The following is a 236,154-nucleotide window of genomic DNA, read 5'->3' on the forward strand; positions in this document are numbered from 1 at the left end:
CGGGATGGCGCCTTCATTGTATATGCAAGTTTTCCTGTACACAGAAGTAAACCTAGAACAGCAAAAACTTCATGTACGCTTTTGGCTCACTCTTATCCTGGTAGCATTCCCGTCAGGAAGTCTGGAATTTCATTTCTGTAAGTATTTCCATTACCAGTGGTATTGAAAGCACAGTTCTATATGCCTGTTAGTATTTAAAATCGGTTTGGGATGCTTAATGCAATCTTTTGTTACCATAAGGAACACAAACCCAGCACATATACAAACGCACAGGGCATGACAGGCACACATTTCCAGTGCAAGGAAGGGCATGGATTAATCCCGTATGTAAAACACTGTGGTAAATACTACAGTACCCAGCCTGCTATTGTATCTATGAGCCCAGCATTGAGACCCTTCTAATTCACACACCCCTGCACCCTTCATTACTACCCGCCAAAACATAAGCCCCAATGAGTGCTCTTCCTTTAACACTGCCATATAGAAGAACCCTCTGCTAGAGAGCTAAATCTCATGAATGGATTTGGATCCAATCCAAATGATCTGGAATTTGTCTCTACCTATCTATCTGGGCATCTCTGGTAGACATGCTTACATCTAACAGGTCCAACTAAGAAGCCTGGTTTAAATCAGAGGTAATAGGCAAATGGGTATGCATCTAACTTAGAACAGCTGGCACAATTCATTGCGAAGAAGTAACAGCATAAAAATAAATTTACTTCCCACGCTAACAGCAAATGGGAGATTCAAATTAGCATAAATGTGCACACATTTCAAAGCCCTGCACCCAAGGCTTCCAATAAAAATGCTGAGGAAACACACCTGCTCTCCAGAGCCATCTTCTCATAAAGGCAATGATGACAATCAAGGACAGTAGTTACAAATTTTCATGTTTTATTATTTTTCCCATGTCAATTCAGTCCAACCAACAGATGAATTCCAAACATTTAAAAGTCAATTAAAGAAAACCTTAAAATCTATATACATGTGAACAAAATGATTGTTTTTAGAAACTACATTCTTTCTTAAGACTCACTACCTAGTGCTTTTCCTTAATGTTTCACCCACCACAGACACTACCAGTTGCACAGACCCCACACTCTCACAGGCCACTTACAGTCAGGTCTGAATACAAAACACAAAAGCCAAGAGCTTGTAGCATTTCCTTATATATGACCCAACCAACACAGGAGACAACTTGCTGGGAGATTTCAAAGGGCATTTTACCAACGTCAGGATACTCTGTACACAAGTCCCTGCCCAGCCTGACTCATGCTGTGTCCACACTGACATTCCGCGCATTCGCCCCATCCCTGCCAGAGCTCCAGTGCTGGCAGCTGCTCTAGACTGGCAGCTGACATTTTAAATGCTATGCAAGACCTCTGGCAGCTCTCTTCACTGCTGCCAAAGGTAAAGCTACAGTAATTCATGCAAGAAAGAGCTTAGCAACCCCCACAGCAGGCTAGCCCTTAAAGCCCAAGAAAGCTGCAGATGCTCAAGGGACAGCCTATTGCAAAACAAGGACAAGGTTGAGCTTAGAGAACCACAGAGCCAGCAGCAGGTTTTAGACCAAGCCTCCCAACGGCTATGCACACACCACCTAAAAGCTACTTCAGAAACATCTCACTGCAGGATGCTCTGAGCCCCCGCCACAGTGTATGCAGACCGCCCAAGCGGAAAGCTACAGGGCCCGCAGACACATGGCCCTCCTGTGACTGACAGGAGGAAGCCCTGCCATGAGGAATGACCACACGTGAAGAGCAACTCCCTTCCCCACAGCAATCTCAAAACAGTTACAAAATAACCCAGGCCATGCCAAAATACTCCTCAAAATACAAGATTCCTCCCATCACCAGTAGAAGAAAATTTTTAGTGAGGGCACAGAGCAAAGCAGAAAGACGCCACGTTAAGCACTGTCAGTAAGCAGCATTCACAAAGAAATGGGAAGAGAGGTGACAGACCCCTCCTGCTTTCCACCCCTTCTCCAGTAGAGAAGGCTGGCCATGCAGAGAGGGCAAACACAGACCACGCCACAAGGCAGTCCAAGGCACAGATCTTGCTGCAGGTACGACCCTTGCACTCAAAGCCATGAAACGACACATTCAAAACATGCCAACTGCTGCAATTCCTTCCCTCCCCTCAGTAAGAGATGGGGTGAAGCCCAGGCAGCTGCCAGCTACTGCTTTATGCTGGTAATCTTGACACCTTACAGAGAAAAGCTGAAGAAAACATGTTTCATGTAGGGGAAGACCAGCTAGGAGCTTCAATCCAGGATGAAGGAATGTTCCCTATGTGCTAGGACTTGCTGAGGATGGGAAACCACTTCCTGCTTGCCCAAAGAGCAGTATAATTAGCACTTGCTTGTAATATTAAACGTCACTAGATTTGAGCTGAAGGGTCATTGGGAACCCCTAATGCAAACTCGAACTATTTAAATCCCCTGGACTCAAGGGCAGCTATAAATACTTTGGGTATCCATTCCGAGAGCAGCCCATGCGAACCTAAGCTACTCTGTTATTTCTGCACATTACGTAGTCATATTTAGTGCTGCCTTTGCATGCTCTCAAACAGCAATTCTTCATGTGCAGTAAGTGCTAATGCAATGTTTTTAAATACACTGGCTATGCTACTGAGAGCTTTTTCTGAAACCCTGAAATAACTGAACTACTCTGGTGACTGACATTACCACCATGGTATGCATTCAGGGCAACTCTCCTTTCTTCCTGCTCTCCCACAGGTAAGCCTTTGCTGTGAGAGACGCCTTCCCCTCTGCCACCTCCCAGCCTTGGAGGAAGGGGTTAGATAACATACCAGCCCGTATTCCAGAAAGGATGTATGCAGTACACTCCTAGTCTGTATATTTAAAAAGACAGCAGATTTCCAAGCATGATAGCAGCTCACATCCGTTTACAAACTCTCAGGGCACAAAGTGGAAGTTGGCCTGCTAGTGTATGTGTTCTACCCTTACGACACCAGGAAGGTTTCGACAAGTGCATCAGGAGGTCAAACTTTTTTTGCTTAGACTACTAATGCCAGAAACTGCTCTGTAGTTTTAAGCACTGAGTGTTGAAAAAGGTAAACCAAACTGATAAAAGAATTAGGGTTACTAAAGAAATCCATGGTCCTCCAAAACTCTCTGTAGGATTTCTATTTCTCTTTACAACTGTAATTTCAGTATCATACTCCTTTGGGAATTCATACGTAAGATTAATGCTACCATGGAAAACTAACTTCCTAAGCTAGTATCTGAACACCTGGTGTCTCAAAACCAAAGCAAAAAGATAATCTTTAGCAACAATGTCAATGAACCTTGGCTGCTGATTTATAATTAATTAAAATAATCCTCTACTGGTTTTGATTAAACAGGTCTGGGTATGAATTACCATGTCAGAGGGCAGAAAAGCACTTGGATGCTCGTCAAGATTATAGTATAAAACACTACTTAAGAACAGCAGAACACAATGTTTAGCACTTAAACCCAAGTTTTTTCTTAATCTCTTGAAGTTTAACTTCAGAGGGCTGCTTACCTACCTACCTACTAGACCTACAAGACCAACTACAATGGTCTTTCTAAAGTGAAAGAATACTTTTCCAATGGGAAATCTCACATTTAAAGCTTTAATTTCCCACAGCATTCTCAACTCTCAGAAATTGATTTCCTAAAATTCTGCATACGCTACTTTAGAAATTGAAGACTACAAAAAATTTTTTTTTAAAAGATAGAGATAATAGAAAATTTAATGATTCCTTACCTTTAACTTAATACCTTGATTCCAGCACTTAACACATTCAAGAAACACATTCAACACATTCAAGTCCCAAATGCTAAAATATAAAAGCTTCCTTCTAACAACAGGTAAAGGAGAATTAAAAAATAATCAGTGTTCCCTTTTCAAAGATTTCAATTTACTCTTTAGTCTTAAATGTACCTGCTTAGTATTTGGGAGCTAAGATCAAGGAAATAGAAATCTAGCAAAAAACCACTTTAAAGATGCAGAACTCTTCCCTTTTTTACTTTACATGAATACTACTTGTTCTCCTTAATACACCTGCCCTGTTCTCCCCTCCTCCTACCTCCATTCCATCCCTATAAGGGACAAATTTACTGGGGAGTTTTGGGGTTTTTTTGGGGTTGTTTGTTGGTTTACCCCCTCCCCTTATTGAAAGGACTGGATGGTGCATTCAGTAGGCTACAGATTTTCAGAGAAATGCTTCAAAACTTCCTGTGCAGTTCTGGAAATGTTACTTAAGACTCAAAAACCAAAGTAACCAGAGTGCAATGAACTGCTGGATAGTGGTATCCTGAACTTTCACACATCTTTTCTTCTATCAGTAGATGTGAACTTACCAAAGATCAAAAAGCGGAGAGGCCTTCAGCTGTTTTTTTTTTTGAAGTGCTGACAATGCAGAAGAGCTCTAAAAACACTGCATCAGCATTGGCTACATTTCTACTGCTGGCAAATACAGAATCACTATGTCATTTTGATAATTCATCAGCAACTTGCCACAGGTTGCAAACTTCAGGTTTGGGGCTTTTGGGGAGTTTTGGTTTGGTTGAAGTGTGTGTTTGTTGGTTTGTTTCTTTTAACAGAATGATGCAGAAGAAAACAAGCACCTCAGTGGTGGTTCTATAAACAGGGCCACCAACCTCTCAAACAGGAAATGAATCTCCTACCAACAGCCTATTTGAAAAATCAAAACTGAAGAGTATCAGAAAAGACACCCCAAATCAGTGGTTTTAGTCTGCACAATCCTCTTTACAGAGGCTTTCTATTTCAAACAGGTAGGACAAAATTACTTTGGAAAGACAGTACCGGTTCATATTCTGACATTTACCTGTTTCTTAAGATTTTGCACCCCTACAGTTCTTAGCATATAACTGTGCATCTGAAAGAGCTAGACGGCAGCACTCCTTCCATTTAGTTTTTAAAACTTTTGTCATTATTTGTTAAATCTTGCATACGAGTGTCAGAACAGGAGTGAGGGAATTCTTACACTGAAGGAGAAATTCTTAAAGCATGAACATTAAAGAGGCTGGAGAGGGGGCAGGTATCCCGTTCCCACAGACTAAAAAAGTTCAGTATTTTGCATAATGAAGGCCTCCTATTTACTCTAGCATAGTGATGTTGCATAACTGTATTTCCGTCAATATGATGTATACCTTAGTGTGGTAAGTATTGACTAGAACTAGCAAAGTGTCATTGGCTGGAAATTGATACACTCCAGCACTTGTGACCCTCATTAATGCACCTCTGAGCAACAGTTTATCAACAGCGTAAGAAATTTACCTGTAACTGCAAATCCAGCATAATTTTTAGTCTGAGATACCAATTTCTCTTCTTCACAATAGTAACAAGTTAAACCTGTGGTATGTTAAATCAGTCTTTACATAAGCTAGATTTCCTTTCATGAACCTTGAATTCTGAATATTCCTCTTGAAGAAGTCTCATGTAAAGAGATTAAATATTGTAGCATCAACAAATTACAACAGCTCCTGGATATTTAATTATTAACTAGAGATTATTACTCCATTAAAGATGTTTCATGCACACATGCTACACTAGATGTTTGCACAGTTTTAAAGGTTGGCAGGAGAATCTAACAGAGTATTTCTTTATAAAACAAACTCCTGATTCTTATCTACTAGGCACATATTTGTGGTAGCTACCTCTTTATCCCAATAGAACAATATATTTTAATTAAAGTAATTGAGTCCCATACTTTTGCCCCTTGTTAAGCACAAATGGCAGCAAAAAAAACCCAACATAAGAACATAACACTTTAGAAAGTCGAAAGAACTTTCAAAAGTGACATCTCTCAAGCTTTCTCATTACCGAATTCTGTATTTCTTACAGAACAGAGGAAGAATCTCCAAAGTTCCAGAGGTTTTGAGGTATGTGTCCACAAAAAATGGGGGGGTGGGGTGGTGGAAAGTAACACCATTCTATCATCAGTCATGTACCACTATTGGAGGCCCCCAGACAGTGCTTTGATGATTGTACAACCTTCTGTTGCAAGCTTAAGGCTCTGTTCTGGATCTTCAATTCAAGTACTTGCTCACTAATCTCATAGGTCTTTGGACACTGCGAAACAACAGATCAGGCAGCTGTGCTTCTTCAAATATCTACACATGTTGACACCATTTTTCATTTCTTCTGTAATCATACCTTCTCTTGCTTACAAAAGTTCCCCTCGAAAAAACTCCAGCTAAATCCCAAACCTTTTAATCAAAACCACAGCTGATAAGCACTAATAAAAACCTTTTCCAACAGATACAAGTTCATTAATTCCATACTGTCTTACCTATTAAATAACTGTTTTGCTTACTTTTTCCTCTTGTAGAGAGGGTAGCTCTGCACAACTCTATGCTTAACATAAAGTACCATTAAAAGCAAGGCACTCTTCAGGATCCTGCCTTGATGCTCAATTTCATCATATTAGAACTCAAACATCTAAGGTGAGAGTCTTTCAGGTGCAACATATTTTAAAACTGGAGGACAAGAGCTCCTGTCTCAAAGAACCTCCCAACCTTTACTAGATAAATACCTCAATGTAATTGTCTATTATGTAAATGAAAAGCAGGTCAAAAATACACTTAAAAAATGCTTTGAGTTAAGTTTTCAATGAGGATATTTCTGTGCTTAGCTCAAGGAGCACAACTGAAAAACAAGAAACTTAGCACCTACCATAGGAAACTTGAAAGATGAAAATAAAACTACTGTTGTTATTCCAAGAAATGACTGCTCTGAGGCGTTTTTTTGAAGTGTTACTATAGTATACTAATGTAAAAACTAGTAACAATTCCTGATACCAAAACATGCTACTTCTCTCACCTTTGAGAAAGCAGGGTAACTGAGAGGAACCTGAGCAGTTATATATTTTGAACATGAAAAGGGAGGTCATTTATTTTTACTAAATATTCACCAAAGATTTCCCAACACCTTCAGTACAATGGGTTTCAAAAATTAACCCCAAGCACAAAGTTTCTTGGACAGAAAACCAAAAAGCATCCTCAATTCTGCATTTTTCCACAAGAGGACACTAAAATAATGAGAAAAATAGTTGTACAAAAATGTACCACTCCACCACGTAGAATTTTTTCACTTATGAATTATTCTACAATGAAGTAGACATTAATATATAACTACTTTTCTACTAATGCGCATTTTAGTCATTCTAGTGATTCGTATTTGGCTTTTAGTGTGCCTCAGGTTGCACGAAAAACATGTATTTAACCTTGTTGTAGACAAAAATCAACAGCCAAGTGATGCCACAGAAGTAACCTTTCATTTAAAAATTGACTATTAACCCTAAATTCACAGAGAAGCAAGCACACGCTTCACAGTACGACTTCCAAGTACAACTGGCCACCAAGAAGAGGGCCTGCACATTAGTAGCAGCAGGCTGTGCTTACTCTTCCACTTCTTGTGCAGGTCTCCTAACCCCACATCCAAGCAGGTCACATCTAGATGTGAGGGAAAACCAAAGACAACTGAGTGAAACAAAGTGAAAGCACAGCCCATGTGCGCCGCAGCTCTGGGAGGGCCCCTCACAGCGGCAGAGCAGAGCGAAGGCAAGCGGGCGCTGCGAGGCGCGGGCGGGCTGGCTCCTAGGCCTCCCATTACCTCAGGACACGGGCCCAGCACCCGAGCCCCGCTCCTGCGAGCCCCCGCGCTGACGGGAGTCCCCGGAAAGCTCTCTCCCACATGTGCAGGCCACGCTCTCCGGACACGCCACCTCCTCCTCGCTTACCTAGCACAACTCAGTTCTAATCACTTATATTCTCCCTCCCGCCCAGCCTCCCCACAAGCGGCATTTCCCGCCGCTGCTCTCTGGGGCAGGGTAACGTGAGGGGAGGCGGGGAACGACAGCCAAGCACCATTTGGGGCTCTGCCCTGGCCGCCTGCGGAGATTACACACCACATCTCCTATACCGCTCCTCATACTTAGTATACAATCGCACCCCCCAGCCAAGCAACCCCGACACATCCGTCCCATAGCAAGACAAGCGGGGTGATGGTGATCGGACGCCTCTCGCGAGAACGGCGCCGGCGGCCATTTTCCCCATTGATTGGCGGCGGCCGCGAAGGGGCGGGGGTTGTGCCGCTGCCCTCGCCAGCTGGGGCGGCGGCGGTGGTGAAGGAGGAGGATGAGCCGCCGGCGTCCCCCCGCCTCCCGCTGCTGACGACGACGCTCAGTTCAGCCTGCTGCGGGCTCAGCGCCGCGCCACCGGCCATGGTGCCCAGCGAAGAGAACCAGCTCGTCCCCAAAGAGGTGAGGTGGGGCGGGGTTGGGGTAAGGGAGCTTTGGGCTGAGCGCTGCAAGGGAAGGTGGCGGCGGCGGCGGCCCCTGCGGCGTGCGGGAGGCCGGAGGTGCTGGAGCCGGCCGAGGAGCGGGTGGAGGAGGCCCGGCCCGGCCTGGCCTCAGTGCCTCCCCGTGAGGCCCGGCGGGATGGGGGGAGGGCTCGGCTTTGTGAGGGGGCCGGGCAGCCCTTGGCCCACGGGGGCCGGGCCGGGGCGGATGGTGGCGCGCAGGAGGAGAAGGGGAGGTTTTTCCGTGTGGGCTGGGGTGGGGTGGAGGAGGCCAAGGCCGAGCCTGGGCTACGCAGGGCCCCGGCGGCGGCCGGAGAGCTGCACCTGTCTGTGTGGCGGTATGCGGGGAGGCCGGCCTGCGTGGCGCTGGGGCCGGGCCGGCGGCGCCTGCGCTGGGTCGCGAATTGGGCCGCTCCCCGTGTCAGTGGTGGTGTGCGGAGCTCTCTGGGAGGGCGGTCTGCCTTCGGGCCGGCAGGGACCAGCGGTCCCGGGTGAGAGCCCAGAACGGCGGGGGCAGAGGGGAGAGCAGGCGAGGCGGCGAGGCCCGTCTGTGGGTGCCCGAGCGCGTCCTCGGTTGAGGGAAGGGGGCCGACGTGCGCAATGGCAGCCGCGGGGGGCCGTCGCCGAGTTTGTGGGGCGGCTCCGTGCTTGGCCGGCGCCGGTGCGAAGTGCTGCAGAAAACGGGCGGTAGTGCTGCGGTGAGTACTGGGGAAAATGTGGGCTGGCTCAGCAGGGGAATGAATTTCCTTGTTGTGGGCCCCACGTCCCTTCCCTGCTGCAGGAAGAAGGGAGAAGGCTTGTTTTTGGCCATAGGCTAAAGATAAGAACCTGCATGAAGGAGGAAGGCTGAGGCTCTGTCCTGCAGCGATAGGCAAATGACACGTGTCAAGTAAGAGCTGTACTGTTCAGAGGAAGGAGTCTTTGAGTGATGGCGTGAAATATTTGGAAACAGTTATTTGTAGAGTAGTAGTAGCAGAAACTTTATTTCGTGAGCAGGTACACTTACATGTTCAGCCAACTTTTCAGACAGTTTTACTGTTCTGATAAATTAACCCCTTCATGTTGTTTTTTTGTCAAATGTCAGTGGTTTGTTACATCTGCCTGTTCCATCCTGTATTCTTACAGAAAGCTTTGTGAGGCAAGGACTTCAATTTTGTAGAGTTTAGCAAACTGAGGACCTGATCCTTAAATGGTATTGTTGAGCAGACTGGTGAAACCAGCATTTTAGAAACAAATTTTTGTGTATACTGTTGTACAGGTAAGTACAGGATGTATGTAGGACAAAAGTAACTTTACCTGTTTGCTTTCTTAAAATCCTAAGGTTTAAAGGACTATGACAAGTCTTTTTACAAGGAAGGGAAGTCTCCAGGAACTTCAAAAAAGGGATGGAGTGTTTAAAAAAAAAATAAAAAAATCTCCAAGGACATAAGACTAAGGATAGAAGATAGTACCTAGTATACTGAAATATTTCATTTTAAAAACAAACAAACATGAAGGAGATTGGCAGGAGAAACCTTGTGGCATTAGTTGTAGTTAACTGGAACCGACAAGGTGATTAATAAAAGCAGCAAGCTGAGGCTGTTTCTTTAGTTATATGTATTAATAGTATCCCTGTTGGCTTTAAAGTTGTATTCAGAATATAGGTATGATTCAGATGTGTATTTTTAACTGACTCACTGGGCTAGGATTTTGAATGCACTTTTATCTGTAGGGAGGGGAAGTATGGCTAAAGGAAGATGAATACATGTTATTATAGATATGGATATCTTAAACACAGTGTGAAATCTATAAACTTTGACATAGCTAATGCTGGTGTGAGTTGTTTTTCCTCAGTAAGTTTTCTTAAGTTTTTTACCGTACCCCTATGCATTCTGTAAGTAAACAAAACTAAACAGACTAGAAGAAAAATCGAATTGAGGAGGAAAAAGATTAATCATTGATGTTAAGCCCATGTGGTTATGTGTATTTCTGTTGCAGTAGAAGTTTAGCTTCAACGTTCCTAATGTTTTTCAGTATATCCTAATTTCAATTTCAGTGATAGGAACTTTAACAAATGTTATGCTACAGCATTCACATTAAGTCCTTCTGAGATTCATTAATAGTCTCATTGCAGAGAATGCTGTCAGTTATGGGTAAACAGAATTCTCCAGGTCTCTGAATTCTCAACAGCCTTTTCCTAAATATTCCTATTATGCCGTTACCAGCAGTTAGAGGCAAAGCAGATCATTTTGAGTTTCAGTTCTGCCCTTTAGGGGTGGATAAAGGATTATAGTTCATGGGTTTTGTCCCTTCCCAACAGGCTGAGTGCTATTGCTTGGATAGCTCCGTGTTGTGCTGTTTCAAAGATTAAACTGGGGTGTGAACCAGTGTCTGTTAAAAATGAGTACACAGCTGAGTTTTTCATTTTTTATTCCAGTGTAAAAGAGCAAGAAGTGTAATACTGTTGCTTCAGGCTGATCTGGGGAATGACTACTCATCTAAAAGAGCGGATGGGAAAAGGATTTTGGTTCTTGTCTACAAGTTTACGTGATGCATGGTAGATATGGTAGTAGCAGACATCTATAACATCATCAGCCCCTGTTTTAAGAATAGAAACATAAGTATTAGGTTGTTTACAAGTGTTCAGTTTGTGTTTGTATATGTATCTGTATGCTGACAGGAGCTCAGATTGCTGTTTTTAAAGTATATTGTGTGGATTTTTTCATTAGCTTTTGTAAAGAGTAATAACATGTTTTCATGGATACAGAATGGTGGTAGTTACACTGCTGCACTTAGAGTACCTTTTATTAGTCTCATGAAAATTTTTCTTTCAAACATTGCATAGGTTCAGCTGCATCTCTGCAGTACAGGTAATCAGGGCCTCATTATTTTCTCGTGTTCATAACTTTGGCATAAAGTTCTTTTTCATTTAGAACAGATGTATTAAAGCAGTTTCTAATGCTCAGTGTTGGGTTTTCTTTTTATATTAAGATTTTTGCCCAAGTTATAGAGGCATTGAATAAATTTGTTCTTGCATCCCTACCACTGCCCAATGCTTTCCCAACTGTTCCTATAATTGTCTGACCAGTAATTCCTTATGGTGGGGGCAGTGAGAATCCCTGTTCACTACATCTGGAGTTCATTGTGAACTGGTCCGTGTTGCTTTTCCTTCCAGTCCTCAATTCCTGGAATCTCTTAATCTGAAAGATAAGTTATTCATTCAGTAGTCTTTTGCATCCAAAAAAAACCCAGAAGGCATTGAGTAACGTACAGGACGTTGCTGCATGCTGATAGTAAATGCTAAGAATGTTCTTTAAAAATTGTTTTGTTGTTAGGTGTCAGTTTCCCCCTGTTAGTCTAGCAAAACCCAGTAACACTGGGAAGGGGAATAGTGTAAGTAAGATAATAATGGAAATAAGAAGAAAATGGTGCTATTAGAAGGGAAAGCACTATGGCTGTCAGTATTTCTTAGAGAAGTAGACTTCAAACTTACTTTATGCAAATCTACCCCAAATAGAAGGCAGCAGAATATTCTAATGAACACAGCTGATGAGAAAGTTAGATGCATATGTTTGATAACTGGTAATGTAAGTGAACTTTACTAAGACTTTCCTTGAAAATCAGGATGCGTCAGAACTTAGTGAATATTGCCCAGAATCGGTCAGAGTATAAAAAGTATGTTCTGCCAGAAGGTTTTTGAAGTGTCTGTGCCACGAACTAAATAAATGCTGTGCAGATTCTTTCTCAACGTGTTCCAGCATGAACTATCCAAAAGTACACCTGTCAGAATAAATATATATACGCGTTGTACTTGCTACCATTAAATCAAAGAAGGTGATGCGAGTTCTCAGCTAACTAATGTGAGTCTTTTTATCCCTACACTAATGAATCCATTTTGATCGTCTGCATTGAACAAATAAAATACATTTCTTGATGGGTATCACACTAGCTTCTTCATTAGGAGAGTAGGAATCTGATTAAGATATTTTGCAATTCTGTTTAGTAAAGGGATGCTGTTATCTTCAATGCTGATGATGTCCTTGTTCTTTCATTCCTATGTATTAAAAGATTATACAAGTGGTTACAGCTTGTGTGATTTATCAGTTTTTCCTGCTTGCCTTCTCTTGTGCTCTGTTGTAGAGTATAAAGGAATGATTGTGACAAGTAGAGAAACTGACTCCTTCAGTGACCAAGAAGATAGTCTGGAAATCAAATTTAGGAAACAAACAGAAAACCCACTCAGATTTCCACCAAGTCATTTGGTCCTTGCAAACAGGCTCTTTCTGAATGATATTCAGTGATTTAATTTGGTGAATAAAGCATGAGAGTAGAACGCAAGATCTTTCCCTGCTTTGTTCAGCCACTGGGCTTCTCAGTCGCAGTTTAGATCCCCTTGTATATACATCTGGCTATTTAATCTGTTGTATGAGAAGGATAATCAGAATAATTCATAGCACCTCAAAATCATATGGTGAAAAGTTTTTTGTCTAAGAGGTAACAGCTACCTCTGAGGTGGTACTTGGTGCCAGAACCTTAGTCTTTAAATGCTGCTAGCTAAAGTTATTGTTCAGTAGAATAATTAAACAACTAAATAACATCACTTCTCTCCCCCAGACCCCTCCTTACACTCACACTCTGCTTTGGTAATACATTTAGAACATCACCACAAACAAGAAATGCAGTTTTCTCTAGTGTTTTGTGGGTCACTGGTGATTAATGTTTCCAAATCATACTGTTTTTCAAACTAGTAATGAACTTTTTCCTAAGCTGTGAAGTAGTTATCTGGAGGCAGAGAATACTTCAAAGATCTGTTAGTGGTATATTCTATACTCTTTCTTGAACTCAAAATTTCATTAAACAACAGTTTCTAGTGCTTTGTTTGCTGCCATTTTTAAATAAAGCCTACTAATTCTATTTTCTGTTATTGTTAAAACCTGTGGATTTTGATCACTGTGGCCTTGCATCATAGGTTTAATAAATGAATTGTCCTACCACACAAATACTGATTAAAATCATTACTATCCAACTTACTTCTACTGATTGAGTTTATTGATATTAATACAAGATTAGAACTTGCAGAGACTTACTGAAATAGATCAGTACCTTGACGTTGTGTTACCTTTGACTTACATGTTTTAGTCTTGTCAGAATTAAACTTGGTGGTGTGATGTGTGTGGAGTGTATTATTTTAAGCCTTTTTTTCCCAGTTCATTACAATTGATGTGGTAATACACTAAAATATGCACAGATGTTCATATATCCAATCACAGCTCTCCACTCTTTTGTATTTGAAAATATATTGGGTTTTATGGAAGAAGCTAAATGAGAAGGTTAAGTGTCTAGAAAATTGAGTGATTGAGTTGCATATGCACATTTGGCCTTTTTATTCAGTTTGAAAAAGGTTTTAATTGCTTCCGGGAACGCTTAAAGCTGATATTCTGTGCGCTGTCCCTTTGCGAGTTGAGATGGTATGCCTTCAGGTGAGCTGCCTATTTAACATTTTGCTATTTTTCTTGAACAAAATACTCTAAAAACAATGCCACTAGTAACTAAAGAACTGATAATTGAAAATACTAGGAAGTCTTTAAAATTTTTTGTAAACTTCTGATAAAAGGATAACCGACTTGATCATGGTTTCAGCCACTGTGAAGTGTATAGTATTTTCTTTGGTTTCTGCAATGTTTGATGTATAATCAGCTTGTGCTGAGCAAATGGCCTTGCACAGCATTGGCAGATGAAATAACTTCTAAAAAGGATATGTTGGCCGTGTTCTAAAAAATGAAGATAAACTGGTAAAAATCACTTGAGTCAATTTAAACTTTGAGATTATGACCACAGGGATACTTTTAAGTGCCTCTGAAAAATGACAGCTGATTATTTTTAGATTGACAGTTCTTTGAATAGCTTAGAGCTGGTTATCATGCTGCATGTATCTTCTCAATCACATGTGATGAAAGCCTTTTAATGAGGAAGCATAGGATGGTTGAATGCCCTATAGTTTTGAAGCCATGTGAGAAATATACTTGATACACTGTGAAAGTTTTCACTGTAAGTAAGGTCTGAAAACGGATGTAAATAGCATTTTTTTGAAGAAGCCTGGCAGAGTACTGTAGGAGCTAAAGGAATGAGGCAGGTGTGTTTATTGATTTGTGTAGGTATTGTATTGAGATCAGTAACAATGAAGGAAGATTGAAGGAAAAAAAATTGTAACAACTGTAACTAGTACCTGTATTTAATAAATAGATTATTTTCATCAATTAATATATGGGAAAATCATCTAGATCCTTTCTCGTATATAACTTTTAGTATCTATACCTTCTGTGGAGACATTGCTTCAGAGTTCCATGTTCTTCCTGGAGCCCTTTGCGGAAGTCGTAGCAGATAGAGTTTGTGTCCAGGCTTCATGGGTGCTTATGTTCCTAACTGTTATCCTTATTCTGTGCAATATTGCTAAAGAACTACACAAAGAATCGCTGCTGACCCACCTTGCTATTCAGCTTCTCTTTATCATTCCTCAGCAGCAGGTGGACAGTTTAAAATTAGAGAATTATTAAAGAGTTAAAAATTACCTCTATTCATGTTTTTTAATCTCTCAATTGTACAAGAATCTTTTTTTTTTTTTCTTTTGCATACCTGTCAGCTGGTGATTTCATAGTGAAGTAAACCTTCGTTTCAAAATTGTCCAAAAAGAGAAAACTCTTATAATTTTTTCTCAGATTCTAATCAGTTTTTATGCTAACACTGCATTTGTAACTCGGTCTGGCGGAGAGTCCTTTAGAATATTAGCAGCATAGGTAAATTTTTTTATAAAGTTCATGGTAGTTCCATACTTAAAGGAATGGAGTGCAAATGTGAAAGCACATCCACTGCTTCTGTCACTCTCCATAAGAAACAAATTATGTGATTATAGGTTTATGTTTAAAAGTGTGAAAAGTGTCTTGTGATGTTTTTGCACACCCCCCTTTTTTAAAAAAAAAAGAAAGAAAAAACGAACGTGACAATTAAGAAGGTGGAGAGAAGATGCAAGCTGTATAAAGATGAGGCTGTTTCCGATCTGAATATAAACTTTGTAATGTAGTGAATGTCTAGAGTCTGGCAGATAGTTTGCAAATACAGCGAACTTCATTTAATCCTCACAATTTTTATAGTCTGGTCACAAAACCCCTTGGAACTTAAACAATTCTGGGTTATAGGATGATAGAAAATACCATCAGTTGAAATTATAACCTTTAAGAATGAGTGAAATATGCAAAATGTCCAGTGGTTAAAACTATTTAGATTTTAAAATTCAATCTGTTGCTGCTATATTCTTTGTTACCCCTTAAGTTAATAATAGGAAACTGTTAGACCACTTGTGTCATCTGTAGGCATGATCAGGAAATATTTGTACTCTTTTGTTATTGACAGTTGCTACATTGATTATTTTTTTTTTCCTTTAAATTTTTTCCTTTTCTTCCCCTCCCTCCCCCCCCCCCAAGGGAAGTAATTAACCTTGAATCACCTTAATTTACCATATTTAAAAGACCATTAGGAGATAGGTGTAAAAAGACTGGTTCTTCAAGTCGTTCTTAATAGAAACATTTCAAATACAGAACTTGGATGGAAAACAGCCTCTGTAAAACCGAAGAGTAAATGTTTTGATCCCTAGTTCAGCTGTTTCCAGACACGTGCTCCCCTGACGTATCATTTTTGGTAGTCTTTTGAACACCCTGAATACAGGCACTTATTTCTGGCCCTGTATGAACTTTTTTTCTGGTTGTCATTCTTTTATAAATGCTTTTTACAAATGACCCAGTAATCCACAGTAGTAGGAACAAACTCTGAAAGGTAAATGCTAGCCTCATAACATACTCTTTATTTCCAAGGTGAGTGTTATTTTTGGACATATTTAGAAAGTTGGCAGTATTAGCCTTTTATAAAAATGATTTGTCCGTATGCGTTCTACAGGAGTGACAGTTAACAGCTGGCGTGCAACTCTGTTTCAGTGAGGTGTCAAACACCTCTGTGAACTTTTTAGAATTAAAATTTTGTTAGCATTTCTGAGGTGAGGTGGTCTTTGAAAACAGGAAATGAGCCCATTATCTACATGGGGCAGAGAAAAGAGTAAAACATGTACCCCTGTTTCCAAAAGGGACAAGATTGCAGAGGTCCAGAATTGTATTTTGTACCTCTACTCCTTTTTGCATCAGGTCATCCACCGTAGGAAAGCATTCTTAGGGTTCACTTAGCCAGGCCATTAGTCTCATTATGGCCCTTGCCTTCTTCTGTGGTCTGGAGCAGTTATCCTGTATCTACAGCAGGCTGCAAAATGGGTGAGCATGGCGTGAGTGTGAAAGCAATAGCATTGCCACAGTAATGACGCTTTTATCACTTTTTACAGTTGGACCACGTGATCCTTAAGGTCCCTTCCAGCCTGGTGTTGTATGTTGTGTGATTCTAGGCCATTCAGGATAGAAGGGGGAGTGTTAATCCTCTTGTCCTGTGAGCAGCAATGGCATATACAGAGACTAATACTAAGGATGGAGGGTGTCATTTCAGTCATTCAGGATACCAAAGAAAGTTGCAGTATGTCCAAGGTGGTGTTAGTATTTAGTCACTGAAGTACTAGTCCATGTAATACATGCTTTTAAAATACTCCTCCTCTGATGGGACTGTTATATCACTCGATCCTTTTCCCGGAGAATTAAGAATTCTGTTGAGAAGCTGGAAGACTGGCTCAGGTTAAAGCTAACCCCCTTAAAAACCAACCAGAAATTATTAATTTTAAGAAGGATTAGGTATCTGAGCCCACTCAGCATGTAGTTGCATGACCGTTTGTACCAGCACAACAAAGGGGACAGTGCTGGGGTGGAAATAATCAGGTGGGAGCAAGATGACTACTTCTGGCAGCAGTTGCAGCTATTCAAGCTTTAACTGCTTTTATAAGTGAAGCATTGCCATGTTCAGAGTTTTTAGGCCTCTATGTATGTGTGAAGTGTTATTAGTGACCTGTAAATTCATCAGTCTTACATGCTGAGTTTCCAAAATACATAGGTATGCTTATGCTATTGTATAAGGGTATCATAATTATTTTTTAATTGCAGTGGTCTTAATGGAAGTATCTCATTCAGGCATCAATTTTGTTCTTTTAAAGCATATCAAATTCTAAAAGGGGATAGACTGAAAGGGCTGAGAAAGTTGAAGCAAACTTCTGTTCAGTTGAAATGTAATTAATATTTGAATGTTTCTATGCAATGATTCCTCAGAAGTAAAAGATAAAAGTGCAGCCTACTTTTTTGTGATTGAAGCTACCGAATTCTACTTTATACTTGTAGTTGCTGGAAATGCGCACTGAATCAGTTACACAGACTTGGAATGTACATCCCAAAGTTTGACCAGCAGTAATGTGATAGGCAGTAGTCACTTGTGTGCATCTTGTATGGTAGTGTTAAGTTGCTGAAGGCACGTGAAGCTTGAGAATTGCTGTTTTAGGCTTAGTCATCCAAGTAATTTTGTGAATGTAAGCATGATGTCTGCCATTGCCACTTGCTACTGATCTCGTTGTCTTTTGTCTGTATTTCAGTGTTTTGTAAGAATTATTTATAGGGTGTGGACATGTAGGAACTTTTCTACTGGTGATCAGTTTAAGTCTCAATAGGCCATTAACTTGGCAGTCAAACTACACACATCTGTTATTCAAACTCTTGACCTGAAACTTGTGATTTTACTTGTGCTTCATGCTGTCGATATTTTTGCCTGTTGGAAATAGTGTGATTTGGAAACATTGGGGAGAATCGACGTGAAGTTTGAGCTTGGCTTTAGGCTTCACTTTCAATTTCTGAAAATAATTTTATAAAAGAACTGAAACGGAAGTTAAAATCTTGGGAGAATCTGGTGTCATGTGAATGTAATATGCTTGTAGTGGTTTGTCCTTGTAAGGTTAGTAAAATGCTGCTATAGGATTTCCGTGAATTCAGTGATTTAGAACTAACAAGCCACATCTAAATGCAGTTTTAAAACCACTACAGTTCTACATTTGAATATTGTTTTGACAGATCTATTAACACTGTTATTTTTTTTGTTCCTTTATTTTCAACAAATACAGAACCTATATGGTCAAAGCTAATGTCTCAGTCTTGCAGATGGCACTGACAACAATGCTTCCTTTTTTAGCATATACAGAATTACAGCTTGAATTCCTTCAGTGCTATGATAGGCTTTGTGCTATGATAAGCTTTAAGCTGTGGAACGTACACATACAGATTTTTCATGTAAAAAGATGAAAATTACTTTTTAGAAAGTTAAATGTGGTAAATGCTTGCATAGAATGGCCCTCTCAAATGTCTGCCCATGTCAGACCAGTGTGTTGATTGCATGTTTGTATTATAAAGTGTCTTTTGCAAGTCTGGTTTAACACACAGTCAGAAATCTACATGCAGGTTTAGGTCTGTCATCTCCTTTCTAGAAATGATAGAGTGTAAAAGATTGAGAGACTTGGCATGGAAGTGTCAATGTTTCAATATTTTTAAAAGGTTAACATTTGAAATTGCTTGAGGAGACTTCTGTGGTAAAATAACCATAGGATGATTTTTCTAAATTGTAGCTTTATGTAGCAGCCTGCATTTGCTTTCTTAGATGCTTATGCAGTTGAGGGTCTGCAACTTATTTTACTAAGCTGCTAGTGGCATGTGACCTATGTCATGGTGTGGTAAAGTAGCAACATCTAGCTTCGAGGACTTCTCACAGGTACAGAATAGATGTGCTTGCTACCTGAGTAGTTGCTCTTATCTCTTCTGAGGAAAAGGCAGTAGGATATTTTTGTATGTACCTGTGGATACCATGTGTATGTCAGTTTGAAACCCTTGAATTAAATAGTTAATATGCTCAACTATTTTGTGACATGTAATAAATAATTAGATTGGTGAATTCTAGAGTAATTTTTATCAGAGTGAAATTTTGCATATAGTAGGATCTTTGTTCTCTTAATTGCACTTTAAAGCATAAATTTCCATGGTGAAAGGAGCGTTTTTTGTAACTTGTAGAGTTGAACTAGTGTTGTTATAAAGTATATTCATAGAGTGGTAGAGTGACTGCTTTAATTGAAAAGTAGGGAATGCTGCATTTAAGATTGACACACCCGTGTGGTTTTGTGGTTTGTCTTGTCACAGCAGCTAAAGGCTCTTAGTTACTTCTAAAATTCCTGAATCAAATAAACAGTATCATGTGCAAGTTTGATTTGTTTGTGTTACGTGGTATATTGAAAACCAACTTTTGCCATTTGGTATTTGTTTAGAGGGAAATAACTCTTGAAAATCTTCCAGCAATGTTTTGCTGAGAAATCAAGAGCTGGGAACCCAGCATAAGAGAATTCTTATAAAAGAAGCAACCTGTCAATATTCCTGTCCAGTTAAGGTAATGCCTGGAGCCTGTCCTTCCTTCCACCCTCCTGCATGCACCTTTATTTTAATTCAAGTAAAATAGCACACTTGAAAATTACACATACCCCTGTGTATACTGGGCTTAACTTGCCTGTCTCAGGAGAGAAGGAATTTCGGCTTAAGTAAGGGCTCTTTGGAGGCACTGATTACAAGGAAAATGGGAAGACTTAAATCTTTGGCACAGGACAATATACTTGATGACTATCATAATATTATGAATCAGCAGTTTCAAAATCATGCTTCCGGGGCTCTCTTAAACTTTAAGTCACTAGCAAAATGTATGTAACTTTCAATTGAGAGCAGGTAAAACTAGTAAGCAACAAAACATTGACATTGTGGTGGTGTTTGTTTTCTGGTTTGTCTTGGTTTTTTTTTTAATTCTTAAAACCTCTGTTAAATCTGAAATTACAGACTGGTGTGTAAAGAAAACAATTGCTAGGTACAGTTACTAATCTGGGATCATTAAAACTTCAAAACTGGAACTTTGGTTCTCTGTATGCAAAGAAAGAAATCTCGCCTTATGTGTCATCCTGCTAAGAAGTTGAATGCAGTGGTCTAATTTGGGCTATTTTTGTAGGTCATTTGGTGGGGCAAATAGGACATGTCTGTAAAGATTATGTCAGTGTCTATATTTTGATAATTTTGTCTGAGGACACAGTTGAAGAAATTTGGGAAACAACAGTGATGTTATTAGCATCTTCATCCTTGCTTTCTGTTTTTCCTTTCTGGAAAAGTGCAATGCTTCAGATTGAGAAACTAGTTAATTTAATGTTTATCCATAGTTAGAAAAAGAGTTTTGTACAGGTAATGTTTACTGTTGTATTTTTGAAGTACAACTTGCTTTAAGGCAAGCTTGCTTTAGCAATATTAGGAATAGGAAAAGTCAGTAACTTTGTCTCTTGCTTACCTTCAGCTGCATACTTCAAAATGGGTTGATATTAAGAAAAACTTTCTTACAGGAAATAGGCAGGAAGAAACAGTTGCATTCAAAACTGGATAGCTTCATAATATTTAAGTGCAATAATAAACTATATTACGGGATTTTATGCTAATCTTGTGCTTGAACCATTTGAGGTAAAACATTTACCTCTGTCTGGAGGGCTCTTTTAATACAGTGAAGGAATTTGTTAGTGTGAATTTTTATCTTGAATTGTTGTTTACATTTTCTTATCTACTCTCTTTATGAAGTAGTCTGTCATGTATTGCAACTTAACTTTGAATGTAACACTGCTCCTATGGTAATTTAAATGTTAAAATAATGTGCTCTTGTTAGAACGTTTGAAGGCTATTCCTTTTAAAGTTATTCTGGGAATGGTGGTTTCAAACTTGGTAGTAATATTTTACTTATAAAACTGACTGCAAAAAAAGTTCAATTTACTATTTTAAAGGATTGACTTGTTAATTTTGTTTTTGTATACTATAGGATATGTTTTGGAGTTGCAGACAAAGTATATTTGCTGAAATGAAGAAGAAATTTTCGCAGGTAGACAGATGAAATAAACTTTATAAAATAACCAAGATACATAGTAACAGCATGATGGTGTAGCTTTTGTTTATTTCTTAGCATGAGCATGGCTTTGAATATGAAGCTTGTGTATGTATTAAATGCAGTCTTAACAGTAAAAGCTTCAAATTGATTATGTGTTTATATGCTTTTATGCTGGTGTGTGGGTTTTTAATTAAACAAAATAATTGTGTATCTGACATAATATTAATCATTACATAATCTGTTATATTAAGTTTTGTGTTGACTTTGTGGACTCAGTTTGATAACAGCCTGTCAAAACATTTTAGAGGTCTATCACTGACCAGTATTGCCTTTTAGGCTGTTCTTATAGTAAAGTAGCCCTAAAGAAGATGTTTGCATTGTTGTCTGATAGTTCAGGTAGTATATGTGAATGCTTGCCATGAATAGAGTTCGACTGAGGTTATTTTTGCTTCATCTGTTTACTATGAACAACTTGAAGCAGTGGCAGCACGAATGATGGCTTAATACCCTTTGCTATACTAGCCTTGTGTTAAACCAGTTCAATCTGTCAGAATTACATCTGTGAACAAGGAAGAGAGGATTTGTCTGACACAGAACATCCAGCAACCCAACCAGCAAATCTTCTGTAATCTTCTATAATTTGTTTGCTTAATGTTACTTCCTTCCATCAGATATTGTGTGTCTAATTATTTCTGTAGCAACTCCAGTGTAAGTCATGACTGATTCACTGTCAAAGGTAATGGAGAAAGTGTGAGTAGGAGGAGTTAAACTTACTTCTGCAGAGAGAAGGTGGAGGGGGAGTTAAGGTGCTGGTTATGTAAAGGCGGTAGGACAGCAAGGAATTGAGTCTGATTGAGAACTTCTATTCCTGACATGCTTATATACAGTAGCAGGTCAAGTTGTAGGATCAGTACAAAATTACTGTGAGAATAATGAAATCTGAGTTAACTTACATATTTTCCTAGATGAAGCTATATGAATACTAGCAAATGCCTCTTGATCTCTGCACTGTGGGAGGGTGGGCTTCCGCCAAAGCAAACCTCTGCTGTTGCTGGGGAATCTGGGTTGTAAGTGCAGGTTGATCGTATGATGGGGTTTAGATGCTGCTCATCTTCTCCAGAAAAATCAAGAAAATGGACCACTGAATGAGCTTCATCTTCTCTGTTGTAACCACACAATGAAAGAAAAAAGTTGTGTGCTTGTTGTTTAGCCAAAAAAACCCCAGTAAAATTGAAGAATGAAGCCGAGCTGGGAAATTTAAACTAAAGAACCCAGGAAAAGTAATCACTGGTAAAATCTAAGTTTAGTCTACTCAAGTGAAGCTCTTTGTCTCTCTGTGGGTGCTGTGGATGAAAGTGAGGAAATAATATGTCAAATTGACTTCTGAATTGTGTTTTTTTCTTAATGTGTGGTTAATGTTTCAGGAATAGTTTTGTCTGTCTTCTTGGGAAGTCATTCATAAACCTAAAATTCTCCAGTGAAGATTAAATGTATGAAGATGAAGTGTTGCAGATTTCCTGGAAATGGTGCCTTGAATCTTTCTGAGCATGCAGCTACTGAAGATTTCCATACAGGACATTACATTTTATAAACTAGGAGAAATTGGACTTTGAAGTCTTAAGAAGAATCACAGTCTAAAGCAAACTAACATAATATAGCTTGGGAGGGGGGTTATTTTTCCTTCTCTGACAACTTTTTTTCTGATGATGATAGGATTAGAAGCTGCAGTTGCCTAGCTTTGTATTTTATAGTTGTATGAAGACTGTCAGCTGATCTTGAAATCTTGTAAAATGAAGGGATGCAGCACTGGCTAGAATGTTTCTTCTATACCTTTTTAAAAGGTTTGGTAATGTAAAAGCTCTCATAAAGGACTATACCACTTCTGTGGTGGTCATCTGTGTTGTGAGTTTGGTTGCATAGAAATAAATGGATGCTGAAGTTGTTTAGATCTTCTTTGTAGATCTTTATTCTCCAGAAGATGCTTATGACATGGCTTACAATTTTAGTGTGAACACAGTTCTTACTATTCTTAATGTTTTTATCCACTGAAAATCGTGATAGTATTGCATGTATCTTTTTGCCTTTTTAGGTGATGTGCCCTTTAGCTGTGGACTGAGATTTGGGTGCTCTGACACGTATTACTAATGTGTTGTGTGTTACAAGTTGAAAAGGCTGAGTCCTTAGGGACTAATTTTTCCTTTTACTGACCTGATGCTTTCATGTGTGACCTGTATTTAAATATTAGTTATTCCTTATTGTTCTACAGCTTTGGATAATTGAGAGAATTAATTGTTTGTGCTAACATTTTTGGCTTCCTGGGTTTCCAGTGTTGGAAGATGTTGAGCAAATGTCATTTTGTTAGGTTACCTGGGTCCATAAAATTTTAGTACTAATCCATTGCCACCTTCATTCAAGATTGTTACTTTTTTTATTATTTCAGGTATATTGAAGTTGCTATTTAAAATCTCTTTATTTTGTCTAGTAGCCATTTGGCAACTTAATTTTCTTTGTTCAGGCAGAAGAATTTCTCCTGTGACTCATGCAGCAGTGGATTTAGTAGAAGAAAGTTGGTGGCTTGGTTACTATTTGTTTAATGGTTAACTTCCAAGATTATTTGGAAGCTTGCAGATCTGGTTTGCTTTCCTAAAAATCACAAAAGGTGTACTTCTACCTCATCTGGATTTATGATCATGTCAAAGCAAAATATGAGCTTAAAGTGATGATTTGAAAGTCTCTTCCTCTTGTGAAGCAGTTTTCTGTCTGCTTACTGGCTGAAATTCTGTGCAGAACTTGAGCAGTTTATCTCTCTCAACACAGTGATCCACCCATACAAATTCCTTCTTTAAAAACAGAGCTTGTTTTTACATGTGTTTTCCAAAACTGGAAGGTTCTAATTTTCTTATGCTCGCTTTGAAAAATGAAACTCCAGTTTTAGGATCTTTAGGTTGTAGAAGTATACTACATTTTATAGGTGAAGTCTTGTTTGATTTTTCAACTAAACTCCAAAATGTTGTTAACTTTACTCATAAATTGTTGCCTGCTGTCATTTCAGGTGGAAAGTGCAGCTGAGGAACCCAGGGTACTGTGTATAATACAAGATACCACAAATTCCAAGACAGTGAATGAGCGTGTTACCTTGAACCTGCCAGCTTCCACACCACTCAAAAGGCTGTTTGAAGATGTGGCTTTAAAAGTGGGCTACGTGAATGGAACTTTTGATTTAATGTGGGGGAATGGAGATGGTGTAAATGATACGGTATGGCAAAAATGCTTTCTATTTTCTCTTGAAAGCGGACATTTAAATCTTCACATAATAGAAAAGTGCTACCTGTATTGCTTAGTGCTCATTTAATTCCTGTAAAAATCTGTTCCCATTCAAGTCTCATAGAAGTCTGTAGTAAGTGCATCAGAGCAGACGGACACCAGAATTTTGATTTGGGTGAATTTTATTGTGTAATATCTACATTTTAGTCTCAAAGTGTGCTCTTAATTGATGTAAGTGTTTAATCATTAAACAAAAGAAACTAATATGGTCATTCAGATGTAATGCTAGTTTTCATTATCTGTATGTGTTTTTAATAATACCCATGATAATTCATCTCCTTTGTTTCCCATGGTCTTGTTTGAGGAATGTTTCATTGTGTAGTGACTTTCAATGTTTTATACCCATTTTAATTTATTATATACGAAAAAATTATGATATCACACCTGTGCTTTATTGTAAATCAGTGTAGGTTTTAGTTAATATGATTTCTATAGATACACCTAGAAAACTGTGTAAGATTCCTTAAGAAATAGATGTTTATTTCGGGTCATGTTTATGCTTGCTGAAAGTATATTTTTGTTGTTGTTTAAAAAAAAAAAGTGTATGCAAGCTATATAGGACATTAGATAGTATTGAAGTTCTACAAGAAACTTGTAGACCAGTGTCTTAACTCCTGAGTAGATAAACCAACTTCTGAGGATTACACTGTACCATAATACTTAATTTATACCATTTTTTAAACTGTTCCCAAGTTCTTTCAGTATTAATGATGCGTATGTTTATAATGGATAGTTAGTTACTTTGGTTTCATCTTGGTGTGTCAGAAGCTATTTCAAGCAATGTACTTGGGCAGAATCTGTGTGTTTTAAATCTCTTAAAAAAGAAGTTTGGTTTGTTTACTCTTTTTTTTTTTTTTTTTCTTTTTTTTTTTTAGCAGACTCCACTGGATCAGAACAGTGAAAAAACTATTCTTGATGCTGGTTTTGAGCCAGGGAAGAAGAACTTTCTGCATTTGACAGACAAAGATGGTGAGCAGCCTCATATAATGCCGGTAAGTAAAATTGTTACATAAGCTGTACTGTTGGGAGGGGGGCAGGGAGAGATGTGTGTTCTGTGAATTGCTCTTGTGAGCTCAGAAAACTAAATAAAATTGGGCCATATATTTCCTACAATAACGTTCTTCAGGAACCTTCTCGACAGGCTTTTAGACTTCTATTTTATACTTCTAGATTTCTCTCGGGTAGGCCCAGTTCCATTAGTAGTGATTTGCTGACACTTTTTATTCATGCTTGTCAAATATTTACGTAATGCTTGCTGTGAGTAATGTTCTAGGGTTATATAATTAATTAATCTTTGACATGTTTAGAGATAAGTCTTAACAATACAGGTTTAATCATATACCTAATCCTTTTCCTCTGGGTGTTTCAAAGCAATATTAGGTCACTGTGACAGGATTCTCAGAAACAGCAGTCCTCTACCAACAGTTACCCTCTTGCAAATTCACTTTTAAGGGGAAAAAAAAATTATACAAGAAGAGTTGTCAGTGTTGCTACAAGCAACTGTCTGACATTAAAAAAAAATCTGAAATTTCCTATTTCTTAAATACATGATGGAGCGAAAGATAAACACAGCTGCAGTTTACTTAAGGATTGGATAGACTAGTGATATATTAGGATTTGTTATTTACCTCTCATGTCAGCATAATGCAGCCTACTTAGCCTTTGTTGTGGATTTAATTATCTAAAAGGGGAAAAAAACCCCTCATTTAAATAATTGTGCACAAAATCAGAATTTGAGCGTGATTCTGAAAGAATATTGTAACTTTTATATCTGAAAAAAAATGTCATTCTGTATTTCAGTGCAGAAAACTTGAGATATAGGAGATACTAGATTTCAAACTTGCTTGTTTTATGCATTATAGTACTGTGTTTGATTATACAGTATTCTAAAGCGCATTTGCTTCCACTGATGCAAAGAATAATTTCTCAAGGTTTGAGAATTTGAAGGGCAGAATGAAAGCTGCACAAGCAACTGTATATTTGCAAGTTTGTAAAATTTGTGTGATATGCTTAGCAAAATTGATTTCTTAGCCATGAGAGAAAGTGAAATTTGTAGTTGCTTCAGTAAAAATTTGTTGTCTAATCTTTGCATAAAATCAATGTATTTATGTTTTCAGGAGGAGTCAGGTACAACAGATGACAGTGCACAAGACAGATTTATAGGCCCTCTTCCAAGAGAGGGCTCTGTTGGCTGTACCAGTGACTATGTCAGTCAAAGCTATTCTTATTCTTCAGTCCTGAGCAAATCGGAGACAGGTATAGTGTTCTCTTGTAAAGGCAATGCTGATTTGTGATTATTTTAGCATATTTTCAAATAGCAGCACCAAGATTTTTGAAATAAATTGCAAATTATTAAAAAAAAATCCACATCAGTACTATGTTTTCAATCATGGTTTTTACGATATTCTCGTATCACTTTGGGAATGGAAGAGCTCTATCCCATCCTTTTCTTACTTGCGACCATGCAGTTCAAACTCTTTGTCAGGGGCCCTCCTTTTCCATATTCATCTGCTGCTGTAGCCTAGTTGAGTAGTCAGGGTTGTATTACCAGAAGTATTCACCTCAAGCTGTGTGTTCACTCACAGCTTAATGAGTACTTGATACTCTGTTGTAGACGGGCCGTTGCCAAATCTCTGCACTTTGCGTGTTAGCTGAAGTCTTCATACTGTAGCCCCCAGTTGCAGTTTCTCTGCCTGAATCAAGAGCTTCATCCTCCACTGCCTGGCTCTCCACCAGCAAGCGGAGACTCCCTCTGGAAGGGAAGCGCAGCTCTGCCTCGCGGGCAAGTGCCAGGGCAGGTCCCAGGAGGCTGGCTGGGTGCCTTTGTTGTGCAGTGGAGGGCAGGAGGAGACAGCAACTTACAGCTCAGGAATGAGGCTGCTCAAATGAAACTCCTGATACTACTTTTGTTGAATAGACACAAAGACAACGTTCATATCGCACCAGTTCATGCATGTTGAAGAATTTTTTGGGAGATAAGACAGTTTAGCTGCCACTTACCTTTTTTCATATAATACTGTGAAAAGATGATCTGTATAGAGTAGGGTAATAAATAAAATACACTCAGTCTCTTGACGGAAAATGTCTGTTTTTACGTGGAGTGGTTAGGTGCCTTTCCATTACTAGTATAGAACTTATCTTGTTGTAGTCTTTTTAATACTTACTAAGAGCTTCACAGTATAAATAGACATATTTCTTGCACTATGCTGCTTACTTATCAACTGTTGTTAATATTGCATATTTTGGAGAAAAAATTGTAGTAAGATGAATGTAAGTAAATTCCCTTTTCAGCTACTAAAAATGACACTGATCTTTACTAGCTGCTTTAATTTGTTGTTATGGGAGAAGGTTTTGGAAGATACATGTGTGAGGGCCCTTTAGAGATATTTTTTTTTTTATTTACAGTTCTAAAATGATAGTACAATGCAGATACAAATTATAATTACATTGTAACTAGGATATTTCTAGTTGCCACCAGGCAATAAGTAAGCTAGTACACAGTTGTTTCTTAACAAATACTAGTTTCTTCTGTAAAATATTTAAATCTACTATTAAGGTACATACAGTTACCTACATCTCCGTTGGTGCAGTATTCAACATTAAGTGTTGGTTATTATTGTGAAACATAATTCATCATCACTAAAATAACTTCCTGTCATTCAAGGAAATTATTGTGTAAACTGTTACTCTGTATTGCTCTCAGAAATGAGCAATTGTAATTTTCCCTCAATTTTTGTAGCGTAAATAACAATAAATAACAGATGGATGCAGTTCTTAAATAAAAATTCTCACAGAATTGTTTTCTTGTCAAATGTTTTAACTCTTATTAAAGTTACTTCCTATCTTTCTATGTTATTTCCATCTCATTCTTCTTGTGTTTCTAGGTTATGTGGGGCTAGTAAATCAAGCAATGACTTGCTACTTGAACAGCCTTCTGCAAACACTTTTCATGACTCCTGAGTTTAGAAATGCATTATATAAGTGAGTATGTAGAATAAAAAACTGTTCTTAAATTTATGCTGGTATATGTTGGTAGGAGATACTTTTGAATTCCTCCTGTCAAAATTTCTTTTTTGGATATTGAAAAGCATCCTTGAAGGCAAACTGGGTAGATTTCTAAATTATATCTGCTATAAGTTTCAGATTTTTAGTAAAATACTAAGATAACATTGCTGATTGTGGCATAGACAAGCTTTTTAACGAATTTATCCCATCTTGAAAACATTGAAGTAAAGTTTGATTCAATGTGCAGTTCATGTCTGTATTTGTGCAGTGAATAGCTTAAAAATTATTTTCATTTGTTTGTGTTACATTAGTACACTTAAAGACTAGCATTGTCATTTACTGTACAAATGGAAAGCAATTTCATTTGACTTTTCCCAAGAAACAGAGCTGCAGTTAACCTTTGTAATCTGGCCGAACTCTTGAAATGTAATAAATGCTGATTTAAATGCCTTTTTGAGTAATGTTTTCAAAGCATTTTTAATTATCAAATATCTTGTGTTGTGAATAGATGGGAATTTGAAGAATCTGAAGAGGATCCTGTGACGAGTATCCCCTACCAGCTTCAAAGACTGTTTGTTTTACTGCAGACCAGCAAAAAAAGAGCAATTGAAACAACAGATGTTACACGGAGTTTTGGATGGGATAGTAGTGAGGGTAATATGCAGCTATTAAGCTTGTGTAATTTGCTTCAGCAGCTGCCTTTTAGGGGCTTGAACTACATACTGTTGATGGGGAAAAATAGCAGAATAATTAACAATAATTATCAGAATCCACTTTTTTCCAATGAAAACAAAATAGCCTAAATAGATACTTTGTTGTGGTGTGTGCTGGATTTTTAAAGAAATTACGTCTGTGAGTTTTAGGCTGTTAAAGTAAAAAGCATTATATTTTTGTAATTAAGCTAACATTACAGTTGATTCCCCCCCCCCCAAAGAAGTAGCTCTTTGAGGAACTTGCATCTGTTTTGAATCATGAATGTCAAATCCACGTTTCACTTAAATTGAAAATAATATGGATAATTCCATAAAATCAACCACTTTTTGTCTTTTTGACACTTGTATAGTGTAATTTTGCCTCATAACCAGCTGATCTTTCCATGGAGTAATCACATGATGATAAGGAGTTGAAAATTGAGTTTTAGAGAATCAACACAAAGTGGGAAATGAGCCAGAACCAGTCTATTTCATAATAGTGCATATTAGCATTTCTGTATTTTTGACATATTCTTGCTTATGTACGCAGTTCTTGTTCATGCATAAACTTGTGAGCATGCTGGCCGCTCATTTTTCTAACTTAACAGGCAGCTGCTTGTGGAATTGAACACTGGCCCAACAGTGAATAATGTAGTAAATAACAGGAACAGACTTAAACAAATTGGTAGCTTTTAGGAAGTATTCTCAGATTATAGTTAGTATTGGGGCTATTAACATCTTTTGTTTTAATTAAGATTAATTTCATATTCTGACAGCTTGGCAGCAACATGATGTACAGGAGCTTTGTAGAGTCATGTTTGATGCTTTGGAGCAGAAATGGAAGCAAACAGAACAGGTAGGTGTATGAAAACTTTCTTCTGTTCATTCAGTGGTGTGGTATTGATTTTGAGTTTTGTTGGGTGTCCTGGGTTCAACTGTAACAATTATTTTTCTCCTTAGTAGCTAGTGCAATGCCATGTTTTTTAAGGATGATTTTGAAAAATGTTAACTGAATTTTAAATACCAGGTTATTGAGAATCTGCAGTAGTTGCCAGTTTTTTGTTTGACACAGTATTTAAGCTACTATAATGTACAACTTTCAAGAGTGTGTTGTTTATGTTTTCCTTCCCAACTAAAAGTGGAATATTCTGAACTCTGGATACTTAGTCTTTATTTGAAGCACAGAAAATGATTGTGTAACTCCTGTAATAACTGCCATGCTGTCAGTATTTATTAGGCTATGTTGTGGGTTCTTGAAGCTCAAGCCCACTCTCTTAATGTAGGAGAAAGGAATATATTTCACATGTGCTATGTTCTGATAATGGACAACTTACAGGCCAGTTTTCAATTCTGTAGATTGACAAATACTTCCTTCATCTTTCTGCACCTATTTCTGGAGACACAGGGAAGGACTGCAGAATCAGTCTGTTAAGTGTCTTCAAGATCAGACTTGGTTTTAAAACACAAACTTCAGTAGTCACTTTTAAGACATGACTGTCAAGTACACTGTGAAGCTTTATATAATGTGGTTTGAGAAGCTCAGTGTGTTTTGTACTGTGGGGGGGCAGGGTAAAATGAGATCAGGAGGTAGATGCTGGGGAATGGTATTCTAAATATGTAGCTATGCAATTAAGACTTAGTTTAAAAAAAGCTATTGTCTTGTAAAACTAAAGAAAGGAAGGATGTTCTGTTTCATTTGTTTAAAGTTCTGTGGGATATCTCTTTGTTTCAGGCTGATCTTATAAATCAACTGTATCAAGGCAAACTGAAGGACTATGTAAGATGTCTAGAATGTGGCTATGAAGGCTGGAGAATCGACACTTACCTGGATATTCCTTTGGTCATCCGGCCCTATGGCTCCAACCAGGCATTTGCTAGCGTGGTGTGTACTATTATGCTGACTAATAGTGCATCCATACACACATAGAATACATAATGCGACAGTGGTATAATTTGTTACATGGTAAGTATCATCCTAGATACTCCATCTTGGGGTGTTCGTCTTTGTGCAGTGAACCAGCTAGCAAGTTCTAGAAGATTTATTTTTTTGGCTTTTTGGTTTATTATTTTGGTTTGGTTTGGTTTTTTTTTTCTTTTGCCCTTCAATGAGTCCTACTGGTGCATGTATAAGGGGAGGGGAAATGCAACTTTATTGCCTTAAGGCTGCAGTAATCAATTATTTTCTTACTGATAAAATCTTCAGCATTTACTTGAGATATTTTTATGATATCATGAAGTTTTATTTGGGTGGTTCTCTTTATTGGCACATCTGCTAAATTTTCATAGCACTGTTGAAAATCTTAGTTAAAAGAACAGAATGTCGATTTAAAATATTTAGTTGCCATGTTGTTGCTGTGCTTTTTAAAGTTCACTTCTCAGAATACCATATGCTTTTGATAAGCGATTTAATGGTAACATACTATCATACACTAGTGTTCTCTGTCACTTGTGCTCCAGCATTACTGATGTTGGCAAGCATATATATTGATTAGTAGATATGTGGAAGTTATTTTCTTTTATCTTTTCCACCCCCTGAAAAGAAGTGATTACAAATTCTGAAATTCCACTGTTGTGGCTTAAAATACTTGTACTATGGATGAAGTTGTGAGAGAGAATACGAACAAAACAAACAACTTTCTCAGTAAAGGTTGTTTCACACAACAAGTGTTTAATTGGCTTACGAGGTTTATTATATATAAGTATTTTTCCTTTTGTGTTCAGTATTCTGGCAATATTTTTTAAGTGCTTGTAGTCAGTAATTCTTAACGGTAGTTCTGTTAAGAATTGTTAGAATTAGGTTAAACTGCAGTGTAGGTTCAAAGTACTTTGCTATTTGAAGTTTTAAAGTACAATCTTGAAGAGTAGTAAAGATGAGACGACATGGATCTCACAGAAGGGATTCAAGTTAAAGTCCTTTGTCTTTTAAAGATTGTATTAAAATTTTTAAAACTATCCAGCCAATCGAAGCTGTATTGATACAGACTGATACTTGATGTGTATGGCTTCTCATTTTACCTTTTAATTTCTAGAAATACTTCCTAAATCAGATTTTGTTTTTTTGGTAGTTTTTATTCAATAATGAGATTTTTACAATCTCTGAAAGTAAAGAAAATTGTTCAGTGTGCGTAGGTGTATTCCGCATTTAACAATGCATTGTATGTGTGTCTCAAACTGAGAATTTTTTTTTTCTTAAGTGGAGATGAGTGTAGTGGAATGCTAAAAAAAAAAAAAAACCCAAACAAAAAAACCCAACGAACTTTGTATATTTGTAAAAACACAGAAAGCTTGGACAATTGAGAACTTAAACATCAGATTACTTTTAGTAGTATTTGGTATTTCTCCTGTAAATCAGCATTTACTGGGTTTACCACATTGAGGAAGAGTTTTAAGATTTTGGTACAGTTACGTGGTTGCCATTTGTATTGATGCTTCAATTTTTGAGCTTTTTTGATTCATATTCTGATTATATTCAGTTGATTCTCCTCCCTGCATTTGTACTATCTATAGCAGATGTAATTTTTAGTTTTGTAGTCTTCAACAGTGGGGAGATATGGAGGATACTTGCTTTTGGAGAAGGGAAAAATCGCCTGTTTCTAAATGGAATTCTCTGAAGGTAGTATCCTCCATTGATCCATAGATTATGGTGATTTAGTAGGTGTAGGCAAAAGGGTATGAGAGATCAAAAACTTCACACATGCGCTAATAGGGCTTATAGAAGGGAATGTAAAACTTTTTAGACCTTGCTAGTCAGCTCCTGAGGGAACTTGCAGCAGGCGATACAACCCAAGATAGGGGATCTAAGGAGGATACTACCTTCAAAGAACTCTAGTTAGAGGTAAGTGATTTTCCATTACTTTCTAATAAGAGAGAATGGATGTATGAGCTTTAAGTAAGGTTAATCTGTAGATTGCCATATAAAGTATTATCCCACTGTTCGACATTGTGTACTATCCAAAAAATGTAGATACCTGATCTGTTGCATTTATCTATAAATGTATGTGTATTACTTCAAAATACATGGGGACATTGAAGAACCGGGAAGGATTATTTTATGCTTTCCTTATTTCCTAATATGAATTAATTCTGAAATTCTTCAGTATGTTCTTAAGGTTTGTATTTTGAAATTTTTTTTCTCCGTACCCCAAGTTCCTGTAGTAAGACTGCATAGCTACAAACTCATTAGGCAGCTCTGGGCCACTGGGATCTTGTTACTATGTACCTCAAGTTAGTTTCTCAAAAAGTACTTAAACTATCTGCATTGTTCAGGGGCATGGTTTGAAAAAAACCCACCTGAATTAGTCTCTTCTTGAGGTCGATAGTATATACATAAAAATATGTAGCTTATTTCAGGGAGGTAAACAGGAGCAGAAATTCACATACTGATCTCTGTAGGTACTAGTATCTTTTGTAAAGACGCTTGAATTTAACAGCATTAGACATAAGCTAAAATTTATTTCTTTTTTTGACTGCAAAACATAAAAGAATTTTCAAGGTGAAGAACAGCTGAGAGGAGTGGGCTGCAGTGGGGAACTTGCTGGCACGCTGAAACCACGTTACTAGAAATCAGTGGAAATGGCTTTCTAATAGCAGAAGACTAGTAGTAATGCAAGTACTCGGGACGTAGCAAGTACAGTTCTGTTTTGTTAAGTGTTGTTAGTTTCCACCATCTTTTGTATGTTAGCTGTTCTTTTTAGTGCATAACTATGCATACAAGTAGACCTTTTTTGGGCAGAAATTAATTTGGACTTCTGTGTGAACTTACTTCGTGGTGTCATTGCTGAACTAAAACTGTTGAAGGCAGAGTATGGATGATGTGATACTTACTTTTTCTAAGCTAGACTGGTAACAACAAGGTCTTGTATTTTTAGTTGAGTATGTTGTTTGAACATGGGAAAACTAGGAGACTTCTGAAGATCCGAGGTGGCAGTTAGTTTCTCATTTTTTCAAGAACAGTTTTGCCTAATTGTTATTTATTGTCTAGGTTTTCATGAAAGTTCCCCTGTTCCTGTTCACAGGTTTTGCAAATTTGCACATTTACAAATGCTTGCAGTAAGATACCTGTGAAACTACTGACTACATCATAATGCAGTTTTGTGGAGAAGGGTGTCTCTGAAGAGCCTAAGTTTAGCCAGACAATTATTAGTTTGAACTCTTTGTTTCATTAACATTTCATTAGCATTTATTTCACTTAGCATTTCAGAATGCTAAATGTCATAAATCTCCTAATCAGGATATTAAAAACTGAATATACTCAGAACTCGGGTGGGCAAGGCCCTGAGCAATTTGCTATAAGTTGGACCTGCTTTAAGTAGGGAGTTAGGATCAGATGATCTCAAGAAGTCTCTTTCAGCCTATCTTGTTCTTTTGATTCTATGAACTGAAAAAAAAAATCTAAATAGCCTTTGTCATTTATGGTGTATATTAAAGTGTGTGTGTGTGTTTGTTGGGAATGTTGAAAATGCTTAGTAGCTTTAAGGCTTCGTGATAGTTACCTCTTTGAAGATAACTTCAAAGGTAACAGTTACTATAAAATAGAGTTGTCATGTGATAGGTTGCGCAGTGTAGAAGCTTTGTCACTGGTTTTGCTGAGTAAACTGTCAGAGTAGGAAATGATGAACTGGATTAGATTAGGAATTGTATTAAGAAACATCCTAATCAGCAGAACTAACTTCAGTGTAAAGATGATGTGGGAGAAAACTGGAGGAGACACAAATGGGTAAACCTTAGGAACAGTAATATTCCCTATAAAAGGATTGAAAAATACATGGCTATTCATAGAGCTCAAAAATAATGGAGTTCTCAAGAGTTTTAATCAGGTTTTTCAAAGCACAGCTTGCTATGTGTGGTAAGCAGTGAACCACAGCAGTATTGTAATAATACTTCGTTCAGGTTTGGGGGCGCTGAAGGATCATGACTTTTTTCCCATATGTAAAAATGTATAGTATGTTTCCTTGTTAAATTGCACATCACACGAGTCTGTTATGTAGTCATTTACATCGCATTATTTGTATATTCTTATTCATTCGTATTCATGTTGATGCAGGAATCACAACTTTTCTTACACTCAAAATATATTTTTGTTGTCTTAGCTGACATTTGATTCATAAGAGAATTCTGTGGTCATTATGGGATGTTTTCTGTGTTGGTTATTAACTTTTTTGCTTTTATTTAAGTAGTTCTGAATATTAATTCCTTAACTAGTTTACAGAATAGTCAAAATGCATTAATGTTTCTTCCCCTTTTTTAGCAGGGTTATAACTTGCTTAATCTTCTTTCTTACATTTTAGCATGAGATTCCTCACATTTCAGTGCATAATCTTACTAAGCATCAGCTATTTGTTGCCCTTGAGTCAAAAGCAACTTGGCATCTGTAGCGTTTAGGAAGTGAATACACAGGCAGCAGTTCAGTTCAGACTCTAAAATGTTTTCACATGTTTAGAGAGTGTATCTCTGCTTGAGAGCTGTCATTTCAGGGCTGTTCAAAGGCTTTTCTGGCTGGATCAAAAGATACAAAAGTGAGATGACTGCCTTCAATGTACAGTTGTTGTATTGAATTTGTCACATTTTTAGTTTGTGAGTAGTTGCTACCTAGAATACTGTCCCTTTTAGCAAAGTCCTTTCTCCTGGAACAGTAGCAGAGCTTTTGTAAAGCTTTCATTTTATCATTGTTCTTGCTGCTTCCCTGAGTTTTCAGAAAGAAAGGAGGGAGAAGGGAAGAATTGGAGGCTTTTTGAAGAACGTGGCATATCCTCGATTTCCTCCCAAACTGTGACTTACCAAACAACATGATTTAGATAGTAATCTTAAGTCTGTGCCAACCATGTTACAGTTGGTGAGTTTACTCTGCCCGGTTAAAGCTCCTTCTCACTTAGCCAGACTTCAGGGAACAGTCTTTTGTAGCTGTCCTTTGTAAGAGCTACAGTCCTTTGTAAGAGAGAATGATTTTAAAAACATCGTTTCTGTTGTTTTTCCTTAAACTGAATGTTTAAATGTGCAAATTGTATCTGTTTTCACCTCCATAAGTGAACAGAAAACTTCTGGTTTCCACCTGTGGTTCAGAAATCCAGAGCTTATTGGCTTGCAAGCTGACTGGATTAAAGGTTATAACATTTAAAATCTCTGTGTAAAATTCTTCACTGAACCCATCTCAATATTCTTAGTGAATTTTGTTTGAGCAAATTTGTTCTCAAGTATATACAACTTATGTTCAATATCATTGTTGCAAATTGTGTTGGGGGAGGACTCATGATCCACCATGAGTTTGGTGCTATTTTGAATATTGTTTCCTGTAGAAAAGAGAAAAGTAGAAATCATTGAGCCCCTGGATTGTGCTCCATCCTTGGAGCATTGTTCAAGGCCAGGTTGGACAGGGCCTTGGGTGACATGGTCTAGTGGGAGGTGTCCCTACCCATGGCACGGGGGTGGAACTAGAGATCTTAAGGTCCTTTCAAACCTAAACCATTCTGTGATTATTGACAGAACTTTTAGGCAGCTGTCAGAGGATAAAATTACAGTTCTTGGTCAGTTCCCTCATGAGGTTTACATTAGGAACCTAGTTTTGTCTTTATAGGAGATATATCTAGATGGTGTTTGTTGGGAAAAACTCCTCTTGAAATGCAGAACCACCATCTCCAAATTGTAGTAGAAGAGGGCCAAAGCAGGGTTAAAAAATCATCTTGTTTTCAGAGCAGTTGACTGAACAGACATGACTGCCTGTGATGTGCAAGATAACAGGATTAAATGTCATTTTATGTTATATGTTTATTAAAACAGACAATTTGGATTCACCAAATACTGAATGAAATATTGTTAGCAGTAACTGTGGTTTGACTGTTTAACTTTGGGCTGGGTTGAAGGGTTGGTTTCCCTTCATATTTTCCTGACTCTGTGTCTGTATCAAAGTTCATGTCAATCAAATTTTGATTGTAGATTTAATTGAAGTAATTTTATGTGTTTGCAATCTCATAGTAAAATTATAATTGTGATTTATACCTTCATAGTAAAACATTATTTAAAAATCAGGTAACATCTTTTTATTATTAGGAAGAAGCACTGCATGCTTTCATTCAGCCTGAGATTCTTGATGGCCCCAATCAGTATTTTTGTGAACGATGTAAGAAGAAATGCGATGCGAGGAAGGTAAAGACTGTCCAAATCATCTGTGAAAATTACATTTCGTAAATGACCAGTCCTGACAAAGGCAGCATAATCTTGTCTTTGCTTCATCTAGGGTCTGCGGTTCTTGCATTTTCCGTATCTGCTGACTTTACAGCTCAAGAGATTTGACTTTGATTATACCACTATGCACAGAATTAAACTCAATGATCGAATGACTTTTCCTGAGGAGCTAGACATGAGTGTCTTCATTGATGTTGAAGATGAGGTAAAGTGTTTGGTTTCAGAGAATAGTCTTCAACTTTCTTGAAGTTTCTCATTAAGGAAATAAAAATGTCTAATAAACCCATTTTAACAACATTATTCTTACACACAAAATGTTCTTTAGCCATGACAGTGTTTTAGTTTGAAGTTTTTAAATCTGTCCATGTGAAATTTTGTTACATTGAAAAGGAGGCATTTTGTTTAATAACGATATGGTTTCCATGCTTCCATAAAGAAGTTATTTGTAATCAGAAACAGAGGAAGAAGGATCAGGTAAGAGATGGATATACTGACTTGTACTAAATGAACTGCATTCATGGTGGTGTTGGCATCACGCTTTTAGACTAATAGAACACTAATCACTCTTACTATAATACCTTGACTCTGTGTCCAGTGAGTTGACATACAAAAAAATCTTTGACTGTGGATGAAAATATTTCCAGTCAAGTCAGTTTTGATTAATAGGGCCATGCCCAATTCAAATTGGGTTTGTTATCTGGTATTAGACTTCCAGGTATTTAATTGAATTAACAAGCAAATGGAGTAGGCTAGCTGTCCTGGGTTCAGCTAGTAACAGATATGATCTTGTCGAGTCTGAAGCCAGGTGATAACCATTCAGTTGCACACAAGACCAGAAAATACTGATCTGAAATACTGAAAATAAGAGGTGGACTGAACACAGTTGCTAACATAAACAAGTCTGTTCTCGGTGCTGAGTTGCAGAGGTCTCTAGGTTTTTCAGGAGTTTTGTTCTTTTGCAGGTTGGATTTTTTTCATTTCATAAATGTATTATTATTTCTTGTTCTGTGTAACTTTAAATGTTGTTTAATGTTAGTATGTATGTCTTATTTTTAAGAAGTCTCCCCAGACTGAGAGTTGCACTGATAGCGGAGCTGAAAATGAAGGCAGTTGTCACAGTGATCAGATGAGCAATGATTTTTCTAATGATGATGGAGTTGATGAAGGAATCTGCCTTGAAAGCAACAGTGCAGCAGAAAGAATTTCTAAGGCTGGTAGTGAAAAGGTATGTTTAAAAAAATGTTGTACGGGCTTTAATTAAGATGGAGTTAATTTCCTTCATAGCAGCCCGTATGGTGCTGTTTTGGATTTGTGACTAAACCAGTGTGGTTAGCACACCTGTGCATTAACTTCCTGAACAGCTTTGCACTGCATGAAGGCTTTCTGTGTTTCTCATTCTGCCTCTGTAATGAGTAGGGCTAAGGGTGGTCAAGAGGCTGGAAAGGGGGATACAGCTAGGATGGCTGACCTGAGTTGACCTGAACGTCAGGTCAGATGTTCAATGTTCATTCAATCATATTGAGTTAATTAGAAAGGAATTGAGCAGCAAGTCACTCTAGGATAGCAGTCATCCTTCTGTGGGACATAAATATCAACAGGGATCCTAGAGAAACCTGATTGAGTTTTCTTGCTAATACAGAATTCATCAAAAATCTTGAGTTTTATGGTAATGTCAGTGTGTACTTCCTGTGTTGTTATTCAGTGAACTCATCTGAAGTTTGGCCAAAAGCTTTTATTCAGATTTGTTAGGAAGCTGTTTGGCTGTAACTGTTACTTTTATAAATATTTAAAGGCTGAGTAGCATTTTAATCTGCACATCTGTCCCTGTTTACATTTACCTTAAACCATTTGAGAGGGTTTTTTGATAAATGTTCTGAATACTGTCAATCTTAGCTGGAAAAAAGAAAAATTAATAGACAGTCGCTTGACTGGAAGAGGGTCAGTGGATTGTAATGTGTCTGATGCAGATGTCATGTCCTGGTATTGACAGTAGCTTTGGCCAATTGATTCATACTTGTTGTTCTCAAGGTAAACCAACTGTCAAGCCATGTTTTTACTTTCTTGGTTTGGATATCTTAATAATGGATGCAGTGTATGCTAAGAATTCGCAGACCACTTCCTCTCTGTAATCTGGAAATACTTAATTCTTGTAACATTTGTATGAGTCATTACTGTTCAGTTTTAGTTTTTAACGTATAGACAACACTGAAGGTATGTCCTTTGTACCCTTTATTTCCTTCCTTTTTATATACGGAAATAAGGGTTTATGACAGCAAACTGAGTCATGTGAATGAAATTAATGGAGAATGCTGATAAGCACTGAGTGGCATGTTGCTGCTTTGCAACTTATGTTAAGGGGCAAAATGCAATCTTCAGAGAATGCAAAGGAGCGTGATAGCAAATAAGCCTCATCTGTTACGCAGATCTGTTTTGTGACATACAGTTGTTTATATATTTGGGTTTCAAAATATTTGGGGTTTTATTGTTTAAAAGCTTTTATAAATGATCACTTGGTTACTTTTCTTGGTATGTATCACACCTTTTTCTTCTCTCCCCAGAGTTCTTTACTGTATGAGCTGTTCTCTGTTATGGTTCATTCTGGAAGTGCTGCTGGTGGCCATTATTATGCCTGTATAAAATCTTTTAGTGATGACCAGTGGTACAGCTTTAATGATCAACATGTTAGCAAGGTAAAAACACTATTTTTAGTTATCTCTGTACTCATAGATGAACCAGTATGTTTCTATTTCCCATGTTACTTTTCACTTACGTATAATGAAGTTGGGTTTATGTGCAGGTATTTCAAGCATGTATTTTGTTTCATATTCTCATCCTAATGTCCTGGCACATACATATGTTTCACTCATTAGCTTAAATGATTTCTGGTAGGTTTATTTATGTATGGGGTTTTGTGCATTGGGGTGGGGAATGTTTCTTGATGTTGGCGGCAGGGTGATGGTTCATAGAGAAGCCTTCATTTGTGTACAGACGAGGCTGAATTTAGAATTTTGCCTTCTACATGCGTGAAGAAAACTTCTTGCTTAGAGAAGTGTATTTGTAGATCTCTTGTAACCCAGATTGTGCTGTTAAACCTGTCCTGCTGGTGCATTTCAGGTGTTAATGTGTACTCATAACAAACATTATTGCAGTCAAGAAGATGGATGCTGTTTAAGTTCCTTCAAAAAAAAAAATACAACTTACATGCACTGTAAAATGAAGAGGCAGATCACTTTGAAAGTGGGTTGGGTTGGGTTTTTTTGCAGTCAGCCAATAAGCACGAATATAAAAAAACCCAGAATGATCAATATTGTGTGTTAATTATGTAATGCCATTTCTCTTTGAGAATGTGTCTTGATTAATGGAAGTTTCTCAAATAATCACTAAATTGGTCTCCTTTTAGATAACTCAGGAAGATATTAAGAAAACATATGGCGGATCTTCTGGAAGCAGAGGCTATTATTCCAGTGCTTTTGCTAGGTTAGTAGTACTGTGATACTACTTTTAATTCTGGTGGTGTTTTAGTGTAATCAAATGAATGGCCAAGATGCATGTGCTTAATGTGTTAGCTTGAAATTAATAGTAGAAGCTTCAGATAGTTGTAGTAACTATCCTGACTGCTGTGTCAGTCGTTAAAAGAATGTGATACTTATTTTCAAAAATCTCTTTTGGTTAGTGTATTGCTGAGATACATGTAACACAGCTCCTTACTGGGAAAAAAAAAACCCAACCCCAAACCGGGACTACTTTTGGAGTCAGTGTTGTCCTCCTATCTGATAAATTCATATAGCTGTTCTTTTCTCCACCAGCTCCACAAATGCATACATGCTGATATATAGGCTGAAGGATCCAACGAGAAATGCAAGTAAGTATGTTTTGCAGTTCTTAATGTTCAGGTTCTGTTGTGGAATAAGGAGGTGTTTTACATGTGATGAGTACTAATTTTTGTGAAGGTTGTGGTATTGGTACTTTTAGGGCAAGCTAAAGTAACTTTGGTATAGGAAGCCTTCTTTTATAGCTTTTCATTACTCTTTTTATAGTAAACCTTTATGGATCATTAGGAGGTGGTCATGATTATTTTCTTAATATTTTGGATATCATGGAAATGAAAACCAAGTATACTGGGTGACACTGAATAAACTAATATAATGCTATATAGTGTCGTCATTTATAGTGGAATAAAAAAGATATTAAAAATGAGTATGTAAGAACTTCATAATGACAGTTTTATCTTATAAACAGCCCTTAGTGTCTGTTTTTCAGTTAGGAGGAGGTGTGACAATATACTTTAAGTTTCATAGTCAGAAACAAATCTTGGGTTTCACAGTCTTTTATTCCCCTCATCTTTGATCAAGTTCACCAAGGCTTAAAGGATGCTTGGCCCCGTGTAATAGCTGACGGGTTGATTAATCTTTGAAATATGATACTGTGGAAAATAAAGATTCTATTTGGATTCAGAACAGGAATGTCTTGTTAGAGGTTTCATTCAAGTGTTACCTAGTTTCATATGTCTTAAACTGTTCATATTACTAACTGTAAAATTCCAGGATTTCTCTTGTAGATTTTTGATGTAGTAGCAAATGAAAGTTGGATAGAATAGAACTTTTTTTAACCAATATCAAAACAGAAGGAAACATGTTTGCTATTTTCCCCTTTCTTGTTAATATCTTGTTAGAAGCACAGCTGTAGAAGAAACCGGAAGAGCAGTGGCTAGCCACACTCATCAGCAGTGTGACTGGAAGAATCAAGTATTTTGTTAATATTCTAATTGGTTGAATTGAGCCAAAGATTAATTTGCTTGCAATGTTAAAACTACGTGTGTTTTTTCTTAAAGAAAAAATTCAGTGGTATGCCCTTATAAAGGGAAATTTGTCTGTTTGTAGCCTGTTTGGAGTGAGGCTGATAAATAATGTAGGCTGGACAATAGTAGGCAAGTTTTTGGGGTATATGAAGTTCAGTTGACAGATCAGAAATGCCCTGAAGTCATTGAAGAATTTTTTCCGAATAGCTTGAGCAGATGAAAGGCTGCATAAACTTTCAAAGGCAGGTAAACACCTCTAATACTTCTGCATTCCTCCTCTTCTTAATTTTCATAGAAGAGTTTGGGTGCACTGAAGAGTAAATTCAAGCTCTCAAGAATCTTAAAATCGTCCTTTGTAGGGAGACTGTTCTGACGGCTAGATTTATTTCTTCTTAATTGGTAAACTGAAATTACCTGTTCCTTCATAGAGAGAATCTCTGAAGTGAGACCTTTGACACCCCACATTGTGTGGCTCTTTTTGGGGCGCACACCTTCTTTTTGAAGAGCATGCAAGCATAGAAAAGCCTTGGATACTTGGAGAGTTTGTAATGCACCAGTTTGCAATATTTCCATTGAGGAGGGAATAAAAGATATTTGAAAATAAACATTTTGCTTATCATACTCTGCTGCTGTAAATATTTTAGGAGGGATGTGAATAGTTATCTGCTTCTTATAACTGCTGCTTTGGGGGTAAAATCTTGAATTCCACCATGAGAAACTGAGGATGACTATTAGCAAGAATAACCAAAGAAATTGGCAGTGCAAGGATGAGTAAAACAAGCTTTAGTGTATTTTTTTTTCTTGGAATACAAACTGAAAGAAACCTAAACTTAAACTAAATTTTATTTTAAAAAATCCTAAAATTAATAAAAGTAGATTGCAACTACTTTTATATCAGTATGTTGTAAAAACATACCTATGATACCTTGGAGCAAATTTGTCATTTCGACATCCTAATAAACCCAAATCACATTTATTTTTTAGCAGCAATCATACACAGAGTACTTCGAGACATACTATTATTTTCTACTTTACTACTTTTTCCTACTTTTACTTTTTGAATACTTTCTCCATAAAGTTGAACAATGGTATTGTCTTTAAGGAAATAGAAGGGGGAAACTGAAGCGTCTGACAAAATCAATTTTGCTGGCTTCTCTTTGTTTCTGAGACTTCATAATAGTGGGGACAGTGCAGTTAAAAAATAAGTATTGTTTGGTTTTGAAGTATCTGAGGTAGATGCTTTATATAGTATTGAAGTTGATTCAATCAACATGAGAAGGATACTGTTAAAGCCTTTTATCAACAAATTGATAAAGTGGTAAGTCTTGAGAGCAACAAAAAATAATACTGTTTCAATCTTTGAATCATGGAAACAATATTATTCATTCTGAACAAGAAATGATTGTAAATTGTATGAAGTTTAATAAAAAGCAGCCATAAAAAAAAGTCTATGGGTCAAGAGCTGTCTTTGGAAATAACAGATTTTCCTGTAAGTGTTAACGATTGGTAATTACTCACCAGGCAAATAAACAAGCTGGATCTCCTATTTCAGATTCCTTGAACATGCCAAGCCCATTTTTAAATCTGAAAGATTATTTGCCCAATTCCTTGCAATAGGAGTGCCACCAGGACAAGTGTATTGGAGAAAGTTAACTTTTTTTTTTTTTTTTTACCTTGAAGTATTGCATGTTCTGGTTTTGTTTCTCTTTATTAAATGTCAGGAAGGACTCTAACCTGAATTAAGTGCAATATTTATTTTATCACGATATAGGCAGTATCTTGGGACTTCTATTAGCAGCTGATTCACTTTCTAGAACATAATTTACCTTTAAGGTAAAAACAGGCTCAAGTGCAGTCATCAGTATTAGTGCATTTCTTTACAATAGCAATGCTTCCCTTAGTTGTACTGGAATATTAATCATGTGCTAATAGCATTTTCTTGTGTTGCTGATGTATGATTAGAGAGGATAAAGGCTGACTTTGGTTTCATTTAAACCACAAAAAAGAACAGGACGTGGTAGAGTGGGAAATTTGGGTGGAGAAGAGAAAGGAAAGAAAGCAAGAAAGATAACTATTACATATACCCGTAATTCCAAAGATGTTGCCCACTGTGGAAAAAATTGTTTTTTAATACTATAGCTTTGTTTTTACTGGCAGAGTTTCTTGAAGCACATGAATATCCAGAGCATATTAAACAGTTGGTACAGAAAGAGAGAGAGCTGGAAGAACAAGAAAAGAGGCAACGTGAAATTGAGCGCAACACTTGCAAGGTTAGAATTTCTGCTAACGATACATTTCTAGTAAGAAATGTTTCTGTAGTAAATAGTAATTTTTTTAATACAATGCAGGAACTTTTTTGTGATAAGTGTATGTGTATTTATAATTCTTTAAAATGAATTGTAAACCTATTGGCAGCCTGTACACAGTGGAGGCATCTATTAGAGGTATTTACGAGAGATTTTTTTTGTTGAGTTAATGTCCTTCATGTGAATTTGACTTGGTATTAAAAGTAGACCAACACTATAGTTAGTGTGACGTCACTGGATTTCAGCAAAATATATTCCGGATAGTATGTAATGCTGTATGTTAGGTGTTTTGTACTGTTAAATCGTTTTGTGTTGTGATATTTTTCTTTGTGAAATGATGTTTCTGAAATGAATTCAAAATGATTATTTGGCAGAAAGAGTGGAAAGTTTTTCCAACCATAGATTCAATAGTAACAAAAGTAATATGACTTTTCTGATTTAGAAGCATGACAGCTGGTCTACCTGTGAATCAAGTGATTATTTTATTGGAAGGTTCTCTATGGTTGTAAAATATGTAACTCTGTATGTGAAAAAGGAATTTCACATTCATTGTTCCTATGTGTATTTTGTTTTGGAAGATTTGCACACTGCCTACAGTTTAAAGATGTTCTGGTTGTAGATGTTGTACTCTAGCTTGCAAAAAGGTGCAAGTACACATATATACATACGCACACTAGTGCTGTTTGCTGTGCCTTTTGGCATTTCCTGTCTGCAGGTGTGTTACCAGCTGAAAGGAAACTGTCCTATAGCTGAAGTAGAGATAAAGATGTATTTGGTATTTGATTGTATGAATATAGGGTTGTAAATTTAAATGTACTCTAATATGAAAGGTATTTGCAAAAATACGTTCATGATAATTATTCTTCCCTTTGCATTTCCTAGATTAAATTGTTCTGCATGCATCCTACAAAACAAATAATGATGGAGAACAAATTAGAGGTTCATAAGGACAGGACACTGAAGGAAGCTGTGGAAATAGCTTATAAGGTATGCTATGCATAACAGAATAGTGTAATTGTTAGATGTAATTTTTTCTGCTTTCACGTGCTTATACACATACTTGTCACACTTCACTCTCCTCTGCACTTTGATGCAGGCTTTTTTATTTTGAAAATGTGTATATATATTGCACACGTGTGTATATAATATCTGATATTATGTGTATGTGTGTTTTGTAAAACCAAATTGGAATTTATGAATTCAAAGGATTCCTGGATGTACACATCTTGAGATATTTCTAGCTTACAAGGGAAAAACTAAACTCTTAAATAAACCATTATTAAATGCTTGGGGTTTTTTGTGTGTCTGCTTGATTTAGCTAATGGATTTAGAAGAAGCGGTTCCTTTGGATTGCTGTCGTCTTGTCAAATATGATGAGTTTCATGACTACTTGGAACGATCTTATGAAGGAGAAGAGGATACACCAATGGGTTTATTACTTGGAGGTGTCAAATCAACATACATGTTTGACTTACTGTTGGAAACAAGACGGCCTGACCAGATTTTCCAGTGCTATAAACCTGGTGGTAAGACATTTAATTACAGATAGACAAGGATGGACTAAAATCATATATTGCATGATGGCATGAAACTAAAACTTGTAGACCATAGAACTTCATTATGGTGGGTGAAAGAAGATAAGCTTTGTTCTACTAAATTTTATGAAGTCAGTACTCAGACCTACATGCTATGCTGTGCTAATTGAAGTGTTTCTAATTGAAGCAGTTCTAAGGTATACTAAAATTTGGCAAACTGGAACATTTTGCCTGTTTGGTGTTAAAATTGATCTGAAAATTAAATTCTGAGATTGGACTGCCTGTCAAATTCATTACTGTTTGTATGTATTTAATGCAACCCCTTAATCAGTACATTAGACAAGCATATGTATGTTTTGTTCGCCTGTTAAATTCTCTCGTATGTGTGTGGTTTTATTTTCTTTTTCCTCTTCCCTACAGAGGTCATGGTAAAGGTTCACGTAGTTGACCTAAAGACTGAATCTGTTGCTCCTCCCATAAGTGTACGAGCCTATTTGAATCAAACAGTTTCAGAATTTAAACAGCTAATTTCTAAGGTAATTTACAGTCATTAAGGACTTGCGTTACAGAGCTTTCCTTCACTCTGACTGTGGAAATGTGTCATAATTTAAATATCTAAGATGAAAGCCTGCACCTTTTGCAGTTCATGTGTGTCATGTCAAGTAGGTTTAGATTAGGTTTGTTAGGTGAGCTTGTCTATCTGCTTACTGGTGCTAAAAGCAGCAATCTGCTTCTTGCTTCCACCCAGACTTGCACCCTGGTTTTTGCACAGTCTTAACCACTGTCTGGCCATATTGCTTACTAGCTTACCAAATAATAAGTTGTTTAGGGGAAGCTGAAGAGTCGGGTTCATGTTCTTTTGGATTATTAACTTGAACCCCCTCAGTGAGTATCCAGTCAGTGGCAGAACTAGTGAACTGTTACCATATAACTGAACCAACATTGAACTTGCTTCTTTGGCTTCAGTAACTGAAATTTAGCATCCAAAGCTGTCCATATTTTCCCTACAAACCCTCCTTTTCATCCCAGCAGCCTCTTGTTATTAAGATGCAGATTGATCTATAGATGTTCTTAAGCCATGGGATGTTACTGCTTCCATTGAATTTGAAGACAGCCATTTCACTTGGTCAGGTCTGTGTAAAATAGTTCAGTGGTTGGTGTAACTTTATAATATACATTATGAAACATGATTTCAGTAATTCAAATTCAGTCTAATTAAGTGAGCAATGAGCAAAACCTGATGCTCAAGAATTTTTTTTTTTTTCAGTTGATTCTTACCCTGAATAAGACTGATTGCTGGTCATTAACAATTTGCCAGATTTCTGCAAAGCCAAGCCATTTTGGTCTACTGACCTTTTGGAAAAACTAGTATTTGCCACATATCAAATAATGGAGGAAAGGAGCTGGGACTGAACAGGTTTGGGAGGTTTTCCCCCATATTGTCTTCTGCAATTTAGAAGTCAACAAGCAAACCTTCTCTGTTCCGTGTGAATAATCTTAAAACATGAAGTACTTGCTCCAGTACTTGAAGTTACGTGTGATGTGCATGTTACCTTACTGTCAATGTCTTACTTTAGGCTACACACCTGCCCGCTGAAACAATGCGGGTAGTATTAGAGCGCTGCTACAATGACTTGCGTCTGCTGAACGTTTCCAGCAAAACACTGAAAGCAGAAGGCTTTTTTAGAAGCAACAAGGTACATGCTGTGGTTTTTAAATTGTTCACGTATTTCTAAACTTCATTGTTGTGTTGTAAAAGGTCTGGATAGCTGTATAGTATTTGCAATGGATAACTGTCACATATTTCACTCTGTACTGTCTGGGGGTTTTTTAACTAGCAAATATTATGGTGCTGGTGAATACTATAGGCTATATGTGAAACCAAGTGTACCTAACAAGGAAAGCAGATTTAGCATCAGGCATCTGGTTCAAATGATGGTGAGATTAACAACCTTATGATGACTTCTAAAAGTCAACCGTTTTTAGGGCACAAAGGTTGGCATATTACTATGAAACCTGCCTAATTTATTTTCTAAACCTTCTGATCAGCTGTGCCTGTTCTTGATAATAAGCTTCTTAAGAAACAAATGTCAGAACTAAGAGAAGTTCTGGTGGGTTTTTGTCTTAAATTCAGTAATTTTTACTATGCAGATTCCCCCAGCCAAATTTATATTGTTTTTCAAAAAAGATTTCTAGTAAGGATTTCCAATAATAGCTGTGTAGTGCATCATAAAAAGAGTAACTTATTACTCACTTAACTTCATCTGTAGTGCTGCCCTTTTAGCTGCAGTAGTAATAGCACACCTTTTGGCACATTTTGCACATCCTCAGTGTCTGAAATTTCATCAAGGATAGTGTGTTCTTGAGCTTAAGAAAGATTAGCAAAGGCTTTGGTGGCTTATAGCTGAGTAAAACAATGGCATTGGCTTGTTACTCGGTTACAGTGAGCCCTCTTGCATTCACGTTGTCACTGCAACACAGTGGCCGTTGACAAAAGGAAAAAAGAAAATGGTTCCCTTGTGTTCTAATTTGTGCTATTGCTTACCCATGAATACACTTAAAGATTTCTTGGTGCTATTACTAGAAAATAAAGAAAAAATGCCAGCTGCAGTTGTGGGGCTTATTACTGCCTTAACTAGAGTTAGTGTACAGATGAAGGGTGCCCATGAAGTGATATATAGCTACACTTACTGCAACTGGTCAGTCTGCTTATGGTCCACTCCAATCTTAAGATGATTATGAAAAGCGAAACCATCATTTGACTGCAGACTCATCTGTCTGTTTCTAAATGTGGGGGTTTTTTTTGTTTTGGGGGAGGTTTTTTTGGGTTTTTTTGTTTGTTTGTGTTTTGTGGGGTTTTTGGGTTGTTTTTGGTTTTTTTTTAAATAAAAGGTGATGTTTCCTAGTGACATAATTTCTAATGTGTGCTCGATCCTATCTGTTTGCTATTGTTGCTTTTTACTTTTATTTAAAATAACACTACATAATAAAACACTGTTATCTTATGTCCAGGTATTTATTGAAAGCTCAGAGTCTTTAGATCATCATGTGGCATATACGGATTCTCATTTATGGAAACTTCTGGATCGGCATGCAAATACAATCAGACTGTATGTTTCGTTACCAGAGCAATCACCTGGATCTCAATTTAGAAGAGCAGTTTATCAGAAACCTAGTGGAGATTCAGGCAACTTGGATGAAGCCTGCGAAAGAGTAAAAGGACCTGTAGGTAATATGAAATCTGTAGAGGCAATTCTGGAAGAAAGCACCGAGAAGCTTAAAAGCTTGTCTCTGCAGCAGCAGCAGCAGCAGGAGGGAGATAATGGAGACAGCAGCAAAAGCACAGAAGCCAGTGATTTTGAAAATATTGAATCACCTTTAAATGAAATAGACTCTTCAGCATCAGCAGAAAACAGAGAACTTGAAAACCAAATTCAGATTTCTGATCCAGAAAATATCCAGTCTGAGGAACGGTCAGATTCAGATGTAAATAATGACAGGAGTACAAGTTCAGTGGACAGTGATATCCTCAGCTCCAGTCATAGCAGTGATACTTTATGCAATGTGGACAATGCCCCGCTTCCCTTGGCTAATGGACTTGATTCTCATAGTATCACAAGTAGTAGGAGATCGAAAGCAAATCAGGGGAAGAAAGAAACCTGGGACACAGCAGAAGAAGATTCTGGAACAGACAGTGAATACGATGAAAGTGGCAAGAGCAGAGGAGAAGCACAATATATGTACTTTAAGTCAGAACCCTACAGTGCAGATGAAGGTTCGGGAGAAGGGCAAAAATGTATGTATTCCTTTAAGTGCCTTAAAATAATCCAGGTTTTATTACTGTTTAATTAATATGTCATGTTAAAAAGTCCAGTGACAGTTGCATAAGTGATTAACCTGAGGGGAAAGCTTTTATATATTTTTAGTATGACAACATGATCAGATTTATAATTCAAATAATTTATTCAGTGAAATATTCCAAATAGGAATTTTTTCATTCTAGTGACTCATTAGAATATAATCACGATGTAGTTGGTGGTGTAGTCTAAAATTCATATATTAAGAAACAGAGTTTCTAAAGATAAACTATTCACTTTACTTTCCAGAATTTCACATTACTACAGTGGTTTTTCCTTAATTACAAAATTATTCCATGAAAAAATCCCTTAATCTAGACTCAAGCTTGCCTCATGATATCCTGTGGCCTTCCAGAACACAGTTAACCCAACTTTTTAATCCTGAAAGCCAGGAGGCAAGAAAAGGTTTGGGTGGGATGTGCGTGGCCAGCCCCACCTCAGAAGCACTTCTGCCTCTCCCATGAGGCAGAGGAGACCTGTAGAGCGATTTTCTGCAAACGCTCCCTTTGATTCTCTCCACTTGTTGTCTTACTGAATGGAAAAGACACTACTTTGCTCCCCTGTTTCACTGATTACAAAATAGTGCGGTTTGGAACTGCTGTGTTTTCCAGGAGTATCTCCCATAAGCACTTAAAATACAGCAAAGCTTTTAAAAGTTCTGGTAACAGCCTCAGATAAAATGGAAGTGTGGCCATTAACTATAACACTGATTTTTCAGTATTGTTTTGCTGCAAGTGATAACTGTGTGTGAAAACAAGATACTGGAGAGCTTTTTTTGGTGATGTGTTTCATGCCATTTTTATCTTTATTTTTGCTTAGGGCTGATGGTACATGTTGATAAAAGAATTACACTGTCTGCTTTCAAGCAACATTTGGAGCCTTTCGTTGGAGTTCCATCTTCGCACTTCAAAGTCTTTAGAGTCTATGCCAGCAATCAAGAGTTTGAGAGTGTTCGGCTGAATGAGACACTTTCATCATTTTCTGATGATAATAAGGTGGTTCAGAAGTTATTTTGAATCTATAAAAATGCATTGCTACTGTGTAGGCAAACTTAAGAACCTAATTTACAACTTTTTGTTAACCTGCCAGGTGAAATCATTACATTTGTCTTGGTAATGTGTTACAAGGTATACTTCTGAGTTTTATATCAGTTCTGACAGGTACTTCTTTTGCCTTACAGATAACTATTAGATTGGGAAGAGCTCTTAAGAAGGGTGAATACAGAGTCAAAGTCTATCAGCTTTTGGTAAATGAGTCAGAGGTAAGGTCTTGAATATAAAATTGGAGTGCAATCTACAGTATATCTCTTAAGTCTCTCTCTGCAGTGTAGATGGAGTACAGATGAAAATAATTGTTTCTTTGTTCTTCTTAAACATATGGAAGTCATGTAGAATTTTTCCAAATAAGAGCTGGTTTTGCTCATGGTTGCAGTTTTCAGTAATACTATACTGATATAATTTGTCGCATTCATGCACTGCAGACAGTGCTTATCAGAATGATCAGCTGGATAATAGCTCTCTGCATAAGACAAGCCTGAGACAAAAATGTCTCTCTTGCAGTAACACAGCTTACTTGCCTGTTACATCTTTTGGGACGTGAAAAATATGAAAGTTATTTCAGTATATAGACTACAGTCTTCCAAAGTTTGCATGCACCTTAAGTTCTGATTTTATTTTTTGGACCGAACTGCAAGATACATGTTAATAATCATAGAATCACAGAATGGTTTGGGTTGGAAGGGACCATACAGATCATCCAGTTCCAACCGCCTGCCACAGGCAGGGATACTTTCCACTAGACCAGATTACTCAAAATCCACCCATCCTGGCCTTGAACACTGCCAGGGATGGATAAGTGTAAGAGACTGAAGCTGAACTGATAAAGCGGGGAATGAGATAAATTTAAAAGTAACTTTTGTGGAGTCATGGAGTTCCAATGAAAGCCAAGCAAGTGGCATTTTTATTATCCTATGGTTCTTCAATTTAAAAGCTCCTTTCAGATTGATTAGAATGTTGATATAATGGTAGCAATTAATAATACAGACACGAGGCACTATTTCTGCAGTGGCATGCATTCACAATGTTTGAATGACCTGTCAAAGGCTGCTGCTACACACATCAGTTAAACCTAATTTTAATCAATTCATTGCCTACCTCATTTGTGAAAAGCAGTCTAATGGTCACTTTGCTAGATGGATAGACTGGTCAAAAATACGAATAGAAAGCAAATCTACTTTTTTCTGTTCAAAAACTTGTTTTTAATCACTTTTCCTTTATGTTCACAGCCATGCAAGTTTCTTCTAGATGCTGTTTTTGCTAAGGGAATGACTGTCCGTCAGTCAAAAGAGGAGCTGCTTCCTCAGCTTCGAGAACAATGTGGCCTAGACTTGACAATTGACAGGTGAAAAAACCGCAATCCATTGAAGTTACCTGATTAAATATTACTTGGAAATGTGGGGTGGTTTATGGTTTGGGTTTAGTTTTGCGTTTCCCCCTCCACCTCTTGTGGAGAAAGGAAGATATGAAAGGGGCAGAAATAAGTTGCTATGGTCTTTGACAAATTGGAAGACAAGTGTTGGTCCTTCCCTCCTGAGAAAAGCAGTAGAAACCAAGATCTGGACCAGGTTTTTCACCTTGGTCTTTTCCTCACTGTGACTGGGCCAAAGGATTTCTGACTGCTGTGGTTGGGTTACGTTCTCTAGTCCCCTGTGTGTGCCTGTGGGGCACATCACAAAATGTTGTGTGGACGCACCATTACACTTCAAGTTTTGTATTTGCTTAATCTTACTTTAGTTGTTTATTCTTTTATTTATCTCTGTATCTAAATCAAAGCTCATGCTTTTGTGTTGTGACTGGATTGATGTAGTAAAACTAAGTACATAAATTGGACACCAGTCCTCTTCTAATTCTTCACCTTGCCCCTTTTTAACCCACCAAAAAAAGTAAAAAGGAGCAGCAAAATTGTTAGAAGTATTTGGGAATATTCTGTTTTATTATCCTAAATAGAATAGAATATTCTTCCTCTAAATGCCTACGCATTTCTTGCACTGAACAAGCACAACACAGGCTTGTTTTCCTTGTGTTTATGAAAGATTTAGCACTAAGAGCCAGTAGCGGTACCCTGCTGTCATGCCTATTTCAGAATCTTAAAACTCATTCCTGAAAAACCTAACCCAACCTTACATAAATGAGTTGTATTTCACTTGTGTCAGAAAATATTCAGTGGTGTTCATGAGCAGATTAAAAACTCAGCATTTTCTTCATAATGTATTTATAGGTTTCGCCTGCGAAAGAAAACCTGGAAGAACCCAGGCACGGTGTTTCTGGATTATCATATCTATGAAGAAGATATCAATATTTCAAGCAATTGGGAGGTCTTCTTAGAAATACTTGATGGTAATGATACAGTTTTGAGAGAAAGAAGATAACGTTAGATTTTTTTTCTTTAGAGAATACTGGAAAATGTACTTCACTCTTTTATTTATTTATTTTTTTTTTTTTTAGACTTACTGCCATTTTAATAGCATTTTATTAGGGAAAGAAATAGAAGCAAAAAGAATAATACAAGCCTTGCATGAAGCTGGGTGGGCGATTGTGGAAGTGCAAATTTCATGAGGCTGTGATCTGCTGAAGCACTAGTAGCAGTACTGGTTTGTAGGTTTATTGGAAGCCTTTGGACATACAGTAGGTAGTGTAGGCAGTGTTTTGCACGTGCAAGTTTTCACTGTACACAAAACCTGCAGGAATGCCTATATTTTATGCTTTTATTTGTATTTAATTTTTGGCCTAGTATTGGTAATTTGTAGTTAGCTAAAATATGTATGCATGTATATATACACAGTGCCTATATAATTTGGTTTTAAAGTCAGCACAGCTGTCCAGTCATTTGGTAGTTTTCAGGCAGGAGTGAAAAACCACTCATGTTCCATCATTGAATGCCAAGTTTTTGAATAGTCCTTGTTCATGAAAACAACTTTGGTATCAGAAGTTACAGAACAGATTGTTTGTTAAATTCTGCCTAAATACCATTAAAAATACAGCATTTTTTAGGCTATCCTTTGTATATACACTTAAAAAATTTGATTCTGAATGCAAAAGCATAATTTAAAGGGAAAAAAGTAGGTCACACTGGTTTTCCTCTAGATGAAGAATTAATAGATGAAGAATGTGAATTCCATTCACCCAGGAACTTTCTTCACAAGCATACCTAGCTGAAGAAGTCTCATTTAACGGTTAATCTGGTTTTTTGGCAGCTGTGTTCAATCCTGGTATTCTTAATTTTTAACAAAATTGTGCCACTGCAAGTACCAAGATGGCAGGAGGCCTGCAGATTCCAATGGACATACATATCAGCTCAGACTTCAGCTAAAACTTCACAGTCCTAAATATTTTGTATCAGTTTTAGATTAATTGCTGTACTGTTTCTGTAGTGAGCAGGTCTTGGAGGTGCTACTTTTTAGACCCATACAGCCCTCTTAGTTCACAGACACACGAGGGCTTCCAAGTATGCTGGAATATTTCATGTAACTGTCTAGCTCTGCCCCAAATCTGCTGCTTAAATCCAGTTGTAGAAGATGCATCTAGATCCTACTCTATTCTGTGAAAATGAAGTTGTATGTACACACAGCTGGTTATTGGAACAGATAACAGAGGTTATTGGAAGAGTGTAAACGCCACTTCTTTTAAGTCAGGGTTTGTAAGGCCTTCCACCAACACCATTGATTTCATCTTTTCTTCGGCCAAACACTGAAGACATTAGGCAGGTAAATAATGCAACCTACAATAATTTACAGTTAAGATTCTTAACATAGCTTTACATCACACTGTTGCAGACATATTTAAATCAGTTATTCTCTGTCTCTGAAGAGAATTTATATAACTGCTTCAGACTTAGAATGCCCAGAAGCATTAGGTGGCTGGATCTTAATTTTGGCCAATAGAGTTGAAATGTAGTCACAGGCAAGACTGTAGAGGTTATTCAGGGAGAAGCCTTACCAGTGCTGGTGGTTTCATGCAGGACAAGCATCTGATGGTAGACATACATGTTAAAGCTACAAGTTCTGCATGCTAAGTTACAAGATTATAGAATGATTTAAACTAAAAATGAAATCAGCCCTTTGGTATCACGCCTGCCTATCTCATTGTAACATTAACAGTATTACCCTGTCACCCAGAGAAAGCTCTCTTACCTGGAACTGATACAAAAAGGCTGGAGGCAGTATGTACTAAAACTTTTCAAGGTGGTAGATGTAAAGCAGGGTTTAACAACTAGTGTGTGAAACCTAGGAGTCAAACATGGAAAGCTTATTTTGGTAAAGGAATTGAAGTGCGTGAATAAATATCAGATTGCTAAGGAAGTTCTCATGATCTGGAGGTCAGCCTCCGGTTAAGTGTATAAATATTGTACATATAACCGAGCTGGGTTTGACTGGAAAAAACACACCCTAAAGAAGAATAAATGGCATGGTTTCTAAGAGATGCTGCCTATGAAAAATTCCTTGAAAGGAGTTGATAGCAAAAAGTTAAACTAAATGCTAGCCCCTTCAACTAAGTCTGTGGCATCCCCCGTCCTGTGTCATCCTCCCCCCTTTTTGTTTTGTTTTGTTTTGGTGGACTACTACCAGCAGACTTACAGGGTTGGTTAGTATGTGTGTGTAGTGAGGTATTCCATATTTGAGTATGCTTTTGCTATGGAAAACCCCTAGTTTTAAATAATAGATTTTGTGATGTTAATATAAAATTATCTTTCTTTCCTAGGAGTAGAAAAGATGAAATCCATGTCACAACTTGCTGTTTTATCGAGACGATGGAGACCATCAGAAATGAAACTGGATTCTTTCCAGGAAGTAGTACTAGAAAGCAGCAGTGTTGAAGAATTAAAAGAGAAGGTAAATATGTCTAACGTGATGCAAGTTCCTTGTGGTATCTAAAAGCTGTATTGATATCCTCTGGTGGGAAGCACAGAGATGTCATAGCTACAAAAATCATGTTGCATGGTGATTATTTTTTTTCCCAGGAGCTGAGAACCTGTCCCCTCCTACCACCAAAGCTGTATTTATTATCAGCTTTACTTCTTAGTTTCATATAATGGTCTGGTTTCAAAGCATTCAGGTGAATATATGCAAAAGAAAAAAAAGTGGTATCTTAATATTTAGGCAGCGTGATATTTACCTGTCTCCCTTATCCTTGAAAAACACATGTGGAAGAAAAGCTAAACGGTTGTCACTTTGTTTTTCAAGCCAGTATTTTGGTATCACAAAATACCAAATCTTTCAGTCTCTTCATATTTGAATTTGAAAGCTCTTGCTCAGGGACAGTATAACTGTGCGAAGTACATGTTGGCTGGAAAGAAATATGCCCTTGGTATGTTTTTTGTTTTTCTCAAGGTCAGAAGCTTCTAACAGGTAAGCAGATATGTGCCATCCTTGCAGAAACCTGCAGTAGTAGAAGTGTGTCTCGTGTTGAAACTGTTTTGTTAATCCAGTATATCACAGGGTTCCACTCTTGGAGAAATGGTTACTAGAGAAATGTTAGTTGTATGTGGCAATACTGAGATGTAAAAGGCCACCTTGGATGCTGCAGCCAGTAAAGATCCTACTAGCAGTGAAGTCTGCCAAAGCCTTACCTTAATAAACTAGTCAGCTTCTGTAAGTTAGGGCTTAGCTGGTAGGCTGGAAAGAGGAACTTCGTTCAGGTTCCATAGAATGCAACAGCCTTGTGGTTGTGTACATACACAGATTAAGCTATGGTCTGGTTTCATGTGTTCTTCAGGTAGAAATGAAGTCGTGACTACAGGTTCTTCCATACAGTCTTCAGGATTTCCTCTTCTCTTTGTTTGTATCTGAAAGAGTTGGCTACTCTTGTTTTCCTGTCATAAGACTTGCTGTGCAGGGAGCAATTTTAGCAGCATTCTCTCTGAGAGGTCTTAATCTTTTTATTGCCACCAGTAATAAGAGAAACTTGAATTTGACACATCTGTAGTGTGTCAAGATCTGTAGATCTGTTCAGCCAGCTCTTTCAGGCAAATTTTATTAGCAGAGTGTAGGGCTGATACATTTCAGTGTGTCTGGCTTTTGTCAGTGTTGTTTATTTCTCCTAGGTTCCAAAGGAAATGAGTTAGAAAATGACACTGGCTGTTAGTCTTTTCTCACCATCAGTTTAATTTGAACACATCTGTTTTAACAGTGGATTTGAAAGAGGCAAGAATCTTTGAGAGCAAATCTCTTCAAGTTTGGGGAAAATAAGCAGGCAGAGATAAACATAAATCAAAGTTAGTGCCTGCATTGCCATGGAGACCAGACTGCAGCCCCTACTTGAGTCAAGGCTGAGGGAGTGATGAGCCTGTGTGCACCATGAGATGGCTCAGCTGAGGGAGGGCTCCACCGAGGCCAGGGCCAGGGGATGGATGATGTACTCGGTGCACTGGGGAGGTGCACGGGAGGGGCAGCAGCTGCAGGGGGAGGAACAGCCAGGGGTGCTTGTTGGGGAGTTGTGGGGTTGGTGTGGTAGGAAGTGCTGGTGTATGGAGATGGGTTTTAGTTGTGTGAGTTTTATGGCTTTGCCTGCTCCTAGGCTGAGTGGATAACAGCTTTTGTTTCATATAGAGAAGCTCCTGAGGGCAAACTGTGATGGACCCGAAGCTTTAACACAGGGCAGCTGGTCTCTTTGTATCTTGGAACTTGGCTGTTACTAATTAATTGTTTCTGTTAACCTTTTTCTGTCACCCCTTCGCTGTTAAGAGAAGTGTGGTGCAAGTGCCACTTGTGACACATTAGTAACTTCAGAAATGTGAAAAGTTTGTACTTTGTGGCTATAATTTTGTACTAATACTTTGGCTCATTAGAGGGTTTTTAAGTATTTTAATTTAATTGATTTGGCAGGTCTATTGACTTTATGTAGACACTGAATAACGTTGTAGAATAGTATTAAATACGCCATTTTTCTTCACTTTACAGCTGAGTGAAATAAGTGGAATACCCTTAGAAAACATAGAATTTGCAAAGGTACGTAAGATTATGCCTGATTTTACCTTTTAATGGCCTGGATGTGTGATTATGAGTTTTATTCACTGAATAATTGCTGCTTCTCAGGGTAGAGGAACATTTCCATGTGACATCTCCATACTAGAGATTCACCAGGACTTGGACTGGAATCCTAAAGTATCTACATTGAATGTCTGGCCTCTGTACATTTGTGATGATGGTGCAGTAATATTTTATAGGTATGTGTTTTATTACAGTGTATGTATAACAGTGCAAAACACGTGTATAAGATTTGCAGGGTGATGTAATCAGCAGAAGCATAAAAGTACTTTTCTATTGTCTGAAAGGAAAGAGGGTTTGAAACATTGAGCTGAAATGTTTGTGCTCCTCAGCTTCCTAAAAACCTGAATATTAATTATGTTTACTGTTTAAGAAAACAAACACTGCATCCTTTTACTCAGTCCCTGCTCCAAAACCACTGAAAATAATGCTGAATGCAAAACCAGTAGCTGTGCTTGACTGTGTATCTGCATTTAATCTCTTCAGACAGACCCATACCCTTGTGGAGTCTGTGAGGGTCTTGGCTATAGGTTTTAGAGAGCAAGGATTTTATTTTCTGAGTTGATTTCTTCTGAGAAATTAGTATGGCGGCTTTGGGAAAAAGGATGCTACGACAGGAATGTTGTTACCATGAGAAATGTTCATCAGCTGACGGCAGTAACCCAAAGATGGTGTTTGAGAACTAAGAGCTTGAGTATTGTCCCTTCTGCCAAACTTGGTGAGGGGGAACCTTATGAACATGTTGCTGCTATGGTACTTTTCATAATTACAGTGAGCTTGGAGGAAACAGCCGGCTGATAGTGTGCTGGCCTTGAAGAAAATGATTTGGGAGAGCAGCTGGTAGTTTTTCATAGGGGCTGGCTGACATGCTGCTTCCAGCTGTTGCTGCTGTGACCAAATAAAGAGCAGAGTCATAGTTGTCTATAAAGAACAAGAGATACCGGGTACATTGAAGAGTGTAAGCTTGTATCTTGCTGCTTCCCATGGGACTGCTGTCAGGATACAGAATGTCTCTGTTAGAAAAGCAGGTTTAGAAGATCATTAGTTTCTGGAGAAGAAAATAATCCATGAGGAGTATTTTAGTGCATAGTTGTGTTTTTTACAAAGTTGCTCCAAGTGAAACAATTACAGAAATTTAATTATGGTTCTGGTATTAATCTGATTTTTTACATATTTATATTTTAGGGATAAAACTGAAGAATTAATGGAATTAACAGATGAGCAGAGAAATGAGCTGATGAAAAAAGAAAGCAGCAGACTCCAGAAAACTGGACACCGTGTAACCTACTCTCCTCGTAAGGAAAAAGCACTAAAAATTTATCTGGACGGAGCACCAAATAAAGATTTGACTCAAGACTGATACTCGCTATAGCATTTTCCCTGGGGAATTTTTTTGTTTAAAATCAAAAGGTTCACTACTACTGTGTAGTGCCGTTACGGCAGGACATTCATTAGGTGTAAAGCGCTGACACCAGCACTGATTGGGCTGTGCTGCCAGTCAGAAGCACAGTGCCCCGTTGGGTCGCTGCTTGACTTGGAATCATGTTGTGCACTATAGTCAAATGTACTGTAAAGCTAAAAGGGATGTGCAAATAAAAGATTAGAACTCAAAAGTGGGCGGGGAGGGAAGCGAGTGGAAGTTCTTGAGGACAGTGTGCACATAGTAGCTAGTGAAACTAGCCTCAAACAGGATACTCATAGCTTAATAAAAGCTGTGCAAAGGCCATGAAAGAATCCTTTTTTCTGTTTGTTTCACTGATACACACATTACCTCATCAGAGAGTCTGCAGTAAATGTTAACATGTTGGTTCTAGGGAAGCAGCAGCGCAGGGTCGAAGGTGAAATGGAAGTGCTGCATGTGTGAGGCTTCAGAATGTTCTTCCGCAAAAGAGGCAGGCAGAGGGGTGTGGGCAGAAAGCTGGCAGCAGACCTTGGGTCAGAAGTGCTGTTGTAAGGTAAACTGGGGTTTAATAGGTTACGGAGGCCGATGAGCAGCTCTGCTATATTGCGTTCAGTGTGTAAATACCATTTGCCCTATCCATTTACCAGACCTGCAGTTCAGCTATTTACCATGGTGTTTCTTTTCACATAGCAACATTCATTGTGTACATTTGGAAGTATAATTGCCTATTTAAATTTGTATTCATTTTATGTTTGATGATGCTGGGTACTTCAGGGTTGTATTTCCCCTTGTTAATGAAGTTTTTGTTTTGTTCAGCTCCTTTTTGTACATTTTGGTTTTGAGACTATTACAAGTTTGCATCTTCTCCACCCACTGAAAGTCATTTTCTTTTCCCCAGTTGATTCTGTAGCGCTATGTAGTCAAATATTGGGGCAACCTCTAACACCTCAACATACAAACTTGGTAGTTCAGGTTGTGGTGCAAAGACTGATGCAGTCAACATGATTTCATTGCAAAGCCTAGGAACAGCAATTTTTTGCTTTGGTCCATAAAGATCAATAGAGAACAATTCTCTGTAGTTTTTAGAAAACCACCTAATTTATAACAATCAACAGATTTTTGGTAAACTTTTTCATGCCAGATGCTGTTTACAACAATGAACATGCCAATAAAACATTTGTTCATTCTGTTGTGTTATTTTAATCATTAAATGCTGTGAGCTTTATTTGGAAAATTATGGAATTATTTCATGGAAATGCAAACTTTCCCAAGGCAGTGTCAGAATTGCAAGGCTGCGTGTACCTGTGTGTGTATGTGCACACACCCCTATGTGTGTACTCGGCGAGTGGTTTGTAGCCTGTCTGCTGCTCTGCTTTACTTTGATTCACACCAGATGTTGCTGCAACTGTAAGTTTCCGTTTCCAAAATTGAATTTCTCACTTGAATTCACTTCCTTAGAAGTGAAACTTCTAGACTCCAAATTGATTGGAAGCTAAGTTCTGCTCCAGAGGAACAAGGGTTTTCACTAACTGAAGGTTCAGTTCTTCCATCCATGCTGACCCAGAGCAACCCAAAGCTCCTGAGGAATCTGGCAGCTTGAGAACCAGGCACTGCAGACGAATTTCCTCGTTCTTCCTCTTCTGTTAGACCTGTGCCACCTCTTGTCCAACATGGATGGGGTGGAAGCAGGAGCAAAGGAAGCATGGAGTACCATCCAGTGGGTAGAGCACTGTGTTAAAATACTGTTTACATGTGTATGCAGACTGCTGAAAGACCCTTGGACGTCTTAGAAGAGGAAAAATTGAACTATCAAATGGGTCATGAAATTTCTCCAAACATTTGGAGAGCCAAAAATCTAGATGTGGAATGAAGTGGGGGTAAGAGAAGAATTCCAAAAGCTTGCTTAATCTGTAGCCCAATTTGGGAAACTTCCATTGAGAACTTCTTCAAAGAAGTTAATTTTGAATGTCAGTCTTGGCAGAAATCTGGATAGAGGACTGGGGGGGAGGGGCATCCTTGTAACGATTTCTTGTCTTGCGGTGCCTTTCCAGTGTACTGGAATATGGTCGGGGGGTTCTGGGAGACAGTTTTCAGCATCTGCTTTACATTCTGATTATTTCAAACTTTTTTGAGTTTGACCATGGGCATTTTAAAGAAACAAAAAGCTTTGTGTCTCTTAATGTACTTAGTTCAGCTGAAATCTCACTGAACTTCGGATGAGTACTAACACTTTGTCTTCAAAGGATTGAGGTGTCAAGAATCTCGAAAGGAGAATGCTGCTGTCCTTACCTAGGGGCAGTATTTACGGATAGTTACTGTCTTCATTAGGTATTTTTAACAGGAGAATTGCAATGACAGTTAATTCCTTCTCTTTGTATAGAGGGGCTGTCTCTATGCACAGTAATCTTATTAGGGATAGATAGGAAAGGTAAATTCAGTGAACTTGAGAGCGTGTGTATGTGCATGTGCTGGTGTGAGAATTGGTGGTAGAAATGTAGAAATGAATCCTTAAACTAGAAGTCAGACTGTTCTGATGAAATATCCTTCCTGTTCATAATGATTATGGTTATTGAGTGTGGTACCCAAGGAATTGATGAAAAGCTTTCATAGATCTGAAGTGGTGAAAGACTTGCAGGCTAGTAGCACAGCCTTGTAGCTGCTTTACTATTCCAAATTGGACATAAGCGGTAGGGATTAATGAGGGAAGATCCACGAAGAGTTACTTGGCTGGAGCCTCGTGTCATCTTTTACCATGTGCAATAACAGATGGTGATATCTATACCCAAAAAACCATTAATAACTGTACAGTTAGTGTAGCAACTGTTCGTTGAGAAGGCTGGGAGTTGGGGAGTTTGGTGGATTAGATTTTTCTCTTAGCTTGATATTGATTTCCTAAATCAATGACCTCTTGGGATGGTAATGATAATCACATGTAACAGATTTATGCCTATGAAGCGTATTCAAAGCACAAACCATTTTTCAGAGAATTTTCTCTGGATGTAATAGAATTAAGTAGGAGAAGCACAAGTCTCTAAATGCAAGAGGCTATTTAAAATGTCTTACTGCTAAACTGAAGTAATGAATTTATATCCACAGTCGCTCACTCTCAAAGAGGGTAGGTGACGATGGAGTCAGCAGATCCTTTAATCAACATTACGCAATCCTTCAATCAACGTACATAAAGGTGTTTATGTAATGCAGAAAGTGCTGTGTGTGGCACTGTATTTAGCTCTAGTTTAGGCATAGACTCGTAACTGCAGCTGTGCTGTCCTCCTGTGTATTGACACTCCACATATTCAGTGTACAACAGAGAATCTGTTGGTTCTGTAATTTTAATTTTAAATAGTATATTTTGCCCTTGAGAGAGAGGGGCCTGAACAGTCACATTAAAAGTTCCTACATAGAAACCAATACATGATATGAATAAAAGTATGTACACAATTATTTATATGGAAAATGCTGTAGGTTTGGGTTTGTGGTTTTTTTGTTAGTATGCCCCTTAGGTAGTGGGGAGGCCAATAACCATTGTGTATGAAAGTATAAAACCCAAGGGAAGCTCTAGCTGTAGAACACCAGTTCTGAAGTTACACTGAAGGCTGCTGCAGGACAGACAGCATCCACTGCACGCAGCTGAACAGCAGCTCTGGGTATATTCATCTAAAAGGGTAAGCGTCCCTTATCTCTTCTATCCTTATGATGTGTGTATGGTGGGGGGGACATGACACGGAGAACCTGCATTCTGCAGCTTCACTGATTGTATTTTCTAAAGAAAAGAATTAAACCCACAAAAAGTTGCTTAAAATCAATCTCCAAAGTAGATGGTTCTTACCCTGGGGAAAAAAACCCCAACAAATCAACATTTTAAACATACATACTTAAAGGTCACTTCTACAGTTACTAATGTCTTAATCTTATTTATGCTTACGTGTGTTTTTTCATGAGTACAAGTACTGATAAGCTTAAGGGGAAAGTACTAACCCAGGAGAAATGCTGATACAGTTCTCATTTGGCTTTGACAGCAGGTTTGGTCCAAGGATTGAGTGAATTCAACAAGCATTTGAACATGCAGGTTTGGTGCACAGAAAAGGATGCTCACTGAAGACCTTGTTTATTGCACTTCTATCCAACCGTATCTGTTTAGGGTTTATATAAGCAAGACACTAGACAAAACTCTCTAGAAATTACTCAACTAACTAAACTGTCTGGTGTTTGGACTTTCAAATTTCATCTCCCAGAAACAGGTCACGAGCTGAGTCAGGCTCAGGCTTCAAACCTGCTTCGTCCTCCAGACTTTCTAATTCTTTACGCACTTCCTGAATGATGCTGCTTTCTTCATAATCGGAAAGACTCTCTCTGGGTATCAAGCTGAGGAACGGCATCTCATCCATGATTAAGGGCTCTTCTTTTTCATTATCCCTGGTTTCATTGGCAGAGTGTTCACACACAGATGTAGCGCTGTGGCTGTTGGAAAGAGACAATCTGGTCATATAGGACATCTTTTCATGTTCTTTTGCTAGTTTCTCAATAAAATTCTTCGTTCCCTCCCCACATGAAAGCATGTTAAGTGCGCAATACTGTCAGGTCTACCATAGCTGACTTGATACACATCTGATTTTTACATGCTTGACAGCTGGAGAGTTAAGGATGGGATTTCCACACACAGAGCTAGAACAAAGATCTTAATAGCCAAAGATGTTTGATGCTGGGACACAAGATGGCAGCGGCCCTCAGCACAACCTGGCTCTTCTACCTACAAGCGCTCCCGGTGACTAGGCCTTTCTGCTCGCGTCACTACACCAAGTTAAGAAACATGATACTCCAGCTTAAAAGGAATGCAGAAAAAATACTGCTTGCTATCAAGCTGTGGAGTTGAGCATTACATATTTGATTCTGAACAGGACAGTGTAATAGCTATATTTGCTGCTGCCTTTGTTTTGAAAAGTGGCTTCAGTTGCCTGCAAACAAACATCTCGCGTTGTTGTAGGAACTTTAAAAGGGAAGTTTGAAGAATGATTTACATTTGTTGATAGGAGGCGGGGGAGCAGAACTTGATCATGGTATCTGCTGTGCCTCTGTGCTGTGGGCAGGTCCCTGTGATAGGGCAAGGGGACCACTGCTGGGGCCAGGCCCCCTTTACAGCTGCTTAGAGCAGCACCCCCTTTCATTGGAAACAAAGGGTGAATGAACTAAAGATGTTCTTGGAGCTTATTTTGTGTGCATTTTGAATTCTTGTATGTTTTGCTTCCTATGAGCTTTAGGACATCCAGTTGTGGGCAGACTAATCCTGTGTTCTCCAGGATATAATCTCTTGGTTTCAGTGTTTAGCACTCATTAGTAATATTTAGCCAAGGGCCATTTCAAACAGAGATGGGCTGTTTCTTTAAAAAATAAAAATAATCTGAGTCTTTAAATTCACTATGTAAATTCCCAGAAGCAGCTTTATCTTTCTGACCATGTGAGTCTTGGGCACGTTTGCACAGTATTGCTGTGTGATAGTCCTAAACAGGTAAGTAATTCTTGTGACTGTAGCTGGATAGTTATAATCACACCCTGATCAATTTCTGTGTTTCTCTATCCCCATCTGTTTTCCTTCTTACCGGACATGACATTGCTGACATACCTTGCCTGAGGTTAATGGTACTCGCACATGAATTAAAATTTTAGTGCTGAAAGGATGGGGGCAACTCTGCTTGCTTCCTTAGATCACATTTGTGAAACAACATTATCCAGTTACTTTTCATGCATGAAAAAACCCATAGAAACAGAGTTGGACATAGAATAAGAGAGAACTATTAATCTGCATCTTTATCACAGCTATGCTGTCTTATTGAAAGTTAATATAATGAAAATGGTAGTGTAAGAGCAAACTTGGAGAGCTTATTTCATCGATAAGATGTAGGTTTTCTACAAATGCTTTTAGTGCAAAACTGAAATTATCTCACTTTCTCCCAATGAAATCGTTGATAAGGCAGATAACTGCCCTTTTAAAGAACGAGTAAGGCATGAGATATTAAAAGTTTGGACTTCTAGCAGAAAATACAGTCACCCTGCTTCCTATTCTGTGAAACTCTCTGATACTGAAGAAGTCTGCACAGTGTGAAGTGTCTGAACAGCAGATCTTCAGTCAGCAGTAGGGAAACTTGCTTCTCAGGTTAGTTTGAAACTGAAGGACAGTGCAAGTTAAGATTTTATTTTCTTGTGATAGAAGTGACCTTCTGTAAAGCTGATCAGTAGTACAGGAAATGCCTGTTTATACTTAATACTGTGTATTAATATGTCTTTAATATAACTTATGTTTGAAGGCAAGCAAAATGTCTTAACCGAAGCCCAATCTAACACAGAAAGTTGGTGGACAAGAGCTGTATGTAGAGAATTAAATTGGAGTGATGCTTGTGAACAACTGTTAGTACCTTCTGACTGATTAAAAAGCAGCACCAGCCTGATTAATTTGTAAGTTTAGTTCACACTGGATTAATGTGTTGCCAAACTCAATTAGACACATTTGTGTGGGGGAAAAAGCAGTAAATTTGAGAAAGTTTCAGTGCTACTGATGAGAAAAGCTGTCAGAACAGTAAGGAAGAATATGCAAGTTCTATATTCATTTACCACAGAAAGAGACCCTTCAAAACTTTCAAGCAGCTTGCTTGACTGGTTTTGCTCTTTACCTCTGAGGTTGGCAGCTCAAGCCACTTGCACATGGGCACTGCTCAAGTACTCCATCAGGTTCCAGTTCCCAGGTGATCAGGTTGAGAAGTCTGTTTGAAGGATCATGGCAGGGCTCACCTTCTTCAGGTAATGGAGTGCACACAGGAAACAGCAGATCTGCATAAAACCATAGAATAGTCAGGGTTGGAAAGGACCTTAAGATCATCTAGTTCCAACCCCCCCTCCATGGGTAGGGATGCCTCACACTAGACCATGTTGCCCAAGGCTCTGTCCAACCTGGCTTTGAACACTGCCAGGGATGGAGCATTTATCACTTCTGCATGCCACAGTAAACTAATTTTGAGATAAAGGCTTAATTGTCTGCTATACTGAGATGACCTGATCTTTAAGTCTATACACATGATACAAAAACCCAGACTTGATCACTTTTTAAAGTCCCCTTACATATGAGGGAGCCATAACTTAATGTTCTTCCCACTAGGTGGTAGTAAGAGAGTGGAAGTTTATGCTTAATGAGCAAGATCAACAACTGCTTCTTCAGGAAGAGACTACTGTCAATATAGTAGTACTGCACAACCCCATCCCTTGGAGATCTGTAAGGCTATGCTAAAACCAAGAAAATTAACATTAGTTAGTTGTTTGCAATGCATAGCATTAATGGTTTAAAACCTGAATAGAGAAATACCTGTATTTTGGAAGTCTTATTTTTCTTATTTCTTTGCAGTGGTACAAATACAGAGCAATTGTTAAGAGAATAAATGAGGTTATAAGAACTACTATTCAGCCATTTAATTTGTTGTAGTAATTCTGCAATAGGCAAAGCTGTCTGATGGCATTGGGGACTTGGTACTTTTGTTTCTGTACAGGGGTCAATTTCAACCTGTGTAACAAAATATTTAGAAGGCTATGCCTTTTGCGTTTCCTGATGCTAGCAACTTACAGTGTCAGTCTTGAATTCGGCTTTTGCAGATGTTCCTATCAAACCTTCCTTCCTCCTCTTATCTTCATTCACTTCATTTTTTGTGGTATGGCAGAATATAAAACATAAATTCTGAACTCTTCACATATTTTAAACAGCCTTGGTGAGAATACATGTATGTGTCTGTGAGTGTATGACTTATCAGTTCCTAATTCCAAAACAGATTGTCTTAAGCAGCGAATGCTCCAAAGTTCACTACAGTTTTGTACAAAAAATATACATGTAAAGACACTCCAGTATTTGAGGACTACGTTTTGCAATACTCTAATGATAGAGAAAGGCCTAACCTGAAAAGCCCTAAGGCACTGCTACCTCAGACAAGCATAGAGAATAAAAATCCGTTGCTCTTTAAAGTTTTAACACTTGTGTTCCACCAACCCTAGTCACTATGCCTATCTATTGTATTGTTCCTTCCTGAGTTACAGGTTTGGACTAAATTTCATCTCAAACCAAACACTAACTTACACTCAGTGTGAATGTCTTATGCAGTTCAAATAATCATCATGAAGACATGATGAAGAAGCTTGTTTGGATCCCATAGGAAATCAGGGCTGCAGCAGCAGTACTACCCTCACAGTAGACAGGCTAGTGGTACTAACACCAATGGATGCATACTACTAATATACTCATCTCTGCAGCATAAGCAGATACAAAGCACTGTGTGGCGAAAGTAATAGGCATTTATTAAAAGTGCCCTTTCTGTCTCATTTCAGAATCAGAGTACAATGAAATCTCTGATAGAGCTTGGCAGAACCTATAAATGCTTTAGGCAGGAATCTAATAAAGGGAAAATAAAACTATTCTCACCAAACCTACTTATCATTGAAGGTCCACTATGTAATGCTCAAAACCTGTAAGTGCTTTAGGCAGAAACATGTTGAAGGGCTGGGGGGAAACCTCTTCTAACAGAGCAAGGAAAAAAACATCTAGAGAAGTATCTACCTACATGGAAAGATGGTTGGAATGGTATCCTATCACTGCAAAATTAAGGTGAACTATGATAAAAACCATGAGGAACTAGTGGGTATAAAACAGTAGAAGAAGCTGGGCCCTGACCAAATGGGATTTTTGGGACTGATTTCAGGCCTGATAACTTCTCCTCCTGTCCTACCTTCTGTAAATCAAGTTTCACATTCCCTGGACTGACAACATAATCTGGAACATAATTCATCTGTGTATCTTGGCTGGCTGGTCAGTACTGCATAGCATGGTGCCTTGGAAGGCTGTCATAAAAGTCAGAGTATGAAATGTATCTGCAGTCTGATTCTGATGGTCTGCTTGCTGAGAGGGGGAAGAAGCCACGTTCAGTAATCTCATTAATTTCTTTTGTACATTTTTAGTTCTCTTATTTTTGCTCTACTGGGTCAAAACCTGACACTGAGCTCTGCTACGTCTAAACGTGTGAGACTATCTTTAGAAAGAGTAGATTTTTGGGCTTCTCATGCTGGTCTCATCTCTAGTGTGCAATAGGGTATTCTTTGACTACCGTGAACCTTTGTCAGACTTTTCTCACTCCTAATTCTATTAAAGTTTTATAATGAAGTTACCAAGGTGTGCTTCACAGGCCGAGGCAGAATGACCTGCTGATTCTGTCGTGATTTAACCACTTCACCTGGGTAAAAGAACTAAATATAAATAGTCCCACTCTTGTATGATAAAATGAATAGGATAAAAGGCCAAACCTCTGTACCTTTTTGAAAAGCACAGCATGTTCCAGGGTTGCAGTCATGTTGGTTGTCACAAATGGTGCCATTCTCTCCTTTTGAAATGAATTTCCTGCACTCGCCCCAGACACAAAGCTGGTCTCCACAGCATTCAACATCCCGTGAGCAGTGCTTGCAAATGGAAAAAGCACAGGACAAAACCGTCACTCTAGCAGTAATGGAATAGATCAACAGAGAGCTGAACATACAACTAGATCTGGTCCTGAAGACAACTGCATATGTGATTTAAATGTATGTGTGTCATGTTCCCACTTTTTAAACCAAACTGCTTTAGATTCTCAGCTTCAAGCATACACACAACTAGTTGCCAGACAGGAAACTCCGCAGCAGAGTAACAGCACTCCTCCTATGCTATTGTACTTTCAATTTTACAAAACCTGAATTCTTATTTTAATATTTACATGAAAATTGATCAGCAGCCAGGCATCCTAAAGTGTAATATGGATTTTAAGGCAGCCTTTTGCAATCAAGGGAAGCAGAAGTTAACAAACGAAACATTATCAATGAAAACAGTACTGATTTTTTTGTTTTGTTTTCATTGTTAAATGCAGTCAGGAATTTACAATTTGTTCAGAAGGATGATTTCAAAGAGCAAAGCAAAAAAACCTTACTAAAATCCATCTTTAGTTGTAATAAGAACCAGGCCTCGTTTGGAACCAAGAGTCTTTGGAAAAAAATCTCTGAAAAAAATTATCTTTGAGAATCAGAAGCGCAAATCTCTAGCTAGAGACAGCTGTGTATGACAACTGCCCCACTGCTTCAACTATAACACCTAATAACCCCACCTAATAGAAACAGGGTGCCACTTTCTCTTTTTTAGGGGGTTTGATGAACATCTTGGGTTCCCAGTAGGTCAACATTTTAACAGCTCTTTTCTGTCTGTGTGAAGCCCTGTGCGGGCAGCCATACAAAACCAGAATTTCTTGCCCAGTGGATCCCAGAGGAAGTGCTGAACACAGGGCAAGGAGTGGGACTGCACCAGCACTGGTAAGACCTGCTAATTAAAAAGAAAAACGTTTTGCAGTTGTGGGGGTACTAGGTCAGGGAATTGGTCCCGGCACCTTCAGTCTGAGCTCGTTTTACATCAGGAGTGTAGCTAGGACCCAATTTTTACTTTCTTTATCCTACAAATGTTCTTCTGAGGACTGCAAAGAAACCCAGGTGTCAGGTCACACCAATCTTGATTTTTAATTATTCCACGTTAATATGAAAAATCATCCATTTAACATTTTCTAAAATACAAAGAATAAGCTTTCTTAATGACACTTCAGCATATACTCAGGACTTGTGTTTAAGCAAGCAGTCAGCCCACTGAAGTCAATAGAGCTCCCTGAAGTCACCACGTATTTAAATCAGTTCAGAAACAGCCTGGTGCTTTTAGATTATAATAATCCTATTGATCACACGACTTTACAGCAAGGCTTGCTTGCTTGTAGACTTAACTGCAAATGCTCTGAGGAATGAATTTGTTTCACAAGAAGCCATCAGCAGAACTTAGATGAAAAGGGACACTCAGATAAAAGGGCCTTTTTCAACAGACTGCTCTTAAACTGGATCTTCACCACAGAAAAAGCCTGAACTTCTCAGGCACCTGTGACCCACAGAAGATAACCTAACCATAGCTACTACCAAGAACATTTAGCTCAAAATACAGAAATTTACTGCTTCCTGATGTTCACAGATTCAAATAGCGTAAATGATCCATGTGAGAGGATCACTTATGGTAACAACTGCACTACAGCACTGTACAAGTGAAGAGCACTTGCTGCTGCAACTCCCTTTCTGAATCAAGAGGAAACGACCAACCGTCAGCTGAGCCTCAGGAGCTGGCACATCATTTCGTCTTCGCCTGTTCCACTGGCAACCTACAGTGTGTTAGTTTACACTGTACTTAAGCCACCTAACAAGTCAAGCCTAAGTCAGGAGGAGCACAGTGCTGGTTTTGAAGCATGTGAAAACAGAAACCTGAAAACTTAACTGTATTAACAGGCAGGAAAAAAAACCAAACCAAAACCAAAACAACCCAGCCCAAACCACTCTACACATCCATTTTTAACCTCATGCAAAAAGCTTTGCATCTTCTTTTCTACCAATTTTGACTTGCTGACATTAACAATAACTCCTATATTGAGTTTCTAAAGACCACCGAAGATCACATCTCATTCCGGACTTACTGTATGCTGGGTTTTACAGAGCTGACATTTGTACTCGAAGGTGGAGAACTGGCAGTATTTCCCCGTTTCGCAGTCTTCATCAATGATGCACTCCTGAGGAAAAGGATGAAAGTAATTTGCCACCGTGTGACAGAAATCCATACCTCTTGAAATATCAGGTGGTGTGGATTGATTATATTTCTTACTTAGGAACCAAGAAAAGAAGCTTGCTTTGGTTCTTCATACAGCCACAGTTCTGTAACAGAACAATGCCATCTCCCTGGCGTACCTAAATACTGTGGCCTCAGATTGCTAGATGGATTGATTTCTGGTATAAATATTAGTACCAGAAACCTCAAGAAAATAAATTATCTTGCTCTGCAGGCTCGAGGGGGGCTGAAGACATTTGTATTAAATCTACCCAAATTGTATTAGAGTACAGTTGTGATTCATTACTTGCTGGCTGTTTTTTTCAGATGGGGGCAAGACCAAAGGAAAGAGGCTATGCTACAGCAGTTGCAGCAGCCAAGAGTATCTTTATGCTCTGTGGAAGACCATTCTGCAATAGCTTTCTTGATCCCAGGCCAGCTAACTTTATGCTGTCCTCCCTTTTCTTCCCCAGCAACATTAGTGCCGACCCCAGAAACGCTGCAGCATGGTTAGCTTCCCTAAGCCAGCAAGGACAACCCTAAGGGAGAAATGTGTTTCCTCTTAATTGCTGCCCTTCGCAAGTGGCAGACAAGTTTTTCTTGGGCAATCTTTGCAGTACAATTTTTTTGTGAGCAATAACGTCTATGCTGAAAAATGCAGTGCTACTTTCCACAGGACTAGTAACATTAAACGTTCCTGGGACCTGATGGTAACAGCAGCACTACCTTAGAGCCAGTACCTCTGGGAAGCGGTAGAGGTCATACACTGTTTGATTTCCTTTCCTTGGCTAATGGTATGTCCCTCTTGTACCTATCACCATAGCCCATCGCCTGCGAGATCACAGCTGCAAATATCTAAATACCAACACATGTAAATTTTAAATCCCTTTTAAATTTAATTTGAATATTGCAAAATATGCAGGAGGAGATCCTCGGCTGACATCATTCCTCTGGCATCTCCCTGCTGCCAATGGCGTTAGTGTACACTGAGTAGCACTCCAGCCTGCTGAAGAACATGATTTCCACATCACACACTTTTGAAATGCACGTAACAAACTCAGTGTTTCCTCCCCCCTTGTTCGCTGTACATGAGTGTTCAGGAGACAGGTTTGAACACTAAGATTGACAAGTACTAAAGAGCCACATGCATCCTAGGGAAAAAAAAGCCCCACAGTTCCCTTAATGCATCAGCCTTTGTCCCCCAGCTATGACACTAGAGCAGACCTCAGCCTTGCAAGGTCTTTGAGCACATGTTTAGCTTTTCAAACCTGGAATCCTTTCATGGCCCTAACAAAAATGTTCATGTGAGAGCGACACCTGAGATCCTGTCTGAATCACAAACTTGGACTACAGTTTCTTCACCCAGGGGTCCCACAAGCACCATGGTAGAGATGGCTCATCTTTTATTCATGCTGCACAGGGTGAACAGACTGGTCAGGAATTCTTCCCGGAACACAACTCTGCAGGTATGGCAGTGAGGATAATACAGAAAGTAAGTGTGTATGTTTGCACATCCTTGATGTGTCTGGTTCACAGCCAGGGGTGGTGGTGGTTTCTCTTCCCATCTAATGGTTACCTCTTAAAACACGTGATGAACCCTGTTCTCTAAAAAGCATTTTCTCCAGGCTCCAAACAATCTAGTCAACAGAAGAATAAATCATAGCACAGTTCTGAGTCACTTGTACTGTCATGGGTTTGTACCACCATAAGGTTGATGCTACCTTTTTGCTACTGGTCAATTAAAAAAGAAGGAATTATACAGAAATCCCTGAATCTCCCTGAAGAGACCACTTGACTGCTCCTTGGCAGATATTAACCTCATTTGCTGGAGCAGATCAACTGCCATTTGTGCAACCTTTATAAAAAGTTTCTACTAAACTTTTAATTTCCTATTTCTACTTTTTTAGATCATTTCTCCCCAAAGTGCTGACTTCTTCCACACCATCACAGCTGGGGTTTATGCTTCAGCTGTGCTGAAGACCAGGTCAGCAAGAAGTTTAAGTGAAGCTCTTAAATTACTGTAATCACTGAAAGAGGAAAAGATTACATTGTGTGACAGCTATACTGTCTTCAGATCTTCTCCAGATTAAACCTTATGGAAGCTTCTTGCTCTGCGTGAGACAAGGCTGCTCTGCATGAAGAGCCATGTCTAAGTTACCCATTTTGGCTACCTGAGATGTTTTCAAACAGTTTAATTAACCAGAACATAGAACAGAAGCCAAACACAGTCAGAGGCCTGATTATTTTCAAGTCAATGACACGATATTCAGGTTATATGTTTATAATGAAGAAGCAGTCGTTTCAGCTACTTTAAGACATTAGTATCGCTGGGTCTAGGCTGCCATAAATTGTCAGAATGTTTTTGCAGCTTCATTATTCCAGCACAGTGTGTATTCTGCTTGTTTGCTTTTGTGTTGCTACTTAATAAGGTGGGTCAATATCCCAATGCTATACAGTATGTTTGAGGCTTTTTAGTTCCAAGTTAGCAGTGAGCCACTTCTCTTCAGCAGCCATGCTCCTTCTGGCCAATTTTCTGTCTGCAGCTTTGTCAGCTTCTTTTATGGATCCCTCTGTATAAACCACACTCAGAATAAACTATACTGTTTCATTCCTGTTTCATCTACTTTCAGGCAAACAGCCAGGTCTCACTGTAGTCAGTTTTTCCAACTGTCCCTCTCCACAAAGGAGAAATCTTGCCCTAATCGTTTTTCAGCTCATGGAATAACTCCCCCTCTAGCTCTAAAACCACCTAACACCAAAGTTGTAATTCTCCAGCCACTGCCTTCTCCCGCACTAATGAGACGCCTGCCAAAAACCTTCTTTTTCCCCTCTAACTGAATTGTGTCCCATTAGTTCAGACTTCCAGTTTTATGAGGCTTTTCAGTTGAGTGAAAAATCCTTTCCCAGTTTTCTTTCCTGGCATGGAAAAAGCTTGCATTCATATGCTCCCTGTGAAATTTTGTGCCACACTCCAAGCCAACTTCCTTCACCCAGGAACTATAATCCGTAGTCAATGCAGAACTGGGTAATGTTTACACATGCAGATGTGTGACTGATCATCTTTTTTTTTCTTTTTAATTTTTTTTTTTTTTTATTTATTCAATCAGGCTACCTTGAGACAGAGCAGTTGCCAGACCAGGAGCAAACCTAAACATCTTCATGAGCTGCAATAGATTCTGAACACTCCATTTTTTTCTGGAGTTCTGCAAACTAAGTTTTTTCTCAGAATATTTTGTCTTTGCAGGAGCAACTGTGTAAACTGAGGACAGGAGAAGCTGGTTTCTGACGTGCAGCAGGGGGGATGCTGGCTTCTGACATGCAGCTGGGGGGGATGCTGGCTTCTGACATGCAGCAGAGCATATAGGTTGAGCAGATAGCTTAAAGACAGAATTAGCTACACTTACAATGGTATACATCTCTCTGAAATCCATTATGATGTTATACCAGTTAACGTAGCAGCACAGACATATGCTGCTTGACAAGCACTAAAGAATAATGCAAAGTGAAAGCAGGATTCCCTGGCTACTAATGAGTACACTAGGACCCATAAACAACAGAAGCCAGGATGGAGAAGAGCATACTATGTACCTGTAAGTACATACTCAACATCCTGTGGGCTCTTACTATACAGTATAGTACTCTGTAGTGAATATCCTGCAACAGCTAAAAGCAATTTGGGGGTTGGATCTGTTCCAAAACCAACAGAGGAAAAAAGAACCCAACAAAACCCTGAAACTTTGTGGAAAAGGTTCCACGATGACTATTATAAGACCGCTAAACCAATTGCTGCTGAAAGAAACACCAGTTTTCATGTCTTTGGCAGATTATGCCAAGCTGTTCCTTGCTTTCCTAAAGAATGGTTAATCTTTACTCTTGAGAATAAAAAGTGACTGAAGTTAGTGATAGTGAAGTATGCTAGGACTACTGGGATGACTATGCTTCAAAAGCTTCTCTGAACAAGAAGTCCCTTTACATGTTTCTTAAAAGCTTCTGTGATAAAGAAATTTCCTTTTCAAAAGCCTGTAACTCAAGTAAAACTCCATGTTAACCTCCATATGTAGCAGCTACAGATCCTTCCCGAACGGTTCCAGAGCTCACCCAACTGTATCTGTGAGGCAATGATAATTTTAGCCATAGCTGGAGTGCTCTAGCAAAATCACTTTTTCACTTCTAAACTGACATTTCTTAGCAATCATCAAAGCAAACTTCTAAGAGTTAAAATTTACTTCTGGGTATATATATCCCCTTCTAGGTTTTGTTTTAATTTCTACAAGTCATGTTGGACTGGTCTCCGTTTTAATGTAGCAGATGGCAAAAACTGCTGAGTAGTAAGGAAAAAAGGCATAAAACCTCATTTATATCATGCATGTACTACATGTATTTAAAAAATGGCAGAATTACACAGAATGGAATATTGTTTTTTGTGGCAACTACTACCACAGTTTGAATTGCAGTAGTGTTCCATTTCCTAATCTCTTAGTTGTCTAGACAGGGCACATAATGCACTTGTCTTTGATGAGATATGAATTAAGTTGCCTTGAAATATCTCAAAACCTCTGTAATACTTTCCAGCAGAGCAAATCTCTTACTGCTGTCCTGCCAAGTACATAGCACTCCTAAAAATAAGGGCTACTGTTAAAAAAGGCATACTAAAAAGAGCAGGCGTGTGAGTTGCAAACTATGATATTAGTCACATCCCAGTGCTATGTGGGAAAGCCAGCTATTTGTGTGGCTGTTCAACAGGAATGTGACTTCTGAGCTCAAAACTAATAAGAAAATTCAAGTGACTCCCTCAGAACTCATCTCACCTGTTTCCTTTTCCCTGTCAAGAAACAGAAAAAATCTTAATTGCAAAAACTTCATTTCTGGCTCTCCACATGATGTAGTACAAATGAATGCAAAATATGTCTATGTGAAGGCACATGAGCTTGGCTTTAAGTACCAAAAGCAACATAGCTATGTTAGACTTAACAGGCTGTCAAAAAGTCTAGGGAATTAATTGAGGCAGGTTGTAGTCACCAAGTAAACTGCCACCACCAAAGTTAGTGTAAGAAGTCCACCCCTTTCTACACCATCTGCTTCTTCTCACCACAAATGCAGTGATCCTGTCACTGATCAGACTTTTATGCAGTTAATGCTCCAGGTCAAAAAAGAAATAAATAAAATGTCATATTATCCACAGCTTCAAGGAACTGAGACATCAATGAAAGAAGAAACTACCCACAAAAGCAAAAAATAAAAGATTCCTGACAAATGCCTCAGGATAATGAGAAAAATGATGCCTAGGTGCTCTATCAGATCATGTTCTGTTCATGCATGGTCAATATCTCTGTGTGTTGTGTAATAATTTCATGGCAGGTCACTCTGCAGAAGCAGTCACTTTATTTTCTTCTCTCACTCCCTCTTTTCTCAGCAAGAATCTAATAATTTGATCCTGGCAGGACTATGGTCTCTGCAAATGCTCCCGAGTAGGAAACAGCGCAAAGTGCTTATTTCAATCAGTTTTGCAATGGTATCAGAGGAGAAAAACTGTTCAAAGTTGGAAGAAAAAAACCCACAGAAAAACTGTTCAAAGTTGGCAGAAAAAAACCCACAAATTATAATCTGACAGGTAATTAACTTAGTCTGTTAACTAAGACCTATTCAACTAAGAAATGAGCAGAGGTCTGCGTATATGTATATATACATACATATGTAGATGTATACAGCCATATACATATATATATATATAAGGCTACACATTGCAGTGCCTGTCTGTAATAGCAGAAGTCTTGTCTCATTCCACACATTTGCCCTAGAGCAGGCAAGACAGGTTATAACATGAAATTCTTCTTCTTTTCTCCTGTTTGTCAGGTATACCATAGGCAGAGCAGGATGGTAGAAATTCTGACACCAAAATCTCCTCTTAGGCCTTCTGGAAACTTGGTGCCATGCTACACACTCAGTCCATTGGTTTTTAAATACACAGAGGCTCTATAATCTTCTATATCCATAACTAGACAGAGAAGGAATATGCTGAAATTGGACAATCTGAGACCAAAAACCAATATCCATTCATTCCATGTTTAATTGCTCCATGTTAAGAAAAGCTTTTTTACATAGTATGAGGTTATCAAATGAGGTCAAATTACTGACACATGTTCATAAACCAAGTTTTCCTAATGATTTTGCAATTAATTGTCTTAATAGAGAAGCGCATCTACCTGTGGCTGTATTAACTGGAGAACAACAATTCTTCGACCTTTGATAACCAGAAGATGTGTCTAAAACCTTGTGGTCTAAAAGATCTTGGGTTTTATTCCAAATATCTAGAGATACTGTAACAGTTATGGAAACACTGTAAAACTGTGCTATGAAGCCGTGAAGTGCCATTATTTCTAAGCAGTCAGTAATCCTATCAAGATACAGCTTTGATGTAATGGTGTGCCTGGGGGTTGAAGTTGTGTGCAGGCGTCCTTTCTCTCTACAGTTGGCAGCTACAAAGTTTCCATGATTCACTACCAAACTATGTAAATTCTGAAAATTTATAAAAGCAAACAACATAGAGTAGCCGTACACAGCAAGGATGTGAAACAGCTGTGCAGAAAGAAAAACAGCGGAAAACAAGATTTCTGTAATTAATAGCTACTTGCTAATCTTAATTACTAAATTCAGAGTAGTGCACCGATACCAACCTGTGCCCAATCCCTCACAGAATTTATTTCGAAACCCGAATCTTACATGCTTTATTCTTATATGTCATGCTTTTTTGGTAGTTTACAGTTTCAGCAGACTGACTTACTGTGTCTAAGGTGTCAGCCAAAGATAATAATACTAGAACAGAAATAGATGGGTAAGAATTCATCCTCAATGGATTTTGCCTATAGCAGAGTTTAGTGTGAAAGACTGCTGTTACTGTAGAGGAAAGAGAATAATGTATTTTCCGTGAGCTGTAGATGGAACAAGAAGGGGTTTAAATTACAGCAATAGAGACGTTAGAGTGAGCATAGGAAAGTATTGGAATTGGAATAAATCGCCACCAGGGCTTGAGGATTTTAAGTATACATGAGATGGATGTCTGCCTAAGGATGGAGTAGGCATCTGGGTGGTAGATGTTGACTTTCTGAGGCTTCTTCCAGACCTCCTCTTTGGGACATTTGTTGGGATTACAATAGAGCCTTTTAATTATTTTTTTTTCATTTAATTTAATTTTCTGTCTGAAATCATGTGTCTAGAGGATACCAACAACAGGTGATGACAATTGATGAATATTCATTTCATTTCATAAACAAGCTCCAGTGAAGAAGAAATGAAAAAGGGTCTTCAGCATACTCTTTATGTCCTTCCAAACAGGACATAAGAATGTGAATGTATTACAGCTTTTTACCATGTATGAAGTCCAAGACAAATCATGGACACAGAAAGACCACCCTGTGTCTGACACCATGATGTCAGCCACTCTACATGCCTTAGGATGCTTCATCCTACCCTTGGGATGAGTGGGCTTTCTAAGGGAACAAACACGTTTGAGGAACTCCTCATGTGATATAAATTCACAGAACAGGCTCTGAGTCATTTCCAGACAGAGTAACAAGTAAACAAATCTGAAATTCCCACCCCACCCTGCGTATCTTTTTACCAGTTACGCTGTATTATGATCTATCACTGACTGGAATGGAGAAGTGCACTTGTTATTAAGGTAAGAATTGGGAGAGGTAGAAAAGTTGGAGGGGGGGTTCTCTCTATAAGCTGCAGTGGTGAACAACCACGATTTGAAAACTAATGCATTCCCTGGTGTGGTTTTCCTTTGTGGTAACTATCAAAGTGACTCAGCCCTTCAAAAGGCCAGGCAGACACTCACTCTGCAAAGGATGCCAGAATGCTGGTTTTGAATCAAGATGGGAGAAAGGACAAACTGAGACTTACTCAGCTGACACAGAAATGCATTTTTGAAGGGAATACATTTGAAGCCACCATTCTACAGTGCTTTTTTCCTCACATTTGCCCAATCTTTGATGAAACAGATCTGAACAGAAAGAGACTTCAATTCACCACTTTCCTTCAATTTCCATGGTTTACCTTAGGAACTTGTAGTAAAAACCACCATCAAGCTGGACTAGTAGCATCTCACACATCTTCCTGACCATAAATAACTGCACAGAAGGCCAAGTAATCACAGATCACATGCATTCTGTCTCCTCCAACACACTGGTGTAAAACCAGTGTCATTCTGATTTTGATGCACCTACCCCTCCTGCAGTCCAGGAAAAGGTTACAGAAGACTTAGGCTCATCGTATATGGATCTGTTACTGGGCCAACCTCCCAGCCATGGCGAACTGACGTAAACCAGCTGCAGACTTAATCCATTCATCTGTATCCTTTGTATCCCAATCATTCTAAGACTGTTACAGGTGTAAATAAAACCCAGAAAGACAAAACATTTCTGCTTTATATCCAGTACTGTAGCCTGTATTTCCTAAAGCCTTTGCTTACTGCTGTTACCCTACCAGCTAAAGCTTATTACTTTATTAGATAACATGGTTTCAGCTAAAATCTCAAATAAGCAGCTGCTGGAGCCAAGGGATTAAACCATGTAATCAAAACCAGCGGAAAAAATTTTTCTTTGCCTTAAAGCTTTTCCTCTTGTGTGATTAATTTTGCTACATCTTTGACCAGAGGAAAGAAAAACATTGCTGATCCATTTTCAGTGCTATCTAAAGACAGCCCATACTATCATCTCTTAACACATCAGCAGATCACAGAATTGTCACCAGCCCACATTAAAGATTCACTCTCCTGACTGTATCTGCTAACTTAAGATAAAAAAACCTATTTAATTTCTCTTAGGGTTAATAGGTAGATCTAACAGAGGCAGAAAGTAAAAACATTCACGGTGATTTGTTTTTTTATCTTTCTACAACTTGAACATGATCTGCAGAAGACAGTTGGACAGCCTTGGTTCCTGAAACTCAGCATGGTATGTGTGAGATGGCTAAACTAAAAAGCCAGGGAAAAGGTAACAACTGCTCTTTGATTTACACTGCTCCCTTACCGCAGCTTGTTTGCAGAAGAGTTGTTCCAACCAGTATGCAAACAAGGAAGAAGCAGATAACTGAACATGATGCATACCTCCCTACAGATGAAAAGTTTCAGGCAAGTCAGAATTTATTTCCACAACTAACAAGAATGCTGAAAGGTTTAGAAGTGGTGCATGGCTGTTGGGTGGACAGTGATGAAGCAGTAGGTGGGCACAGACTCTCTAAGAGAAAGTCTGTTTTGTAGCCTTCTGGAGAACTTACTGGTTTACTGTTGTGTTTTTACTAACCATCACCTAAACTCTGAATCAATTCTAGGCACTGTTACTGTGTTACAGTAATAGCTTCTTTTTGGTGAGGAGAACTCTATTCTGAGAAAAATCTTTCTTCAGTACTTACTTCAGACTGTTACTCAGGGGTAACAGTCCAGATAGATGAAACTGGTGAGGCAGTTCTTCAGCCAGCCTGATTTTGTATAAAATTATGCTTTTTCTTTGGAGTCTAACTGGAATAGAAATACCATATGATAGCACATGAGGACCTGGCAAATTTTAAAACAATTTTAAACGTAGGCATAGACCTGAATTACTAATGAAGAATGTTACTTGCATGATATCTATTAGTACTACACAGTTTTGTTTGCTTAACTTGACAGAAAAAAACTTACACTAAGCTAGACCAATAGGAAATATGAAAGAAATCCTAGTCACTTCTTTAATCATTTCTTTTTTGTTACTAGCAAAGCAAATTTACTAAACTTATCTGAATTACTCCAGACTCCCACTAATACAAACAAGAGCAGGATTTGATACCTTTAATTAGGAGTAGCCCCTTTACTGTCGCACCAGTTATTTGCCTGTAAATCCAAGCCACTATTTAAGAAAAAAAATAAAAGAGATAATGACGTGTGTTCTCTGACCTTTGGTGGTTGTGTTTTCAACCCAAACACCTGCCTGGTTTGCCTCATCTCTCAGCAAAAGGCACTTTGCTTCTCTACACTCTGATAAGGTCTAGCAGCTGTTTACACCTGCTTGCTTGTTCAGGGTCACCAAGCATGATATCTGAGTCCATGGAAACAGCAGTTTCACTTTTCTCCACATCATGGCTATTGCAGCACTATAATATTACAAAACATCTTCTGTTTGTACACACTATCCATTCCTGATTCTCTGTGTGGATCTGTAACTTTCTACACAGCATTCTCTCTGAGATAACAAGCCAACTCAAAGTGGGCTAAGTTCAGTAAATAAGAATGTGGACACCGAGCTGTATGACACATCTCAGCTGGCAATTACAGATGTTTCCCACCTTCTTCCTTGGAGAAATTTCTTCATGCAGAATCAGAGGTGACACACGTCCTTCAAACTCCTTGTGACAGGTCTTTCCATTCGTTGAGGCTAACATTCAGATTTCATCTACAGCCCAGTTCACATCAGATGACCAGTAAAAATGTGGGGTTTAGGGATACACTGTGACTGAAAATAATTCCATCCTATCGTCCATGAGCTAAATTAAACCTCTTAATAGCTTTTGCCTCACTAAGAAGAATTTGCTGCTTGTGGAGTTACATATGCTCAGAGGTATGCACGCACTCCATCATACCTTTCATACAAGCAGGATAGGTCCCTTGCTCTACAACAAGATTCATAACCAGATTAATAAGAGCAATTCAAAATACTAATCGTACAATTTTTCTCTTCTTTGGCTACATCCTTTTCCCCTCTGCACCCTTCGCATCATTTTCTTCTCTAATAAACACAAGATACTTGTCCTCATGAGCTGTTTGCACCTTCCTCTCAGCTTCATATTCTACATTGCCAAGGCTGAAGCTGAAAAGAAAAGGGAAAAAAAGGGGGTTCAGTAAAATATCCAGAATGTCTGAACCTTGCCTGGCTGAAGAGCCCTGGCTCTCTAAAACAAGCTGGGAGATGGATTTCCTTGTTTCAAAACAAGACATGGGTATTCAGGCCTCTCAGGACCACTATCAGAATGTTTTTTCACTAACTGAGCTCAAAAAGCTGCACACCTGGATTCAGTTTGCATGGCTGCTCCATATCTTTTCCAGTAGAGTGTCGACTCTGAGCAGATTACTAGCATCAGACAGGTTAGCAAACTTAAAACACCAGAAGAGCAACACACACATCATACTGTCTTGGAGAAGTTGTGCAAGAGACTGAAAGAACTGTGGGTAGATCTGCTGGTGAAAAACAGTAGGTTTTCATGCATGGTAAGATTTAAAAAAAAGTCTATTAACTTTCCTGCAGGATTTTAGGTGGATTCGGGCCTAGCCTACAAAAGGTGTTTTGGTTCAAAATCAAGCTATGACTTGCAAACACTTGAGACGTACTACTTAAAAACTGTCCATTGTATGTGATAAAAGAGAGTGTGATAGCATGCAGGTATTCTGCTTACAAACGGCCAGTGAAACTGGTTTACTTTTTTAACAGGCTGCCATTGTAAGCTACTCATGCTTTTTTATTTATTTTTTTCAGAAAGCTTTAGCCTATATTATAACTGTAATAATCTATTTGAGTTACTCTGTAGTATATAAACTTGAAAACCAGTGACACACCTTATTCAGATCTCTTAATTCTCTCCTGGAGCATTAACTAGGAAGTGGTTTGCCTTATCTACTCTTACACTGAGAATTACCCAAAGGGTGTGGTGTTTTGAGAAGAACTGTACTAGTCAAGACATGGTTCATGTAACAAGTTACGTCAACATAGCAGTCTGGACAGTTAACAGAAGAGCAAACTAAGAGTGCTAAAGAATTAAATTATTAAGTATACAAAATCTACCAGATTTAGATATTACGGGATTTTTTGCTAGACAGACACCAGGATTTCAACCTAGGAATGCACTTACTGTGTCTATTGATAATGTAAGGTTGTTGAGTGCAAGACACCAGGAACTAAACGTCCTGTGAAAAATGAAGCAAAAAAAAAAGGACCCAAATATAGGGCTGGGATGCCCAAATAAGTGTCCTCCCTGATACACTAGCATGCGAAAGGGAGAAGAAAACAACACCAAGATGCAGCATGTTCAAATTTCTACCACCAGCTGCTCTCCTGCAGTGATGATGATGAAAAAATTGCATTTTCCATTCCATTAAGGCTTTCTTCTCAATTTTCAAAGCTCCTTTTCTCTTCAGCACTGGTAGAAACTCCTCTCCCTGGAGCAGTATGAATCCCAAAAGAATGTTCCAGGATATGTGGCTGCAAACATACTTAGTGAAATCATATAAAAATTGCTCAAATAGGAATCAAGCGGTTACTTTAGCAGTTCTTGCTATCTCTGCAGAGAAGTGGAAGCTTGGTTAGGAAATGCTACAGCTTACCCATTTAAAACAAATTTTGCTCTAGAAAAGGGTGAAATGGAGCCCCAGAGATTAATGTTTAGTTCTTCTACTATTTTGTTTCTTCTTGCTATTTTACTATGAGACTGAAGATAAAGGCTGAAAAATGCTTTAAATAAGGCCATTATAATGGGGGTACTATCCATTCTATCTCTACAGATAAACCCGTGATCTGACTGACGGTCACTTCCAGAACCCGCCAAGGCAGCTTGTAAAAGCAGTTCCACAGTGATTCAGTCCTCCCTGCCCAGAGCTGCAGGGGTCAAAACAGCAGCCTCTAACCATGGAAATAAAGGCCTGGTATCATGGAGTCTATCTCCTAAGGACCTGAGAGCATTTGAAACTCCTAACCAGCTGCTGTATTTGCAGAAGGTGGTGTCAAATACATGTGTGCACACAGGCACACACCCACCTTTGCAGAGGAAGCATGAGCACCTTACACAGAATCCACTGAAGGCATCTCTCCGTGCTCTCCCACAAAGAAACTTTGACCTGCACTGGGTAACTAACGAGAAGGCACGGTCATGCCCTCGAGAGCCTCTACCATCAAGGACAAGTGAAAGAAATGAATGTGTTTCATAGCGCCAAAGACAAATAAGAAACGTATGATACTGGTCTACTCTCCCTAGATATTAGCATCTTTAAAAATGTCTTTCAAAAAAGAGAATTGAAAGCAACAAGATGTACTTGTCTGAAAAAACCCCAAACTTTCTAAAAAGCAGATGTTGCTATTCTTATCAAATTAATACAGACAAGAAAAAAAAAATAATCTTAAGTACAATAGCTTTGAATTAGGAGAGAGGGCTTATATAAAATACTACTCTGAATGCAACTGAGTAGAAATGCAACTAATCTTTGTGCAGCAAATCTTACCAGTACCAATTTTGTTTCCTTTTATTTTTCATGCTTGCTTTTCATTGTTAGGCTCATGTGTCACAATTGAAATAGGACTAGTCAACAAGCTAGAAAAGATTTTGATTTTCATATGGTAATAGAGTGCTGTTACTTTATCTGTCTTCTATACTTGAGCATACTACTGGAAATAACTCTGTTAATTTGCAAGCTAACCAGTGTTCCTAGAGAAGTAGAGTATCTGAGCATTAAACTCAGGAGCAAGTGGGTGTAAAACTCTGCACAGACATAACATACACATCCAGCTACCTTTTCCCTGTATTCGGCTTCTTTCAAGGCACAAGACTGTTGGATCAAAGCCTGACATCTATGCTGGTGACTGCCAGTCCTCACTGACATCTGAGAAAGTGAATGTTACTCAGAGGATGTAAATGGCACCTCCAAGTCATGCAGTGCCTCTGAAGAACTGGATTGCATTAACAGAAATGGCAAGCAGCCCAATTCCTCTTCTGGAGACTTAAAATACTGATAGTCTTCTAGCCATCAAAATACTGTCAACCATGCCATTCAGTAACAAAGAACACAGTCTAAAGAGAATACATTTGTGATGCAAAGCCAAGAAGAAATACTGTCTGAGAGGGAAAAGTGTGTGTGTGTAAGATTATGCTTTATGTTTCTGTAATAGAGTATCTGAATTATATGTATGTGTATATATTTAAATGCACTATAGATACGTGTATTTCTACCTGTTTGCAGGGGCGGCACAGGCACTGTGATTTAAAAAGCAGACACAACGTGTTTTCCCTGAAGCTGCTTCTCCGGTGCCGAATTTCTTTTCAGCCAGTGTGTGGATTTACTATTGCAATACAGACCCATCACAAGACATATCTTTGCCCACTTTTGAGGCTTTTGCGTCAAGTCTCAAAACCCAAAAAATGTCACTGGAAAAACTTCCAATTATTTCAGTGGCTTACAATTTGTTTCAGAGAATAAATGTGAACTGAGGGCTGTAGGGTTCCAGTTATTACTAATTACTGCAGCAATAAATTATATAGAGTTTACATTTCAGAGCAGGTGGTTTGCTAAGGTGTTTGATGAATTCTTGTATTTACCACCCAGTTTTGAACCTAAAGTGCAGGAGCTGTGGTCCTTTAACTTTTATAAGCTAAGCTTATAAGCTGAACCTATGAAACAGGTTTAGTTTTCAGTCTTCAGTTTCCCTACAAGAATAAAAGTTGAGCTTGTGTGATAGCACGTGCCTATTTCTTTTAATTGGCAGATCAAAAATAAAACCAAAAGTATGCTTCTCAAGAGGCACCAATCTGAAGGCTACAGGAATAGCATGAGAACAGAGGTCCTGTTCCCAACAGCTGGCTCCCTAAGAGCCTCTGCTACCGAATTCTTCATCCCCAAGACAAAATGTCAGTATACCTTTTCGAATTACTGTCAATACTTATAGCTACAATTATACAAACCTCTTGTTACGTTATACTACATAGAAGGATGAATCGCTGATAGGTATTAAGGATGTGTATTACAGAACAGCATATACTGCCTGTACTTAGAGGCTCACTGAGATAATCTCCAAACAGGTTTCAGAAGGTTTGCATTTGTAACTTCCTGGAGAATACAAAACCTATACATGTATCATTTTGTTACTAATGTTTAAAATAAGCTGCAAAGAAGCAGAATTACTCTTTTACTATCCACTGGCCTGGGGCCTGGAAAGTGACTGAGACATCCCACAATGCCACACGACACTTCAAGTATGAAAATGTATGTATAAAAAATGACCAAAAGGGCCAGTGTAAAGTTGTCTGCAACTCATTTTCCCCCAATACTTTTGTCTTAAGTTTACAGATCTAAGCAATAGTGCTTTTTAATTTGGGCAATTTTTTTCTTCCACTCAGTAGATCTCTCCTTGGCAGCATGTTTTTCTTGCTATAACCCAGATTTTCCAATTCTCAATTTCATGCCATTACTCTTACAATAGTTCTTACAATACTCTTACAATAGAACCTTGTAGTGCCCTAAGGAATTCATATTCCCCCTTAATGTTTAAAGTTTTCAAGTATTTTCAGATTTACTTCTGTTAGGCATCTCTTGGTCAAATTAATACATGCGTTTGCCCACTTGCTTTAAATAACAACCAAATACGTCTCTTGGTTGATTTTCCCATTCAACTTTTTCTCTAACTTGGCAACCTCTAAATTAGGTGTTTGTACCATGGGCATGCTGAAAGTTCAAAAAGAGCACAAGAGGAGAAATAAACATTAACAAATATAGTTTTGGTTTTTGATATATGAAGCTTATAAGGAACTTTGCATGATCATTGGAGAAATTTAGAACTATTTTTTACAGCTATGAAGAATGATTATGCACCAAAAGCAAGCCAAATACACTATGAAACAACACCACTGTTGTGTCCCAGTGCTAAGAAGGTTGAAAAGTTTGCCTTTGTACACTGCGTCTGAAGATGATGACCATATTTGCTTGAAAAAAACATCCAAATTGCCTTCATTTCACATACCTCATTATTAAAAAGCATTGTGGGATATCTTAACACTTTGTATAAAACTAAGCTATAGCTTAGAACAGTTGCAATTTACTTTGTACCTTGACTTACCACAAATCTATAAACTTTGCAAAATAGTTAAAAAAAAGTACAGCAAACACTAGCAACTTATTTTGCTACTTGCCACTTTCAAACTTTAACAGCAGTATAAAAATATGAGCTGTAAGAGGAAAAACTTACTTAGAGGATACCAGCAGAAAAGATGCAGAAATTTCAGGTTTTATGCCCATTAAACATAGGAACTACCACCATAATTTTTTCTTTTATAAATGTTTTATGAAATAGTTAAAGAGCTACTTCTGCGAAAGAACTGGATAAAGTTACTCTAAAAAAAGCCAGGGCATGTTAAACTAAAATTAAACCACAAACTATTGGTCAGCTGAAGCCAGTTATGAGAGGGAACACGGGCAATTCCTGTCTTAGCAAGAGCATTAAAAAAGTCCATTTTGGTAAGACTATAACCGAAGAAAAACTAACAGTTGTTCCAAGTAGTGGTACATGCTGAATTTCTCATGGGACTACTGATGTTTAGCAAATATACCTGTGTTTGCAAGACTCAGCTAAAGAATATTCTTGATCTTTTAAATTCTTTGAGAATCCTTAAAGAACCGTATTTCCAGAGGGGAGGGGGATTTATTGTCCCACCTGTCCCCAAAGTGACGTTTCACAACCAGTTGTCCTTCACTAGGTTAGGCTGAAAAGCAACTAGAGACATATATTGTTCCATAGACCTCTCACGACAGACAATTTGGAGCTTATTTTCCAGTGTTAAAAGTCTAGAAAGCAATTTTTTTTACGAAACCCAAGAGCACAGAGAAGACATACATGAAGCTCTGTTTTCCTAAAGGTTTATTCACGCTGGAAAGGGCTCTGTGACTATATTTCCTATTTGAGTACAAGATTTACGTTTGACAGACAAACTGAATATTCAGATCAAGCACCTCAGTTAACTACAACATTGAAACTCCGCTTCTAATTCATAATATAATATGCCTAAGCTAAATTAATTAAAAAACAAAAAGCATTTTTGACTGCTTACCCATAATGGTTTTGTGTGTTTTAAAGCATTCAGAAACTTTGCTAGGTGAACTGCATCACCCTCTTCTGAGTGATGAACCTAAAGCATTTGTTTAATTTTCAAAAGGAAAAAAATGTGCTCACTTACATGATTTCTTTTGTTTTCTCCATCTTTTATAGATGTAATAACTGTCTCAGAAAAAACTGTTGATCCAGTTTTGTTATCTGTAACCTGATATGGCAAAAGAAGAACAAAATATCATTTTTTATTACTCCTTTGTTACTCTCAGTCCTACGTGCTGCAATACTTAACTCACCCGCTCCCTAATAAGAGACAAGAAAACCCCAAAGTAATGATCACCAGGAAAGTATCTGCTCCAAATTATTTTATTTCTTCCCAAAAATGAAAAATTGTTTTTATTTTTTGAAGGTATTTAAGAACCAGTAGCTTGCCGTGTATGTTTTGCTATGTATGTTTTCTCATACCTTTTCAATTTCTTGATGAGTCTGAACAGTTTTATTGCCAATTCTGGTTTCCGTGTTGGACTCATTATGGTAGTTGGGAGGTAGGTTTTCAAAGTTTACTTCTGACAGTTTTTTTGCGCCTTCCTCTTCAGCTTCCATCTGCCAAATTTAAATAAACCAACTGAAAATTAGGAACAATTACACAAAAGAGAACCAGCAGCGCTTCTTGTGCAGTCCTCAGTAACACTCTGTTTAATTATGTGATGCTGTTAGTACAGATCCTCCTGTATGGGAACGCTTACTCAGCTGTTTCAGACAGTGACCGCAGCAGCTCGTTTAATGGACTAGAAAAACAGTGGTAAGCTAAGCCCCTGAGCTCTGGACTGTTTAAGCCAAAGTCAGTCCCTGTGAGGATAAAGTGTGCAAAGACTAGTGACAAGTTGGTATCTGCAATTGACTGGTTGATGCAAGTCAAGAGCCCAGCTTTCCGCTATTCCCAGAAAACCACTAAACACTTCAGACACACTTTCCCATCTGACAAAGAAAAGAAAATATTCTGGCAGGGCAGAGACATAGCCAAAGCCCCCTGAAGTCAACAGAAACAGGCCTATAGATCAGGGTGCATACATTCAGAATTTCATTCTCCATTTCAGTTCCCACACTCTGTGCCAGATGAAGGCTCAACAAGAAAAGGAGTGCTCTCTGAATCAGAACACAGAGCAAGGTCAGCAAAAAGGCATGAGCCTTGTAAACAACACAAACTGTGAATAAGTTGCATCCCATTGTTATTTGCAACTGCTGTAACCGAGCTAGGACGTCACAAGTTCAGCCAGGCTGAACAACAGCATTTTTCCCAAGACAAAATTTCTCTTTCTGCTGTGTCTGTTTATTTTAAATGACAGCTGCCAACCTTTTTATGTGTAAAGTATTTATCTGCTAAGATGCAGTCCAGACAACCCACATTTTGTGCTGTATACAGACCATTCCTCAATCCAGAACTGACAATAGGAAGAATAAAACAGGCAGAAATTTTGACTAGATCTTTATTTTAACTAAGCATATTTTTCGCATTGTAAAGAATACTTTTTAAAAGAATGAAAGAATGGTTTGTCTCAATGTGTTTGCAGTCTAAATGAAGGGAATGACAGAGGCAGATTTCAGCAACTGTCCAGAAGACAAATAGAAATTCAGAAATTATCTAATTATAGTAAACAAAGGTCTGTTTCCCCAGTGGATTGTCAGTAAAAGATGTTTTTTGACCATGTATTTTTGAATGAGAGGAAAAGAGAACTTGGAAGGAAGATTCTTAACACAAAGGGGGAAAAAGTGCAGTAGTAAGGGGAATGCAGGAACAAGCTCTTTGGATGGGGATACGAGACAATAGCTTGCGGTCTAGACTGGGTTCCTGGCTTTGAAACAGGTCCTGTACAATTCTGGGCAAGCAATTTGAGATCAAGATACAGAAGGGCCTTGAGCAACCTGGTCTAGTGGAAGGTGTCCCTGCTGGTAGATGATCTTAAGGTCCTTTCCAACCCAAACCATCCTATGATTCTATGATTCTATGTAAGCTGCTTCTCCACGTCTTTTCAGGACTTACACTTTCAGGTCCTGGTTTGGGATAACCTCTTGTGTCTCGGTTCTGTACAAAGACAATAAAGTAACTCTTCACTTCAGTCCTCCCCTTGCCACGTACTGCTGTTTTCTCACTTTCTGAACCAGGAGGGCTCTTTGCCTGCACCTTCGCCCCACCATCTGCCCGGTGGCTTTCCAGCGCAACTCCCCGCAGCACCCGAGAGGCGCAAGGGTGTGCGGGCGATGTGAGGAGCCGGGCGCGAAACCCGGCCAGGGAGCAGAATAGCGCCAGGAGCTGAGGGGAGACCTCCCGCCGCAGCAGGGCCCGCGCCGGCGCCCCACACCTCCCGCCTCCCCGCCTGAGGAGGGCGGCAGCGCCGGGCGGGGTAACCGCGGCGGCCGCCGGGCTGACAGGATTTTCGCGCTCGCCTGCCTCAGGCAGCGGCTTCTCACAGCGGGGCGCGGACAGGGCCGGCCGCCGGCTTCCTTTGTGGCACGCATGGAGCCGGCCGCGCTGAGGGGGCGCGGGGAGGCGTCTCCTCACAGGGATCGTCGAAGGCGGGTGAGTGAGAGGATCGCGCCGCTGCGCTGCCCGCAGGTGCGGCCCGGCCCGGAGGGCTGAGGGAGGGAGGGAGGAAGGAAGGGTCCCCCCACCCAGCCGCCGCCTCACCTCTTGCACCGCGTTGCGCAGCTTGTGCTGCGTGTCCTCCATGAGCGCCTCCACCTCCCGCAGCATCTCGCCCAAGCTGGCCGCCCGCCGCCGGCCGCTGCCCCCCGCCGCGGCGCAGCACAGAGCCCCCAGCACAGCCGCCAGCAGCAGCCATCGCGGCCCCGCTCCCCGCAGCATCCCTGCGGCGCCGCTCCCGCCGCTGCCCCTCAGCAGTGCGGGCTGGCTCTCGGAGGTGGGGCGGGGCTGGGCGGGAGCGGGCGGCCCCGCAGCGGCGACCTGGCTCCGCAGGCTCCCGCCGGCCCCGCAGCGCCGGCCCACACCGGCCTGGCCCGGCCCCCGCCGGCTCCACAGCCCGGCCCGGCCCCCGCGGCAGCCCGCAGTCATGCGTGAGAGGCACGGCAGGGAGCGGGACCCCGGGCGGGAAGGGCTGAGGGAGGGAGGCTGAGGGAGGTAGGCTGAGGGAGGTGGGGGAGAGATGCTGAGGGAAAGGAGTAGTAGAAGCTTCCCTTTCAGACCCGAGCCCGCCCTTCCAAGGATTTTTTTGAACAGGTTTAACGCGAATAGGATGATGCTTCATCCTGCAGACGAGGAGGCTCAGGGGAGACCTTACAGCAGCCTTCCGGTGCCTAAAGGGGCCGACGAGAAATCTGCAGAGGGGCTTTTGACAAGGGCCTGTAGTGACAGGACAAGGGGAATGGCTTTAAACTGACAGAGGGGAGATTTAGATTAGGTATTAGGCAGAAGTTCTTCCCTGTGAGGTGCTGAGGTGCTGGCACAGGTTGCCCAGAGAAGCTGTGGCTGCCCCATCCCCAGCAGTGTTCAAGGCCAGGTTGGATGGGGCTTGGGGCAACCTGCTCTAGTGGAAGGTGTCCCTGCTCGTGGCAGGGGATTGGAACTGGATGAGCTTTAAGGTCCCTTCCAACCCAAACCAGCCTGGGATTCTATGATTATGTATTTTGTTTTCCAGTCTTCACCAAAGGTTTTCAAAAGATGTTTCCAGCATCAAGGATCAGCTAGGTCTCTGAGAGGTGATACATCCTGCATCTGCTGGCCAGCACCTCACTCTTCCTGATTGTTTGCTTTCAAATAGTTTTCTAAAAAAACTTCAGACAGCAGCATAATTTTGTACCTGTGTGCATTGTTCCCTGTTTCCACATTATTCTTCCTCTTTGTGCTGCACCCCAAGAATTTAATGGGCAGTTTTTGCTGCAGTCAGCTCACTGCTCCAGGGCAACATTGCCGTGCCAAGAGAGAACTGACCTGTAAGTCTCGTTTTATTTTGGAGCCTGAGTGAGAGGTAATTGTGAATTAAGTATTTCTGCAGAAACTATTTAAAAGTCTTGCAAATTTCCCGCAAGTGGATTATGACAATAATCACCAACATAAAATCCAGTGTTATTGGCAGCCAAAGGCAGCTCCATTCAGCTCTGAATGCTAACAGAAATGCTGTAGCATTTCTATACTAGAGTAGTAGTAGGGTGCTGCAGCACCCTCGAGTGCTTAGATTTGCCCTTCGCCCTGGAGCTGCCAAAGTCCCCTGGACAGCCATGGGCACAGGGGTGCTGTGCCTTGCTAGTAAGTTGAGCTGGTGAGACATGAGCCGTGTCTAGTTCACAGTGACCCCGCGTTGTGCCTGAGCTCATTAGCCTTATTGAAAGGCAGGTAGAGACGTTAGGGCATGGAGCTGTGCGAGCAGCCTGACGTGATTCCAGGCATGATTAGGTTCTTCCCTGCCATCTGGAGTTAGGTGCTTTTCCCCTCAGTATCACTTGATCTGCCTGGTGTAGGGGTGTTGCAAACTAAGAGGAAAAAATTGTCATAGATGGCAGTGCACCTAAAATTTAGGATTTTTAATGATTAATCTTCATCTTCCTTCTTGGCTCAGTCCAGAGTGCCTATGCAAAAGGGTTTATCTACATGGAAAATTTTGGGGGTGAACATTTATTCCAATACAGTTGCATTACTATAAACCCCCAAGTCTGTACTCATACTTTAGTACCCAGGTACGGTTTTATTTACAGTTAAGTCATAACAAAGCATGCAGCTAGCATGAGAGCTGTTACTGGTGTATTTTTCTTTCAACAGAATAGCTGCTTTATAGGTATGTGTACAGTAGTAAGGAAAATAGCTACCCTTGTATAATTAATTACACTGACATACAACCTAGATCAGAGCCTGAGATACTTTAATTACTTGTACTGAAAATGCTACACCTAGATTATCTCCCACTGAGGTTAGTGGGAAAATTACTGTAAATTTCAGTGGGATTTACACTCTTTAAAACAGAATTACTGAGGACCTAAAGGAGCTTGTAATATTGATCACCTCTTCTGGTCACTTGTTCTGACTTTTCCATCTTGTATGATTAAAGCAACAGTGACAAGCACAAAAAAAAAAAAAAAAGGATAAAAATTCATCTGTATTTAATGTGACAGAATCCTGTAATCAGCTCTTCTGCATTTTCACAGCAGGAAGAAAGCCACATCTGTATTGAAAATACTGCTTCTGTTTAAAAGCATGCTTCTGAGGACATAGGATTAACTATGAATAGTATGTTCTTATGTTGGACTGGTACAAAGTCTTGTTTAAAATTATGTTAGATGAAAGATGTCAAAGAATATGTTTTGGACTATAATAAATTTTCATAGCTAAGGTACAGCCCAGAGAGCCGATATTTTTCTCAAATTAACACAGCTAAAGATCATCTCTTCCTGAACACATACAATACACAAAAAACATACATTACACAAAACCACATATGATCTTTTTGCCAAGATATAGTTTATTCTTAGACAACTTATTAATTTAGTTAGGACATAGTAAGCTGGAATAATTTTAGCTGGAAACATAGTTAGGAAAAGCATATCCCAGACAGGTTATATAAAAAAGAATTTGTAAGACTTCGATCAGCCTCAATACAAGATCCTTGAAAGGGATTTGAGGCAAAAATGTCCCCCTGTCATGGTGAATGCACTCTTGCCAAATGCAGACATCATCTGAATCAGTGATTCTGGAGAATAGAAACCACCTTCTGGTTGGATGAGTTTTGAGACAAAAGACCATGTTCCTGCAAGCAGCAGGGTAGGGAGTTGTGCACGTTTGATTTATTTTTTCCCACCCATTGTTTATTCATTTAAAGGCAGTATATTATATTCTGTTTGCTGTGTTTCAGACATCTGTTACTTTGCGTCTTCATTTACCAATTGATTGAATTCTTTTCCCTTTCCAATAATTGTACTGCCAACAGTCAATCAGTTGGCTGCAGAAAAAAAAAACAGTCTGGCTAATATACAATCTATAATATGAAAAGAAAGGGCAGCTTTCTGAGGTATGTAGGTGTAAACAACATCAAATATCTGTACAACAAAAACAAATTCTATCATCAGCAGGCAAAAATCCAGAAACAGAAAGCCTAAATTCCCTGCTGAAGGGGAAAGGAGAGTACAAGAGAGGGAGAACAGAGTTAAGAGAAGGAATTAACATTACTCCCCTTACTTCCTGCAGTACTCCTTTCCCTTACTCCCCAAGCGTGCAGGATATCTATGCTTAAGTACCCATTTGCTGCTTTTGGGGCGTGATGATTTTGGTTTGGGTCTCCCAGGAAAGCTGGTGGGTTCAGTGACGGGTGGTCATTGGAGGATCAAGGTTGACACCCTGTGAGAGACTGTGTCGTGCCAATGAGTCCTTTCTAACAGCAGCTTGAAAGCCCAGGTGTGACAGCAGCCAGGGACAATTTAAACTCAGCGCAGCTATCTGACAAAGTGGAAGAACAAGTGGCAAACTGAATGCTTGTAGTCTACAGTGAATTTATACTATACTATAGTCTTGAAAGATATTGCTTAGCATGTCAGCAGTAAGTTAATTCCGCAGTGGAACTGATTGCTTTATTAGTACAGTATCAGTTAGGAGTTTTCCATGGGAGAGACACTATCCAGAGACATTAAGATGTGATAACAGTATTGATTGTCTACTCTTTTTAGTGGTCATTTGTTTTATCAGATTGCTTGGACTTAAAAAGCTCTGACTTATAGTAAAAATGTTTGCTACTCGCATGAGGTTTTACAGTATGGAAACTTGTAAATGTAAGGACTGAATAACTCTTGAGTATAAAAAACCACAGAGTTATTTTCTGGGTCAGCTCAGTGTTTAACTTTCTGACCATTTTTATATGTTCAACATATATAAAATTTTTAAACCCAATCTGAGATTTGGAAGCTTTGTGAAAGATTTAGGAAAGAATTAGAAATTTCAAAGCAATTAGAGCAGAATCGTTTAATGATCATAGTTTTGGCAGGTTTTGCTCAAATAAATAGGTATGAAGAACGTGGAAATGCTAACCTATGTTTGGGAAAAATCTGACTGCAATGAGAGGAATATCAACAGCGGCTTCCTGGAATTACAGGTCCTGAAAATTTCCTAATTTAATACCTCTTGGGAATAGCTGTGCCTCATTCTAGTCTAATTAACTTGCTCTGTAAATTGATTAAATCACGAAGCAGTAAGAACTTGTTTAAAAAATACAAGGGTATCATGCATAGGTTGATTATGAACAGTTATTGTATTTAACTTTGTGCCTTGTCAAAACCAGAGTAATGCTCAGGTGGAGGTGAACACCTTGGGGGCCTTTATTTAACAGATTAAAGGAGAAATTTGTGGTTTGCTTAATTTTATTTTCTTAAGAAAGGGACTTGTATTAATTTTATCTTCAGAGCTGCAGAGTTTAGAGTGGAGCTCTCTTACCTCCTTTTGGCCTTTTCATGGATGATCATAAAATTTTCTAGAAGCTAGATTATCATATGTCAAGGATTTATGAAATACTGACCTATCAGCACATGTTAAATCCTTGACAGCCTTTTCAAACACAGTCATTATGTGGCAGCTGAACTGTACTCGGGAAAAACAGAATTACGCAAATACAAATATTGTTCAGTTTTAATGGCACATGATTTAGCAAGATAGCAGCTATGCATTTGAAATATGAACATGCTTTGATCTGATTTTTATTGCCTTTGTAGACTGTATTTTCCTTTTAAGGTACTCCAGGTTTTAACTGGTGAAGACCTAACTGATCAACAATGACTATTTTATTAGCGTGCCTTGTGTTCTCTCAATTACTCATGACCAGAGCGGACGGAACAGTGAGTCACCTACCAGACATTATTAGAGCTGTGACAACAAGAAACCAGATGAAATCTCTGAACTGTATCTGCTTTCCAGACCACGGAAATATAGCATATTGAATTGGCTTTGACTTACGCAAACTGCAAAGCCTGGTAAGGACTCTTTTCTACAAACACAAGTATGAATTATATACGTAGGCAAACAGCTGTTTTCTAGTACATGTCCTAGACACTGTAAATGCCACTCCAAGCCCTTGGCTCCATTTAAAAATAATGACCTATGGCAATAAGGTTCTGAAAGTTATAAGAAAGTATTTCTTTCTATTTGTAATGTGTAAGCCCGTGGCAGTGCATGGAAAAGTTTTTGCTGCTCAAATGTATTGTCCATGTGCATTCAGACATGTGGATCTGGCACTTAGGGACATGGTTTAGTGATGAACTTGGCAGTATTAGGTTTACAGTTGGACTCAATGATTTTAAAGGTTGTTTCCAACCTAAATGGTTCTATGATTCCATACAATCAAATTACATTTTAAAACTTCTGCATGCCAAATTATTCTAACTATCCAGGAAGAGCAGTATTGTCTGATAAATTAAATGAAAATGACTTTTACAGAAGTGTGCACGTATGCTTTTTTTTGGACAGTCCATAGCTACAAACACTCTCATCATGACCATCATAGTATTTCATGCTTTTAAGACTTGGTGGTTAAGGAAACTGAGAGTGAAATACAGAACCACTATTTCCCAATCTCTTTAGAGTGTATTTCAGATCAGTAAGTAATGACTGAAAGTTTTTAGTGATTCATGTGAAATGTATTGATGTCTCCACACAGTTTGTAGTAGACAGTTGATGGCTTTCTTGCTACCAGCTCCAAAAGCAAGAGGGTTGGTTATCAAGAAATATTAAGCCATTCTCTCATTATCAGAGGGAATCCTTCCAGGCCACTATTCAATCCTATTGCCTGGATAGCGTAGGGAAGTAGGTTCGCTTTTGCTTAGAGGTGATATACATAGAGAGAAGCCATCCTAGAATCAAAGCTTTTAGTCTATTCCATGGCATTACTTGGTGACCAGTCCTGTTAGTTTCAGCATTTTGTAACATGAAGTCAGGCATGACCTAAGTTTTGATACAGATCTCATCTCCTAGCTCCAGTTCCCCTATTCTGCTTCTTGAAATTGTGCTATAGGCAAACATAACATGTATATATGAGAGTTGGGACAAAGAATCAAGAAATTGGCAAAGAGCTGCTGTGAAATCAGGTCAACAGTAATTCATGAAGAAAGTGCCTGCAAGAGGAGGAACCAAATATAGTAAGAAATGAAATGGGTTAAAGTAAGGTAGACAAGAACTCATACAAGAAGAAGTGAAAAGATGACCCCTAGAGCAGTAGGGGGGTTTTTTTAAGTGATAATGAAAAGACTGGCTTGGGACGCGGGTAGAGAAAAGCAGTGTGAAAGAAGAGCTACAGAGAAAAAGTGCTTGGAAAAAGAAAGCCACATGGACAGAACAGTGAAGCTTTAGCAGAGAAACAAAAAAGCTACTTCAGAAAAGCAAATGATTGGGGCAAGTGAAACCTGAAGGTAGTTTAAAGGAGAATGAAAATAGAAAATGCGCTTGCATGGAATAAAGCACATAGGAGAATAAAGAACCAAATGCAGGGTGAGAAACTGAGAACTTTTATCATACATGTAATACACAGAAAGAGGCATTTAATTTGAGGAAAAAAAGTTTTGCTTGCCTCTTATTTAAACAAAACATAGGGAATCTAATGTGTAATAGTGCTTTGGCTGTGTATGCAGATAAAATTTTTTTCATCCCTTGGCCAAGAGTGTATGTCACACGTTGGCCAGTTTTTCTCCTCTTTTATGCTATAAATTGCACTTGCTGCTACCAAAAACCACAAAGATAATAGTTGAGTTAGGAAAACACAGATCATGTATCAGCCACCCACTATGATCTTTGCAGATTCTAGATATTCAATCCCCCAAAGGTCACACAATGGAGCCTTTCTCAAAATGATAAGCAAGTAAACAATGACACCTGAAGTTCGCAGCTTGGCAGCAACTATTTCATAGATGACTCACTAGCCACTGGGTTGACTAAAGATTTGCCCAACCGTACAAGCAATCCAATCTTCCCTCTGGTAGATTTAGTGAAGCTATGTCAGTGTTAGGCTAGACTGTGTTTAGCCTCATATTTTGCACATTTATGAAGTCAGAAGAAATACAAACTGTGTATTAAAACATCAAAGCCATCAAGTATAATTGATTAAGACCTAACAAGGTAATTTGTCTTCTGTAATGCGTATAGCCTTTCTCTACCAGAGTTCCACTCTTTCTAAATTTTCCATTTCCTATTCTAAATATATGTTCTGAACGTATTTCCCCTGTGGCTGTGGATCTAACATCACAGGGCATTCTGATCTATTTATTTCACAAAAGACAGAACAGACTTTAAGATAAAATCGGGCATTGCACTTGATTTCAACAGATTTTAACAGATTTGTCATTATTTATACCCATGTAAGAGGAGCAACTCCAGTATTTCCAGTTTTTAAATTGCCTACTGTTCTGAATGATGGTATTTTGTACTTCTTTCCACTGTGGCATTAAGTTTGCTTTAATTAGTATTCCTTCAAGGATGGGCATTGCTGCTGCTTTTTTTTTTTTTTGCCCCCTCCCCCCCCCTTTTTTTTGCTGTTTTGTGCCACACAGGTTTTTGTGGTTGTAATGGTGAATAAGTTTGTGTGATAAATAGAAGAGAACAGAAATCCCACAATAAAGGTTATCCATTCACAGCTGACTGCTTCCCTGAGGCTGCAAAAACATATGGATCCTTTATTTGGAAAGATCTGAATTTTAAAATTCGTAAATTAAAGATGCTCTAATCATAGAATCATAGAATTGTTTGCATTGGAAAGGGCCATAAAGATCTAGTTCCAACCCCCTGCCACTGGCTGGGACACCTTCCACTAGACCAGGTTGCTCCAAGCCCCGTCCAGCCTGACCTTGAACACTGCCAGGGATGGGGCAGCCACAGCTTCTCTGGGCAACCTGTGCCAGGGCCTCACCACCCTCACAGGGAAGAACTTCTTCCTAATGTCTAATGTAAATCTACCCTCTTTCAGTTTAAAGCCATTCCCCCTGTTCTATCACTATGTGCCCTTGTAAAAAGTTCTTCTCCAGATTTCTTGTAGGCCCCCTTTAGATACCTGAAGGCTTTTATAAGGTGTCCCCAGAGCCTTCTCCAGGCTGAACAACTCCAACTCTATCAGCCTGTCTCCATAGCAGAAGTGCTCCACCCTCTGATTGTCTCCATGGCCTCCTCTGGACTAGCTTCAACAGGTCCATGTTCTTCTGATGTTGTTGCCTCCAGAGCTGAATGCAGCATTCCAGGTGGAGTCTCACCAGAGCAGAGTAGACGGGGAAAATCTCGTCCCTCGACCTGCTGGTCACACTGCTGGTGATGCAGCCCAGGACAGAGTTGGTTTCTGGGCTGCGAGTGCACACTGCCGGCTCATGGTGAGCTTCTTGTCAACCAACACCCCCAAGTCTCTCCTCAGAGCTGTTCTCAATCCATTTGCTCAAACTAGGATTAGCCAGTATTCTCAGCTGACTGTGTATCTTTCAAGTTGCTAGTGTGAGTACAAAGTCATTGATACACTGATATTTAAGTTGTGTATGGTCTTTGTTAAAGTACACAAGCAAAAAATACTGAATGATTAAAAACAAAGAAATGTATTTCATTAAGAAAAAATAGGTGCTCCCTCCATCTTGCCTTACTTGAGTTTGTGAATCATAATATGATCCATTTTTTTCATGGTTATGTTTTTTTTACTTTAGGACACTATTTCCCCACATCATCTGCTTTTCCAGGTTGTTGCTGAAGCCAACAAAACAAGGATTCCTCTGTGGAACCCAGTTCACTCAATTTCTCTTTCAATTTTCCTTTCTTGATGAGAAATTATCATTGGTGACTCAAGTTCTTACTGAATTTGAGGACACAGGAAGAACATAAGGAAGGGAAAAGGTGGTGGACCCTCGTAGCCTCCTCACAGACCATTAAGATTTGGGAGACACCCTCCCTGCACACCCTCCGCTTGCCTGCTGCCCTGGTGAGATCTGCCTGTCTCCTGCAGCATTTCAGTTGCTGCTCATCCCCAAGCACAGGAGCCATATAAGTGAGATTCCAGTAAAATATGACGTTTGAGAGAAGGCATCAGCTCTGACATCACTGGCTCCAACCCCCTTGTCAAAACAGCAACGAATGATTGCAGGAGCTGGAAACACTTTCATGTATATCCTGAGGTGTACTGTCTGAGATAAAAGAACTCAAAGCAGTATGCTGTCTTCAATGTACATTCAGCTGCTGCTTTCCATCTTTTTTTCCAATATTCCTCTGGCAAGATGTTTACTTAAATTCCTATTGAAATATGAAGGGCAAAGTTCATAATCCAGATGGAATGTCATGCAAAGAAAATATACTGCAGAGGAATACTACATATCCTTCTGTAAATTCACATTATCTGCAGTCTATTTGGGCTGTTGCTATTATTTAGCATTAATACAAAATTATTATGCACACAAAATGTTTTTAAGCAGTTTTCTTTTAAATTCGAGATAATTTAAAATTTAAAGTAATGGACTGATATCTCTTGCAGATTTTGAAACTAAATTTTTATTGTTTATATAATAAACATAAACCTACTAAATAACAGAATTGGTCATCTATCTACATGGAAAGGTTTTCTTAAGTGTCTAGATTTTACAAAAATCAAGTACTTTTGTGTACTTCAGTACAAGGGAGGATCCTGCTTCTGATGGGAGTTTGCATCCTATGTTAAGAATCAGAAAGGATCTGGGAGCAGAGGCAATGGTCTTCAAATTATTTTTGAGTACTTAGATGTGAGTAGGACAGAGTGGCACTGTGGAGAGCAGATACATTTTTGTGATCACAGGAGCCATCAGCCCTGTACAAAATAAAATCTAGGAGAATTAACATCACAAATGACCCAAAGAAGATGTAAAATGTGCTAGAAGAGTGGTATATGGATAGCAATGGCAACAAGAATTGCTGCTTTGCTGCAAAAACTGTGAAAATAGACAGGTAGTGGTACCATGAAAGCAACTGGGACAAGACCTCCCGGAACATGAAGGTTGTCACTGTCCATAAAGCACTGTTAAAATTGATCAGCAGAAGTTACAAATAAACACTAAAAGGAGATGTGTTACAAAGAGCAGATGGTGCAACACAGCAGCTGGTAGGGGTGGCAGAGTGGTGACACCAAAGCAGCTTAGATGGAGGAGGAGTGATTTGCCATTGTTGCCAGGTGCCATAGGTGTTATCAGTAGATGTGTGGCTGCACAGCAACAGTTGAAGAGGATCACAGACTGTTAGAAAGCATGATTGCCACTTAGTCAATAACATGCAAAGCTTTTGCACTTCATCTGACAGTGACAAAAGTATGATTTGGCAGGAAGCTGCAAGACCTGAAGATACATTCCCGTTGCCAATCTTATACTGCGCAAATAAAAGAAATGGAAGAATAGTTGGAAGAAGTTTACATTATATCACCAAATTTATCATTTAGAAACAGGCTGTCAGAAAGAACAGAAAAGGACAGATGATATGACTAAGCTTTAAGAAAACAAAAGAAACAATAAAATCACAATGCCTGCAGAAAAGCAGCATGTTCATTAGCCATGCGGAACAACTGGAATTAAAAGTATGAGTTATGGAAAGAGAGCAGTTATTGAAAGAATATACTGATTTCAACAAAAAATCATCAAGAACTTCTCAAAAGCATTAACAATGGCCAGTTTAATATGGTCTTATGCAAGAGAGGAAGAAACACCCATAATGAACGAATGGATAGAAGAAATTGCCATTTGTGAAAAGTAACAATGAGAGAATCTGGGGAAACTGAGGGAACATTAATGATGTATCTGACAGAGCCAGGCAATCAACAACTGACTTGAAAACAGACATACAGCTATCAGTCATATTTTAAAATAAACTCATGAATCAGCATGGTTATCAGCCTGCAGCAAAATAAGTCATGATAACTTTCCAGATCATGCTTTAATGAGGCAATGGGTGCAAAGCAGATGTGAGACAACTACACAGAGACAGTGCAATGAAGGACTCATCTGCACTGTGGGTTTGCCCGGGATGAGTGAATCATTTACTGGGTCGATGACTCAAATCACATTCTTTTCACCTCTGAAGCCCTTCAGTTTTTGAATGATGTGACTCCTCTGGCTTTTGGAAGTGTATTAGTCTTCCAAGAACATACTTTTTATTGCAGCACCTTTGAATGTCTTTCTGCAAATAGGCTACAGGTTATACCCTTGGCCCTCATGGAGAATATCAGCTGCTGAAGATCTTTGCTTGTGTGCCCTGCTCTGAGATTAGGAGACAACCCTTATGCTGATGTTGATGAGAGTCTTTTTAGGACAATTCCGTGCAGTCTGGTAGAGGCCACGTTTCACATGAGTTCTGAATTCTTCTGGCCCACACCCTTCTCCCTGTGGTCAAAAGGGCTGCCGAGCACCTAGGAGCGGGTTGGGTAAGGGACAGACCATCATCTTCTTTCAAAACTTTCTTTGTTGTGCCCGCCCTACTATCCCTGTGCAAGCCTGCTTTTGTTCACACAGCCTCATGTCACAGCTGCCCCCAGGGAAGATCTCTGTTGACATTAGTCAGGAGGTCCAGAGTTAGCCTTCTGCTTCAGGCTTGCCTAGAAATTGCTTGCAGTTTCCCTCCTTCCCGCTCCCTGGGGATTTGAAGTCAGACTTTGAAGATATTATTTTCCTTCTGTATTTCAATTTTAATAACATTTATTTAAAAAAAAAAAAAGGTATTCTTGGTTCTGTTTTGTTTAGGTAGCATCATTCTCTTCAGTTCTAGTGCCATTTCATAATGGAAATCACATTCACTTCCAAAGTTTACATTTATTTTAGGGTATTTTGAAGTGTAATTTTTTCCAACTAATCAATCTGTAGACTGTACTTTTCAACTGATTTTAGTATGCTACCCACTGTGATTACTAATTTAACAAGTTTCTGCTCTTGATTGAGAAACAAAGAACATACAGGATTAAGACTCTTACATAAATTTCTTCTTTCCTTTCAGGGATTGCTGGACAATGAGGAATATAGAGCTGTAAGTCTTTGGGTGAAGGAGCAGATATACATGCATGTATGTATGTATGTATTTATGTATGTATGTATGTATCTGTGTTTGTGTGTATGTATATGCTTGGAGCACATTAATAATTTTGAATTTTTTAAAGCATGTGTGATGAGTCCTTCAATAAAATAAATATAACCATAGTAGATTTCCTAAGCATTCTTTATGTGTCTTATGATAAATAATGAATTAAAGTAACTGCTGTGTTCCCTTTACATTTCTACTTTTTTTGCCATTTCATATGTGCTCTGTTGAATGTTCTTGTTGTAAACAGTGGCTGCTAATGACACCTGTCAATGGCACTGATTTGGCATATGAGTATATGAAAGGGCATATATTACAGAACCTCTTTACTATTATACTCCAGCATATTGAAAGATGATTTCTGTTTTAATTCAGCTTCATCTGATGATAGAACAGTTCCCTACCCTTAAACTTTTGCATTTACTACAATGTTTTTTTACTTGCTACAGTGAATGCTTCAGGGTTTAATTGCACTTCAAATTACAGAATAGACTAAAAACTGCAGAGCCTGGCCTGGGACAACAGGGAGTTTGGCTCTGCAAAGGGGGCTGACAGCTCCATCGATCCCTGTAAGCTGACTGACCTGTAAGGAAGCAATGGCAGAAAACGATTCCTGCAGTGCAGTAATAAACAGTGAGGGCACAGCCCTGGAGGAACTTGAGTTAATTCTATTCTGGCTTGAGAAGTTTTTTTGCTAACGTCTCTATTCAGGAACAATACTGTGGAGGGAAATATAAAGAGGTTTGATTTATTTGGGTTTTGGTAACTTTTAAATTGAACCGTATTACCTGATAATTCTATTTCATCTGTGTCATGAAAGCACATCTTGCTGTAGGTACTTACTGAAGTAAAACTAGTGATAAAGCAAATGCCCCAGGAAGAAGTTTTCCGTTTTTTCCTTATTAGAACAAAGAGTACACTGAGCATGCAAAAAATATAGCTCTGGTTTAAAGTAATGATTTTTATATCCTTATGTATTTCAAGGCAACTGCCTTGTGATTTGCAAGTTGAGATTTCACTTTTTTTCTAGACTCACACAGCCTCATGCAGGCAGCCCAGTGGCCAGGACATGACTAGGAAGATGTCAATGAATACATATACTTCATATATATACTTCAGCTTCCATCTTTCACAAGACTGCATCCTTTCTTTTATCTCTGACTGACTGCTCCGAAGCATTCATTCAGACAAATACCTTTGCAACGTTATTGATCTGTCAAGTTCTGCAAAAGCAAAGCACGATTTCTGATCATGCTATATCCTTCAGGCCTTCTATGATACGTATGTGATACAGATGTGGCAAGGGACAGTCACATTTTGTCTCATTTCCCAGAAGGCTGCAGTATTGCCGTCATTTAGGGCAAAAGATAGGTTAATAAGCCATCTATCTCAAGGTTTTAATATACTTGTCCTGGGTTCAGCTATAGCAGTCATTTTTCTCCTGCTTAGTAGCTGGTGCAGTGCTGTGTTTTTTAACTTTCAGCCTGGGAACAACGCTGATAACACCGATGTTTTTAGTTGTTGCTAAGTAACGTTTATTCCAACCAAGGACTTTCTCAGTCTCATGCTTTGCCAGGGAGGAGGGGAAGCCGGGAGGAAGCAGAGACAGGACACCTGACCCAAACTAGCCAAAGGGGTATTCCATACCACAGCACGTCATGCCCAGTATATAAACCGGAGGGAGTTACCCGGAAGGCCCAGATCACTGCTCGGGTCGGGCTGGGTATCGGTCGGCGGGTGGTGAGCAATTGTATCCTCTCCCCTTGTTATTTCACTAATCGTTATTATCATTGGTGGTAGCAGTAGTGGTTTTGTGTTATACCTTAGTTGCGGGACTGCTCTTATCTCAGCCCGTGGGAGTTACATTCTTCCCATTCTCCTCCCAATCCCTCCGGGAGCGGAGGGAGGAAGAAGGGGGGAGGGGGGGAGTGAGCGAGCGGCTGTGTGGTTCTGAGTTACCGGCTGGGCTCAAACCACGACAGTTCTTTTTGGCGCCCAACGTGGGGCACGAAAGGTTGAGATAATGACAGATCTGACCAGAGTGTGTTTAATCATATTTGTGATAAGCATTCATTGTTACTACTCGTCACAATGGTGATTATTTGGCTCTCAGACTTGTTGCGCTTGATCTCAGAATTTCAGCATGTTGTACCTTACTTACAGCCACTATTTGCTGTTTTAGCGTTTATCGTCTGGGGGGCCTGGGCTAAGGTTCTTGTTTCACTGTACTTCATGGTAATGACTTGTAATACAATAGACTCATTGATCATGAAACTGGTCTGGTTTGTGCTTCCAGCGTGGCCATCACCACTATACATTGGGAGGTATATAATGAAATATTTTAGCAATTGCATATCTTTTTTTTTCTCCTCGGGGGGTAAACTTACGAAGGAAGCATTCTCTTTCACCCCCCGTTCCCCCACCAGCCTATTTGCAACAGCAGTTGAGAGTTCTGAAGGTTTTAGATGGCCTTTGAGTACCCTTGAAACCTGCCTGCTGATTGTGCTGGGGATCAGCATGTTGGCAAACATACGGAGTGTGTTTTACCCACGGCCATCCCGTCGTAGGAACATCCTATTTCGTTTAATGTCAAAAATTCAGCAGTATCAGGTTCGAATCTGGTCTAGGGTTAGACGACGATATAGGAGGACCACCAGGAGATTTTCCCTGAGGCTGGACAGTTATGAGTGGCAGGGTGTGTGGGATAGTATGGGCAAGTACCTAGGCCAGTGGGCCCCTCCAGTGCTTTGGAACTTCACCACTGAACAAGTGCAACATCCGGAAAAACTAGTAAAACACTTAAACGAGGTGTGCTGTCGTCCTGGTTATACCAGAGAGGGACAAATTTTGGCAACATGCTGGGGCTTGGCCTATGCCTACAGAGCCCTGCTCAACACTATCCAGCACCTTCAAAGGGAAAAAAATGTCTCTGGATCTGATGGCAAAGCAACAGACAACGCAGCTATGCCAACTACAAGCACAGCAGCTACTCAGACCCTGACCACAACAGTCAACACAGCTACTCCAAGTACAGCAGCTACATCAACCCCAGTGACAAGCACAACAGCTACTCAAACCCTGACCACAACAGACAACGCAACTACTCCAACTTCAAATACAGCAGTTACACCAACCCCAGTGACAAGCACAACAGCTACTCAAACCCCGACAGCAACAGACAATGTGGCTACTCCAAGCACCGCAGCCACACCAACCCCAGTGACAAGCACAGTAGCTACTCAAACCGCGACAGCAACAGACAATATAGCTACTCCAAGCACCACAGCTACACCAACCCCAGTGACATGCACAGTAGCTATTCAAACCCCGACAGCAACAGACAATATGGCTACTCCAAGCACCGCAGCTACACCAACCCCAGTGACATGCACAGTAGCTATTCAAACCCCGACAGCAACAGACAATATGGCTACTCCAAGCACCGCAGCTACACCAACCCCAGTGACAAGCACAGTAGCTACTCAAACCCCGACAGCAACAGATAATGCAGCTGTTGGTGTTACTCAACTCCCAAGCACAACAGCTGCACCAACCCCAGCAATAGACATTGCAACCACTCCAATCCTAGTGGCAGACACTGCAGCCACTCCAACCACAGTGACAAACACTGCAGCTAAACCAAATGTCCAGTTTGTGACAATGTCTGTTGCCCCTGTAAGCAAAAGCAGACGAAAGGCACAAAGAGCAACCCGCGAAGCGAAGAAAGATGAAGACCCAGTGCCATTACTATATGCAACAGCACCTGAACAAGAGTTACTACTACGTGGGTCAGAGGAAGAGGAAGAAGAAGAAGAGGTCACTTCTCGACCCCGGACCTCAACCGAACTACGGAATATGCGAAAAGATTTCACCCGTCTTCCAGGGGAGCACATTGTCACCTGGTTGCTCCGGTGCTGGGACAATGGGGCCGACGGTCACGACCTAGAAGGTAGGGAAGCCAAGCAGCTGGGATCACTTGCTAAGGAAGGAGGAATTGACAAAGCGATTGCAAGAGAGAAGCGAGCCCTCAGTCTTTGGAGGCGGCTCCTGGCAGCTGTGAAGGAAAGGTTTCCCTACAAAGACGATATTACGAATCGCTCAGCCAACTGGACCACGATAGAGAAAGGCATCCAGTCCCTGAGGGAATCAGCCATTATAGAGATGATCTATCGTAGGCCGGATTCCAGGAACACATCCGTAGACCCAGATGAAGTCGAATGTACACGACCCATGTGGCGGAAACTTACACGGAGTGCGCCATCATCATATGCCCACACATTGGCATCAATGACCTGGAATGACGGAATATCACCAACAGTGGATTTCCTGATTCGTCAACTCCGAGAGTTCGAAGACAATCTCACCCCTTCCATCATTTCAGCTGTGGAAAAACTGTCCCAGGAGTTCAAACAATTGAGAGACGATTTATCCGATCTATCCAGCTCTCCACGCGTACCAACCCATGTCTCAGCTATTAACAGAAGGCGCCCTACTGCTCGAGAAAGAAAATATACGAGGTACACGCCACGGGCCACCCTATGGTTTTACCTGCGGGATCATGGAGAAGACATGAGAAAGTGGGATGGAAAACCTACTTCAGCTCTGGAGCAACGGGTGCGTGAACTGAAGAGGAGAACAATGGTCAAGGATGATCCTTCCAGGAAAGCTGCTGCTCCAGTCTCTGGCGAGCAGTTTCCCAGATGGAGCGAAAGAGCTGATTTTACTCCAGCTCCTGTGATAAGGAATACTAATCCCTTTCTACAAGACAGAAGTGGAGAATTTTGTGATCACTATTAGAGGGGCCCTGCCTCCAGCCAGGTGGAGGAGAGGGATAATCGGGTTTACTGGACTGTGTGGATCAGATGGCCTGGCACATCAGTCCCACAGAAGTATAAGGCTCTAGTAGATACCGGTGCACAGTGTACTCTGATGCCATCAAGGTATCAAGGGGTGAAACCCATTTCTATTTCTGGAGTGACAGGAGGATCCCAAGCGTTAACTATGCTGGAAGCTGAAATCAGCCTGACTGGGAGGAAGTGGCAAAAGCACCCCATTGTAACTGGTCCAGGGGCTCCATGCATCCTTGGCATAGACTATCTCAGGAGAGGGTATTTCAAAGACCCAAAAGGGTATAGATGGGCTTTTGGTATCGCTGCCTTGGAGACAGAGGAAATTAAGCAGCTGTCCACCTTACCCGGTCTCTCAGAGGATCCTTCTGTTGTGGGGTTGCTGAAGGTCGAAGAACAAGAAGTGCCAATTGCGACCACAACAGTGCACCGGCGGCAATATCGCACCAACCGAGACTCCTTGATTCCCATCCATAAGCTGATCCGCAGACTGGAGAGCCAAGGAGTGATCAGCAGGACCCGCTCACCCTTTAATAGCCCCATATGGCCAGTGCAAAAGTCTAATGGAGAGTGGAGATTAACAGTAGACTATCGTGGCCTGAACGAAGTCACACCACCATTGAGTGCTGCCGTACCGGACATTTTAGAACTTCAGTATGAACTGGAGTCAAAGGCAGCCAAGTGGTATGCCACAATTGACATTGCCAATGCATTTTTCTCAATCCCTTTGGCAGCAGAATGCAGGCCACAGTTTGCTTTCACTTGGAGGGGCGTCCAGTACACTTGGAACCGACTGCCCCAGGGGTGGAAACACAGCCCTACCATCTGCCATGGATTGATCCAGACTGCACTGGAACAGGGGCAAGCTCCAGAACACCTGCAATACATTGATGACATCATCGTGTGGGGTGATACAGTGGAAGAAGTTTTTGAGAAAGGGAGGAAAATAATCCAAATCCTGCTGAAGGCCGGTTTTGCCATAAAACGGAATAAGGTCAAGGGACCTGCACAGGAGATTCAATTTTTGGGAATAAAATGGCAAGATGGATGCCGCCAGATCCCCACAGACGTGATCAACAAGATAACAGCAATGTCTCCACCAACTAACAAGAAAGAAACACAAGCTTTCTTAGGTGTTGTGGGGTTCTGGAGAATGCACATCCCAAATTACAGTCTGATTGTAAGCCCTCTCTACCACGTGACCCGGAAGAAGAATGATTTCAAATGGGGCCCTGAGCAACAACAAGCCTTTGAACAAATTAAACGAGAAATAGTTCATGCAGTAGCCCTTGGACCAGTCCGGGCTGGGCCAGATGTGAAAAATGTGCTCTATACCGCAGCTGGGGAGAATGGTCCTACCTGGAGCCTCTGGCAGAAAGCTCCAGGGGAGACTCGAGGTCGACCCCTTGGCTTTTGGAGTCGGGGATATAAAGGATCCGAGGCCAGCTACACTCCCACTGAAAAAGAGATACTGGCAGCCTATGAAGGGGTTCGAGCTGCCTCAGAAGTGATCGGAACTGAAGCGCAGCTCCTCCTGGCACCCCGGTTGCCTGTGCTGGGCTGGATGTTCAAAGGCAGGGTCTCCTCTACACATCATGCAACTGATGCTACATGGAGTAAGTGGGCCGCACTAATTACACAACGAGCTCGAATAGGAAATCCCAGTCATCCAGGAATTCTAGAAGTCATCATGGACTGGCCAGAGGGCAAAGATTTTGGGATGTCACCAGAAGAGGAGGTGACGCGTGCTGAAGAGGCCCCACCATATAATGAACTGTCAGAGAGTGGAAAGCAATATGCCTTGTTTACTGATGGGTCCTGCCGTATTGTGGGAAAGCATCGGAGATGGAAGGCAGCTGTGTGGAGTCCCCTGCGACAAGTTGCAGAAACTGCTGAGGGAGAGGGTGAATCGAGTCAATTTGCAGAGGTGAAAGCCATCCAGCTGGCCTTGGACATTGCTGAACGAGAAAAATGGCCAGTACTTTATCTCTATACTGACTCATGGATGGTGGCAAATGCCCTGTGGGGGTGGTTGCAGCAATGGAAGCAGAGCAACTGGCAACGCAGAAGTAAACCCATCTGGGCTGCTGCATTGTGGCAAGATATCGCTGCTCGGGTGCAGAACCTGGTGGTGAAGGTACGCCACGTAGATGTTCATGTACCCAAGAGTCGGGCCACTGAGGAACACCAGAATAACCAGCAAGTGGATAAAGCTGCTAAGATTAAAGTGGCTCAGATGGACTTGGATTGGCAACATAAGGGTGAATTATTTTTAGCCCGGTGGGCCCATGACACCTCAGGCCATCAAGGCAGAGATGCAACATATAGATGGGCTCGTGATCGAAGGGTGGACTTAACGATGGACACTATTGCCCAGGTTATTCACGAATGTGAAACATGTGCTGCAATTAAGCAAGCCAAGCGGTTAAAGCCTCTCTGGTATGGAGGACGATGGCTGAAGTACAAATATGGGGAGGCCTGGCAGATTGACTATATCACACTCCCACCAACCCGCCAGGGCAAGCGCTATGTGCTTACCATGGTGGAAGCAACCACCGGCTGGCTGGAAACATACGCTGTGTCCCATGCCACTGCCCGGAACACTATCCTGGGCCTTGAGAAACAAGTCTTGTGGCGACACGGCACCCCAGAGAGAATTGAGTCAGACAATGGGACTCATTTCCGGAACAACCTCATAGACACTTGGGCCAAAGAGCATGGCATTGAGTGGGTATACCACATCCCCTACCATGCACCAGCCTCTGGGAAAATCGAACGGTACAATGGGCTGTTAAAAACTACACTGAGAGCAATGGGTGGTGGGACTTTCAAACACTGGGATACACATTTACCAAAAGCCACCTGGTTGGTCAACAGTAGGGGATCTGCCAACAGGGCTGGCCCAGCCCAATCAGAACTTTTACGTACTGTAGAGGGGGATAAAGTTCCTGTGGTGCACATAAAGAATTTGTTGGGGAAGACAGTCTGGGTTATTCCTGCTTCAGGTAAAGGCAAACCCACTCGTGGGGTTGCTTTTGCTCAGGGACCTGGATATACTTGGTGGGTAATGCGGGAAGATGGGGAAGTCCGATGTGTACCTCAAGGGGATTTGATTTTGGGGGAAAACAGCCAATGAACTCAATTGTACGCTGTTGCCTGCTCTATAACACTTTTATAGCCCACCAGCTAGATATCTTCAGGTCGCCAGCCATTGACCCTGACTTCCCTCCGATCATCACCTCAACAAAGAATGAATTTTGAGGAAACCAGACGAGCTCAGCAGTGACCAGATGAGTTTGGCGGTATCATCAGCAGGCAACAACCCAACACTACATACCGTCCCTCCTGCCCTGAAAGACTATTGCAAGAGATGGAGCCTGACATCATGGACTGGATGAGTTCAGCAATTTTACAGGGATTGGTCCATGGACTAGGGAACGATATCTTTCTCTGTGTGTGGGTGTGGGTGTATATATATGTGTATATATGGGACAGGGGTGATGGTGTGCTGAGAGATGTGGGATCTGAACATGACGTGAATGGTATGGAATAAGGGGTGGATACTGTCCTGGGTTCAGCTATAGCAGTCATTTTTCTCCTGCTTAGTAGCTGGTGCAGTGCTGTGTTTTTTAACTTTCAGCCTGGGAACAACGCTGATAACACCGATGTTTTTAGTTGTTGCTAAGTAACATTTATTCCAACCAAGGACTTTCTCAGTCTCATGCTTTGCCAGGGAGGAGGGGAAGCCGGGAGGAAGCAGAGACAGGACACCTGACCCAAACTAGCCAAAGGGGTATTCCATACCACAGCACGTCATGCCCAGTATATAAACCGGGGGGAGTTACCCAGAAGGCCCAGATCACTGCTCGGGTCGGGCTGGGTATCGGTCGGCGGGTGGTGAGCAATTGTATCCTCTCCCCTTGTTATTTCACTAATCGTTATTATCATTGGTGGTAGCAGTAGTGGTTTTGTGTTATACCTTAGTTGCGGGACTGCTCTTATCTCAGCCCGTGGGAGTTACATTCTTCCCATTCTCCTCCCCATCCCTCCGGGAGCGGGGGGAGGAAGAAGGGGGGAGGGGGGGAGTGAGCGAGCGGCTGTGTGGTTCTGAGTTACCGGCTGGGCTCAAACCACGACAATACTTTAGCACAATCATAAACTACATAAAGCACAGGCTTTCCTAAGACTTTTTAACATGCATATGATTCTATATGTTTCTTTCCAGTATCATTCACACAAGTGGGTGGATTTGCTGCATGCACATGCATCTGTGTCAACCTTTGAAGAAAAAGGATTTCACTGTAAGTTACCTACTTTTGTAGCTACGTTAGATTTAATCCATTCTGGATTTTTTTAGTAATGACCACTCTATACTTTTTTGCCAGCACAGAAATGTTTCCATGGACTGGTCTGTCATTCTTAAATGTGTTTGTGTTGGATAAGCTCTCCTTTCTCTCTTTTGGCTGCTCCATTTGGAGTCTGTGGTTATATGCAAAAAGCATACCATTAAACTAGAAGCTGTAATATTAGTGTAGCCCACCTATACTACTCCCCTAATTAATTAATTTTCACCAGTGTGGCATCCAGTTCTTTATTTGAGATATTCTGAAGTTGACATGAAAACAAAGAAACATGCAAACTCTTGGTGCTGATTTCAGTTACAGCCTCTCTCTTGTTACTGTTGAGATTCCCTTTCAGGGCTTGGGCTGGCATGGACAGATGTCTTTGAAATTAGGGTAGGAGGGTTGGGCTGCAGGCTGATCCGTGGAACACACTGAGCTCATTCCTGGACCTAAGCATGGGTCAGAACTGGGTCTGATTGATCTGATGTGATTGGTATCTCTACAGCTATTCAGCTGGTGAGGTTGGCTTTTAAATGATGGTCAAAACAGTTGTTGTAGGCTCTGTGCTTGTTAGATTAAACTGTTTCCCTCCCACTCCCTGTGGTGGGAATGATGTGGAAGGATAAAGATTTGTTTGTATGATAAGGAACTGTGAAAATGAGAATTGCTATTGAGCAACACAAACCATGATACCGCTAGCATTTTAATTAAAAGGTAAGAGAGGGCCATACTTGCAGTGTGGAACGCAACAAAGCTGTAACAAAAGCATTATCTAGTGACTAATATTTTGTTGTAAATGACAGTGAGACTTAAAAACTGAATCATTAGTGTCTTCACTGTTGTCTCTGTATAATTCATATGCTGGTTTGGGCTAGATTCTTAACTGCCTGTGCATCACTTTTTTTTTTTATCTCTATAGGACTGAAAAATAAAAGTGGTTTTCTAAGGGATTCTGTAAGCTCCGTTGAACTGCAAGGCTCAGCTCACTGATGGCCTGAGGACATCTCAGAGGGCTGCACAGCACCTGGGACTCTGCACCATGCACAGACTCAGGAGACTACATTTAATGTAAAGACTGCTGAACTGTGTCCCTGGTACATCCTGCCTCTCCCATGGTGCTAACCATGGACTGCTGCTAGACTGTGATTATAATATTTTGTTTTGTAGTTTACATCTAATACTGCCTACCTACTTCATAGCAAGCTTTCACTGATGGTATTTTGGTCTTTGGAAGGCTTTCACTCTAAACATTTGAGAAAGCATCTCAACATTGCACATGCCTGAAGTTAATTTAGGCATTTTTTTAAAGGACATGTAACACCAGGTAAGTGAGAACAACTTTTAAAATGGAGCTGCTGATTGTTTTCTTGCAGTGGTGTGTTCTCAGACTGAGACATAAGATGTTCTCCACAACACTTTGAATACAGTAGTGTTTTTTTAAGTTAATGGGATGTTACAGTTTGAAGAAGTATCAGTTTGCTGATAAACAAAGAGACTGGGCAAACACTTCTCTGAAAACATGATTTTACAAAGACCATCTTGCCTTACAATAAAAATCTCATTTAGCTTGTTTTGGACACTTTTTCTGGCAGTTCCACTGAGTTCTATCACTGATGCTGGACAGTTCTCCAGGATTAAGCTTGCATTGACTGATGGTTTATTTTAGGAAAACTGCAGACAGTGGATAAATTGTCTGTTTTCTTACTTATGGTGTATACAAGTAATGAATTAGGGCCATAAGTTGTTTTTTCCCATATGTTATACACTATAGTTTAATGCATGCCTCTGATTTGCCATTTGAAATACTTCTGAACAAAACAAATTAGGAGGATGTCAAAGGCAGGCACTTCAGAGAATTTGAATAGCACTTAAGACTTAAAGGAAAGCTAGGTGTGTCAAAGAAATATAGCAGAGACAAAGGAGTTAATTTGTTTTGGTGGATCATCCCTACATACTTTTCCCAGCCACCAGCAGAGTTATTTCTCAAATGCCAGCCAAGAACTACTTGCAGCTGGCAAAAATCCACAGTTATCAGTGCAATGGAAAAGGGATGAGGAAAAAAAAGAGCAGTGTGGCCCTGCTGATAGTGAGGTGTGGGTTCCTGTGCCCTTATCCAGCATGTAGGAGTGAGAGAATAAATAGTTAACAAAGATAACATTTATACAGTCATTCAGCTCAGCGGTACGTGTGATTATTTCCTAGCTCTCTGCAATCTGTTTTGTGCTGCGGAGTGTATGAAGTTCATACAGGACCTGTGGAGTTCATATATGATGTGGTTTCCCTGAGGTTCATAGAAAGACCATTTTAATTGTAAGTGGTTTTAAACAACTAGCTCTTCAGTTATTTTTGGGTATGACACATTAGAAACACAGAGAGGTTGAGAGGAGGAGAGAGCACAGATGAAATACAGGTAAAAGAATACAGAAATCTTTCAAAATCGTGACTATGTGGTGTTCAGCCTGGAGAAAAGGAAGCTCAGGAGAGTGTTTATCGCTCTCTACAACTACCTGAAAGAGGCTGTAATGAGGTATCAGTGTCTTTTCCCAAGTAACAAGTGATAGGATGTGAGAAGAAATGGCCTCAGGTTGTACTGGGGAGGTTTAGATTGGATATTTTTCACTGAAAGGCTTGTCAAACGTTGGAACAGGCTGCCCAGGCAACTGGCTAGTCACCATCCCTGGAGGTATCTAAAAGATGCATAGACGTGGCACTTAGGGACATGGTTTGGTGGTGGACTTGGCAGTGTTAGGTTTACAGTTGGACTCGATGATCTTAAAGGTCTTTTTCAGCCTAAATCATTCTATGGTTCTATGAGTCTTGCAAACAGAAAGTGATTGTATCTAGCAGATCCCTAAAGCTCCCCAAACCTGTGCAACACAGAGTGAAAATAAGGGATATATCTAGTCCTGAAGTTAACACCTATACATAAAATACGATGTCATAAAGCTCAGCATTTCTATAACTCCTTATTCATTGTGGACCTCATTGTATAGGAAGTACTAATCAGATTCCTACAGACTGAAGAAAATACTCGGCTGCAGAAAAGGATCTTACACATAGTCAAATCAGTCTTGGCTGAACACATACAGGAGAAAGTGAGCCATGGAATATTTAAACTGGGGGTGAATATTGCTTTTCAAAGAGCTAGGAGTACCAGATAGGAAAAGCCATACTTCTGGCTGGTTAATCACCACAGTTAATCTCTGTAGCTTGTACTAAGGAGTCCTGGAAAATCCGACCATTGAAATTGCAAAAAGCAAGCAGCATAAATGCATTCTGATGCCTAACTGATGACTGTTTAATACACTTCATGTCTCTCACTCACCGTGCAGTCTTTTGTGCATCACATACATATAATTACACATAAGCGAAATCAAAGTGTCTGGTTTTCAAGCAAACCTGAGATGTTTTTAAAATTGTAGCTGGGTTCAACTAATACCAAACACATAAGGACCACTGAAAAATAAGTCTGTGCCCAAAGTCTTGCATGTTTGAGTTGCCTAGCTGTTGCCTAATTGATAAAGGCTGTGGAAGCACTTTACCTAAGAAGCAGAAGGATCTGTGCTCCGTTTAGGCTCCTGAATACACGTATGTGTGCCAAGTATGTGTGTATTCGTGTGTGTGCACACAGGCACATGTTCATCTGTTCTTTCTAATGTAAAAAAATTATTTGAACTTGCTGCTCTTTAAAGAGAAAATCCCACCAGGCTGTCCTAAACTGCATGTTACTGCTCTAAATCAGTGGTTATAACAAGTTAACTCTAATGCTGTCCAAAAGTTAAGAATCTGAAATGTGAATATGAGCTAGTGCTGGTACAGTCCTGGTGCGCTGAACACTGCTGGGAAGGCCGGCGCCATCCAGGAGTGTCCTATGGAAATATCCCCATCTAGTGGGTGTCACTGGGCTGAGGACACTCCTCTGATGTACAAGTACACTGCCTGTCCAGTGTTCTATAGCAGTTGCACACCTGTTTTCCTGAAAGCAAAGAGCAAAAGTAGGAACCTCCTCTTATATGAAAAATTATCTCAGATTTCACATGGGTGAAATCTAAAACCACATACAATATTTAATATGGTCTTTCAATGATAGACTGCTTTTCTCACTAAAGGCTGTACTGAGTAGGCATAATAGTATGCCTAAATAAGCTAACATATCTCTGATGGTTTGTCCAGAAACTTCCTGAATGAGTTTTAAATTAAATGGAAAGCACTGAAAAGTTTTCAGGCTTAACATACCCTTCACACAGTTTAACATACTGCTTTTCTCAGATTTTACACAAGAAGGAGTTCATTGGGATTTGAGAGCTGGTATGTTTGTAAATATTCATTATTGTCTTCAAGACAAAACATGCAAGAGCAAAATACAGTATTATCCCGATGTGAGATATGGGTACAAGATCCTCTATTTACTCTCTCCTCAACCTTTTTGAGGGAGTTGTTCTTAGCTGGTGAAAAAAGAAAGTTTGTTCCTAGACTCACTAAAATTAGTAGGAGTTTTGACATTAATAGAGTTAGGGCTTAGTGAGGAATATTTTAGGAAGGAATACAGCATAGGAAAACCCGCAGTACATTCAGTCCTAAAGAAAGTATAGTACTCATGTAATGGTCACCCAATTAATGCTTTCTTACTTGTCTTTCTCAGAAAGGATTAGTGGCTGAAATAGTGTAATAGTTATTTCAGGATGGTTGAATAACATAATGGCATCTAACTAACCAGATGCCGATTGCTGATGTTTGTAAGCAAGGCTTCAGATTCTCCAGCATCCCATCCCTGCTATGAATTTCTGTTTAAAATCCAGGCTGCAGCACATTCAGGGATTTTAGATAGAAGTTGAGAAGTATTTCTGAGAGGAACTGTGCAGCATCTCAGGTGACTGGGATTGTAAAAAATCTTCATCTCTCTTGTCACATTTTTTAATCCTTATCCTGTTACCAACACATATAAAACATAGTTTTACACACAAACATACACATATATATATTCCTAAGAATAGGTAAGATCCTTTCGCTATGAACATATTGATAGATACATATTACTTTCTTATTCAGCTGGCTTGTCACATGTATACATGTTTTTTCTTCTCAGCAAGGTTTCCCTCACAATAGTTTACGTTACAGCCTGCAGGGTGCTGTTTGAAAATGTAGGCTTGAATCCTGTGGTTATGAAACCAGGAGATTAACGTCATTAGCTCAAGACAGGCACGGTGGAGACAGGTGCTGTGCGTGTTTCTCCGCGTCGCTCTGCCAATGCACATGAATCTTGATCTGCAACATTCCTGCTATTCCGGTCCTGGGCCCCTCTTGTGCCAAACTTTATACCTTATTTGTTTATAGTTATAGCAATGTTTACATTGAGGCAGTTCTTTTGAATAGCTTTTGCTCATTTTCAACTTTTGCTTTTCACTCTGCTGGTATAATCCGTCGCGTCCATGGTGCCTGTTATGAAGGGCAGGGCCCAGGCACGGGGCTGGCTGGCACTGAAGTAATCCCATGATTCTACATGATCTGAATGTCAAAAGCAAAGAACCTTGAAGTTAATCATTGCTTACTATGACTGACTCAGGCTCTCCAATCCTTTTTCGTCCTCCGAACTTGTCACTGTGCCACTTGACCTGCTTCCTCAGGGCTGGACTAAGTACCTCCACCATGCATTGTGCAGGAATCTAGTCTGGAAGTGGAAACGATTCTTGCAAAGCTTTAGGGGCCACCTCTGCTCAGTCCAAAAGTCACTGGGGGAAGATGATCCTTTTGAGCTCACTGGACATAAAATTTCATATCTATCTGAGGCAGTTCCTCACCCTTCCCTTCCTGTGCTTGCAACAGAGCTACTTTGTGTTTTAAGTAGAGAGGAGTATCCAGTTTCAGATAAAATGGACATACTTATGCAGGAGTTTTGTCTCCAGGACTGGGAGTAGAGATAAAATCTCCTACCGCCACTACACCTATTCCAAATCTACAGGAGGTCATTTTTATTTCCTTTCATGCCATTCATAACCCCGGGCAAAGGGATAAGGACAGCAGAACCCTGCTGAGCAATTGATGTGTTTGTGCTGCTTTGTATTAAGGAGTAATATTTTTGCATCACCTTAGGTTATACACTTCTGGTATATTGTGTTACCCACAACTTAATCCTTTCAGGATTTTTCTGCCAGCAGGCAAAATGGAATGATAAATTTTGCTCATACTTTGCTCATGTTCTCTACTGCCCCTAAGAACTGATATATGCCAAGTACTTACGACAGTAACAAAGTGCAAGTTTGTCATAGGCTCCAACTGGGCTAGGATGGGCTTTGCAAGAGAGTCCTACGAGGTGGTATCTGGATTTCTAAAACTCTTCCCCTTACTTTCCCCTTGTGTGTCACTGTTGGCACCCAAGTAAAGTCCGTTTTGCCTGTAATGGTAATTGCTGAGTGATTTCTCTGTCCTTATCTCAACCCAGGAGCCTTTAGTTGTATTTTCTCTCCCCTGTCCAGCTGAGGAGTGCAGTGACAGAGCAGCTTTGGGGGTCCCTGGCGTCCAGCCTGGGTCAACCCACCACACTGCTACTAACATTCAGCAGGGTCATTCTCTTGTGCAGAAGGTGCCAGGTATTTACAACTGACACTTTACCAGCAAGACAAACCAGTGTACAGGACCATAAGCCGCAAGATCACATTGGCCGTATTCCTAGTTTGAAGCAGTAGAAGTCTGTATCTTAGTTCCTTAGATCATCCAGCTGGTGGTGCCAAATAGTAACTGCAAAGGACATTTTGTCTGTACTTTGAATGTTTGGAATGTTTGCATAAAGGCATCTTTACAGTTGTTTCTTAGACTCTTTTAAAACACTGTCCTTCTCTCTCTCAGTGAACTTAGCAGGTCAGCTTCTGAAAGTCAGCTGTTGTGTGTTTATGCCTCACACAAAGGGATGTAACCCCTTTCCACTCTGATTTATTTGAAAGCTCACTCTGTGCATGGGGTATAGGAGATACATATAGAGGTACATGGATGCAAAGCAGTGGAAGATCAAGCCCAGGAAATTTTGGCTAGGAGTAATATGTTTACTTCATAAATCATAGTAAACCTTAAGAACACATACACCTGTTCTCTTGGGTGGAGAGTATCTCTGTACCTAGCATTTATGTAACTTATATGACCTGATGTCCTGTCCACGATCTTTAACACAAATATTATGGCTGTTGATGAGTCAGCTTGTGACCTCCTTTTTCTGTGAAGTCCAGTAGTTAAAAGTATTTAGCTTGGAAGAAGATACCTGTTTTCAAATATAAAAAGGGGGGGAGGAGTGTAAGGGAGAAATGGTAAAGGAACACCGTGTTATGTTTCAGTGGCCAAACAGTGACCTATAAAATGTGCTGGTGAGAACAGAAAATGTAATGCACCAATGACTGCAGCCACAGTTTGTTTTCATTCTTTTTGATATTTGATTATAAAGGTTAAAGCAGGGGCAAGGGAGTGCTAACCTGAAGTGCTAGCTTTCCTATGGCTCCCAGCCACATAAGTTGGTGCTGATTTGAGAAGGTCAGGGTCTTTGCTGGCAGGCAGGAGGCGATGAGGAATAAACCCCAGGAAAGCCAGTTTTTACAACAGTTACGGATAGGGCTATTTTAGGAAGTGTTTTGCCCTGTGCTAGAGTATGCCCGCTGTTCCCATGGGCTTCGTGCTTCCCACTGAGAGATTGCGACAGACTGCTGCTTGCACAAGACATGGGTTTTGCTGAGATAGGCTGCGCAGATGGCAAAGTGCAAGTATGACCAGTCAGGGTGGGGAAAGTATTATGAGGGTGAGTCAGGCAGAGGGAGGCACGTGGAGAACAGCACACCTAACCATGTTTCCTTCACTTGGACTCCAGGACTGGTGGATTCATGGCTAATGCAATTCATCCAGGCACCCTGACAGTCATTCTCCAGAGCATATAATTCATATCTTTGGTCACTAGAAGAAAGCACCTAAATGTTATATGCTGGGTGAACACTGATAAGGACCTGGCTCCAAGGGCAACTGCTTAAGATTACTACTTTTCCACATTTCCACTTATCAGAATAATTCCTTAATTTGGTTTTAGGGATGAAGGCACTTCTATATGCATGTTTATGGTAAAATCACGGTATGAGAACGAATATTAATTATATTGTCAAGAAAAAAAATGTGTTTAGTCTCTGGTGCAGTAAAGTCAATCAGTGTGATTGGTTTGTTTAGTATTTTTAATATTTATTCAAGTTTTAAAATTCCTCTAATATTTCAACTTCAGTGTGCAGTTGAAATATTAGAGGAACAGCTCACCCTGTTCTGAGATCTGCTGTCCAACAAGTGTGACTTTGTCTTGTTTTGCTCTACTCAAGTATACCTCATGAAATCTCCTGAAGTATTCCCAGTGCAACTGTGGAGGTTAATGGTTTGCTAAGACTCATTAAGAAAATTAAATCCTCTTCAAAGAATTACAGCCAAACATTCTGCAAACGTTTGGAAACACGGCTGCACTCTGTCCCCAGTTGCTCTTGTGAAATCCTGCTGTAGTGAATGGAGGCTACATGTGAGGACAGGGCTTGACTACAGCCTGTTCGTGCTGGCCAAGCAGTTACAGCTCAGGTTTACAGCGTTTCTTCAGAGAAGCGGGGAGCACTCTTAAAATCCCCACGGTATCAGTTGTTCTTGTCTCCACAGTACCTTGAATCTGTCTTAAAAGAACAGCTTGAGAGGCAGCAGTCGAAGAAATGCAGGACAAATACTGCCATTTTTATATCCACATAAACAATGAATATGTTTGAACACAGAGAGGTAAAAGAGCAACCACTGGTTAAGCTCTAGTTGCTTGCGCCCGGGTTGCATGACTACAACTAAGAACAGAACATAGCTGATTGTCCTTATGTGTATGTACAGTCATTTACCATTTGATAAAATCAAGAGGATAAATTGTACCATTGACAGAATTTCTCAAGCTATGTAGATGCTGTCTTTTCTCCTGGGTGTTTAGTTAAATGAGGTTTTCCCTTTCCTGCAGGCAAGTAAATTGTTTTCTTTTTCCTTTTGATCTCTCAGGACTCTGTTTTTCAGCCTGCCTGTCTTACCTTAATTCCTTTTGATAATAGAGGCCTTTTTTCACAATCCACAAAATTGTTGGATAGGTCCATTTGACATGCCATGACAAAACTAAATAAGCAGCTGTTTAGATGTCATGTATCACTTCATTTTTCCATATGTCTCATCCCTAGAGTTCACACTATCATGAGTGTTACGATTTTTGGTGGATTTTGTTGAGCTCCAGCTTCTGGACTTTTTGCCTTAAAATAAACATGAAAATAGCTTACATGTCGAGCTTTTGTGGTTGCAGAAGAGCACTTAATAACCTGCTCAGTTGTATGTGAAAAGAAAATTAAAGCATATTTATTGTGAAAAATCTTCTGATTGGGGGACCTGAGGCATGATTTCAGAATGCTTGGGATTGGTGATATTTCATGCACATTTGTTTGTTGTTTATTAGCAGATAAGCAACAGGAGATGATTTCTGTACTGAAAAATTTTGGGTTAGGAATCTAAAGACTATTTAGTCACACTGACTGACTGTGCCGTCTTAGGCACATGGTAGTTTTCAACACATCTAGAAATATGACTAATAATTTAGCCCATTACTATAAAAATTAAATTATTTTTATGGGCTGGTCAGATGAATACCTGAGCAACTTAATGGATGTAGCCTTTAGTTCCAGGGAAACCCCTACACTGAACATTGTATTTTAAGGAATGACTAGAAAAAATAGGATTTGTAAAACTTTTCTAAGATAAAATTGGTTATTAGATATAGACTTGTAAAAAAAAGCCCAGCTTTCAGGGTTTGGTTTGGATAGATTTTTTTTATTTCCAGGCTGTTGTGTGGCATGGAAGCAGCAATCTATTTTTGTAACTTGTCACTTTTATTTTAAACAAGCAAATCGGCATTCAAATTTCCTGTCCTAATCTAATTAACACAGTGTTTTCTGTAGTAAATAATGGTAGCATCTGCTTCGACTCTTCAGTCAGAAAGTATAGAAAGATACTTTAATTAGTACCTTGATTTTTTTTTTTTTTTTTGTCTAAATTAAATTCTAGAAACTTGTTTAAAATCCTGGGAAAAGACGACTGTATAGGCCTTCAATTTGCTAGGATTGAAGTACCTCTGCGATCTCGATGAACTCTTAACAGTGTCATTTAGAAATGACAATTCTTTTTTATATGATGATATTTTCTGCTGTTAGCCATTGCTACTGTATTTCTGACTGTGTAGCTTTTCAAGACCTTAAGATTAATGCTTTTAATAAATTACTTTTAAGCGCAGGTTTGTTCAAAACCTTGAAATTTGTAGCAGGCAGCCCGTAGTGACAGAAGGGGACTTTTAGTTGTTTATTAGGAGTGAAATCTATATATAAGCACAGGAGACATATTTAGCAGTGAATTTGCTGTGGAAGCTGCTTTCCGATAGCAGGGACATGCTGTTGAAAACCAGTTTGCATTTCATAACCTCAGTTCTACAGGCATCATATCACCACAGCTTATTAAAAAAAAGAGTTGACCCATTATGCAACTCTTAGAAATGAACTAGGAAGGATAATACGAAGTGATAACTTAAGAAGAAGCATTCACACCAAATGCTTCTATTACCCATGAAAGTATTTTTTACATGTGATGTATAAAATACATATATTCATTTTACAAATGAAGATCAGATTCAGCATAAAATTAGATTCTTGCGAAAGACTGTTCTTTTATACATGTAATACTTGCACTTACACGTAATTTTCAGGTAGGCAGAAATTTCTGAATTTACCATTCATACTCTGGTCTTGTCCAGTTTTTCTTCCAATAGTATCTGTATCTTAACTGCACACACTGATCTACAAAGCCAGCAGTAATCACTGCTGGGTTTTTTTTCTGGTCTTACTTTCTTCATAATGAAAAAGTAAAAACTATATGCTATAACTGGCATTTATTCTTCATGTCCAGAACACTCTTCCTTTTTCTAAGTGTTTATTCCTAAAATATGATATGATTTTATCTCTGTGGAAGATGTGCAAGCAACAGGGCAGAGGCTTTCCAATGACAAACACCAAACTAACACAGCAGGGCTGTAACAGATCCCCAGGTAGAAACGCTCATGGAGAACTAGATAATCTTTTTTAATTATCCAATATCAAACCTAGCAATGACTGAGAAAATACTTCTCACCTGACACATCTATAGTCTGCTTGATGGTTTCGAATACATTTTGTTTGGACACCTCTTTTTCTTCTCAGTTTCTTCTCCTCCCTGCAAAACCATACAAAACTTGTTCAAGAAATGCAACTATTTTCACCTCAAATTAAATTTCTAGTGCTTTCCACAGCAGGTAAGAGACCAAAACCACAGCCAAAATTTTTGAGGTGGCAAGGGCAGGATAGCCTAGCTCAGCTGAGGGCTATAAACACTCATTGCTTAGCTTTCAAATTAAAGAGTAGCTTCTCTCTTTTACCTCTCTTATTTCTCACCTTGGTTGTTGTTACAGGTAAAACTTCACAGCACTTGCACTCTGAGGTCTCCAGGTAGGTATTCTGTTCTGGTGGTTTGGAGGGTGAAGGTTGAAAAAGTGAAAAAAAAAAAGGAGGCTTAGAAATAGAGGGAGGGGGGAAACACCAAAATAGATATTGGGTCACTGCAGAGTGCAGAATATTTGTGTCAGAAGAAAGACTGCTACAGCCCAGGTCCCTATCTCCTGCAGATGCACTTAGCTTTGCATGCTGATTAAAATCCTTTGAAGCTGATAGGACTGAATAGGTGTGGTTGAATTTCAACTGATATGTAAGTCCTCAAATGCTGCATATTCCAAAGAAACGGCTTCTATATCAGAAGCCACCCTAACTTTTTTCTTATTTCTGTTGTATCCTTGATAGATATAACCAAAGCTGGAATTTCTTGAATGTTCCAGTGCTGACCCTGGTCCTTCAACATCCCGTTTAACTACTCACATGATAAAGTTATTTGTAAATGTTAAATCTTTGCAGGATTATGGTCTAAAGGAGTCTTAGAGCCTGATCCAACTACTTCAGAGGCCTGCCCTAGATTTTGGTGATCAGTGTATCAGAGCCATACTAAAAGGATTAAGATGCTGCCAGTGCTTAGTGAAGATACAGTTTTCCTACAAGTACAGTTCAGCATTCTAGTACTGACACATTCAGAGCATGTGATATAATGGTGCATGTTATATAGTGTATCTCACCATACTTAGGCTACCATAACTCTGATGGTTTACAGTGGCTCCAGTAGCCATTGCTTTATTTATGCTTTCATAATCCAAATGCTTAGCAGTGTAAATATTTCCTCTGTGTGGCTATACACAGAGAGGTGTATTTACTTATATAATGTGTGAGGTCATGTCACGGAGAAACACGAAGTTTTTGCTAGTGTCTGAGATGAGTGGGTTACCTGCTGCAGTGACTGGGAGGCGTTAGGCAGGCTGCCATGGCCTTATCCCAGTGACTCTACCATGCCTAGAGCTCTCCAGCAGACTAAGCCTTTCTGTGGAGAGGGCAGCACTGCAGAAGTAAAATTACATTTTATAGCACTTCTACAGCTTGTATATATTAGGCTTTTGTAAAAAATAAAGGAAGAAACATTAGAACCCTTTCCCTAGTGCTCCTACAGAAATATTCTGGGGCCTTCTTTTTTCCTCCAGCCACTCTACCCTTTCATTTTACTTCTCTGCCTTCCCTGTGTCAGGAGAACCTTCCTTTTATATCACAGGTGTGGCTAACAGGACTGGGGAAATGATACAGGGAGACACTTGGCTCTTTTTTTTTTCTTTCACTAGCTAGTGGGAGATACAGGATGACCTACAACAGGAGAGAGGTGCCCTGAATGTCTGTGGAGTACTGCTGAAATGTGAACCAGGTGGTGGAAGATGAGGCAAAAAAAGAGGAATTTTTGTGGTGAGTCCTTTTGCTGAGCATTGGAAATCTGCTAGTGAACCAGAAAGGCTGGAGGCCCAGTAAAAGCAAGTAACATGCTAGACAGGAAGACTTTCTGTACATAAAAAGAAAGGTATTTCTTTTTCCCCACATGGTTTGAAATTTATTTCGGGACTACAGAAATTATGATGTCTTGTTTTTTATGACGATAGTCCTGTTATCATATGCTATATGGCCATTCTATCCAAGCAGCTTTCCACCCATCATGAACACACATTAGTTCTACTTAAGAACACTAGGGAAAGAAGGATTAAAAAAAAGTATTATCACTTCTATTTTGTGATGAAGAAGGTGAGAGTCTGTGATGTAGCTATGCCACATGGACGTGGACATCTTTCTGCAGCCAGAATACAAGTTCCCTTGCCAGGTCTGAGTGTCTAGTTAAGAATACTTCCTTTTTCATTATGTGACATCATCATGAACAAACTGATATTAAATGGTGTAAAAAAAAAAAAAAAATCTCTTTTTTGCATGATACCTTTCATCTCAAGATTTCAAAGCACTTTACAATCATTAATCTGTACCTCTTATCCCAGTAATCACATGAGTAAGGTCGTCTTCACAAAGAAGAACTGCTTCTAAATGCGTTCACATCCTGTTGAAGATGAAAGGAGAAGAAGCCAAGTTTAGTCAGACGGGAACTGGGATTAAAACTCAGTACATCTGCTCTCCGTAAGCATCCTTCTTCCTTTCCAACTCATCTACAGATCCAAAATTCCCAGTAGATATTGAGATATTGGTGGGTTTGGTGCATATATGAAACCTGATGATGATTGGTTTAAATTTAGGATCTCCAGCTGACACAGGTCTGTTCTGTTGCTTTGTAGGGAAAAAATTCTGTCATGTCATACATGTAATCACAGCTGTTTTGTTTGTTTTACAAGTGGCTTTCTTCCCAAGCTGGATTTTGTTCAATATGCATTACCAATTCTGTCATATTGGTCAGCAGTGTTTGGGACAAGAATACTTAACCAGATGAATAGTCACCTCCCATGTGAATAACTATAGTGACTTCTAATCCACTCAGTCACGCTGTGGAGAAAGCAGAGAAACAAAACCTATCAATGGGACAAGAACACAGCTTAACTCAGAAAAAGCTTTCAGAATATTAACTGCAAGTTACTGGGTGATTTAAGTTCTTCATAAAAGACAAAATATTGCTGCGACTTTTCAAAGTCAAACATTATTAGTCATGCTTTGTGTTCAGATTTTGCCCTGATTTTGTTTTAGGGTCATATTTGTTTGTTCTAGGGTGAATGGGCTTAGGGCCAGTATAAACCTGGACTTACTGTCTGAGAGTCAAGGGTGTCCACTCTGTGAATGAAATTGTTTCTTCTGGTTGATCTAACTCTACCATAGAAATCTACAACATCAGGTTTTGATCTCTTGCGTAACTATTACGTATGATCTAGTGCAGCCTTTTACTATCTTTTTCTGTGAAGTCTTGGCCATCTTTGTGCTTGTTTCTCATGACCAAAAAGCTGCCTGTTCGGTATTATTTATCTTTAGAAGGAGGAGAGTTGGCAACAGTTCATTACCAGAAAAAAAGCTGGTACTAAGACCTTCTAAATATAACCACTTACTGAATTTACTGATTTTCTTTTTTTCTTTATATGGAATTACTTTTCAGCTACTGTATCCTTCTGGATTCAGGCTGTTGTGTTATTTTTGAATCTTCCCATTTGAGAACAGTATTTCAAGCATTTGAACATATTTTACCCCTTGTACAGGAGGCTAGGCTTTGACCCTGTCACCACCCGAGATGCTTTGAAGTTTGCCCACACCTTTATTTACTGCAGACTGGATTATTGTGACTCCTGCAAAACTGCCTGCCCAGGTACTGCTCTTAAAAGGTTTTGTTAGAGTCAATATATTGAGTAAGAACTTTATAAGCTTTTTAAAATTTCAAGTCACATTACTGTATTATTGATTCTTTGCATTGTGTGATGATGTCCCTCTCAATTTCTACTTTTAATTTGCTGTATATAGAAAGATATGTTTACAGCTTTGCTTGTAGTCCAAGAATTCACAGGATATATATAGCTGGGATGGCTAAAGAATTGTTTGATCAAGGAGTACTTTTACCAAATTGTAGGATGCAATGGACAAAAAGTAGATGGTGTACCAGTACTTAAACTTGGAAACACATTGTGAACTTCAGAATAGTTACCCTAAGACTGCTAGAAGCAAAATCAGATAAAATCGGAGATGGGTTGCAATAAGAAAGCAAATAATTGATGGTAACATAGCTAATATCATTTGACATAGCTTTATGGGTGATAGAGCTTGACACTAGACATGTAACATGCATTTGTAAGTGTGGCTAGTAAACATGCCTATGTTGATCTAATATATGATTCAGTCATTCTAAGGACATTGGACATTCTGATTAAAATAAAAAAGAGAGAAATGCAGTATTAGCTAGCTAGTTAATTGATAGGCTGAAAAAGTTGTTAGTTCGGGTATTAGTTAGTCTGAATTATTTCTGTTCCTTCCAAGAATTTGTTCTTGCTCTGGTGAAATTACATGTTTTTATCGGTCGATGTGGAAAGTGCTGATAACTCCAAGTCACTTATAAAACCTGATGTAAATAATTTGATAAGGCATGATCACTTGAGTGATATGCGTTTGAATATTAACAACCAGTTTTTAAGGAGGAAGAGTCTAACAGAGGCTAATTTATATGTTTAATCCAAGAGTTAGTGTTTTAGCCTACAAGTAAAGGAAAGGTGACTTTTCGTTCTATAATCAAGCAGAAGGAACACCCTAAATTTGGAAGCAGAAACTAGATACATTCAAGCCATGTTTTTATTCTGAGGCAAGCTAGTTCTTGGTGCAATCTTCTTTGGTATGCAGAAGCTTCTTTAATACATGACACTTTTTATTAAAGACAAAAAAAAATTCTGAAATGAGAAATATAATGCAGGCAGAAAGTATATGGTTGAAAATGAACAGCCTCTGTTAAATAGGAAGTCAAGTTAAATGATGATAAATTTCCTCAGGTCTTAATCTACATATAATATCTTCCTTTGAATCCTATTTTCTTTCTGATTATTAATAACCTCTGCTATCAAGCATATATTCAATATGAGTTGAAACAGTAGAAGACATGGCTCCTTTCCTGTTGTTTTCTGTTTCCACATACATGTACAACAATTCACTCAGAAGTTTCTCAGAACCAGCAGAAGTGGTAAATGGTTTTAAAACAAGCCAATACTTCGAGTGCTTTAATGTTCAGTTGTGGTAAAAAGCATGATTAAAGATTATCCATTTACTTTGCACGACAATGGCAGTACTGTCAGATGAGGCGTGGCATCTGGGGGAGTAGTAACTCCTAGCCAACAGGACATTACTGAGTTTAGAAATCACTTAACCTATGCTATCTATAGCCTTATTACATAAGCACTTCCTGAAATAGCATTGAAGAATATAGTTGTAACTTATTGTTAAAAATTCAGTTATTTTCTTATCACCCAGATGCAGATCTGATCTGCACCACTGAAGTCAGTGGAAGAAGGATGAAGCTAAATGGCCGTTAGTCTTGTGAACTTTTTGTACATGCAGAAATGTGCTCATGCTGCATCCCTCTAGGTTAGGAGATAGACTGCCCTCTGGGTCTCGTGAGACTTTTTTAGGGCCAGGTTAGGGAAGAAGCTTTAATCTGACTTGTCACTTTGGAAAGTCTTCTTTCCCTCCTGAGTAAATCAGCAACCTATGGTGACAAGTTTCCTAATTTACTACCTAAGTGAGAGCCTCTGAGTCTGTGGTATTGGTGCTTCTTTTGGAGCTATTTCTGATACAATTGGTGGATTCTTGCTTCTTGAGCATTTCTTAACCAAAGGCCAACTGATACATACATCCTGATACAGTGTTTGGTTTTATTGTTCTATCTGACAGGATTTACATCAATAAACTTGTTGTGTTTCTTTATTTGCCTTGTCTTGATGAAGTTTGCTTTTTTGACCTCCCTGGAAAGGTACACTGAATTATCTATGCATGGGATGTGACCAAGCTGAACTCTAGCTGGTCTGCAATTTGCATCCACTTCTGAATTTACCATAGCAGAGAAGGGAGGTGGAAAGGAGAAACTAAGCAAGTTACGCCCCCACAGAAGAGGGTGAAGAAATTGTATAAGAGCACGATACAAACAGGGATCTTGGAAATAATACCTGTGCCTAGTATTAGTTTACTTTTTGTTCTGTACTGTATAAATCTCATTTTGCTCCATCTAATCTAAAAAATGCATTTGCATAATGACATTTTGTTAAATAACAGGTACCTTGTTGAACTGTTTAATTAAGCTTTGGCTGACTTGTGTGTATTTTCAAATCCTTACTTCCTAATACCTTTAAAGGAGATGGAGTTTGCCAAGGTATCTGTTTAATTATTTCACCTATGTTTATTTGGGAAGTTTTCTTTTTAATCCAGTTTCCTCCCTCTTTTCTTCTTCTTTCCTCCTTCTTTCCCTCTTTCCCCTCTCTTGCAGAACACAGGACACAGGCATTCAGAATTAGGCAGTTGTCCAAATCTATTTCAAAACAAAATTTTAAATCAAAACTTCTTGCAACTACAGGGTGAAGGTCACATGTACTTTCTCTGAGTCAGGAGGAAAACTTGCAGTGATGTTGCAGACCCATTTCTCTTTCCTCTCCCCATAAATATATGCATAATGTAGAGCTATAAAAATGTTATTTTTCAGGAGAAGTCGAGGTTACCTTGTCCCACATACGACCAGTTGAAAGAACTCTGGCTCAGAAAAAAAAGACTTAAGGTAGGCATATCTTACCTAAGTAACTTTTTTTTTTTTATTCCTGATTAACAGCAAAGACTTAGCAAAGCATGTCTAGATTTTGCAGTATTAACAAGCAGCTGCATTATTACTATAATAATATCACTTGATATCAGAGGCAGAGAAATTTGGAACCTGAAATAACATTCAGAGATGGGAGAAATCATGGCATTTTGCACATACTAGCTATACAAAGCTTTTGTAAGCGCTAGTTCCATGTTCACACCTTCCACCAGTTTTCCATACTGAACCCACAGAAAGCCTGTAGTGATGTAGGAAGGTAGATACTTTGAGCAAAACTTGAAGTAGATATAGAAGTTAACATAGCTGAAGCTGCATTTGTAGCTGAAAACATTCTAGTATTTTGATTTTTCTCTAATGTTTCTATGGTAGGTGTCCTTGCATGTTTTTCAGGTGCTTTTGAGTCACTTTGCTGTACTGCTGGCTGTGAAAGTGAGAGAACAGCTTCTGCAGATGAAAGGCCAGCAACGATAGCACTGGAATGTGACCTCGGGCATTTATCAGAATGACATTGTCTGTCAGACGATACTGCATTCTTATTTTTACGACCACTTTTGGCATGGAATCAGGTCAGTTCAGGATGGGGGCATATATTACCATGCTATGCATACACCCATAAATGGCATGTGAAGACTCTTAGTATGAAGTTAGCATAGTTAATATGAAATATGTTTAATTTCAAAAGCCCTCTCTTGTGTGTAGATATTTAATATGTTCCTCTATTGCTTCCAACCTGTGTTAAAAGTCTGCTTGAAAGAAACCACTGGGATTAGAGAAGAACTGGTAATTATTGCGGAAAAAGAAAATTAAACAAGGATAATTTTCGTGCTGTGGATGATGGGTATTATTCTGTGCTTAACAGACCAAGGTCTCATAAACTGTGATTACTCCTTCTTGCCTCAGATTTCTGAAGTACCTGAAACAATAACAGAAAAGAAGCTATTACGTAGAAGATAGATTTTGAGTAAATCATGTTCCTTGGGTGTAATCTCCATAGCTTCCTTCTCCTTACCTGCCATTGAAAATAATGGTGGCACGTGCTTGTTGGATAGATTGTAAGGTTGAAAGCTGTGACTATACATGAACTGTTATTTCCTTAAGCCACAACATCCACAGCTGCGAAACAGGATGAGGTTCAAGAGTCCTCAAAATAAAAACCTGTCCTTTGTAATGCAAATTCTATTATTTCTATGGTACTGTTTCTAAGGTATTACAGATCTGAGGTTTATTTGTAGATTGTGTCTCTCAGGAGATTCCAAAGGGCCAGGAATATTTTGAGGTTTTGTTGGTGCATACAGATTAGGACAATGCACACAGGTAGGGCTGCCTTTAAGCTAAAGGGTTGAAATGCCAAAAATTTTGGTCTTTTTACATCTGGATGAAAGGAAATACTTCTATTGCTCTTCTTTTACTGTGGAGTGTGGAAGAAATTCTGCGTTTGCTTCCATGATGAATCATGCAGATGTTAGTTATGCACACGTTCTAAGGTGAAACTCCATCCTTAGTTTTTGATAATTCTTCTGCTCTTGAAAGGAGAATTGAGATTGCTTGTTCTCTGTCTTCCAGTTCCATCTCTAATTCTTTTTTTTTTGCAGATGAATATGCTGGAGGATGTTTATAAATGAATATTTAAATAGCATTCATTTTTGTGCATAGAAAATGTAACAAGATCTCTGATACTCTAAAGCTGAAAAAAATAGCAGTGAGTTAGTAAATAAATTGAAAATTATGATTTTAGCCAGTTACATCTTTGTGTTTCTAAGATAGTTTCTTACGCAAGCTAAAAAGATCGAGCATTTCTTCGTAACAATGCCCACCCCATACCAAAAAAGAGCAGCAGGAGAGTTATCCATGTTACAAATCTCAGTTGTAAACCTGTTTCTTTGCTATTAAAATATAATATCGTGGTAGAGTAATTACAGAAATAGAAAGCATTTCAGGGTGAATGAATGAGCAAAATACTCTTGCTGAACAAGTGCCTAAGTGCTTCCAATGACAAGGTGAACATACTCCTGATCTAGAAAAATAGAATCAGTTTCAACAGTGTTTTGAGTTGTCAGGTTTTGAGCATGCTCGTAATTTTCTCACTAGTTTTTAATCCTGTGTTTGGGAAGTGCCTGGACTGATAGGCTGAGTCATTTTCTAGTGATTAAGTGCTATGTCTGAACAGGAAACATACTGCAAAAGGCTTAAGGGGGTTTATAAATAGAAAATGTTCTGAGGGAAAAGTGTTGCTCAGAAAGTAAATTCTATTGATACATGACTGCATAGATTTCTGTTGAACAAGACAAGTATTTTTTAATGGAAAAATTTATTTACAAAAACAAAGCTTTAATTAGTAGTATTTCTTTACATCTTTCTCTTACTCTGATGAATGTGTAGGGACAGTAATCACTATCAAAACAAAGTGCCTCGATAGCTATCCTTCTTTTACACAGCCTATGCTTTTGATTCCAAGAACATATTTCTTTAAACTTGTCCTTGTTAAACTGACAAAATCCTAGTTTACTGTGCACTGCCTATGTGCTTTCTCCACATAATGTGAATAATGTCATACATTGTTATCATAATGTCACACCTGCAGAAGGAGCAAGGAATGGAACACAGAAACTAGGAATTCCTGTGTTAATACTGCTTCTGCTATTGTTAAATTATTGTTAAATTAGTGAGTCACCTTGGACAAGTTTTTCTATCATTTCCCTAGGTTTTCATAGAACTGTGATTGATTCGTCTTCACTTTGTTCTTCTGGAAAGGTAGGATAACAGCTACTCCTCCATTTCAGAATGGTATTTTATGACATGCTGAGTATGAAGCATAACAAGTTACTGCACGGTTCCCTTGAAGTCAATAACTGTGTCCACACAACTAGAAAGGGTGTCTTTTTTTGCCCCTCTCTGTTTAGCAGCCATCTTGGGATCTATATCTGGTCATATTATAGTGTTACTTACTAGCAAACTGATCATTTGACTGAAAAGAGCAGTTCTGTCATGGTTTAAAGAGGAGCTATGTTGTTAACACAGGAAAAAAAAAATATCGTGGACAAGTAATAGAATTAAAATCAAACTTACCTAATTAATAGCTGGATTCAAAGCTAACCAAAGCCAGTGGGAGTCTTTCTACTGGCTTCATTAAGCTTTGCATATTGCTCAAAGAAGTGCTAGTAATACAGCGCAGCCAGGCCCTGGGAGATGCTCCAACCCCGTGTTCTCAGCTGACCTTCTTTGGCTGGCGTACAGAGCTGCTAGGGTGATAATAGTACTACATATAGTACCAAGGGCAGGCTAAACTAAAACCTGAAATGAAAAAAAATATTGTAGGAAAACCCTCACTAAAAAGAAAAAGCTAAATGTAAACAGTAAATGATAGCAGTATTATGGGTTCTTTTGCCTTCAGGCAAGCGCCTACACATTTATAAATAATGACATGCAGACATTAGTTTAGTTTAAGATGCTTATTGATGCTTTGTAGACTAATGTTTTAAGCAAAACAGAAGGCAAGAGTGGGCAAGTTTCCAAAATCTGGGTATACTGTGAAATAAAAAAAGTACATATAAGTACTCTCTCCATGAGTGCACAGTGAAATGTACGTGTGCCTAAAAATTCTACTACTGTACATTAAAAAAAATCCTACTCGATCACTGCCTGGAGTAAATGATAGGAGAAGTGGCAGGGCTCATGAAGGAAACCAGCCATGTAATTCAATCAGAGCTGGAAGTCTGCTTGAATGTAGAACTCCTTTTTTTATAAGGAAGCTTCATTTGTAAAGCTTCACAGTAAACCATAAACTGTTCTCTGAAACAGCCTGTTAGATAGGGACTGTGCTTTATTGTAATGTAATATGAATTATCCATGTATATTTAAACTTTTTTTTACTGCCTGACAACAGATATTTGTCTGTGTGGGTGAAAGCGAAAGGCCAGGGAGTGATCTCTAGCTCACCAGGAAGTACTGCACTACTGTAAATAAACCATTTGAATCCTGCGAAGTTGTTTCAAACTGACTTTTTTTTTTTTAATACTGAAAATACCTTGTAGTCTTTAGCTTATACATTGTGATGACAGATGCATATCTTGAAAGAGCAGCATAATTGCTGCTCATTGAGAAATTGCAAGGGTGCAATATAGCTAAAAGAAACATTTCACATGAAGAAAGAAGTGCTTTCAAATCAGAAAGATTGAATGGCAAACGACGACTTTTGAGTTGTGCTGAGTTCCACAGGTCAATCTCATCTATGTATTTTAAATAACCTCTGAAGGGCGCTTGAAAGAAATGCCAGTTCTGTGAACACCACGGAGCAATCGTACAACAAGCTGATGGACTAAATTTCTGCTCAACAGGATTTTCCCTGGGAATGTGGCAGTTGTTAGATGTCTTCATTTCAGCTGTGGCGAAAACGCACTTGTGCCCAGGCTTTGTTTTCTCCCCAACTGCTGCTAATACCATCCCAGAGAGTTCAAAGTGGTTTTGCTCTCTGTGTGTTCAGGCTCCTCCTTCACCAGCTGAAATCTGATATTTCAAACTCAGGGTATACATGAGCAGGAAGGGTGAAGGGATGCCAACTGCCCTGTTGACAAATTAGCAGATGCACAGGATTTTATTTTTAATGCTGGCATGGAGACTGGAAAGCTATTGGCAGAAGGTGCAACTCTGAAAAGGTCTCTAAGTTGGGGTTTTTTTGTTTTTTTGTTTTTTTTTTGTTTTTTTTTTTTTTGGTTTTTTTTTTTTGGTTTTTTTTGTTGTTTTTTGAAATTGCTAACATGTTTAAATACTAAATTATGGTGTTCATAATAATATTTTACAGGTTGTCAAGAACAGTACTGCTTGTGCTGCAATCCACTGGGATTGCATGAGCTAAGAAAACCCAACAGAAAAGAGGCTGTTCAACAAGCCTTAGTGTTACCCTCAGAGCCAATGGCGATTCATGAGGTGGCACCTCTCTGTCAAGTGCTATGCCAATAGCAGAGTGGTGGTAGGAAATGGTGGTGCTGCAGAGCCTGCCACCTCAGAGGGAGGCAGCAGTAGGGGCTCAATTACCTGCAACATCTTTGACATCTCCAAAGCTTATGGCAAGGAGGAGAATGACCATGACCTTATTCCCCATGTGGTCTCAACATGGCAAATGCTTGCTGTGAAACTTTTGCTCTGCCAGGTGGGCTATGGCACTTGCCTTCCCTCTCATAAGTAGTGTTGAAGAGGATTGTGTCCTCCTGAACCCCTCTGAATTTGGCAGATGCGTTTCGGTAGTGATGTCTGCACACGGCCTGCATCTGCATGGCAGTGCTGAGCTCCTCTGGGGGCGGAGGCATTATGTAAGGGTGAGCTCTTCCCTATAGGTTTATGGAAAACTGACAATGCTGGAAGGGGGCCAGTTTAACTGGGAAGACTGAAATTGACTAAGCTTCAACAACTTAATTATCACATAAGGTGAAAGAGCTGAATGGCTTTAGGCCCCATTTAAGAAACCAGGGATGAAAGGGTGGAAACAGGAGTAAACTGCTTTTTTCCTGTGATTAGATAAGAAAGAAAAATCTTCAGTGCTGCTGTAGCTGGATATGAAATAAAAAACCTGAAGTTGCAGTAGGTAGTTAAAAAACAATTAAACTTTCAAGAACATATTCCTGAGTAGGAGTTTGAGAACACTTGTAGTTTTTACCCAGAAAGAAGTCCAAGCCTTTGAGGATAACTTTCCTCAGATTAAGGTAGTGATTAGAGACTCACAACTTTATAACACCAGTTTAGGAAAAATTCTTTTTTGTGCCTGTACTGGGGGTAGCCTATCAATACCATGAATAGCTTTAGCAGTTGTGTTGCTGTGCTGCTATTTGGCCTCCAGTGAGGACTGAGAAATACTTGCTTGTAACAGATGTCTTGGTCTTTTTTGTTTGTTTTTGCAGCTGAGTGAGGTCAGAAGAAAAGCTGGTAATTGGTTTAAATGAGCATAGGATTGACTCCAGTGAAAGGTAGGAGTCTGGATGAAATTTTCTTTCTTACTAGTAAGCGTAGTAGTGAAGAAATGTCACTATGCACATTTCATCAAGTGTAACCGCTTACCTCCTGAACCATGACAACAAGTGAGTATTTTTGAACAAAGTTTACATATGCAAATATTTTTAACACACATTAATCAGATGGAAATGCAAATCTACAGGTAAACCAAATTTTTATACGCATTGACCTTTTCTTGCTGAACTTATATATATATATATATGAACTTATATATATGAATATATAACCATAATGTGCACAATTTCTGTGGAATCTATAAGTCCTTAGTTATTCCACTCTTATTGACAGTATCCTTTGGAAATCCATGTCAACATTATCTTGAAGAAAGAGTAAATATGAGAGTAAGAATGTCAGTGGTGTTAGTTGACACTTCCTACAGAATCCAGAACATGGAAAGGAACTTTATAAGTTGTGATTATACATTGGGCCAGAGTCCTGATTATGACAGGACAATAAAATTCACATTTCTTCTTCTTTGCCCATACCCCGAGTTTGCGTTTTAGTTGCACTGTAAGAGTGCCCAAGTTCATCATGGCTACTTTTCATGTTTTTGTATAAATGTTGATTGTAAGTGGCATTAAACATGCATAACTCTTGTTTCTTAGTAACCTTATTTTTTAAACAAAGGGGGTTGAATACATATAATTTATTTATTTTACGCTGTCAAGACAGACAATAATGCATAACAGACAAAACCGATACCCAGCAGTTGCTGATTGTTTTCTATTATCTCCATAGAGCAAGTTAGAAACATTTGTTTTAGATAATTTTTTTAAAAGGCTACATCTTCTTCCTAGCCATTCCTTCCTGGCAAACCATGAGAAGCAAGGTCATCTCTTCTCTAATACAGCATAATGCAGCACAGTAAATGATCAGTCACTAGAATCTCCCAAAATAAACACTGGAATTGCCAAAGAAAGTACCTCCTTCCCTGTGAATAAAATAAAAAAAGAGAGATTTAGTATCAAACTTCTAACATGAGTTAGCTCATGCATATGGAGTCATATTCACTAAAGAAACAATTACAATACTGCAGACTTACTATAAGTGTTTAACTTAAAAATGAAGAATAAGAATCTGTGAAACTAGAAGCATCGTGATTAGAAGTGGTGTGGTTTCATCCTTGTGCTAGGGAAGTACATCTGAGTGTTCAGCTGGCTGAGAAACAATGATTTCCCTAAAATACCACCAGAGGCTATCTCTGCACTCAGTTACCATGATGGTTCTCACTGCTTCTGTCATTCTTCCATTAATGACACTCAGGGAAGACTTTGTTCAGCAACACCCACAAAATATAAATAACATTTAATTAAATAAAGTCTCTGCTAAGATTTAATATGCTAACATCAAAGCATCTGGGAAGTGATCTTTGTCTCTGACACAAGGTTTCCCACAGACAAAAAATAATATCTCAGGTTCTTGCCGACAACACATACAGAATGGTTCATTTGTATAAAGCATGTATTTACTTAATAAAAATGTCTGTCCCCATTCACTGATAGACACATTCTACAAACTATTTTCATGCAAGTGTGTGCTAAATACACAAGTTTTCTGTGTATTTTTATTGTTCGGTTTGGGGTTTGTTTTGTTTCTCCCTCTTCCCCCAATTTCCATAACATCTCTATCACAGATCACTATATTTTTCTCCTGGTACAATCTGAAGCAACCTAGCCAGCTATTTTGCAATGTGATGTCCTTTAAGCAGCTGACAGTTACCAGCTCATGCAGATGTTTTAGCACCCTAACAAAGCAGAATCTATTTACCAGCTGTATGCAGCCTGGAATCATTTGGCTCAAAAGACTGTGCATTAACTTTAATTTCTTTATCGCTTTAGCTATTCAAGTTTCACTTTGCCCTGCAATGTCTTGATCTGAAATCAAGTATGACCAAACACACAGTACGTTTTCAGGGAAGGTGTTAGCAAGGTGGCACAGGAAGGAAATCTTATCAGCTTTGTGAGCTTGGTTGGTTAGATTTACAGAGAGTCGTTTGTCAGCAGAATCCAAAGCAGCAAAGCTGCAAGTACTGGCTAGGAAAATGAGGCCTGATACAAAGCCTATTGGAATCCAGGCAAAACAATATTTAATTACTTGATCCTTTTCTCTCTGAAGTCAATGAGATGCTGACATTTGTTTCAACAGGAGAAACAGCTCTATGCATTCTACATTCTCTCATGTATTTCTTAGAGCAGTGACTTTGCAAATCAAAGCAGAATCAAAACTATCTGAGCACACAAAACCACGTCAGAAGTGAAAATATAAAATATCTGTGGAAGAAAGCCTGAGGGGCTGAGGACTTGGCATTAATAAAATGAAGACTTCTAGTGATATTCCTTAGGGGAAAAAACCCAAATATATCCCTATGGAAGACTACATCTTTGAACGGCTGACAAAAAGACTGGCTACAGCAAGGACAGAAAAAGAAGAAGAAAATGCAACTCTATAATAATGATTTATTCTACCCTTCATCATGTCCATTATTTGATTATCTGTCAAGTCTTCTCAAAATGTAAATATGCCTTACAAAATGATACACGCCCCAAGAGAAGTTTGGAACTTCTTATGGTTCTGCTTGTTTGGTTGTTGCTTTTTAGAACTCAAAAAATGTTTCCATGATTTGTAGTTACAATATCACCAAAGCTGACATTATCAAGTGAAATGACACTGAGATGTGACTCTGTTGTACAAATAAATACAGGATTATAATTTCATGCCTTACTAAAATGTTATCCCAGAGAGTGTGAAGCTCCTTTCTTTTGCCTTCAAAGAAGGAATTTTTTGATTCATGAACTGAAGATTTTGAAGAGGCTGGTGCTGGCTAGCTAGGTACCCTCTACATGAGATTGTACTTACCAAAATGCTTTAGGAAATGAATCAGATACTGGGAGCAAGAGATCATCCTGTGCTCATATTTGGTGTAGCATTAGAAATTTCACATCAGTAAAATCCTTTTTAGGCTCAGGGAGATTTAGCCAGCAAAGACACATGATCCAGAGAGGGAAGTTTCCTAGATTTGTGTCAGTAACCTGTATCAGATGAGCTCTACCTCTTTTTTGTCAAAATAACAGAGAAAATATTCAAATATGGAAAACCAAACCAAAAACTCTTAAAAGGCCCACCCGCACACATGCCCCAAACCCAAACAACAGAATATTTGAGTTGAAGAAAGGAGGACTAATGCTCCCAACCTGGGGATGTGTTACTGGCTAGGTGTGCTGTGGGACAGTTTGTTAGAGCTTGCCCCCTTACTCAGGGCAAATAAAAATCCTGGCACTTCTGTGCCAACATGGGAGTGCCCCACTACTGTTACTGTAGCAGAAGCACTGGGTGTATGAGATATTGCTAGTATGAGGAAGGCAGGGTGATGGAGGACTCATCCCCACACTTCCCTAACAAATGATCTTGTAGTCATCTGTGGGAAGAGGGCTAGAAAATTAGGAAGGTGTGTTTTGTTGGTACTTCTGTTTGGTTTTTTTAATTAAGAATCAAGGATCCTGTGGAACAGTTGAAATATTCATTATTTACCAAGGAACCAAAGCGTTTTGAAGTGTTGCTCAATAGATACATATAAATCAGTTAATGTATTTAGAAACTTGAACAGAAATGTTGCTTAGAAGGTGTCTTACACGAGAACATTTCCATTACATGCTAAGGGTATTATCTGATACATTAAGGATCGGGTAGGAAGGGCTATTTCCTGCACATGTGGTAAGAAAATCCAGCCATTCCAGGCTCCAGGAAAATTACATGCTCCCACATGAAGAATTCAGCTTCCTTTCCTTAGATCTATGTTCTTTTCCTCAATCTATAAAGCAAAATTCCTTTAAAAGAACCACTCTAATGGCTTTATATGTTCATTTAGAACAAAAAGCGTTACTGAAGGAAGAGAACATGAAAATCTGTATTTAACTAATGATTCTCACCGGAGATAAATATGATGACAAACTTCAAACCAAAAGCAGGAAAATACCTATGCTAACCATTATGGCCTTTCATGTGATGCAGGAGAATGTCAAGATTTCACCTTCATAAGCCACCAAAAGGTAAGGAAGTTTTATTACCTTTTATCAGATCATGAACTGATACACACCGTGTATGTGTGAATGCTCAAAGTCATAAAGGAGATGATTGGTGGAGGAGGGGGGAGTTCAGTGTGGTCTCCTGAGACCCAGGCTGCGACATAACCAGACTATCTCTTGTATAGAAAAAAAAGTTCAGCTAACTTTGCAGAAATCCACAGTTAATCAGAAAAGATCAGACAAGTTGTTTAAATACCACAAGAAGGGCTTTTATTGTGTTGGATATGTAGATAGTGTTACGTTTACAAGAATTTGAATAGATAGGCTTGCACATGTCAGGAAAGGGAGTGCTTTATATAATCAACCACAGTGAGAGGATGAACGTCCTGCACTGGAGTTAGCAGGCATGGCTTTATACTAGCTGATAAGGCTGGCTTATTTTTCATAAGGGCTATTCTTACTCCTTTTTCCTATCCTTTCAACGGGGGAGAACAGCCTAGGACTGTACACAAAAAAATGTACAAAGCAGCTGCACTGTTAAAAATAATGGGTTAGGAACTTGGGCTTGCTGGAAGGGGAGGCTGCACAGCACCCAGGGAGCTCGATCTTTCCCTTTGTACCATGCTGCACGTAAGGGAGGGTGGGCTGGGGTAACCAAGAGAGCCACATATAATGCCAAACTTGTGATTCTTGATTAGTGTTTATTCATTTAATCTTTCCTGAAGTGTGTTCATCTTAGCCCAGAGTGATTAGGCTGTATCTTAGATATGTTTTCCTTTGGAGAGAGGTAGGTGTGACGGGGAATAAAGAATGTCTTAATTCTGGTTAAGTAACATCTAATGAAACATAATTTTAAAAGATGGTTATGATAATAGTTAAGATGAGTGAGTATGAACTTTCATCTTCTGGCCATTTTCAAAGCTCAAATATTTGTGGATGGTCAGTAAATATACTAATTATAGTTGTTAGCATAGCAGTGTCCCTTCGTGCAACCCTTGACGTGTCCCCTTAGGGAGCGCATAATGTTTTTGGAAGGACTTTGGCAGGAGAAGGTTATCTTTTTATGGACTTACTAACTTTTTTGGAGAGGATTGGAGGGAAGAGGAGTGTTGATACAGGTGAAGAGATACATGGGAGGCCAGTGCTGTGAGCATCTTTCCTGACTCAGAAGGAACCTTTTTTCTAGAGAACGAAGTTCTGGAATATTTCCCAGAGGGGTTAAATTCTTTTTGACTTTCGATTTTCTGGGTTCTCTGTGGAGGAATCTTGTGTTCATGTGGCTCTCAATGCCAGGCTGAAACTAGGAAGACTTTGTACAAATCATATAGATATAATTTCTTTCTTATACACATGCCCCTTTGCTAACTACAGATCACTTTTGCTGGAAGCTTGCCAGGAACATTTTCTCATTCCTTGCTCTTGCCTTCCTCAAGGCTGCTGAAGAAGATAGTCTTTTAGATAACAGGGAAATGGTATGCACCATTATTTCTATAGTCTAACTTTTATCACTTTGTGGAAAAAGTACATTTAATCTTCCAAAGTTAAATAACAGATAAACATACTGCAATTCAAAAGTTTGCAATTGAGTAAAACTTGGGTTTGACCAAGCATGATGCAAGAAGACAAATTTTAACCCATCTGAGAAGTATTTTCCACAACAAAATGCTTACCTTGAAGTCAACATTTTAGAGAGTGTTAAATGCTTGGCTCATTTGGGAGTGTCTTACACTCAGCTGTGTCTTACACTCAGCATGGATAAATAGGGCCACATTCACACTTGTTTTCTCTCCATGATATTCAAAGCAGCTTTAAATTTGGCTCATAGCTGGCAAGTGAGAAAAAGGGCAGATAGTTCATGTTGTGGCTTCTTTGTTCTGCCACAGCCTTCCTTAAGGCCACTTCAGTTCCCTATGAAGTAGGCCTGCTGAGGTTTTTATCAAACCTTTAAGTTAGTAGAGATGAGCTTTACCTGTGGAGCAAATTACCCTCCCTGTTGCAGAAGTTCAAGTGAATCCTAACTGTTTTTCCTTGTGCTTTTTCATAAAGCTTCACTTCTACCCTGAGCAAGATGTTATTGTTGGTCAGAGTCAAGGAGTTGTAGTGGAAGTGCTGCTAGTTCACTGGCTATCAATCTTGAACTTTTCCAGTAGTCTTCCTATTTGCTTGTGGACCTAAATCCTCTTAAATCTCCTGAACATATGACAACCTTTAGGCTTCCCCAAATATAGAACCTAAACAGGCGAAACAAGTTGTTTCCGAGTTCCTCATTTCATACTCTGCCGGACGTGCTGGCACACACAGACACACAAGCCTCGCTTCCCCTTTTGCAGGTGGCATCTTCTCTGGTGCCCCCCTCGGGGACGCTGCTCAGCGCCGGTCCCGCAGGTGAGTCTCTGGCCGGGGCTGCGGGCGGAGCGGGGTGAGGGACCCCCGCGGCACCGCGTACGGCCGGTCCCGAAAAGCCCAACCACGCCGCAGTCGGGGCGGTGGAGCCATGCACCTTGCCGGCGGCTCTCTCGGGGCTGGGGCGGCCGGCCCGCCTCTGCCCGCCCCGGCCCGCCGGCCCCGCCCCGCCCGGAGCCGTGCCGAGCCGCGCCGAGCCGCGGGCAGCATGTGGAGCGGCGCCGCCGCCGCCGGTAGGTCCGCGGGGCGGGGGTCGGGCGTCGGGCGCGCTGCCGCGGGTAGAGCAGGTGCGGCAGGAGCGGCGCTCCCCGCGGGGACTCTCCGCGGGTCAGGGCACCCGGAGCCGGGCTCTCCCTTCGCGGGTGGCGGCGCTCCGGGCCGCGCCGTCCTTTCGCAAAGCTCCGCGGGCGGGTGGTGCCCGGTGGCCGTGCGGCAGCCCGGTGCGCCCGGTGGCCGGGCTTCGCTTCGCGGGTGTGGGTTTCTGCCGGCCGAGGTCCGTCGGCAGCGGAGGGCAGAACCTGCCCCGCGCGTCGGTGGCAGCGCTGGGTCCCTCCGCGGGCTCGATCTCGTGTGCCGGAGCGCGCCGCAGAAAAGGTGACAGTAATCGCTGGCTTCGTGAGTACCCTGCGATTAAGACGGCAAAATGCTTTCCAAATGGGTTACAGCACTGAAGTGGGCTATTAGTTTGGACGCGTCTTAGTAAGTGTGATAATCAGCATCACATCTTTCCCTGCTCACCTTTTGGGCTAATGGAATATGGCATCTGCTGGGTTTTGCTTTGTGCTTTGTTAACCTATATATATTAACCTATGATAGTAATTGTCTTGTCATGTTCACTACATTTTTAATGTGTAAATTCAGCATGTGACTTGAATTCTGATAGTCAGCCGTGGGTTGGCTCTAAACTAATGATTGTAGATTTATTTGCCCCTAGGCTTATAGTGTTGAACCGGTATCAAAAAGTTTTCAGTTCTCTCTCAAGCTTATCAGGAAAGATCTGGAGGTCTCTTGTTGACTTTCAAAACCGTTTACAGTTGGCAACATTGCTGGTACTTTCAGCCAAAATGCGATCTGAGCGTGGAAACCAAGCTGCATTCTTGTATCTAAAGATGGTCCCCGCGGGTCAAAGCTGAGGCATGTTGGCATGGCCAGGGAGCTTCACATGAGCCTGGACTACTACTTTTTTTTTTGCCTTAGAGACTAAACCTTGTAGCAAGGTGGAGTAGCACAGTCTGGTGCTGCCAGGCCTAGCTGGGGTGCAGCTGCCCCCTCTCTGACTGCACTGTTGATTTTGAGGAAGTTCTTAATCTCTCTGTGACTCAGTGTCCTGATCTTCAGAATGGCTTAATAAGGCTTGTCACGCTTGCCTCCCAGGGATATTCACATCTAATTGATGTTCATGACGTGCCTTGATGATCTGGGAGAAAAGAGGGCATCTTGCTTACGTCATTTCGCCACTCTGAATTGGTTGCTAATTATATTACATGGGTGGGAAACAGATTATCCAACGACCAAACTGGAATTCATGTCTGTTATCATTTATACAAGCACTCCAAATAAGTGTAAGCTTAGTTTGAAGTATCTGGGGGTGTCATTAAGTACTGTGGGTTTTATCCTTTCTGGAGGATGCATCTGAAAAATGCGCTTCTAAAATACTGTACTGAAGCATCAGCAAACTTTTGCTCCTGACTCTGGAGACATTACACAGCTTTTCTCTGTGTATTATGAACTCAGTAAACGTTTTAAGAATTAAAATTACGTCGACTCACTTAACAGTCAACAGATCCTTGATCTTATTCTTACTCAGACTGAATCTTATGTTCGGTTTCAGTTTTTGACATGTTTCACTTCTTTACAAACTGAAAAAAATTGTACAATTTTACAATTCCTTGCTAGAATATACAAGCTGTCTTTAAAGTACAAGTGCTGTATTTATCTTTGTAACCATTTTACTTGCTGCCCAAAGCAGTAATTAGCCAGTTTACTCCCCTGACTTGAATCTTGCCCCACCTCCTCGTTATCAGTGCTGCCTCCCCCCTGCCCTGGGGCAGATAGCAGAGCCTGCAGTGGCAGTAGTGCAGGGCTGGGGCGTTGGGGTCACCAGTGATGTATGCCAGGAGACATCAGTATTCCATAGATCAGCTGCTGTGAGTGGACACACCTACTTAAAGCACGGGTGTAATGGTCCTTGTCCAGCTAAAGCTTTGGGTTGGGAAATTCTCCGTCCTTTCCCTATGCCTTGGTTTCTCCACACCACAAGGCTGTGTGCTAGGAGGCTGCTTTCTGATGGGGTAGGAAGCCAGGTACCAGCACATTCAACCCGTGCATTTTATTCAGTTTTCCTTTTCAAGATTACTGCACAATGTTTGTTATCCCCCATGTTAAATAGGCCTGTCAAGTTGATACCTGACAAAGAAAGGTTTTAAAATGCTGCTTGACATTGGTTAGTGCTGTTATTTTCACAGTACTAGAAAAATATATTGGAGATGCAGCTTATAATGTGTGGTGGAGAAATGAAGTTCTGATGGGAAACTGAAGGATGCTGCATGCACATTCCTCTTGCCTGTGGTCTGCAGCAAGTGATGTGACTTTTCCTGCCCTGTCTGTAAAACTAGGTGAATTCTTAGCAAACCAGTATACAGAAATGTATGAAAAAGTATACAGAAATGAGAAGTCATCTCTGTTCAAAACTCTGATTTTATTGTTTTTTATTTTTTTAGTTGCCTTAATGCTGCTCTAAAGATGTACTACGGTACAATATCCCTGATATCAGGGTGGTGGTTGTGCTGCTGTTTGTGAGGAGTTCAGATTTCATTCAGTTTTGTCTAGAATCTAGAAGTAAGTGTGATCTGTAAAGACTTTGGTTTTTTCTAAGGTATTCTGAAGCAGAGTTTTCTTGTCTGGTGTCCACGTCTCATTCTTTGTGGAGATAAGACTGCCTGTTTTTTGGCTGGAGATGTTCTTTAAGTGTAAGAACCCATAAAACAAGAGAGGTGATTGCTATCCGGTTTCTCTGTGAGTATGCTTTAAGCCTTTCACCTCCTTTAGCACGTACCTTGTATCTGCTCCAGCTGCCTCACTGCTCTGGTATTTTATAATTAGTATCTTGAAAACTCAAGGGAAAACTTTCAAATGCCATGTATTTCCCACTGGGACTCTTCCACGTGGCTGTAACGTTTGTTGTGAGTCCCTGGTAACATGTATCTGTTCCTCAGGAGTCTTCTGATTTTCCTGGTGTCAGCAGAAGAACTGTTTTCTGGTGGAAGAGGCTTTGCTTCTTAGGGGCATGGTGTGTTTTGATTCCCTTAAAACGAAGACAATTTCAGATGACTGAAATTGAGTTCTGCCTCACCGTGCAGTCCTGTTTTCTCAGCTTGCTCGCTGGTGTATTTGGAGCTACAAGGAGGCCGAGGGGTTGCTTTGTATGTCTGTACACTGCACGCATGTGTCTGTATAATACACGTGTACCTGCATAATACACATTTAGCGTGCGCAGTTTGCAGGTGAGCAAGTTGTTTCTTTGATGCACATTTTCTTCTCAAGCTCTTCTGTGTGAGAAGGCATTAATTTGAAAAAGGCAGCCTCTGCTCTGTGCCTGTCAGCCTCCCTGCTAAGGGATGGCACACTGTTTGCTTTGCTCATAACTAGGACCAGTTTTAGAGGTGCTTATATTGCAAATCAATTTCTTCAGAAGTGGTATTGGTATTCCAGCATGGTATGTTAGACTGTTTCCAGAAAATATAGACGTTCTAAGTTAAGGCTTTTAAATGTTCACTGATTCAGTGACTGTGTAGATACATAGTTCATATTGTATTGTGACACATTCTAGAAATTGCTGGGTTTATTTTTGACACAGAGAAGATGACTAAGAATAACTCTTTCATCTATGCATAGTTACATTTACAAGCAAGTAAAAACTTCCCCAAAGTGATCTTTAGTCATATTTAGACTCCTAGTTCCATGAAAGGAAAAAAATTCAGACTTGGGCTTAAATCTGAGCTGCATGTGCTATCACGCTCTCTTCCTGCTCTGAGCTCATAATGCCCCATCCAGTAAGGGGTTATGTCTGGGGTTTTTTGTTTTGTTTTATTGTCTCCTTCAAATTGTTATGGACAATTGCTCTCCTGAGACCCTACTTGAAGTACTGTGTGCAGTTCTGGTGTCCCCAAAATAAGAAGGACATGGAGCTGTTGGAGCAAGTCCACGAGGATGATAAGAGGGCTGGAGCACCTCCCATATGAAGACAGGCTGAGAAGGATGGGGCTGTTCAGCCTGGAGAAGAGAAGGCTGTGTGGAGACCTCATAGCAGCCTTCCAGTATCTGAAGGGGGCCTACAAGGATGCTGGGGAGGGACTCTTCATCAGGGACTGTAGTGGTAGGACAAGGGATAATGGGTTTAAATTTAAAAAGGGGAAGTTCAGGTTAGATGTAAGGAAGAAGTTCTTTACTGTGAGGGTGGCGAGGCACTGGAACAGGTTGCCCAAGGCAGTGGTAAATGCTCCATCCCTGCTGGTGTTCAAGGCCAGGTTGGACAGAGCCTTTGGTGACATGGTCCAGTGTGAGGCACCCCTGCCCATGGCAGGGGGCTTGGAACTAGATGATCTTAAGGTCCTTTCTAACCCTAACCATTCTATGATTCTATGATTTGCTGTGTGGGAAGGGGGGCAAGAGAAGCCCCATTCTGTGTTGGGAAAGGTAGACCCTACCACAACACAAATTATAATAGACATGACTGCCCTAGCTTATATGTAGTCCAAGTTCTGATTGTTTTTATTTTGATGTCCCACTAACACTGATGCAACCAGGAGGAAACTTGGGTTCATTTCTTCTTGCTTTTTCCCTCCTAGAGCTGTGATGGTAAGGTAAGACCTGTTGAGGAGGGAATAGTTGTGAAGACAACCCGTGGATACAGAGATCAACTGCACTTCTGTTCCTGGACACTTTGCTACTTTTTGTTAACTGGTCTCCAAAAGCTTCCTATTTGAGGCCTGACTCCTTCAGGCAGGTGGTTTATTGAATCGTGTGACGGGAATATGTGGTTTAGTTCTTGTCACTGGCACCTTGTCTGCGTTGGTCTGGACAAACAGTGCCAGCAGTTTCTCCACTTCTGCATTCAAAGTGGAGATTACCAATTTGCTTTTTAAAATGTGTCTGCCTGGTATTGTGTGTTGTGGAGTTTTGGCTTCCTAAAAAGCAGGTTCTCTGGTTCTGTTAGTACATGATAAATCCTTCTCAGACCTTTTAAGCTCACAGCTTATTGCCTGTGTAGACTGCAGTAATGCTCAAGAGGGTGTTACAGTTCATTCTTCTGCGTAACTACCATAACCAAGCATCAGAATAGAATTTCCAAAATTTTTGTTTGGGATATGCAGGGATGTTTTATAATCAACCTTAAATAGTCGTGTGGTAATTCAATTGCTTATCTTAACTCTTTTGCATGTTTTATGGTAGGGGTTTTTTAATACAGTGTTGCTTTTTAAAGACTACTTGGTTCAGATAACTTATTTTGCCATTTTCTTACCTAAATAGGCAACTCCAATAGCCAATTGGAAGGTTTTTAAATCTTTGAGGATGTTTTTTCCCTAGTGTGTCATGTGCAAATCAGATGCGATGGAGTCCAGCAAAAAGCTATTAACAGTTTTGAATAAAGCAAAGCAGAAAGCAGAGCAGGAGCAGAAGGCACGTTTTCCTCTCTCTTTGAGAAGACTTCGCTTTGGCGGATAGCAGAGTTCTTTTTTGCATGTAATCGGATAAGAGTGTATCGGAATGACTATAATCTGTGTTACTGGCTGAGGTAAGTCCCATCTGTTAGTGGTGTTAGTGATGTGCAATACCCTTGCCCTCTCAACTTGTGCAGCACAGAAGGATTTAGAGCAACAAATGCAGTCTCTGAAGGCAGTTGTTAAAAGGAAGGGAGAAGGTGTTGCACTCATGATGAAAAAAACCCCTCTCATTAAACCCTCTGGTTCTTAATGAACTTTACAAGATGCTGGGTAGTTTTTTGTTTCTCCTTACTCATGAGATCAGCTTCCTTTTGTACAGCTTGTTACCAAGCTGTTTACTATGGATTTTCTTTATGCTGTGTCACCTTGTGCTGAGCTGGGGAATAATTTTAAGTAGCAATCTGAGCTGATTAGGAGAAGATTCAGGGCTTGTGTTGCAAGAAGTACTTGGGTTTGACACCATCAAAGTAAGTCTGTAGTCGGTACTGATACTTATTTATTTATTTACTTATTTATTTATTTAAAAAATCTTCTTGTCATCATCATTTCACCCCAGCTGTGGATCTGGCACAGTCTATAGTTGTACACTTGAATTACCTTGGCTTTTCTCCTGTTAGGAGTTGTAAAGGAGTGAGCATCCTGAGAATAGAATTTGTTTCCTCAAGTCTTATTTCTGTCCTAGCTGGACTGAAGGAACTGCTGATGGAGTGTGGTATTTATGCCTGGATAATATATGTGAGCAATTCCTCTTCCAGATCCAAACTCCTAGCCTTCTGCTTAGTTTTTGGTTTTCCCCTTTCACTGAGAGCTATGAATTCCTATGTTGCCACCTATGTAGCCAACTGTTTCTGTTGGTTCAGAAAGTTGTTGAAGTAGTTACACAGCTGTAAGGACAGAATAATATTGAAGTCTGGAGCCATTGTTCATATTTCAGAGTTTTGCTTCATAAGATGCAGAATGCAGGTTACTCCCATTTCTATCTACGGATTTTTAAAAGTAACAGCTGACGCTCCTCTGGACATTATTTGTGTTCAAAATGTTGGTGTGGTTGAAAGAATATTGGAGAGGTGTACATGTGAGAGGGAAAAGGATTATGGTGGTTGACTTTATTTCCTGGAAATGACTAGCATAAGTTTTTCAGAGCATAAAATGGATATTACTCAGTTTGTGACCTGCTTCCTTGTAAAAGTGTCGTGAAACAGGGATTGGTTTAAATCTGTTTTCTGCATTCCTGATGTACAGTATTGTGTGGTGCTATCTTGTCACAGAGGCATGCAACGTGCCATGATGTATAAATAACCCTGTGTGTCAAAGGTAATTTGAGACAACGTGCCAAATATTTAACGAAGTGCAGAATCTTGTCCTGGGTACGTGGTATGTATTTGGGAGCAGGTATCTTGAGCTGAAACTGCATCAGAGGGGTGATGAGTAACATAATACTCCCCAGCACATACAGCAGAGCTACTCTGTACGGTACAGTAAGACACAACCAGCACTACAGGTCAGCAGCATCTTATCTGTAACTCTGACACTTAGATAAGCAGACAAGAAAACAGGTTAATATGCACTAGGCCAACCTGCTTTGTGCATGTTGTGGGGGAAAAAAATTGCTTTTAGTATCCTCTGTGGAGTAATTTTAATGATTAATTCATGTATCAGTTTTCAAGGTAACTGTAGAATAGCATGCAGAGGGGAATGGTTTTATTCCTTTGGGAGCACTGCTTCTCCCCTGGAGGTGGGCTCAGTGGGATGCCAGCCTTGAGCAGTGCAGCATGTTTTGTGCTTCATCACAGGGTTGAGGTATCCTGGAGCTGAGGGCAGCCCTGCGAGGGAGATGGCTTTGGGAGGTGCTGGCACGGGAAGGAGGAGCTGTGTCATGCTCCTGGAGCTTGGCAGAGGCCTGGGTGTGGGTGGCAGAGGTGGATGCTGGCCCCTTGCTCAGAGGAGAGGGTTTCTGCCTGGGTTTCCTTCTGATCTGGGAATGAAACTCCGCAATAGGAAGTTTCCCTCTGTGTATTTATGCGGGAAAGGAGATCCACAAGGTCTTTATCTTACACTTGCCTATGCAAAAATGCAAAGGGCAGGATTATTTTCTATTTTCTTTTTTACTGAGGAAGAAGCTGTGATTGGTTTCTGAATGCATGCATGTAGAGGGCTTCAGCAATATTTCTAATGCTATTTTATGACAAATGCAGAAGTGTTATAATATCTTAAGGACTTCTTTATACATGCATTTAAATATATACCACTGAACCTGTGTATAGCTACTTCTTCAGCTGCTACCTGACTTAATGAATGGTTTGATGTTATTATTAACTTGTGTGTGGAAGCATTTTCAAGCTCAGTTATGGAGTCAAAATATTTCCCATTTATGCTTTTCATGCATTAATAGAGAACAGAAGGAATTATAGAGCAAGGCGAGACATTTTTGTGTGTTGTTCACAATGCTTTCCTCTTACAAAGGTAAGTCCAAGGTTCAACCTGACATTTAATAAAATACACAAATGAATTAACACTGTGTTTGACAGACTTTCTTGACTCAGCTTTTTCTAATGGAGTATGCGTATGCATCCTTCAGATGGTCAGGTAAAGCAGGTAGTTATACGAAGCAATGCCAATATGAAACTCTTTCACTCTTTGAGGTAAAGCTCTGTGGGTTCTTTGACTAGTAAAAAAAAAAAATTCAATAGGACATAACTAACCCAGAACTTCATATGATAAATGTTCATAAGGTGATCCGGCTCATTTGAAATCTCAAGCCAATGTAACTACAAATGCTGGCTTCTGGAAAATAGCTGTATAATTATTTCAATGTTTCTGTTAGTTCACTGCTTTCTAAGATAGATAAATGAATGGCATATGCAGTATAGCAGGCCTATATTTACATACGAGACTTAATTTAGAAGTAAATATTGACACAGATATATCATAGGACTTTAATAATTCTAGTACGCAAAGGGAAAGTGAACCACTGTTTTTCAGTTTTATTCGCTCCACTGAAGTAGCATACAGGCAAGCAAAGAATGGCAAGGCTTTCCTTGTCGTGCAGCCAATATGCCAACCCATGTGCAGAGTTTATTGACAATGTGTGTGTGAGAGAGAATTACCAGTACTTCTACCAAGTAGAAAGCAAATTTGCTTCATTACTTTGACTTTCCTACTAGGTATCAACAGACTGTAAGGTTGTGATCAGTGTGCTTCAGATGAGTTCAAGGAAGCCTTCGTTACATTTATTTTTAATGACTGTTTCTCTAATGAGAAAAATACACCTTTGTCATACTGAGAAGCAGCTCGTGTTTTGAATCCAAATTTTCTACTTTCCTCATGGTTTTTTTTCTGCTGTCTAATATTTTGATTAGAAATTATGCTGCGTACAGGGTGGAAAAGAATGTAGTTTTTAATTCTGGAGGAGCAAGTGAAGCCAAGCAGTGTTTTTTATCTTTGGCTGATGATTCCATTTAATGTTGGGTTTTTTTAATTTTTAAGTGATTATTTAATTATTCTGCTTTCCTGGGGGAAAATCTCCAGAAGAGAGAGAGCTTTTCTCTTTTCTACCAGGTCTGGGTAATTTAAACTGAAAACTAATTGATTGTTCCCGCCCTAGCCATTAGAAACTAGTATTGATAATGTAAGTCTTGCCTCTCGTAATTAGAATTAAGCAAGAAAGGGAACATTTACTTATTTATTCACCTTACCTGTATTAACATGAGTAGTCTCTGTCAAGTGTATCTGCAGTCACCTTTCTGTTTTTAGAGATGGAATCCGAATTTCTAATATTTCTTGATACATTTGAATCTTAAAAATATTAACAGTGCAGCTGGTTGTTTCATATCTGGTGCTGTATCATTTTTTCTTGTTAAGACTTCTTAAACTTCATTGGCAACGTTCTGTCTTTTCTCATGTTTACAGATTGGTGGGAAAGGGGACATAAGAAGGAATTACCTTTCCAAATGGGTGGTAGAGTATTGACATACCCGAACACATGCTTAGTCATATATTGTGCTGTGATGCTGATGAGTTTCACTTGGCACACCCCAGCAGATGCAGTCCCTCCCCTGTTTTCAGCAGAGCCATCTTCTCTGTGGTGCAATTGTAGATGACTGGATTTGTTTTACAGCAGTGACACAGTGTAATGATAACCTTGCCAATGCTATTAGGAGGTGGAAACAGCTGAACTTTTTGCTTGTATAGCATGTTTAAAAATTCCACTCAAGAAACTGTGACTTGAAAGTTTTGGTCAGTGTCAAAAAACTCTCTTGAACTTCGTAGGAAAGAGGCAGTGAGGCTCAGGCCAAAGGTTCTTTTTTCTTCTACCAAAATTGTATTTTAGTTGCTCATTCAGTTTTTTTGCCTTTACCTGATTTTTCTCTCCTCTAAGCCTATATTCTAGATGATGTTCCTATCACTTTTGATTAAAATTCTGGCAGTAAACTTTCAGCTTTAAAGCTGTTAGATGTGCTGATGTTCAACCTTGTAGGGAGGTAGGCAAGAATGTAGAGAAATCCATTTGAGAACTACTGTGGTAATTGTGTTGGCAACTGGGTTTTCTATCTGGGAAATATGAGCATGTTGGATTTATTGTACTACGTAACACATGAAGTATCTGTGCCTATAAGGTCACAGCAGTCGGTCAGAGCCTGGATAAACTCGACTCTGAGGTAGCGCCTGTGAGTGCTGTGCACTTCCTCTGCCTGCTCGGGCATTTTGTAGATCCAGGGACGTGGAGCCCCATTAGCAGTGGCTGTGCTGAATGTCTTTGGTTGAGGTCCTTGCCCCTGCCTGTCAGGTGTATGCCTTAAGCAGGTTTACTAGTCTGACCTTTTAACCCGCTGATGACTAACAGACCTGTGCCAGAGCACTATGAGACATGGTTACTCCCGAGCAGCCCTGCCAATAAAGATGAGGTAAAAGGAGTAACCACATAAGTGCAGCTGCCCTAACTGCAAGAAGATGGGCTTTAAGGGGCATGTACAAAGCTGTCAGCTTCTGTTTTTAGAGATGAAGGGTGCTTTCTGCCTGATGTTGCACTGGCACATTTAGAATATAGTCTGAACTGAAAATACCCAAGTGAAGTGTTCACGCATTCATACACTGCCTGCCAAGATGCCTTGGGGAAATAGGCTCTGCAAAAGTTGATTCATAATTAGCTGATATGGTGGATATTAGGAATCCAGTGAAGTGCTGCCTTCAGCGCTTTTTTCTAGTTATCTTCCTCAGAGCCAGTTTATATATTCAAAGTGGCGTCTCACGTGCGCATCTTATGGGCCACGACAGGAGAGATTGTGGTGGCCACTCATGTAACACAACATCTGTAACTTTCATCTCTTTACATTTTTTGTTAGTCTCCTTCTTTTATGCAAACATATGGCATCTTTTGTTGCAGTGGAAAAAAAAAAGCTAATAATTGAAGAATCCTATCATGTCAATCATAGAAAGCTAGGAATAAACTGTCCTGGATGTCATTGACTTGCTGCATTAGGGCATCTGGTAAGCAAGCACTTCGTTACTAAGGCTTTTGAATTTTTCTTACTGTGCTGCTCTCCTAGAGGCAGCGTGCTGGTCGCCTTCACTGGCAGGACTGGTGGGCAGCAGTGGGCAGAGGTCTAAGAACACCAGCACTACATGGTGGACTGAGGAGGACTTTGAATTGTGGAGCACAGCTAAACCACCACGTGAAATACAACAAAAGAGTTGTTCAGGAAAGCCCCCACATCATAGTGGCAGCAGGAGCCCTGGGCATATGTGCTCACAAGCCAAGTCACTGTAATACGTGCTTGTTTGTGTGTGCGTGTGTGTGGTTTTAAATATGGCAGTTTAAGGTAGCAGATTAATGTGGCTAGAAAGGAGCCTGTTTTTCTTAGATGCAGGCAGTGGTATGTCTGATAGACCTTGTTTGAAAGGAATTCCCTGAAGTCGATAGCATCAGTGAAGAAGTTGTGCTCAGTCTAGCTTTGACACATGAGGTCTGACAGCCCTCTCATCCTACCTAGCTGTACCAGGCACCAGAAGCACCACCAAAGAGACACTGATGTTGAAAGTTTTTGCTGTGGTAATCTACCCTACACAGGGGAGGTTCTGGAGTATTGGTATTTAGTGCATTTCATAGTTGTCTGTGCTTGCCAAGAACGAGGGCAGGGGTAAAAATGCTCATGTTGTACCTTGAAGAAGTGGACTGATTCTGTGACTACTGCAGTCACTTCCTGGCTCCTTCTCATAAGGATTTCCAATTTAGAAATGCATTAGGGAAATATCTTGAATGGTTTACAAGCTTTTTTATTTTCATGCTGCTCTTGCTTCTTTTTGGTTTTTTTTCTTTTTCCTTTTTTTAATTTAGGCTACTAGTTTGAGAGTTTCCTGTTAAGTAGTATCTGGCTGTAGTGTGACTTGATGCAAAAGGAAGCACTGTTCCCTGAAAACCTTGCTTCCAGAGCCAATTAAATATCATTTAAACTTGTTCCATACTTCTTACTCTCCAGATTATTTCATCTGAGGTTTAGCTTGTATGTTGACTCACTCTTTCTTTATTTTTTTTTTTTTTTCCCCTCTGGTGGGGTGAGCTCATATTATGAATGTTGTATCCACTTGGAAGTGGTGTGCCAACTGTCCAGAACTTCTGGTGTATGCCTTTTTTCATCTGTTCTTTTTCTTCTCTCCATACAATAACTGTGCAATACCTGAAACTCAGTTGTGATCACAAGCCTGTGGGTGCAGCATGCAATGAAGAACCTGTTTTTAACTCCAGTTCAAAATTGAAAGGGGAAATATTGCAATTTTAGATGCATCATAATTCAGCTTTTACTTCAGGAAATGTAACTACTTTGCTTTATGCAGTGTATACTTGCTCATTTTCTTTGGTAGTAGTTCTAAGCAACTGTTTGGGAGGAGAAAAAATAAAAATATTCATGTAACTTTAAGAAAAGAAAAAAGTCCCAGCTGGAAAGAAAGGCTGAGGAGCAGAACCCATCCAACGGTACCTCTAAAGTTCATTTTTCTCTTCTCTCCCTCCACCACAATGCTTTACAAAGCTGAAAGGTACGACATGATCTTTAGGGGTGTTTCTGCCAATTTGGGTTTTCTTTGCTGTGGAGTAGTGAGTGGTGTTGCATGCAGGCCCTTGACCCGCTCATCCCAAACCAGCACCCACCATTATGCTGTGGCAGAGGCAGTGGCAGAATTTGATCTGCTGGCTGCTCCAAATGCAGATCGACCCTCCTCTGCCTGCACCTGTCCATCACCAGCCACCTCCATGCTGGTGCCTAGGCCAAAAGTCAGGCTCAGTATAGCAATGGCAGAGCCAGATGTCAAATGCAGTTTAGTAAGAAAGTGCAACACAAGTAAAGGCTAGCTCAGTGCTGTTTTCGTGGCTTTATGAACACTCAAAGCCCTGTGCAGTGAGCCCCAAGGAAGTCCTACTTCTGAAAGGTGCTGCAACAAAGCCTATACTGTTTTGTACATGTAGCTCTCGGGGCGCTGGTTACGTTAGTTTTTAATCACAGTGGTAATACAGCCACTGTATTAGGGCATTAGCTAACTCTTGATTCCTAGTAATCTAAAGCTTGATAACTGGAGTTCAGATAAAGATCTGGTTGCGTATTTCAGTGAAATGAAAGCAGTACTGTTTACCTGTATGTAGAAGAGAGGGAGAAATCTATGCTAATGTAAAACCAGAGAGAAGTCCAAACCAATGTAAGGTCTTGGGCTCAATAACAAAACTTTTTTTATAAATTATATTTGTAAAGTGAAGAACTTAACAGTATTTCCTTTGTGAATAGCTTGCATCCAGAAATTTTTCTCTCCATCCTTTCTCTGATGGTCAATTCTCTTTCCTTCTTGGTCTCTAAGCTGAGGATATTACAAATGTTTGAACTATATATACAAAGGAACTGCAATAATGGAATATATCGTCGTGTCTTCAGTTGGTTTGCTTTATGTAAGCGCGTTGGACGAATGGAATTCAGGTTTTCTTCTGGTCAGAAGTTGAGTAAAAACTTTCGGTATTCTGACAGCTTCCTATTCCCAAGTCCCTGCTCTTTTCAGAGCAGGCTCAGTGAGGGAGCAGCACAGCACTTTGGGGTCAGGCTGGGTGGGCTCAGCCTTGGGGGTCACGCAGGGGCTGTGGGCAACCCACAGCAGCTGGGGCAAAGGCTCAGCCACCCCACACCTCCCTAGTGTAGTCCTGGGGAGTGACAGTGCTGAGGCACAGGCCAGCAGGCATCCAGCTGGCTGGCGGGGGCTAGGCTGTGCCAAAGCAAAACCACATTGACCCGGAATGTTTCTGTGAACCACTTTCCTTCTTAAATTGTTGTTTTCCCTAACAAAGCCAGCTCTGTTCAGGACCTGTGTACCAGGTGCTCTGCAAACCCAGGACCAGTTAATCCTTTCTCTTTCTGAAAATTACAGGCTGTTTGAGAGTTGGAGCACCAAAGCAGCTTTGGCTCTGTCTTCCTGTAGCTGTAGGAAGGGGAAGATACGTGATGCTGTGAATCTACTCTGGTATTGCAAACATAACACTCAAGTAAGCAGCATGTAGTAACCACGTGGCATCATTTCAGGATTCTCAAACAGCTGTAACTGTTACATGTAACCTCATGGTAATATATGGGAATGAAATGGTAACTCGGCCTTAAAACATTTTAGATATGTCTAACATACTGGTGATGTTTTTGCAGTTACACATGCTCAACTCTTTAAAAGCACATACTTTCAGATATGTATGTGTTGATGTTGGCCATAGTCTCCTACAAGTGCATTCTTTCATTAAGAAATTTTCAATCTTCTATACATTAAAGCAAATGTTAGGACAGTAACAAAAGTAACTTTAGAAAAAAATGACATTGTTCTTTGTCTTGGCACCTTAGAAGTGCCTGCCTTCCTACAGTGTCTGCCTGCTTATATGCAGTGAAGAACAGCTACATGGAAAAACACATTTTCCAAATGAAAGAATGACTAATGAAGAGCCAGATGATAACATCTCCTACGTATGTAAGTGTAAGTCATTCTACTTGGTAGGTGATTGGAAGCAAATGGCCAGTGTTGCATAGACTTTAATACGAGAAGGTGCCTTTGCCTCTGATCTTCGATATTATTGACAGGACTAACACTAAGGATTTCAACCTTAGGATTTTGGAACCAGGCTTTGTGATGAATAGTTACTATTAAGAAGTGCTTTTTTGGTGTTTCACATTTTCTAGTAAACTTTTCTGTGCTATCTCAGCTTGCCTTGTGAAAACACTGATGCATTTGTCATCTCTCCTATTACTGGCTAATGATGTTCTGCCCTCAGAGGTTTTTGTTGAAGAGACTGCTTCCTAACATTTTATTACCACTCATGGATTTCCCAAAACTAATGTTTCAAGATGTATTTTGTTGTATGACTGAGAGGATTTTTCTGCAGCAGAAATGGATGATGTTTTTGTAACTCTCTTGGAATCTTTATTTGGGTATTTATACTTTGTTTTTCTTCATTTTTTGGGAAGTCAAGGCTGAGAGAGAGTAGACATTGTCCTGCACATTTTCTTCCAAAAATACTGTTTCTACTTTCAGAAGCAATGTCTTTTCTAGTCTCTTCTGGTAACTGGGTCCAGTTTACATGGACAAAAAAAGAAAACAGATATAAAGCAATCCCAGTAGCTTGCTTTCTTTTTAGTCTTCTCACGTAAATGTTCCCTGGAGCAGAGTTTGGTGTTTAACCTAAATTTTCCAGTTTTCTACCACCCTCTGGCTGACTTGATGGGGTGCAGCTTCACAGTTCTTCACTGTCACTCAATGGGTGGTTTTTGGTGGTGAATTGACATTACTCTAACCAAGGAACCTGCCATCCACAACTCAAAACTGCCTTTTTTTTCTTTTCTTTTTTTCTTTTTTTTTTTTTTTTTTTTTGATTCTTTAACTTATTTGTGGTTCCCCTGGATTTCAGTGCGAGTGATAACATTAATACCCCAATAAGCTGCAGGATGTATTGTGTGCTAGCTTGCATTAAAAAATCGTAACAGTGGAATGTGTTGATTCCTAAAAGCATGTGTGTATGCATATGAAATACTGCCCAGAATGTTTTATCTCTTTGATTGAGAATACAGTAATGTCTGTGTTTTCAGTGGATTAATCCTGATTACTGATCTGGAGGTCTGATGTCTACAGATGAGATCTGCCAAATGAATTCTTGTGGCCTGGAGCCCTTGGGGTCTTGCAGCACTCATGCTCACTGTTTATTCCTCCTGTTCAGCTCTTGGGTAGCTGCTGCAGCCCAGATAGCAAGAGGGAAACATACTGGAGGGAAGATACATAACCAGCGATCCACACTTGGAAAGGCAATCTGAAACATACTCCGGAGAGCTTTTGGCATGTATTCTGTGAAAGCTAACATTGGTGCTCTTCTTTTTCTTCCCCCAAGACAGTTTGATTCAGCACAGCCATAATTTCATATTTTTGCTTAAAACACACCAAAACAACAAACCTCAAAAAACCCACTAATTTTCTTTCTTACAGAAATCCTGAGGGGAAACATATTGGTATCCAGTGTTCTCTGATCCCTTACTGCAAGGCACTTCTGGTGTCTCCAGACGATGTCTTTGGGCAGTTCTCAGTTGAGTAGCAGCAGTGCTGGTCACCTTTCTCTGCCCTGGGGCAAGAGTGGCTGCAGTAAGGGAGCATGCTGTATATGGGGATAGGGTGGCTCCCAGCTGGAGAGAGCAGGAAGGCACCAAGACTGCTGGCCTTCTTTGCCCCATGCTCACTTCTGGGAGCCACCAGCTGCCTAGAAATGTGGTGGCATCTCCTGGGGCACTGCCAGAGGCAGTTTCCTGTTGCTGTGTCAGTTCATAGCCTGTCTCACTGCCCCATCCATCTGGATTATCCCTATTCTCAAAGTGTCAAACCCCAACATTATTTCCATGATTGCTGACTAAGAGTATCCTTTTTCCTAGTTCGTACATTTGTTCTTTTTCATGGTGTATTTACCTCCATAATTGTGTCCCGATGCATACAAAGGGAGGGCTGTACTGGAGGAACTGCTGCTGCCAAATGTGGTTCAGTTTTGTTGGTATAGCTGCATCTATACCAGAGATTTTGCTGACATAGCTCTGTCAGTTACTGGGTATGAATTTTTTGTGCTCCTCACAGACACAGTTGTACCATCTAAGTTTTCCCTGTGACCTGGGGGTGAGGGGCAGGGAGGGCTGTGAGATGGAGGGGGATGTCGATGCTCCCACTGGCAGCTGGGCAGGAGTGGTGCTCCCTCTCCATCATCCTCTCATGTCATCTGTCCAGCTCTATGTGCCTGGCCCTGCTGCCTCCCTGCTGGACATGATTTCGGTGATGGTAAATAGGATGTTACTTCTCTGAAGTAATTCAGTCTCTCAATTAGTCCAGCCCAATGACCTAACATCCTAATGAAAGTAGAAAATCTTGCACTGATCAAAAAACAACCAGCCCACTGCCTGTTCTGTGATTAACTTTTATATCGCCGCTGTTCTAGTTTGTGAGCATAAAATTTTAGGTGTCAATATAGGAAAAGAAAGGCAGGATTTTCAAAGAGCTTAAAGTTTGTCCTTTTAATTGTTTTCATTGGCAGTATTTTCATAAGATCTTTCTAACTTAAATAACAGGTGCCCTTTCTTCAGAGGTGGCTGATGTTATCCTCATGGTATACTTTTTTCCCTTGCTTTTGTGATCCTAACCTAGGAAAACATCAGCATAAACTTTCTACTGTTGTTTATATTGTGTTTCTAATCCACTTCAACAGAGCTGAAAAATGATCGTTCTTGTAACCAGTCTAAACAAGACTCAAGTTTTAATATCTTGTTTATTCATAACATTAACCCCTAATGACTGTGGCTTAATCACCTACAATTAGCTTTGAAGATGTAGACTATATGGGAACTTGGGACCTTGTAGTAGAGCTTTTAGCACCCCTGTTAGAAATAGTAATTTTTAAATGCTCACTGTAACCTGCACAAAACAATAATTGGGCTAGAGACATTTTTCCTCAAAACCATTGGACTTAGAAGTTTAGAGTTACAATTTCCAGCAGTATAGGTACAACACTGTTACTTTAAAAGCAAAGAAGCAAACTTCTTTATTTTACAACTGACTCCTCAGAAATGTATTGGTATTTCTGATCAGTGTTTTTGGCGAGTAGTTTAAATATATCCTGCATACAGATGCCTGGTAAATGATGCATTGTCATTCATTTGAAATACTTGTGCCTGTGCTTTGCAAAACGAGCATCTGCAGGTTTTAGTGATGCTCACAGAACAGGACTTCCTCTGCAGGCGGCAGAGCGGCGTGACCCCTGTAATTGCCAGTTTTCTGTTCTGTGTTATCAGAAATCTGGGTTGCAAGAGTGGCCGTAAGGCAAAGCTAGTGCAGCCTGCCTTGGGCCCACCAGCAGTCGTGGCAGGGGCAGATGTTGGAGCCTCCGTGTCGAGGATTACGCATAGACCCTTGGGCAGCCTCCCATGCTTTACCCATGCCAGCACTCTGTTTGCATGAATGGAGACATATGCATGCTCCTGCCTTATGTGCTTGATCTCATTTTACTTGTCAGTGTCTTAGTGTATTCCCACAGTAAAACTGGAAGGCTCAGACCAGTAACATCAAGAAACAAACTGGACTATTTTTAAAGCTTTCAACTTTAAAATGTGTGGAATGTGACTTAGTCTGTGTGGCAGATAAAATACTACAGATAGGTCATTTTATTTTATGCTTCCTGTGAACATATTTAAAATACTTACAGCAGAGTGTTGGTGTACTTGTGCACGTGCTTCCAGCTATGTTTTATTGAGGGATGATTCCAGATGTAGCAGGTTAAATCGACACAGCAGCACTTGTTGGAAGGCTTGTGTTTGAAATGTCTCATATAACTTCGGCAAAACAAGCTGATAGCGTGTACGGTAACCTTGTAAGTTCATAAGCACAGAATGTCTCAGTAGGAACTGTTTTGAATTCCATACTTGGCCTGCAAAGTTATTTTGCACGAGTTCTGTGAAAGTCAGCCTTTTATAAAAATACAGAAAAGTAATCTGGCTGTTTATAAAGAGAGTGTTTGCGGGGCTTTGTTCAGAAACATTGATGTTTCTGTTATGATTTGCATCTTAAGAAATGTGTTTCCTATTTGTCACCAATAGAAAACAAGTATTTTAGACAAATGTACTTTTGTGGGTTTTTTAGCTAGTTTTATAAGCAAAGCAAGGGAGAGCTTCAGTTGTTACCAGAACCGCGTTTCCCCCCCACCCCCTTTTATGTCAGTTCTAGGAAAACATGCAAAGAAATGGAACCACCAAAAAGCTGTGCTTCCTCCAGATAGAAATATTTATATTTAAAATGGTCACCATGAAAACAAAGTGCCTAATGTGAGCAGAAGCTAAACCTGGAAGGTCCTGTAATACAGCCAGTCTCACTTGGAAATTTAACTTATTGTAATGGTATTGAAACTTGAGACAGTTATGTCAGAGAAGAGACAGCACAAATACTGTAGATTTTACTCATCATGAGGAAGTGCCAAAGTAGTTGATTACTACAGATGCTGCAGAATCCAGTCTTTTGTTTCTGTTGATGTTTCTAACTTCAAGCAATAAATCCATTGTATCCTGCACGCCAAATTGAAGTTTTAATTAAAGAATTTATTCTTGGTAAACATGGCAGAATTAGGGCTATATTGAAAATATTATCAGGATTAGTGGTATTGAAATGCGAGGAATTTAATTATTTTCCATTCTTCCTGAGGAACATGTTCTCAGATATTAGAAACAGCATTAGGGGACTAAGGAAGGACTTAAGTGCTGCAAGTTTGAATTAAAATTAGAGTTGTATTCTCTCCAGTGGGACAACTAAGCCAAGAAAGGTTTTTGATTTTTGAGTATCCTACCTCAAAACACTGCTGACAAGCAATTCACATGGTACTGCTGTCAAAAACATAAGTTATTTTCATTTAATGACTCCTGTATGTCAACTTTATTGCTTGCTCTGTTATGCTGAAAGGCTTTATGTGCAGACGTGAACCAGCTCCATACATCCATTTAGCTGGTGGTGATGACAGGAATTACCCTGACAGTGGAGGCATTTTTTCACTATTCTCAAAGTCGTCTGCAGTAACAGATCTTGGTTCACCGACAGGAAGTATCAGGCAAGACTGGAGGCATTTGCTTTCAGATGTATACATCTGTACATGCACCATAGCTTTAGTTTCTGCTTTCTCTCTGTCCCTTTTGCACTGCTTTCCTTTAAATTGTAAGAAGATCTTCACTTTCTCCTTGGGTAGCTACCATGCATGAACAGCACTTCTCAGCTTTTCTTATCTGACATTCCTGTTTGCCCAGGAATGGAGGCAGAGAAAGGAGATTGGGCTAACATTACAGTAGAAGGGATCATCAAAATGGAGGCCCATCTTCTTCCCAATGTCTGCACTTTGTGTGAGGGAGCCCTCCAGAGACTCGTGTAATACCATGGGAAGCTGTGTGGAAGGCCGGATTCTTGTATGTGCTTAATACATCATGCATGGAACCTAAAATGACAGTTCTTGCTAGCTGTGAATCTAAGCCACGGATGCTTTAGTTCTGACTTAAAAGAACTGTTTGTCCAGACCATTTCCTGCTTTCTAATTCTCTTCCTTTCTGTGACCCAAATTTTTATTGGGCTCTAGCACTTCAGTAAAGTTTCAGGTAAACTTCATTATATTTTTGGATTCTAGACTTAGTGCTTTTAGGGAAAGTTCAATGGTTACTTTAAAAAGCATACTTTGAAATCTCAATATCAGTACTCACCTTGATGAGACTTTTGGATCTGTATGTCATCCCTAGAGTGATCTATATGATGAAGGAATAAAAAGGGTAAATGATAATACTCTTGAGAACTCAAGTATTTCCCCAAACACTGTTTTTATTTTCCCCACTACAGGTAAGCAGTTTATGCATTGCCTCTTAAGTCTGTCTTAAGAGACAGTTACAGAACAAGAAACTTAAATTATAGTTCACAATTACTCCGTTCAACTTCTTGTCCTTATCGCATTGTTTCTAGTGAGTTATGTACAATACTGCAGTGAAATATTTGTGACTCCTCAGAAAAAAATGCATAGTTTTCCGAGAGCTGCATATACTTAGGACACCATCTTCCTCCCTGTCATCTGTCAACACGGTGTTCATGTCCAAAAAAAGAAAAAAAAAGTGGTGTTTCCAGCAAGCCAGAAACCCTAGTAACCAGAGCCTCCTGCCTCATCCTGCCTTTTTGACCACAAAATGTGGCTTTTTTGGAGAACATGGCCTCTGACATAGTGAGGAGAAATGCTTTGCTGGTGAGCACATGTCTCTGCTGAGATGCCACTCCACAGCTTTTCAGTGTGGACAGGATGGCAGTGCTTTGGATGTTTATGAGAAGATTTTGTGTCCAGAAAGACCAGTCTCAGTCTTGGCTTTTTGATGTTGGAGGAGGGAATTCTTAAGGTGTTCAGGATGTCCTTCCCACTGCTCTCTTTCCCAGGCCTGCTGCCTGTGTTTGTGTGCGTGTGCATGTGTGTAACATCCACGTCCACTGTTTTGCATCATGCTAAAAATGTTTTCCTCCCCTTCCCTTTGCTTGTAGTGGCTCCTGCCAACCATCTCTTCTGTCTCCTCTTCACTGTTATCAGCCCTGGCACATCCTGCTTTTCTTCTTTGGTTGGTTCAGATATGGCTCTACTCTTTTAGCTTTTCTCTTCACCCCATCCCCCTTGTTGGATGGAAAGAGCTGAGGCTATAAAAATCTCTCTCTGAGCAGAAAAGATATTAAATTAAATAGCTTGTGATCAGACTCACTTATTAATTATGCCAGAAGTAACTTTTAAATATATTTGTGTTGTATGAACACAACAGTCTTGTGAGCTAATGAAAACGATGGAGAGGAAGTATTGTTTTATAGCTATTAAGTTGGTCAAAGTCTTTGGTCTAGCACTGAGGCAGTAGCAATGTGAGTTTATAGTGATGAAGAAAACCCAATCTGGCTGCTGTTCCCTTAGCTCAATTGTCCAAAGTGGAACATTTCACTGACACTTTGCCACTCCCCAAGAGACAAGAAAAGCATGTTGGCTTTTCTATTATAAAAAATATCTTAGACAGGTAAAGTAAGTATTTATCCTTGATTTGAGTTCTTTCTTTTTCAATGAGTCTCGAATCCTGGAATTCCCGTATATCAAGCTGTTTAAGCTGCATAGTGGCATCTTACACTCTGCTGTTGCTATCTTCAGTTACACTCGTGTGTAAAGCTGAAACCCAGACACACATCAGCCTCTCCACATGGCAGTCCCTACCCTTCTCCTAGGAACTTCTGGATCTAGTGGCCTGTTTTGGACTGACCCAAAACCCACTGTGTAGCTCTGAGTTCCTAAAGTCATGGCTGGGGAGGGTAATGCTGGGCCCCCATTGCATCTGTACAGGGGTCGTGAAGGTGGCCAGCCGCCTTTCCGTCACCATGCAATTGTTGGAGGGGTTTGCTCATAAATCATTGAGAACTTGAACCTGGAAAGGTACTGGGTGTCCTGAACTCCTTTCGAGTCAATGGGAGTTCATGGCACTCGGTCTCTTGAAAAATTAGACCTTCTGGAAGTTGGGCGTATAAAATGTTTGTGCTTTTACCTCACAAAGCCACAAAGCTCTTCAGAAAAGGGCATGGAGCATACTATAAATGAAGTATTCAGAAGGGAAAACAAAAATTTCCTGACTTATTCTTGGCACTAAATATTTAATCATGACATTTGGTCTAAGAAAATGTACAAACTCTCAATGTTGCCAATTTATTTTACCCACAAACCAACAACAGACTGATGATGTGCACACAAAGGTTATTTATTTTGAGCACAGCCAGGGAATGTGAGTATTCCAAATGCTTCCTTATATCTCCCCATGGGATCTCTTTAATAAGTTGCATAAGATTTTTCAGTATTAGAGGATAGATAATATAAGATAATGTAAGATAGACATGATAGGTCTCTACTTAAATACACTGGTTATGTTTTCTTTTTTTTTTCTTTGAAGGAAATTCAAGCAGAGAATGAATAGTTTGTGAACAGTGTTAAATTAAAAAGCAAAAACTTCAGAGGCCTTTCTAACAATTTATTCTAAAACTATCAGCCAACAGATGATGTTCCAAGCAAAATAACTAACTATGTGGAACGTTAGGCAAGCATTGATTTAATTTTTGGGTTTTTGGAGTGGTAGATAATTCTTTAATAGCAACAGAAAGAACACATGACTTAAATCTCTGGCCTTGAGTCCAGGTAGACCCTCTTCTGAGGACAAGTTTATACATAACCTGTAACAATTTTCTTGGAAAATGTGAAAGCCACTTGCATATTTTCTGTGGACCTTGGCTGACTCTAAGTCGCTCCCCATTAGAGATTGAGAGCAAGGTTAAAGAAGGATAAGGGAGTGCGGCAATGAAAGTATGTTAGTTCTTTCAAACTTACATTAATTTAGAATAGCATTGCTCTTAGAGAATGTAAGCGCTTTTATCTTGAATATCAGGCAGTTTGACAGTGATCATGTTACTAGGAAAAGCCAATGGGGCTTAGTGGGCCAAACATCATTATTTTTATATCATAGCACATGACAAGGTAAGACTCCAAACACAGAACTTTAGCATTTAACATGTGGAGATGCGGAGATAAAATTCCTTTCTATGCACTAAAGCACCGAACCCTTTCTCATTTTGGCAAAAGTGTTAGAAAAAGGGGAGCGCTCTGTGGTTGCTTGTTTGCTGTTTCTTCAGTTCTGCTGTAACTTGTGGTAATGTTTCTTCTTAGCCTGTTTTGTGCATTTGCTCGTGGCAAGTGACTGTGCCAATTCTAAATTGCTCTAGCTAAGCTGTGCTCTTGGCCCTAGCTTATGCAAAAGGGTAGTGTTGACTTTTGGCTGCAGGTTTCTAAGAATTCTTAAGACCAAAATGTCACTAGAGAAGTACTTGCTGGGACATAAATTCTGCTTGGGAAAAGTATCTGGACATTTGTTTTTTCTTCATCTATTATCTAGCAGTTATCGGTGAAAAAAAATTAAAGAAATCTTGAGGCTTTTGGTGAAGATGGTTGTTTTTGAAGCAGTAGACGTGAGTTTGTAGGGTTTCTATATCAGTCTTTGTGAAGTATATCATGACAGCTATATTATGTTTGTAACACTTATCTTGGATGCCACTACTAACTTCTTGTACCTGGTTGTCCAGTTGCCATATGTAATATTTTTATGTTCATAGCGGATATGCAGTTTGTGGGTTTAATTTGGTTAGGCAGAACCTGCTTTAACATGACCTGTGTTTCTCTTTTCTAGGAATAATATGCTTGGAAGTACTTGGTAGTGTTGATTACCTATACTCCAGCACAAGAGCTCCAGCTTAATCCTTTTCAAACACTTCTCTCAGAACATGGGGGAAAACGATGATGAAAAATACAGTCAAGCTGGCCAGATATTTGAAAACTTTGTACAAGCGTCAACATGCAAAGGTACAATTCAGGCCTTTAATATTCTCACTCGCCAACTTGAATTAGATCCTTTGGACAATAGAAATTTTTACACCAAACTGAAGTCAAGAGTGACCACGTGGAAGGCCAAAGCTTTGTGGAACAAGCTTGATAAAAGAGCAAGTCACAAAGAATATAAACGCGGAAAATCTTGTATGAACACTAAGGTAAGTGGAACTCAGTTTGGGATTCCATAGCTTAGAGTCTTTTAAACTTTTTTTTCTGCAGAAGCAAGGTTTCTATGATCACATGCAATGCATCCATTCATGTGACTCTCCCTTTAAGATGCTTTTTGAAATTATCGGTGATATCAACTGATTTTGACAAATTGTCGGGTATTTTTTTTCTGCAAGTTTTGTGAAAACACACAGTACATAAGAGTGATCCTTAAAGCACCCTGCTTTACAGTCTGCCTCAATCATGGCAAAAAACTTTTCTGCCCTCTTTGGACATCGGTGTCAATCAAGCGTAAGATGTAAACTCATAAGGCAGTAGGTTTCATTCATTCCAGGCTCACAAGAACTACTGGCTTTATTAAACAGGGTTTTGAAAGGTGCAAATCATAGCATATTCAGCAGGCTCCTCAGTTTCCTGCTTGGTGGAAACCGTAGGATATCAGGGCTGGCCTAATGCGTTTCAGCAGCAGTTCCAAAACTGTTCTCTGGGAAGTGCTGTGTGGAGGTCTGGGGATCTGTCTTTGTCGCCTAGCATTAGCTTTAGTTGCTAAACAACAGCAAAAGAAAATCCTGCACTATTTATGGATTTAAATACTTTCCTGTAACTGCTGTTTTGCAAGCAGAATGTGGATAATTGCTATGTGGTAGTTACTGAAGGAGATGGTTGGCTTGGTTGTGGAAAGTGCAGGAAATTTTCTTTTCTTCAGTAGGGCATGCAATACCATATTTTGATAGAGAGAACCACTGACCATTGGTATAAATCTTGTTGACAGAAGTGTACAAAATACTCTAGCTCATACCACTTGTTTCATGTAGTTATCAGAGAATATTTTTAATAGCTTTATCTCAGAGCAATTTAGTGCCAAGTGGTGGTTAAAAGTTGCCCCAAGAAGAGTAAGTTTTAAAAAGCTACTTCATTGTATTGAGCAGAGAGGGAGGGCACACGACGGGGTAACTAGACACAAAAATGCAGAGGACTTTCTAATTATCACTGAAGTGTTATTTTGGACTCAGTAGGCAGGCAGTGTTGACAGTCTCTTTCTTCCTGCTTGCATCATTGTATTGAAACTTCTCAGGAGCACCAGGGAGAAGGACACCATGTTACCTTCAGTATATATAGAGGTCTCTGGTTTTATTTATTCATTGTTAATAAGGTCCCAATTAATATTTTCTAAGGTAACGGATGCCTTTACTACAGTTTTATTTAGAAAATGAAGAGTGCCGTTACAGCTATTTGCACTGTTTTCCTGACAGCCTCTGTTTTTCTCTTTTCCTTTTCATTTCCTTTTTTTGACTCTTGCTTCCTTCCTCCCTTTTGTTCTTTTGAAAAGGCCTTGAACATATGTCATTGAGCATCTTTGTGATGCAAACGTACAGGAAAGGGAAAGAATGAGAAAGGGTCTGGTGATTACCAAATTATAGCAGATATTCCACATGCACCTCGCCTTACGCATACAGCTGCAGGTCCAAATTTCCATGGTTAGTTTGAGGAAATATTTGCAACAAAAAAAGCAGTTTTAAGATACATGTGAAATATAACAATGAAGTTCTCTCTCAAGTGTGACATTAAAAAGCCGGGGCCTGGTTCTGCAAAGTTCCTAAGCAAAGTGATTGATCTTTATATTTGGGAGAAGGCTCATGGCAGTCATTTGGTACATAAAATAAAGTCTGTGTAATGCTTTACAAGGCTGCCAAGCAGGAGGCTAATCAACACTTTCCACAGTGCTCAAAGTATGGCATTACTGCTCTTTGAAAGTAAAGATTTATTTTTAGTGCCATGGTGTAAGTATTTGCAGAAATTAATGGACATATCTGATGCACATATGATCAAATTACAATTGAGTTTAGAACATCTGTATGTGAACAGTGTGTGTATAGATAATCTGTGAAATACTTGTAGATGTTCATTATGAGCCTGGACCATGCCCAGACCTGTACTTCACTGTGTCATCACTGATTTAACGAGAGCAACATGAGTCTTCAGACTGCTGCAAACGAAAGCAGTAACCACAGTCTGCGGGCTCTGTGGGGATATCTACCAAACATTCCTCACCCGTGAATCACAGCCTGCTGTGAAAGCCTATGTATGCAACATGAATGAGAGGAGACACGTTGGGAGAAGGCTGCGGGCTCCCTGATCGTTGCAGTGGTGTGCTCTGACAGCACCACTTAGAGATAAGGAGTTCTCAGAAATACTGGCAGTCCAACCAAAATACCAGCATAGAGAGATTAGGCTACAATATACATGCCACGATTTTCCTTGGGTGCAACTGGTGATTTTAAGTTCATCTGTCTTGCATGTTATGCCAGCTACCATTTTTAGTAGTGAAGCAGGCGAACAGGAGTTAGCAGGCTAAATCCTGACAGCAGCTCACCTCTGTGGAGTTGCCTGGGGGCTTGTTGAAGTAGATCAGCCCAGAGTAAAAATCTTACTTGTTAAAGCAGGATCGCAAAATGAGCTAAGTGGATTTTTGCAATTGCAGTTCTGTAAACAGAGCTAAGGTTGCTAGTAGGCATCATTTAAAAAAATATATGACTTGAAGGGTTTATATGAGGTCGTGGCCATGAGCTCTGTAGCTGAGTCTGCAGCTTCACAGTTCTTAGATACGGCTTTGCAAACTTTTTGGCTTCTTGCAATCTTCTCAATCTTTGGAGGAGATAAAGGAAATGAAACACAATTGGCATCCAATTTACTCATGGTTGTTTTTTTGGTGTGTTATTTTTTAAAAAACTGACAATCTATTGCCTCACTCAAAAACTGTTCATATTTTTTGCACTATTCAAGAGCCGAATGTTGTGCTTGTTGATTTTTGCATTTATAAGCTCCTTAGCCACACTTAAGTTACTCATTATAGTATACACAAATTTTACACATACAGAATGTTCCACTTCAACTAAATAACAATAATCTTGTGTTTTAACTGCCCTTGAAGAACATTGCCAAATATGGCTTTCCAACCATCTACAATTATATGATTTTAAGCTGGATGAATAAAACCAGTTGAACAATTTTCAAGAAGTTCAAACCCACTGCTATTGCAGAGTTGCCTTACTATGGACATTATTTTCCCTTTAATTCTTTGTAGAAGAAGGCAAAAAACCACGCCAAAATAAAACTGAAGTGCTGTAGAAAGACATGCACAAAATTGGGGCAGAAGCAAACTTTTTCTGAAATGGTAGGAGTCCACCTGTATGTATGTTAAGTCTGTATGAAACATATACTTTCTTCCATCACCAACTTCTAAAATAAAAATGAATACTGTCTGGAATTGCTGTTTCTGGAGCTGGCATTTGCACAGTTCACTATTAGAGAGAAACAGAAGTCTGTCCTAAGTAGGCAAAACTCTAGAAATCATACTGTGATTTTTGCAAGTATGTCTAGAAAAGGAGCACAGATTTATTATCCTGGCAAAGTTTCTCTCTCATTTTCATCTTTTACTGATCAGTGTGTGCTCAGAAGCTGTACAGATTTATTTGTTTCTTCAGGGAATGAAGCATAGCTAGACAGTTGAAGAAGATTAAAGGTTTAATACATGCTGTTCACCATGCTAGCAGTTTGAATGTCTCTAGTCTAAAGTTTTCAACATGCAAAACAAAATACAATGATGAAGAAGCATTCATCCAGCTAGTTGCAGAGTGTATTCAGTAGCCTTTTTAAGACATGTGAGTGTTCTCTAAACATTTATCTGAACCTCTGTGTATGGAGTAGGTTCTTTACTTGCACTTGATTTACTGTCAGTTTACCTGTGCAAATTATACAAATATATGCATGCTCATATAAATGAGGCTCCTGCTGATATTTGAGATGTGTATGTATATGTATCAGAGGGTAGGACCTGGCTTGTCCCGTCCACCTGACATTCTGACTCTGCATACTTGAGGAGAGGTCGCTGCACATGAAAACCTCCCAGACTTCATCTGAAGGGAGGTGTTGATTCTCTGAAGCTGCAAATGTGGTGGTGTCTTCCGCTTCAAACATGTGTGCTGGTTTTTCAAACACATGCTTACATTAAGGAAGCTCTAAAGTGCTACTGTGTAGTTACCAGCTGCCTTGATAGACTGGTTGCAAGGCCTAACTGGACAACATTAGCATAAAGCAAGTAAATAAAATCGAGCTAAGAAGTTTTGAGTGCTGTGTATGTAAGTACATACACACATCTGCATTAGTAGATATATAGAATCATATAAATTCCTGAAAAATGAGTTAAATGATCTCGAACTCTGTCCCTTGTTGGCCTTTCTAGTTTTCCTTGTTCCTGCAGTTGGCCTTTCAAAGCTTGTTTCTTGGTAGGTCAGGTTCCCTTCCAAAAGCTCCTGTTGGGAAACTTTTTTGCAAGAGAATGACTCTAAAATTGTTTATGACCATATTTCCATGGCTTGCGTAAAACACAGTGGCTCTGCTCAGTGGTGGTGTACGCTGTCCAGTCTTACCTGGACTCAGTGGCGTGTGTGTCTCTGCTGTAGGGAGGACTCTGCAGACTCCTCTGGCATGGTGCTGCTTTAGCAGAGAGCATGTGGCTTGAGGGGGGCCAGAAAGTCGGGGACCAGGGCGTGAGTCAGCTGAGGAGCAGCCCTGGGTCAGGAATGGCGCTGGAGGCTGGAGGTTCTGTGCCTGACTCAGTGTTGGCTCTGAGCCTCGTCTCCGGTACTAACCACAGTGGTGTACCCACGAACGATAAACCAGGATGGTCTTTATTGGTCAAACCCCTTCTGTGCCTTTTCATACTGTCTTCATTGACAAAGACTGTCAAATGAATCCTTTGAGAGTTAATAAAGCTTACTTTACCCGGTGCTCTCCTTCCCACAGATCTGAGTAAGGGAGAGGTACCCCCGGCCTGTGCTGGGTGCTGTCATGTTATGTAGCAGTAGGGGGTAATCAGCAGGATGAGGAGTGGATACCAGGTCTTGCTCCTTGTTATTAGGTACAAGTTAGCTTCCTACCAGTCCTTGATTGTTTACAAACATTCTATTCTGCAGTCTTGGCCCTCATGGTAAGTGAGGCAGGTTGGGTTCTGGATGTCTTCCTCTCCCCTGTCTCCACCTCCCTCTGTAGTGCTAAACAAATATTTGGCTCTTAATTAAGCAAAGCATCCAGCAGGTATAAACCTGCTGGTATTGTGGCTAAATTTCCTCCTGAAGCACTGGCATTTGTTGATCCTTCAGATGCAACTTCGATTTTCAGATAGGTTTCTCGTTAGCTGTATATACTGGTGCAGAAGCCAGTGAGTTTGTGTGTTCAAGTGTTGTGACTGATTGTGTCCCATGAGACAAATACTTTATTTTTTTTTTTTAAGAGAGTAATTGAGTTGTAAGATGAAAGAAGGGAATGCCAGTTGGGGCCAACTCAAAAATATCCTTCTTACAATGAAAACTTTAGCCTGTTTATTCTGTAAAGAGTGAATATCCAGACGGCATGTCCCTTCTGCTGGATTTACTAATCTCTACAAAATAATAATTGAAACGGGCAGATTTCCAAACCTGATAATCAGTCTTTATAATGAAAATGCCAAACATATCTTAGATGTATTAGATAGCATTGCTAACCTGCTTACTATAATAAAAATGTGTTCCTGTGAAGGTCATAAAACTTGAAACTAGAAGTTGACTGCCGTATTTATAGGAAGTTTAGTGAATGAAAGGTTGTGACTTCTCACAAAAAGGCATTCAGCTGCTCTTTTGTTTGTTTGCTTTTAAAATCCAAACACAGAGTGCATGGACAGCAGAATCCAGAAGCTATTGAGGTGTTGGAGACATTAAAGGCCATGTACTCTACTGACTTTTTAAGTGGTGCCTAGGTGTGTTTGGTATACTTGAAAGACAAGCTGTTTATTTTGGCATCTATGCTGCTTTGCTTTTGCCTTTTAGGACAGAGAACCTAAAGTCTTTCACTGGATTTTCATTGTAAATTCATTTTTAGGAATTTTAATAAGTAACTTTTACAGAGTTATTTCAAAGTAGTAGAAAACATGGGACTAATGGGAATGAGAGGTAAGGAAGAGTTGTTTGAGATGCGGGGAGAAGCAGCAAGTCACGTATGAACATGCAGTGGAACCACAGCTGTTGAACACTGTGCATTCATTTCTCTAAGGGTTTTTTGAGAGAGGATCAGGGGAGCTCGGGTGATGACAGGGCACACAGCAGACAGGGTTCTTTGAAAACAAAACAAAGTGTTTGACTCTTTGAGTTGTGTTTTAAACTGAGATTGGGCCAAATTACGTCAGCAAAAGCAAATGTTTGCCATGTGATTTGGTAATGAAATCACTGTATTTTTATTATCCTACAGACATTTCCACAAACACACAATTTTTCAGCTTTATCAGTCATGAAAAGCAATGAAGCCTAGCCAAAGTAACGTAATCAAACAGCCTAAATAAGAATTCTTCAGGCATTTGGGAATTTTTTTTTTTTTTTTTTTTTTTTTTTTTGGCTTGCAAGATAACAGTAGCTTTACATGTGTGCTTTAACAGTGCTGTGCTGCTTCTCTGTGCTTTGCTTAATGGCTTTGCAAGTAATCAACAGAGGGGAACTGTCCCACCCTGACCTGATTTCCTAGATATTTTATAGATTCCCACGAGGAGTGACACCCAGTCACTTTCATACAAAACACTACTATTGTCACCACAAGTGGCTTAACCTTTTGTTTCATTCAGATGTAATTACGACAGGGCGTGTTTCCCTAACTTTGGCTTTATAGTGCTTTGGGGTTTAGCTGTATGAAGCAGCAGGGCTGTGTGTCCATCCACCAGGCAGCGTGGTGTGTGTGGGGTGAGGGACGCTCCTGTGTGGGCCGCGGTGCACAGCCCGTGCCGATGGTCTGCTTGGGTCAGGCCTTGCTCCTGGCTTCAGAGAGACCCTGTCAGTGCCAGATGTGGTTGTTAGGGGTTTGTTGTTAGCGACGTTTCCAGCTTCACTCTGGTAATGTTTGTGTACTGATAAGTGAGGAAATACATAGCTTTTGCTACCAAGAAGTGATTAAACACTTGGCTGCTAAAAACCAGATCTCAGACAATAAGGCAATTTCCTGTCTCCTACAGTTCAGGTCCTTCCCAAGGTTCCCATGTCTGTCCTGAGAACTGGGGTTTTGGGGATGTGGTCACTCTTTCCTCTTTCTGCTGACAAATCTAATTCTACGTTATTTTCTGTTTCAGGCATCTGTGCAGACACTTTTGGTAGAATTTAGAATCCCACACTTCTAAGAGATGCTATGTAAGAAGCGAAAATGCAAAATATTTTAGTAGAAGCCAATTTTCTTAAGCAAACAACATAATTTCTATTTGCATTTTCTCTCTAAAAAGCCTTAACAGAGATGGAGTTTGTGGTGAAAAAAAAGGTGTAACAGGGATCTGTTGTAAAGACAAGGTAGAAATTCCCTTTTAATGCCCTTGAAATTGGGTTAATTTGCTTTACTTTCTGTGCTACAGCATTTAAAGGTGGATTATATTGTGTCAGTCAGTTCTCAAAATTCCTGCATTCTCTAGTATGTCTGCACTTACATACAAAATCTGTTTCTGTCTGCAGATCGCCAGGTTTATACAACCTAGACACCTGTTTGCCATTTCAGGTCTCTAGGATTTTGTGTCTTGACCTGTATATCTGATGAAAGGTGCTAACTGAAAAATTATCTGAGTTTATGCCATAATGTGAGATTATTCCAGTTTTCTAATTCTTAAGTCTCTTAACCTTTTCCTCAGGTCAGGAATGTTTGGGTGAGTTTAAGCTGTATTTTGAAACAAACCTGGCAGGGGCAAAGAACTAAGTATTTCTGTGGGGAAAAAGCCTTCACAAGGAGAGTTGTTGTCCTGGCACCTAGTCACAATTTGCTTCATATCTTCCAGAAGTGTGAAAGTCTGACAGGTACCCAAATGGGCCCTGGTTTTGTTCTGGGTCGTGGGTGATGGCAGAGAGAACAAGCGTGACATCATTTCAGCTAACAGAGGGGCCGTACTTCGCATCTAGGGAAGATTTAAATTACAAACGCACGAGAGCTGCAGGCCTGTTGTACTGACTACCTGGGAGATGAGGGATGAAGTGAGTAATGGTGACTTCTTGCATTGTGAGCACTACAGCCAGGTGTAGGTGTCTTCCACCTTTACAAAGAAGTTGGCCCAGTATGTTTAGGGAAGCAGAAGTTGCAGTTCTGACCTGATTCTCATATAGCCCCTGCGTTAAGGAGCAAACTTGTGAATGTGGTTTAGGTTAAATTATGTCACGCAGGCAGCTGAAAAACTGTGCTTACAGTGGTACCAGTAAGTTTGCTCCAGACTGGGGAAACGCATTAAGTGGGATTTCAGTGATTCTTGTTGTGGACTGGTACTTGTCGTGCTTATTAGAAATCTGGGAGCTGGATCAAGGAAGGGCAGATGTGGCCCAGCTGCAGTGACCTGCAAGTGCTTTGAAACGCCGGATTCAAAGTTTTAAAAAATATCTTGAAAGCTGGAGGAGTAGTCTGAGATCAAGAGGATAAAACTGCCAAAAGCTACTAGAAAACTATGACCCTTCTAACAAAAGAGGACAAAACCCAGAGAAAATTGGGAATATGCTGCAGAAAATGATCTGGCACTTAGAATGGACCTCACACCAAGCCTGAGTCCATAAGGGGGGCAGTGCTGACCCGGGGAGCCTAAGGAAGCCTGCAGCGTGTTGGGGACTGGTGTGGTTTCCTTTCCACCTAGCTGGTGCAGGTGAAACCCCAGCTGAAATATTTTGCCCAGTTTGAAGCACATGTAATAGGCAAGAGGCAGATAAATTCAAACAAGCCCAGAGTTCCAGAGAACAGGACTTTAGAGAACATAACCTGTAGGAGAGGCTTAAATACCTTCTCCTAATCTATGGCAGAGAAGACCCAAAAAGGAACACTACATAGTTGTTCTAGGGAGTTGGAGCACAACCAGATCTGTTATGCTTTTCACCTTCACTCTGTAGTAGTCTGGCTGACACTGCTAGATCATACTCTGATTAGTTTTTCAAAGTTTGCATTTTGCCTTGGACATTTGCTGCTCCTGTTTCAGGACTGAAGAACAGCTTCTGTTTTCCAAGGCCATGTTTGATTTTGCTTAAGAAACCAACCACAAGATACTGTCTTGCTTGTCTTGCATCACTCTGAATTTGTTCATTTGACGAAGATACAAACTTAGAAGGAACCACGTGGTTATGCCATGCCACACTTTGAATTAGATTTGTTGCTTACTTCCACTGCCCCTGTGAATGAGTTACAAGAGCAGCTTTGAAAGGACCTATGCAACAGCAAATACACCTCTCTGTGTCCACCTTTCATCCTACCTGCACACTCTGCCATCCTCACTGGATTTACAATTCAGATAAAATGACTGCCACAGGGAAGTTTGCAACTCAGATTAGAAAACATTGCAAGAGATGGTAGTGAGCTTCCTGCCAAGGACTACACACCCAGATCATTAATAACAAGTTATGCTGATCAGCAAGTGCTCAGTGGAAGGCAAAGGCATTTCCCTCTGATTTTCCCCCCCTCCGCTTTTTCTCTTGTTTGTTTGTTTTTTAGCGAGGTAGGAAGCAGTTGCATACTGTAGGAAGCGTTTCCTGATGGGTGAGGGCTATTGTGACTGGTGGGCCTGCCGCTGGGTCTGCTCCCTGCCTGCCTGGCCACCAGGCTGCCAGCGCTGGGTGGCTTGCTCTGTCTTCTAATGGGCTGTAGGCATCTGGGGTAGGAAGTTCACTGCCTGCCAGCCCAGATACAGCCTTGATAGTGGCAGAACAAGCACAGCCAGTGCTGTTGAGGCAAGTGCCTCCATCTGAATTTCACCCTGGCTGGAATGTAAAAACAGAGTCATTAATATGGGGGTGTGTAAATAAACACCGATCTTCTATGTATGTTTATTTTCCTTCTATTGTGTCGGATGTTGGTGTAAAAGGGACTATTACACCTTGTGATGTGCATTTTGCTGCCAGATTTTGCCTTCAACTCTCTGCCCCTCTCTTCGAAGCATGCTTTCCCCCCCCCCCCCCCCCACTTTTTTATATTTACTTCTATTTTTCAAAACTCTTTCCTTTAGTAATGAGGGCTGTTATGTCCCTTCCTTCTTTGTTTTCAGCCAAAAAGGTTTTGGAAATAAGAACTAGAGGTGCTGAAATCTGATTTTCACTGCGTGATACGCTGCCAGCAGCCTGGTTTGTTGGTTTTGTATGACTGCAGTTAACTTTGCCTGCTGTCAGAAGCACTAAAGATACATTTTCTAACTCTAGTTATGTGAAGTGTTTGAATCTATCTTGTGTGTTGATGCTCTTTGATGCCATATTGTTAAGAGGTGCTGGTTGGCCAGTGCGTATAGTTTTCAGATTGTAAATAAAACTGTAAAAGCATTTTCTACCCATGGTAAACTGGTATGTGCAAGTGACCAGTTAAACTGGGAAAAATTCAGTTTATCACTCTTTGGAGCTGTATTTGGCTTTACTAGTTAAGTGGCTGTGAATGCTAGCACTGGAAAATGCGGTGCCTTTGAAGACTGCATGATGAGCCAGAAGAAAATAAACCCCAGGAGCCCAGAACTGCTGCTTTCTTGTACAGTGTTGTGCTTTGAGCTCATCTATAGCTGCCATGCACTACTGTACAGTCATTCTGCTTGGCAAAGTTAGAAATGATGGGGTTAAATGATTCAGCTCTTTAAAAATAAATAAATAATGATTTTAAAATCTAGATTCTGACCTGGACCGATGGCTAGTTCTATATGAGTTCATTTACCTAGTATTGGCTTCTAAAAGCCAGGTCTTAATTGGGTGTTGGTTAATAATTCACCTAATATAAAAATGTATTTGAGAACATGTTTTAAAATACTCTGTGAAATGACCTTGAAATAACTTGACTCACCACTTACTTTAAAAAGCCAGCTTCTGAGTGGAAGCTTAGCTGATTTATTAGATTGTTGTTGTTCAGTTAAAAATTTCGGGTTCAGTTCAGTATTTCATTTTGGTAGACATACCAGGCTGTAGCAACAGTGCTATTTTTGTGTTGTGGGTGGGATTTTTTTTTCAAGCATATTACCAACTTCTTCCTGTAGCAATGCCATGGTTGTTGACCAACGTACCTGCATGCTTTGGATGCCATAAAGCATGAGAAATCCTTTCCTCTGAGCCTGTAGACAAGTCCTCTACTGGCTGGTCAGCCCCTGATCCTGAAACCATGTAGAGGATTAATTATTTTCTTGCCATCGCGATCACACAAGTGTCACTACTTGCAAGGCTCCCAAGACTTGAGGCTTGGACACTGCCCAGTCTCTCCTGTGCTCAGAAGTGAGGCTCTTGGTGCCTATGTTTCTTCATCTCTGCTCACCAGTTCTCTGTTTCTGGATAGTTTGTTTTGTTTCATTTCATGGTTTTGTCTTGGTTTTGGGTTTGGGTTTGGTTTTTGTTTTGGGTTTGTTTTTTTTTTTTGCCAAGTGTTTAAGGATAGCCTTAGAGCATTATCTCAGTATGACAGGCATAAGCCTACGAATAAAAGACAAGGTACTTAAGTGCTGCCAACCTATTCATGACTGGGATAGTCAGGCAGCATTCTTTCTGCAAGGTTTATCTTGTTTTCATTTTGATTGTTTAAGCAACTGATGTAAAAAGAAAAGAAAATAAAGCAATCTCTTCTGGTTTTTGGGTGGGTGGGGTTTCTCTGTTTTGATTACAAGGAAAGACAGATAGGAAAACAGCAAATATGCTCTTAATTGCAAATGATGTTAGAGGGTTTATTTTGTACTTTGCACTTGCCTGATTTCTGCTGGATAATGTGTTTATTAAAAACAGTGTAACATTTCCTGTCAGATGGCGTGCAGGTTTTCTTCAGCTAGCTGGAATTGTGGTGCAGGGCAACTGAAAGTTTCTGGAGATGCTTTTCTGGATTACGTCTGCCAATTACAATTTTTAATTTTTTTTTCTGTAAATTATTATAAAAGCTCTGAGATCAAGTCAGCATATTTAAATATGACCAATGCCACCTGAGAGAGCTCTTCAGAAAAGTGCCAAATAACCAAGTCCTGACAGGTTTGGTGTGTGAACATAGGAACTCTTTACGTTCTAGCACACTGAACACATACAGCTTTTCTTTGTGTTGCACAGCAGACTATAAGTTTGAGATGTCTTTCCATACCATTGTTTTAATTTCAAGTTATGGAAAGATTTTTATATGCAGTTCTAATACTAGTACATATATCTGACAGACAGACGGGATGGATGGACAAGTGTGTCCAAATTAATCCAGGAAAAATGAAGACACGTGGTTTTTTCCATGCAGAAGCTTATCTTCCAAAAAAGAGAAGAAAATCCCTGTAAAGATGAGCCAAATGAATGCAATAAATGTACTAATGTTTCACTTCTGGCAATAAAACAGGAGGGCAATAAAGATAGATCCTCTGATCCCTGAACTGTGCCATGTCCAGCTGCGAGTGCAGCAACTGCAGGGCACAGTGCTGGGGAAAGAGCTCTGTCAAAATCAGCCTAGATTAGATAGCCTCAAATCCATGTTACAGTCTTTGAAGGAGAAAAATAGCAATGTTTCCATTTTAGCCAATTCCTGATATGAGTGCTTTTGGCAGGAGATGACAAAACTGCATATTTTGAAAGTGCTCGGCTGGGGATATGAAGGGTAAAATACCACTGGTATTGAAAGCAGAAATGGAATTGTATTGTTGCACCAAGATGGTTTTGTTGCTGTGGTTGGTGGCAATTAGGGGTGCGTGAGCCTCGCAGTTCCCAGCTGCCTTTGAACTTCCCCAGCAGCAGTATTTGTGTGGTGTTCAGCCTCTAAAAATGTCCATGACTAGCAAGATCCAGCTAGTCATCATAATATTTTAAGGTAGATTTTGGAACTATCTGTAGTTCATTTAAATAGTGTTCATATAACCCTTTGGAGAGTTAAGACCTCTCATTAAAATACACTTAACTGAATATTATTTTTGTCAAATGAAACATTTTTAACCTTACTAATTTTATAAGGAGCTCATAAAACACAGTATAGTAGAGGAAGATTCTTTTAAAGATTACTTAATTTTTGTAGAGCAAGTTTAATTAGCTCCTATACCTTCTCCTCCTCCTTTTGATGGAAGAATCTGTAGTATAGGTCTGTTAACCACAAAAGTTTTGGATATAGAATCATAGAATCATAGAATAGTAAGGGTTGGAAAGGACCTTAAGATCATCTAGTTCCAACCCCCCTGCCATGGGCAGGGACACCTCTCACTAAACCATGTGGCCCAAGGCTCTGTCCAACCTGGCCTTGAACACTGCCAAGGATGGAGCATCCACAGCCTCCCTGGGCAACCTATTCCAGAGCTTCACCACCCTCACTGTAAAGAACTTCCTCCTTATATCTAATCTAAACTTCCCCTGTTTAAGTTTGAACCCATTACCCCTTGTCCTACCACTACAGTCCCTAAGGAAGAGTCCCTCCCCAGCACCCTTGTAGGCCCCCTTCAGATACTGGAAGGCTGCTATGAGGTCTCCACGCAGCTTCTCTTCTCCAGGCTGAACAGCCCCAACTTTCTCAGCCTGTCTTCATACAGGAGGTGCTCCAGCCCTCTTATCATCCTCGTGGCCCTCCTCTGGACTCGCTCCAACAGCTCCATGTCCTTTTTATGTTGAGGACACCAGAACTGTACGCAGTACTCCAAGTGAGGTCTCATGAGAGCAGAGTAGAGGGGCAGGATCACCTCCTTTGACCTGCTGGTCACGCTTCTTTTAATGCAGCCCAGGATACGGTTGGCTTTCTGGGCTGCAAGCGCACACTGAAGCCGGCTCATGTTAAGCTTCTCATTGACCAATACCCCCAAGTCCTTCTCCGCAGGGCTGCTCTGAATCTCTTCTCCGCCCAACCTGTAGCAGTGCCTGGGATTGCCCCGACCCAGGTGTAGGACCTTACACTTGGCTTGGTTAAACTTCATAAGGTTGGCACTGGCCCACCTCACAAGCGTGTCAGGGTCCCTCTGGATGGCATCCCTTCCCTCCAGTGTATCAACTGAACCACACAGCTTGGTGTCATCAGCAAACTTGCTGAGGGCGCACTCAATCCCACTGTCCATGTCGCCGACAAAGATGTTGAACAGGACCGGTCCCAACACCGATCCCTGAGGGACGCCACTCCTTACAGGTTTCCAACTGGACATCAAGCCATTTACCACAACCCTTTGCGTGTGGCTATCAAGCCAGTTCTTTATCCACCAAGTGGTCCATCTATCAAATTGATGTCTCTCCAATTTAGAGACAAGGATGTCATGCGGGACAGCGTCGAATGCTTTGCACAAGTCCAGGTAGATGACGTCAACTGCTCTGCCCCTGTCCATCAGTTCCGTGGCTCCATTATAGGAGGCCACCAAATTGGTCAGGCAGGATTTCCCCTTAGTGAAGCCATGTTGGCTGTCACCAACCACCTCATTGTTTTTCATGTGCCTTAGCATGTTTTCCAGGAGAAAATGTTCCAAGATTTTGCCAGGCACAGAGGTGAGACTGACTGGTCTGTAGTTCCCCGGGTCTTCCACCTTCCCCTTCTTGAAAATGGGGGTTATATTACCCTTCTTCCAGTCATCGGGAACTTCACCTGACTGCCAGGATTTTTCGAATATGATGGACAGTGGCTTAGCAACTTCATTCGCCAGCTCCTTCAGGACCCGTGGATGGATTTCATCAGATCCCATGGACTTGTGCACGTTCAGGTTCTTAAGATGGTCTCGAACCTGATCCTCTCCTACAGTGGGCCTAAGGTCTTCGTTCTCACAGTCCCTGCATTTGCTTTCCAAGACTTGGGTTGTGTGGTCAGAGCATTTGCTGGTGAAGACTGAGGCAAAGAAGTCATTAAGAACCTCAGCCTTCTCCAAATCCATGGTAGCCAGTTCTCTCGATAGCTTCCGGAGCTATGTTTTGGTATCTGACCTCTTTCTCAAAATGAATAAAAGAATTCCTGGTTTAGGTCAGTGCTGTTCCTTTTCTATGTTTATGTAGTCAAATGGACACCTTCCAAATCACTGTCATAGTTAGCTGCAGTTATCATCACTGTTCTTCATGGAGTCATACTCTGTTGCCTTTTAGAAAAAGCAGTTGTATAGGTATGGCAGCATTCAACAAGTCAGGCAACAGGCAACGAGGACAAGCACCCTGTGCACTGCAGGGCATGTTACTGACAAAGTATTATACTAAGGTGCCTGGTAACCGAGGTATTTTATAGCAACACGTCCTTTGTTGGCAGTGGCTGGGCTGACTTGTAGGAAAGGGAATGACAAGTGCCTCGTGCAAGGGTCTTCATCTGGAGAAGCAGTGAGTACCTGAACAGGATTGTTAAGGGGAGCAAACATACATTGAAGTGCTTTAGTAGGCCAGGGCTGCAGCAAGATTGGACTAGCATCATAGATTGACAAAATGCGTTATTAACCTTTTGTTCTTTTTTTTTTTTCTTTTTTTTTTTTTTTTTCTTTTGATGAAGCTTTAGCTCTTGACGTTTTTAGTGTTGCCTGAAGTGGCATATATGATTTTATTTTTCAGTGATTTCAGTTATAATTTTTCAAACTTTAAAAACTATATTGGCTTTTCAGTGGCTTCAGGGTACATTTGACTGCACTCTTGTATCCAGTGGTTGTCAATGAATCCATGTGATAAAATCTGAGACTACAAATGTGAGATGAACTGTAAGTCAGTAAGTCAGGAATGTCCTACTGAGCAGTCCTATTTTTGCCAGAAGTATTTTCATGTCTAGTAAGGGGGATGAAGTGAAAAGCATTGTCAGGAATGTCCTACTGAGCAGTCCTATTTTTGCCAGAAGCATTTTCATGTCTAGTAAGGGGGATGAAGTGAAAAGCATTGTGGTGGAGAGAGCTTCCTGCTGCAGCTTCTGGTAGCTGTCTGCCTTAGCTGCTTATGCAGCTGTTTCTCTTTGGAGCCATTCCAGAGAAACAGTCGTTGCTGATCCAGAAAATGTGTTGTTTCATTACATTTTGTGCCTGTCTCATGTTGCATCACTTTTAGCTCTATCATGAATAAACACTTGCCTGAATCCATGTAGGATGTAATCCCGTGGAGTTGGTCAAATTAATCCTTGGTGCATCCCTGTTGCTTTAGACATTGCACAAAGGCCGAAGTCCCACATCTGGTGACAATGGAAATGAACACACCTGAGTCCCAGAGCAAATGCAAGAGTGTTTGCCATGGAAAGGCAAAATACTGTGTCTGTCTGCATCCTGCAGACTGTCCAGGCATGGGTAGAGCCTTCTGTCCATTGTGTGGAAAGGCCAACAGCCACTGGGGACACCTGCAGCATCAGACGGCGGCCTTAATGCGTGTGGGGAAAGCCATCCCTTGGCGCTCATTTCTAGCAGCATGATCCATTCCTATAGGTTTTGATTTCCAATTAGTAATTTGGGTAAATACTACATATAAGCTGAAGGAAGCTAAATAATTTAAGCAAATGGTTTTCACTATTTTTTCACTAGTATATATGTGTGCATTTCCACTGAAGAGTAGAAATGGTGCTTCTGGCTAGGCATGCCTTAGGTTGACAAAGGGTGTCTCTGTGTCTATCCAGTTGCTGTTGAGCTGGAGTCTATAATTAATCTCCTCTTTTTCACCTCCAAAGCAACTGAAAGGCAGGAATGAGAAAAGTCTTAAATTCCTGGAGTGATTTTAGCTCTTCGTCCCAAGAACATACAGGAAGTGGATCATCATTGAACATACTTTTTATTTTCCAGGACTAACTTAATGGTTAGGTACCTTGGGCAGGAGAGGAGTGAGGGATTTAGAGCTGGGTAATAATAATGTAATGCATTGAGCTACGATGGGATTTGTCTATTCTCAACTGTGCAAAGAGATGCAGTTTCGTTGCATCCCCCACCCACGTGCTACTACCAGCTGGTAAATTCCTTGACTGTGAGCATGTAAATGCAGAGGGCTAACATTTTATTTTTATTTTTTTTTTTTTTACATTTTTCAAGGTCAATGAGTGGATTCTGCCTTTCATTATTAAAGTGGATGAGAGATTTCTGTGACCAGGTCATTGTGGAGTGGGGTGGGGTTTTTTTGTTAAACATAGTGTTAGTATTCATCTGCTCTCTCCCCTTTCTCTCAAAGCCTCAGTTGTTTCTGTAAGCTTTACTTCAGTGGGTGAAAACCAATGGAAGTGTTCTGCAAATTCTCAGCTGTTAAACTGCATATGGTTTTTCCAGAATGGGATATAGGTGCCTGGATTCACAGGCTGCTGACTTAATAGTGGGGGACGGGAAGGGTTGCAAAAGGCACCTACTTTGCATCCCTCTCTTCTTTCCTCTCCTTCTATTTCTAAGTCATACGTTTGTACATTATATACAGGAGATCATATAAAAAATCTGTGCCTGGCACAGAAGTCATTCTGCTTTTGGGGAGGTAACTTGTGCTGCCATTTATCTCAGCAATAAGTGCTCTTATTCAGTGTAGAAACACTTCCTGGAGATTTTCAAGGCACTACCATACTTAAACATACTCGTAGAGAGAAAGTAGCATCTCGTAGAGTCAGATAACCTTTGAGCAGGATCAAGCTTATGAGACTTACCAAATGCTGTGTATGTTTATATTATTACAAGTGAAACTTTCTAATATCTTTTAATTGCACTGGGAAAAAAAAATACATGAAGTTTCTGCTCTATTTCAGTCTGAAGGTAAATAATGCAACAAGAAGTTGCATTATTTATACAGAAGATTTATGCAGAAGCAAGTAATTCTCTTTTAGGGAAAAGCACAGTGTTTTTTAACAGTACCATAAAACCATATTATTTACTCAGCAGCTGAAGTAGACTACTTTTATAAAATATGCATAGCTTTATAGTGTTTTATTTTGAAGTACAAAAATTTCCATGCTTTACTTAATATTTATAATTGTAAGCTGAAATAGCCCTAAGTTTGTCACTAGGCAACTATTACTGGCCTGTAAACTTGCATTAGTCCTCTTCAGTGGGGATTTTGTAGCTGGTATTCTCAAAACGCCTTTGCAGAAGTTTAACTCAAACCAGCATGTCCATTTACGTATGATACTTTAGATCATAAGTGTAAAATTTTCGTTGTTGCATTTATTGTAAGCAGTAATTGCTATCATTCATATCCAGGATATTTGCAAGAAGAGTAGATGAACTTAGCTCACATAAAATTCTGATGAAAAGTACTCGTGGTGACTGTTGCTTGTAGGAGTTGGTGTTTACGGGCAGTTGCTTCAGTACTGCCAATTATTGCATAGCTGGAGTTCGGTGCAGGAAATCTGATGTACGTAACCTTATATGGTCCTGTTGCTGATGAGGTGCAGAGGCAGGTGTGCCCATGCTGTTCTTGGGTAGTGTATTAGATCTAATGAAGCTTCTGATTTAACAGGAAGTGTTTACATATGTTTGCAGACAGCCTCACCCATTATAGTATGAGGTTTTCACTGAGAAATACGCCTTCTCTCAGTCTTGCTACCCTGCACTAACATGATGTGTATGGTATATATGTAGTAAAACAAGATATAACACCCAACATGATCCTGATTCTTCAGGCAGGTTACAGAAGTCTAGTCGTGTTCTTATTCTTGGATAAGCTGTAATCTATAGAAGTCTTTCCGCCTTCATTTCCAGCCTGAACAAGAAATATGCAAAAGCTCCTTGTTAGTCCTCTTCAGAAACTGTTACTTTGAATAAGTTGCAGAAGATGCTTTTGAGTTACCCATAACCTTTTTGGGAGGTGATCTGGCACAATTAAGACAGTTGAGCTGTGAATGGTGATGTGGATGTCAAGAAACCCTTGGCATTTGTCCATCCCTGTTTGTTACATTTCAGGATTGATTGTTTGAGGCTTCCTTGTGTGATGTCAGTTTTCATGATGCGTGTTAAATTGCAAGACGTAAATTTCAAAAGCAGGCCCTGATGAGCCAGGAGGCTGGGGTAACAGGAGGTGAAAATGGGGAGCTGTTCAAGGCTTGTTCTAGGCTGACTACAAGAAGGTTTCTCCTGTGACTTTGCAAGCAGAGAGCTTGGAAGGGAGGGAGGGCAGGGACAGGACAGTGGCATGCTCTCTTTCCTTACTTAATAAAGGTAGGAACACAAACACAGTAAGAATTACCTTTGCAATGGTTTTGTATTGGTTTTGACCCAAGAAGTTTCAAAAAAAGATGACAAAGTGCCAAGAGTAAGAGCTACACCAGCAGGAAGTGTCCTTAATAAATCAAAGAACAAATAGTTCTCAGGCATAGATGAATGTGTTTACGGAAGGTAACCATGGATGATGGCAAATATACCACCATTTTTCACAGTGTCTCTAGGCAGTTAGGAAGGTATTTTTGCCAATGGTCATAGGAGGAGGGGAGGGAGCAGAATCCTCCTCAAAATTCTAACATACTGTGTTGCAGAGCACCAGGAGGAGCTAACAGTGTTTTCTGCATGGGTTTTATTACTTGGCAGGATCCACTATGACTAAATCTCAAAAGCCCACTTTTTTTAAAGAAAAAGTTGCATTTATATGTATATAATACAGTTTATTAGCCAAAACCCAACCCCACCTTATCAAAGCATGATATTTATTGTAAAATCTTTCTAACTGCTTGCTAAACGTTACTGGAAAACTGTGTAGCTGTGAAGGCAGTCACTTACTTGTTAGAGTTCACAGTTCCCATGTTAATCACAACAAGCATGTGCAGTGAAGAGCTGACCCACCAGTGATCCTCTTCAGTTGGTATAACATCTGCACTCTATTTTCTTCCTTTATACAATTACATCTGTTGATATTTTCTTAATATTTAGCATGCAGTGAGGAGTGGTGTTCTGAAATTATGAATTAAATGTGTTCTTTTAAGAGGAAGAAAACCAAGTGGCTAATGCAACAACCTAACTTTAACTTATTTAGTATCTCTAGTTAAAAGAACACTTGCCTTAAGCAAAGCAAAAGCACCTCACAGGAGCTCTTCTTTCAGTGGGAATTTACTCAGATTAATTATTAAATTAAAAAAAACCCTGGCACTTCTATGATTGGGTTGGACAAAAGTCATGGACAAAAGTCAGCACAGGGTAATTTTTGCTTAAGTTGTTAAATTTGAAAACAAATGTTGAACGAACCAAAATAAATAAATGACTCTATTTTATGAAATTGAAATGTAATGGGAACCAGACTTGTATCCAACAAGCCTCCAGATAGAGTCCATGCTTGCTTTGAAGCTGTAATCACTGTCTGGCTATGTGCGCAGGATGCACAGGAGCATGTCTGGTGTGTGAGATAATGGGTTTGGATTTGCAATGCGGCACAGCTCAGCCTCTCTCCCCCTCCGTTTAGACCCACCTCATCTCTCCCTGTCTGAACCTGGTGCTTGAACTGATGGCATAGAGTTTGTGAAACCCATGTGTGTTTTGGGGCATCTTGGGGGAGGTAGGGTGAGTTTTGGGGGAGGTGTGGAGCAGCAATGACTAGACTTTCTAATCAGTTTTCAGTAATCAGTCAGGAAAATGTAAGCATTAAATATGTTAGGTTTTAATTAGTTTGCTTTCTGGAAATCCTTTGCTTGTTAGGCTGTGAAAACTTACAGCTGTCAACTAAAACTTGGGCAAGAATTCTCTGTAGTGATTTCTGAAGCAATTTTTCTGAGGATGCCCAAATTTAGACTTAATCTCCTAAAATGTGATTGTCCTGACAGTGAGGATGTTGACCAGTGGGTGAAATGGAATAGGGCAGGTCAAGTTCCCTGGCTCTAGTAGGGAGTACAAGTCTGCTGACTGTTCTTAACATGCTCTGCTTTACAGCAGTAGATGAGCTAGGTTGTTATATTCAGGATACATCCTTGCTTGAAAGAGTAACTAGTACCGTAAGACTACTGGATTATCATAGATTTGTCTAATAAGTCTAGCAAATGTACACCAATTTCCTCTTTAAAACAAGACCACTTATTTTCTTTCCTCTCTTTTTTATGTAGCTGTAATCCTGTTTACTGCAAGCAGTTTTGAAACACTAAATGTGAGTTAGAAAGGTGCTCAAAACTGTTTAGCTTTTTGCTGTTTCTTCTGTTATATCTTTTTGTCAGATGTTTCTACATCTGCATGAAGCACAGTTTATCCTCTTGTATAAATTGACTGAATGCCACACAAGAACAGAATTTGAATGTTTATTGGTTTAAATAGATGACTTGACATGCTCAGTGGTTTATGTCTGGTTGAATATCAAGTTGTACCAGAGGAGTGTGTGGAAGTCGATACAAAACCCTGTGTAAGACTCCTTCTTTTCTGTGCTAGTGTTTAATTATTGGAGGTGGCCCATGTGGCTTGCGGACTGCCATAGAACTTGCCTTTCTGGGAGCCAAAGTTGTCGTTGTGGAGAAGCGGGACACTTTTTCAAGAAACAATGTGTTGCATCTCTGGCCATTTACAATTCACGACCTCCGGGGACTGGGAGCAAAGAAATTCTATGGAAAATTCTGTGCAGGATCTATTGATCACATCAGTAAGTATCTGAGGGCACTGGGCACAGTTCAGATAAGAGGTATATTGAGATCAGATGATTACCAGAGACTTCTTGGTTTGGCAGAAAGCTCACCTGCCTTAAACATGCTCAAGTGCGTGCTTGCACACACACAGAGGAAAAGAAATGTTCTCATTTAAGCAAAATGGCAATTGAACATATGACAATCTTACGGAGCAGCTTTTTTGTTAGTCTGGATTTGTTAAACAATGTTTTATTACAAAGTGTGAAGACTATTGACATTCATTCTAGTATGTTGAAGGTAGACACAACCCTTAATCTAATGAAAAAATACACAAAAGTGGGGTATTTTACAGGTAAATATCCTGTAGAATTTTCTATCCTAAAATGGTCAACGTATTGGTTAGCAGATCCTTTAAATATCATTAAAAAGGAAAGTTCTAAAAAAGTATTGCTAGAAACTCACTGAAGTGAGTTTTATTACCTACAAATTGTGCTGCCAGAGGAAAATGAGACAGAAGAGAACAACAGCCTGTGGTGGTTGCTACATTTGCATTCATCACAATATGGGCAATAATAATGCTGCGTGCTTGTGTTAACAATATCAGGTGGGTGGCATGCTGGTAGCAGCTGTAATCACTTACATTTTAAATACTTCTTTGTTACTCACTGTCTACAGGTATTCGACAACTTCAACTTATCCTCTTCAAAGTTGCACTTATACTAGGAGTTGAAATCCATGTGAATCTAGAATTCGTGAAAGTCCTGGAGCCTCCTGAAGATCAAGAAAACCAAAGTATTGTTTGTCATAATGTGGTTTTGCTCACAATACCTTCTTTTTGTGTCAGGCATTATGTGCAATCACTCAAGGTAGTTGAATTCTGCCTAAAGAAATGGGAGGTTTTTGCCCTTCTTATTCAGCAAGGTTTGCTATACACAGTTGTAAGCATTATATGTATCGTGGCAGAGCACTGGTAATTCTTAAAATACGACCCAGTCTGAGGAGGTTTTGCACTATGCCTTCTGGCACGCATTTGAGGCTTTGTAGGGAGTCTGGTGTGGCTTTTTGGTATCTTCTTGCAAAAACAATTTTTGATTGATAATATAAATATTGAGGATGGATTAAGCTCCCTGGGCCTCATTTTGCTTTCACATTTGATATAACTCCCACTGGTGCACTGAGTCTTATCAGCCATGTTATGCAAGGTTTTTAAACAAAATAGAGAATGATCTCTCATTCTTTTTTCTATTTTTTTTTAATAAGATTAGTATTTAGGGTGTAGTTGCAATAGAGTATTTTAAAAATTTACTTTCATTAAAAATACTGTGCTGTCTCTCTTTAAAGTGTCATATGGCGACAGTAGAATAAATATATTTTATATAAATAAAAAATTTATATCAATTTTTTTATATATTTCTTTAAAAGATAAAATATATAATTGTTTTAAGTAGTTAAAGCATATATAATTTTTAAATATGGATAATACAAACATTTTTGCATAATCAGCTTTGTGTTAATGCAAAGATTAAATTTTGCTTTGTGAGCATGCTCACATTTAATTTCTATTTAGAAGACAATTAAAAGTATTGATGATGGAATGCTATGTTTCTTCTTTTAATACCCAGCCCTTCATTGTGACCCGTATGTCTGACAAGAAGTTTAGTGCATTGAGTGATCCAAATGAAGGCTTCTCTTCATTTTTTTTATTGTCAGTTTACGAGCTTGACACCTTGCTAACACAGCCTGAACATAGCTTTGACTGCAACAGAGCTTCCCTCCATCAGATCAGACCAAGGCAGAATTCAGCTCTGTTTGAATGAGAAATGGATAATTTATCCTAATGCCCTTTCTTCAGACTGTGAAATCACTTCTCCTTTGTATTACTGAAGAATGAATAAATATTATTCTTTGTGTTTTTAGAGATAGGTTGGAGGGCTGAATTTCTCCCCATGGATCACCCTTTGTCAGAGTATGAATTTGATGTTATTATTGGTGCAGATGGCCGCAGGAACACATTAGAAGGTAGGCGAATGTGTGCTTAGGAGAACACAAAGCAACAGACTACTTTTCAATCCACTGAAGTCTGTGTGGAAATTATTTTTTATGTGGTATCTTATGCTTCTGTTGTTAAGTTGTAGCTCAAAATAAAGACATTTAATGTCATTACCAATTCCCAGCACTGTGTATCTGCTTTGCCTACAAAATTCATCCTAATGCCATTGGGCTTGCTTCAAGGTTAAGCAATTATATGATTTAACTTCAAGGACGCTGACAAGATTCATGTCAGGAATTGCATAGTCTTTGCTATTGTGCCTTAAATTTGTACTGTATGTTTCAACTAATGACCAAAACATAACTGTCGGGTATTTAATGAAGGCATCAGAGGTATTGCTCTCTTTACAGAGATGATTTAACTTCAAAAGCAAATAGTTTGGAAATTATACCAAAAGATAATAACTCTAAGCAAGGAGGGGAAAAGAGGGGGGAAGTGCTTCATGAACTGGAGCCACTTCTGAGAATTCAGGCCACCTGAGCTGTCTGTTTTAGTGAGACACTAGCTAAGCTGCTCCTGTATCACATGAACAAGCCTGTTACTTAATTATATATTCGCCTTGTAGCTTTAACTGTATCCATGTTAGTTTCAGTTCACTAAGTACGCTATTTCCTTTTTTATTAGCTTCATAGTTTGTCTGCTTATTCTTATATCTGCCAACCACAATATGTTTAGAGTTAATGCTTGATTAGAAATTTCCCCACAGTATTGTCTAGCTATCCTCCCTAAAAGACTGTTAAAATAGTCAGGTATCAGCAAAACAGAATTATTCTTACCTCAGCTGCAGACTCTATTGAGAAGTTAATGTGATTATCATAGTACCAGGATCTAAGGGAAAAATTAGCGCACTGAAGATTGTTTACATACAGAGGCTGGTATTGTCATATTAAATCAATCCCAATGAAATAATGAGAGCATATCAAGAAGCACAAAGACAAAAATTCATAGCTGATTTATTTCTTCTTAAAAATTACATGTATTCTCTGCAAAGTCATCTGCAATTGGCCTTAAAAATAAGGACCCTCTGTCCTACTTCAGAATTTACTTAGAGGAGAAAACTTCAGTGTGTGATTGCAAGATTGTGGCTTAGTGGGCTTTTTTTTGTGAAAAGAGGAAGCTAGGGTGGAGCAAGAGAGCAAGTAACTTTGCAGTCAGTCTCACCTTGGAAATATGACAGTTAAGCCACTGAATATTTTTCAACCCCTAATGTCTTTGGAAAACCTCACTAGCTGGGAGTATGTGCACCTAAGCACTGTTCTAGAGGTTTCTGTTTTTCAGATCTTTCTTTGCTGCTTTTGACTGCTTGATCCCTTGCGTATTTTTTCTTAAGCTGTTTACCATCTATATAGGCAAAATCTTATTTGTTATTTAGCATGTTAAAAATGTTTTTCTCCATTAAATTAGATCTATTCTATTTCCAATATGTTTTTCTTTAGTCATCATTTATTCTTAACTTCTTCCCATATTGAACTTCTTCCCATGGTTCCCCTCCAGACTTTTTTTTTCGTAATGAGACCTTATCTTGAATGCAGTACAGCTCCAGTTTTACAGCTCGAAGTGGGGAGAAAAGACTCTTTGCGTTCAAGGGAATTTTGCAGAAATGATGGAATCTGCTTCTGGTGTGTTGTTTGATATGTAGGACTAGACATAAAAAAGAGACCAAGCTGCCTTGAGCAGCTCCTCCCTGAAAGCCCAATGTGACATTTTCAGTGTCTTTAATTCTTTTCTTTGCTTACCAGGTTTCAGGAGGAAGGAGTTCCGTGGAAAGCTGGCCATAGCTATCACTGCCAATTTTATAAACAGAAATACAACTGCAGAAGCCAAGGTAGAAGAAATTAGTGGTGTTGCTTTCATCTTCAATCAGAAGTTCTTCCAGGATCTTAAAGAGGAAACGGGTGGGTGCATCCACTTTTTTTTTTTATTTCCATAACCAAATACAAGAGATAATAGAGGAACTCGTCATGTGCCAGGCTGCCCTCCTATTCACATCAATTTAAATATAGTGTATAAAAAAAACCCCAAGTGATAAAATGCTTCCTTAAGGAAGAGTCTTGCAGATGGAGGTGTCCATTTATGGTGCAGTGGGATTTATTTATTTATGTTATTTATCTTGGGCGTTGCCACCTCATAGTTTGTTTTAATGTTTAAATTTTTCTCAACTGTAAAAATGTCTGCTATCTTGAACAAATTTAGAAAAGCATTTTCAGTGCCCAAAGATTTCCCTTAAGACATAGTTTGTTTTGTTTGTATCCGTTCACATACTGAACAGCTTAAACCCTGTGAAAAAGGCTCTGCCCTTCTGGGAGGAGTTTGTTCTCCGGTTTTGATGTGCAGATCTGATAAACTGAAAAGAATTAGACAGGAATCTGCCATAAATACTTAAAATATAAACTGTGAAATACATCTTTATGAAAAGGGGTTTCAGAATAGTTGCACTGTCAGTACAAGCATTTCCATTCTTGATGTACAGCAGATTTTATTTATTAAAAATTACTACAATAGAAACCCAAACTCCTGGTTAGACCCAGTGCCAGAGCCCCAGCAACCTAAAAAGCACTTTACTCACTTGTCTCCCCTTTTGGTTTTGGTTGGTTTTGTGGGTTGTTTGGTTTTTTGGTTTTTTGGTTGTTTGTTTTTTGGGTGTTTGGTTTTTGGTGGTTTTTTTTTTTGTGTGTGTGTGGTATGTGGGTTTTTTTGGTTTTTTGGGGGGGGGGGGTTTGTTTGTTTGTTTGTTTGTTGTTCTTTTTTTAATAGTATCTTGTCCACTAATGCTTTATCCCAGCTGCTAAGGTATCCCAAGAAGGAAAGGCATCTAGTCACATGTTCTTAGTAAAGGACACAGACAATGCACTGTACTTGATAACAAATGTATTATCTCTTTTCAGGAATTGACCTGGAGAATATTGTTTACTATAAAGATAGTACTCATTATTTTGTGATGACAGCAAAAAAGCAGAGTCTTCTGGACAAAGGAGTGATTATTAATGTATGTAAAAATGCTGGCTAAAACCCAATTTTATTTACTTGGCACAGAATAAGTGTGAACATCTGCATAAACATTGATGCATGTTATAGAGAGTGTTTATAGACTTACTACATCATTTCATTAAAGCTCAGATCTCTTAGATCTTACTCTGACTTTTTTGTTACTGTTGTTTTTCCCTCCAGTTAGCACCAAGTTTCTGTAGAGAACTGTAAGCAATACGTCCTAAATTTATCAGTTCTGAAACTCGCTGAAATGGGATCTTGACTCACCTTGGAAATATGTGGTGTGGGCATCACACCAGAAAATAAAAACCTCATTATTTAAAGGTGAACGTAGCACAGCTATGTCCAGTTTTATCAGACAAATAAGGAAGCTTTAAAACCTACCCTAGGCTAAATTGCAAATTCTCTAATGTGGGTAGAACATGATGGAAGTAGGCTATAAACACAATGTCCCAAGTACCTTTGAAAGTTCAGGCCTTTGAGGGCTTTTTTCTTTTTTTATTTCATTTTTTCTTTTTCCTTCTTCTGTAAGATGTAGAGGTTTATTTTCTTTTGTTTCTAGAGAGTGTTTTGGCATCATTTAGATTTCTCTTCCTGGAAACCCAAGAGAGGTCAATTTTTCTTAAAGTAAGACAGTGCCAAAACGAGCCGAGTATAATTTCCCGAAGGAAGTACTTGTGGAGAGCTATCAGAAGGATTCTTGGCTTTCTGATGGGACCACTTAGCTTGGTGCCATGAACACCTGCCCTTTCGGAGGATGGTCCCAGGGCAGAGCAGCTGGCCTTGCCCAGCTAGGACGGGAGAGGGGAAGGGCAGCAGCCCCCAGCAGCGCGGGATGGACAGAGCAGGGCATGGGCCATGGGGTTAAGGGACTGGTGTTTGTAGGTGAGGGCAGTCGTGGGAGGTCTGTGGGCAGTTTGGAGAAGAGGAGCAGTAGCTGTGGCTGTCAAAGCTCTTCTGACCTGCTCAGGTCTGAGTGGGAAAGAAACCAAAAAAGTCTGTCTAAAACAACTGGGCTAATAGCGCGGTTCTGTGGTATCATCCCTACGATTAGGGGTCTCATCCGTGATTAAGCTGTAAATAGAAACTGCCTTATTAATAATCACTGGCTTTAAGTAGGGTGACCTGTAAAGGCAGGGGAATTCACCACACTGGCCAAAGAAAACCCAGCCCAAAACAGCACAACAGAAAAGTTTCCATGGTCCAAGTTTGAATGTGTTGTTACCAAGGTGTTAAGTCAAGCCTTGAGGCTGAGACCTGCATGTTATATCATCGCTATGTTGGTATTTCTGCTCTCGTGTGGTTTTAGATGTGGGGTGCACACATGTGAAAAAGCATTGCAGTGATGATGATAACATCTTTTGATGAGAGGAAAGTAATGTCATGAAAGTAGCACGTAACTGAAGAACTAGGAGGCACTGTAATACTCTGTTGCAAATAAAGCTGCTTGTTCAGTGTTGGCATAGAGAGTTCCTATTTGCAGTAGTACAGTAACCTCTGTGTATTAACTTTTTGGACGAGATCACAAACCTCACTTGGTTCTTTATGCTATGAGATGTGTGGTTGCCACTCATGCTATGACACTGCAATGTTCCAATCCAGAGAGTATAGCTGGAGTATCTAATCTACGTGCTTCTCTTCCTGCAGGACTATATTGATACTGAGTTGCTTCTCTGTGGGGAAAATGTGAACCAGAGCAATTTGCTGTCCTATGCCAGAGAAGCTGCTGACTTTGCAACCAACTACCAGCTGCCTTCCTTGGATTTTGCAATTAATCACTATGGGCAACCAGATGTAGCAATGTTTGATTTTACTTCCATGTATGCATCTGAAAATGCTGCACTAGTGAGACAGAGACACAGACATCAGCTCCTGGTGGCACTTGTTGGAGATAGTTTGCTTGAGGTATATCTTTCCCCCCCCCCGCCTTAACCCAGCCATTCAATCTACGCTCCAAAACAAACTCTACTCTCTTACATGTACCCTCTTTGGAATAGATACTTTTTTCCTTTTTTCTTTAATGCCATAGTTATGTCATAACTAATGTTTGGCACGCGGTCTGTGGCTGAGATCCTGTTTTGCTTTATGCAAGTTGTATTTCTGTCTGAAAACTTAGCTGTGTGTCCTCAGTTTGGGTGCATGGCGTAATTTTCCCAACTTCCATCATAGAGAAAACTTGGTCCAAATTTTAATTGCAGTCTCTTTGCCTTAGTATGTTGTCTTTTTCTGAAGTGAAAAGTGTATTTTGCAACTAATTTTATTTTTTTTTAACTCATGCTGGCAGCCTGGAGTGTTTGAAAAGATCAATCCAAAGCAAAATTAAGAAGAGGAGAAGAAAGGCATCTTTTTTTTCCTTTTTTTCCCCTAGACTAATTCTTGAGTATCAAGTCTTTTTTTCTTTCTTTTTCTCTTTTTTTCCCCTCAGCCTGTATCTTTTGAGGTTAAGAAATCTGTTTTTAAATATAGAAGCTAAAAAAAGAAAATGTGAAAGCAGTCTTTTTCATTACCTACAACATGGAGGAGGGAAATGTCTAAAAACTGCAAGTTGTTGTATTTTAACTCTTTCTGGGCTACTTTTCTGATACAGTATGGAACCCTAGAATCCAAATTCACATTACAAGTTACTTTTGTAATAAGACATTAAGAAATACAAGGAATTAAAATGTAATTGCTTCTTACAGCCCTTTTGGCCAATGGGTACTGGCTGTGCAAGAGGCTTCTTAGCTGCTTTTGATACTGCATGGATGGTGCGGAGCTGGGCTCAAGGAAAACCCCCATTAGAAATTCTTGCTGAACGGTGAGTGTTGCTCCGTTGTTCCCAGCGTTTTAAAGAGTTGCAGCATTGGTAGAAGACAGTGAAGTTCAGAATGCCACTATGAGAAATATTCTTCACTGCAATGGCATTGGATTGAGATTATCTATTCATTCGGGTTACTGAACAATTTACAATAGCAGTACGCCATTGCATTGTATGCTTCTGCACACTAATACAGAGATCCAGCAATGTGCATAACATGGGTTTAAAGCACTAATTCAAGTTGCTAATGACTAGAATTAAGTGTGATCCTTAAGGAAGTAAACCAAAGATCATTTGGTTGTGTCAAAAAACTAACCTTCCAACCATAAGTACATCAGCAATCCTGGTGTTGCCATGGTCTGGTGGTTCAAGTTGCTGACTTTGGTCCTAATGGCAACTGCCCTGCTCTGCTACAGCTGTCCAGGTGTTTCTGGGGCAGGTACACAATAGGAATAGTCATAGTTGTGGTAATGCAAGTAGAAGCATTACTAAGAACAGTGCTTTGAGAAATTTTGAGATAGAAGCTTGTGGGATGACTCAAACATAGCATAGTCCCAAATGGAAAATTGAACAGCATAATAAAAAGGCTGTGGTGGTTATAGGAATTGCAGAATGACAGGATTTAGTGCTGTTATGTGGTAAAGAAGTTACTCCTTGGGTGGATGTTAAAGCAAAACCAGATGACTGAATGATGTAACCTTTTATTTTATTTTTTTTTTCTTTTCCTCCCTCCTTTTTCTTGTTCACTTCCTGCCTCAGGAAAATATGGGCATTAGTTCTGAGAGTCTGTCTTTTTGTTGTCCTTTTTCTGTCTGGCATTCTTCTGCTGTTCTCCTGAGTAGGGATAAGAAATGGGGTGGATGCATTATGCAGTTAGTGCATAAGACTTGTCCTGGCAGAATCAAAGTAAGGTGCAGGTAGCTTCAAAAAATAAATACACTTTATGTAATAAATATTTATTTTAATCAATATCTCTTGCATCTTTTTTTCTCTACAAGAGAGAGCATTTATCGACTCTTGCCTCAGACTACCCCTGAAAATATTAACAAGAACTTCGACCAGTATACCATTGACCCTGGAACAAGATACCCAAATTTGAACTCAAACTGTGTTCGACCTCACCAGGTTAGTACTTAAAAGCTTGCTTGTGAAATCAGGGCTGCAAATAGTGCATGAACAAAATCTTCAGGAGACCCCTTGATTTAGAACCAACTGTTTGATAAAGTTTTCTTTCTAGGATAACTCTTGTTTTTCTCTTCAAGCAATTCTCACATTATGCTGCTAATTGCTTTTACTTGTAGGTGAGACAGTTATATGTTACCAATGAGTTACAACAATGTCCTCTTGAAAGAGTGAGCTCCATTAGAAGATCAGTGAATCTCTCAAGACACGGTATGTGACATCTCATGTTCCTGCAGCTTAGTATTTAGAGCATTCTGAGCATACAAAAACTGATCGAAACATTTGCTCTCCATTGTAACTGCAGAGTCAGATACTCGACCTAACAAGCTTTTGACCTGGTGTCAGAAGCAGACAGAAGGGTACCGTAACGTTAACGTCACAGACCTGACTACCTCCTGGAAAAGTGGCCTTGCGCTGTGTGCGATTATCCACCGCTTCAGACCTGACCTCATGTAAGTGGCATCTGTAGATCTTGTTGAGTGTAGGTATGTTAAGCATTTACCAAAGTATAGAGTAAAACCAGTAAGAACAACACTGATACTCCACAGTCCCCTTCTATTTCTGGTCTTTGCGAGGAGATGCACACCACTGCCAGGTTTGGGGGATGGAGAGGGTGGGGTAGTTCTTGCTTTGTTTTTTCTGTATGCCTTTACACACCATTTAAAATGAAGTATATATGCTTTCAAAGAGCTAGGAAGGCCTTGACCCTTATGATTTATGATCATATTTGTCACACGGCTATTTAAAACAAAAATTGCAGTGCTTGGAGAATGTGAGAGTTGCATTCCCAGGTCCCTGGAGACAGCTTTTTAGTGTATGTGTAAAACTACAATGTCACTGTCATGAGTTACAGAAATACCTGGGTGAGCCTTCAATTGGGCCATCCTCAGTGTGTTGTAGTGGTTGCTGTGGCAGTCATGTAGGGAAATGATGGGCCATGTTGGCGCACAGGAGATGGTGTTTTTGCACATCTCTTTGTCCAGAAGAGCATGGTTCCCTTGCACGTGGGCCGTGCAACAGGGGCTGGCCCTTGAAAATTAACTGCTTCAGGGATTGAATGTAAGCCAGCATTCCCCTTTTGACAGTGTTTCTGGGGTCCTAACCTTATAATACATACTTTCTTATGTATGAACATTTTGTAAGGTTCCTCATTTAGATACCATGGGGTCAGTGTTTAATAGGTATCAGGAAAAGGTAGTTGCTGGCGCTGCATTACTGGGCCTGCCTGCTGCAGGCTGTGATGGGGTGACTATACCATCCTCTCGCCAGTCTCCAAAATGCAGTGGACGCATTCTCTTGTCTACCTACACAAACTTAGGAGTCACGAATGAATTATTGTCAGCCTCCCTTTATTGTGCATAAATGAAAGAAATGATTGAGCTCTTTTATGAGGTGTCATAAGTTGGAAAAAACAGGAATGATATCAAGGGTGCTTGTTTGTACAGCTTTGCCAGAGGAAGAGCTAGGATTTTAAGGAAAAGATTTGTTGGGTTTGGTTTGTTTCCCCTCTTGTATTAGTTAAAAAAAAAAAAAAAAAGGAATTATGGATGGTTCTGTGGAGAGGAGAGTGTAGAAAGCAAAGTAATCTCTTCTGTCTGTGGAAAGCATGTCTCTTAAGTCCTGCTCTCTCTAGAAAGTTGATAGATTTCCTGAGCTAACGGACCTCCTGCTGTTTAATTAACATTGTATTCGGATGTTGTTGGCTTTTTGTACTAAATGGGACTGCTGAAGGACTTGGCCAGACGGGAGAGGCAGCTGCCTGTGGGGTGGAGGGCTGCCTGCAGCCCCCTGGCTCCAGAAATAGGCGGTTTGTGTGGGGAGAGAGAGAAGTTCTCTGGGGATTCAAAAACTCACATTCCTTAGGAGGAGAAAGAAACTACCCTGCCCGGAGCTTTGTAATTTATTCACATGTTTATTTTAATCATGAATTTTGGAAGCTGTTCAAGAGATCAGAGTCTTAGAATAGGTCCCATAGAAAATGGATTAGAGAATGGATAACGCGGTTCCAGATGTGTGATGTACTTATTTAGTGTGCTGCTAAATTCAGTTATGACATGGACAGGAGGTCCTCATTTGAACTGTGTGTGGAACACCTTAAAAAGAAAGGTAGTGCCTGTGTATGTGTGTGTGTACACACATAACATGTTTGTTTCATAAAACATTAGTCTAAATTTACTACTCCCGACTTTGATGATTTATAGAACTAATTGAAACTGTCAATTGCTAACAGGTGAACTCTGTAGTAGTACAGCTGTATTTGGAAAGGAAAAAGGTTTCTTAGCACTTCTGAGGAAGAATTGCATTTCTTCATACATAAAATAATCCTTTTTCATGGGACTACATCAAAATCCATTTTAGTGGAATAGCTTCTAAAATACATTTTTGGAAAGCCAGGATTTGTAAAAATGGGATTTCTTACCTTTGGCATTGTGTAGACTCTGTCACTTTGACCCCCTGTAATGCTTGGGTGCTCATTCATGGTGCTGTTCTGCACCTCTCCAATGGACAAGGGAGGACTGCATGTTTCTGTGGGAATCTGAGAGGAAATTGCCACTAATACCAGTGTGTTGCCCCACAGTGACTTTGATGCTCTGAACGAAGAGGACGTTGTCAAAAACAACCAGCTGGCATTTGATGTTGCTGAGCAGGAGTTTGGGATCCCCCCTGTGACCACGGGGAAGGAGGTGGGGTCGGCTGGCGAGCCTGACAAGCTCAGCATGGTCATGTACCTCTCCAAGTTCTATGAACTGTTCAGGGGCACACCTCTGCGGGCAGTAGGTAAGCCAAACCCAGGCTGCTCCTAATTCTTGCAAGTTTAGGGAGCGGAAGCACTTCATCCAGGCTGCTTGTGAGCACTGCTCTTGAGCCAAGAGTCCTTTCCCAGATGAGCTCTTCTGGCATGCAAGAGTGCCTGCTTCTGTCTGCAATAGTTACCTTGTGCTTTAAAAAGGAAAGGGGGAAAAACTTGATTGAAGACCAAGGTTTTGTGGGTCCTTAGTGGTTTCAGAGAACAGGAGCAGCTGGATAACTGCTGCTTGACATCATGAAGTTCATGTATCAGGTCGTTAGAGTGATTCTCTGGTAAGGATGACTGCATACTGCATGTCTGTTCCTCGGTGTTTCTCTTCCTTTTTTAAAAAGTCACCCTCTATTGTATGTATTTATTTTATTGGCTTGGGTTTCTTGCATAGAATTGCTACCAGCACTCAAGTGGAAAATTCTGGCTTAGACAAAGTATTTAAAAAAGAAATCTGAATAAATATCCTAAGCAGTTGTTTTTTGAACAGATGCTGGTGACAAGCAAAATGGAGAACATAACGATCTTTGTTCAGCAAAATCATCCAACTTCATCTTTAATAATTATATCAATTTAACTTTTCCAAGAAAACGAGTACCAAAGGTAAGTCATAAAGGAAGAATTGCCATATAAACCTTTCTCTGTTAAGAAGATGAAAATAAACTGTCAGGTTTAGAAATAAGGGGTTTATATGTATCCTACTATTAAAAGACCTGTAGAAGGAGATTTTTGAGCATATTAAAAAAGAAAAATAAGATTTCACAGTAAACAAAGCTAACACACACATGCACACTCAATTCTTACGATGTTTGTAAGGATAAAACTGAAGCATTTGTCAGTGTCAAATTGCTGAAGCATTAATAGTAGTCTCAGTTAAGCATTCTCTGTAAATGCAAAATTTCAAATCACAGTGAGAATTTAGGTGTACTTGGGGAGAATTCATAACTATTGTCCAGGAAAATCTTCTTCAGTGAAGGTAAAAATAAGAGGAGAAGGATGTTTTATTTGGTGTGTTTGTAAGTTAACATTTTCAACTTGAAATATTTGAGATCTTGGCTCCGTTATGTATGTTGTCTTTTATGTTTTATTTTTGGAAAATTGATTTTCAAAATATGTTTTTAAAAGGTTTTGTGCAATGCTAGATACTAAGGATTTTTTTATTTTGGGGGGCTTTGGGTTTGAGGGTTTGTTTTTTTGAGACAGGAAAGTCTGGAATTTTTCTGGGTTATTCCTACCTTAAGAAAAATAGTACTGTAGTTCTGTATTTCTAGAGTTAAATATGCAGCCATAATATTATATATTAGTTCAAATAATCACTGGTATATGCTAGAAGGCTTAATGATTGGGAGTGAGTGCTGTTTTTTCACAAAGCAGTGTTTTGAACAGTTGTGGATGCCGTCATGATTCTGGAGGGAAGCTTTCAAACCCTTTTAGATGTATAAAGCCTCCAACGGTAACAAACAGTGGGCAGGCTGACGAGCTTGACTCTGAGATGATGATCTCTTACTCATCCATACATTCTTCTCTTGGTCGCTTATTAGTGAAAACTTATTGAAATGCTTTTTATGTCCCTTTATAAAACATGTCCATGCCCATACATGTTGTGATTCAAGACTCTAGGGCTTTCAAAGGTTATGAAGACCTGAGTTAATACTGTGTGGCATAGGACTGTGTGCAGTAAGAGTATTGTGTTTCTGAATGGATTAAAACTTCAAAAGTTTTCTATAATTTAATTTATAAGTTACTCTAATAAAATTATTCAGTAATAAACTGTTTCACCTTCTGCCTATTCATTAACCTGGTCCTTTTCTCAAAGGAGACCTTGAGGAGGGGCTGTGCTTTCACGGCCAAGCCTACCTTCATTTTAATTTCAGTCTACATGGGGAGTGTCTGCAAAGCCTGGCTCAGAGGCAGCAGTGTCTCAAGTCCAACTGCTGTAGATTAACCAGCACAAGTTGGACAGCAGCATGTACTCCACCAAAATTAATTTAACTTCTGTATTTTCCGAAACAAAGCTTAATGCAAAACTATTCCAGGCTTTGAGTTTCCTGGGCTAGCCAGAAACTGTGTATTTACTGCTATAATTCTCAAGCCCTTTCTTTGTTGGGTTTTTTCTTTTCTTTTCTTTTCTTTTTTTTTTCTTTTTAACAGACCTCCTTCATGCTTAACTGTATTGCTTCATTTACACCTATGCAGAGACTCTTTATGTTTTGCCTTCAAAAGTACACATTTCCTAATTCTTTTGGAATTCAGTGTCCTTCATAAAAGTTCAGGTGTACATGTAGGTACTGCATTTCTCAGTATTTTAATGTATTGCTTTTAAAATTTGTTGCTAACTTACCTTCTCAGTTTTCATGGAAATGTGGTTTGGTTGGTTGTTTGGTTGGTTGGTTTTTACCTGAAGAATTGCTCCAGAATTTCCAGTGATTTCCTAGATTGACTTATGTCTCAAATATTTTCTGTCCAGAACCACATTTTTGAAACCTGTGGACAGTCAATTGCACAGGAACCTCATATATCCTTGTTAGGAAATAACTTTTCCCTGCCACCCACATACACACAAAACCGAGTGACATGTTTACCAGCTAACCGACCAGTGGGAAATCAAATAGGCAAAATAAACATTGCTTTTTCTTGTGGGTGACTTCTTCAGAAGAAAAACCTTTTTCATGACCACAGTGTTGTTGGTTTTCCCTGAGTTATTTGCAGAAGTAAATAGACTTTTAGTAGTGGGGAGAGCTTTCCATTACTAAGCTTACTAAGCTGTGCAGCCCTCTGACTAACCTCCTGTCATGAAATAAGCCTCCTGTCATAACAGGAGGTATAGTTCTTGGCACTGCATGAAAGCATGAGGTTATTTGCTTGACGGGCCCCTTTGGTTTCACACTGCAGGGGCTTGTTTGAAATAAGAAGTGAAGGCAGTATTTTCCAAATCAGCTTGGGGAGTGGGACTGTGAAGACCTTATTTTTTATGGGGCTTTGCAGCCCTGTCACGGCTGGGGTGTGAAACTAAGCAAGCAACACGGTACTTGGGTTAGAACAGAGACTTGGGAGTGTCAGAATCATCTGAAACTAGCTGGGAAATAAAGCTCCTTGGAAAGCAACTGCTTGAGTTAACAGTTTGGCTTCAGATTTATGTCTCTTTCCCCTGCAAAAAGTGCTGCTGATCATTATCCAGGTATTACTGTAGGAGAGCACTCATGTGTCATAGAGTCAGAAACCAGCCAGGGTAACAGTGTTGCTCACAAAACTTTCCATACCATCTAGTTTGTCCTTTTATTTGGCTGGAAGAGGGATCCTCATCTGGGCACAGGTTGTGAGAGACCAGGAAGTGCGGCCCTGGAGCTGATGTGGCCATGGCTGCTCTGGCAGGGTGTGCTGGGCTGGATAATGTTTTCCATTCTCCTACAGAGTGTCAGCAGGGCTGGGGAGGAACTGAGATTTCCTGTGCTCCAGACTAATAAATGAATGGAGGTGTTTACACAATAAAGGGCACAGTCCTTTTTCTCGCAGTTTTGCTAGGCAATTAAATTGCTTTGTCTTTCATTTCTTTGTAGAATATGTTAATTAAAGTCCTTTGTGTAAGATTTTTGAAAGGCATCATCTTGTTTGCTCCATTAGGCAAATTCCGCTTTTATGTGGTACAGATTATTATGCAGAATACATTGTGGTGTTATGTTGTTCAATCTTCCTTGGTAGGCTAACGACTATAGGTAGTGTAAAGCTAGGTTACTGAGCACTGGTGCTTGAAAGACAATGTACCAAAGCATACAAAGTAATCAAAATACTGTCATCTGATTCTTTTGGTGTTTGCCCAGAAGTTGTTTGGGATTACTTCTATTCACTGCATAATGATTTATTACAAACACTGTATATATAAAAAGGAAGACTGTATTCTTTGATCTCTCTTTATTCTTTTTTCTTTTTTCTTTTTTGTTGTTTTTTTAATTGGCTGAGCAATCGCTAAGTTACAGCATGGGCAAATGCAAATAAGTGGAATGTAGTTTATTGTTCATAAAGTATAACCCAACATGACATCTATCAGACCAAAAAAATAATCCCCATTGTACCAAATCTTCAAGACTGGATTTAATAAGTACTGTTACAAATTTTTAAGCATTGACCGTTTTGCAAGTTCATCCAGACTGAGTATGAAGTATTATTTATTGTGTAATCCCTAATTCAGTAAAGTAATTAAACATGTGCATAGCTTGAGCACAAAATACGCAATTTGGTTGCTTAAGTATTGTAATGTAAAGCCATAGTCAGGGAGATGAACCTTACGAGGGAGACAGACTTTAAGGCAGACAATAATTGCTTCCCAAAGAGAGAGATGTCTGCACTATGACCACATGATCTGCATGCAGATACTTAGTTAAAAGATGTGAAAGAGTGAGGGGTTTCTGGATTTTGCTACTTACCTGGAAACCAGTGTAATCTAGACTAAAATTCACAGAATATTTGATGCTGTAATGCTTTTTTCTTCAAGGATGTGTCAGTGCTTTATGAATCATAAACTCTTCAGCACTGAAAGAGGAAAAGATAAGTACCAACAATGTAGGGCCTGTGTTCAACAGAGTGTACAAGCGTGTATTTTCACCCATCAAAGTCCAGTGAGAGTTCCCAGTCAAGGGTTACAGGGTAGCTTAGACATATGTGATAACTGCCATGAGGGCCACCAGCCTCCTCATGTGAGGGTCTTAATGAGGTACGCCAGTGCCATGAGGACCCCTGCATGCTGGCACTGCTCACCTGGGTTTGCCTTGTTTAACACAGGCCAGACCACACTGCCTGGTTATGAACGTTAATATCCTGGGAGGAATTGCATGAGTAAATCTGGAAACTGCTGCAGTAATCCATAAACTTGTTTTGGCTTTACCATTTCAGGTTGAAGGGAAAACAGAAGAACATGAGTCTAATAAAAGACGTCGAAAAGGTCTTTTTGGTGTCTTCGAGGAGGTTGGTGTCCAGTGGTGTTCAGCCAGCTCTTTGATGAGCACCAGAGCTGAGGAAGCAGTGGGAGTTGGGGGCTGGAGCTTGGCCTCTTTTGTGCTTAGCAGGAAAAAAAAAAGCCAGCCTCTCTCCTTAAAGCCTTGAATTTACCGTGATGTGCACTAAAGAAGAGCTAAATTTATTTAAGTCATTTGTCAGGGAGGAGAGCATTACCTAAATTGCACTAGTTTTCTTTCCAACCCAAGAATGTTTAAGGTATTGACGACTGTTTTATCATTAGCACCAATTAATGTTCTCTTTCTGCTGTACTCTGGGACCAAAGAGAATGGGTTTTTTTGGTGACTTCTGCATGCTAAACAGTGTTGTCTTTAAAATATTATATAGATGTATTTCCTTTCACACTTTGCTGATAAGGATGTTGCATCTCTCTTTCTCTCTCTCCATGAGTGTTGTAGGTAAACTCAGGAAAAACATAGTTTGTTGTTTCCTTGCAGGCTTCAGGCTTTTCAAGCCAAAGGACGAATGGGAAAGAACAGAGTGATGTCAGAGAAGGAACAAACCAGAATAGAGTTAAATCAATGGCAACTCAGCTGTTGGCAAAGTTCGAAGAGAATGCTCCAAATACAATTTTTCGGAGGCAGGTATGTCATAGATGAATGTAAAAGTAATCTCTGAAATTGAACTGTAGTCACTCCTTGTGAACGTGATGCTATATACTTTATGCAAATTAAAGGTATTCCTTTCAATACTTAACAAACAAATTTGACTAATATAGATTGGCTAATGCATATTAATATAATGTATTAATATATGTTTTAGTAATAAAGTGTAGTGGAATTGCAATGTCTAGAAGTCTCTTGTAAACCAGTCTGTAGAATTTTTGCTTTGTGTGGAAGTCACAGCTGACTGTATATGGTATTGCAGAAGGACTTACTTTTTCCCTATATTCTACGACTAAAGGACGCTACACATCCAGTGGAATCTTTCTTTGTGGAAAATTCAGAAAGCATAGAAGGGAATCTAATCTTTTGTAAGATGTGTCTGGCTGCCATTTCCATTCATAAAGTAGACATAATGGAATATATTTGTACATTCAGTGGCATTTTCATGGTTTAAAAATAATCCCATGCTGTCAAGGTAGGGATCATAAGCTCAAAATCGCACTTTAGCTAGTGACACAGTTTCAGTCAGCTGAGTTTGGATTGGTCACATAAAATATTTGAAGGAAGGATGAACAAGGTGTTGAGGTTCCACAAAGGGAAGTGGTTTTCTTAATTCTTTGTGCTTGTATCCATTTTTTTCTTTTACATATTTAAGTCCTTCAGAAGTGTAGGCTTTATAGATGTCAAGTGTCTCCCGCAGTATGATGTGAACTGCTGTTGTTTGCACTCCACCTGGCTACTTGTCAATGGCCTGAGCTTTCTGCATGCAGTATGTGTGCAGAGGTTTGCTTGGCCGTGTTGAAGGAGGCCTTGATGCTTTTTTTAACTTTTGATCATAACCTTTCTTAAAGAATACTTAATGTACTGAATTTAAAGTATATCTTTGGTGGTCGAAGGGGTTAATAAAATGGGACAGTGACAAAAATCTACAAAGCATGTTGTTAAGCTCCATAGTAACGTGTCTTTAAAACTAGCTTTTATTTCTTTCTGCCTCAAAAGAGCTTTGAATCCTATTTACTGTCTTCCTTTTTTCCCCCCCCCCTCCCTCCACTCTGTCTTTATAATTTTAAAAATGCTTTACAAGGAGCTAATAGATAGACCAGCCCTGCTCTCTTCTGACCCTCCTGTTAATCCTCGCTTTGCTAAGCCTAAGGATTCAAGTCTTCTTCCTCCACAACCAAAAAGGCAGGTAGGAACTCATATTGGTAAAAAAACAAACCTAAAAACATAGGTGTTGATTTCTGCGTTATCACATCTAGAGTCCAAACTGTATAAATATAATTACATAGCTACATTTAACATGTAAGAAAACTACAGCAGTATCTGAAAATTTGTCTGTGCAGGTACTCGATGTTTTGGGCTGTTGTAAAGATAAGGCAAAGGGAGTTTTCCATCCCAAGAAACCTGGCAAAAATATCTGAGATAAAAGCTTGAGCATGGAAAAACTGATATTGATGCCCAGAGTTTTTTATTTCAAGTGGAACTTGTGATAAGAATTGCTCTCGAAAGCTCTTTTGCAGCATCATATATATGGGGCAAAATTTTTCAATACATTGTCTAAATTTTTCTCTTAATACTTCCAATGACAGCAGTCTTATATCAAATAGTATTGACATTCACTTTACAATAGAATTTTAAATGGAAGTAAATTCTTTGTAGGGGTATTGCAAGAGTAGTCTGCAGTGAAATGGGATCTGCATTGCATGTGGAAATCTGCAGATGAGCTTGATGAAAAATGCAGATTCATAAACCAGTTGAGAATTGCTGTTTCAAAGGCAGCTCTGCTATTCTGAAACATCAGAAGCAAACTGCAAGTTGGTTAGCATTAGGTTTTTAAATTTTAATTCTGAGAAATCCGGAGAGTTTATGTATTTAATTGAATTGGACAGATAGAATGAGGTAGAAAACTGTCATGAAAAGACCCAACTGGAAGGTAAGACTGAATTTGATAAAGCTGAACTAGTTCAAATGTTTTATTTACTTCAAAAGCTATTCTATATGAGATTCAAATTCAGAGACCTATTCTGAACTCCTCAATGAACTCCTTAAAATTATTTAAATCTTAAATACATTATAGCTTGACTTGGGTTAGACTAGATCTAGAATTATGCTGAGAACTACTGTTGATATTCTTACAAGTTGATTGTAAGTTTAGTTTCAGGCAGATGTAATGCTAAACAAAAAAAAAAAAAAAAAAAACCCAAACAAAAAAACCCCAAACCAAAACCCTTGCTAAAAACCCTAGAAAGAGATGTAGTGTCACGGTCTTCTTTGCCCTGATGCTAACTGGGGTTATTCATAAAAACTGGCGCAAACCGAGAAAGGGATGTCAAGACCTGTGTAAGTTATGCAGGACTGATTTATTTCAGTGCATAGATGCAAGCATCAGAGATGCAGTAGATAGTATGCAAAGAGTGATGTGAGAACATTCTATTTCTAGTTATGTGCATGACTGTGCTGCGCTTTCGGAAGCATCCTTAAAAGCTGCATATACTGCATGGTAGTGCAGAAAGCAGATTTTTTTCACTTCAAGTGTTTCCCAGTTTCAGGTGGTAGCTAGGAGTGAACACGAGGTCAGGGAACCCAAACAGTCTTTAAATGGTTCTGATCATATGGCCAGGAGAGCAAAGACTGTACAAAAAACAGATACCCAGCCCAGTCTGTCAGAAACCTCTGAAAATCTCGCATCTGCCTGTTCTGCTGCATTTGTACTTTCTGGAGTGCTTGAGCGTCTTCAGCACCTGGAGGAAAAAATGAAACAGGTGACAAGCAATTTCTTTTCCTTTCTGTCTCTAAACTCCATATGTTAATCTGTATACTGTATTGTCCCTAGATGTGCTGGCTTTTCTCTGTTGACTGTAGGTTATATTAAGACAACAAAAAGTCTTTTATACAAACTTGATATATTTTCATGATGTATGTGACATTAACAGAACTTTCTCTCTTTCTCTCTCTCTTTCTCTTTTTTCTTGGCATTCCTTCCCTGGCTCTTATTGCAGAAAAGAGCTCAGACCATAGCAAATAGGGAATTCCATAAAAAGAACATTAAAGAGAAAGCAGCACATCTTGCCTCAATGTTTGGATACATGGAGTTTCCAAAGGTGAATATTAGGTTTTGCACCTGAAAAAGTGCTGAGTTAGAAGACATACAAGAAGTCCTGGGGGGAAAAATTGCAGTAGTTTTGTTTCTAACTTTCCTATCATCTTGGGTGGATCTGAAAAGTGATGTGGATTCCACTGTAACTGGCAAAAAGCTGTGTAGTATTGCATAATTTGAGGCAAAACACAATTTAAATCGTAGAGCTAGTCAGAGTACTTTAGCATGAGAGAAATGTTAGAATAAACCATGTCTTGTGCTTAAGTATGCACTGGTAGCTCACAGTTTCTAATGAATTTGTGAGCAGTAGCTCTTAGTGGAATCTGGCATTTATTATGTTTTGTTATGCTTTCTCCCAGCACTATCTTACCTTTACTGTCCACTGTACATATTTTTATAAGAAAACTGACTACAGTAATACAGTTTGCCATGAAGGTTTCACCTTGATAATTTCCATGGCTCCTCACTGTGCAGAAATAAAGAAAAAAACAGAATTGTAGTTATTATCCTCCTATTTTTTTCATGCATGATTCTGAAATTACTCTCTTGACCTGTGCTAGTGTCACTGTCTCTTGGATAACTCTCCTGTTTCTGCTCTACACAGAATAAACTACCTACTAAAGGCTTATCCCATTCTCAGCCTCCAACTCCCTCTTGCTCTCCACCTCATGATTCAGCTACTGCCTCTTCTCCATCATCTGTCGATTCAGCTTCCCCTGCTGTTCCTTCTAGACAGGTACTCTATTAACAGCTTTTTCCTGTTAAATCCAAATGTGTTGCTAAAGCTGCTTGAGAAATGGCTTGGATGGAAGGTGCTGCCAGCAGATCTGTTGTATAGGTTATATTTTACATTGGAATAAAATTTTATTTGATTCACTGTTGTTAATTCTGCATGTTTGTAGGAGGAAAGTCATTGTTAAAAATAGTTCAGGTATAAAGCTGAAGAACAAAGCAGATAGCTAATAAAATTTTTACTTCAGTTCTGAAAATTTTGCATTGCTGCTTATCTTAAATGTTCTGTTGTTGGATAGTACCACAGACATGCCTAGCAGAGAAAGAGCTTCACATTGTATAGCTAACTGGATGTTATGGGATCAGTTAGATGTTCTTGGGTGGCATTTGTGGGGTTTTTTTCATAAGAATATCTGTCTGGACTGCAAAGGGGAATGTGCACAATAATGTTGGTTTTAACTAGAGCACGTCTTGAAATTGTATGAGCACGTGTAGATACAGACCAATGTTATTGTTTTGTTTGTTTACTTATTTGTACTTAAAACTTGCTCCTGCACATTATTTGCTAGAATACAGTTTTTTGTAGCATCAAACTTTTACAGAGGGGAAACATGCATACTCTGAAAGCAATTAGATAACACTTGAATCAGATATTCTGCTCTTACATCTTATGCTGATGTTAGAAGAGGCAGTGTTTTCATCTGTGGAAGTTAGGATGACATTGGCTTCTAACTCCCTTTGTTTTAGAAGGATTTTAATTGAAGAAAGTTTCTTTTTCAGCTTTTCAGGGCAGGTATAGGCCCGGGTTCCCAGTATTGAATAGGGTGGTTGTGGAAATGAAGGTGGAAACATCATTTTTTCTAGGAGTATTGAAGGCAATTGCTGCGACTCAGTGCGGTGCTGCTGGAGCTGGTGGCTCTGCTGCCTGACACGTGAAAGAAGTGCTATTCAGCAAAATCGGGTACCGTCTGCATTTACTGTGAGGAGGAGCAAAGCATTCTGCCTGCTTTTGTTTTATTTAAATAACAGTAGTTTTATGAAGTACTCATGAGTATTGCCCAACTTCAGGTAAGCTATGGGTGAAGGTAATTTCCCATCTGATGGGCAGGATCGTTTAGTGGAATGGTCTAGGTATTTTTAGGTTATTTTGCACCATATTGTTAGTGCTGGTTGGAAATTGGGCTCACAGCCTCAGCAGTAACCAAGCAGCTAGGTACTGAACTGACTTGCAGTGTGCAAAGCCATGTCCCTCAGTTGAGATGAAGTTGAGATGGACTCCCTCTCATTCTCCAGGAAAATATAGGCTACACAACCCTTCAAGGACACTGCAGGCCCAGCAGGTGCCTTACTGCAGTAATCCCCTAATTCCCTTCAGCTTCAAAGTAAATCCTTTGCCTGGATTTACCTCTTACTTTCTATGACCTAGGAGGTATAGCATGTGATGAGTTTTAAGCTAAGTAATGGTTTCCAAAATACAGGGGCCTGTTACTCATTTTATTTGGAGAACCATCGTGACACTGCAATGAGAATAAAGAAAAAACCCCAAACTATATGAATAACCCTTTAACATATGAGAACTAAGCTCTTAATCACATGGTAACTCTGTGAGCCATAATTTTACTGGGTTTTAAAGTTTTTTTCATAGAGAGCATTTGGCCTGAGCAATCATTTTTGGATGTTTTAATTCAACTGCATTTTATTTGAACTGCACTCACAGCCTTTTATTAGTTTCCCATTGTATTTAAATGATGTAGCAATAGTTTGTTATGACTTGATTTCAGTCAGGCTGAGTTTACATCAATTGAAAAATGCTCTCCATTCTGCCATTGCTCCAGCGGTGATGACAGAATGCAGCACAGCTGCTGAGGCAAAAAAGTCTTGTTCTGTCACCAGTACAGAAAATATACGTTCATCTCATTTGGTAAATATTTTGCTGGTTAGGTAGGACTACATGTATTCTTTGGCAGATCTACATGCATTAACATCTTGATGCCTAGTATATTGCTCCATAGGGTTGTACAGGCTCAGGTCGTCTTGTACAGTGTATGCATTACATATGTCTAAATGTGGTGCATTTGGCACAGCATATTTGAGAATTTTTTAATAGCAGGTCTGATAATGGCCAGGCAAGCTTTAACTTTACTCCCCTTTGAGGAAAATGCTACAGGCGTAACTAAGAGGGAGCGGAGGGGTTAGACAAGGTCAGTCAGCCATGGTGTCTGCACAGAGCTGTTGCGGAGAAGTGGAAGGTACCTGTGCTCCATGCTCACTTTTGGCACAGTAAGTGGTGAAGTACAGTCACTATGGAAACAGAGATTCAGGTGGGGCTAGGGGATGGGGATAAGAGACCTCTGAATAGTAAGTAGCAGGGTGCTAGGAGGAGACTTGCAGTCTGCAGGCATGGACACCTTTTGGAGCACGTTATGCCAATGTGCACTTTACATGAGTAAAGTGGATCTGCCGTGAGGACAGGGGATGGGCTAAGTGGTTCTTTAGACCTATGTCTAGGATGCTTACTTGCATTGGTGGTGTGCTGGTGAGGTGTTAATGGATGTATAAGACTTTTGTTCTCCATACTGTTCATTCACATGCTGTGGGGTTGGTTCAGTCCTGTGATACCCATTACTTTAGCTTTACCTCTCTTTGGCAACTTAATTTCTGTTTCTCTTTCAGTTACACAGGCCATGTTTTGGCTTTCCTTTTGTTATTTCTCAAGCAAAATTTTTCCAGAAGCAGGTTTCTTACTGCTGTTTTTAATGTAAGAGCATCAAACTTTCAGAGAACACCTGCTGAGCCTTGATTTCGTAACAAGCAATCTGTCCGTGCCCTTTCATAGAATTCATGGTTAACTTGTTGTCCCTGGGTTTTGTCTTAAGATTGCACACTTTCTGGAACATGAAAATTTTATCCTACTCTAAAACACTGGCTAAATGTGCAGCACAATAAAATTGGATCACATTTCAGGTACACAGTGCACATTTTCAAGTGCTATGCAGGATAATTAAACAGTATGTTTGGACTTCTCTGCTCTGAGTATGCACTGGTAATTGCCTGTGTTTATGTTATCTTGAGGTTGGGGTTATAGCACTCAGAATTTTTATTTCTGGTCCCTGTTTTGAGAGATAGCATGAGCTAAGTCTAGACTTCAGTGTGAAAAAGGGCTTCAGGATTGGTAAGCCAGCAGAACAAGCTCCCTCGTGTCGCTCTCAGTGGTTTTGCTTTTTCCCAGCAGAAGAAAAGAAGATAATGGAAGTCTTCGCAGTTTTGTAAGATTTCATGAGAGATGACCGATAAGTATCAGTACCCTCCCATCCTTTAAGTAGTTAGTACTGTCACTTTAGTTTCAAGTGAGTATGGAGATTGTTATCAGACATGACGATCCTTTACAACTGTTGAATTTTCATTAGAACAGTATTAGTTATGGTGCCATATTTATTGAAAATGATGGCTAAGAAATCATACTGTCTTATTACAGAAACCTGTTGTTAAGCCTCAGTCCTGAAAGGAGCACTTGAAAGGAAGGCTATGGAAGCATATTGTTTCTTCTGAAGGCATATAGTCATTACAATTTATTAAGAATTAACTTCTACATGAAAGTATATGTAAGTTGCCAGTAATAATCAAAGCTACATTCTAGCTTTAATCAGCTGTCAAAATTCACATAGGTAGAGTTATGAATGAACAAATATTATATTACAGGCTGGGCTTTGGTTATTCCTGTTTTCTGTTTAAAGTTGGATTGACCTTCAGAAAACTGTGTTCATCTGAGCTTTGCATGAGTGAATCCACACCATATGTCCTAAGAACTATGAAGATGTTGCAATCAGTAGGCTTTGCTGCCTGTGGGGTTTGGACCAACTCTTCCCTTCAGTGAGGTGACTAATTAACAGCAGGGCTTGGGTGTTTCCTACACACAGTAACTTATTAATCAAATTTTGTTTATCTCAGAGGTAAAACATATGTAGCAGGTGATACTAAAAGTAAATAAATAACCCTCAAAGCTAAATAAGACCAGGAAAATCATTAAGAATATGAAACAATAAAGGGGAAGCATTGTATGGTTTTGGAGGCAGAGAGTGTATTTCATTTGTTTTATGAAAATACTACCAGGCATAGATGTTGGTTGGCTGTGATGTTACAAACAATAACACAGGGAAACACAGAAGGCAGCTTTCCCTTCCCACATTAATAACAACTCTGATCAACCTGCTGAAAAGCTTTGGTAATGTGTCATTGACAGGTCAACAGTCAGCAAATCACACACACTTGGTGGATATTTAAGTGTTTTCTTGGAGTTTTTTTTCTGAAATTTACCATAAAAGGTAACTCTAAGATTGCTTTCCAACAAAGGGTTTAAAGCTAGTGGCATAAACCTGCTTGAATTGTGAGCAGTAACCTGCTGTTTATTGATAGTGGCTCCAGCACTGCAGAATTGCAGGCATGTGTGGGACTTCACGTACACCAGTAGCCTCAAGGGTAGTAAGTGCATGAGCAAAATATAAAACCTGTTATGTGTATAGTGAGTTTCTAGGGTACATGAGCAGCATCAGGCAGGCAGAGATCTGTGTGCTGTCAACCAAAGCTAAGCTGTGTAAGAGCTGACAGGTTCTCTACAGGAATGTGTGTAGATTTTGGGGTCAGACCCTCTCTACTGCAACTGGAGTTTATTACACTTACATGATTACGTGGGTGAGGATGTTACTGAAGTCCTTGTCCATAACCAGGGTGAATTTTAGAGAAGACAAGGTTGCTCAGTGGTTGTGCTGTTCCCATACTAGAGCAGAAGTCACTAGCCTTGTGGGCTAGACCCCATCCCTCCCATTCTCTGCAGGTTTCTTATGGTGGCAAGTCCTCATGGGTTGGCCTGGTGGCTTCTCATCCTGCCTTGATGTTTCTATTTTGTGATTGAATGGCATTTGAATAGAACACAATAGAATATTTTGGTTATAAGGAATGTACCATGATCATCTACTCCAACTGCCTGACCAGTTCAGGGCTGACAAAAAGCTAAAGCGTGATACTAGGACATTGTCCAAATGCCTCTTAAACACTGGCAGGCCTGGGGCATTGACAAGCTCTCTAGGAAGCCTGTTCCAGTGTTTGACCACTGTCTTGGTAAAGAAATGCTTCCTAATGTCCAGTCTGAACCTCCTCTGATGCAGCTTTGAAACATTCCTATGCATCTTGTCACTGGATGCGGGGAGAAGAGATCAGCATCTCCCTCTCCACTTCCCCTCCTCAGGAAGCTGTAGAAAGCAATGAAGTCACCCCTTAGCCTCCTTCTCTCCAAACTAGACAAGCCCACAGTCCTTAGCTGCTCCTTACAGGACATGCCTTCCAGTGCTTCCATCAGCTTTGTTGCCCTCCTCCGGACACAGTCAAGGACCTTCACATCCTTTTCTAATTGTGGGGCCCAGAGCTGCACACAGTACTCAAGGTGAGGCTGCACCAATGCTGAAAACAGTGGGATAGTCCCCTCTTTTGAACTGTTGCCGGTGCTGTGTTCGATGCACTCCAGGGTGGGGTTTACCCTCTTGGCTGCCACGGCACACTGCTGAGTCGTATTGAGCCTGCTACCGACCAGCAATCCCTGATCCCTTTCTGCAGGGCTGCTCTCCAGCCACTCCTTTCCCAGTTTACATTTGTGCCTGGTGTTAATCCATCCTGAGTGCAGAATTCAGCATTTGGACTTCGTAAATTTTATCCTCTTAATCACTGTCCAATGCTCCAATCTATCTAGGCCCCTCTGCGCATCACCTGGAAGGTGTGGTGCCAAGGCTGTAGAAAGTCAATCGCCTCTTGACTACCCGCGTATCCAATTCAGTAAGGAGAGCCAGTAGAGATCTTTCCACAGTAATGTGTCCTTATTAAGCAGTTTGTATAAAGTGAGATCTAATCAGTCCTCAAGTCCACTTGCTTCCTGCCCTTTCCTCTGGTGAGTAGCAACAATGTTTGTGTTGGTGGTTGTTGTAGGAGACGAGAGTAGTCAACAATCTTTTGGTTACTAGATTAGATTGAAATCCCACTTGCTTTTACATGGAATGTGAATTCACATTCACTACAATAACATTTCCTTTTAATAACAGTTTTTTAAGTATGTACAAACATGCAATTTTCTTGTTTTGACTGCTTTAATGTTGAGGTAGATTGCTCCAATGGGTGGAGAACAGAAATCAACCAACCTGATGAATTTCAAGGTGTAGTTCAGGCTCAAGGATACTTTTCCTGAAATTCAACTACTTGCACTCTAGGCACAGCCTTATTGTTCAGCTGATTGCTCCAGCATTTAACTAGTTCAAGGTAAACTTTCTGCTTAAGCTGACTTCAGAAGCTTTCTTTTACCTAGGAGCTCCTAGGTAATAAGTTGTATGTGGCCTAAAAGACACTTGGCATATTCTGAGGGGCAGAATTTGGGGAGGAAAATTTTGTCTTCTGTGATCTTAAACAATACAAAGGAACATAGTTTTCCTGTAGTAGCAAGTAGCACTTCTTGCATTGGCTAATAATGTAGTGTACCACTTGGGTCAGCATTGTGGTATGTAATTAACAGTTTGTTGTTGTTACCTTGCAAGTTCTGCAGATATTGAACAATATTTAAAAGTCTTTTTATAATAAACAAAACCAAACAGGACAGAAATTTGTTCCTTGAATGGCCTTTGTTGTCTTAACATGCATATTTTGTACCTACGTGGATATTAAGTTAATTATGGGATAACTCTTAAAAGATAAGGGAAGCTGTAAGGAGCTGGACATACTCCCTTGGATTATTTTTTTTATTAGCAATATTTTTATAGAATCATAGAATAGTTAGGGTTGGAAAGGACCTTAAGATCATCTAGTTCCAACCCCCCTGCCATGGTCATAATTTTTGAAAACATGCCCGCAATGCATCATAGTTGTTTTAAACTTGATAGAAAATATTTTAAAATTATTTTAAAGTATCGCAAATACCATTGCATTTCTATTTTTCTCCTTTCTTCATGGTAGCTTTCTGATATTTTAAAACCTTTCCATTAGCAAGACTTGGTGTAGTGGCGGTAGAAAAATTGTATCACTGACAAGTGTGAGACTTTAAAATTTGGGCTCTTTAGGAGGCAAATGGAGCACAATATATGAGACAGTGGATCTTCTAGGAAATAAAAAGAATATTCTGACTTCAGAAGCAAAGTACCAGATCCCTGGCCTTACCAGAATTGCTCCTGCTGCCATTGCTACCAGAGACGTTGTGGGATCTTATGTTGACTATAAAACTGAAATCAGTCACTACAGCAAATTTGGTTTAGGGTGGAAAATATTTCTGTAGCTCTATGAAGTCTTCATAGTCTTTTTTTTCCAGGAACAGAGAACTAGAATACCTACCTGCCTGCCTGTCTCACACACACACCCCTTTCTACTTTTCCACTCCTCAGGCGTGTATTTTGGCGAGGAAGCCTGGACCATGCAGTCAGTGGTCTGGTTGTGGTGCATTTGGAGCCACAGCCGAAAGAACTGCAGTCTCCTTGAAGGCCTGTCTATTTGATAAATTTGGTTAGAAACAGCCTAACATTTGTGGCTGCTATAGTGTGATGAAGCAGATTAAAGGAGATGTCTTTCTTTCATGATCGTGGTTTCTCCAGTTTTCCCTGGCATTGAGTCAATGGGGAAGAGGGAGAATGGCTGCTTTGTGAGCATCAACAAAATGTTTCTGTGGGGGATTTCTACTACATTTTCATAGAATGCTTCCTGAAATGCCTCAGTTTGTAGTCTGGTAATGTGAAGTTTAGTCCCCACTCGTGTTAAGAAATACAACAGCAAAGTTCCAAGAAGTCAAAGTGAACAACAGGGTTTGGTTTTTTCAATCTATTAGAACAGTCCAACCCTGATAGCCAGGCAGTAGCTCCCAGCTCAGCCTTTCACAAACATGGCAAGAGGACTTGTGCTGTGGGAGTGTTTGCTCCTAGCAGCTGTTTCTCCATCATTCTCAGGGAGAAGTGTGTGGGCTGCACGGAAGCCTTTTGTGGGCAACAGCTGGACCATGCCGCCAGCAAATGAATACGCTTGTGCTCTGCTAGACTTTGGCTCTGCTCTTTCTCCTAGCCTCTCTTTATCGTTGTTTGCATGTTTTCAAATCATTCTTGTCCTTTTCTTGTTAAATTCTTTTTCAAGAAAAACTAAAGCTCTTCTATTCTTCATCTTCTCCCTTTTCTGGTTAGATGACCGTAGGAAAGGTCTCATGTGCAATTGGAGCTGTGGCTGAAGTTCTTGTCAATCTGTATGTGAATGATCACAGACCCAAGCCACAGCTTAACCCCCTTGAACTGGTAAGGCCAAACGCACAAAGAAACAATAACTTGATCTAAAAGAGTGGTGTTTCCAGAACTAACAACTTAAGACTGTGGCTGTGGAGCACTTCAAGCATTATGAAAGGTCTTCTTCTAACATTTATTAAGGAATCAAGTGCATACTGGCAAAATATGCAGATGTGTGGATGTTGCTCACCATGTCTTCTTTTTATATTTTTATTACTTCTCTATATGAATTAAAACTTCAGGAGGCTTTTATTAAACATAATTACTGGTATAATTAGTAACAGAAGACAATTATTAATCAGGGTGGCTTCTAAAGAAAGTTTTGTTACAGTATATGTTTATGCAGTTATTTTTAACACAAATGCTGAATCACTGTGCCTCATTTTGGAGAGCTGTTTTTAAACTCTGACACTGTTCTGTGTTGAATTCAGAAGCAGTCTCTGGACAGAGCCACAGGTTCTTGCCCCATTCCTCATTCTCCATCTTCTGCCTCTACTGCTCAGAGCTGTCAGGTATTGGGAAGCGAAGTAAGGTGGTGTGTTGTGGTGATGACACTTACCTATTAGCCAGCACAAACTCAGTTGCTTCCACTTTGTTGTAACTATCTGTTGTATTAACATTGTATTTTTGAAAACACGTATATATAGGTATATTTTCCCATTTGCATGGTTATTCATTTGGAAAGTTTCACGTTCTGAAATGATCCATCACAGCAAAATCGATTACTGATGGCAGATTTGGAATAAGGTCCTTAACTTTTAAGCACAAGACAATGTGACAATAACAGTTGTGACTTGAACTTAACGTTATGAAGTTGTTCCAAGGCTGCCTTTTGCCGGCAAATTAAAGATGAGTTGTGTGGACTGTGTGCTGCTGTCCGAATGTGCCTGGACTCTGCCAAGCCTATGCCTCCTCTGTCCCACACATAGAACCTCTCCTGTGGCAGTGGGGATGGTGGAAGGGGAGGGAGATGGTGATGGCTGTGGTAGAGACAGGATGCTCATCTGTACTGACTTACAACTAATGCAAAGTAACATCTTCATACCTGCCTCTAATAAGAAAAGGAAAGTCCAGTGGCATCTAATCCATTTCTAATTTGTTTTTCTGTACCTTTTGAATGTATATCCAGAGAGGATGAGATTTGTGGCAATTAAAGAATGATGATTGCCAGCCCAAATTCAACAAAAACTTTCACAATAGTTTCAAGTTGTAAATATGGATCATATTTTAAAGTCCAATGAGTTAAAAATATTCTGCATGTCTGTGGAAGGAGTGAAATTGATTTTTTTTTAAAAAAACCAAACCCCAGCTTGGGCTGTAGTCTTGGGAGGAACATGGCTGAGAGGGGAAGCATGTCTGCGGTGATGAAAATAGTTCAGACACCAGCATTAAAGACTGTCAGGTTTTCTTCCTGGACCTTAAAACGCAAGCCTACATTTTCCTCCAGAGTGCATGAGCAAGTATGTATTTAAAGCTTCAGGATGTCTGTTTTCTTAGCTCTAAATGCATGTCTGTTATTCGAGGCTGGTGAGGTCTGCCTTTGCCCTCTTCTGAGAAGCACTGATGCCCTCAGAACGTGAGGTGCAAGTGCCTGAGCCAGCATGGTGCAGGGTGATGAAGGAGCATCTGGGGCTGATGCTGCTCTTGTACCTGAGTAAACACAAGATGTCATTGAACTCCCAGAGGGAAGCTGGATGCAAGTCCAGCTGAAGCTCACCCCGTAAAGTCCTTGTGATGTCTGATTTATGAATTGCAGTGTAAACCTACAGAATTGTAGCAAATGAGTAATAAAAAAGCTGATGGCTTATTTTAATTCTGTCTGGAGGGTGCTGTGTAAAACTTCAAGCAGATAAAGAAGCTGTCCACTTAAGAATTTATATCTGGGTGTAGTACAACAGCTTTATGTGCGTTTCTATTTTTATCGTTAAACAGGCATCTCTGCGAAAAGAATTCCCTCAGTCTGTTGGAGGGAGTGACATTTGTTACTTCTGCAAAAAACGGGTATATGTTATGGAGCGGCTGAGTGCAGAAGGCCACTTCTTTCATAGGGAGTGCTTCAAGTGTGAAATATGTTCTACAACACTCCGTTTAGGAATTTACGCCTTTGATGTTGAAGAAGGTAATATAGGAACTATTTAAGAATATTTTAAATATTGATTGTTTAAGTATTGATGTTTTTAACGGAACTAGGGAAAAAGACCTGGCCAAGTAGTTCGGTCAGGAGGAGGTCTGCCAAGTATGTTGTTTGTGTCCATACTGATTTTCGAGTCCTTGTACTTGCAGTTCTAGTCTTTCGAAATAATCCAGTTATGACAGACCTGAGCTTTAAATGAAGAAATCCTCAGTGGAAAATAAATAGAGTGACCAAAATGCAATTTGTCCTATCACAGGTCAAAGTGGGGAGGGTGGGAAGGAAAGGTGATTTTTTTTCTTTCTCCAACAGTACAGAATTCTCATTCTCATTTATAACTGGTCATTAAATAACATGATCTACAAGGATAAGACATGATAGTGGCAGATTTACATGGATGAGAGGAATATAGGTTATCTCTTTCAAGATGTTATGCTCAGGAATTGAAAGCAGTAGTACTGGCCGAGCAGTGGTGTAATTTATTCCAGTCTTCTGTAGAACAGGAGATTCAGATCTTGGTCACTCAATCCCACCTACAGCTTGGGGTTTGGAGATGTGGAATTACTCCTCCTTCCCCCTCCCCCCCCCCCCCTTTTTTTTGGTTTGTTTTTGATTGGGGTTTTTTTGGGGGGGGGGTGTGGCTTGGGGTTTTTTTTGTGAGGTTTGTTTGTTTGTTTGTTTTTGCTTTTTGTTTAGAGGGAAATTATTAAACTGAATTGAAATTCCCTTGCCGCTTCCAAATGATTTCAGTAGATTGGAGTATTAACCTGATCTCCTTCTGCAAAAGGATTAAAGACTCAAGGCCAGAGGTGGCTTTTTTGAAGTCCAGACAATCTTTTGCGAAGACTTTTTTTTGAACTGATTATTTGACTTTTTGCTGCTTGATGTCTTATTTTGGTTTGTGACGTTTTATTTATGGAATCTTGGGTTTCTGCTATTAATTAATCTTAAACCTGCGTGGTAGATAAATGACCTTGCCTTATTTAACAAACATGGAAATCTTTGTACTGTAAAACAAACCCCTTCAGAGCTGTGAGCTATTCAGTCAGTGGCAAGTTTCCCATTCCTTTTGCTGCCCAACCATTAATTATCCTGATTTTACCTTTTTATAGATACAACAGTGGGGTTTCAGTCCATATACATATAGATAAAATATATTCCTTTTTTTTTTTCTCTTGTAGGTAAATTTTACTGTAAACCTCATTTCACGCACTGCAAAATCAGTACTAAGCAGAGAAAGAGAAGAGCAACCTTACAGATCCAAGGAAAGGTACGTATTGGTTATATTGGTAATGCAGGGAATGTTGAGGCAGCTTTATCTGGAGCAGGGTGCAATACTTGCAAGTTATGTGTGTGCATGAGATGTTTTCTAGCTAATGTCCAGAAGCAGTAAAATCAATACTAAAATATAACCTCCTGGTGCTGTTTGACATATTTATAGTCTGGTTCTGAATGGAATTCAGTTTTTCCTATACAAAATAAATGGGAACGTAGGAGAAACTGAAAGTGAATATATCTATAAAGACTTGAAAACAGTGACATAAATTGGATGTACCGTATTTTAGAAGTATATATAACATTTTTTTAATGCTTTATATAAGGAGACAGCAGAAGCGTGGAAGAAAGAGGAGCCCAAACCCACAGAGACCACCACAGAAAGCACTTTGCCTACTGCTAGCAGTCCAGAGGACAGGTCCCCAGGTATCCTGACTTCCTTCTTTAGGGGCACACTAAGCTGGCCCCTTCGGGTGACAAGGGATCTGCTTGACATTCCCAGACGCCTGTCTAACTGGATGCATGGTTTTCTGCACGCTACCAATCTTCATTTCAGGGACAATGCATATAACTATACCTACTTGTATGAACTCTTGAGCCTTGGTGTGCCATTCCTCTGTGCTCTTCTAGAGGTACTTACTCATATGTACCGGGAAGCAGAGCTATCACTTGAAAATATGCTTGAATGGGTGAAAAGAATTCTATAGGGTTTAAATTCTTCTATGTGTCTTGCTCAATTTTGCCTTTCAGATTTTCAAAATTAACAGCCTCACTATTTTCTTGAGGGTTTTTTGTTTGCTTGCTTTTTTACTTTTCATACAGTTTAATGTGTGACTTAAATGAATGATGGATTCCTTCTGATATAAATGAGGTGCAGTCAAAAATTTCAATATAAAATGTACTGTATGTTAGAGCATGAAGGGCAGTGTCCAGACACATTTCCAGAACACAGCAACGGATGAAGGATGTTCATAGATTTTTTTTTTTTTTTTTTCCCCTTGTTTTATCCTGTGATCAGACCATGGGGCATATGGTACATTTAAAAACCATGCTCCCACCTGCTCTCCTCCTTTTTCTTTTTTTCATTAGACCAAGAAAGAATATGTATTCTTTCAGATGTTTGGGGAATATTTATGATAAATGACTGGGTTTTGAAACCTGGACATGGCGCGAGGCTCTTTTTTTTTTTTCTTGCTTTCATCTTTGCTCTGCGTTATGAAGTTTATAATTTGCATGAATATGTTAAAAAAAGAAAAAAAAAATTAGTCATGTACTTAATTGCCATTGCTCCTAGTCATGCCTTTTTTCATTTCTTACATGTGATAGATACCCTTTGATGATAGTGGGCATAATCTGTACTACTAATTTATTTAAAGTTTTGAAATAAATTTGAAGAGCAAATCTTAGTTGGGTGAAGGCTTGATTGAAACTAAGTCAAAGGAACTGATAGTGTAATTAGACCTGACTTCTTTCGCAAATCGAGGCTTCCTCATGAGATGGCTGATTCGAGGAATATCAATTTTTGGAGCACTCATCTGTAAGTGAAATCACTGCTGTGGTTGCTATGGATAGGCACTGCTCCTATTGTCCTTTGCAATTTTTTCTTTAAATAGAAGTTTAGAGCAAACAACAAAAACCTAAAAATGTATTCCAAGGAGATTAATTCTCACTTGGCTATTTCATTTCAATGTGTAATGGCAGAAAGGTGAAATTCTATCTGGAGCAGCTGTTAAGTAACTTTCTTTCAGATGTCTCTCAACAAGGTCTACCTTAATCAGAAGGTGTTGGGGCAGGTTAAGTAAGCTATTTAGTGGCAAGGATACACCAACATCCCAAATCCTGATTACTTTCAGCCTAGTTAGCCAGCAAGGTAAGCGTGCTCCCTGCCTCTCAAATAGTTAAGTGTTTAAATTCAGAAGTTAACCAGGAAATAGGTAAATACATCAACATGGTAATATGTATAGCCTAAAATTAAAAGCATCTGTAGCATTTATTTCTAGCCAAAAGAATATGGCTTAAATAATAGGAAATAATGTTGCATTCAGTTAGAACCAAAATTGAGGATCACCTTCCAGTGGTCTTAAATGACCGTGCTGCTTATGGGCTGGCAGGTTTTTTTCTTAGGTATAGAAAAGAAATTATCCTCTGTTTAAAGGAAATGACAAACTGGATTTTTCTTCTAGATAGTTTGACTTCCTTTAAACTATGAGGGTAAAGCTTTTCACGTTTTAGAAGGATTATGTATTTTGGGGGAAAAAAATTGTTAGTATATGCACAGAACTTGAAAACATGCTTGAAGAAAATGGTTTAGGTATAAGGCAGCATTCATTTGAAATAAATTGCCATTAATGCTCAAACATGTATTCAGCAAAACTTTGCTAGAATATTGACTGGACACAGCGACAGTTATAGTAACATGGTGGGCATCTGTGTGTATGTAAAGAAATGCATCTGTACCTTTTTTTATAGCATTTAAAAAAACCCAAACCTGCTTTGGAACATTGTATACTTTTAAATTATTTGCTAATTATAGTTTCATTTTAAAAAGGAAAAAATCTGTGCTGTGATTTACCATGTTACTCCTGCAACACAGCAAACTGCTAAGTGGTAAATTTTAAAATCTGGCTTGCCATCAGTTCTGATGTCAGTTTGTCAACAGCACAGTCCTTAGGAACGCTGTTTCCTGAAATCTTTTACTGTTTACTGCAGGAAATTTTCTGCTTTTCAGCAGAGTGAGCGTAATGGTAAACATACCATTGGTATGGAAAATGGTGATATAGTAAGAAACCTGAAAATCTCTGATGTCCAATGAATGTAAAGTAGATGAATCTTACTAGAAGAAAGTTGAAAATTAAATTAAAAAAATTAAAAAGATGGCATTGACTTTATGCAGATTTATATAATGAGGAATAAAATCCCTACATTCCCACAACAGAAATCAGGAATCTGCATAATTAAAACATTTTCCTGAGGAATCTTAATTATACTGCATATTCCACTGGGATTTTGCAGGTGAATCTGTTGGGAAGGTTTTTTATTGGTATCAATCTAATTGGTAGATTTTTTTTTTTTCCTTAATATTCTGTTAGTAAGATTCATACTTACTTGTCCTTGTTCATGATATAATGAAGAAAGGCAGTTTCATTTTGGCCAATTTTTCTCTATGCTTGTGTAATCTTTCTGATGTTTTCCTTTATAACCAAGTTAAGGTCTGTGTTTTGTTTTTTCCCCCTGCTGTCTTCTCTGTCAATCTCCCTCATTGCTTTTAGTCCATTTCATCATTCCGGTGCTGCACCCACTCACTGGCTGAAGCCTTTCTGCTCTCAGGTGATTTTTTTCTGCTTGCCAGTTCAAAAATTGTGTGACTAACACTGTTGTTTGACAGCATTTTGTTGTGTATTTTTTTCAAGACTTTTGGAGCAAACTGTGTGTGTCTGGTATATTAATGGATGCAAGCTTTGGCATGATCATTTAATCTGTTGCTAAGTTCACAGTTCTAGAAAAAGTAATGTCTGTGCTCTCTGTAGAGAATGTTTTTCTCTCTGTGTCTATGCATGTACACTTCTTGTGCCTTTAAGGTAAGTTAGGTAAGTAAATTGCTTCTTGAAAGAACTAATTAAAGCCATATTTCTTTCAAAGTATTGAAGGAAAGATTTAAAATAAGATCAGGACAAGATTAGCCAGCTGATTCTCCTGGTTAGCGTGAGCACCTGTTGCCACTGAGCTCAAATATGCAATGAGCAAGCAACGTTTGAGCACTGTGGCTCTTCCTAAGCACTTTCTTGCTTTCATACTGGAAGAGTACCATATAAAAGGATTCTGTTGGAAAAATTAGCCAAGTAGATGCAAATTCCAGTCTTTCACCCCAAGTAACGTGGTATGCAGGCCTAACAGTAATATATATGCATGCTATTTTTAGTCTGTAATATCAGAATGCCAGTTTTATATAACCAGAGTGTTTTGGTTAGAATTGTTTTGTTAACTAACTAGGCCCCATTTGCCAATGTGATGAATGGATTTGTCTTGTGCATGAGACCTTGCCATGCTCTCCATGATGAAGCTGTGTGATTATTTTGTATTTTTTACAAAAGTTCCAGTACATGTAATCACACGTTGATAATCTAGAAGGGGAAATGAATCCAAACAGGAGCCAAGGGCTCAGCCTGACAAGCATGTGCACTAAGGCTTTGTTTGACATGGTTATGACCCAGCCTTCCCTGCTGAGGTTCTCTTCTGAAGGGTAGGGCCTTCGGGAATTGATCTAAGTGGCAATTTTCAGGAGAGGCCAGACATCCTCTGCCACTTGCCCCATTTCACACGCCTCGGCCAGGAATGCTGAAGGGCTGCAGGATCAGAGCCCTGCACTCCTCATCTTGCTGACCTGTATGCTTGTGTTACTTAAGCAATAGTATTTATTTGTGTGGGTATGCCAGAATGTCTTGATGGCTTTGAAAGTCCTCACATTGTGCCCACACGGAAACCTTCTCTGTATTTTAAGCGTCACTTCCTGCACAAATGGTTAGGATGTGACTTCCTATGTATTTCAGGGCTACGGTGTTTTGTTACAGAGCTCAGCATGCTTTCAGATGAAGGTCATGACATAAAGGTCTGCCATTTCAAACCACTTCCACTGCTGTGTTTTTTACCCTCTGTTGCAGAGTCTTCCTAGCTCTTCCTGGCCAGTGAGGATTCTGTCCTTCTCCTCCTCAGTCTTCTGTCCTCATTTTACTTTATAATCTTAACTGAATATTTTTATTAAATAGTTTTTAATGCTGTATTTAAATTTTCACATGGAAATTCTGTATTTTGCACACAGTGAAAATTGTTTTAGCTTTATTTATGATATCTGCTGTAAACAAAAATAAATGTAGTTCTTTATAAGTCTCCTTGTTTCATCTCTTCCTTTTAAAAATATTTCCTAAGGACAGAGACTTAATAGTGACTTCACAGTGGTTTTGCATATTCCTTTTCTGGTGAATGCTGTTGTGTTATCTTTGTAGCCTGATCCAAAAGCCAGCGAGTTTCACTGTGGTGGTATAATTGTATGTGTGTCCCTTTTGAAAGGGATATATGTCAGGGTCCTTGGCAAGATATCCCACCCAGTGCCGATCAGGAGGTGGCTGGTGTTGGGATTTGTCCATCCTGGGAATGATAAATTGGTGTTGGTGAGCATGGGGGCTTCTTGTATTGCATACACAAATGGCACTTGTCCTCTCTCACTTCTGTTACCTTTCCTTATGTTTTTATTTTGTGTATTAACAAATGTCAGAAAGGTCACTCTGAGTTAATGTGTTTGGGATCTTATATTGCGTACAGGAAAAGCAGGTAATAGCTGTGGGTAAAGCTTTACTTTTGCTGCTAGCTCTGGAGCGCTGTTTGCAAGCTCCCTGTATCTTCTGGATGCTGGGAAGCTGCAGCTAATGGTGACCTATTATACGTTAACAGTGGCTTTGTTTGTTTGTTTATTTATTTATTTATTTGTCTAGCCTTCCTTTGCTCTGTCATGGCTTCCCCCCCTCTCCCCTCCCTTAATTTTAATTTGTTGTTAAAGCTGGTGTTCATGGTTCTTTTTAAACAGCGGGTTCTCCAAAAAAGCTTTCCGAAGTCTTCCTCCCCTTCATCTTACTTTTTTCTTTTTGCTTGCTCTGCAATTCTTAAACTGCAATCTCTTCCTTTGTATTTCAAGAAAAAAAAACAAATCCCAGAAAGAATAGTCCCAGTAATTTAATGGAAAGATTGTGTGATACATTTTTTTAAAGTTAATTCAAACTGAGCCTCAGAAGGGTTGTTTGAGTGACAGAAATGAATTTTTTTAAAGTGTTGCTAAAGACAACAATGCTAAAGAACAACAAATGTTATTCCCAATGAACTATTCCATCTTCCCTGCCAAAGAAAAAGCCACCATGCACAGTAGAAAGTTTGTTGTCTGAGGGGGAGATGATTTGCATAATGAAAACATAGGGCAACAAATACCATTTAAGACAATACTTGGCACTTCCTTAATTGTAATGGACAAAACAATCTGGGTAAAACTCCATTTACTCTTTGTGCAACTTACAGACTCAGAGCAGGCTCATTTCTTCCATCTTGATCATTTTAGGCAGAGGCAGTGACATGGAAACATCAGAAGAGGTTTTTGTGTCTGCAGAAGGTGATGATTTGTTTGGCACTGAAGCTTTGAGAGGCACCAGATGTTCATGCTCTTCTCATAAAGCTTCACTTGCAATAACTTGGAATTGGGGTAGTATTAGATTTGTTGTAGTTTTGTTTCTTGTGGTGGCACAGAGGTCCAAAAAGTCAAATCACTAGCAAATCACGTCACTGGACGGATATACCTAGCAGTGAACAGTCCATGCCCTGGAATGCTAGTGGACAAGACAAAACACCGCGTATGGAAAGGAAATCAGACAAAATGAACAGCATGAGGGGAGCAAGTTTGTGCTAGTTCCCTTGCTCTGAATCAAAACTATTACACGATAAAACTGAATATTCCTGGTTTTGCTCCTAGTAATGCTGATGAAGGAACAGACGAGTGGGTTAAGTTCTGTGCAAATTTAACGAGCCTGATTTGCCCACATGAGCAGAGCTCCCTGTGGGTAGAAGACCTGAATCCTCCTCCTGCTCTTGAGCTGAGCTCTCTCCAAAAGCTCCAGTGCTCTCAGTCTCCAGCAGCACATGCTGTTATAAATGCACCCCAAAACAGTGATGCTTTGTCCCTTCACATGGCTGGAATTAGCAGCGGTGCTTGCTTGAAAGGCAACTAGGCTGCTGCTCTGGTCTCAAGCTGCCACTGAACTGGGTGCCTTCCAAAAACCATGGTTTCAGAGCAGAAGACACTAATGGCTCTTGACATAGCTAATGCTTTCTAAGACTTGAAAGTTACTTGATGCTATAGACGGCATTATAGCACTAGAAGTACAGATGTGACATCTGCTGTGTCTGGCAGGCTCAGGAGTTGCTCTGTCTTTCCTCCTCTTTATACTGGTTCAAATGGGTTCTGAACTTGTCCGTTGCCACGAGGGCAAATGGATTGGAAATACGTACACAGGTGTGCTGTTTTTGAAAAGCCAGGCTCATCTCAAAGCAAGACAGCATTACCTGCCTACATGTCTGGCAGTGAAAATCAAACATGCTGAGATTCCGTAAAGGTAACTTGCTTTTATTATGATAATGCTAATGCTTTATAATGAAAAAGAACTTTGGAAAAAAGAGCACAGCCAAAACTTCTTAAAATTGCTCAAACTCAAACATCAGCCTTTCATTAGCTCTACAAGAAGAGTAATTTCTATTCCTCTCGCTTTCTTCTAGACTGCTACAGCTATAAAATGCCATTGAAAGTGGCTTCTATATGTATTCCAACCCCAAGCAAGGACTATGGTCTGAGTTTTCCCACAATATTATGGCAATTACTTACTATAATTGGCTTTAATTCACTTCTGGCTCACTCATTCTTCACATTCCAATCAAAACAATGAGTTCTGAAATACACTGAATTCTTCATTAATATTTATGTTTTTGAAGGCATGACATGGTTGCAGATGACGTAATTTTTTTTGCATTGAAGATCATGTCACTGAAGCAGAAGACAGTATGTATTAATGCTTGATCCAAGCATACGTATTAGTCATGTAAATGCTTCCCCAAGTCTCTCCTTTTCTTCATGAACTGTGTTAACATAAAAAGAAGGGAGGCTTTGATCTCATCTCCTCAGGTGGTGGGCTCCAAACCTGTTTGAAATGGATGGAATTTCTGATATGTTTTTATGAAATGTGAAATTACAAAGGAATTCGTATGTTGCTATAATCATGAATTTGCTCTTTCAGCATTTATTCTGCAGGCATTCATTCACGTCTTTGTTTTAAGGTGTTTGATGCTTTGAGTCTGCATCCAAAGATACTATTTTGGCAGACACCGATCACTCTGGAGACTGAAACAGTTGTCGCCGCACTCCAAATTCACCATTACTACATGCATTAATATACCAGACTAACACAGATTGCTCGGATAAAATATATATTTACTCTAAAATTACAGAAACTGTGTGTTACCATAGCAGGTTTTGTTTGAGAAGCAATTTTCCATACAGATGCACCTTCAGTTTGTCTAGCAGGCTTTCACTAAAGTGCTTTTTCCTTTATATCTGTTAATTTTTGCTCGGTTTGTATTAGAGTGTTAATGTGCACCATCCCAGATGCATTAGAAAGTCGTGTGCTTTGGGCTCTGTCTTGCTTTGCCAACTTCAAATTCCCTGGTCATATTTCATGCCAGAATTCAGAGGTGTCTGTTTATCAAGTAAGTAATGGGTACTTTGAAAAAGTCTTTTGCTGCTGAAGAACTTGTGCAGGTGCTGGTGTGGTCCCATGGGGGAGTGGGAGAAGGTGGGCGCCTGGCGTGGGGACAGGAGATGGGGCTGTTCAGTAGCCCATCACTGGGCCATGGGTGGAAAAGGGGCAGTAGGAAAGCATTTGTGGGTGCTGCTGGTTGGAAGCCAGGCAGGTGGTTAGGTCTCGCTGCCATGGGGAGCAGTGTGCCACCCTATGGCTAAAAGGAGAGCTGGTTGCCTTTATTCTTTGCCATTTGTTAGCCATTGTAACATGGAAATTACTCCTGTAGGAGTATGAAGCAAGTATGAGGAAAAAGGAGGAGAAACGTGGCAAGAACTGACATCTGTGAAATGTCAGACATCACATCTTTTACAGGTGTCCTTTTTCAAGGACAAGAGCCCACCTGGCGTTTTTTCAGGTGTGATGAAAAGTCAAATTGTGGACAGGACATCAGTTTGGGAATGCCGATAGAAATCCTACAGCCTCCTCAGATAGAGATCTGTGAAGTACCTTAATGGGATGACTTCAGTTTCAAACTCTGACACAGGCAGTGTTCCTATGCAGCCTTACAAGTTTTGACGTTCCTGTTACAGGGCACAGCTGAAGCTGTAACAGGTTTGAGCTCAGGTTTCGCTTCAGTGTGGGCTGGTAACCACTGCATTGCATCAACACCAAGGTCTAACCAAGCTAGAGGTGTTGCAGTTACCCCATCCCCTCTCACAGTCCCATGTGGGCTGCGCTTCCCTGGCAAGTGCTTTCTGTTCTGTATCTCATCCCTGAGCTCGCTGGGTTCGTTTTAGCTGTGCTTCCACAGCACTGGTATGAGGATGCCTTCCCTCTGCCCCGCAGCTTTCTTAAAGCACTGCTGTGTTACAAGCAGGACTCATGAATTATTTTTTTGTTTATTACACAGTAAGAAGTCAGAGAGACAGCAAAGTGTGCTGGGTGTGCTGCAAATCAATTTGTGGCCTGCTGACTGAATTTCTTAATATCGGGTTTCGATGCCAAATGGTGTTTGTTTTCACCATCAGAGCTGCCTACATTTATGAGTAACACCACTTTAAAACTGTTCACTCCTGTCGTTGCCTTAGTCAGCAGCTCCATACAAGGCCAGGCAGAGTCCACTCATACTGTGAATGAGTTATAGGGTGACACAGTTTAATGGCAGGCCAAGAGCCTCAGGATTGCCAGCCAGGAAAGCAGGACACAAGCTAGGCGAGGGTCTTTATGGAGGTTGTGCTGGGCCAGCTGCACTGCTGCATGGGCACCCACCTATTCCTGGTAAGAGCAGCACCTGGGATCACAGTGGTGCTTTTCACCTGGGAACCTGCGAGCCCTCTGCCAGTCCTGCATGGCTGGGGCAGCTTTGGGTAAGTACTGCTGCTTCACAGGCAGCAGGGGGTCACAAGAACATGAGGTGTCAGAGGTGCCAAAACATCACAGCCCAAGTGCACGTTGTGACATCAAGTTCCAGTAGGTTTTCTTTTTCCTCCCCCTCCCCGAACATGGCCTGCATACAGATGTGCAATGTGGGCAGGGCTGTAAGAATTTGGGCACTTCTTGTCTGCTTTTCCTGAGCCACAGAGCAGGTGTGAGCTGCCTGCCCTTGGGGTACGACAGTTGTGGCAGGGTCTCCTTTCCCTGCCAGCAGCAGGTACGAGCAATTTCTTATCCCCTCTAAGGAACCAGCCAGGGGTTCTCCATCTGATGAGCCACCAGACCCTGTGTTTTTTGGGGGGACCCTGAGCTGGGTGAATCGGGGTGCTCTCAGGGAAGTTTTCTGGACCAGCCTCCCTGCAGAAACTTTATTCTTGACCACCAGTACACTGGGTGTGTTGTGTCCCAAGGCAGAAAAGTTGATACCACTTTAAAATTTGTTGTTTCCTGGCTCTGTTTCTGGTTTTCATCTGCCTTCAGGGATTTCTCTGGGTTTCTATTAGCTTAAGTTTTTTTGGTTAGCTCAGCAAGGTTCACTCTCCCTTTCTGCTTGTGTGGGGCGCCCACTTGGTCTGACTCGCCTTAGACAAGAAATATCGCAGGAGCTCTCACTGTACCTTGCTTAAAAATGAGTCCCTCTCTTGTGACTTAAAACCAGCTAAAGGGGAAGAGGTAGGACAAACGTGAACACTTGTGGCTGCTTATGGTGTGGTGGCGCTGAGTTGATGGGGAGGCCGCTGCAGCTGGCTTGGCTGGGGATTTTTCAGTGGAGCATCTTTGACCATTTTTGTCCAAGACGGGCAGCGGCAGGCGCAGAGCAGCCACTCCTGAGCATAGCTGATAAATCACAGCTGCCCGAGCCAGCTGGTGTCCGAGGCGCTCAGCCCGGCGCTCCCGGTGGGGAGGGGATGTTGTTGGCAGAGTTCAGGCTTTGTGCCGTTGTGGGCAGTGCGGGGAAACCGCTGACCCGGTCCGGCTGCCCCAGCGGAGGCCTGGCTCTGCCCAAACTTGGCTGCGTCCCGAGCCCTTGTCATCTCCTTGCCAGGTCACAGTAATGTGATTTGCCTGATGCCGGTTTGGCAGTGACTCGGGAGCAACAGCAGCCCATACAGAAAGTCAGGCTGCCTTGTCAAGTGGGACCTGCCAGTATGAATAATATCTCCTGCTTACGTCTGTTTGTTGGCCCTGGCATTACTGGTGGGGGCACTCAGATGCTGGAGCATCAGTGCTTTATTAATGGTAATCACAGAAGGTGCCGAGAGCCATCTGCGAAGCCCCGGGTGGGTGGACACTAAGCCCCTTTGGAAAGGGCCTCTCCTTTGCCACATGTACAGTGGCACGCTGCTCGCAGGCAGGTTTCTGAAGGAGACCCCTGCCAGGGACTGTCGCAGGACCCTGGTGTTTTCATCAGCTAAGCAAACCCATTGCAATTGCACCGCCAAGCATGGCATAACATGGAAATAGGTTTCAGTGCTTCTCTGTGCAGCGCTGAAATGGCACAGTGTGTGTGAGACACCAGCATGTAACTCAGCACCTTTCCCTCATTAAATTGGGCTGATGTGTTGGCAAAGCCTCCGGGACCAGGAGGGGGGATGTGATGATGCATTTATCTGTTGTGTGGTAGTAGAGGGAGCTTGCCTGCTGGTAGGCTGCATTTAGCAGTTTGTTAGTCACGGAGGGGCAGTAAACAGCTCCGAGGGCTGAGCTTTCAAAAATCTGAGCTTCAGCTTTTGGCAGAGCACTCTAGTAGAACTGGCATGGCCCAGCCACACTGGGCAGAGCACGGTAGTGCTGGGGCTGTGAGACAGCATCAGTCCTGGATTTGGATCTGCACTGCTCAGAGCTCTGTGCACACCCTCCCTCATCCCTTGGGATGCAATGCAGGGAGGGGTTTGATCTCTTCCAGGTGAGGCTGACAGGCCCATGCAGCCATGCTGCTCCTGTTTAGCTTGAGTTAAACTTGCACATGTGCTTGGTAGCTGTAGGGGAGACCTGGCCTCTATTTCCATGGGTATAAACTGCCTTAAAATCACTCCAGGAGAAAATGACTAACAAAACTAATTGCAAGTTTTCAGAGCTTTAAGAATGTTCATGTAGCTCACATCTGTAATATGCGGCATATTACAGACAAGAAAGACCTCTCCATTGCCATGCTTGGCTCTCAGCTTTGCCCTTGTACCTGAGGGAGGAAGGTGAACCAAGGTATTCACAAAAGCACTTGAGATCCCTGAGTCCATGATCCCACATGCTGAGAGATTTCTCCATCCTTATTTCTGGGCTTCAGGATGATTTACTGCCATTCTCCCTTCTTGGCCATTCCTGCTGGTCACAGAGCCTTTGCAGGAGAGCAGTGCTGCTTAATGGCCTTGTTAGATGCTGAAATGCGTCCAGACCACTGAGGATGCTGGTACAAAAAGTTATTTAAAGTGGGGGGGTGGTGGTGTCAAAAATGCCTTTTAGGTTGTGGAGGATCATCACCAGGTGTCATTCTGTAAGCGTGTGAATTTTACAAGCCTGTCATTGAGAGAATCACAGTTGCAATGATGTTCCAGTGAGCAGAACCACCATACTGAATTTACATGCTTTTTGCTTGTATGAAGCTGCCTTGAGCCTGTGTGCTTTCTGCAAGGCTCAGCCAGGCAGAGTGTCTCCAGAGAGACTGAAGGGAAAAGTCTCTTAAAAACTCTTGCAGGGCGGCTGCTGCTGGGCTTGTACATACAAGAACCTCCAAATACCGTCATTATATTCATACTTAGAGGCTGCTACTTTGCAGAGCCATAAACAACTACAGTTTGTTTCTCAGATTTGCTAATCAGCTCGAAACAGGTCCCTGCCAAGGTACCAGCCCTGCCCGGCTCCTGCTCGGTGGCTGTGCTGAGATGGGAGCACCTTTGTATGGCCTGTCCACCCCTGAAGTGGGGTGGAGGATTTTGGAGGTCTTGAGGCTCTGGGTGCAGGCTGGCAGTCCAGTGCATGACCTTGCCGTGTTGTCCCAAAGGCCTGGGTTACTTCGCTGCCTTCTCTGCTCCTTGGTATAAGCTTTACTGAGTGGTCCAGTCCACTCAACTGCAGTCTCTGTAGGGTCTGATGGGTGAATTCCTGCAAGTCTAGCCAGAAGCCACGAACTGGCTCAAGACAGTCTTGCTGTCCAGATGTTCTTGCTAATTTACCTTTAGTGAGTAAAGCTCTGTATATACAAGCTGTGGTATTTGGATTATTGGCGCTGTGGGGTAAAAAATGAGGGTTTGGGCTCCTTGACTGTATCTGCACATCTGCAGTAAGGCCCACCTCCAAGTTTATAAATGGATCTCTGGTGTTGCAGAGATATTCTAACTTCTTTGTCTCTCACTGGCTGCATCTCTGACTCATTTGAGATTTGGCTCAAAAATTGCAGTCTCAAATGCAAGGGTGAGCTGGCGCGACATTGAATTGAGGAAACTCGGCATGACACTTACTGGAGAATAAGTGTGTTTTACTGGAAAGAGGTTTGCATCTGTCTGTGGGGTCTGCAGGGGCTGTTTGGCCAAGCCTGTACATTGCGGCAAGTTCTGATCTCCGGGTGAGTGCTGATCCACACGCGAGCCCTGCAAATGAAGCTTTAGTAATATGTCTCGGTTACTACATGGTTAGCTAAATCCTTGCCCTGTAAGGAAAAAAGTTGTTTCTCTATGTGTGTGAGGAGGATGAGGTGGGTTTGGAAATACAGACAAAGCAGAAATTGTTTATCCAAATTGTTCATCGTGTTTGAGTAGGAGGGTCAGATGAATACAGGGTTGTTCTGTTGAAATCACTGGCTGTACTGCTGCTGTTTGAGTGACCGAAGGCAGCTAAGCTCCACCGCTTGCGTGACAAAAAAAAAACCCAAACAAAACCCCCCTATTTGTTCTCAGTGCTGGTTAGTCAGGACTCTGATCAGGAGAGCTCTGACCAAGGAGAAACACTTGCACTGAACACATGGGCAGCATGTGGAGATGCTGCTGCCAGTCTGGTGCTGGAGTGGGCAAACTCACTCCAGGCCTCGGCTGGGCAGGCAGTGTGTTCTCCAAAGGCCAGTTGCCCGCAGCATGCCATGGTGCAGTGTGCCCTTCATCCATGTGTTCAGTGCTGGTGAGGGTGAGAACAGCCTCACCTCCCCCTGCCCACACTGTGCCTGGCAGCAAAGTGCAGCTGCTGGCCTGTGTCCTCCAGCCCAGCCTGGCTCCTCTCTCGATTCAGGACCTGTGTTTTTGTCATATGGTCTAGGCAGAGGAAGTGAGAGCCTGGTTTTGTGGTACCGCAGAGCTGTTCTCGTTGCTTTGATGAGCAGAGCCCCCCCACACTCTCACCTCGGGCCAGGTCCACCTGCTGTGGAGCCAGAAAGTTGCCCCTGGCCCCAGAAACTGCCCAGAGCCAGCCTGTAGCTGTGTGAAGGCTGTCGAGGTCTGGAGCTGGGACAGGAGGGAAGGGAGCACCCAGAAGCCGTGGTAGTAGGCACATTACCCTGAGAAGGGCTGCTGGGGAAAGGCAGCCAGGAGGTAGGGGGTCAGGCAAGGCACAGGGTGCTTGGCAGGGGAGAGGAGAATCAGGAGATCAATGAAAAAGGTAATGGTGTGGCCAAAACAAAGCGCTGGGGCAGCACGATAGATGAAGAAGGATCATCATATGCTTGCTCATACTGACTAGTTGAGGAAGCGTCAGCACCTAAAAAAAAAGCCCCGCAAGCCAGTTGTTAGGATGTTTCACTTTAACTGGCCAGCAGCGTGCTGCAACACACTCGTGGTGTGTGCTGCCTGTCCCTGCAGCTGTACTCACGTGATGTGACCGAAGATTAACGCCTTCCCATGCATGCCTTGTCCGTGCCACCCCATGTAAAGGATTTGAACATTCTGGCAAAGGAGTAGTAGGGACTCCGGCCCAAACTGTGCTACAGAGCAGGCATACGCGCTGCTGGAGGTCTTTGGCATTCTGAGACAGAGAGTAGGAAACCTGAAGAGAGCACGATGGAAATGAAATAAGATCTTACGCAAATGCTATTTTGAGTGACTGTTTCTGAGGACTGGGTTCTCCTCTGATAACGTCTGGTGCTGCCACACTGAGGTCAGTGGCACGGCACCAGTTTGCATCAGCATGAAATGGGGCTGTGCCCTTTTCTGTCGTACAGACTGGATGCCTCTTCAGCTTTTACAATGTGTGTGTTTATCTTATAAAATTCAATTTCTCTGACTCAGTCTCTTAGCTTCTAGTAGAAAATCTCCTGTCCTGTGAAGGAACCCTGATGCGGAGTGAGAGTGCTGGCTGGCCATGGAGCTGCCTGCAGCATCACAGGCTGCCTTGGGGATCCAGCCAACTGGCCTGGTCCACCCGTATGCAACTTCCCCTTCAGGAATAGCAGTAAGGCCATTTTTTTTGTGTCTTCTGGTGAG

General features: G+C 40.1%; 3 protein-coding genes and 1 long non-coding RNA gene across 18 annotated transcripts; 3 read left to right on the plus strand and 1 right to left on the minus strand.

Moving 5' to 3' along the window:
• Window positions 1–8,099: 8,099 nt before the first annotated feature.
• USP47 (ubiquitin specific peptidase 47) lies at window positions 8,100–60,546 on the plus strand. Of its 5 annotated transcripts, none has more exons than XM_030485211.1 (28): window positions 8,100–8,274; window positions 24,250–24,453; window positions 25,397–25,513; window positions 26,639–26,777; window positions 28,406–28,502; window positions 29,035–29,180; window positions 29,995–30,074; window positions 30,951–31,100; window positions 37,262–37,357; window positions 37,449–37,601; window positions 38,454–38,621; window positions 39,955–40,086; window positions 40,797–40,873; window positions 41,203–41,258; window positions 44,352–44,464; window positions 45,383–45,487; window positions 45,819–46,026; window positions 46,456–46,571; window positions 47,613–47,732; window positions 49,048–49,831; window positions 50,712–50,887; window positions 51,073–51,153; window positions 52,177–52,292; window positions 53,169–53,287; window positions 55,649–55,779; window positions 57,847–57,894; window positions 57,982–58,112; window positions 59,119–60,546. In XM_030485211.1, exons 1-28 carry the CDS (start codon window positions 8,236–8,238, stop codon window positions 59,291–59,293), a joined length of 4,077 nt encoding a protein of 1,358 aa, XP_030341071.1. In that variant the 5' UTR covers window positions 8,100–8,235; the 3' UTR covers window positions 59,294–60,546. The 5 variants fall into 5 exon arrangements, with proteins under 5 accessions (XP_030341071.1, XP_030341073.1, XP_030341074.1 ...); XM_030485213.1 differs by having other exon boundaries at window positions 38,457–38,621; XM_030485212.2 differs by having other exon boundaries at window positions 8,133–8,274; window positions 25,400–25,513.
• LOC115607666 lies at window positions 8,596–13,317 on the plus strand. Its single transcript, XR_003991313.1, has 2 exons — window positions 8,596–9,010; window positions 10,729–13,317. It is a non-coding gene; the product is annotated as an uncharacterized LOC115607666 (long non-coding RNA).
• A 2,103-nt stretch (window positions 60,547–62,649) lies between the features above and the next one.
• DKK3 (dickkopf WNT signaling pathway inhibitor 3) lies at window positions 62,650–91,055 on the minus strand. 2 transcript variants are annotated; one of them, XM_030485227.1, is made up of 7 exons: window positions 90,528–91,055; window positions 88,307–88,444; window positions 87,969–88,052; window positions 70,879–70,971; window positions 68,671–68,815; window positions 66,001–66,157; window positions 62,650–63,796 (listed from the first exon to the last, which is right to left on the minus strand). In XM_030485227.1, the coding sequence occupies exons 1-7, from the start codon at window positions 90,909–90,911 to the stop codon at window positions 63,553–63,555; spliced, it is 1,245 nt and encodes a 414-aa protein (XP_030341087.1). In that variant the 5' UTR covers window positions 90,912–91,055; the 3' UTR covers window positions 62,650–63,552. The 2 variants fall into 2 exon arrangements, with proteins under 2 accessions (XP_030341087.1, XP_030341086.1); XM_030485226.1 differs by having other exon boundaries at window positions 63,128–63,799; window positions 90,528–91,049.
• Window positions 90,165–222,392, plus strand: MICAL2 (microtubule associated monooxygenase, calponin and LIM domain containing 2). Of its 10 annotated transcripts, none has more exons than XM_030485217.1 (35): window positions 90,165–90,419; window positions 95,653–95,800; window positions 102,786–102,815; window positions 111,939–112,014; window positions 112,976–113,380; window positions 123,566–124,985; window positions 125,561–125,696; window positions 126,755–126,861; window positions 129,724–129,795; window positions 130,207–130,403; window positions 132,539–132,588; window positions 135,729–135,794; window positions 139,706–139,886; window positions 166,273–166,630; window positions 187,849–188,056; window positions 188,715–188,831; window positions 189,957–190,058; window positions 191,829–191,984; window positions 192,975–193,075; window positions 194,725–194,982; window positions 195,759–195,874; window positions 196,873–196,999; window positions 197,176–197,266; window positions 197,361–197,508; window positions 199,635–199,834; window positions 200,344–200,456; window positions 204,741–204,812; window positions 205,301–205,447; window positions 206,553–206,657; window positions 208,012–208,230; window positions 208,468–208,569; window positions 209,170–209,301; window positions 219,518–219,704; window positions 220,898–220,986; window positions 221,318–222,392. In XM_030485217.1, exons 14-35 carry the CDS (start codon window positions 166,367–166,369, stop codon window positions 221,696–221,698), a joined length of 3,435 nt encoding a protein of 1,144 aa, XP_030341077.1. In that variant the 5' UTR covers window positions 90,165–90,419; window positions 95,653–95,800; window positions 102,786–102,815; window positions 111,939–112,014; window positions 112,976–113,380; window positions 123,566–124,985; window positions 125,561–125,696; window positions 126,755–126,861; window positions 129,724–129,795; window positions 130,207–130,403; window positions 132,539–132,588; window positions 135,729–135,794; window positions 139,706–139,886; window positions 166,273–166,366; the 3' UTR covers window positions 221,699–222,392. The 10 variants fall into 10 exon arrangements, with proteins under 10 accessions (XP_030341077.1, XP_030341079.1, XP_030341082.1 ...); XM_030485219.1 differs by lacking the exon at window positions 95,653–95,800 and having other exon boundaries at window positions 123,566–123,602; window positions 124,868–124,985; XM_030485222.1 differs by lacking the exon at window positions 95,653–95,800 and having other exon boundaries at window positions 112,976–113,124; window positions 113,224–113,380.
• The last annotated feature ends 13,762 nt before the right edge of the window (window positions 222,393–236,154 follow it).

Source organism: Strigops habroptila, chromosome 4, assembly GCF_004027225.2.
Source record: "Strigops habroptila isolate Jane chromosome 4, bStrHab1.2.pri, whole genome shotgun sequence".
Taxonomy (NCBI): domain Eukaryota; kingdom Metazoa; phylum Chordata; class Aves; order Psittaciformes; family Psittacidae; genus Strigops; species Strigops habroptila.

Excerpts from the sequence above, each read along its gene's own strand:
- DKK3 (XM_030485226.1), bottom strand. The coding sequence starts at position 90,911 with ATGACTGCGGGCTGCCGCGGGGGCCGGGCCGGGCTGTGGAGCCGGCGG. Across the intron at positions 70,972-87,968 it reads GAGAAAACAAAAGAAATCAT|GAGTGCATCATTGATGAAGA; the intron begins GTAAGTGAGCAC and ends CCTTTTCCTCAG. Across the intron at positions 68,816-70,878 it reads TCTGTAAAACCCAGCATACA|CACTGCTCACGGGATGTTGA; the intron begins GTAAGTCCGGAA and ends TCCATTTGCAAG.
- MICAL2 (XM_030485217.1), top strand. The coding sequence starts at position 166,367 with ATGGGGGAAAACGATGATGAAAAATACAGTCAAGCTGGCCAGATATTT. Across the intron at positions 204,813-205,300 it reads TTTTTGGTGTCTTCGAGGAG|GCTTCAGGCTTTTCAAGCCA; the intron begins GTTGGTGTCCAG and ends GTTTCCTTGCAG. Across the intron at positions 206,658-208,011 it reads CTCCACAACCAAAAAGGCAG|TTTCAGGTGGTAGCTAGGAG; the intron begins GTAGGAACTCAT and ends AGTGTTTCCCAG.
- USP47 (XM_030485211.1), top strand. The coding sequence starts at position 8,236 with ATGGTGCCCAGCGAAGAGAACCAGCTCGTCCCCAAAGAG. Across the intron at positions 25,514-26,638 it reads AGCAGCCTCATATAATGCCG|GAGGAGTCAGGTACAACAGA; the intron begins GTAAGTAAAATT and ends TTATGTTTTCAG. Across the intron at positions 58,113-59,118 it reads GGTGCAGTAATATTTTATAG|GGATAAAACTGAAGAATTAA; the intron begins GTATGTGTTTTA and ends TTTATATTTTAG.